The sequence below is a fragment of the Physcomitrium patens genome, chromosome 16 (genome assembly GCF_059467195.1).
Source record: "Physcomitrium patens ecotype Gransden chromosome 16, ASM5946719v1, whole genome shotgun sequence".
In the NCBI taxonomy this organism is placed as follows: Eukaryota; Viridiplantae; Streptophyta; class Bryopsida; order Funariales; family Funariaceae; genus Physcomitrium; species Physcomitrium patens.
The window spans coordinates 10,000,704-10,289,061 of record NC_143425.1 but is presented as its reverse complement, the minus strand read 5'-3'; the positions used below and the strand labels follow the sequence as shown (position 1 = coordinate 10,289,061).

The window sequence follows — 288,358 nt, the reverse complement described above, 5'->3', positions numbered from 1 at the left end:
GGCTCGTAGTTCTCCAATACAGGTTTTCCACGCCACGTATTTCAACTGCTTGTGATTGCCCTGCTGTATGACGCAACAAACCAGGTACGGGTTCACAAGCCTCTCTGATTGGCTCAAGTCTCTGTCGGAACCTAACAATCCTACTGATCTTGTGGGAAGTAGAACCAACAAAAGACTCATAGGTCTCCGACTTCGGTTTTCTATGCCACATACTTGAACATGTTGGGGTTGTCCTTATCTCGCTCTAAATATTCACGGGCAATAAGATCCTCAACTCGCTTCTTAATCACTTTAAAATCAGGCTGGAAAGTCCAAAACAATCAAGTTAAGTGGCAGTATTCATGTCCACAAAAACCTGAACTTCAATACGAGCCCACCTGGTTAACGCTAGACATAATTCCAAGCGGAAACTACAAAGTGAACAATACACTTATATAATAAATTGTGTGGATAGCGTAAACAAATTGAACGAGGCGCACCTTGAACATCCGCCCAAGTTGCTCAACACATTCCAAGACCAGTTGCTGATGAGGCAATACTTTCCGACTCTTCATGATCCGGACAATAGATGCGTCAATGGCGTATCGCCTGTCCTTATCCACATCCTCAATCACCTTCTTCTTTTCATCCATCGGCGGCAATGGAATCTGTCAAAATACACGACATGTTCAGATTATCAGTGAAATGAAATTGACAACTAGACTCCCACGCCAATGCCTCCCAATTGCTCCAGCTCTTAACTGTAATCTACAGTATTTTGTTTTCATTAGGCATTTCAAGGACGGCAAAGATAACCTATTCCATTCACATGAAATAACCCACGAGCAAGAGCATTTCTGCTTGAACAAATAAAGGTGCTAAAGAGATCAAAAGCACGTACCTTAATCCGTCTCATCTTGTCAGTGAACTTGGTATTAAATTCAAAGGTATCAGTTTGCCCAACAGTCTTGGTGTGTGGATCTTTGTTTAGAATCTTGTACTTGGCACATGATAATGAGTGCAACAATCTAACGATATCCTCGTCTGTAAGGTTCAATTGATTCTTGATGTCGTTGTAGCTCAGCCTATCCTCAGCATTAAAGAGCAGAAGCACTGCAGCCTGAAGCACAAAGGACTCTTCGATGTGAAACAGTCAACATGGCTTAAAAAAAGAAACACTGCAACACAATATACATATCAGAAGATAAAATAGTGGCACTAGAACACTTCGAGATGCGCATTGACTGCGGAATCAGGCGGGACGTCTCATAATCTTGAGGATCCATGGGAAAATATCGTAGTAGACCTGATTTAAGTACCTGGTATGTGGTAACAATTAGCTCAATTGGCTTAGCATCAAATTTCCCAGTTATGTTGCACGTTCCTAAAGAGTATATCCAAGTCAGCTTCCTATGCTTTGTTTTCGTCTGATAGAACTCCTTGAATACTTCAACGCATTTCACCTGAAGGTTGGAATCAGCTTTGGATCAGTACAGACAGAGATTAACTATTACCTGCTATCTGCTAAAAGTAAAACTACAAATATAAGAAATCGTTCCGAAAACAGCCAACCGCAACAAATTAAACAGTAAGAAGAAAATACAGCTACATTGCATGCAGGTTGCAAATAGTTTAACTGGGCACTGACCATCTCTGCTGGTAAAGCCAGATCGGAAGACTTGTAACTGGGCCAAAAGCCAGTTGTTAGAACTGTCACTGTCAAGTCAATGCCTGGGCTCGACTGTATGTTCTCCGTCAAATATTCTTCAAAATTGGTTTGATTTTCACGTGCAAGAGTCAGATCCGTCACCTGCGAACGTTCGCGAAGTCTTAAACATTATGTTTTGTGTACAACATTCATTTTCACAACTTCGATTGTAGTAAATTGGACCAAACTCAAATAGGAGAGGCCTAAACCCTGAAGTCCCCAAAAAACCATCTCAAACAAAACTAAAATAATTACCATGCCCTCCATTTTGGAAGTGAACTGCCCCCCACATTGCTGCTTCAATTTTGTTAAGATGCTACGCTCATGGTCGTCATTAGCACTCTTGTCAAAGAGCAACCTTCGAGCCAGCTTTTTCCTAGAGCAATCGAAGGAAGAAATCATCAGAACTTTCTAAGAATAGATCCTGACACAGAATATAATGTCTAGCAGTTTGTGTGCAAACGCAGACCATCCTCTACAGCAGATAATCAAGCTGTCACAACTGATCAACATGTTCCCTATGTCAAACTAGCCAGACAAGCCATTGCTGTGTAAGTACGTTCGATGGTTTGTGCACAGGAAATTCACCTGTAAAACTCTGCAAACAGATCTTTATCGCTGATGTATGCAAGAAGCTTCACCACCTGCATTTCCAAACCAAAGCTGATTAATAAGCTGCAGAATATACAATCCTCAATAATCTAAGCCTACAGGATGGAGGATAAGATCAATTTGTAAAGAACATAAGATTATTCAGATCTTGGAGGTTTAACATGGCCTGAGTTAAACATGAATTAAGGATCAGGAGTTAACAAACTGAAGGTTACACCCTAGTTCACTCTGTGCTCCAATGAATTTAATAAAAATAAAATAAAAATAAAACATTTAACTTTGCAACAATGAAAATTAGCTAAAAAATTACAATTCCAAGCAAAAGTACATATTCAAGCAGTACCTTTTCAAGTGTGTCTTCAATTGCTTCGTCACTTAACTTTTCACTTCCACCCTTTTTCAATAAATTATCACAAAATGTGGCCAGTAACTCTGCACTTGTACTCCCTGCAACACCCTTGTTGCAGAAGACTTCAAAAGCTTCCTTCAGGGCCTGCAAGTAAAACCAAACGCCACACCAAAGTTCTTCATTTATCACATCTAATGAATTTCTAAAGAGAACGATAAAGACGCCGACATCATCGGAACAAGGAAAGGAGTCACTCACTTTGTGAAAAAGGGAGTGGTTGACGAAGCACTCGCTCACATACTGCAGATACTTGTCATGTAACTCAATGACCTTCCGCACAAAGGCCTGCGAAGAAAACCAGAGAACCATGAGAATATTTCTTCTCGTCATTTCTATCCAACCATATATTGCAATAAAACAGCTTTACACCTGCACTAGCATCCCTGAAAGTGCCAGGTCTTAAGAAGAAATACCTAAGATCTCCGGAAAAGATGAACAATAATCTCCAAAACTTACTGTAATGAAACTATTTGAGACTAAACTTGTACTTTGGTTATTACCTGTTCTTGAACTCCAACAGTATCTTTCTTTTCAGCCTGCACGGAGTACAACAGATCTTCTTTGATATCAGGAAAGTTAAGCGACCGCATGAACAGTTGCCTGCCGCCCAACAATCAGCACAGAATAACTACAATACACTTCATAAAACACACACAGGAAAGATATAGAAAGTCGAACCTTTTTGTTACCAGCAGCATCTTCAGCTTGCTTCACAAGGGCAGTTCCCTCTTCTGTGACATGCTGCAGAGAAGAAAAATGTTACAAGTGAATCCTGATAACGGTTGAGAATGTTCAAAGCACTTCAATATCACATAGTCATGGAAGAAACTCGACAACAAATCAACCTACTCACTACTCTTTCAACGCCTCAGATACCTTTTGTTAATATATCCATAGCCCGGTTCATATTGAAAGGTTTGATTTCAGACAATGCTGATTAAACCAAAGGCTAAAGATTGGGTACCAGTTTAAAAATGGCTGCCACAGGTTCCAAACCCTTCGGAATTCTCAAGAATAGCCGATACATTCTTGAAAGATCTTCAACTTTGTCGTCTCTTAGCAGAGTGTGGCAGCCGGAATGCTCCTTCTCAAGTAACTGTGGCTCATATTGAGTTAATAATTCATGCTGTACCCTCTCCAGCAATTTATGCTCACTGCTAGCATGTAAGTAATGCCCAACCCTTTCCTTCTCCCTTTTCAAACATTCCTCAGCCTTGAGCATATAATCAGGACATGAGTCCTCTTCAATCCAGGACGCTGCCTTTCTGGAATAATACGAAGCTGTATCTTGGAGCATAAAAGTCTCGAAATCAGACTCATACGCATCCATATTACCCATTCCAATCTCAACAAAAATACCCAGCACATTCTTCAAGAGCGCCCGATCGATTTGTTCGCCTTCGCGCTCACGGTCAATCTATGGAAAAAGAAACGTCAAATGTATCATTCATACGCTCATGCTGATCACCAAATCAATGTCATCTGAATAACCTCCGTGAAACACTTTTTTAAAAAATAAATAAATAAACCTCACCAGTGCAATTACAGCATCCTTAACATTAATCTTTATCTCCGCGTACACCTGCGCATTGAAACTCATACTTGGGATCAAAATATAGAGAAGGCATCGAAAAAGCGAAGGCTCTGATTAACCCGAAAAGAAACAACAAGAAGACACTTATTCTGAAATAGGCTCCGAGTCACGAGTATCGTACGAGATCGCGGAAACACATGAGCCCGACTTCACTAAGGGCTGGAAGTGATCGCCTTGCGATGAAGTATCGATCTAAGTAATTAAAAAACCGAGACAGCCATCGAACCATAATTTTGTGATTATCCCATCGCTTCACAAGCTCCTTCAGCATGAATTCTTCGTGTTTCTCTCTTAAGGCAGGCAATACCTACATGCCGAGCACACACGAAAATTCAAACCAGGAAACCTTAAGAAAAGTCACAGGTCTTGTAAAATACATTTCTAATATCAAAAGAATACAGTAAAAACTCATCGAAAGACCCATGCATCTAGATATCGCTGATAGTAATTAGTCCATGATGCAAACTCTGCAAGAAAAAAAATTGAAGGCAATTAATATGGCCCTGCTTCAATCTCAAGATTTTTGTCTGCCCGTGTTCCAAAAACTCACTGAATTCAGTAACATCTCTCATGGGAAATAAAAAATATATAAATAAATAAATAAATAAATAAAATCCCACAATGACTGCACCTTGGATTTGATGTAGTCTTCGAAGGACTCCCTGTATCTGTCATAGAGTTGCTGAGAGTAATCCTGAGGAGGCTTCTGCGTACACATGTTGTATATGGTTCTGTACAAACAGCATTAAGGACCAAAAATTTGGAGAATTGAATTAATTGAAAGAACAGTAATAATTTTCTAAAATAATATTGATAATAAAAGATATCATCTCCTCTGATAATCTCTTCGCTAAATCAATTCATGTCTTTTGAGTCTGTTTGGGAGTACCAAATCCTACATTCACAAGCAAGACTTCTGTTTCTTGTACGTATTGTGTATCGGTGAAGTACACAACGCTTTCCTCGTACAACATACCCCAAATCACAATACGAAAACGACTAGAAAAATAGTCTATACAATTGCCATGCAGCTGATAATAAACTTCGCGGTTCGTCATGGTTCCAGTACCACGAAACCTATCCTAAAAAAAGGATCAAAATCAAATTTGGATACGTGTAAAGCAACATGTATTCCTCGGAGCTGAACTGTTGTTCGGGCACACCCTCCAGAATATTCTTTAGCTTGGTGATGCCTTTCTTCATAAAGCTCCATCCCTGCTCCAACTCGATCACCTTCCTCTCGTTATTCATCTTCTCGTCGTCTACCGCCCGCTTCTTCCTCCACAACCGTTCAAAGGTTCACTCAGCAACTTTTCACTCAACTCCGAAAACTGCCTCTAAACCACCACCACCACCTCCTACTCCTCTTCCACCTCCTTCCAACCCCTTCCAAGTAACCCTACCCTAAAAACTGCATCAAAAAAACCACACTACACCATCACTCAACCAACTCTGCCTCCAAACGAATCCACCCCTTCGACACCTCTTCAATCACAAGCCTCACTCAACCTTGGTTTGACCCCGCAATCCCCGTTCTAATCATCACCACTAAGCAGAGGACCAAATATTTACAAAAAAAAAAAAAAAAAAAAAAAAAAAACACTAGACCTAGGACCGCCACTGACAACCCTCCTCACTTCAAGTGTTCATTCCTCCCGTTGTCTCCACATCAATTGACTAGTCTCCACGCCCGGTGCACGACGGTCGACGCGTTCCAGCGTCACAACACAGAAATTGGATATCCGATCACACAATCGCAACCCCAGGCAACTCGACTAGGAAACAGGCCTCCTCCCCTGTCTTTCACTCGCTCTCTCTCTCGCTCTCTCTCTCGCTCGCTCGCTCTGCCTTTCCTTTGAAAAGATCAAAATGATACGATACCTCGCAAACCTCCAAACTCAATTGGGGAACCCTTTCCTACAGGCACCAATACCTCGGAGTGTGCACTTCTTCATTCATTCATCCTCCCACTCGCGTACGTACGTACATCCATCTTCCTTGTACATCCATCTTCCTTGTACATCCATCCGGCTTCTCGCAGGTTCGGCACGGAACCTGGAAAATTGCGTGTCACGGACGGACGGAAGGACGTCGTGGGTTGGGAACTCATTAGTAGTTGGATCTCAACCATGTTCGTAAATGGTTAACAAAAGAGGGTGAATTTGGCCTTTTATTGTCATCAAAAATAAAACATACATCAATATATTAAGATCGCTCAAGGAAACAAGTGGTGGCTCTCCACTGCATAGATGGGCCTTTGTTTTCATCAAAAAGGTTCATGTTTTGTAGAATTCACAACCCATTTTATAGTTGATCAGGGAGTTCTACAGGATGTTTCTCATGGTATTTCACACTGATTTTCTCCTCTTCAAATTTTTGCACTTCATACTATAATGCAATCATATAGATACTAGAGATACTAGAAAGGCAAATATATCGGGGAAGGCTCAGCATTTGTTTGAGTTTTGTGTTTTGATGATTTATTAAGATTTATTAAAAAGACAACAATCAAGAGCTATTTGAAAATATTTTACAATACAAGGTGCATAATCCATGTGCAATATCAAATCCTCAAGCGCCTTACATGGAAGATAGTCATCTTACAAAGTGGTATCCAAAGGTATTTGTAGAAGAAATAACAATGCATGCCAATGGATATCCTTAATATCGACAAAGAAATGATAGAAGAATGTTTGAAGTTCAGGGAATGGTTATTAATAATAGGATTGTTGTTCCATTTTTTCCAAAATTATCTTAGAAGTAGAATTTTTATATTAATGTTGAGGTATGTGCATCTATTTGTGCCATCAAGTATATTCACAAATACATCTATAAGGGCCATGATTGCATCACAATGCAATTTGAAAACCAACAAGTTGAAAACAAACAATATTTGGATATAAGATACATTGAAACTCCAAAGGCTGCTTAGAGACTTTTTGGCATGTGGATGCATGAAGAAATGCCAAATATTGTTTGTTTAGCCATTCATCTTTTAAGAATGCATCAACTGATATATGATCCAAATGACGAAGTAGCTACAATTTTAGAATGTATTGAAAGACAAAAGATAATATTAACTTCATTTTTTAAGACGTATGCAATAGTTGCAATGGCAAGATTATATATATATATATATATATATATATAGAGAGAGAGAGAGAGAGAGAGACAGATAGATAGATATATATATACCAATAATTTCTACAACATTTTGGTTGGCATAAGACAAGAAAAATGTGGACATTAAAAAAACATGGATTTGTTATTAAAAGATTATATTTTGTAAATCCTGCAATAGAAGAAAGATATTATTTGAGGCTTCTATTAATCCACATTAAGGGTCCACAATCATCTAAGTACTTAAATATTATTTATAGAATCTCTCATCCAACAGTTAAAAGTGAATATGCAACTTTAGGGTTGCTTGAAGATGATAGAAAGTTGCAATAATATTTGGAAGATACATCAAGAATATAAATTGGATCTCAATTGAAGGCATTATTTGTTATTTTTCTATTATACAAAAATCTGCTTAATCCATTAAACCAATAGAAAAGATTTTGAAAAATCATCCTAGATAATCTCAATGCCTATTTACAAAGAAAACATGGAATTAGTAATCCAATGGAGGAACATATTAAGGATTTTGGACTTTTCTTGCTGGATAAGATTTTGCAAGACTCTAATAAAATGCTTGTATATTTTTCTCCAATGCCATTACCAAGAAACAATTAGAATACAACAATTAATGAAAAATCGATTTATTCCTGAAGAAAGAGTATAAGACATTCAACAATTAGAAGCAAATTTGAAGTAAAATGTTCCACAATTAAATCTTGAATAAAAAAAAGAATATATGATGATATTGTAGATTCTAAAATGAAAGAATATGAACTCATATTTTTTTCTAAACTAACCTACATGAACTATTAAGACATTTCTTTACAATACTTTGGCAACTAAAGTTCGATTGATCCAAAAGATTGTTATATATGTTGTATCATCAAGAATTGTTACATTGCTACTTGAGAAAGGAAGAACTACCCATTCTATGCTTAAGATCCTACTAGATTATAACAAAGACTCTTTTTGTTCAATTACTAAGAATTTTAACTATGCTGAGTTTATTTGCCAAACTTCGCTTGTTATTTGGAATGAACTTCTAATGCAACATTGTTATTGTCTTGAAGTAGTTAATTATTCTTTTAGAGACATTTGGTATATTTATTGCCCATTTGGAAGAGCTAAAATAGTTTTTGGTAGAGATTTTTGCCAAATATTGCGAATAATTGTGAAAAGAATTTGAGAAGAAATTGTAGTAGCATCTTTTAGACATTCAATACTTTGGCCTCAAATAAAAATCCATATATTAAAAGAGAATATGAAGTTGAATTCAGGAAGATTTCAAATAGATATTGAGTTTGTTAATTGACTTCTTCAAGTACAGAATGTAGACACACATTGTATATAGAGATGGTAGTGGATTTGAATTCTTTATGGTTGTATTATTATTGACTAATATTTTTATTTTTCACTTATTATATTAGAGATAGTATAAATTTATTATCCAATAATATACTTAAGCTTCTTGATCACATGATTGTTGATCAAAAATTAATGTCTTTAGTGGATGTTATTTATCTAAGGTTGATAGAAGACAATATAACAAATGATGCCTTCTTTAGAGATAGAATCATTTTATTTGCATGCAATGATGATGTAGAAGATATTAATGAAAAGATTATGGTTATATTTTTCAGAGAAGAACAAGAATATTTAAGTATTGATGAAGTTGTTGTTGAAGATAGTATCAACAATAATAATGTTTATCCAGTCAAATTTATCAAGTCACTTAATTCATTTGAAATGCCTAGATCAGGATTGTCTTAAGGTTGAGACTCGAGTGATGCTACTAAGAAATATTGCTCCTTGCCAAGGATTTGCAATGGAACCTGATTGATAATTACATGACTAATGAATCAAATTCTTAAAGCAAGAATTCTTAGAAGAAAATTTTCTAAAAACTTGGTGTTTATTTTGTAGATTACATTAAATTCTATAATAAAAGAACTTCTATTTATTCTAAAGAAAAATCAATTTCCAATCCGTCTTGCAATTGCAATAACAATAAACAAATTCTAAAGAGAATTAATGAAACATATTGATTTGGATCTATGACAATCTATTTTTTTCCCATAGTCAAATTTATGTAGCATTCTCTTGATGTACTTCTTCATGTTTTATCAAGATTCTTCTTCCAAGAAATGACAATTTAAATTCCATGAAGAATATTGTTTTTCCAAAAAATTTAATTAGATAAATATTAATTATTTATTTTTTATATTTTGTATTTGAATTAATTTATTTATTGACTATAACATATCTTTGAATGTCTAAATATATTTTTTGATGTAATTTAATATTTATATATATATTTTTTCATAAGTAATTTCTTGAACTAAATTAACTAATTTTTTTGTATATTATCCATAACAACAACATGGATTTACTTATCCTACTTCATACATGAAAGCTCCATTATGTAATTTTTTTCTTTCTATTTGTATTATATTATATTTGAATTTGAAAAATATTCTTTGACTCACGAAAATAGCTTCATTTGAATCAAACTTTTAATGACGATGTCATGGGTCCATCTTATCAATGTTTAATACATGAAGTGGTTCATGTGAATAGAATAATGTGGGAGGTAGAGTTGATTTATATTGTAATTATTGTAGACATAAAAGGAGTTATTGGTGTACTTCTCTTTTGTATGTTTAATGCAAATATAAGAGAAATAAAATAATAATAATTTTATTTATTTATTATGTATATATTTTTACATGTAATTTTTAACATATAATTATTTATGAAATTACCAACTAATGATATTTTATTAAACTTAAATTTTAAAAAATCTTAATCCAACTAATAAAATAAGCTGAAAATTGATACACATATTTAATTCACATTTAGCCATTTATGTTCTATACAATAAATAAAAGTTTTTATTTTTTATTATTTAAATATATATATATATATATATATATATATTCTAATCTATAAGCTATAACTTCCAAATAAAATCTCTACTAATATTCTAGTTAATTCTTTTTAAATAAACTAGTATTTATCTATTGATTTATTTAATAATTTTGTTACAATACAATACCTCATCATCAAAGTGAAGGTCTTTATTAGAAGGTAATATTATTTTTTTATATATATATATATATATATATATATATATAAATTTCAATTATTGTACTAAAAGTCTTTGATTTAATAATCTTGATTTATTTTTATAGATTATTTATTTACATGTTTATTTTATATAATTATCAAAATAACTTTCAAAATATTTATTGACTTTTTCTTTTTTTGACTTGCTGCTATTTAAATTATTATAAATTTTAGAAATCTTTATATTTTTTAATTTTTTAACTTATAATAAATTTTTAAAACGTATGGTCTTTTATATTAATACTTGTAATTATTTTGATTGATTTTTAAAATTTTAACTATCGCTTCAAAATTTTATTTATTTATTTATTTATTTCCTTCTTTGAGATTTTTAATATTTTTTAAAATTATGTGTAATTTTTAAATCTTAATAGCAGATTTTTTAATATGTTTTTAAACTTTAATCAAATTCTAAGTAAATCCTAATCAAATGTTGGCTAAATCCTAATAAAAACTTAAAGATATCTTAATAAAATCCTGAACAAATTCTAACCAAATCTTGTAGAAATTTTAAAACTTCAATTATCAGTACTTTAACTATTGATTTTGCTTCAAAATTTGTACACCTTTTAATCTACTAATTAAAAATAAGCACAAAATTTTTGAAAAAATCAAAATTATAAATTAAAAAATAAAGATCCAAATCTACTTGGATATTGGTCATCTTCCTTATTCAAACTTAATGTTAATCTACTAACAACAATAGTTCTTTATTACACCATTTATTTTTTAAAAAATATTTAAAAAATATTTCAAACTAAATTTTCTATTATTTTATAAATATTTTTTTAATCTAATATTACAGACATATACATGTAAACCAATAATTACCTATATGATTTAGATAAAAGTAGGTAAAAGTAGGTTTATTCTATAATATCTTCTATAAAAGCTTCTTTGAATCTTTATAGAGACTACTTTGACTTTATAGATGTCTTTAATTGACTTTTTAGTTTAAAAACGTGGTCAACAAATTGGCCATGTGCCACACATATTGGTAGCTTAAAGAACAAGCTAATTATGTGGTCCTTACGTAGAAAACTTGCCTTATAAACTAAAGCATGTGTCTTGCAAACTCAACACATATTAGAGGTCCTATAGAACATCGCCACATAGCTCCTAATTAGATAATATATAAAAAAGCAAGAATGAAGCCTTCTTCACTCTTGTCAACTCCTTTCTTGCTTCTAGTCTAGATTTAAGAGTATCTAATTTCTTTATCTTTTGGCAATAGCCATTTGAATTTCTTTTTAATATACATACTACTTTATTGCTATTTTGTCACTTTTCTTTTCACACAAATTTTTCAAATTTATGCATCTTCTTCCAATTCATGTCCTTGACAAATTAATACGAGTATACTTATAATATTATAGCTTTGTCTTTTCTTGATTAAGAGTAGATTACTACTTTTTTTTCATAAGAAATAAGCAGATTAGAAATTACGGATTACCCTCTTTTAAACTAATGTTGTTCTAAGTATCTTCTTTATTCTCAAGTTCCCTCTTCTAATTGTCTTAAAAAATATTAGACATTCATTTTTTAAGTATTATCATAGCAGAGCTTGTTGAAATGAAGAGTGTAATGGCACAAATGCAAGAGTAATTGACAGTGTTAATGCTTGCAATACATCAAGAGAATCAAGAATTGTATTGCTTGATAAGTTTGATGGCACAAAATCTAAGTTTTGAGGATTTATCAATCAAGTACAACTGTCAAGGAGAAGAACTCGATGAAAAAACAATTCAGACAAGTGAGCCTTCATTCAAAGAAAGGTAACAAAATATATATAAACAAGTATGTATATTGAAAGAGAAACTGGAATGGCTATTGCCAAAAGACAAGAAAACTAGAGACCCTTGAAACTAGACTAGAAGCAAGAAAGGAGTTGACAAGAGTGAAGAAGCCTTCACTCTTGTCTCTATATATACTATCTAACTAGGGGCTATGTGGCGACGTTCTATAGGACCTCCAGTATGTGTTGACTTTGTAGGACACATGCCTTGACTTACAAGGCAAGTTTTTCTACGTGTGGGCCAAATAGTTAGCTTGATCTTCAAGCTAACAACATGTGTGGCACATGGCCAACTTGTTGACCACGTTTCTAATCCAAAAAGTCAATTAAAGACACCTATGAAGTCAAAGCAGCGTCTACGAAGCTTCTAAGAAGCTTCCATATTAAATATTATAGAATTAACTTACTTTTACTTACTTTTACTTACTTCTACCTATTTGTATATGTAATTATTAGCTTACATGATTATGGCCGTGACATTACCCCCACTTCTAGAGACGAGTTCCACCAGGAGCGGTCATCATATGTTGAGAAAATCTATGATGCGACGAATTGTATTTGCCACATACTCTGATCTCTGTTTTCTTCGAAGATGATTGATAGGGCCTCTCAACCATCGGTAGTGTTCCATACTAGGGCGGGAAGACCACCCAGTTATTTGATCATTGTTGAGGCCTTTGTAACTTCCTTCGAATAGAATATTTGGAACACCATCAGGAGTTGTTCCTACCTCTAGGAAAATCACCAAACATCGGGAGTCCCTTTCCAAATCGTGATACCAAATACGTTGTATCTCACCATCTATTCGAGGAAGAACATGTCGTTCTTCAAGATCTTCATCTCGATTGCGTCGTCTTGAAGGTTGTGACAATCGTAATGTCTCATCCGACAGGTCAGCAAATGAAGGCTCTTGAGTTGAATCTGCTGGTTGTTGGTTCTCCATCTCTTGAGCGCCACTACTACAACGAAGCTATGAACAAGAATTGAAAGTAGAATGTTATCTTGATTAGATGTTGTTTCTTTTATAAAGAAGGTTTTCATCTTGATTTTGATAGATGTCGTTGATGAAAAGCCTCCACCGCCTTTGCTGCATTTACAAGATTCTTTATTGGCTCCCATGTGCGTTCACTAATACCATATCCGCGCCAATGGACAAGATATTCTAGTTTATTTCGGCGTCGCCTTGAATTTAAGACTTCTTCTACTTCAAACTCTTCATTATTGTCCACTTCTATAGGATGAGGTGGAGCTTGTCGTCTTCTTAGGATGTCCACTGTTTTGTATGGTTCAAAAAGAGACACATGGAATACTGGATGGATTTTCATTGATTCTAGTAGATGTAAACGATATGCAACTGGATTGATTTGTGCAGAAATAGAAAATGGTCCCAGCCTTCGATAGTCCAACTTGTCACAAGGACGAGTGGTCTTGATATTGCGACAAAGTAGCCATACCTTATCACCGAAGATGAATGATGGTTGTTCTTTTCGATAGACATCCGCATTGGCCTTTTGTTGTTCTTGAGCCTCTTTTAACTACGCCTTCATCGTTGCATGTAGCTTTGATAAATGAATTGCCAAATCGTTCGTAGCAGGATTATCAACTTTTAAAAAGTCAAAAGTATCAAGTCGTGGATGATAACCATAATTAGCAAAAAAAGGTGTTTGTTTTGTAGAAGAGTGTACTGTGTTATTGTAAGCAAACTCTGCCAATGGCAAAAGAGTTGTCCAATCATCTTGTTAGTAATTAATAGTACATCTTAAATATTGCTCCAAAACTTGATTAACACGCTCCGTTTGTCCATCAGTTTGAGGATGGAATGCCAAAGATAGTTTTATATCCACTTTAAGAATCTTGAAAACAGTCCGCCAATATCTTGATACAAATTGAGTTCCTTATCTGATATAATATCCTTGGATAATCCATGATAGCGATAGATATTGTCAAGAAAGAGCTTAGGTGTTTCTTCACATGTGATAGATTTTGTACATGGTACAAAATATGCCATCTTGATAAAACGATCTACTATCACAAATATAGAGTCATAAGAACTTGAGATTAGAAGATCCGTGATGAAGTCCATAGAAACAGAAGACCATGGTTGTTCTGGAATGGGTAATGGTTGAAGAAGTCCAAAAGGTCGATGACGAGGAGTTTTCCATCTTGAGCAAACATCACATGATTGTACAAAATCTTTAACTGCCTTCCATATTTGAGGCGACCAAAAATCTCTAGATATCAGCTCTAAAGTCTTATTATATCCGAAATGTCCTGCTGCTGAGAAATCGTGACGAGCTTGAAGAATACGTAAACGAGCTTCTCCTTCTGGAACATATAGGCGTCCTTCGAAATAGAGTAGGTTGTTCTTGAATTCAAATTTAGATGGATCATGAGATTTAGAAGAATTGTTCTTGATATCATGAACAAGAGGGTCTGAAGACATACTTAACTGGACTTGCTTAAGGAAAGTTAAATCAACAGTCAATGTCGATTTTATTGCTCGAAGATGAAATTATTCCGGCTTCAAGAGAACCGTTCTTTGTTGCTCAAAAGTTGCATCTCCTTCTTTTGGTGCAAGATAAGAACGTTTAGAGAAGGCATCAGATAAACCTTGTTGTTTTCCTGGCCGATAAGTGATGATGAACTCGAATCTTTATAAAGACATGCTCCAATGAGCTTGGCGACGATTTAATATACGTGCTGACATAAAATATTCGAGGTTCTTGTGATCCGTATACATGGTGACTAGACTAAAAGCGCCTTCTAGTTAATGACGCCATTCTTGAAAAGAATCCACAATTGCAAGAAGTTCTTTGTCGTCGATCTCATAATTGATTTCTACTGCTGAGAATTTTCTTGAATGAAAGGCTACTGGATGAAGTTTGTCATCTGTTCCCATTTGTGATAAAACCGCACCCAGAGCAAAGTCCGATGCATCTGTTTCCATAAAGAATGCTTTGAAAAAATCAACACGATACAAGATTGGTGCAGAAACAAACGTTGTCTTCAAAGATTCAAAAGCAACTTCCGCTTCTTGATTCCATTGGAGTTTGTCTTTACAAGTCAAACGTGTAAGTGGAGCTGCAACTCGAGAGAAGTCTTTGATAAAGATCCGATAGTAGTTGGCAAATCCCAAAAAACATTGGACATTTCTCACCGTTTTTGGGATCTTCCAGTCTATAATAGTTTGAACTTTCTTAGGATCCATCATAAGTCCATCATTTGAAATGATGTAACCTAAAAAATCGACTTGAGTAATGTGGAATACACACTTTTCTATCTTGGCATAGAGTCCTGCATTTCATAATTTTTGTAACACACGACGAACATGAAGTTCATGTTCTTTTCGATTCTTAGAATAGATCAAGATGTCGTCTAGATAACATACCACAAAATCATCCAAAAACTCTCAAAAAATATCATTCATTAGATGTTGAAAAGCTACTGGTGCATTTATAAGTCCAAAAAGTATGACGTTGTATTCAAAATATCCATACCTAGTTCGAAACGCAGTCTTCTATTCATCTCCTTCTTTCATGCGTACTAGATTGTATGCTCCTCGAAGATCTATTTTTGTATAGATCTTAGCTTGATTTAGTTGATCAAGAAGTCCGGATATTAAAGGTAGTGGATACCTATTTTTGATAGTAATCTTGTTGAGTCCTCGATAATCAACACACATCCGCAATGATCCATCTTTTTTCTTCACAAATAGAATTGGAGCTCCGGCCTGAGATTTAGAATGGCGTATGAAATTCTTGGCTAGATTTTCTTTAATATACTCCTTGAGTTCAGCCAACTCATTTTGTGATAAACTATAGATTAGTCCGAATGGCGGTTGTGCTCCTTCTTAAAGGTCAATTGAGCAATCATAGGGACGATGTTCCGGGGGTGTATCTGCATTCTTTTTTTCGAATACATCTTGAAATTCTTGATATTGGCTTAGAATGCCACTTGAAGTCTTTTCACCAGTAGAAACGGGTGTAGCATAAATAATGTATGGTGATTCTTTCATAGGAGCATGCAAGAAAGCTTTTGCACCTATAAATATGGGTTTAATTGAACTGGACTTATGACTCTCTACTTGCTTAACTACACTGTTAGTTATATTTTTAGAGAAAGTGAGAGTTCGGGAAATCCAGTCTATTTGAGGGTTGTATTTTTCTAACCATGATAAACCTAAAATGACTGGATTAGAGGGAGATCTAATGATATTAAATACTACAAAACTATTATGATCATTGATTATTACTTCTGTAGGAAGGATTTCGTGAGTAATATCTCCAGAAGACAATAGACGACCATCTATGACTTCTACATGAACAGGTTTAGTTTTCTTTACTAAAGATATGCTATATCTTTTAGTAAATTCTTCATCTAAAAAACACGCTGAGGCTCCTGAATCTAACAAGGCAAAGACTTTGTAATGTTTAGGTCCTAAAATAACATTTAATGTAAAATAAAGAGAGGGCTCTGAGGAGAGAATAGGACCTTTACTAGAAGTTGTGCAAGGTTCCAGCTGCACGGTCCCTATTGTAGCTGGACAAACTTGTTTTTCGACATATTATCTTTTTTCACAGCCATACTCCTCATTTTGTGATTGCATCATTTCTTTGGACAATGCTGAGCAGTGTACTTTGGTTCTCCACAATATAAACATAATCCTTCTTGACGACGACGAGTCTTTTCTTGCTCAGTAAGAGGTTTGAAACGTACTGCATTAATTTGCATATCCTCTACTTTCGAATGTATGTGTTGAAGAGATGTTGGTGTTGCCATTGAATTATAGTAACGTTGAGGTCCACTTGTATGGTTCTCAGATCGGAATTCAAAAAGGCGATTGTGGCACTTCACAGCAAAGTCAATTGCTTGACTCAATGTTTGAGGATCAGGTAAGTTGAACATTAATTTTTTTACCTCATATTGTAATCCGTAGAGAAATTGGCTAATAAGTGCAGCATCATCCCACTTGATATCAGTTGCAAGTTGTCAAAATTGTGAAGCATATAACGTTACTGATCGATTGCCTTGTCGTAAAATATGGATCTTATTGGTTGCAACACGAATTACATCATGTTCTCCATACATGGATCGAAACTCCACGAAAAAAGCCTCTAGATTATCCAATATTGGATCTCGTCATTCAAAAAAAGATGAAAATCACGATAGTGCCGAACCTGAAAGAAGCGTACCAATGAATCTAACTTGTGATCCTAGAGTTGGATAGCTTTGGAGTTGAAGTTCAATCACAAATTGCACTTGAATGATAAATCCTCAAAATTTGGATCTGGTGCCATCAAACTTCTTGGGTAGGGCAATTCTTGGTTCTCTAACATTTGAAGGGCGTTCCACCATAGGAGAAAGGACATGGTTTGGTGCAGATGTTGAAGCAGCTCCAACCATTTCTATATCTTCACTTCCTGCCAATCTTGTTGCTCCTTGTGGTGGTAAATTGAGTTGATACATTGCAAGCATTAACTCCCTCAATTGTTTTTGCATTTGTGCCATTGCACTCTTCATTTCAAGAAGTTCTGCCATGATAACACTTAGAAGAGAGAATATGTCTAATATCGCTCAAGACAAATAGAAGAGAGGACTTGTAGACAAAGAAAATACTAAGGACAATATCAGTTTAGAAGAGGGTAATCCGCAACTTCTAATACGCTTATATCTTATCAAAAAAAAGGGGTAATCCACTCTTAATCAAGATTAGACAAAGCTCTGATATTGTAGGTGTACTCTTGTCAATCTGTCAAGGACAAGAACTCGATGAAAAAACAATTCAGACAAGTGAGCCTTCATTCAAAGAAAGGTAACAAAATATATATAAACAAGTATGTATATTGAAAGAGAAACTGGAATGGCTATTGCCAAAAGACAAGAAAACTAGAGACCCTTGAAACTAGACTAGAAGCAAGAAAGGAGTTGACAAGAGTGAAGAAGCCTTCACTCTTGTCTCTATATATACTATCTAACTAGGGGCTATGTGGCGACGTTCTATAGGACCTCCAATATGTGTTGACTTTGTAGGACACATGCCTTGACTTACAAGGCAAGTTTTTCTACGTGTGGGCCAAATAGTTAGCTTGATCTTCAAGCTAACAACATGTGTGGCACATGGCCAACTTGTTGACCACGTTTCTAATCCAAAAAGTCAATTAAAGACACCTATGAAGTCAAAACAGCGTCTAAGAAGCTTCTAAGAAGCTTCCATATTAAATATTATAGAATTAACTTACTTTTACCTACTTTTACTTACTTCTACTTATTTATATATGTAATTATTAGCTTACATGATTATGGCCGTGACAACAACTTCTGATTAAACTTCAACCCCAAAGCTATCCAATTCCAAGATCTCAAGTTAGATTCATTATTATACTTCTTTGAAATTCAGCATTATTGTAGTTTCATCTTTTTTTGAATAATGAGATCTAATATTAGATAATTTGGAGGCTTTTTTAATAGAATTTTGATCTATATATGGAAAAAATGATACAACTCATGTTGGAACCAACGAAATCTATATTTTACAATAAGGTATTCGATCCATAATATTATATACTTTACAATTTCAACAACTTATAACTGATATCAAGTGAGATGATGATGCATTTATTAACCAATTTTTCTATAGATTACAATATAAGGTAAAAAAATTGATGCTCAATTTATCCAATCCTCAAACATTGAGTCAAGTAATTAACTTTGTTATCAAGTGTAATAATCGACTTTTCAAATTTTGATTTAAAAGTCTGACAAGTGGGCCTGAACTTACTATAATTCAATGGCAACACCAATGCCTCCTCAATACATACATTCAAAAGTAGAAGATATACAAATTGATGTGGTATGTTTCAAATCTCTTAGTAAGAAAGAAAAGACTCATCCCCATCAGGAAGGATTGTACTTATATTGTGGAGAATCTAAGTACATTGCTCAACATCATTCAAAGAAGCAACATAACTATAAAATGAGGAGTACAAATGTCTAAGAATATAATATATTGGAAAATAAGTTTTTCTAGTTATAATAGAGACTATGCGATTGGAACCTTATATAATACCTAATAAAGGTCTAGTTCTCTCTTCAAAACCCTCTTTTTCTTTTACATTAAATACTATTTTAGTACTTATATATTACAAAGCCTTTGCCTTATTAGATTTAGGAGCCTCAACGTGTTTCTTAGATGAAGAATTTGCTAAAAGACTTAACATATTTTTAATAAAAAAAACTAAATATGTTCATGTAGAAGTCATAAATGGTCAACCGTTGTCTTCTAGAGATATTACTCATGAAATCTTTTCCTATAGAAGTAATAACTAATGGTCATAATTGGTTTGTGGTATTTAATATTATTAGATTTTTCTCTAATCCAATCATTTTAGGTTTATTGTGATTAAAAAAATAAAATTCATAAATAGATTGGATTTTTCATACTCTTGACTTTTTTAAAAGTATAACTAAGAGTGTAATTAATCAAGTAAAAAATCACAAGTCTAGTTCAATTAAACCTATGTTTGTAGGTGTAAGAGCTTTCTTGTATGCTGCAAAAGAAGGACCACCTTCTGTTATTTATGCCACATCCATTATTAATGGTCCAAAGACTTTAAGTGATATTCTAAGCCAATATCAAGATTTTTAAGATGTATTTGAGAAAAAGAATGTGGATACTCTTCCAAAACATCATTTCCATGACTTTTTAATTGATCTTCAAGAAGGAGTACAACCACCATTTGAACCAATTTACAATTTATCACAAAATAAGTTGGCCAAATTCAAGGAGTATGTTGAAGAGAATCTAGCCAAGAACTTCATATTCCATATCAAATTTCTAGCAGGAGCTCCAATTCTATTTGTGAAGAAAAAAGATAGATCATTGTGGATGTGTGTTAATTATTAAGGACTCAACAAGATCACCATCAAGTACAGGTACTCACTACCTTTAACATTTAGACTTCTTGATTAATTGAATTAAGCTAAGATCTATATAAAAATAGATCTATGAAGAATATATAATTTGATACGCATCAAAAAAAGAAACACATAGAAGATTACATTTTGAACTAGGTACAGATATTTTGAATATAATGTCATGTCTTTTGGACTTACAAATATACTAGCAGCTTTTCAACATCTTATAAATGATTTTTTTTGAGAATTTTTAGATAATTTTGTTATTTGTTATTTAAACGACATCTTGATCTATTCAAAGAATGTAGAAGAATATGAACTTCATGTTCGTCATGTATTATAAAGATTTAGAGATGCGAGAATCTATGCCAATATAAATATATATCTATATATATATATATATATTTATATATTTCACACTACTCAAGTTAACTTCTTAGGTTACATAATTTCAAACAATGGACTTATGATAGATCTTAAGAAAGTTTCAATTATTATGGATTGGAAGATCTCAAAAATTGTCCAAAATGTCTAATGTTTTTTTGGGATTTATCAATTACTACTGAATCTTCATTGAGGACTTCTCTCAAATTGCAGCTCCACTTATACGTTTTACTTATAAAGACAAACTTTAATAGAATCAAGAAATTGAAGAAGAATTTGAAGCTTTAAAGACATCCTTTGTTTTCAAGAATAGCATTATTATCTAGAAGGTACTTCCAATCCAATCATTGTGTATACGGATTACAAGAACCTCAAGTATTTTATGTCAACTTATATTTTGAATTGTTGCCAAACTTGTTGGAGTATGTCTTTATCAAGATTTGAATTCAATATCACTTATTGGCCAAGAAAACAACAAGATTTGTTTGATGCATTTTTTAGACATTCTTATCTTACACCTAAAAAGGGAGATGTAGCTTTTAATCAACAAAGGATAATTTTATTAAACCCAAAATAATTTCATCTTTAAGTGGTGAAATCAACATTAACTGTTGATTCAACTTTTTTCATAAAAATTTAATCAAGTATGTCTTCTAATCCTTTTGTTCATGATATCAAGAATATTTCTTCTTAGTCTCGTGATATTTCTGACTTTGAGTTCAAGAACAACCTACTTTATTTTGAAGGATGCTTATATATACCGGAAGGAGAAGGACGTTTACATATTTTTCACGCTTGTTGTTATGATATAACATGACTAATAGGTGAAAGAATGTAAAAGTTATTATAATGTAGGAGATCTTAGTTCAAAGTATTAGAGAAAATTATCTTAGATATATAGTTAATAGTCGAAAGGATAGTAAAACTAAAAAGTATTAATATTGCTTTTTATAAATAACCTTCTACTTACTTTGTTGGACCATAAATAAGGCAAAATAAAGTAGATTGGAAAAATAAAGAATATAAGCATTTACAAAAGGAAGTTAGGAATTGATTTTAACAAAATTTAACTCAAAAGAGACAAAATTTGATATCCAAAGAGGGTTGGTTATCAACTTAGGTCGAAATCAGACCTTGAGGCATAAAATTGAGCACTTATGGCAACTCCAGGGTTCTTTGGTAAATTGGAGAGTGGGATTTAAGAGTAGACTAGATAAGATTTTGGTGAGCATTGATTTGTATGATTTGGATTTGAAATAACTTTGTAAGAGCTTTACAAAGTCAAGTTTGGTTTTAGATGACTAGGGTTTTGTGAAATAAAGTAGGATTGACGTTTTGGGCAATTTCAAGAGTTTTGTAATAGATCTATAAGTAAAATTTTGTAGGTTAATGGTTATAGTTGTGTTTAATATGTGTTGTAAATTTAAGCTTGATTGAAGAGTTGGATTGAGGATTATTAAGTTTTTATAGATTAGGATCTCAAAATTTAGGATTTTGAGGATGAGTGAGGATTTCTAAGATATCTTCTAATCTATCAATTGAATTAGAGTGGAAGTTATGCATTTAGATAATAGACTTGTTTTCTTTTATACATGAGAATTTTGAGATTGATTGAATAGTTAGATAAGAAGAAATTGGCATTGAAAATTCAGCATTTAGATTGGAGAAGAAGGTTGACCTACACTCGAGCACATTTTTGTGATTATCATCCATTTGAAATTAAGAATATTATCTTGCTCTTCAAAAATTTTGAGGTTAATCCAACAATTGGATTGGAAGAAATTAAGTACTAAAGTTGGTTATTTTTTATATTAGTTATTGCTACTAGATATTGATTTTTGTTATTGGATATTAGTTTTTGTTATTGGATATTGGTTATTGCTATTGATTTTTGGTTACTGCAATTGGTAATTGGCTATTATTACTAGTTATTCGCTACTACTATTAGATATTGATTATTGCTATTGATTTTTGGTTATTGATATTAATTATTGGCTATTACTATTGGTTATTAATCACTATTATTGATAATTGGTTGATGCCACTAGTTATTATTATTAAAGTTGATTATTATTACTGATTATTTTTTATTACAAATTTTTCTTTATCTTCGACAACCAGGTGCCTAGTGCATTTTCAAGCTAAATGCCATGTAATATGACAACGTCATGACTTTTCAGCAATAAAACATTTTACATACAACAAGACTTTAGAGCTAATATGTAGAGATTTTTGGTGGCCGCAAATGTAAAAAGCTGTAAAAGACTTTGTTCAATCGTGTGACATTTGTTCAAGGCCAAAAACTCCTCGGCATCGACTTTTTGGACTTTTTCAACTATTACCTATTCCAAAACAACCATGGTCTTTTATTTCTATGGATTTTATTACGGATCTTCGAATCTTATGATCATGTGATTCAATATTTGTGATAGTAGATTGTTTTATCAAAATCGCTCATTTTGTACCATGCACAAAATCTATCATAGGTGAAGAAATTATCAAACTTTTCCTTAATAATATCTATCAATATCATGGATTGTTGAAAGATATTATATTGGATAGGGAGACTCAATTTCTATCAAGATTTTGGATAATTCTTTTTAAGATTTTAAAGATGGATATAAAACTTTCTTCAGCCTTTCATCCTCAAATTGATAGACAAATAAAGTACATAGATCAAGTTTTGCAGCAATACTTAAGGTGTACCATCAATTATTAAAAAGATGATTGGAGAACCTTTTTGCCATTAAAAAAGTTTGATTATAATAATATAATACATTCTTCTATACAACAAACACCTTTTTTTTGTCAATTATGGTTACAATCTACAACTTGATACTTTTGACTTTTCAAAAATTGATAATCTTATGGCAAAAGATTTGGCAAATCGTTTGTCAGAGCTACATACAATAATGAAGGTGCAATTAAAAGAAGCTCAAGAACAACAAAAGATCAATGCAAATGCCTATCAAAAAAATAACCACAATTCAATGTACATAATAATGTATGGTTGCTTCATTATAATATCAAGACTACTCATCCTTGTAATAAGTTGGACTATTGCAAGCTTGGACCTTTTCCTATTTGTGGACAAATCAATCGAGCTGCTTATTGATCATATCTATCGGAGGCAATGAAGATCCATCATATCTTTCACATGTCTCTTCTTGAACCATACAAGACTATGAACATACCAAGAAGAAGAAAAGCTCCACCTCCTCCTATAAAAGTAGACAATAATGAAGAATTTGAAGTAGAAAAAGTTCTAGATTCAAGGCGGCACTCAAATAAATTGGAATATCTTGTCTATTGACATGAATATGATATTAGTAAATATACATGGGAGTTAGTAAAAAATCTTACAAATATAGTAAAGGTGGTGGAGGCTTTTCATCGACAACATCCATCTAAATTAAGATAAAGAATAGTAAGTCTTTGTTATAAAAGAAACAAGATCCAGGGAAGATTACATTCTATCTTTTATCTTTCTTTTGTGTATTTGTGAGGCTCATGAGATGGAAAACCAATAACCAACAGATTCAACTCAAGAGCTTTCATTTATAGACTTACCAAACAAGACATTGTGATTGTCACAACCTTCAAGATGACAAAATCGAGATGAAGATCATAAAGAATGACATATCCTTCCTTGAATAAACAACAAAATATAACGTATTTGATATCAGGACCTTGGAAGAGACTCTTGATGTTTGGTGATTTTATTAGAGGTAGGAACAATACTTGAAAATATTCCAAATATTTTATTTGAAGGCAGTTATGAAGGCCTCAACAGTGACCAAATAACAAGGTGGTCTTTTTATCTTAATATAGGATACTATCGATGGTTGAGAGGGCCTATCAACTATCTTCAAAGAGAACAAAGATTGGAGTATGTGGCAAATACAATTTGCCACATCATGGATTTTCTCAACATATGAAGGTCATTCTTTGTAAAACTTGTCTTTAGAAGAAAAAATATTGTCACGGACATACATTTATAAACTAATAATTACTTATATGATTTAAATAAAAGTAATTAAAAATAAGTTAATTCTATAATATCTTCTATAAAAGCTTCCTAGAAGCTTTATAGATATTAGTTTGATTTTATAGGTATCTTTAATTGACTTTTTAGTTTAAAAACGTAGTCAACAAGTTGGCTATGTACCACACATGTTGGTAGCTTGAAGAATAAGCTAATTATGTAGCCCACATGTAGAAAACTTGCCTTGTAAACTAAAGCATGTGTCTTGCAAAGTCAACACATATTAGAGATCCTATAGAACATCGCCACGTAGTTCCTAGTTAGATAGTATATATAGAGGCAAGAATGAAGCCTTTTTCATTCTTGTCAACTCCTTTCTTGCTTCTAATCTAGATTTAAGAGTCTCTACTTTCCTTGTATTTTGCTAATAGCCATTTTAGTTTCTTTTTAATATACATACTACTTTATTGTTATTTTGTCACTTTTCTTTTAACACAAATTTTTCAGATTTATGTATCTTCTTCCAATTCATGTCCTTTACATCTAATTAATAAAATTTTCAAAATTATAGAAATACTCATTGATTTTTAAAGTCTAATTTCTATGATCTTAATCAAATTAAATTTCAATAATCTTTGATTCAATCTTTTAATTAATCTTAAATTTACAAAATACATTTAAAACTAGTAGATTCATAATCTTTCAAATTTTTACTTATTAATTTGCTAAAATATTTATAAAATTTTCTAAAATATAAAAACTTTGAAATATTAAAAAATTTTGAATTATCTAAAACAATCTTGACTTTACAAAACTCTTACAAAGTCAATATCCACCCATTTACTTCTAACTAATGCTCTCACAAATCTTATTGAAATAGGACCAGTTTAACTCAAGTATTCAAGGCCCTTTTAATCCACAATAATATAAAATATCATCACAAGGTAGGATAAACTAGACCAGACCAAAACTAGCAAAACCAAATAGAATGGGATACAAAAGATAAAACTGAACAACTAGAATTAAGACAAAACAAACAAAGCAAGAAGATACAAAATCCAATTGTATTAAGAAAAAAGATTTGAAGCCATACCTGACCAGATGCCTCAAAAGGCCCTAACTAGTCCTATTTATACTTAGTTCTACCACCCTAGATTTTCTAGAATGTTCCTAGATCATAGATCCCACTTAAATAACTACCTTAAACTCTTTCTAGAAGGTTCCATAGTAGGCTCCACTTAGATAACTACCTTATTTTTTTTAGTAGGTTCTATGGTAGGCTCTACCTAAATAATCGCCCTAAATTCTTTCTAGAATGTTCTATAGTAGGTTCCACCTAAATAACCACCTTTAATTCTTTCTAGAATTAAGTAGAATATTTATTTATTTATTTATTTATAAAAGACTACATTAATACTAATTATTTTTATTGTCTCTTTATTTTATTTTTTTAATATATTTTAAAATAATTTTCTAATATATTTTATAATTAAATCTTTTTTTGTATAATTTATATTTTTTCTCTAATCCAATAGTTTTATTATAACACAACAAAGTTAGACCACTTCTTAATTATAAAATTTAATTAATTCTATTAGTATTTTTATAAAAATATGTTTTATTTAAAGTTTTATATGCTTAATCTTTTATCATAGTCACAATATAAGTTACATCTCACATGTTATCTACTAATATGATTTTAAAACCAAAAATTCTTACTAAAGTTTTAACTTTAGTACTATTATTGCCTATAAATTGATAAGCCATGACAACTCAAAAATAAACATTTCAACTTATTTTTTACTTTAAAGAATAGTAGAAAAAATAAATCATAAGATATTAGGGACATAATAAAAGTTTGAAATCTTTGGCACAAGCATTCAAAATAAGCACAATAAATAATTTATTTTTCTATTTTTTACATTTTTTACATTCTTAAATTGTACATATTAGAATGATACTTTTAAAATACGTTGATAGTCTTATATATATATATATATTTTAATCTTTACTTAATTACTTATTTATCCAAAAAAAATTATAAATTTTGAATTCATAGTATAGAAACTTATACATAGCTTTGTTTTATTTATAAAATTTTACATCTTCAATATGAATTTAGATACTATCTTTGTAATAAAATTAACTTTTAAAAATATTTTTAATATAAATCTTCTTTATATGTATTAAATGCCATATTTGCCTTATTATTCCTTTTTAGTCCTTTAATAATGATCCAAGTACACTATTTAAAAAAAAAATAACATTTAGTAGTCTAATTTCATAAAAATAATTAATAGTATTTTACTAAAAGCCTCTTAATATCCTTATAGTCCATAAGCTGATAATTATAATTGTTTTATACATATTCTACACTAATCTTCTATAATAACCAAACTACTTTCAAACTCTTTTGAAATATGAATCAAAAATAAGAAAAAATTCTTTAAAATTTATATTTAGTTTTTTGTATTTGAATAGATCTTTTTTTCTTATTTAATTTTAATTTTAATTTTATTCTTTTATTATTTCTATTATAATCTCTACCACCAAATCTTGAAATTTTGCAATCAAAACAATTATTAATAATACTCTTTTTTTTATTTACTATATATCTATACATACATACATACATAAAAAAATGCTATTGTGGTATTGCAAAAGTTAAAATAACTTTGAAATAAATATATATATATATATATATATATATATATATGTATATATATATGTATATATATATATATATGTATATATATATATATGTATATATACTTACATATATATATAAAAAAACTTTATTAAATATTTATGTTATTAGAAGTCTTTATATTTTGTTTACTTTTAGATCTAATTTATTATTGATTGTTATAAAATAAATTATTAAATTATTAAATTATATTATCCATTTAAATTACATATAACAAATTAATTTTATATTTGAAAATTCTAATTAATTGGAAAAGTAATAAATTAATCTCAGTTATTAACACCAATTTAAAATTTTGTTTTTAATATTATGTGATTTTTTTATCTTATTTATATGTTTATATTTTAAATTACATAATACATGTGTTTCACTGATACAAAAAAAAATGATGTAAATTTGGAGAGTTATAATTTTAAATCAATATAATTAAAAATAATAATTATTAATATAATTGTATTTTTGTGTTGTTCCAAAATAATTTGCAATTCATATTTCTGTTGTGTTTAAATTTTTTGTGGTATACTAATCAGTAGATTGTGTCATTTACATAATTTTGAAAACAATTATTAACACTTGTGTAATTTTTTATTATTTTAATATTTTTATACTTCAATGATGGTGTGTTTGAAATGCAGTTTGAGTTGTTTAAGCCAGAAACATGCTAAGGCTTACAAGCCCATTTAAAAGACATGTAAACATGTATAATGACTGAAAAAAATAAGATGTTTACATGGAGGTACATATAAACATGTTGTTTTTCTCTTGTCTTCTATAGGTGTGTTATGTGTAAACATGCGATTAACTTCATCTATTCCCCAGCAATTGGCTGCTGGACACTTTTTCGAAACAGTTTTCTTCGACAACTATTGACGCCCGGTGATTGACGACCACAACTATGGAGTCCTTTATTATTATTATTATTATTATTTCACTGTTGTGGATATTCGGTTGCTTTAGTCAATGGCCTAGAAGATCGAGCTTCTTGGTCTCTCACACGAAAAGCCTAGGCCGCCAATCTGTGAGGGTAGGTCAGTCATCAGCTCTAGCATAAGTAGCATACACAATGTGGGGCCTGGCAGTGCTAACGAACCTGTGTGCATCAGTTGGGTCATTCTCCTAGCCTTCAACCGAAGTGAGAAAAAACTGGGCTACGATGGGTCACTCTACAGAGAAATCTAAAGGGACAGTCTGCGTCACAGGAGCAACGGGGTTTGTGGCCTCCTGGCTCATCAAGTGTCTGCTTCAGGATGGATATCGTGTTCGTGGAGCTGTGAGAGATCCTGGTAATAGCTCAGAACATTTTGTCATGCAGCAATGCAGTGGGAAACATCCTGCCATACATAGTTTGCAGATGAGTAATCATACCACTAGGAAGGTTTGCGAAACATTGTTGCCTCTGAAACTGAGCCTTGAGTGGGACAATGCTCTGGAACTGGATCAGAGAATTATGAGAAGGCAGCTCATCTATGGGCACTGTCGGGGGCGAAGGAGAGGCTGCAGTTGGTGAAAGGGGACTTGCTCGTGGAAGGGAGCTACGATGCAGCTGTGGCAGGGTGCGAGGGTGTGTTTCACACTGCGGCTGCTCTGGTTCGCATCAAATCTGATCCCAAGGTACAGTCTATCGATCGACCCGTTCAATGTACGTTGTTCGATCCACTTGCGAACATTCTGTGATAATTATGTCCCACAGAGTAAAGCATGGGCAGGCTAAACACGTTCACCAGAGAGCTGTCGGACATGTGAGTTGCGTCCCCGTATATCCACAAGACATTTTGGTTTTAACAGATTGTAAAATTAAGCAGGCTGAGATGCTTGATCCCACTATTTTGGGCACATTAAATGTACTGCACTCATGTGCCAAGTCAACCACCTTGAAGCGCGTGGTGCTTACTTCGTCCACTGCTGCTGTTCGATTCCGTGACGACCTGGAGCAGCCGGGTGCTGTCACTTATCTGGACGAGTACTCTTGGAGTAGCATCTTTTTCTGCACCAAGTATCAGGTCATCCTTTCGACCTGTTGTTGAGACCCTGAAATGGTCGCATCCTCAGTTGATCCTAAACCGTGATGTCCAACTAGTTGTAAGAAGATCGTGCTATCTGCGCAGATTTGGTACTCGTTAGCAAAAATACTATCAGAGCAGGAGGCTTGGAAGTTCGCATTTCTTCACTCCATCGACTTGGTGGTGGTACTGCCAAGTTTCGTAATTGGACCCTGTTTACCTTATCCGCTGTCGAAAACGGCGCAAGATATCTGCGACCTGCTCAATGGTTTGTGTATAGACACTCCAGCTCATTCATTTCTCCTATATATATATATATACACACACACATAGATATAGTTAAAGTCTTGTCCGCGTTCTCTTCACAAGAAAGCATTCATCACAAGTGCTGCAGGAGGCAGGAACTTTGGAATTCATGGGCGAATGGGCTATGTCCACGTTGATGATGTTGCACGAGCCCACATTTTAGTCTATGAAACGCCATCTGCACAAGGACGATATATATGTTCTGCACAAGAAGCCACCCCGCAGGAATTGGTTCAGTATTTGGCTGATCGTTATCCACACCTTCAAATTTCAACCAAGTAAGCATTTCTACTAACCAGTCTGAAGTAAGCCATCCAATATCTGCTTAAGGCGTGCTACATCACGGGTCCTCACTTTATATGAATGATGTATGTCAGATTCAATGATGAACTCCCCAAAATGCCCTATTACAAGCTAAACACCACTAAACTGCAACGCCTTGGTCTAAACTGCAAGCCTTTGGACGTCATGTTTGACGACTGCATTTCATTCTTGGAGGAAAAGGGTCTCCTCAAGAGAAAACCAGAGAAAACGCCGACATCGTCATCTACACCTGATGAGCATTCGAAGGATAGTGTGCTTCAGAATGTTTGACTGGCTATTTAAGATTCTGAATTGGAAAACCACTGTTCAGCTGGTTTTTGACGTAGTCGCAGTCCCAAGGGACGACCGTGGAAGATTATTCACAGGGCTCAGAATAGCTCCAAGAAGGTTATACCACCTTACTATCCATTTTGTGCAAAGATACTGTGCAAAAACATAACGAGGTCGAAAATGTAAGATCGAAGGAAATCTAAGAGTGTTTGCACGAAAGCACTGCTGACCAAGTGGTTTAGGATTATGAACAGCATTAATAAACTTTAACTTTTGGATCCTTCTCAAGTTAGCCTCCTGGTGGTTACCGACCAATGCCTGTCTTTCACGTTACATTTCAAAAATCGCAGCTTACTCTGCCTGTTGTGTAATACCAGCTTGCCATGACCAAAAACTCAACGTCAGGTTCATTTCGTCTTGTTCCGAATGAAGGATTGGTTATACCGGTGTCCACTAGATATCCTTCACAGAAAATTCTGTTAATTTAGAACCATTAAATGACGTCTCAACCAAGGATGCGATTTCGCATGGATGGATTTATGAAACTGCACAGCTTGAGTGGGTACATGTGAAGAGTAAACTTGAAAGAATTGCTTGAAATAAATCCAAAGGGATTTCCTTGTGCATGTGATGGACAGTTCGAATCATTGGAGACAGGTCAAAGGAGTATTTCAGGCCTCAGGCAAGTTAGATCTCGCGCACCAAATATCAAAACAGTAGCAATGCTTGGAATACAGCATCCATAGTCAAGATCCATCACCACCACTTTGCTCGTTGGGTGACCATAGCTGTTCTCCTCATGCACAGAAGAAAACAAACCCACCATGCTCCAAAACGGTGCTGAATAATTCCACGATCCTGAAATACGTGTATCTAAAAAATTGTGACTGTTTTTCTCTAAATCAGTCGAATCTGACACACATGTAGTTGCCTATAATTTGAGCGCCTGTAACCATGCCAAAAAGGGAGTGGTCACTTGCTTAAGTGCTTTGAGTCAAAATGAGAGCCACAGCAGGATGGAATAGGTACCCAGGTGCTACCAGGTACTGCCTTAACAGAAAACCCTAATGGCTTCTTGTTACCAGAACACTTTAAGGTGTGGATGACCAACAAATAAAATAATGATTTGAAACATTTTGCAATGAATCACACATCTCATCTCCTCTTTAGTTCAAATTTTCAAAGTGATTGATAACTTGAATCATTTGTAGCAAGCAAATCTCCTAAGTTAACTTTTTGGTCACTACTCTTTCTTCACAATTCTATACTTCATTACTCTTTAGTGCATATCTCCTAAACCAAATGTCACAATACTTTAAAACTTTGTGATTTTTTTCTTGTCTTGCCAATACAACTACACTCCAATTCTTATAACCATAACTCTTATAGATACCAAGTTCTAATCTCTTGAAGTTGTTGCCTTTGACTAATAAACTTAAAACATTGCATATACTTAAAATAATATATACATGTCTAGCTTCCAATGGATTTAGAAGCTTGACATATTTGAAGAAATTAGGCATGAATAAATGAGAGACTTTGGAAGAGTTTCCAAGTAAAATGCCATATTTAATTGCAATGGAAGAATTAGATTTTTCAAAGTATAGAAATTTGAAGAAGTTTCCAAAGGGGTTTAGAACCTTGACATATTTGAATGAATGCATATGTAATAATGTGTATGCAATAAAATGGTATATGCAACATATATACAATAAAAACATGTATGCAATGTGTATGTAATAAAATGGTTGAGTATTGAAAGTGCAATAAAGATTATTCCTATATTCAATAATTTTGATAAGTCTAAAAAAGCTATTTTGGTGAAGTTGGAATTTTGGATGGATTAAGTCATTCAAATATCATTAAATTATTTTGTTGCAATTTTTCGATTTTTTTTTTTGAATTGGTCATAAAATAAGAAAAGATGACTTTACTTAATAGGTTAGAAAAAGTATTACTTTTAAAAGAAATTGCAATAAATATAATGCTGTAAATTACAAGTAGAATATATTACATGTATAACATAAAGGTAGTACATTAAAACCTAAAACTTAATAATATTATTATAAATTCAATGGATATCACAAAAGTGGTTGATTTAGAATTTGTATGTGTGAAATTGTTTGATTTTGGTTTTTCAAAGAATGAAGTAAAAATACTCCACAAATATGCACATGAAGAGAAAATATAGATATCTTTAGATATATGGTATCTGAGGCCATAAAAAGAAAAAAAAAGAAAAAAAATCCTTGTAAGAAGTAGATTCTTCAAAAGTTGATGAATTTAATTTTAGCATGTTATGTAGTGAGATTATTCCAAGTTCAAAACCTTCTAATAATGTATACCTTTAAAGTGCTTATCAATAAACTATAGAGAGAAGTGAAAGGCCGAATTTGCTATAATCTTATTTAAAAGAATTAAAATTATTAAAAAAAATTATTAATTATTAGATCCATCAAAGATATTTATATTCCTTGAGATTTATACAAGATCGAAAATATTAAAGAAAATATTGTTCTAAGGTTCTTAGAAATTGGGACCTCAAAGTTAAAGAATATACACCATGGAGTTACATTATTTTAGATTCAAAATTACATCATTTCAAATGATGGACTTATGATGGATCCTAAGAAAATTCAAACTATTATAGATTGAAAGATCCCAAAAACGGTAAGAGATGTCCAATGCTTTTTAGGATTTGCTAACTACTATCGGATCTTCATTAAAGACTTCTTTCAAGTTGCAGCTCCACTTACACATTTGATTTGTAAAGACAAACTTCAATGGAATCAAGAAGCGGAAGTAGTATTTGAAGCTTTGAAGACAACCTTTGTTTTTGCACCAATCTTATATCGCATCGACTTTTTTGAGCCATTTTTTATGGAAACAAATGCATCAAACTTTGCTTTGAGTGCCGTATTATATCAAATGGGAACAGATGATAAACTTCATCTAATAGCTTTTCATTCCAGAAAATTTTTAGCAACTGATATCAACTACAAGATCCATGACAAAGAACTTCTTACAATCATGGATTCGTTTCAAGAATGGCACCATTGTCTAGAAGGTGCTTCTAGTCTAATTACCATGTATATGAATCTCAAGAATCTTAAATATTTTATGTTAGCATGTGTTTTGAATCATCACCAAGCCTATTGGAGTATGTCTTTGTTAAGATTCGAATTCAAGATCACTTATCAACTAGAAAAGCAATAAAGTTTGTAAGATGCACTTTCTACACGATTTTACCTTGCACCAAAGAAAGGAGATGCTACTTTTGATCAATAATGGATAATTTTCTTGAAGCCAAAGCAACTTTATCTTCAAGCAATGAAAACAACACTAACTATTGATTCAACTTTCATTAAGCAAGTTCAGCCAAGTATGTCTTCTGATCTTCTTATTCGTGATATTAAGAAAAATCCTTCAAAGTCTCATGATACTTCCAAGTTTGAATTTAAGAACAATCTACTATATTTTGAGGGACACCTATATGTTCTAGAAGGTGAAGCTCAATTACATATTTTTCAAGCTTGTCATGACTTTCCAGCAGCAAGATATTTTGGGTATAATAAAACTTTGGAACTAATATCCAAAGACTTTTGGTGGCCACAAATGTGAAAAGCAGTCAAAGATTTTGTACAATCTTGTGATGTTTGCTCAAGATAAAAAACTCCTCGTCATCGACCTTATGGACTTCTTCAGCCATTACTCATCCTAGAATAACCATAGTCTTTTGTTTCTATGGATTTCATCACGGATCTTCTAATCTTATGACTCTATATTTGTAATGGTAGATTTTTTTATCAAGATGGCACATTTTGTAATATGTACAAAATCTATCTCACGTGAAGAAATACCTAAGCTCTTTCTTGACAACATCTATCGCTATCATGGATTATCCAAGGATATTATATCCGATAGGAGAAATCAATTTGTATCAAGATTTTGGCAGACTCTTTTTAAGATTCTAAAAGTAGATATAAAATAATCTTTGACATTCCATCCTCAAACTGATGGATAAATAGAGCGTGTTAATCAAATTTTGGAGTAATATGTAAGATGTACCATCAACTACCAACAAGATCATTGAAAAATTCTTTTGCCATTGGCAGAGTTTGTTTATAATAACATGATACATTCTTCTATAAAACAAACACCTTTCTTTGTCAATTATGGTTATCATCCATGACTTGATACTTTTAACTTTTTAAAAGTTGATAATCCTGCAGCAAAAGATTTGGCAATTCATTTGTCAAAGCTATATGCAATGATAAAGGCGTAATTAAAAGAAGCTGAAGAACAACAAAAGGTCAATGCGCATGTCTATTGAAATGAACAACTACCATTCCACATGGGTGACAAGATATGGTTACTTCATCGCAATATCAAGACCACTCGTTTTTATAACAAGTTGGACTATTGAAGGCTTGGATCATTTTCTATTTCTACACAAATCAATCCAGTTGTATATCGTTTACACTTATCAAAGTCAATAAAAATCCATCTAAAATTCCTCATGTCTCTTCTTGAACCATACAAGATAGTGGACATACCAAGAAGAAGGTAAGTTCCACCTCCTCCTATAGAAGTGGACAATAATAAAGAGTTCGAAGTGGAAGAAGTCTTAGATTCAAGACAGTACCAAAATAAATTAGAATATCTTGTCCATTGGCATGGATATGATATTAGTGAACACACATAAGAGCTAGTAAAGAATCTTGCAAATGCAGCAAAGGTGGTGGAGGCTTTTCATCCATGACATCCATCAAAATCAAAATCAAAATCTTCTTTATTAAAGAAACAAGATCTAGATAAGATAACATTCTACTTTTAATCTTTGTCTGTAGCTTCTTTGTAGTTGTGACACTGAGGAGATGAAGAACCAACAACCAATGGATTTGACTCAAGAGCCTTCATTTGTTAGCCTCCCAGATGAGACATTACGATTGTCACAACCTTCAAGACAACGCAATGAAGATGAAGATCTTCAAGGATGACATGTTCTTTCTCAAATAGATGGTGAGATACAATGCGTTTGGTATCATGACCTTGGAAGGGACTCCCGATGTTTGGTGATTTTACTAGAGGTAGGAACAATTTTTGACGGTGTTCCAAATGTTTTATTTGAAGGAAGTTATGAAGGCCTCAACAACAATCAAATAACTGGGTGGTCTTCCTACCCTAGTATGAGACACTATCGATGGTTGACAGGCCCTATCAATCATCTTTGAAGACAACAAAGATTAGAGTATGTGGCAAATATAATTCGTCACATCATAGATTTCCTCAACATATGATGACTTCTCCTAATGGAACTCATCTCTAGAAGGGGGGATAATGTCACAGTCATATGCATGTAAGTCAGTAATTACATATATAAATAAGTAGAAGTAAATAAAAATATATAAAATTAAGTTAATTCTATAGTATTTGCTATGGAAGCTTCATAGATGCTACTTTGACTTTATAGGTGTCTTTAATTGACTTTTTGGATTAGAAATGTGGTCAACAATTTGGCCATGTGCCACACATGTTAGTTTGAAGACCAAGGTAACTATGTGGCCCATACGTAGCAAAACTTACCTTATAAGTTAAGGCATGTGTCCTATAAAGTCAACACATATTGGAAGTTTTATAGAACATCACGACATAGCCCTTAGTTAGATAGTATATATAGAGACAAGAGTGAAGCCCTCTTCACTCTTGTCAACTCCTTTCTTGTTTCTAGTCTAGTTTCAAGGGTTTCTAGTTTTCTTATCTTTTGGCAATAACCATTGAAATTTCTTTCTTAATATACATATTGAGTTATTTCTATTTTGTCATCTTTCTTTGAAAGAAGTCTCACTTGTTTATTTGTCTTTATCAAGATCTTGTTCTTGATAATTAGTGTATCTTTGTTAATTTTAAAGACCTTATATTAATATCTTATATCTTTGTTTATTATTCTTTTAATGCCATGACATGAAGGTACTTTGGCAGATATCATTTGCAAAAAAATATAAGCTCTTTGAATGAGTAATATTATTGCAGTCAGATGTACTTACCTTAGGTAGATAATATAAGACCATGACTAAATTATATAAAGGACAACCATTCATTGGATGTGTTGTAAAATATAATATTAAGTTTTAAAAATCTTATTCTTTGATCAATAAATACCTTCCATAATAAGACATAATAATACTACAATGCACTTGAAGATTAAATATGAGCTTGTGATAAAAAAAAACATTAGCACCAAAGATGACATGAATAATCTTTTAGTGAAAGCCACAATATGAAAGGATGATAATATAAAAAGAAGATAGGACAAAAATACAACTAGAGATAGCATAGTTGTGAATTTAGGATAGAATTGGTGATTAAGAAATTTTATTAGTATTATAAAAATTAGTATAGAAACACATATTAGCTCTTTTTTTCTCTTTGAGATTTGGATGTTTAATAGCTAAGTGTTAAAAATACAGTAAGCTTATTTGTTACATTTTTGGAAACATTCTAGCTATGAAAAATAGAATAATATTTTATATTCAAGTAAATAAAAAAAAAATATTAGTTCATTGAATCTATGATACTTCTAAATTTAGACATATTATTAAAAAGTATTGTAATCAAAAAATTATTTATGTCTAGAGTGCGTCCTAATATTATAGTTATTATTCTATAATACACCCCTAACTAGCATAATTCTTGGACTAATACCAATGTAAATTGTGGTCTATACAAATAAGGCCAAAGATAAGCAATGGCCCAAATTGCTACCAAAGCTTTTTCTTTGTAAGATGAATGATTGGATTCCACATTATTATTCCTTTTAGAAATAAATGCAATGATATATTCTTGTTTTATATCATCATTTTGTTTTAAGATCACTTTTAATTCTATTATATTCTATTGTATATATTTGAAAAGATTTAATAGCATGCAGACTTTGAAGCAATGGAATTAAACTTAATTTTTGCTTCAATATCTCAAATACATGCTGCTACTTATAATCTTAAGTCCATAGATGATTCTTGTCTATGTAAATAGTTAAAATTTTGGCAATCAATCTAAAATTCTTAAAAAATATTTGGTAGTAATTTGTCAAATCAAAAAAATCCAAAATTATAAAATATTAATTATTGTTGAGATTTTTTACAAGGTATCTAATTTTGCTTCCTGCATTCTAAGATTTCTTGGAATAATCATGTGGCTTAAGTGTGGTAATTATTTATAAAAGAATTTGTACTTGCTTTAATGTAAGTACAATTTTCATTGCTATAATCACTCAAATATTTCTTATAAATGCATCAAATGATTATATAGATTCCTATTCAAAATAATAAGATCATCAATGTAGCACCTAATAAATAATAAGTCAATCAATATCCAATTCATCATTCTTTGAAATTTAGCTTGTGTATTCTTGAGACCAAATATAAGAAGCTTCTAGAGATAGAGTTGATTGTTGCTATCTTGATTAACATTCCAAAACTTTTTCTTTTAATTGAACTTCAATAAATAATGGATACTAGTAATAATTAAATTTTAATTCCAAAGTGTTAAATGTATGAAAAAATTCTATTGCATCAAATAATTATTTTAATTTTGGTATAGAATATCAATCAAATTTGGCTTTATAATTAATTTATTGATGTCATATAATATATTATCTTACTTGAGAATGCACCAAGCACTTGGCTATAGAAGGTAAATTAGAAATTATAACAACAAAGGTCCTAACAATTGTAATAGAATATTAAATAAATTCTAATAAAACCTTAAAAATTCTAATTAAATCTTCATCAATTCAAAAGAAATTTTAAAGAGATTTTAAAGAGAATTATAAAAAAATCATAAATATATATATATATATATATATATATATATATATATATATATATATATATATATATATATATATCATAAAGAAATTATAAATAAAACTAAAAAAAATGAAATTATTTTTTGTTAAAAAAATTGATTTCTTTCCAAATTAAAAAAATTGTAGAAATCTGATGTCACTATGCATTTAAAAAATTGTGCTTCAATTGAATCAATGAATTTCTTGAGATTACAAAAACATTTATTGATCCTAAAAATCAAACACCTAAGTCTCTAACCTAATCAAATTCTAAGTTTCTTTAATCTAATTATTTGATTTAATTTAAATATTCTAAATAAATTTATAAAAAATATATTTATAAAAGCCTATAATTTTACTTCTTTATTTGCTATAATACTCATAAATATCTCAAATATATAAAATTTATTATATTTTTTAAAATCCAATATCACTACAAATATCTTTAAATTTCAATAGCCCATACAAATTCAATATCAATCCAAATCTCTTAAAAGTATCCTTATTCTTTGATTCACAAAAGAACCTTGGAATTATTGTAAGTGTATTTTTTTGTGCCTTGAAATTTGAATTCAACTTTGATTCACATCCATCCTATTGGAATATCAATTCTTTATTTTTTAAAATAATTATTGCTACGAAATATTTTTAAACCTCTTCCAAAGATGCTTATATTAATTATTTTTGAATCTACTTTATTATCTTATTTATGATTATATAAAATAAGTAAAAAACTATTTTACAAAAGATAATATTAATATCAAAAGTTTTTATTAATTTCCTATTTTTTACCTATATTTTTCTATTATATTTTTTAATTAAGCTCTTTTATAATAGAACTTATATTTTTATCTTTCACCATATAATTGTGTCACAATAAAACATTAGTAGTCTCTATATATTTGATTTTTTATCCGATTTCCAAATTTCTTTTTTTGATGGTATAAAAGTAACTTAAATATAACTACTATTAAAAAGCTCAATTAAGTTTCTAACCAGTAATACTTGACAATAAGTTTGGACACTAGCTATCTGAGAGACATTAAATCTCTAAGATTTTCAAAGGATTAAGTGATCATCTTCTAATTAAATGTGAATGAATTTGCATCTATAACTTTTAAGATCATTAAAAATAATAGCAAAAGAATTGAAATATAAGCAAATAAAAGATTATAATTTTTATACTTAAGCACCATTAAGATATAGAATTGACTCCAACAATCAATCATAAAACTATTTACTCTCTTTTTTCATTAATGAAGCACCATTATACATGGACCCAATCTTTAACTTCTAATTTGTAGAAGAGACAACTCATATGCTTCTTACATCTTTACTTGTAGCCAAATGAGAGCTTTTATTACCACAATTTGTATATGAATTGGTAATGTTTGTAGAAAAAGAAGTATCTTGCAAAAATAAATCTTATAAATATCTTTTTTTTAAGACTTTGGCCAAAGTAGAAAAGTCATTTTGAGCTTATATTTCTTTAGTTATATGCTATTTTAAGAAGAAAATTATTCAAATTCCTCAACCTTAGTAACATTAAGCTTTATTGTCTCTTGATGATTGCTATGACCTAAAAACAAGCAAATGGTCATCATGATGTTTCAAATAAAAAAAAATATGCCACAAGGTGCCTCTAATTGATTGATAAAGGCAAGAAGAGGCTTATCAATCTTAGTTATTACTAAAAATACTCAATCATCTAAGATATCATCAATCTTGCAATAAGACGTTATTTGACTCTAAAAAGTGTTGTTGTAAGTATATAAAACAAAGCCAAATTGGTCCAAATTTAAAGAGGTTGATGGACATAAGAAACCAAAGTTGTAGCATCTATAAAGGTTGGAAGATTATATAGTTAATATATAAATATATTGATCAAATTAAAAAATTCTTATCTAAATATCAATTATTAAAGGCACATTCTCAAAAATATATCCAAATAGTATAAATTGATATATTATTATATTATAATATAATTATTAGATAAAAAAATATGATTATATCATACAATAGCTTAATAAAAAATATTTTAGCAAATTATCTTATAAGTATAGATAATAGTCAAGAAGGTGATAAAATTAATAAGTATTAATATTTATTTTTAAAAAAATTAGTTTCTAATTACTTTATAGAATCACAAATAAAATAAAAAAAAATATTAATATTAATATTAAGATTATAAAAATATTAAAGTAGATATAAATATTAATATTTTAATAAAAAAATACTTTAAAAAATTAGATATTAATATCCAAAGAAGATTGATTATAAATTTGGTTTGAAATCAAATCTTTAGGCACAAAACTATGTCTTTATGGCAAATCTAGGATTCTTTTGTTGATTAGACAGTAGGTTTGGGAAGCATATAAGAGAAGAGTTCTTTAATCATTGATTTTGAGTGATTTAAATTTGTAAGAACTTTTTGAAAGCTTATAAAATAAGAATATTTTTAGAATAAAATTGATTTACAAAAAATAAAAAGAATTTATAATATTCAATACTATATAAGATTTGTAGTGAATCTATAATTAAAAATTTGAAAATTTGTGATTATATATGTATTAAATGTATAATATAAGTTTGAACTTGATGAAATAATTAATTCTAAGATTATTGCAATTCAAATGGATTGAATTTTCAGAAATTAGAATTAAAAGGACTACTAAGGATTTTTAACATTTGCAGCAATTCATTGATTGGATTAAAATAAAAATATGTATACTAGTAAATTAAAAATTAAAAATTAAATTAAATATATTTTTAGGATCATAATTCGTCCAATACATGAATGACCTTGGTAAGGCCATAAAAAATTTAATAAATTATTATAGCATAATCTTCTAAAATCTTTCTTACTAATGAAGGTAATATTTCAAGGAAATTGGCTAGAATAACTAAGAATGGAAAAAAGTTGTAATTACTTGAAATACAAAGGTAATAACATTTAGACATCAAGCTACTTGATTAGATATAATTTTAATATCTACATAAATGTATTGCCTAACATTAAGCTTAACTTCTAACACAATTACCAAATTATTACCAATGCTTGCAAAGAGCTCCATGTGAATGATATTCTTATTTGATAGATGCCAATGAACATGATAAGCAAAGACAAGTAACCATGAATAATCTTGTATTTCCAAAAAATCTAATAAAGATGTAAGCTCTTGGCATTGAGAAGATAGATCTCCATTTTTTTCCTAGAAAAGAACTATATCTTTATAGTGTCTTGTATGAATTTCTAAAGATGATAAATTATGTAGTTTTTTAAGATTAAACATAAATATTAATATCCCTTCTAATAAAACTAATCTATAAGGCAAACTTAATAGTAATATACTACAATCAAATAGGATTTATATCAATAAAATCATTATTGTGTTGTATTGTAATAGCTATTAATATATATATATATATATATATATATATATATTAAAGAGAAGCTTAAATAAAAATATTCTAGAAAAATATCTTTAAAATATAGATAATAGACAAGTAGGTAGTAAAAATTAATAAGTGCTATTACTTCTTTTATATAAAAGAGACTTCTATTTATTTTATGAGACCATAAATGAAATAAATGAAAGTAGATAAGAAATAAATTGATATATACATGTTTAAGAAGAAATTAGAAATAATTTTAAGTAAAAATTATCTTAAAAAATTAAAATTTGATTTATAATTTTGATCTTAATCTAATAGTTTATTTAAAGGTTATTGAAATTCAAACATACTAGGATTTCACTTTAGAGTTTATAAGACCAATAAGAATTTCTAAGATTCATAGCAATTTATAACTTTGATTGAGTTAAAATTTTGCACCATTATATTTGATTTAATATTAACAAGCATCACAAAATTTGAAAGCCATTTAACCATGCATTTAAGAGATATTGGCTCCAAGAGATTGGCATCAAGATTAGAGGAGAAGATCAGCCAACATCCAAGTGAATATTAAGTTTTATTTTTTATTTGATAAGTTTTATTTTCTTCAAATTATTTTTATTTTTTATCAATTTGATAAATAAATGGTGTGCAAATTTTGAATTGAAATCTATAATTAGATTATTAATTATTAAAATTTTAATATATAATAGATTGATTAAGAATTTTTTTAAGATATAATGTTTAATTAGGATTTCATTAAAATTTGATTTAAAATTCAAGACTTGATTAGAATTTGATCAGAAATTATTTTAGAATTTTATTTAGAATTTATTAAGATTGTATTTAGGATTTAGGATTTGATTAGGTTTTAGTTTAAAATTTATAATTAAAATTTGAATTAATATTTTATTTTGGATTTATAATTTGATTAATATTTTATTAGAATTTTATTTTAGATTTAGAATTTGATTAGGATTTGAATTAAGTTTTAAGATTTGATTTGGATTTGATTTAAAATTTAAGAATTAGGATTTGATTTAGATTTTATTTAGAATTTAAGATTTAATTAAGATTTGATTTAAAATTTAAGATTTAGGATTTAATTAGAATTTTATTAGAATTTATATAAGAAATTTATTTTAATATTTCTTTAGGATTTGATTAAAAAAATTTAATTTTCTTAAAGATTTTTTAAGGATTTAATTAGGATTTTTTTATTAATATTACTTGAATATTTTTATAAAGTTACTTATGATTTCTTTAAGTTTATTTTATAGTTTATTTAATATTTTAATTATATTTGATTAAGATTATTAAAGTTTATTTAGAATTTATTTAAGATTCTAATAGAGTTTTTAAGATCTAGTTGTTGCAATTTCTATTTTACGTTCTATAGTTAGGTACTTGGCACATTTTCATGCAAATTTTATATAATACAACATTGATATCTAGAAATTTGATTGAAATAAATTTCTTCTTTTTATTATTAATAAAATATTCTAATTTAATCCATTCTTCTTTAATTCAATTATCTAAACCAAAATCAAAAGCATAAAGTATCAATTGACCAATTAAAATATCACAATTGGTGGCATTAGTCATTGCATACTTTAAAATAAGTATAAATAAAGTAGTTTGATTTAGTACAAAAGTTCAATTATAATAGTTTCTTGGTATAGCTAATAATATTTTGTATACTACTTATTAAAGCAATAATAAAGAAATGATAAAGCTCTAAATTTATAGAATTAAGACTTAATTTGGATAAATTGCTTGTTAATCATTATTGATTGGATACTAAAATACATCATATCATATAAAATTATAGTATAAGTGGTATTGCCACTAATTTTGTAATGGCTAATAATAAGCACATTATTATCATTAACTAGCCTCTTAACTCCTATGCTCAAGTTTCAATATTTTCATTTAAGTTTAATAACAAAGTTAGATAAATATGCTATTTATATAAACAATGGTACCTCAAATAAAGGACTCATGTTTATTTCCTTCAAATAATCTTTATTAAATACGTCAATGATTTTAGCTACAAGCTTAACTTGCAACTTAGTCAAATTTTCATCTATTATGGTTTTTTTATCAAGAAATAGGAAGTGTGTGTTTAAAAAATTATGGAGCTTTTTTCTATAGTAAAAAATCATTTTTAATAGTATTTCTTTATAAACATCACTTATTAAATCATATGCTAATTCTTTATTTCTTATCTTCTTTTATATTTTGACCTAATCAATTTTACACCCATACAGCTTCTAAAATATAATTTTTTTTTATGAAACTTAATATGCTTTTTATTAATCTTATCAAAAATTCATATATCAAATTTCACTATTATACAAGCTTTCAGCAACTACTTCTATCAAACTAACTCTTTGGCTTCAATTCTACTTATAAAGAATACTAATATAAATATTCATATCTCATAGTTCATAGATCTTATCTATATACTTTTTTAATGAATATTAGAATTTTTCTTCAAAAATTGATAGTATAAATCAAAATATCTAATATGCACTACCATAGTGATTGTACTTCCTTCACTTTAATACTTTATTTCTTCGACTCTAGCAATTTCTAAGCTTTTAAACTTTGCATACTAGTAATATAATCACTATGAACTTATATCTAAAATTTTATTTTAAATGCTCATAATCCAAATTCCACCTTCTCTATAATCCCAAGTAAAAGAAATAATATACATATATAGTACATGTCCTCTTCTAAGTAATCTCAACATCTTCAAATCCTCTAAGTACTTAGAAGCACTTAAAAGATACATCTAAACTTCTAAAACCAACTTTTAATGCATATTATATCAAATTTTTTAATATCCAAACTCCTAAATCTTTTATCCTATATTTGTAGTTTTAAAATGGTCTAATAGAAGCTACAACTTATTTGGTTCAATGAAAAGTGTCAGCATTCAATTATACTTTAAAATTTAAATTTTTGTTATTTTCCTATTTTATGATAATTAAACATGTTAAATTAGGATTTATATAAGTAGAATTTAGTTTTATAGAATTTTTAGGATTACAACCCCTCATGGTATAAATCATAGCCTAATTCCTTGAATTAGATTAATTAGGACTAAAGTGACAAGAATTAGAAAATTAGAATAGCAACTTAGTTAGTTTAATAATTTAGAGGTTGTTAGTCATTACTATAAGGGTTGACTAAAAGCCAATGAATACCTCTATAATCAGTCACATGATTTAGGGGTTGGAATTATAATTCTCTAAAAGATTTAGGGAAGTTAGCAATGGTAATTTTGGATTTTTCCTCCAAATTCGGTAAATTTAAGCGGCATGGTGGTTCTTCTACTTAATGGGAGTCTCTTTAATGCAATAGTGGCACTAGATTTACGTCGTGGAGTGAAGAAAACAAGATCAGCAACCTCTCCTTCAAAATACAAGACAAGCAATGAAATTCTCGTTTTGAAGAATTTCACAAAAAAATTGCCAAGATCCTTGTAAGTAAAAACTTCCATGGAAATTATAATTGAGCATGGATTGGGGCATGTGAGTAGTCGATCTTAGCTTAAAAAGGTGTTTTAAACACAATAGTGAAGTTAGATTTTCAAAAAAAATACCTTCTTGACCACTTACAAGGGCCATCAGCCTTGATAACGAGATTGGCTCTTGGATGAATGAAGGCCGTAGATCTAGATTAGGTGTCTGAAAAATCAAGGGTGGAGATGTAGTCACCATTCTACGAGCCTCCACTCAATTGTATAAGAGAGGCTTGGTTTTCCAAGCCCTCTCTCTCTCCTCTTTTGGTGAAGGGCGAAGCCATGCTAAAATTTGGCCAAAAATCCTAATTTTAATTTCATTTAGATTTTAAATCTCATTGTGAATTTTGTGGGTGGGTGTGCATGGATTTTGAGTTGTGAATGACAGTCATTGGGTCTTAAAATACGTTTCATTGTGGTGAATAGCTCCCTTGGCCTCCCAATTACTCCAAGGGTTTCAAGAGCCTCAGATTTCCCTCCATCAGTCATTCAATTGTTTTAGTTCCAATGTGATTTTTTTTTTGTGGTTGTAGCTTTTTTTGTTAGATTTCCAACAAGGTAAGGGTCGCTCCATTTGGAGTTGAACTGAACTTTTGGTGAAATTTTGAGTGTGAGGGGGTCGACTGCCTTCGCAGTTTGGATTAATCGAGTTTGGGAAGGCATTTCTCAGTGCCTGATAACTGGATTCGTTTGAAATTTTGGGAGAATCAAGATTTGTAAGCTAAGCTTTGAAGGGCACAAGTTTCGCTAGATTTGAAGACAATTTGAATTTTTAGCGAATTTCTAAGTGAAGAGGGTTGGTCGCCACGGCAGTTTGGATCACTCAACTTCAAAGGAGCAATTCTCACGACTGGATCACTAGATTGCAATGAGATTTATGGGGCAGGAGCATCTTTAAGTTAACCTTGCAAAAACCTGCGAATCATTCAATTTGGAGCTAATTAAAATTTTTGGCGAATTTTGGAGTAGAAGGGGGTCGCTGCCTTCAATCCTTGGCGTTGTCAAGGTACCTTCGCTTTTACCTCTCTTATTTTATTTTTACTTTTATCTTCACTGTAACTCGTAATCTCCACATTTCAACTTTTGACTAATAAATTTTAACTTTTAACCTTTAATATTCTCACTTAAATTTTTAAACTTTGAACTTTAACTTTTGAATTTAATATTTAACTTTAATTTTTAACTTTTTACTTTAACTTTTAACTTTATATTTTAAATTAAATTTTAACGTTAACTTTTAACTTTTAATTTAAACTTAAGTTTTTATTCTCATTGTGAATTAATAAGAAAAACTTAATTAATTACTTTTATCATTTTTTTGTGTGGTGAATTTCATCTTATATTTTAATTTAATATCGGTAACCATTGCTTGGAAAGCGTTAATTTTAATTGAATTAGAAACACCCACATTTTAATTAACCTAACAATTTCACAATTGGAAGTTCTTCCATTCTACCTCTTGAGGTCGTTGTGTAGTACTATATCCATAAAGTGGTGGATTTTAGGCTCACAAAAAGCCTCTACATTTGATCTAATAAGAAGTCACCTTATATTTAATCCAATAAAAAACCTCTATTATTCTATTTAATTCTATCATAATCCATCCAACTAAATTCTTTTGATGGCTCTTTCAATGACCATTAAAATTAATTTTTAACTCATATATGAAATTACACACTATTACACTAACATTAGTTTACTTACATACTTAAAGAAAGAATTAACTCATATAAATATCTAAATTTTAACCACTAATCGGATTACATCACAACATTGTGATTACTTGAGCTATTTCTAGAGATAGCATAGGCATCTTATCTTCCAACATTTTACCAAATAGATAGAAAAACTTTGCTTGTTTAAAATTCAAAGCTAACAAATCAATATTTAAAAAAATAAATGTATTTGATATTTTATAAGTCAAAATATGTATTCTATCTTTAATATTAGTTTTTCCATCTTATATTTAAATTGAATTAGGAGGCTTTAATATAAAACTAATATTTAGAAGGCTAAATAATAATATCAATTAAATTTGAATATTAAAATCTCTATAATTGCTTTGATAGCCATGCAAGGTTTCTAGTATCTCATTTACAGTAAGTCCCATATTTTTGGCTATTGTTCAAATACAAGTGATAGCTGCAACTATCATTTATTTTAATACACCAAACATATAAATATCTAAGGTAGAAGGACTTACTCTAGTCCTAGAATTTATATGAGATTTAATGACTTAACATGATGATATCACATTATTAAATTTCTTCTCTACTTTGGCAATTTTAGCTTTTAAAGTTTTTTTTTATTATTATTTGAAGAAAATTTTCTATTTGAATGTAAAATGAACTAATTATCCTTACTATGGTTGAACTTATCACAATAAGTATACTTTAATTGTTTCTTTTTAAATCTTTTTCTTGCCTTAATCATTTTTATTTTTTGCTTATACTTTTATATATGTTGAGCCTTCTTCTTTTTATGACAATTAATATCATTTTTTGTGTAGCTCCATTTATTACATCTTTAATGATGAAAAGTTATTTCAAGTTAATTTTTTGTCAAGCTACATATGGTAATTGCAACCTTCTTAGGTCTAAATACAATTGGCATCTTAACAACCATATCAATAGCATAATGTTGATAATGGACCTTGTCACACTTCTTAATTTTAACAAATGCTTGTGCCAATGTTGCTTTGTCATCATATTTGAAAATAATTCTTTTTATCAATAATTTTAATAGTGGCGCATCAATCTTAGATAAGAAAAATTAAAACCTTTGTTCTCAACAAATACATTCTATGATTCTATTGAAAATTGAGCTAAATATGTATGCATAGTGTGTTAAGTATCTTTTTTTTTACATTGGAAGTCTTGAATACATTACATTTGATCATTCCTAAACCTTCTATATTTAATCTTTAAATGTTAAATAAAAACTTAAAGTACTTCAAATAATAGTGGCTATCATATTCCAAACAAAGTCAACTTTATAACTTGAGCCATTTGTGATAAGATAGATGGTATATTGCTTGAGGCCACTACTATTACTTCTTCTTTTGGTATCTTTTAAAGATATCTTAGTTTTTGTTTTTAATGAATCTTCTTTTACTAGAGGAATAAAATTTAAAAGAGCACTTACTCTAAGAACTTAGATAAGATCAATTCTTACCACTTAATAGTGATTTATTTTATGTAATTCAAATGAATGATCTTTATTCCATCTTCTGTAGGTCTAAAGTGCCTCATGCTTCAAATGCTGGAATAATAATTCAAAGTCATGTCATTCATTAAAAATAAAAGACTTTTGGTATTTTTTCTATATCCATGTTTGAAATTTGAGTTTCCAATCTAGTAAGGTTTAAAAATCAATCTATTACCATATTGTAAGGATTATCTTTTATCTAATAAAATATATCTATATCCAAGATTTAAAACCTCGTAGTAGTGTCCAACATTAAAATATATTAAAAAAATTTACTTATATCCACCTCTATTTCAAAGTCTTATATGTGGTCAATATCCAAATAATTTAATGAAGGAGTTTTATAATATCAACTTTTGATATGCACCATAAGATGATGACTTGAGTACTTACAACTATCAAAAGACATGACAACAACTTGTATTTACAACCACCATCAATCTTTTTAGTTTATTAGTAATTACTTTTAGATTATTATATAGGCAACAAGTCAACAAATAAAAGAAACTTGGCAATCATCAATCCAATTTTATTCCTATGATACGCCTATTAGCAAAGACTAATATAATACAAAATAAAGCAACATCAAAAAAACCTTCAACAATAATAGTTGCAATAAGTAGAAGATATCAAAGACAATAACCAACAATCTACATTGAATTTTCATCTTTAATAATACAAGAAAGAAAATTACAAATAAACCAAGCAATCAATATCCGCTTACAATTGAAGGTCACAAATTAAAAGTAAAATAAAGAAATAAGTATATGCTTATAATTGATGGTCAAAAATCATAAAAGATGTGACAATAAAAGAAGATTGCATCAATAAATCTATAATATAAAATGTGGAAAAGAGAAGGATTAAAACTCACTTAAAAAGCAAATTGAGTGAATTTTATAATCACATAGTCATGTCACCATATATTGTAGATTACTACAAGTTACCTCTACTTTTGCCATTGAAGGATCTCATCTAATATTGATTATTGCTACTAATTCTACTATTGTATTGCAACCATTTTATGAAATTTTATTGTAATATCAACCACTATGTCAACTTGGCCTCAAGAATATGATTCTCAAATGCTTGCTTTTATGGTTACAAGACCAATTTATAAGCAAAACCTTAAAACTCAAAAAAAAAAAAAAAACAAACAAACAAAACAAAACAAAACAAAAATGTTATATATAGCAATATGCTAGAACATAAGAAACAATAATGTGGTCAAATTTTAAATCATATAAATACTTATTCTAAGCGACACAATCGTCTAACAATTACATATAAGTAAAAGACCTTCTACACCACTCAAATAATGTCTATCAATACATTAGCAACAAATATATTGACATAAATTCTAATAAATTGGCAATTGAATTATTCATAAAATCTTGTTTTGATTTCAACTACAATTCAAATATTGCTCTATTCCAATCATAATCTTATTGCATTGCTACAAAACAATGCCAAAATTCCTATGCTTGCCCTCTTACTTCACAATGTGTTGTACCATAATACAACCTATTGTATCCCACTATCACATAACTTCTAATTCATGATATTACATCAAGATGTTAGTAGCCAAAGTATCAGATGTTGCAGTGTGTGGAATAGGTCGTTCTCTTGCTGATGGATAAAATAGTAACTGAGTGATGCGTCCAACGGTGAGGTTGGTCATATTTTCTTCGAAACCATGGCAATGTTCGTTAACATGTTATGCTCGTGAATCTTGTTCTCGCTACTTTACATTTATTCCTGACCACCAGATTTTATGCATACATGCTAATCGTTATAGATGGAGTTGGCAGGCAACACATTTTCGAAGTACGAATTAGAATATCGGAGGATACCTTGTGATAGAGTTTCTTGCTAATGAAGCGGCGGATCCAAAGACTAGCATTCACTTCTGCATTCATGTCTCATGGCCGCGTTTGCTGAACAGACGCATAGACTTGTGTGTACCCTTTGAAACCAAGAAAATCTTTGAGTTTACTTCCTGACACAAGATGGATTGTGAATTTGGTGATGCACTCCGCGACTGGGTTAATGTTCTGCATGTTCTCATAACTTTCCCCTCATGTTTATACAGTGACGGTTTCCTCTTAGCACTCCTGTTCGGTAAGTGTACAAAGCAGTGGCTGCAAGCTTAGGCGGAAGGCAAGCGGGTTTAAAGAAACCATAATATGATCGCTCATTATTTCGTGTTACACCTCGTATGATATATCCTACGACAATGTGGACATCTTTACCCCGAGTTTGACGGACCCAATCAAGAACAAGGATGCATCGCATCCATGATACCCTGATGGGTTGGGACAAAACCATATAGCTAAGAAACTGGTGACACTTAAGTACAGCAAGTACGTGCTCTTAATTACGTGCTACTAAATACATGCTCATTTATACCGCCGAAACCTTATTCCAATTCACATTCACATGCACTCACCGCCCCCATGCTTGCTGCCGAACACAACCAAAAAGTCGTTCGGCTCAGCATGCTGCCCCTTGGAGCACTGTGAGGAGTGCTCTCCATGCTCGAGATTCATGCTGGCTTCATGCTCTCTCGGCAATTCGCTTAGACCGTGCTTCAACGCCACTGCAGAACATTGGATTTCAAACAACTCCCTCCATGACAACCTCATTTCTGTTCGCCGGATACCGCACCCTGCGGATCCGCTGAGGTAGCATTGGTGGGACCGGTCTGATTGGGGCACCGCTTCCGCTGGTATTGGTTTTCTTCTCAGAATGAATTGCTACCTCCGGCTCCGATGACCATGATGCCCAGCAATCTCGATTCTTCGCATTACAGGTTTCTTCTTCTCCATTTTCGGAACCACCACCATAAGCACCCCGTCCTCCACTTTGGCCGTGATGCGATCCAAGTTTGCATTCTCGGGCGACCGGAACTTCCTCATGAACTTCCCGCTGCTACGCTCCACGCGATGCCAAGTATCTGTCTTGTGCACCTCCTCCTTCTGGCGCTGCCCGGCGACGCTCAGGGTTCGGTCGCCCTCGACCTGCACTGTGACCTCCTCCCTCTTCAACCCCGGCAGATCGGCCTTGAACACGTGCTCCATCGGGGTCTCTTTCCAATCCACGCTCGTGCTTGCGACGGCGTAAGCGCCCCTGGCAAACGAGCTGGCGGGAGTGTCGTCGTCGAAGAAAGCCAGCATGACATCTATCGGGTCAGGCAGGCTCCACAAGTCGTCCCGGAGGCGGGAGAATGGTGAGAGCGCCATGGTGATCGATCGCAGGAACCGAAGGAAACCACCGATCACAGGACGAGCAAACAGGCGGTGGGCAGTGAGTGGACTGGGGAAGCGAGAATAGTCCAGCCATGGAAATGTGGAGTAACGAAGGAGCTCGAAAAGTTGAGTTGAGTTGAGTGGAGGCAAGGATAGGAAAAGGGATAGGAAGCGGTGGAGCCTGCCTGAATCGGGCGACCTTCGGTAAGTAACGCCGACCCTGGTGGACGGTGCAGCTGGTTGTCGTGCATGTAGGAATCGGTGTGGGGAGAAGGGTCTCGGGCATCGGACGGCGCAGATTGAGTGGATGTGGAACGCAACATGCGCTGCATGGCCGCTTTAGAGGACGGCGTCCCACGTGTCGAAATATAGGCACTGGTGTACAGATGTAGGCATAAATAAACATATTGTTTTTCAAATTTTGTGTTTAAATTGTTTTAAGAAGTGATTTTTACACTTATTCAAGAAGTTATATCAAAATTTCTGTTAAGATGCCCATAAAAAATATCACAAATTTGGAAGCTAATCATATATGTGAGAATTATCATTTTTTTTTTTTTTTTTCTTGTTGCTAAATTCTTACCTTCTATCTAAAACCTCCTTGAATGAAGTATTTCTTGTAGATGCCAAGATATTTCTCCTTTCTTCATTTTTCTTTTATATATATATATATATATATATTCATATTGATGGGTTAATATTGTATTTATTTTTTCTTGTTTTATTAAAGATAACTTGTGAGAACCCTATTGATGGGTTCTCACAAGTTACAGGTTCATCTCAACAGCAATATTAGAAACAACATTGTTCATAAATAAGTCAACTCTATTAATATAAGAAAGAATCTTTCGATATGATTTGTAGAATATAAGATATATCAACAGGTGAGTTACGCTATGCAAATTTCTAATAATTTGGGGAGTAACTTCTTTTCATTGAATATACGTGTCAAATTTTATTTATTCCGAATAATTAAATATAATACAATAACTATACTTAAAAACACCAAAAGTATGTTTTAAGATAGTATGATGGTATAACAAAAGAAGTTTCGAATGTCAATCTATTAAACATCAACAAATCATCTGCCGACAAAGTATAAATTACATCCAAACCCCAAAGAGATTATCTAAACCGATAATGGCAAAAGGAAAAAGAAAAAGATGAAAAGGAAGAAAATAGGAGTTATTGGTATACATAAACAAGAATCCAATTCTAAAGAATTTAAATCAATTTCTTGTACTCAAATGGAAAATCAAGAACATTGGAGAAAAATGTTGGAACAAGTGGGTTCTAATTCTTTCATTGTCTTCACAAATATTTGAAGGAGTAGTTTTATAATAAAAAAATATAGATTCCTACATGGAAAATTTACTAAAATAATTAATTGTAGCTTCTCATCCATATCATCCAAATCATTAAAATTTGAAAATACAATTTTAGATTCTATTGCAAAGTTGCACTATTAAGATTCTTTAATAAGTTCATGAATCTTTGAAACCTCTCACAAAAATCATTCATCGTTTTCTTTTTTCTTTATTGAACATGTTCCAAATTGATCATCAAATGCTCATAGAATGTATTATTATATGTTCTTGAAAATTTATTACGTAAAATATATTTATGTCTTTGATTATTTTTTAAGTTTATGCATTTTAAATTAAAAAATATAGAATATAATCAAATTTTTACTAAGTAAAAAAATAAATTCAAATGTGCTTATAAATTTCTTAGAAATATTAAATACTACGTGTATGTAACACAAATGCTACCATACAAAATAACAGTTGACGTACACAAGATTAGTGAATGTCAAATTTATAACATGTTACAAATTAGTTTATTTTAGTTTTAGATATTTTATTATGCCAATATTATAGATCTCGCTTTAAAAAACCTGAAACTTATATAACATATAAATTGCATAATTTAGTAATTATTGATATTTTGTGTTATTCTTACAACTTTTTTAATACTGAATAGTAGTAAAAATAACACAGTGTCTTCTAATAATACCATTATGACTATTTGATTATTTTTGAAAAATTATATGTATACATCTATCATATTTACTATTTTTAATTTATAATTTTATATTTGAATTTTTGATAAAATTTATAAAATTCAGAATCATAGAAATAAAATACTTGAATTTATTTTTTAAAATTTAGTGAGTAAAAAAATAAATTCAAATTCAAAATCATAGAAATAAAATAAATATTTCTCAATCAAGAAAATATACATTAATTTAATTTTTTTTTGAAAAAAATATTTATATATATATATATATATATATATACACTGAAACCTTGACTATATTTGTATTTTTAATCTTTTTTTATTTTTTTAATATAACATAGTTCGATTATTTATATCTGAATATATATATATATATATATATATATATATATACACTTTTATTTATATTTTACACACACCTATTAAAAGAAAAAATAAAAATTTATTTTAAGGATTTTTTTTGCATGTTTTAATTATAGATAATTTTGAATGCTACATCCCCAGTTGACATTACTCAAACCCAATTGATCAAGGTCTTTTTTCTTTCTTTCTTTATTCCTTAAACAAAATTAAGCATTGATTTTCTTTATAATTTGATTATATATATATATATATATATATATATATATATGAAGAATTTTTCATTGGAAGAAGAAAAAACTAAAAACATTTTATCAAGTGGATGGCAAGTTGTGGTGATAGTAGCAAAAACTGATGTGGTATTAGCAACACCTTTCATATACATGGGCATATATATATATATATATATAAACACACACAAATGTGCATATTAAATTTAAATTTTTATTTTGCAGAGAATAAACAAGTAAGATTATGAACAAGTAATCCAAACATTTAGAAAAAAAGAAAAAAGAAAACCTTGGTCACATGGGGTGTAGCAATCTGAGTTGGAAATGTAGTGTTCACCGTTCTCTTTGGATAATAGTAGTTAATGACATGAAGTGCACTTGAAGCACTGCATTGTCCTTAGTGGACAACACACATTTTTGTTGTGGCATCTGCACCCTCTTGATGCCCATATGCAGGGGGAGATGCAGCCCTCACCTGATGTGCTAAGTTTCAGATACTGTCAGAACTCACAACAGATCAAGTGTTGCATTCAATTTACAGAATCTTCCACTCCTGGCCCTTGAATAGCATTTTATTGATTAGCATTTTGTTACACCACTCAGGTGCTCCAGATTCACATACATTGATATATGCACATGTGTTAGTTGCATATATGTACATTTTGTTAACATATTTATTGTAAATACATATCTCCCATCATTATTCTGAAGAATGGACACATTCTGAATTTTGAAAAGAATTAGCGAACTGAATATAAGATCAGAGAATTTTGCACCATACATAGCAAGTTTTTTACTTATTAGTTTTCATATATGTCTTCAAAATAATCAAAAAAAATAATTATAATAATAATAATAATGTGACTTCTTACAAATCACTAATTTATTATTATCAATATACTAAATTTATTATTTCCATACTACATTTTCTAATTTTTAAGCAAACAGAACAATCAATGTATATATATGTTTCATTTATAATGTATTCACAATACTGTATTAAAGTCATATGCATAGAATGCTAAGAACCAAGTATTTTAAATTACATTATATTATGTATATGCATGTAATGATCATAATAATAGTGGAGCTCTAACAAATAAACATTCAGTATGCAAACAAGGTAGCACTTAATTGTACATATAATTTCATAAAAAAAAACACAATTATTTTATTCAACTACTTTTTTCTCTTTCTTTCCAAACTCAGGTAACAAAATTGACACTTCCAATTTCAGTTGAATTCTCTCTCATGTTCATATGACCTCTGTACATGACAAGCAAGGGTTTGCCATTAAGTCTTATTTTGTATTGATTTATTTATGGTGCATGTTTTTAATATTTTTTCCAAAATCTATTTCATTCTACAGCATGTGAAAGTGTTGCAAGAACAAATAAATATTGGTTTAGTAAATAATAAACAAAAACAATTCATGCCTCCCATGACAATTACTCCTACAAATTGATGTGAGCAAACCCTTCCTTGTGACTACGTGGACTCTACTACATTTTGTTTGTTTGTTTGTTTATAAATAGCCTTCAAAAGATTGCATTGGATTTTGACTGATTGAGTAAAAGACATTGTACTTGTCACAAATTCATTCATCTATCACACAATGTGCCAAAACCAAATTTGGCATATAGTGCTAAAAAGACTGCAATATAAGACCCTACTTGTTGGATCCTTTTATACAGTAGAATTCTTTTTGTTATTCCTTCCCAATGCAAATCCAAAGCATCTACAAGGCTATTTCAAAGCTAGAATTTAATGTCAATGTGAAAATAACAAGGCACAAAACCCACTCCTAGCATTGATGAGAGTTTTGACCTTTTGCCCAGGGCCTTTTAAACCAGAAATCAAAGACATACACCGTCTTAAAAGTAAAAGAAAAGTAAAATGAAAAAAAAACTTCAGTTTTTTGCATCAAAGATAAAAGGTGTGTCATGATGCCAAGTTGAAGTTGTAGTATGCCATGACATTAGCATATGACAAGCCAACTCTCATTATACCCACTTTTGAGACCATGTCAAAACCAACTTATATCCTTAACATCTATCCATATGCTTTACTACCAAGTTTCTTGTCTGCAACACTTCCTGTAAATAGAGAGAGCCCAAATGAAACCAGCTAAACTTTATTAACACCAGCCACCTGGCCAACCACATGGTAGCCCCGAGCTCAACCCCATTGTCCCAACTCAGCACATTTGTCTCATCAGCACAGAAACCCATAGAACCCACCTCAATAGGAAACAAAAAAATAAATTAAAATCGGCACTCAAAACTCTTTTAGGGCAAAAGGCTCATTGCTCTTTGGACTACCAGTTCTTACATCAGTGGCTTACATTAATGGCAAAAAGAGAACCTAATTCCGCGTTTTAGGCCCTGAGGCCCTTGTCACCGAGTCCCCCGAGTCACAAAGATAAACTAGCGCCATTGGTAGATTTCACAACCTGTTCTTCTCGGGTACATACTTTTGGATTTTGGATGTTCGTCCAAAGTTTTCGTTCATTGTCGTCGTCGTCTTCGTTGTCTCGGCGTGGTTGCAAGGCGTGGAGGGCGAGGGCGGAGGCGATGGTCTCAAAGACGGTGAGTGTATCAAGAAATTAGGTGCCGCACGTTGAATGTTTTAGGTGTAATGTGGGTTGAAGTCGACGGAAGGGTATTTCCATTAAGGTTTGACAGGACAATAGAATGACTGTAATGGGTGTTGTGAGAATGTTCTTACGCGGAATCAATTCTTTCTTACGTGAAAAACTCTTCCTATTCCTCTTTCCTGTAGCTTGGATTGACTACCAGTTTCGATTACATGAGGTCTCCAGTTATTTCAAGAACGCTTTGTCATTGAGAAGTGAGCGTAACGGTGGCGGAGCTCTCTAAGTATACTGCTGTCTTTGTGAATACTACTGTTCAATTTCTGTGAATGTCGTGGGAATTACTGGTTTAGAGTACCAGCTGGGTTCGGCAAGCGAGTGAACAGTTTTTTACAAGAGGGAGGATTCTCTTTTCTCCTGCTGAAATTTAGAGTAACCGTACTGCACATTGTAATGTTTCTCTGAATTCTGAACATCCAGAGCTTCCTTTTCATTGTTTGAATGTGATTCTTGCAGCCTCTATTTGAGAAGGGCACGTGTGAACACACGCTTTTTTAGCAAATGTCAGTCTGATTCCTTAATCTACACTCGTGGCTCTGGGATGCACGTACTTTCAGTGTGCACCCTAAGTAGAGTCTCAGCATTAAATTACAGTATCGCTTCTTTTTGTTTTGGACTGACCGCCGTCTTTCTTGGAACGTAAGCAATTTCTGAACAACAGTCATCGACTTGTAACTAGTGAGTCTCGTACGTTTTGTTTTCTCTGATTCTTGTCAGGTATATCTGGGCTGGTCTTTTGGTACTTAAAATATGCATTCGGTGTATCGAGCAGGGGAAAAAGCTTCTCTATCGTATAAGCTTGCAATCTGATATTCTCTGTAGTCTGTCACTTCGTTCTGTTTCCTTCTCATGAAATTCGCGCTGCATTCTGTTCCTGGATTAGCTGCAAGTGACGTGGATCCTGAGATGTCCAGGGGTTTATAAGTATATTGTTACTGAGATAGTGTGCCACTGTTCATGCTACGGCTCATCGTTGTCTACATTTCTCTTGATTTATAGTTTTCTTTGTTGATATTGTGTTTGCTTGTCCTTTACCATGAGATGTTGAAGTAATAGGCTATTTTATACTGCAGGTCCGATTCCATGGGTAGGTAGCGAGACAGTAAAGGATTCCATATTTGAATTGCGATGTCTTGCCAGGATAGTGAAACCCATCGAATGGAAAGGCTCTTTTCAGGATCCTCGATTCAAACGACAATGCTTCTGCAGAAAGGAAGGCATCGGCGCTCACTGTCTGTTGACGAGGAACCCAATAGCATTGAGAACCTCTCTTCTGGCACATCGAGTCCTAGAACCTCCGAGAAGAACTCTGCTGTTATTCTCCTTGGTGTCAAGAAGATGAAGAGAACACGATCATCTTTCGGAAGCGACGAAGATGTCCACGAGGGGTTGGAGCTTTATGGAGCATCTCTGCCGACTTCTTTGGTAGAAAGGATATCACTCAGCTCCATATCAATTCGAGGTATTCGCTGTTTTTGAAATCTTTATTTGACGTTTTAAGAGAGCTGTAGTGAGTACCTAATCGTGAGCTCTTCAGGATTCCGAACCTCTCTTTTCAGAATATGTCTCGAGCTTTACCTCTCTGATGTGCATAGAACTTGAGTGTGGTGTGCTTCAAGAGCTGATGCTCTCTACTGCTTTGTTGGATATTTTAGGACTCTACAATTAATGAAGATTGGGTTACCAAAACTGATTTGTCCAGGACACAGAAGGGTCGGATCTGGGAGCGTGACCCACAATGCTGCGGGGTCCCCATGGCCGAAGGGAATATGCACGCCAACTAAAGGAATGGAATCTAAGCATGCAGTTGCGATGACTACGGCCTCTCTGTTCCATTCTCCAACAAAGTTTGAGCAGCCTCTGAAAATATCTAGAATGCCTCGTAGACTCATGTCAGATGCAGATGGAACTCCACATTGTAGGGACGCGTTTGAAGAACAAAAGCGACAAGATTTCGAAAACACTGTAGACAGCAGATTTCATAAAGAGGTAGCACACGAGAGTGAAATCGGTTCCCAAAGAAAATCCTGCTTCGCTCTTCCAAACAAGAAAATGGAGGATGATGATGCGTGTCGAGTGTCTTCCGACACAGTGTCAATGATTTTCACTGAAAACCCATCAACCGGTTTACTGGGGTCCGCTGTAGATTCGTGGCCAGTCGAAAACTTAAATATGGATGCAGCTTACCTGCCAGTCTGTGACGTTTGTCCCACAGAATTCGAAACTACGGATACATCTTTTACGGAGCAGTCGGCGACGAGTTCACTGAACATGGATCATGATCTACAGGGAATTGCATGTATGTCCTCATTTCCTGATAGTAATTCAACAAACCTGCCTTCCTTGTCCAAACCCAACGAACTAGATGCTGCTTGCGAGGAGCCATTACACTTGGAGCTACAGAATGGAAAAATATTAAGCATCCACTCCGAAAGCTCTGACCAGATCATCTATTACAAGGATAATCAAGAGGTAACATTGGCACTAACCTCTCAAACAAAGGACTTCATTTGTACCCAAGAAAATGAAACTAATCAGAGCACCCAGCCTATTTCTTCTTCTGATGAGGGCGCCAAAGCTAAGCTTACCGAGACAGCGTTTCAATCTTGTCTCGTAGGTGAAATGGTCCCTGTTTCCCCTGTTCTCCTGTTGGAGGAATCTAAAGGAATCGATACAGTCGGGAGTCAGAGGGAAGGGGGAGAGATTTCGCCCTGTTGGGAGAAAGATGTCACATTGAGCACTGATTTCAATAGTTCTGATGCGTGTTTAAGTAAGAGATCTGGCTCTGGACCAGGAGATGATGCGCGAACTGAAACTAAGAGAACAAAACTTCCTAAAAGAAGGCGAAGTGGATCTGCATCAGGCCTTGGCGACATGGTAGTCAAGGTTATTCGCGTGACAGAATCTGAATCCATTAAGGAAAGAGCTCTCACCATTTTAGCGCCTGAGGTTTCATGGATAGACTCAACGCGAAGTACGGACCAATTTGAGCCAACCCCTGTAAGTTCACATCAATATTCTCATGTCGAGGTGAAACTTCCTCTTCCATTTTAGCTTCAATCACAGATTCCTGGCTTGATCTATTAGTTCTACTTGAGTCATTGCAGTCTCTCTCCGTCTCTCTCTCTCTCTCTCTCTCTCTCTCTCTCGCTCTCTCTCACATATACGCACATTCACATAGCATCTCCAATTCAGGGGGAATGAACTACAAATGTTCTGGTGCATTGAAATCTTTCTGGGGTGTCTTGTCAGCTCACCGAGACAAACTTCAGCACCGAGGCTGTAGACATGGAAGTTGACTGTGAGAACTGTAGCACTGAGCCTTTGGCTCCAGATACAGATACCGAAAAAGAGGGTGCAAATGCGGGAGGCTCTTCTGATTACAAGGACGCCAAACAGACATCTAAACAGGTCGTGGGTGAGTCGAAACACTTCGCTGAAGGAGGTGAATCTGATTCGGTATTGCGTGACTCTTCAAGTAAGCTAAGTGCAGACCAAATTTAATGATTGCATATATCTGCTTTACTTCTTCAACAGTCTGATTGATTATCTCGTGAAGCAGATCACATGACTTCATTATTAAGCAAGTTGAGATTGGATTTCACGGAGGAAGTTGGAACTTCAACGTTGAACTTCGATATGTAATGCAGGTTGTGGAGTGACAAGCGATGAATATGCTAAGCGAGAAGTTCCATCAGAGAAGGTGATAATCTGTGTTCCCCGTTCTGCAAACGAAAAAGGCTTTGCATTGATCACGACAGATGACCTCAACGTGTTGAAGCCACAATCGGAGAGGTTTTTGGATGCTAGGGATCTCAGCTTGGGCGGCATTCCATCACGTCGAACAGAAGCATGTTGTGGAAGTGAGCAAGAGTCGGAGGAAGCCAATCTGATAGTGAAGATTGACAATCAGGAAGCCGTGACCGAGAATGCTTCTCTGAATGTTCATAGAGTAAGTAACGTAGAAGAGAACTCTGGTGGCAACCAAAGGAAGTCAAGTCTAGGTTGCGCAGGGTCGATCTCGCATGATTTGAACTCGTCCACAGGTAATGCCCTCGATCTAATTCTAATGGATCTAGTAAAAATCTTGAACACTGCGTGTATTGAAAGAAGAAATTACGTTGAAAGTGCTGATTCTAGTAACAGAGTTTATTTGTGCAGAGTTGCAAGTGAAAAATGTAGGTGACATGTTTGAAGCAAGTATTGGAGCTGAGAACATCGTGAAGCAGCCCCTGTCTCTTTTGGAGGAGAATGAGTGTATACTCACCAGAAAACAACCCCGGAGCAGTTCTTCCATATTACAAGTCTCACCTCGACAATCTGTAGATGAGTATCGCCTGCCTCCCTCTTCCATCACCATCTTGACGAACCCCTCTTTCTCAAGCTCTCACCAAGACAGGCTCTGGGAGGAGCAAGCAGAAGCATATTCTAGTGGAGGACTCGGCACTCCTGGCCGGGAATTCGACGCATTTGCTGTGGTCAACGAATTTAACTTCCATTCTCTCTCATCCAGTGGTGCATGCATCTCCTGCATCTCCTCCGATGACCAACTTTATTGCGTAGCGGCGTCGTTACGAAAGGGTCATGCTAAAGATCGCTGCGCGAGAAGTGCAACTTCGAGTTTCGTGAGCGACAACGTTCAGTGCAGCAATGGTAGGAGAAAATTAGGTCTATGGAAGAGGAGGGGAAAACCTCAAACGCCACTACAAACCTTGCTAGTAGAAGGTTTGCACAGCAGGGCAAGCTCCGTCTCAGGTCATCGATCACCTGACAGCAGCCATCACTTCCTTCACCACCTCATGTCCCGCATCAGAGGAAGTAGGAGCTCATCCAAATCATCGAGCCCAAGAAGCTCTGTCGCCGTTTCCAAGAAGCGCAACACCATCTGGAGCAGTTGCATTTGCTTCTCGCGTGCTCAATTAGTAACTGTATAGCGCCCTGCTCGTTGTCTTCCATCGAACTCCTGCATTTACCTCGACGTCGTTTATTTGCAGATTTTGCGGCATCTGTATAGGCAGTCCAATTTTGGACCATTTCAACTGCCACTGAGAACTGTTTACGCCACAATTCTAATTTTCCTGCAAAAGAAGTCCATTTTGCAAAACACTCAACTTGCCTGTATTGTGATTGTTCAACTCACACAACTGTTGAACGTGGACATCGACCGAAACCATGGCATCAGGAGAACTCAGCCAAACTAACACCAGATATGTTCAAAACCTCTTCACCTAATCCGTCCTTGTCTTCTTCGACTCATTTCGACAACTTACTTCATGACAAGAACGAACACCACAAGTACCCTGCAGCCTTATGAATTGCAAAGCATACAGAGAGAAAATTTTGGGTATGTATCAAAACCTTAAGCTAGGTTCTCACCGTAGTGTCTAAATAAAAGAATATCACATTTTAGAATTAAAGTGATATTAGAAATATATATGTTAGAACTTAAGGATTAAGTGAATGCTTTTTAGGTAAGTTTTTATGAAAGTAAATAAGTTATAATTTAAAAATTGTTGATGTTATCTATTTAAAAATAGTACTTTTTTTTGTATATACATTGGATATTAATTTTTAGCATAAGAACTATAAAAAGCAACTATCCATTGTCTTTAGATTAATAGTTTTTTTAATTCATAAGTATAAATCAAGATGTTTAGCCAAATCAATTTAAATATAGAATATTATTGAATATTAATTAGATATGAAAGTTGAAGAAAGTATGTTTGTTCTATAAGATTTGACTTTTGTGTATTTTGATTAAGTTTCTTTGTAAGTTTGATGAATCAATAAAAATAAATAAATAAATATATATATATATAAAATGAAATAATTAAAATTTAGTAATTTAAGATGATATTATTAAAATATTTTTTATTATTACAATCAATGATTTAAATTATTAGAATATAAAAATAAAATATGAAAAATATAAGTTATATTTAAATATATAAAAAATAAAATAAGACAATCAAAATTAATTAAAAATTTATCTTTAAATCTTTAAATGAATAAGGTATAATTTAATATCACTACATATCAAGGATATAAATCTTAAAGAGAGAAAATTTCAATATACTCTTATATCACTCAAAAGATCTAAAAAATCATTCAAAGATAGTAATAAATTGAACTAAAACGACTAGTATCATAGACAAGAAGATTAAAAAGTCTCGAAATAAGACTAAAGACTAGAAAGGCATTGAAAAGAGTAAAGAGAGCTAACTCTTGTCTTCATATACACTATTCAATTAGGAGCTATATGATGATGTCTTATAAAACTTCAAACATGTCTTCAATTTGTGAGATACATGACTTAACTTGTAAGATATGTTTTTTATATGTGTGCTACATTATTAGCTTATACACAAGCTATCAACACATGAGATACATAGTTATTTTTTTGGCTAAGTTTCTAACCTATCAATCAATTATAAACATGTATAAAGTCAAATAATCATTTATAAAGCTTTTAAGAAACTTTACCACAAAGTTATATGAAATCTATCTATATTTTCTTTCTATCTAGCATTTCTTATCTGAATAAATATATATGTTTGTGACATTTATCCTCCTTTTAGGATCAAGTTCCACAAAGAGTAATCATCATATGTTGAGAAAGTCTAAAATATATTAAATTGTGTTTACTACACACTTTAATCTTTATTTCTTTTAAAGGTAGTTGATAGGTCCTCTTAGCCATTGATAATATTCTATTTCTAGGTAAAAAAAACTACCATGTTATTTAATCATTGTTGAGGACTTTGTAACTTCTTTCAAATAAAATATTTATAAGATCATTGAAAATTATTCCTACCTTTAATAAAATCACTAAATATAGAAAATATCTTCTAAAGTTGAGATCCTAAGATTATTTAATCTTAACATTTATTTAAAAAAGAACTTATTGTTCTTGAGAATCTTCATTTCTATTACATCATCTTGAAGACAATAATAATTATATAGTCTTATCTAATAAGTCAATAAATAATAGCTCATGAATTTAATTTGTTGGTTGTTGGTTCTCCATCTTTTTAGCACTATAATATATATAAACCAAAAATAAAGAAAGAAAAAAATAAAAACTTTTATAAAATATATATTTTTTATAACAAAGATTTATTATTTTTTATCTTGATTTTGATAGATATTGTTGATGAAAAGTATTAATCTTTTTTACTACATTTGCAAGATTTTTAGTTAGCCGTATTATGCATTCATTAATATTATATTCGTATCAATGAAGAAGTTATTCAAACATATTTTGATGCCGCCTTGAATCTAAGATTCTTTCCACTTCAAATTCTTGATTATTATCTATTTTTATAAGAAGAGGTTGCATTTGTCTTTTTCTCAAGATATTGACTATCTTATATAACTTAAGAAAAGATATATAGAATATGAAATAGATCTTTGTAGACTTCGATATCAAAAGAGCAAGCATGTCAAGGATATGAATCTTAAAGAGAGGGAATTCTCAATACTTTCTTCTATCACTAAAGATAACTAGAAAGTCACTCAAAAGGTGATGTAATATTAACTAGAATGGCTATTGCCAAAAACAAGAGAACTAAAAAGTCTTGAAATAAGACCAAGATTAGAAAGGCGTTGATAAGAGTGAAGAAGGCTTCACTCTTGCCTCCATATATACTATCTAACTAAGAGCCACATGGCAATATCTTATAGGACCTTCAACATGTGTTGACTTTGCTAGCCACATGTCTTATCTTGTAAGGCAAGTTATCTATGTATGCACCACATAGTTGGCTTGTTCCACAAGCTACTACATTGAGGTAACTTGTTCTACAAGCTACCAATACATGGTAAGCTTTTTGGCCAAGTTTCTAACCTACGAACACATCTAAAGTCAAAACCACGTCTATGAAGCTTTTTGGAAGCTTCTCTAGAAGACTTTATGAAATTATTCTATTTTATCTACTTCTACTTAATCATATAAGTAACTATTGAGATAAATATATATGTCCATGACATTACCCCCTCTTCTAGGGACGAGTTCTACAAGGAGCGGTCTTCATATGTTGAGGAAGTCCAAGATGGGGCAAATTATATTTGCTATATACTCCGATCTTTGCTCGCTTCGAAGATGGTTGATAGGTCTTCTCAACCATCTATAATGTCCTATATCAGGGTGAGAAGACCACCCTGTTATTTGGTCATTGTTAAGGCCTTCATAACTTCCTTGAAATAAATCATTTGGAACACTGTTAGGAGTAGTTTCTATCTCTAATAAAATCACTAAACATCAGGATTCTCTTCCAAGGTCGTGATACCAAACACATTGTATCTCGCCATCTATTCGAGGAAGGACATGTCATTCTTGAAGATCTTCATCTCGATTTTTTCATCTTGAAGGTTGTGACAATTGCAATGTCTCATCTGGTAAGTCCGCAAATGAAAGCTCTTGAGTTGAATCTGCTCGTTGTTGGTGTTTCATCTCATCACAAATATATAGAAGCTACAATGAAAGATAGAAGGTAGAATGTTATTTTCTTTTGATCTTGTTTCTTTTATAGCAAAGGTTTGCTATTCTTCATCTTGGTTTTGATGGATGTTGTTGATGAAAGACTTCAACTTTCTTTGTTGCATTTGCAAGATTCTTTGATGGCTCCCATGTACATTCACTAATATCATATCTGCGCCAATGAATAAGATATTCTAACCTATTTTGGTGCTACATTGAGTCTAAGACTTCTTCGACCTCAAATTCTTAGTTATTATCCACTTCTATAAGAGGAGGTGGCATTTATCTTCTTCCCAAGATATTCACTGTCTTATATGGCTCCAGAAGAGATACATAAAATATAGGGCGGATCTGCATAGACTCTGATAAGTGTAATCAACAGGCAACAGGATTGATTTGTTGACAAATGAAAAAAAGACCCAGCCTTTGATAATCTAATTTATCACAAGGACAAGTAGTCTTGATATTACGACAAAATAACCATACCTTTTCACCCATATTATATTGTGGTTGCTCCTTGCAATAGGCATCCGCGTTGGTCTTTTATCATTCTAGAGCTTCCTTTCATTGTATCTTTATTGTTGTATATAGCTTTGACAAGCGATTTGCTAAATCCTTCGCCACAAGATTATCAACTTTTGAAAAATCAAAAGTATCAAGACATAGATGATAACCATAATTGGTAAAAAAATATATTTGTTGAGTGGAAGAATGTACCAAATTATTATATGCAAACTCTACCAATGGTAAAAGAGTTGTTGAATCATCTTGATGATAGTTGATGGTACATCTTAAATATTGCTCCAGAACTTGATTTATCAATTCCATTTGTCCATCAATTTGAGGATGAAAAGTTGAAGAAAGCTTTATATCCACATTTAGAATCTTAAATAGGATTCTCTAAAAACTTGATACAAATTGAGTCCCGTTAATCGATATAATATCTTTTGATAATCCATGATAGCGATAGATATTGTCAATGAAAAGCTTAGCTGTTTCTTCACTTGTGATAGATTTTGTACATGGTACAAAATGTGCCATCTTGGTAAAACGATCTACTATCACGAATATAGAGTCACAAGAACCTGAGATTGGAAGATCCATGATCAAATTCATAGAAACAGAAGACCATGGTTGTTCTAGAATGGATAATGGCTGAAGAAGTCCGTAAGGTCGATGACGAGGAGTTTTTGATCTTAAGCAAACATCATAAGATTTTACAAAATCTTTGATTGCCTTCTACATTTGCGGCCACCAAAAATCTCTGAATATTAGTTCCAAAGTTTTATTGTACCCAAAATATTGTACTGCTAGAAAGTCATGACAAGCTTAAAAAATAAGTAATCAAGCTTCACCTTCAAGAACATATAGGCATCCTTTGAAATATAATAGTTTATTTTTAAATTCAAACTTGGAAGTATCATGGGACTTAGAAGAAGTATCTTTGATATCCTGAACAAGTGGATCACAGGACATGCTTGATTGAATTTGATTCACAAATATTAAATCAATAGTCAATGTTGATTTTATAGCTTAAAGATAAAAATGCTCGGGCTTCAAGAGAATTGATCTTTGTTGATTAAAAGATGCATCTCCTTCTTTTGGTGCAAGATAAGAAAGTCTAGAAAGAACATCCGATAGACCTTGTTGTTTTTTAGGTTGATAAGTGATCTTGAAATTGAATCTAAATAAAGACATGCTTCAACAGTGTCGTGTTGCAACACGACTATACGGTGAAAATATAAATAAAAAAGATTTATTAATATTTAGTCATCTTAGATGTTAGAAACAATGGCCAATTCTAGTGCCAATATTGAGGGGCCAGTTAATGTCACTCCATTGCAAGCTGTACCACCGAACGTGACAACAGCGTATGCTCCATTGACATCATCGAATCAAGTACCTTCCATACCAATGGGACGACTAAGATCATTTTCTAATCCTACATGGAACAAGCCTAATAGGTATATACCAGTGGAAACAACCAATATGCCTGATGGAGGTACAAGAAGATAACTTCATTGTTTTCGTTGCAGATAGAATGGTAATTATACTAGTGAATGTCCCAATCCCAGAGCTAGTCAGAATTATGCGCTAGTGTGTGGAAATAGCAAGCAGTTGGGGTATACTTATCAACAATGTAATGCTCCGTTTAATTTCAGTAATGGAGATCAACAGATCAAAAGTCAGGAAAAAATTGAGGGGATAAATCGAGATCCTCAAGATTCCCTGATAAATTGGATGGAATGAGTCCAAGTCATTCTTACCAAGAGTCGGCAAAAGGATAAAGGACCAATTCAATATTTGGGTGAGTCTGATGTGAAGGGCCAATTTGATCCAATTACGGGGACATCCAATCTAGGTCCTGATATAGACTTCTTACTCAGTATGAGACCTAACTCGATTATGCAACCCAATGAGGTCCCGAATATAGAGGCTTTTGTTGAATTTCAAGTTGTTCTGCTCTCTATGCCGTTTTGGAGAAACATCCTTTTCATGAAAAGATCCTTTTAGAGGCGGGAATTCCATGGAGGCAGGTCTGCTGTTCCAATTCGGAGTCCAGGGTAGAAGAATAGGAGACCTCACGGAGTTAAAGGAGAGGAGAGGAAAAAGAAGGGGGCATTCAGAGATCGAGATTTTGAGATCAGAGAGCTAGCTTCAAGCTCCTTTAAAAGGTGTAGAATTGGATTTCATAGGATTTGGGAGGACTTTGCAATCGTTGCTCAAAGTCAGTGTTTGTATTGGTGAATTGGATTTTTGCAATAAAATAAAGGCTAGTACTCTTGACTGTTTTGTGAAATTGGAGAGACATCTGTGGTTGAAATTTTAGAGGTGTCTAGATGGTTGAGTATACTAAGTGCATGCAAAAATTTGTGTTAATCTTACGATACGGATAGAGGATATTTGATCATTAGTATAAAGAAGTATCAAAAGTTGGCATATTGGAGTTGTTTAGGGTTTTTATAAGATCTGAGATCTAGCAACTGGAATAAGGTGAATTTTAACATGATAAGTCGAGGACTTTAAGGCGGAGTTGCATACAAAGTTTGAATGAGAATTAATGGTCAGAGAAGGAGAAATTGCAAGTTAAAGTTCATTATTAATCTTCTAGGCAGCGGTGAAGGGACATCAGCGTGGATTTACGATATTCTTGCAATTTATAAGTTGGATTGGATTGAACTTCTTGAGCATTTAGAAGTCTTATAAAGACACTAGTAGTAGAAGTTTCACAACAATCGGATGGTCAAATTGAGAATTATAGCTTGCCGAGGCTCGCTATCTAGGGTTAGGATTTTAAAAAAATAAAAAAATAAAAAAATAAATGAAATAGAAATAGAAATAACAAATAACAAAAGAAATTGTGCTTATGATATCTAGAAGCTATTAAAAATAGTGTTCTAAGTACTTTGTATTGCGATTAAGCTTTTACATTGAAATCCGAAATAGTTTGTGTTTAGATAGTTGAAACCTACTAGACTACTTGGATACTTACAAAACATTGTTTTATCTTCTACAACCAGATGCTCGATGCGTTTTTAAGCTAGATAGCACGTAATACAACATAAGTGGTGAACTTGATATAAAACACTTGAGGTAGGAGGTATTGAGATTCGTTTATTTTCGTTTTTATTTTATAGAGAACTAGAATAAATTTTTTGAAGGAGCTTCAAGTGGAGCTTCTTCTAAAGGACAAGGTATGTACATGGATCCGTCCGTTGCTTGTATGTTTTAAGCCTTATCATTATCTATGCAATAATAGCAAAGCAATGATCATAAAGAAGCTTTAGCAACCAAAGCATTACAAGTAATGGTCAATAAAATTGATCAATTTGATAGAAGGGATATTTCAAGGTATTTAACATGTTATATTCAGAAAATGGAATTAAATCAAGTTTTTAAGAAAAAGATGGTTGAATTATTTGGACTTACCACGATACCAGAAATAAGAGAGCATATTACATCAATTATGGAGCATTATGAAAATTCATGGGAGATTTTTTCACATGCATTAAAAGACGAATATTTCTTAGAAGACACGGATCATGTTATTAAGAAGCTATTTCTAGAATGGATTGAGCGGCCTAATAAGAATTTGTAAGCAACAGAGCTACTAAAGAAATTTGAGAGGCAATATTCTCAATTATCGAGGTAGAAAAATTGACATTAGAGCTGAACAAGGTTGAATTATTTCTTCAAGTTACTGATAGAGAGTTACAAGGGAAATTGGAATTGCTTCTTGAAGACAAAAAAGAAGTTGAAGGATTGACAACAAAGTCAAAAAATGTTAAAAATACAGTGGGTTTGCTTGCAAAAAGAGAAAAGAGGAAGGATAGGAGTAATATTCGAAAAGCAGTACAAGCACCTAAAATTCCAGTATATACAACACGACCAACAATGTCTATTGTTCAACCTTCAACATCTTTATCGAAGAAAGGAGAGATGGGAATTGAAGAAATTACACGTGGAATGCGAGATCTTCAAATCAAATTGGTAAGATTTGAAGAAAATACTTCTACAAAAAATTTGAAGAATGTTTCAAAATAAGGATATGTACAAAGATATATTTAGTGTGATGACGTTTCACATACTAGGAAGGATTGCAATAAATTTAATAATATGGTACAGCGTGGAATTATTTACTGGAAAGATAGAAAGATTACATTAAAAGATTCAAAAGATCTCCTTCAAATCAATTTTGATAAAAGAAGTATGAGATCATTGATTCAAGATTATTTAATAGAACATGGAATAGCAACACGGGAGAGTACAAGTTATGGTGCTAGAGTAGATGATGACTTTGGTGGAAGTATAGAAACTAGTGAATTTTGGGCTTTTGCTATTTTGACAATATAAAAAGAAAAAATGCCTCGAAAAGCGTTATTGAGGACTGCAGCAATAATATGAGGTAGAATAGATTGGGAAGATCTTGTTGAGTCTCTTTCAGTTCATGCATATATTGATAAGAGGCAACATGAAGCTTTGATGGAAGAAAAGAGACAAAGAAATTTTGATGATACAAGAGAAGGAAATTCTTCTAAGAGGAAAACTTGAGGAGAGAAGGCTCGTGAGGTGGCTTCACAAGAATTGCCTATAAATGATACTTTGACATCATTGAAAAAAAAAAACAAAGGAGACAAAAAATAAAAATAAAAATAAATCAATTGCTTATAAGCTACTTTCTAATATTGAAGTGGCAACAAATTTAAAAGGGGTGTTGGAAGAATGTATATTAAATGCTAAGGTGGAATTCACATTGAAAGAAATTTTAGAAATTGCAAAAAAAGAGTTTCATGATGTTATCATTGACAACATTAAGCAAAAGAGGCAATTAATGGGCAAAGTTGGAATAAGTCATGCTATTGATGCATGATTATATAAAGATGTAGAAGAGGTTGATAATGGTTACAAGCAATCAAAAAATGAAAAGAATGGATATAATCAATGAGTACATTTTGAAGATTATAGTGATAAGGAAATGGAAGCTTCAAGCCATTATACTTAGAAACATTGGGCAAGGGCAACTACTGAAGTATTGGTGAAAGTAGAAGATATAGAAGAACCAATTATTGCTTTAGTTGTCCATGGTTCTAAAATAAAACTTATATCTAAGAATCTTCATAAGAAGCAGAAATGACCAATTGATATGGAACATGGATGGGCAATACGAGTAGCTAATAACACATGAAGCAAATTATATAGAGCTTGTCTAGATGTCAAAATTTGGATTGGAGATGTTGTGACAGAATAACATTTCTTTGTTCAAGATACAACGTCTTATCCATTGATTTTAGGACAACCTTATACTATGGCAATACGGATGGAAACAAAAGTACTTGACGATGGTTCTACTTATGTAAGGGTACATAGTGAAGATGGAAGGAAAGTTGTACAATTTCTAACAGTACCTCCTAATCATGAATGGAATCGAGATAGGTTGAGGGAGAAACCATCGCAAAAGATTATTGAAGGATTTAAGGATTTTGGAGAAGTACCACTATAAAGCGGGATTATGGAGGTACAAAAGAGGAGGTATTCTAGCAAGATGAAGGTGCCTTTGATGTGAGTTTTATTGGTATTTTTGAGAATGGAAATATTGTGTATAAGAAAGTTGATGATTTTAAAAGAAAGAAAGAAAAAGATTATATAGTATTGAAAGAGAATTACGTAAGTTAGGGACATTAGAAGATGATGAGAAGATTTTAGGTATTTATGAAGAAAATAGATTGGAAGATTCTTTAGAATTAATTGCATCTATTGGATTAGGAGATAATGATAATATTGTGGAAATTCATTCGAGGGAGGTTTATTCTATACTTAAATCCTTTCAAGCACTAGAAGTTATTGTAGAGACAAAATATAAAACAGTAGATAAAAAGGTAAAACATATTGCCAGATCTTTACCAAAAGATTCTAAGGAAAAAATAGAAGAAGCATCAAAAGAAGAGAGTTTAAGAGATCCAAAGAAGATTGGACATCAGTTTACAAAGGAGACTTTTGAAGAATTGAAGATTGGATGTGATGATTCTTTATTTCTAATAGAAATTGAATATTTTTTAAAAAAGGTTGCGAAATGAGGTAAATCATTTGCCTTTGGGTCTCATGAAATAGGATGTGTAGATTCTAATATTGTTGCTCATATGGTTATCTCTACAATATCTCATGTACCTTAGAACTTAAGGCTAATTCTCGTATCAATGGCACATTTATCTAAATTGGTGGAATTATTGAAAGAAAAGATGCGAATAAAAATTTTGGAGCCTTCTTTTGCTCCATATTCTAGTCGTTGGTTTACGGTGTCATATAACGTGCTTTCCTGCTCGAGAACGTGTCGGGCGTCTGGCTATAGAAAGTAGTATGGAGATTCGCCAATAGTCAAGCAGTCTATCAGTTTTTGACTGCTGGAATATAAACGACTGCAAGAATACATCGTAAATCTATATGGATGCCTCTTCGACTGCTCGCCGAAGTCCTTTTTGTCCTGGCCGGTAGGTCTCTAAACGTTACAGAGAACCCAGAACAACCCAAACTAATAATCTTCGACACCGCTTTGTACTTACAATCTTGTATCCACTGACTGTCTTGTTAGATTAACCCAATAAATTTCATTCACTCCCCATACTCAATCCTATAGACATCCTTTTAATTCTTCAATCTCAGACGTAACTCGATTTCACAAAACAGTCAAGAATAATCAAACCCACTTCATTAAAAATCCCGATTCACCATTACAACACTGACTTCCGCAACGATTACCTCAGTCTTCCAAAAATCCTATGAAGAAAAAAAAACCCAATTCTCTGTCTTCTTTACCCGCCCGAAGCATGAAGCTCGCTCTTCCCGATCTTCAAAAAAACCTTCCTAAAACTTATTCCCCCCCTAACCTTATCCTCTGAATTTCTTCAATCTTCCGTCTTGGATCCGGAATTGGCTCCCACCGTCAGAGCTTAGATCCGAAATTGGCTCCAGCCGTCAGAGCTTAGATCCGAAATTGGCTCCCGCCATCAGAGCTTTCTCCTCCGTTTTTTACCTTTAAGAGATCCATTTACCGAAAACAACGTTCCTTGAAACGGCACAGAGAATAGGACAGCCTGAAACAGAATCGAAACCCCGTACTCGGGTCCACATTGAGTCGCCCAACCAATTCAGGTCTCATATTGGGTAAGATGCCCGTAGTAACCTGGATGATCGCGTAATTGGGTCAAATTGGTCCTCGCGTCAGATTGGCTAAGAGGCCCGTAGTAAGACCTAGATGTTCCCGTAATTGGATCAAATTGGTCCTTCGCGTCAGATTGGCTGAGGCCCGTAGTAAGACCTGGATTTTTCCGTAATTAGACTGCATTGGGTTGCCCGACCAATGCAGGTCTCATATTGGATAAGAGGACCCAGATTGGATTCTTGAAATTGGATCCAATTGGCTCTTCAAACCAGGCTCATCCGTCATGTGAATTGGTCCTTTCTCTTCCTGCTAACTCCCGTTATTGGAATCGAATGGAGCATTTCAGTATGCCTTGGCTGACTGTAATGAGGTGACTGAACCTGGCCACTTAGTATTTGCACTGGAGTTGGTCGTTGCTCCCAATATTCGAGGTAACTCAACATTAATAAAAGTCCCCTTTCTTTATATTTTCACGATATACTCGTGTTACAACACAACATCCACCCCCTCTGAACCTGTGCATCCTCCGGTATGCACCAATTTACCCAATTGCTGTTTGATTCAGAATATATCCTCTACGTCTTTGTCCTGTTCGTCTTTGTCACCTTCATTATCCAAATCACTTTCATCTTCTTGCTGCTGAATCTCTATACGTTCATTAAGCTCTTCCATATTCATCTCTGCGTATCTTCGTTTAAATATTTTTACTCGCTTCCCTGCAATTGGTATTTTTAATTTTGTACCATCTAACTTCCATAACGAGTAAGTCGCATTATCATGAACTGTTATTACCACATATGGTCCAAACCAACGTTTTGAAAATTTCCGCAAAGTACTATGTTGATTATCCAGACTATTGTCATAAACAAGTACCCAGTCACCTTCCTCGATTGCTTTTGGTCTCAATCGATGTTGCTTATCGAATCCCCCTTTGTTTTGTAACCTTGCTCTTTTTAACCTTTCCAATGCTATCTACACATCTTCCGTTCTTTGCTCCAATTGTCGAATCCTAATAGCCAGAAGTTCTTCTCTTGTCAATCCATCTTCCCATGGTAGCATACTCCAAGTAAGTACCTTTTCTTCAATTGGCATAATTGGTTTTCGACCTGTCATAAGTTCTACTGGCATATATCCTGTCACCGAACTATGTGTTGTTCGATCAGCCCATAATGCAAATGACAAAAGCCGTGGCCACTCTTTAACTTTCCCATTACAAGCTTTAACCAATGCTTTCACAATCGGTGGGTGACCGTGTTCGCTTTTTGCGTTCCCATCTAGATTATAAGTAATAGTCAGTGATAGTTTAACTCCACATCTTTCAAAGAACTTACGAGCTTCTTGTGCATTTAATTCTCCACGATCTGCAGTGATTTTTCCTACGCATCCGTAGCAGCAAATGACATCTTCAAGCAAAAACCTACAAATCCCCTCTGTAGTTTTTGTCCTCAATGCTCTTCCTTGTACTTGATTTGATAAATCTTCGCGAGCTAAAACCAAATATCTCATCTGCTATAACCCAACCGGTATAATAACCAAATCAACAACCCATTTAAAATGAATAGCCAGAGGATACGTAGGATGAAGACCATCTCGATGTCGGATATTAGAATACGATTGACAGATTTCACATGACTCTACAAGTGAGAGCACATCTCGATACATATTTTTCCACCAATATCGTTCCTTGAGTTTAGCAAAAGTAGCCCAGATTCCTCTATGCCCTGCCCATAAATTATCATGAAACTCCTTTAATAATTTTAGTTTTTCTTCCTTTTTGCCTATCACTCGTTGTGGCATCCCAATTCCTTTCTTCGATCTCTTCCATAAGAATCCATCTCAAAGTAAAAATCCATATGCTTTTTTTCTTATTTGTTTGAATTTTTCTGTAGACCAATTCCCCTGCTTAGTCAAGGTATTCAAGTAATGACCAATATCCAATAATTCTCCTTCATAAGATTCTTCAAGAAATAGCTTGTCTTCTCTGTTGAGATTTGATATTGAATAGAATTTCAATCCGACGTCATCAATGTCTTCAACCATTTCGTCCTCCCTCTCGTATCTTGCTCGAGATAGCATGTCTGCTACTAAATTGTCCTTCCCAATAATATGCTTAAATTCTGGATTTAGTGACTTAATATAAGCAATCCATCTCAACATTGTAATATCTGGTGTTGAACAGTTAATAATCATTCCAAGCAATGGCAAGCAATCTGTTTCAATTACTACTACTGCCCCAATCAAATAATCCCTTTCAGCTTTCATAGCCGAAATGACTCACCAAAGTTCTCTTTTGACTTGCGAATATGCACGCTGACGAATACTTAAAACTTTAGCTCCAAATCGAACTGTAAATCTATTCCCACTGGAATCATCTTGACCCACAGTCCATCCAATGGCAATTGGACTAACGTCCACAGTAAGAACCACTGGTCTATTGCACTTATAATCAACCTTCCTCAATATTGGAGGTGACATCAATAATTTCTTCAATCTTTGCATTGCCTGAATATGCCTTCCTTCCTATTTAAATCGGTAATCCTTGCGTAACAGTTCATATAATGGATCCGCTATGTGAGCAAAATGAGGGATCCAGATTCGATAAAATACACATGCACCCAAAAACCTACAAACCTTTGTTAAAGAATCACAATCCTCTTTCATCCTTCCAATTGCATCAACTTTAGTCGGATCTGGTTTTCTTCCGTAAGATCCACATAAATGTCCAACAATCACAACCTCTCGTACTCCAAATACGGACTTCATATCCGATAATGTAAGATGAACTTCTCCAAGCCGAGTTAAAATCTTTTCACAATCTTGTATATGATCAACAACATGTTTGCGACACCCCCTCGTATCTAAAGTTTCATCCTTGTCTCCTTCTCTGCACTCTTTTATAGGAACATCATCCAGAAAAGGCATAGTCTTTTCCGGAATAAAATCTCTCAATACCTTATTCATCCCATTCATCATATGCGCAACTGAGTTGGTCGCACCTTGAGGAAGAGTGCACATTCTAATCAATCCAAGTGGTGTCCTCATAGTTGTCATATCTCTACTTCCTTTAGCAAGTTGAAATTGATCATAACCTGAATACAAGTTACCCATTGAATAGATCACCCTTCCAGCAAATGCCTCAGTAAATTCATCCACAATAGGTCCAATTCCTGCATTCTTGACAGTTACTGCATTCACCGGTTGCATATCTTGAATAAACCGTAGTGACCCATTCTTCTTAGGTATCGTAAACCATCGACTAGAATACGGCGCAAACGAGGGTTTCAATATTTTCATCTTTATCTTTTCTTTTAATAGCTCAATCAATTTAGATAAATGTGCCCTCGGTACTGGAATCGATCTTAGATTTCAAGGTACATGTGGTACAGTGAAGATAACCATAGGTGTTATAATATTTGGATCCACACACCCAATTTCATGAGACTCGAAGGCAAACGATCTACCTTGTTTAGCCAACATCTTTTTGAAGCAAGTAATTTCCTCCAATAATAAAGAACCATCAGAACCAATCTTCAATTCTTCAAAAGTCTCTTTAGTAAACTGATGTCCAATACTCATTGGATCTCTTAAACTTGCTTCTTTTGATGCTTCTCCCATTTGTTCTTTAGAATCTTCTGGTAATGGTCCGGCAACAGGCTTTACTTTCTTATCTGCCATTTTATATCTCGTCTCTATAGTGACTTTTGGTGCTTGAAAAGATTCAAGTACGGTATAAACCTCTCTTGAATGAATCTCAACAATCTTATCATTATCCCTTAATCCAATAGATGTAATCAATTCCAATGAATCTTCCAGTCCATTTTCTTCATAAACACCTAAAATCCTTTCATCATCTTGCAATGTACCTAACTTGCATAATTGTCCTTCAATATCATATAATCTTTTTCTTTCTTTTCTTTTAAAATCATCAACTTTCTTATACATAATATTTCCATTCTCCAATATACCAATAAAACTCGCATCAAAGGCACCTTCATCTCACGAGAGTACTTCTTCTTTTGTACCTCCATAATCTCGCTTTACAGTGGTACCTCCCCAAAATCCTTAAATCCTTCAACAATCCTTGGCAATGGTTTCTCCCTCAACCTATCTCGATTCCGTTTATGGTTAGGAGGTACTATTAGAAATTGTGCAGCTTTCCTTCCATCTTCGCTACGTACCCTCGCATAAGCAGAACCATCGTCAAGTACTTTTGTTTCCATCCGTGTTGACTTAATATAAGGTTGTCCTAAAATCAACGGATAAGACGTTGTATCTTGAACAAAGAAATGTTGCTCCGTCGCAACATCCCCAATCCGAATTTTGACATCTGGACAAGCTTCATATAATTCGCCCCATGTGTTATTAGCTGCTCGAATTGCCCATCCATGTTCCATATCAATTGGCCATCTTTGCTTCTTATAAAGATCTTTAGATATGAGATTTATTTCAGAACCATGGTCGACTAAAGCAACTATTGGTTCTTCTATATCTCCTACTTTCACCAATACCTCAGTAGTTGCCATTGCCCAATGCTTTCGAGTATAATGGCTCAAAGTTTCCATTTCCTTGTCACTAGAATCTTCGAAACGTACTCGTTGATTATACCCATTCTTTTCATTTGTTGGTTGCTTGTAACCAATATCAACCTCTTCTTCATCTCTATATATTCTTGCATCAATAGCATGACTCATTCCAGTTTCGTCCATTAATTGCCTCTTTTGCTTAATGTTGTCAATGATAACATCATGAAACTCCTTCTTTGCAATTCCCAAAACTTCTTTCAATGTGAATTCCACCTTAGCGTTTAATATACGTTCTTCCAACACCCTTTTCAAATTTGTTGCCGCTTCAATGTCAGAAAGTAGCTTATAAGCAATTGATTTGCCCTTATCTTTTGTCTCCTTTGTTTTTTCTCCCAATGATGCTGAGGTATCCTTTACAGGCAATTCTTGTGAAGCTGCCTCCTAAGCCTTGTCTCCTCGAGTTTGCCTCTTAGAAGAATTTCCTTCTCTAGTATCATCAAAATTTCCTCGTCTCTTTTCTTCCATCAAAGCTTCATGTTGGCTCTTAGCAATATATGCATGAACTGAAAGAGACTCAACAGGATCCTCCCAACCTGTTCTACCTTGTATTGTAGCTGCAGTCCTCATTAACGCTTCTCGAGGTAATTTCCCTTCTTGCATTGTAGAAACGGCAGAAGCCCAAAACTCACTAATTTCCGTACTTCCACCAATTTCATCATCTACTCTAGCACCATAACTTGCACTTTCTCGTGCTGCTGTTTCATGCTCTTTTAGGTAATCTTGAACTAATGCTCTCATTTCTCCCTTACCAAAATTGGTTTGAAGAAGATCCTCTCTATTTTTCAATGCTATCTTCCCATCTTTCCAGTAAATAATTCCCTGTCGTATCATATTATTAAATTCATTGCAATCTTTTCTAGTGTGTGAAGCATCATCACACCAAATGCATCTTTGTACATATCCTTATTTTGAAACATTCTTCGAATTTTTTATAGAAGTATTCTCTTCAAGTCTTGCCAATTTGATTTGAAGATCTCGCATTCCTCGTATAATTTCTTCCATTCCCATATTTGCTTTCTTTGATAAGGATGTCGAAGGTTGAACTGTAGGCATTGTTGGTAGTGTTGTACGTACTGGAGCTTTGGGTGCTTATACTATTTTTGGAATATTACTCCTATCCTTCCTCTTTTCTCTTTTTGTAAGCAACTCCACTGCATCTTCAACGTTCTTCCACTTCGTTGTCAATCCTTCATCTTCTTCTTTGTCTTCAAGAAGGAGTTCTAATTTTCCTTGCAATTCTCCATCAGTAGCTTGAAGAAATAGATCAATTTTGTTCGGCTCCAATGTCAATTTTTCTACCTTCGACAATTGAGAGTACTGCCTCTCAAATTTCCTTAGTAGCTCTGTTGCTTGCAAATTCTTATTGGGCCGTTCAATCCATTCCAGAAACAGCTTCTTAGTAATGCGATCAACATCTTCTAAGAAATATTCGTCTTTCAATGCATGTGAAAAAACCTCCCATGAATTCCCATAACGATCTGTATTTGATGTAATGTGGTCTCTTATCTCCGGTATCGTGGCAAGTCCAAATAATTCAACCATTTTCTTCTCAAAAACCCGATTTAATTCCATTTCACGAACATAACATCTTAAATACCTTGAAATATTCCTTCCATCAAATTGATCAATTTTATTGACCACTGCTTGCAATGCTTTGGTTGCCAAAGCTTCCTTTCGATCATTGCTTTGCTGTTGCTGCATTGATAATGAGAAGGCTTGAAACATACTAGTAATAGACGGATCCATGTGCATACCTTGTCCTTTAGAAGAATCCTCACCAGAAACTCCTCCAAAAAATCCTTCAAAATTTTTATTTTCGTTTTCCATAAAATAAAGATAAAATCAACCAAAATCCAATACCTTCCACCTCATGCTTTCACGTCGGGTTCACCACTTTTGTCGTATTACGTACTTTCCTGCTCGAGAACGTGCCGAGCGTCTGGCTATAGAAGGTAGTATGGAGATTCGCCAATAGTCAAGCAGTCTATCAATTTTTGACTGCTGGAATATAAACGACTGAATGAATACACCATAAATCTATATGGATGCCCTTTGACTGCTTGTCGAAGTCCTTTTTGCCCCAGCCGGTAGGTCTCTAGACATTACAGAGAACCCCGAACAACCCAATCTGCTAATCTCCGATACCGCTTTGTACTTAGGATCTTGTATCCATAGACTGTCTTGTTAGATTAATCCAATAAATTTCATGTACTCCGCATACTCAATCCTATAGACATCCTTTTAATTCTTCAATCACAGACGTAACTCGATTTCACAAAACAGTCAAGAGTAATCAAACCCACTTCATTAAAAAAATCCCGATTCACCATTACAACACTGACTTTAGCAACGATTGCCTCAGTCTTTCTAAAACCTTATGAACCTTATGCACCTTTAATTTTTCTACCCTTTGACTAATATCTATTTTTCCAAGATAATTTGCTATAATATTTTTGAAGTGAGATCCTCAAAACATGATATTTTCTTCACCCTTTCACTTATTATCTAAGTTACATCACGACAACGGTAAGTTGAGGACTTAAAGGTGGAGCTACACACAAAGTTTGAAACAGAATTAACGGTCAGAGAAGGAGAAATTGCAAGTTAAAGTTCGTCATCAATCTTCTAGGCGGCGGTCAAGGAACTTCAACGTGGATTTACGGTGTCGTGTTGTAACACAAGTATACCGTGAAAATATAAAGAAAGGGGACTTTTATTAATGTTGAGTTACCTCGAATATTGGGAGCAACGACCAACTCCAGTGCAAATACTAAGTGGCCAGGTTCAGTCACCCCATTACAGTTAGCAGGGGCATACTGAAATGCTCCATTCGATTCCAATAACGGGAGTCAGCAGGAAGAGAAAGGACCAATTCACATGACGGGTGAGCCTGGTTCGAAGAGCCAATTGGATCCAATTTCAAGAATCCAATCCGGGTCCTCTTATCCAATATGAGACCTGCATTGGTCGTGCAACCCAATGCAGTCTAATTACGGGAAAATCCAGGTCTTACTATGGGCCTCAGCTAGTCTGACGCGAAGGACCAATTTGATCCAATTACGGGAACATCCAAGTTACTACGAGCATCTTACCCAATATGAGACCTGCATTGGTCGGGACACCCAATGCAGTCTAATTACGGGAACATCCAGGTTACTACGCGCATCTTACTCAATATGAGACTTGCATTGGTCAGGCAACCCAATGCAGTCTAATTACGGGAACATCTAGGTTACTATGGGCATCTTACTCAATATGAGACCTGAATTGGTCGAGCAACTCAATGTGGACCCGAGTACGAGGTTTCGATTCTGTTTCAGGCTGTCCTATTCTCTGTGCCGTTTCAGGGAACATTGTTTTTGGTAAATAGATCTCTTAAGGGTAAAAACGGAGGAGAAAGCTCTGACGATGGGAACCAACTTTGGATCTAAGCTCTGACGGTGGGAGCCAATTCCAGATTTAAGACGAAAGATTGAAGAAATTCAGAGGATAAGGTTAGCGGAAGAATAAGTTTTTGGGGGTTTTTTTTTTCAGATCAAAGGAGGGGGGTTTTTTGGATCGAAGAGCTATCTTCAAGCTTTTTTTTCAAGGTTACTAGTTCGGTTTTCATTGGAGGTTTTTGAAGATCAGGGGATTGAAGAGGAGCTTGATGCTTCTGGTCGGGGAAGAAAAGACAAAGAATTGGGTTTTTCTTCTTCATAAGGTTTTAGAAAGACTGAGGCAATCGTTGCTAAAGTCAGTGTTGTAATGGTGAATCGGGATTTTTTTAATGAAGTGGGTTTGATTACTCTTGACTGTTTTGTGAAATCGAGTTACGTCTGTGATTGAAGAATTAAAAGGATGTCTATAGGATTGAGTATGCGGAGTACATGAAATTTATTGGATTAATCTAACAAGACAGTCTATGGATACAAGATCCTAAGTACAAAGCGGTATCGGAGATTAGCAGATTGGGTTGTTCGGGGTTCTCTGTAATGTCTAGAGACCTACCGGCTGGGGCAAAAAGGACTTCGACAAGCAGTCAAAGGGCATCCATATAGATTTATGGTGTATTCATTCAGTCGTTTATATTCCAGCAGTCAAAAATTGATAGACTGCTTGACTATTGGCGAATCTCCATACTACCTTCTATAGCCAGACGCTCGGCACGTTCTCGAGCAGGAAAGTACGTAATACGACAAAAGTGGTGAACCCGACGTGAAAGCATGAGGTGGAAGGTATTGGATTTTGGTTGATTTTATCTTTATTTTATGGAAAACGAAAATAAAAATTTTGAAGGATTTTTTGGAGGAGTTTCTGGTGAGGATTCTTCTAAAGGACAAGGTATGCACATGGATCCGTCTATTACTAGTATGTTTCAAGCCTTCTCATTATCAATGCAGCAACAGCAAAGCAATGATCGAAAGGAAGCTTTGGCAACCAAAGCATTGCAAGCAGTGGTCAATAAAATTGATCAATTTGATGGAAGGAATATTTCAAGGTATTTAAGATGTTATGTTCGTGAAATGGAATTAAATCGGGTTTTTGAGAAGAAAATGGTTGAATTATTTGGACTTGCCACGATACCGGAGATAAGAGACCACATTACATCAAATACAGATCGTTATGGGAATTCATGGGAGGTTTTTTCACATGCATTGAAAGACGAATATTTCTTAGAAGATGTTGATCGCATTACTAAGAAGCTGTTTCTGGAATGGATTGAACGGCCCAATAAGAATTTGCAAGCAACAGAGCTACTAAGGAAATTTGAGAGGCAGTACTCTCAATTGTCGAAGGTAGAAAAATTGACATTGGAGCCGAACAAAATTGATCTATTTCTTCAAGCTACTGATGGAGAATTGCAAGGAAAATTAGAACTCCTTCTTGAAGACAAAGAAGAAGATGAAGGATTGACAACGAAGTGGAAGAACGTTGAAGATGCAGTGGAGTTGCTTACAAAAAGAGAAAAGAGGAAGGATAGGAGTAATATTCCAAAAATAGTATAAGCACCCAAAGCTCCAGTACGTACAACACTACCAACAATGCCTACAGTTCAACCTTCGACATCCTTATCAAAGAAAGCAAATATGGGAATGGAAGAAATTATACGAGGAATGCGAGATCTTCAAATCAAATTGGCAAGACTTGAAGAGAATACTTCTATAAAAAATTCGAAGAATGTTTCAAAATAAGGATATGTACAAAGATGCATTTGGTGTGATGATGCTTCACACACTAGAAAAGATTGCAATGAATTTAATAATATGATACGACAGGGAATTATTTACTGGAAAGATGGGAAGATAGCATTGAAAAATAGAGAGGATCTTCTTCAAACCAATTTTGGTAAGGGAGAAATGAGAGCATTAGTTCAAGATTACCTAAAAGAGCATGAAACAGCAGCACGAGAAAGTGCAAGTTATGGTGCTAGAGTAGATGATGAAATTGGTGGAAGTACGGAAATTAGTGAGTTTTGGGCTTCTGCCGTTTCTACAATGCAAGAAGGGAAATTACCTCGAGAAGCGTTAATGAGGACTGCAGCTACAATACAAGGTAGAACAGGTTGGGAGGATCCTGTTGAGTCTCTTTCAGTTCATGCATATATTGCTAAGAGCCAACATGAAGCTTTGATGGAAGAAAAGAGACGAGGAAATTTTGATGATACTAGAGAAGGAAATTCTTCTAAGAGGCAAACTCGAGGAGACAAGGCTTAGGAGGCAGCTTCACAAGAATTGCCTGTAAAGGATACCTCAGCATCATTGGGAGAAAAAACAAAGGAGACAAAAGATAAGGGCAAATCAATTGCTTATAAGCTACTTTCTGACATTGAAGCGGCAACAAATTTGAAAAGGGTGTTGGAAGAACGTATATTAAACGCTAAGGTGGAATTCACATTGAAAGAAGTTTTGGGAATTGCAAAGAAGGAGTTTCATGATGTTATCATTGACAACATTAAGCAAAAGAGGCAATTAATGGACGAAACTGGAATGAGTCATGCTATTGATGCAAGAATATATAGAGATGAAGAAGAGGTTGATATTGGTTACAAGCAACCAACAAATGAAAAGAATGGGTATAATCAACGAGTACGTTTCGAAGATTCTAGTGACAAGGAAATGGAAACTTTGAGCCATTATACTCGAAAGCATTGGGCAATGGCAACTACTGAGGTATTGGTGAAAGTAGGAGATATAGAAGAACCAATAGTTGCTTTAGTCGACCATGGTTCTGAAATAAATCTCATATCTAAAGATCTTTATAAGAAGCAAAGATGGCCAATTGATATGGAACATGGATGGGCAATTCGAGCAGCTAATAACACATGGGGCGAATTATATGAAGCTTGTCCAGATGTCAAAATTCGGATTGGGGATGTTGCGACGGAGCAACATTTCTTTGTTCAAGATACAACGTCTTATCCGTTGATTTTAGGACAACCTTATATTAAGTCAACACGGATGGAAACAAAAGTACTTGACGATGGTTCTGCTTATGCGAGGGTACGTAGCGAAGATGGAAGGAAAGCTGCACAATTTCTAATAGTACCTCCTAACCATAAACGGAATCGAGATAGGTTGAGGGAGAAACCATTGCCAAGGATTGTTGAAGGATTTAAGGATTTTGGGGAGGTACCACTGTAAAGCGAGATTATGGAGGTACAAAAGAAGAAGTACTCTCGTGAGATGAAGGTGCCTTTGATGCGAGTTTTATTGGTATATTGGAGAATGGAAATATTATGTATAAGAAAGTTGATGATTTTAAAAGAAAAGAAAGAAAAAGATTATATGATATTGAAGGACAATTATGCAAGTTAGGTACATTGCAAGATGATGAAAGGATTTTAGGTGTTTATGAAGAAAATGGACTGGAAGATTCATTGGAATTGATTACATCTATTGGATTAAGGGATAATGATAAGATTGTTGAGATTCATTCAAGAGAGGTTTATACCGTACTTGAATCTTTTCAAGCACCAAAAGTCACTATAGAGACGAGATATAAAATGGCAGATAAGAAAGTAAAGCCTGTTGCCGGACCATTACCAGAAGATTCTAAAGAACAAATGGGAGAAGCATCAAAAGAAGCAAGTTTAAGAGATCCAATGAGTATTGGACATCAGTTTACTAAAGAGACTTTTGAAGAATTGAAGATTGGTTCTGATGGTTCTTTATTATTGGAGGAAATTACTTGCTTCAAAAAGATGTTGGCTAAACAAGGTAGATCGTTTGCCTTCGAGTCTCATGAAATTGGGTGTGTGGATCCAAATATTATAACACCTATGGTTATCTTCACTGTACCACATGTACCTTGAAATCTAAGATCGATTCCAGTACCGAGGGCACATTTATCTAAATTGATTGAGCTATTAAAAGAAAAGATAAAGATGAAAATATTGAAACCCTCGTTTGCGCCGTATTCTAGTCGATGGTTTACGATACCTAAGAAGAATGGGTCACTACGGTTTATTCAAGATATGCAACCGGTGAATGCAGTAACTGTCAAGAATGCAGGAATTGGACCTATTGTGGATGAATTTACTGAGGCGTTTGCTGGAAGGGTGATCTATTCAATGGGTAACTTGTATTCAGGTTATGATCAATTTCAACTTGCTAAAGGAAGTAGAGATATGACAACTATGAGGACACCACTTGGATTGATTAGAATGTGCACTCTTCCTCAAGGTGCGACCAACTCAGTTGCGCATATGATGAATGGGATGAATAAGGTATTGAGAGATTTTATTCCGGAAAAGACTATGCCTTTTCTGGATGATGTTCCTATAAAAGAGTGCAGAGAAGGAGACAAGGATGAAACTTTAGATACGAGGGGGTGTCGCAAACATGTTGTTGATCATATACAAGATTGTGAAAAGATTTTAACTCGGCTTGGAGAAGTTCATCTTACATTATCGGATATGAAGTCCGTATTTGGAGTACGAGAGGTTGTGATTGTTGGACATTTATGTGGATCTTACGGAAGAAAACCAGATCCGACTAAAGTTGATGCAATTGGAAGGATGAAAGAGGATTGTGATTCTTTAACAAAGGTTTGTAGGTTTTTGGGTGCATGTGTATTTTATCGAATCTGGATCCCTCATTTTGCTCACATAGCGGATCCATTATATGAACTGTTACGCAAGGATTACCGATTTAAATAGGAAGGAAGGCATATTCAGGCAATGCAAAGATTGAAGAAATTATTGATGTCACCTCCAATATTGAGGAAGGTTGATTATAAGTGCAATAGACCAGTGGTTCTTACTGTGGACGTTAGTCCAATTGCCATTGGATGGACTGTGGGTCAAGATGATTCCAGTGGGAATAGATTTACAGTTCGATTTGGAGCTAAAGTTTTAAGTATTCGTCAGCGTGCATATTCGCAAGTCAAAAGAGAACTTTGGTGAGTCATTTCGGCTATGAAAGCTGAAAGGGATTATTTGATTGGGGCAGTAGTAGTAATTGAAACAGATTGCTTGCCATTGCTTGGAATGATTATTAACTGTTCAACACCAGATATTACAATGTTGAGATGGATTGCTTATATTAAGTCACTAAATCCAGAATTTAAGCATATTATTGGGAAGGACAATTTAGTAGCAGACATGCTATCTCGAGCAAGATACGAGAGGGAGGACGAAATGGTTGAAGACATTGATGACGTCGGATTGAAATTCTATTCAATATCAAATCTCAACAGAGAAGACAAGCTATTTCTTGAAGAATCTTATGAAGGAGAATTATTGGATATTGGTCATTACTTGAATACCTTGACTAAGCAGGGGAATTGGTCTACAGAAAAATTCAAACAAATAAGAAAAAAAGCATATGGATTTTTACTTTGAGATGGATTCTTATGGAAGAGATCGAAGAAAGGAATTGGGATGCCACAACGAGTGATAGGCAAAAAGGAAGAAAAACTAAAATTATTAAAGGAGTTTCATGATAATTTATGGGCAGGGCATAGAGGAATCTGGGCTACTTTTGCTAAACTCAAGGAACGATATTGGTGGAAAAATATGTATCGAGATGTGCTCTCACTTGTAGAGTCATGTGAAATCTGTCAATCGTATTCTAATATCCGACATCGAGATGGTCTTCATCCTAAGTATCCTCTGGCTATTCATTTTAAATGAGTTGTTGATTTGGTTATTATACCGGTTGGGTTATAGCAGATGAGATATTTGGTTTTAGCTCGCGAAGATTTATCAAATCAAGTACAAGGAAGAGCATTGAGGACAAAAACTACAGAGGGGATTTGTAGGTTTTTGCTTGAAGATGTCATTTGCCGCTACGGATGCGTAGGAAAAATCACTGCAGATCGTGGAGAATTAAATGCACAAGAAGCTCGTAAGTTCTTTGAAAGATGTGGAGTTAAACTATCACTGACTATTACTTATAATCTAGATGGGAACGCAAAAAGCGAACACGGTCACCCACCAATTGTGAAAGCATTGGTTAAAGCTTGTAATGGGAAAGTTAAAGAGTGGCCACGGCTTTTGTCATTTGCATTATGGGCTGATCGAACAACACATAGTTCGGTGACAGGATATATGCCAGTAGAACTTATGACAGGTCGAAAACCAATTATGCCAATTGAAGAAAAGGTACTTACTTGGAGTATGCTACCATGGGAAGATGGATTGACAAGAGAAGAACTTCTGGCTATTAGGATTCGACAATTGGAGCAAAGAACGGAAGATGTGTAGATAGCATTGGAAAGGTTAAAAAGAGCAAGGTTACAAAACAAAGGGGGATTCGATAAGCAACATCGATTGAGACCAAAAGCAATCGAGGAAGGTGACTGGGTACTTGTTTATGACAATAGTCTGGATAATCAACATAGTACTTTGCGGAAATTTTCAAAACGTTGGTTTGGACCATATGTGGTAATAACAGTTCATGATAATGCGACTTACTCGTTATGGAAGTTAGATGGTACAAAATTAAAAATACCAATTGCAGGGAAGCGAGTAAAAATATTTAAACGAAGATACGCAGAGATGAATATGGAAGAGCTTAATGAACGTATAGAGATTCAGCAGCAAGAAGATGAAAGTGATTTGGATAATGAAGGTGACAAAGACGAACAGGACAAAGACGTAGAGGATATATTCTGAATCAAACAGCAATTGGGTAAATTGGTGCATACCGGAGGATGCACAGGTTCAGAGGGGGTGGATGTTGTGTTGTAACACGAGTATATCGTGAAAATATAAAGAAAGGGGACTTTTATTAATGTTGAGTTACCTCGAATATTGGGAGCAACGACCAACTCCAGTGCAAATACTGAGTGGCCAGGTTCAGTCACCTCGTTACAGTCAGCCAAGGCATACTGAAATGCTCCATTCGATTCCAATAACGGGAATTAGCAGGAAGAGAAAGGACCAATTCACATGACGGATGAGCCTGGTTTGAAGAGCCAATTGGATCCAATTTCAAGAATCCAATCTGGGTCCTCTTATCCAATATGAGACCTGCATTGGTCGGGCAACCCAATGCAGTCTAATTACGGAAAAATCCAGGTCTTACTACGGGCCTCAGCCAATCTGACGCGAAGGACCAATTTGATCCAATTACGGGAACATCCAGGTTACTACGGGCATCTTACTCAATATGAGACTTGAATTGGTCGGGCGACTTAATGTGGACCCGAGTACGAGGTTTTGATTCTGTTTCAGGCTGTCCTATTCTCTGTGCCGTTTCAGGGAACGTTGTTTTCGGTAAATGGATCTCTTAAAGGTAAAAACGGAGGAAAAAGCTCTGACGGTGGGAGCCAATTTCGGATCTAAGCTTTGACGGTGGAAGCCAATTCCGGATCCAAGACGAAAGATTGAAGAAATTCAGAGGATAAGGTTAGCGGAAGAATAAGTTTTTGGGGGTTTTTTTTTTCAGATCAGAGGAGGGGGGTTTTTTGGATCAAAGAGCTAGCTTCAAGCTTTTTTTTCAAGGTTACTAGTTCGGTTTTCATTGGAGGTTTTTGAAGATCAGGGGATTAGAGAGGAGCTTGATGCTTCGCGTCGGGGAAGAAAAGATAGAGAATTGGGTTTTTCTTCTTCATAAGGTTTTGGGAAGACTGAGGCAATCGTTGCTGAAGTCAGTGTTGTAATGGTGAATCGGAATTTTTTTAATGAAGTGGGTTTGATTACTCTTGACTGTTTTGTGAAATCGAGTTACGTCTGTGATTGAAGAATCAAAAGGGTGTCTATAGGATTAAGTATGCGGAGTGCATGAAATTTATTGGATTAATCTAACAAGATAGTCAGTGGATACAAGATCCTAAGTACAAAGCGGTATCGGAGATTAGCAGATTGGGTTGTTCAGGATTCTCTGTAACGTCTAGAGACCTAGCGGCTGGGACAAAAAGGACTTCGACAAGCAGTCGAAGGGCATCCATATAGATTTACGGTGTATTCTTACAATCGTTTATATTCCAACAGTCAAAAACTGATATACTGCTTGACTATTGGCGAATCTCCATACTACCTTCTACAGCCAGACGTCCGGCGCGTTCTCGAGCAGGAAAGCACGTAATACGTTAACGGTGTTCTTGCAATCTATAAGTTGGATTGGATTGAACTTCTTGAGCATTTAGAAGACTTGTAAAGACACTAGTGGTAGAAGTCTCACAACAATCAGATGGTCAAATTGAGAATTATAACTTGCCAAGGCTCGCTATCTAGGGTTAGGATTTAAAAAAATAAAATAAAATAAAATAAATGAAATTAAAATAGAAATAACAAATAATAAAAGAAATTATACTTATAATATCTAAAAACTATTAAAAGTAGTGTTCTAAGTACTTTATATTGGCATTAAGCTTTTACATTGAAATCCGAAATAATTTGTGATAATACAACACCTATAGCAAAATTTGACGCGTTTGTTTCTATAAAAAATGTCTTAGAGAAGTCAACAAAATACAAGATTGGTAGAGAAATAATTTCCTTCTTTAAAGCATCAAATGATACTTTTACTTCTTTATTCTACTCAAGTTTGTCTTTACAAGTCAAACGTGTAAGTAGAGCTATAACTTGAGAAAAATTCTTGATGAAGATTCGTTAGTAATTAACAAAGCCCAAAAAATATTGCACATCTCATACTGTTCTTAGAATCTTCCAATCTATGATAGTTTGAACCTTCTTGGGATCCATTATAAGGCCTTCGTTGGAAATGATCTATCCTCAATCTTCTCAAGCATCAAACTTGGCATGCATACTAATCCTTGTCCATGTCATACTTGTAGAAGCAAAACTCCCTAGATTTGATTGTGACGTTGATCTACTTGCTTCTTTCAACTGCATAACTTCTTGTTGCAGACTCTGAACTTCTTTCATAGGCGTAGGCATAGTACTTCCATGATTCACATTGGAAATACATGAAATTTCCACTCTTAGAGTGTTGACAAGTTCATGAAGATCTGCTATAGTTGCAAATCTATTATCACTTCCGTTGAGAGTAGCACCCATAATCTTTCCTTCCATAGACAACTTAAACAAATTCAAAAGTTAAATTAGAAGAAGGTAATCCGCATCCTCTAAAAACAAATCCCACAAAGAGAGGTAATCCACTCTCTTTAAGAAAAAGATCAATGTTAGAAAATAAATTTTTTTGTTTAAAGGTGGATAGTCCGCAACTTTCAAAATACAATAATAGAAGTAGAATAATCCATTCACTTCTAGAATAAGACACAAACAATATGTTAGTACTCTTGTCAGACTGTCAAGGACATGAATCTTGAAAAGAAGGAATTCTCAATACTCTCTTCTATCACTAAAGATAACTAGAAAGTCACTCAAAAGGTGATGTAATATTAACTAGAATGGCTATTGTTAAAAACAAGAAGACTAGAAAGTCTTGAAACAAGACCAAGACTAGAAAGGCGTTGACAAGAGTGAAGAAGACTTCACTCTTACCTCCATATATACTATCTAATTAAGAGCTACGTGGCAATATTCTATAAGACCTTCAACATGTGTTTACTTTGCTATCCACATGTCTTATCTTACAAGGCAAGTTATCAATACATGGTTAGCTTTTTGGCCAAGTTTCTAACCTACAAACACATCTAAAGTCAAAACCATGTCTATAAAGCTTCTAGGAAGCTTCTCTAAAAGACTTTATGAAATTATTCTATTTTACCTACTTCTATTTAATCATATAAGTAACTACTGAGGTAAATATATATGTCCATGACAAAGCCTTCTTAAGAAAACAAGGGATCCTTCATTACAATTAGATTACAAAAAGATTCAATATTGTCTCAAATAAAATAAAATATAAAGGAAAATCCAAAGGCTAGGTATAATTCATAGATTAATTTCTTTTTTGTACTATGATGTACTTAATTTCTAATTCTAATTTCAAATCTAAATCTTTTTTTATTAAAATATCTATAATTCACTTGCTACTAACTTAATCCAAAAAAAAATTAGCTTATTGAGAAAAAGAGAAAGGAAGAAAAAAATCCAATAATTGGTATAAAAAAACTCCAAACTAGTCTTGAAATTTGTTGTTTGAAAACTCTAGCAATCCTCTTCTATAAATTTGCTTGGATTTCCTTCTTCAAAGCTTTATTTCTTGCATGCTAAGGCTTTTTAGAAAACTTATTATTAGTTCTACCATCCTTTTAAATACGAATAAAAAAAATAAAAATATAAAAAGTGGCATAGAAAAATCCAAACTAATATTGAATCTTCTCTCTTAAAAATTCCAGAAAAATAAATAAATAAATAAATAAATAATCTATTTGGTTTTAAAACCTCCATCTTAACCTTCTTTCAATATTTGCCTTAAACTAATATATAATTGGATATCTATCCTAAAAGACAATATTCTTAAGTTCAATTAATCTATTTAAGTCAATAAATTCTTATTCTAAATCTTATTCAAATTTGTAAATATATTAATATTATGTTCTTTTTTTCCTATCAAAGAAATTAATTATCCTTTAAATAACTTTGATACACTTAAATTAAGTGCATTATATCACTTACCTCCTCTAGACATGTATATATTTTAGTGTATATTAAAAAATTAGATCACAATACTACTATCATCAGAATTAAAATCATTGTGAGTTGTATCACTTTTGAACCATTGATCAAAATATTGAGGCTCAAAAGCCTCTAAATCCTCCATATAATTTATCTCATCTTACTGCTTAAAGACTTTAATTTGTTTTTTTGAAATCCTAATCTTCAATGGTATCTTATCTAATTTTCAAAGAGAATAAAATGTATTATTATGTACTTTAACTATCTCATAGGGTCCAAACTAATACCACGCAAATTTATGAAGAGTAGAATGTTGGTGCATCAAACTACTATTATAAACCAAAATCCAATCTTTCACTTTAATTAGCTTAAGCTTCAATCAATAAGTTTTATTAAACCTCTTTTTGTTATTCAACCTTGCTACTTTAAACTTCTTCATAGCAACTTGATGATCCTTAAGCAATCTTTTTAATTAGTGAATTTGAAGTTTTTATAATCTCTTCATGTCAATGCCATCCTCCTAAGAATAAAAATAACTAAAAAAGAATAGATTCGTTTGTAGGTATTAAGCACTTTTTTTCCAATATCAACTCCATTAATATATAGCCATTAATTGTGCCATGAGTAGTCCTATTTGCCTATAAAGTAAATAGCAAAACCTTGGACTACAACCTTACTTGATTTCTATATGCTTTAATCAAAGCTTGAATGATTGGAGGATGTCTCTTTTTACTCTTACCATTGGCTTTGATGTTGTAGAAGGTGATCAATTTCAATTGCACCTCATATCTTGTGAAGAAATCATGTGCTTCTACTATATCAAGCTCACCCCAATCTGCTCTTATTCTTCCAATGCTCCTATAGCAACATATAATATGTTCCAAAATAAATCTACATACCACCTTCGTAGACTTTCACTTCAATGTCCTCCCTTTTACATAATTGGAGAATTTTTCTTTAGCCAACTAAATACTTCATGCTTCAAAGCCTCATTGGCATGGCAATCAAATCAATTATCCATTGAAAATGAATGGCAAGTGGATAGTTAAGACATAACTCATCTCTATACCTCACCTTGGATTGCAATTGGCACTCTTTATAAGAATTCACAAACTCCTTTATATCCTTGTATAAGTCCTTCCACCAATAACGCTTCTTGATCTTGGTATAGGTAGTCTAAATTTCTCTATGTCTAGTCCACAATGTATCATGAAACGTACCTAATACCTTGTGTTTGATCCCTAAATCATCCACTACTCTCAATGACACACCATCTCTCATGTTTGGCCTCTTCCATAAGAACCTATCATGTAAAAGATAATTATAGAATTGGTCTTTAATATCCTTAAAGATCTTATCTAACCAATTTTCTTGTCTCTCTATTGTACTTAAATATAAGCCAATGTCTCTTAACCTTTCTTCATATAAATTAATTTTAAAGGATAGAACTTCATTACCTTGATCTCCTCTACTTGTGGCAAATGCAAAGCCTTGAGCCAAGTCTCCATCTTTCTCTTATACAAGCATTTTTTTCTCTCTTGAGTACATAGGTGTAGAGAACATATTCGCCACTAAATATTTTTTTTGTCCATGATATGTATCAAAATAAGATTTAGAAACTTAATAAAAGAAATCTATCTAAATATAGTAATATTAAATGTAATATAAGTAAAAACCATTCCAAGCAAAGGCAAGTAATTGATCTCCAATACTACATGAACATCTATTAAATAATTCATCTCAGCCTTTAATATAGTAAGTATGCCTCAAAATTTCCTTTTCACTTGTAGATAAGCTCTTTTTCTCTCAATGAGAATCGTTGTTCCAAACCTAATTACAAATTGGTTACCATCCTTATGATCTTGTCCAATAGTCCATTCAATGGTTATAAACTTGTATCAACTGTCACTATTACTTGTCTTTTATAATTATAGTCTACTTATCTTATTATTCGTATTGGTTTTAAAACCACTTTTAATCCATCTATGGCTAAGTCTTGTTCTTCATCTTATGTATTTTTATTTTTTATTTTTTATTTTTTTTAATAATTGATACAAAGGCTCTGTAATATGAATATAATAGAAAATCCATATATAATAAAATACACAAGTATCCAAAAATCTTTTTATCTCAGTGGTGCTCATATATGCTTTCATCCTTGCTATAGCATTCATCTTATCTAGATTTGATTTTCTTCAATAACTTCTGCATAAATTTCTAATCATAATTTCTTTCAATCCAAAAGTGGATTTTTCATAGAATAAAGTGACATGTACTTCTTCAAGTCTTTTCAAAATGCACTCTATATCTTCAATATATTCTTTTATAAATATATGGCATCCATCATTTTCCAAATTTAAATCCTTAGCTTCATCTTTGTAATCTTTTATTAAAACATCATCCAAAAAAGATATGGTCCTTTCTAGTACAAACTCTCTTAAAATTTAGTTCATTGCATTTTTCATATGAGCCATGAAATTAGTTGCATCTTGTGATAAAGTAGACATGCATACTAAATCCAAATGAATCTTCATAGTATTTAGGTTCCTATTCTCCTCTACTAATTAAAATTGATCATAATCCAAGTATAAATCTCCACTAGAATAAATGGCATGTCCTGCAAAAGCTTTTGCTATTTAATCTACTACTAGTTCAAATTTCATATTCTTAATAGTCATCTTATTGGCAAATTGCATATCTTGAATGAACCTAAGTGCCTTAGACTTCTTTGCCACAATGAATCATTAATTGGAATAAGATGCAATAGATGGTTTAAGGATGTCCTTCTTGGCCTTTTTCTTAAAAATATCTATCAAATTGGAAAGCAAATCCTTTAGCATCGAAATAGGCTTCAAGTTCCAAGGTATATAGGAAACAAAAAAAATAATCATAGGTACTACTATGCTAGGATCCATACAATCAATTTCTTTTGGTACAAAGGCAAAAGCCTTATTATTTTTAGAGAGCATCTTTAGAAACTTCTCCCTCTCCACCTTGATCAAAAAATTATCCCTTCTAATTTTTAACTTATCCAAAGCCTCTTTATTAAACTTGTGATCAATCTTTCTAAACTCCTTCAATCTTTGTTCCATAGTAGCTTATTTGATGTGCTCTTTGGTATCTTGAAATAATTGAATTTCCACAAGCTTTATCTTCTTGGCTATAGTTTTATCCTTAATTTGTACTATAGTGTTAGGGACATATTCCTTAGAACTTTCTAGAAGAGAAGCCTCTGGAACCTTTTAGAGAGAAGTTTCTAGAAGCTTCTAGAAAGGAAGTCTCTGGAACCTTATAGAAGAGAAGTTTCTAGAAGCTTCTAGAAAAGAAGCCCCTGAAACTTTCTAGAAGCTTCCTAGTTAATAGAAGTAGCTCGAGAAGTTTCTAGAACCTTCTAGAAAGGAAGCCTTTGGAACCTTCTAGAAGCTTCTTAAATAATAGAAGTAGCTCGAGAAGCTTCCTAAGTAAGAGTATATATAGGGATCGAGGCTGAAGAGTTCTTCAGTCTCGACAACACATCTCTTAGAGTTCTAGCTCACCTTTCTGGTGTTGTTCTTGTACTCATCTGTTTAATCTAGTTCTGCCACTTCTTCTTGAACTTCTTGTTAGATTTCAAGTCTGTATTTTGTATCCGTGACAGTTTGTCGAGACTACACTAACTTGAGATATCAGAGCTAGTTCTTTCTTAGTAGAGTGTGGATTACCCCTCTACTTGAAGGTATACTAGCATTTTTTAGAGGTTGCGGATTACCTTCCTCTGAACTGATACTTCTTCTGTTACAATATTGGAGTCGTATTCTTCTTGGAGATAGTGGATTACCCCTCTTCTTGAAATTCTTAAGGCGTTTTATAGGTTGTGGATTACCCTCCTATAAACCAATATTGCCTCTTATAGTATCATTTTTGTCCTTCTTTTAGAATGGCCGGAGATCAAGACATTAGTATGACAGAAATTTCGGAGTCTAAGTTAGATGCTATTATGAATGTCCTCGCTATGTTATCACAAAGAACTGCAGAGATTGAAGGAGTGGTGGCAAGGCTTCATAATGATGGAGTATCTGGGATAGCACAATCTAAACTACACCAGCCTCAAATTTCGGCACTTGGAGAAACAACTTTACCTCAGGTTCGACAAGAACCACTAGTTCTACAACATAAGGAGCCTCGAGTTAGCCTTCCAGATAAGTTTGATGGAACACGTTCCAAGTTTCGAGGATTCGTCAATCAAATCAGGTTGATAACAGTTTTACAGCCCGAACGATATCCAACGGAGGAGTCACATGTTGTGCTTGTTGGAACCTTACTTACGGGACAAGCTCTATCATGGTTTGCTCCTTTGTTTGAAAAACGATCATCCATATTAAACAACTTCGAAACCTTTTTAGAAGCATTTGCGGAAGCATTTGGTGAACACGATAAGGTTCGATGGGCTACAACAAAGATCCGGTCGCTACGACAAGAGATGCGTTCTACATCAGTCTATGCTTCGAATTTCAGACAATTAGTATGGGACATCAATTGGGATGAAGAAGCGTTGATGAGTCAATTCTATTGGGGTTTAAGAGATGATGTGAAGGATTTGCTCTTAACTCTTCTTGATCCACGAACGCTCAATGAAGCCATTAGCCAAGCTGTGAAGTGCGATAATCGCCTATTCCAACATCGCCAAGACCAACGCTCAAGACAACATACAATTCGCCATGCTCCAACTATGTCGGCAAGTAGTGTGAATTCGCATTCAGAGGTGGAAGACATGCAAATTGATGCGGTACGTATCAAATCTCTTACTATAGAAGAAAAAAAGTGACGTATGGAGGAAAATTTATGTTTGTATTGCGGTGGAAAAGGCCACAAAGTCGGAAACTGCCCCAAAAAGCAAAATCGAGGCATAGTCAAGACTAGGGGAGTATTTCTTCAGGAAAACGAGGATGCCCAGCCACAGTAGGAACCGTGCGGCTGGACAATGAAATATCCCAACAACAATCAGGTTCCTTTCTTTCTGCCCAACCTGCACTTTGTTTTACAATCCCTCTGTTTATCTACCCTCAAAAATTGAGAACCTTAGCACTACTAGACTCAGGAGCATCTGCTTGTTTTTTAGACGAAGAATTTGCAAAGTGTCATAAGATTCCTTTAGTACAAAAATCAAAACCTGTTCATGTTGAGGTCATAGATGGGCGACCTTTATTGTCTGGTAGCATCACCTATGAATCAAAACCTATAGAAGTAACATTTAAAGACCATAGTAGTCATATTATTTTTAATATTATTAGAACCCCATCAAATCCTATTATTCTTGATCTTTCTTGGTTGGAAAAACATAATCCATTAATAGATTGGAGGTTGCGAAAGATGACTTTTCCCACAAAATCATCCAAGAAAAAATCTAGTAAAAAACCTTGAAAAAAGAAATCCTTATTCATTGGAGCAAGAGCGTTTATAAGATCATCTAAAGAAGGCACTCCATTTGTCATTTATGCGGCTCCAACTACCGAGGAGAAGATCTCAACAACAAGTATACCGGAGCAATATAAGGATTTTGAAGACGTATTTCAAAAGAAGAATGCCGACATACTACCGGAACACCGACCATATGATTGTGCCATAGACTTGCAAGAAGGAGCACAACCACCTTTTGGCCCAATCTACAATCTATCGCAAACAGAGTTGGCAGAGTTGCAAAAATACATCGATGAGAATCTAGCCAAGAACTTCATTCGTCATTCAAAATCATCAGCTGGAGCACCCATCTTATTTGTGAAGAAGAAAGATGGATCACTACGGATGTGTGTGGACTATCGAGGCCTCAACAAGGTAACAAAGAAAAATCGTTACCCATTACCTTTGATTTCTAGTCTCTTAGAACAACTTGGACGTGCGAAGATCTTTACAAAAATTGATCTAAGGGGAGCTTATAATCTCGTACGAATCAAGGAAGGAGATGAGTGGAAGACAGCATTCTGTACAAGATATGGTCATTTCGAGTATAATGTCATGCCTTTTGGTCTTACCAATGCTCCAGCAGTTTTTCAACATATGATGAATGACATCTTTCGAGAAGACCTCGACGATTTTGTTGTCATCTACTTGGACGATATTCTAATATTCTCTAAAAATGAGGAAGAGCATGAGAAGCATGTTCGTTTGGTCTTGGAGAAACTACGCAAGCGAGGACTATATGCCAAATTAGAAAAGTGTTTATTTCACCAGACGGAGATGGAGTTTTTGGAGTTCATTGCGACTACAGAAGGTTTGAAGATGGACCCCAAGAAAGTAGAAGCAATCATGTCTTGGGAGGTTCCAAAGACGGTTAGAGACATACAATGCTTTCTTGGTTTTGCTAACTTCTATCGGATCTTCATCAAGAATTATTCTCAAGTTGCTGCTCCTCTCACTCGATTAACATGCAAGGATAAGTTGGAATGGGGACCTTTGGCGGAGAAGGCATTTCAAGACTTGAAGACAGCATTTACTACAGCTCCAATTTTGGTACATCCAGACTTTATAAAGGCCTTCTATTTAAAAACTGATGCTTCAGATTTTGCTTTGAGAGCTGTGCTTTCACAAATGAGTGAAGACAAGAAGCTCCATCCAATTGCATTCTATTCTCGGAAGTTCTCTGCTGCTGAAATCAATTATGAGATCCATGATAACGAATTTCTTGCTATAGTGGATTCTTTCGAAGAATGGCGTCACTTTCTTGAAGGAGCTGCACATCCAGTGACCGTATATATAGATCACAAGAATTTAGAGTATTTCATGTCGGCTCGAGTTTTAAATTGGCGTCAAGCTCGGTGGAATATGTTGCTATTTAGATTCAATTTTATTATCACTTATCGACCTGAAAAGCAGCAAGGACTATCCGATGCTTTATCAAGGAGATCGTATCTTGCACCAAAGGCTGGAGAAGCAGCGTTTGATCAACAATGTACAACGTTATTGAAGCCAGAGAGATTTCAACTTTGTGCTACTACTGTATCATTTGATGCTGACTTCCTAAACCAGGTACGTGCTATGACCATTAAAGATTCACTACCCATTGATATCAAGCAACGTACCAATGACGACAAGTTCAAGGTGGAGGGAGATCTTTTATACTTTGAAGAGCGATTGTACATTCCAAAAGGACCAGCACAACTCCGAGTTCTTCAATCTCGCCATGATTTTCCAGCTGCAGGACATTTTGGATTCAACAAGACCTTGGAGCTTATTTCCCGAGATTTTTGGTGGCTCCAAATGTGGAAGGATGTGAAAGATTTTGTCCTCTCTTGTGACATCTGTTCAAGATCTAAGAATCCTCGGCATTGCCCTTATGGATTTTTACAGCCATTGCCAATTCCACGTCGACCATGGTCTTCAATTTCTATGGACTTCATCATGGACTTGCCATCATCAAACTCATTTGACAGCATCTTTGTCGTGGTAGATTGGCTTACGAAGATGACACACTTTGTTCCTTGTAAGAAGACATCGTCCAGTGAAGTCACAGCAAGACTCTTTCTCAATAATGTGTATCGATATCATGGACTACCAAATGATATCATATCAGATCGAGGTACCCAGTTCGTGTCAAAGTTTTGGAGATCTCTCTTTGGAATATTGAAGGTTGATATCAAGCTTTCTTCAGCTTTTCATCCTCAAACTGATGGCCAAACGGAACGGGTGAACCAAGTCTTGGAACAGTACTTACGATGCAGCATCAACTATCAGCAAGACGATTGGACTGCATATCTACTGCTAGCCGAGTTTGCATATAACAACACCCTCGATGCATCGACTCAACAAACACCATTCTTTTCCAACTATGGGTATCATCTGAAGCTTGATTTATTGAGTCCGTCAACAAATAACAATCCAGCAGCTGAAGGATTTGCGAAGCAACTATCAGAGCTTCAAACTATGTTGAAGCTTCAATTACAATCCGCTCAAGAATCCTATAAGACATCTGCAGATAGATTTCGGAATCAAGCACCTACTTTCAAAGTTGGAGACAAAGTCTGGCTTCTTTGACGAAATATCAAGACCAAGCGACTATGTGATAAGTTGGACTATCGAAGATTGGGACCATTTATCATCCAGAAGCAAATTAATCCAGTAGCATACCGGCTGGAGTTACCGGCTTCTATGAAGGTACATCCAGTCTTTTATGTTTCTCTGTTGGAGCCTTATCGAGAATCATCTTTTCTTGGAAGAGTGCAATGTCCGCCACCTAGTATTGAAATCGAGAACCATGAAGAATACGAGGTTGAAAAGGTATTGGATTCACAGCAAAGGTGGAAAAAGTTAGAATATCTTGTTCATTGGTGCGGCTATGACATTAATGAGCAAACGTGGGAGCCAGCTGAAAATCTTGCGAATGCGCCACAAAAGGTACACGAGTTTCATCAACGACATCCTGATAAACCTAAATCAATTCGACGATAGCTTCTTTCTGAAGCTTGTTCTCCCAACAATATAAGAAAAGGGGAGAGCACCAATAAAATTCGTAGTTGATGTAGTTATTTTCTCCAAGATAGATCGTAGTTTGGTCTTTTGATATGGATAGCCAAGAGATAGATACTATACCAGTCAGAGTATCGCAACCGAGTAGCTCACGAAGGCGACCCTGAGATGAAGAACTACATGTACCACGACGACGACGGAGGATACCGAGTAACCGATCACTTGTGATTGTATTTGAGATCGAGCCTGCTTACGATGGTCAGCCTGAAGGCGTGTTTGCAGGACAATTTCACAATGAGGACACGGAAGTTCATGCTTGGTCAGAAGTCGAAGGCGTGGGCCACTATCGTTGGCTTCAAGGGTCGATGAACCACTTGCCTCGTGAACAACAGTTGGAGTTCATAGCAGAAGTTATGCGACAGATCTTCATTTTCTCGCGTTGGTACTGATCAACAACATTGCTTCTCAAAGACCTCGAAGCTAAAGGAGGGGGTGATGTTAGGGACATATTCCTTAGAACTTTCTAGAAGAGAAGCCTCTGGAACCTTTTAGAGAGAAGTTTCTAGAAGCTTCTAGAAAGGAAGTCTCTGGAACCTTATAGAAGAGAAGTTTCTAGAAGCTTCTAGAAAGGAAGCCCCTGAAACTTTCTAGAAGCTTCCTAGTTAATAGAAGTAGCTCGAGAAGTTTCTAGAACCTTCTAGAAAGAAAGCCTTTGGAACCTTCTAGAAGCTTTTTAGTTAATAGAAGTAGCTCGAGAAGCTTCCTAAGTAGGAGTATATATAGGGATCGAGGCTGAAGAGTTCTTCAGTCTCGACAACACATCTCTTATGTATCTAATAATGTTATACTTTAGCATACATATTTCATGAGAGACATGACATTCCAATATCTAGACACCTAAAGCAAGACAAGTCTCTAGAAGATATTTCAAGGATATGATTTTGGATAGGTTTGAATCTTGATGTTCAAAATTTTGTACATTCTTACAAATAATATCAATGTAACAAGATACACAATATAGCATTTCTTGAACTATTACAGCCAATTCCACTACCTATGGTATATTGGAAGCAAGTGACTATGGATTTCATTACATATTTGCCATAGACACCTCACTATCTCATTGCGATTGTTGTCTTTGTGGATCAACTCTCGAAGCAACTTTACTTGGCTATAATATGCTCTAATATTGATATCGCAGTACTTGCATGAATCTTCTTTGACTTTGTCTTTGTCATAATGGATTATTTTGTGTCATCATTTTAAATCAAAATCCGTGCTTCACAAGGAAGTTTTGACAAACCTTGTTCAAGCTATTGGGCATATGACTTATTATATCTATGACCTTCTATCTTCATAGAGACAGACAAGTAGAGAATACAAATTGAACCCTTGAGGATATACTATGGATATTTGTAATAGTTCACTATAATAATTGGAATGAATATTTGACGTCTTTAGAGTTTGCCTATAATAATAGTATTTAAGCAAGTACCAATTATTTTCTATTCTTCCTTAATATCAGTCAGCATCCAATTACGCCAATAATCCTCCATTGTTCCATCAACACCAACAATCTCATAATGGAGGACTTTATACAATAGCCTTGCAAGAAGCATGATACTATCTTCTTACTCACAAAATCAATAAAAGCAATATATAAATAATCATTGGCAATACAAGACCTTTTGAAAAGATGACCACATATTACTCTCTAATGTCAACCTTTCACTTGCTATATCAACCTAAGTCCATAAGCTAACACTTCAATGGCTTGAATCTTTCCATGATTCTATAGTAATACCTGATGTTGTATACTACCTTGAGCTTCTTCCACATATTCGGATCCATTTGGTCTTTCATATTTTGCAACTCAAAGAATTTCATATTGAACCAAGGTACTTTTTGGATTAATACCAAGTACCATTGCCACTACTAGTTGAGATTGATGACCAATAGGAGTATAAAATAGATAATATTTTGGAGCATCGCTACCTTTGCCATGGCAATGAATATCCACAACTTCAGTAAAAAATTCTCTAGAAAGGTTATTCCATCTACGATGTAACATAGGAACTTACACAAAACCTCACTCATTGTTAAGAAAACATGTTAAAATACCATTAGAAATAAAACAAGGATATTCTATAATAATAAAAGAAGATTAGTAAAGGAAGATTAGCTATAATAGGGCATCGATAGAATAGTTGTATTATTTGCTTATAAAGATATGTAGTTGGAGTCATTTTTAGAAAGCTTCTAGAATTGAGGCTAGAATAAAGGTTCATGTAGAATCCACCATAGAATCTTTTAAAAAGCCAAAGATAATTTTATATTTATTTTTAGAATCTTAAAAAATATTTTTTAAAATCTTAATACAAATTGAGTCCTCTAAATTGATATAATATCCTTGGACAATCCATGATAGAAATAGATATTATCAAGAAAAAGCTAAATTATTTCTTTACTTATGATAAATTGTATACATAGTATAAAATAAACCATCTTGATAAAACAACCTATTATTATAAACATAAAAACATACAAACTTAAAACTAGAAGATCCATAATAAAATCCATAGAAACAAAAGACCATAGTTGTTCTAGAATAAGTAATGATTAAAGAAGTCGATAAGCTTGATAATGAGGAGTTTTTAATCTTGAACAAAAATTACAAGATTATACAAAGAATTTGATTGTCTTTTACATTTGAAGCCACCAAAAATTTCTTGATATTAATTCTAAAATCTTATTGTATCCAAAATGTTGAAGTGCAAGAAAGTTGTGACAAGCTTAAAAAATGTGTAATCATTCTTTGTCTTTTGGAATGTATAATTGTTCCTTGAAATAGAGCAAATTATTTTTGAATTTAAATTTAAAAGTATTATGAGACTTAGAAGAATTATTCTTAATATTGTGAATAAAAATTTCAAAAGACATATTCAATTGAACTTGCTTAAGAAAGATTGAATGAACAATTAATGTTGATTTTATTGCTTGAAGATGAAAATGCTCCAACTTCTAAAGAATTATTTTTTGTTGATGAAAAATTGCATCTCCTTCTTTTGATATAAGACAAGAATTTTTTGAAAGGATGTCTAACTAACCTTAATATTTTTTAAATCAATAAGTAATTTTAATAAATACATGCTCTAATGAGCTTAGCGACGATTCAAAACATGTACCAACATGAAGTACTTGAAGTTCTTGTGATCCATATATATAGTGACTAAATTAAAAGTACTTTCTACATGATGATACCATTCTTAAAATGAATCTATAATTATAAGAAGCTCTTTTTTGTGGAACTTATGATTAATCTTGATTATTAAAAAAAATAGAATAAAAACCTATTAAGTAGAGCTTATCATTTGCTTCTATTTGTAACAACACTACATCCATAGTAAAGTTTGATGTATCTATTACAATAAAAAATATCTTAAAATAGTTAATGCAATACAAGCTTAGTATAAAAATAAATGTTGTTATGAAGGCTTTAAAAGAAGCTTTAACTTCTTTGCTCTACTTAAGTCTATCTGTATAGGTCACACTTTTAAGACAAGTTTCAACTTGAGAAAAGTTCTTAATAAAGTTTCAATAATAATTGTCAAATTTCAAAAAGCATTACATATCTTTGATTATTTTTGAAATATTTTAATTGATGATAATTTAGACCTTCTTAGGATCCATCACAAGGCTATTATTTGAAATTATGTATCTTAAGAAGACAACTTGAATAGTGTAAAATATACACTTTTCCATCTTGGCATATAATTTTCTATCTTTAAGTTTTTGTAATATATGACATATATAAAGTCTATGCTTTTTTATGTTTTTAGAGTAGATTGAAATGTTATCTAGATAATAGATGATAAAATCATCAAAAAACTTACAAAAGACATCATTTATTAGATGTTGAAATGTAATTGGTTCATTTATGAGCTTAAAAGGCATGACATTATAATTGAAATGTCCATACTTGGTGCAAAATGTAGTCTTCTATTCATCTTCTTCTTTGATGCATACCAAATTATATGTTCTTTATAGACTTATTTTTATATAGATCTTTGCTTGATGGAATAGATGAAAAAATCATGAAATCAAAGAAAGAGGATATCTATTCTTAATGGTGATCATATTGAGTCCTTAATAAACTACTTATATTTATAAAGATCTATCTTTTTGCTTCACAAATAATATGAAAATTCTTAAAATGGCATATAAAGTTTTCAACCAAGTTTTAGTTAATATATTCCTTGAATGAAGTCAAATTTTTTTATTATAAATTATATATTGGTTCAAATGGTGATTAAACTCCATCTTGAAGATCAATAGAATAGTCATAAGAATGATATTTTGGAAGAATATTTGTATTTTTCATCTCAAAAATATCTTGATAATCTTGATATTGGCTTGAGAATCTACTTAAAGTTATTTTCCTACCAAAAATAGATATGGTGTATATAACAAAAAGTTGATTGTTTTTTTGATACTCACATAAAAGCTCTTACACCTATCAATAAGGATTTGGTTGTATTTGACTTATAGATTTATACTTGACTAGCAAGATCTTTGACTAAACTACAAGTAAAATCAAGGATACAAAAATTCTAATCTATTTGAAGATTATATTTCTATAGCCATAATAATCTTAAAATAATTAAGTTGAATAGAAATCTAATAATATTGAATATTATTAAACTATTATGAATTTTAATTGTTATATTTAAAGGAATTTTTTAATGAATCATTTTACTGTAGATAATTTATGGCCTTCAAAAGAAAAATAAATTACAAAAACCAACTTTACCAGAACATTTCAAAAGAATTGTTCTACAATTTACGAAACAAATTAACATTTTAAATTATACTAATGAAAATAAGTATAATTTTCATCAGTATCACTTTAAATTATGACTCGTTAAAAAACGAGGACAGACTCCAATCAAAGGAAAAAAATAAAAAAATAAAAAAATAAAAGTTAGAGTATCCACCTCACAACGAATTAAATTCGGAAACATCGGAAGAATGTATTCATTCATCCGATTATCCAATTAGCGGGGTAATGAAAGGCGGAGCCCTGTTCAGGGGAAGGGAAGTGGGGGAAGTGAAGTGGGGCAATGGATGATGATGATGATGAAGATGAACACCCAGCAGCCAGCCCAGCTTTCTTTCTTTCTTCCTTTCTTTCTATCCTCCTCCTTGCAATTCTAGTTAATTCCCAGAATCGCTTTAGTTGTTTTATTGTTTTTATTGTTTTTATATATGATTCTTCTTCTGTCAAGTCCCCCCCCCCCTACTACTACTACTACTACTGGCATCATCATCACCGTCATCATCGTAGTCAGTCAGTCAGTCAGAATCAGAATCATGTCCCAGTACCGGAATCATGCGTCAAGGGGCACTGGATCACAATGTGGGGGAGGGGCGTATAGTGCCAGTCCGTCCAACACTAACACCAACACCTGAGGAGGGAGGGAGTTGCTAGTTAGTTTCACATCCATTCCGGTGGTAGCAAAATGGGATGGATCCAGGCAGGCAGGCCACAACTAAAGCTGGCTGCTGCTGATGCTGCTGCAAAACACAATCACCCACCACCAGTGCACTGCCTGCCTGCCTGCCTGCCTGAATCTGTCAGTCAGTGCCTACGATGGATACTCTTCGGCTACCACTGCTCTGTTGCAAATCCCCAACTCAAGTCTCTCTCTCTCACCCCCACCCTTACTTGAATGAAAGTAAGTAAGGTACTGGCATTCATTAGTACCTCAGAGGGAGGGTACTACTGCTGGTGTTGCAAGCCCATGTCTGTCCTCAATTGATCCGGAATCGCGAAACGGAGGGAGGCAGAAATGTAAGGGAAGGAAAGGAAGGAAGGAAGGACAAGTAGTGACGAGGGCTCTCTATCGTTGGTGATGGAATCTATCTAGCGCGGCGATGGGCCTATTGGGGGGATAGAGAAGGGAAGGGAAGGGAAGGAATCTGAGGGTGGGTGCAGTCGTACTGGGACATTGTTGGGTCCCACCCCATCCCCCCACACCCACAGAGGAGGAGGAGGATGACCTGGATCCAGGGACTGTGACCCACCCTCCCCCCCTCCCCTCAAACAGACTAGACAGACTTGGCACACTGGTTTCACACTCTGCCCCGACAGAGGGTCGTTGTGAGTGAGTGAGTGAGTGGACTTGGGTTGGAAGCTGCTGGCGGGACTTGCAGGAGTTTATGAAGAAGCTCTACTGTTATTTGTTTGTTTGTTTGTGTGCCACTCCGTAAGGTGCCTTCCGTAAGGTGTTTGTTGCATTCGAGAGAGAGCTTGGTGGTTGTTTGTCTCCCCGCCTTCTTTTGGGTGTACAATTAAGGTTTGGGAAGAAGGGCAAGGAGGAGGGGTCACAATGTGCGGGATTTTAGCCATCTTGGGGTGCCATTACTCCTCCACCATTCGGCGGTCTCGCTCCCTGAAGATCTCTCGCAGGTGAACTGAAGGGGAGGAATTTCGAGTTTGGGGTTTTTGACGGGGGTTTTGGCGTTGGAGTAATGAGGTGAGAGGTGGTTTTTTGATGGCTGTTGTGACGATGGTGGCAGGTTGCGACACGGTGGGCCTGACTGGAGTGGGCTGTTTGTGGATGAAGCTGCGGGTTGTTACCTGGCGCACGAATAATTGGCAATTATCGATCCTACGTCGGGTGATCAGCCTCTCTTTAACGAGAAGGACATTGTGGTTGCGGTGAGTGTTAGTGTTGGCGTCAGTGTCTGTCAATCGTTGCTCTGCGTATGTTGCACCTTTTTTCGTGATAGGGGACGATTGAGTAAGCGAAGATTGAATTTCGTTTGTGTATTTAGTTAAGTATTTTCTCAATGTGTCATCAACAGATCCTAGCAACATTAGTTTCGCTTTTTCAAGTTTTTCTGCAGTCTTCTACTTCTTTTTCAATATGTTTTTTAAAAATTAAATTCTTTTAAATGTATGTGGTTGTGCAGGTGGTCTGCGTAGATACTACAATCCACCTTGGTTCGACGAAACCGTCCCGGCAGAACCTTATGACCCACTCAAATTACGACATGCCTTTGAGGAAGTAAGCTTTGCACTGTGACTTGTAGCTTTACTTGCCAGTGAAGCGTTTGGTTGAGTTTTTCTTTTGTGCAGTTTACAAGTTTGGGCGCATGCTGGTATAGCAATTCTATAAAATAAACATTCTCTTTGCATCCTGTACCACTCTTTCCATGATTCGGCGATATATCTTTCATCATTAGCTTAGTTCGTACTATTTTAGTTCAATTAGCTTGTTCAAAATAAATTTTTATTTTTATTTTATTTTTATGTTTTATTTGTGTGTGTGTGTGTGTATGTTTCCCAACGTTTTTCAGGACACAGACTCCCTATTAAGTTTACTGATATAATTTTTATACAGTATCTTAGTAGTTTAGTGGGTCCTCCTGAGTTGTATAGATGCTGGTATGTACATAATGGCTGTTTTGTTTACAAGAGGGTTCAACGTGTTCCCGCCGCAACTAAGAGGTAATCGCTGTTTCTAATCATCACTGTGCTTCCGCAGTCTGTAATTAAACGGTTAATTACGGATGTACCGTTTGGTATGCTGCTATCGGATGGCCTGGATTCTTCGTTGGTGGCTGCAGTTGCTCAGCAACATCAAGCTGGCAGTAAAGCAGCTAAGCAATGGGGAAGCAAACTTCATTCCTTCTGTGTGGGGCTGGAGGTATTTCTTTTACAATTCTGTGTTTTAAAGAAAGTAGTACTTGATTGAATGTAATATCATCACTTATGTCCAACTTCAAATTTACCTTTTTTCTCTTTAAGATCTAGAATTCAGCACCATCGAGACAAATCGCGTCGTAACTTTCGGCGGAGTCCCAAGTGGCTCATATGAAGCATTTGTAAGCTGATTTCTATCAGCAGCTTGTGTTATTTATCTTTAAGCATTGCTCTTTTCCAGGGATCTCCTGATTTGAAGGCCGCAAGGGAAGTTGCAAACTACCTCGGTACTGTGCACAAAGAATTTCATTTTACCGCCCAGGTTCACTTCTCCTCCTGTGTGCAGCACGATTATTTGTTAGGATAATTTTTTGGTAATTGTCTTTTTTATAGTTGCAGCTATTTGCTTCAATACCCGATCTTGTGATTACTTTGCAAGTTTTAAATAAGCCGCTTTAAATAGTTCGCACGCTTTATTAATTTTTCAGGAGGGTTTGGATGCCATCTCCGATGTAATATATCACATTGAAACATACGATGTCACGACGATTGGAGCGAGCACACCAATGTTCCTGATGTCTCGGAAAAACAAAGCTCTTGGTGTGAAGATGGTACTTTCTGGCGAAGGCTCAGACGAGATATTTGGAGGTTACCTTTACTTCCACGAAGCTCCCAACAAGGAGGAGCTTCACAAAGAGACTTGCAGGAAGGTCTGTAACTTGTTTAATTTCTTTGTATTCAAATCTTTTGCACTTTTAATACTATTGTCCTCAACCTTGTGAAATACATGTCGGTAAGTTTGAAATTTGTGCTTCAAAGTATTGATTCAAAACTTTTCTGTTCTGTGTACAGTTGAAGGCACTACATTTGTATGATTGTTTAAGAGCAAACAAATCGACTTCAGCCTGGGGTTTGGAAGCTCGTGTACCGTTCTTGGACTAGGAATTTCTGAACCTTGCCATGTCGATCGATCCTGCTGAGAAAATGGTACGCTTCCTATCTAAAATTTCTCATCTTTAAGTCAGAACTTGTCACTCTCACTTTATAGATACTTAAAGAAATCAGTGCACTTCCTGGTTGTTGGCTTACCGTTTTGAATTTTCTTGTGTTACGTTTCGATTCCAAGTTTGCTTCGATTCTAAGGAATTCCATGAAGCTATAAATTGTTTGTGCAGGTGAATGTGAAAGAGGGTAGAATCGAGAAGTGGATCATGTGTAGAGATTGTGATGACGAAGAAAATCTCTACTTGCCCAAGGTAATGGTGTTATCATCAAGAGTAGCTTAACCCACTATTCTTCATAGAACTAGTTTAAATTCAATGCGCACAGTGTACTGTTGTTTATGTTTTATCATTTGCGATGTTTTCAGAGAGCTGAGGATCGTGTGAACTTCTTGTTTGCTCTATCATCGACATTAATTCAGCTAACATGCCGTGTTTTTAACGAAATTAATGAATGAAAGGACTTTGAATTCTATGAACACCGTAAGGTTTGTGAATGATTTGGGTGCTGATTTAGTTCTTCCACTTGTGATTGCAGCATATTTTGTACAGACAAAAAGAGCAATTCAGTGACGGTGTTGAGTACAGCTGGATTGATGGTTTAAAGGAACATGCAGCCAGCTAGGTAATACATTTTTTCACTACATCCTTCAACGAACTAGGATTAAATTTCTAAATGCAGATTATATTTGGGAATCTAAGAACAGATGACGATCAACTGGCCGTGTTACTTTTAGTTTTTATTCTTGTTTTGAAAAAGCTTCAATAAATATAGATTTCAACACTGTGAGTGAATGTGCGAGGATACTGAAACACCATATGGATACAAATAAGACCAATAAGTATGAAGAAACCACATCTGTCGACGAGGATGTTTCAATCATGACGAGTATTGACGACGAGGCCACGTCATAAATCGCACGAGTGATACTTACAGCTTAATCACTGGTAGCTAATTTTTGGGTTTTAAATTCAAGTTACAATTTCTAAATTATTATTCTCCAGGTCAAGTGTTGCCCAGCTATGATTGAACTCTCATTAAAAGTTTATGTTATGAATTGAAGAGTTCAATGCATTTGAAATACACAACGCACTCTATATTTAGTCTCCAACTTTTCCGCCAAGTCCTTTTTTGTCTCGAGGATTGCAAAAGAAAAACATCGCTACTAGTTTTCGAGCTTTAACCCGTAACCATCACTGAACACCTCTGTAGTTTTTACTAGACAGTAACGCTTCGGCGGTGTTGGCCAAAATTTGCAAGATATGCTAGGTATTCCATATTTCTTCAAAAAGTTTTACTTCTGTAAAATTCTTGCGTCTGCTCTACATTTTTCAGGTTACTGATCAAATGCTGGCTAATGCTAAGCACGTATACCCACACAACACCTGAGGAACCAACGAAGCGTACTATTACGGCATGATCTTCGACAGGTGCTTTCCACAGGTCAGTACAGTACCGTGATTGAGCTACTCTCATTAAATATAATTTGATCGATATCTATCATGTTTTTTTTTAAAAAAATTTCCTTGAATTTAATTAACCCTCGCAATTTTAGCCTCTTCTAAATACAGGACAACCATTTATACTGTTGTTTTTAACTAATATAGATATATGTATATGATACAACACAATATGGGATGACAATGATGGATGACGAAGCATGGGCTTGATGCGTCCATCTCAAGCTTCCTTGAAAACAGTAAATGTTGTTTGATTTGGTATTTACATATGTTCATGGGCTAAATTGTGCAGGAATCGGCACGGCTTACAGTTCCAGGAGGGCCAAGTGTGGCATGCAGTACTGTCGCTGCCATCGCCTGCGACAAGGCATGGGCCAACAACTTGGATTGGTTTGGCATGGGCTGCCACAGGTGTTCATGATGCCGCATACAAAGCTAATCCCTCAGGGACGCGACAGAATACCACAATGGAGCTGAGACCGATGGTCATGTCAGCTTGAAAGTTGATGAACAGGTTTAGGAAGTTGGTGTCATCGCTTGAAGGATATAGAGTTGTCTGGATAAGAATTCTTTCTGCGAGTTAATGGTTTCTAGTGATTTAGAAACGCCTGGAACCTTACAAAGCGTTGTCTCCTTGAAATTTTTTCTCAACAGTTATTGCTTTCCAGAAATCATTCTTGATGCTTGTATTTGTTTGGAGACGCGAGTTTGTGTCAGTCTGTTCTGTCCCTAGAATCATCCAATGATCATGACGGATGCCAGAGCGTGTCCTACAATGGGATAGGATGGGAAAGGAAGGTCTCATTTTGTCAGTTTCAGTGGTTATTTTGGGAGGTTAGAAATATTTGTCAGCTTGTTGATAGGTGGACTGTCAAGAATTAGGACCAGATATTTTGAGAAAAAAACAACCGCTTACAAGTACCTAGTGCTATTAATGCAAGATCATAGTTGGTTTAAATAACTTTTGACTGTGAAGCTTATGCATATTTGGTTTGAGGTCACAAATTCTACCACATGTGACTTTTCTGACTTTTGAAATACGAGCATATGCATGGGTACATGTTCGTTTATTGAATGTTTTTCAACTTTAATCACAATGCTTATTAATCCTTATGTTCGTAAATCAAATAACCATCAATGAAAGATTTTGCAGAGCAGGATAAGGAATCATAGATCTTGAACCTCAATCGAATCTCAATCCTTATTTTTCGTCCCATATTTCCTCAAGCCAAATTCTCCTTCGCAATGTGGTGATACGTAGCATGTAAAGAAATGTACACCGCATGAGTTGAATCGAAGAGTTGTACTGCCTTTCGACTGCTACTTGCATAGCTACCAGTTGAGTGTGCAATGCAGCAACTTCAACGATTGGGTCACTCGATGAGTGGAGCGGAGACTTATGATTGGTATCATGTGAGTAGGTCCCATGGTTAGAAAACTCTTTGTCAGATTCCCTATCAAGATCACTCCATCTACAGTTGGGAACCGATCGTGCAGTACTCTCTTCATTTTGGCATACATTAATCCGCAAGGTCCCACACTGAATATTACGTTGGCCACACTTCCTCACCACGCTAATGTCACTATACTGATTCACTAGACTATAGAATTCTTCTGCAGATGCATTTCGTGAGGGTAGTATACCACTTCTTCCTGGGGTATTGATTTTGTCGTCTACCTACTACATTCAGACAGTCGATTCAATTTTAGCCACTACCTCTGGCTATTGCTGGAACACTAAAAAGGGGCGGGGAGGGTTTCGCAGAGGAAGATTGTTGCGAATTGCAAGCTTGATAGTGTCAAGAAACGAACTTAAATGTGGTAACGAGGATGATCTCACTATACTACGGCTTCGACTAAGAAAAGAAGTCACTTGCAAGTATGGATACAGTTCCAGCAGCAAACGAGGTACGCGAGATATTCTTGAAGATCAGCAGCCCTGCCGTACGCAGCACTGAAGCTTGAAAGACTCTCGTCTTCATTCCCAGTTCAACAGCATGCATCATCCACAGTGCAGACGTCCTATGCGGACTGACGCCCTTCAAGAATAATGTGCCAAGAGAAACTGGCAATAACATTCGAGTAGCGCAAACAATGTTAAGAAAACTTGTCTCCGCTGATTTCTTCAGCTTTCGATGTACAATGTTCTTTCATGTTAACGGAATGTGCAGTGTGCATCTGTTGGCTTCAATTGAAGTTTTCTGTATAAAGAGGAGCCACTCTGAAGTTGTCGATCCTATGTGAAGCTCTTGAAGATGCTTAGCCGATTAGAAGTCTGAGTTTATGTGCGAAGGGGACGCTGTGTAAGAGGATTTTGTACTTTTATAGTGGAAAGAGAGAAGGATTGATGACGCGGTGGTGCAAGTGAGGGGTTCGACCATTGAGACGGCGTTGGTGAATGCCCAAGTATGAAAAAAGACCGAGGAATCTGAACAGAGGCAGTAGAAATGGCGGAGGTAGAAGCATCGTTGTTAGTTTCCCTAGAGAAGGAGAATGGCGAGAATGAAAAATTGGGCTCAACAACCGTGTCGAGGCTGTTGAGCCAGGGGCTTGATGCGGAGAACGATCTGGTTCGAAGGGAGAGCTTCAACTTCCTGTTCGGCAGCCTACGCCAGTCTACAGATTCGCTTCTGGGAAGCAGGCTTGGGTCAGGTATGGCTAGGGGATTGTAAATAGTGGTCAAACCTTGAGACTTGTGGCGATCAGTTTAATTTACTGCCTCGTCCTTGAAAAACTGCCATCCTTGCAATCCACCACATTGAATCTGTAGTGTGAAGGGACTTCGCTAGTGGGTAGAAGGGCTGGATCTGGATCTGCCGCTCCTAGAAAGCGGTTGTGTCTCGATGACAATGAAATCCTTCGAATTCATCTGTTGTTTATAACCCCGCCTAAGCAGCGATGTGCATCGTCACTCGTGTTTGTTGATTAGGGACTGCCTGAAGCAAGGACTGTGTTGTGTTCATCTGTGCAGAGCTATTCGGAAGCAGATATGGGTTTGGCAACACGTATGTGCTAATAGACGACATGGGGATCTACTTCTCCTCCCATGCAGTCACGTTTGTTATATTAGCCTTGGCCGTTGTAGGAATTGTTCTGTTCACGTTGATGGTGACGCTGTCGACTACGTTAGGGCAGTGCCAAGGAAAGTCTATTGTGATTCTCAAGCCTGATGTCTGCGCCAGCTTTGCTCGGAACGCCGAGGTGAACAATCTGCAGAACTGGACTCTCCCACAGGACTGCGTCACATTTTCGGCATTGTACTTCGATTCCGGCCAATATCATGCGGACTGCGCTCACGCCATCGACGCTGCGAGGACCTACTTAGCCTCAGTGGTGGTCGAGTCCGATGGCCAGGACATGGTCGTCCTTGAGCTTGACGACACTATGTTGTCCAGCATATCCTTATACACGCAGCACCATTTCAAGTGAGAATTTTCTTCAACCCCTTCGATATCTTTTCTCATGCTCATTCGCTGATACCCATAGACACGCAACTAATACTGATCATTTCAACACATGGCCTTGTGTAGAAGAACTGTTTTTTCTTCCAGTATGTCAGGATCCTATGGATTGTCAGCTTTCAAACCTCAAAACCGGTCCCACTAGTTCTCAATTCCGTTATCAAGATTTTCGTATCTGCAATGGTGGATTCAGGAAACTGAGATTCTCCTGAGCATAATCTCACGTGCAATGGCAGAATTTATATTTGCTGAAACGAGCCCTCTCACTCAATGGAGCAGCGTGTATCAATGTGCAGAGCGTTGCCATTCAAGCTGGAGACGTGGAACAACCATGTGAGCCTTACAGTGATGCCGCCACTGGGACCAATGGCATCCCTCTACAGGGAACTCAAAGTTCTCAACTGGAGCCTCGCCATCATCTCGGAAAGATTTGAAGCGCAACGGAATGATACCGTGAAAAACCTGAGCAATGCAGGATACGAGGGCTACACTCTCATTCTGAGGTCAGTTAACATTCACCCACAACACACTCAGTAACTGCAAACAACTCCTATTTCATTGTACTATCTTCGAGATGAGGACTTCGTGAAGTAACACCTCCAGTGTGTGATATGTCTTCTACACTGTACCATGTGTAGTAATCTTATTTGGATGGCTCCTTCCGAAAAGCCTTCAAGGTTGTTGACACAGATGTGAAGCTTTTTCCTGTTTGTTTACCAACCAGGTCAGAGCCTGGGCCATTAGCTGAGTATAAGACGAAGGCCAGCCTTGAGCTTGAAAGCAAAGGATTTCGCATTGGGGCTGTAATTGGGGACCAATGGAGCGATGATCTCAGAGGCCAGACGCTTGGCAAACGTGTTTTCAAGCTTCCGAATGTGAAGAATTACTCCTAGAAAAGTAATACAAAGCATTTTCTTCTAAAATTTATTCTTTTTTCTTTATTTTTAAATCACCTTTTTTATATAAAAATAAAGAGTGATTTTATTTTTAATTACTAGATTTAAAAAATAATTACAGCTAGTATTTTCAAGATTTGTAAAAGACATTGATGCATTTTGTGATTGTAAAGTTTATATTAACTCAAAAAAATCTTGGGATATAGATATTATTTATGTTATTTTTTATTTTTAATAAATACTTTAAAATTAAATTTGTGCTTTGAGAAAGAAAAAAAAAAAAAGTAATAGGAAAAGAGTTAAGAATGTGTGTCTATTGCCTTCATTTTTGGCTTCTGATAAATTTCGTTAATGTATTTAATATTTTATTTATTTGGTTTAAAATTTAAAACTTTAAACTATTTTACATTAACTTTCTTACATCATTTGGTATATATGGATAGTTTAAAAAAAGCTTTTAAAAACGAATAAAATTGAATTAAATTCCTGCTTGTATACTGATATTTATAATTATATCTATACATAATTATGTTGAGTTTTCTATATGTTTGATTTTAAAATGATTTATTTTAATAAGATGGTGTATTAATTTTTTTTACTAAATATCAATTTAGATTTTTAAAATAAACATAATGATAAATTATTAATCATGGCTATTTATTTTAGAGAACGACTAAGTGGACACACCATGTGCCACACCCCCACAAAATAAAAAGAAAAAAAAAAAAAAAAAAAAAAAAAAAAAAAACTAATGTCAATTTTAAATTGTGATTTCCAAATCATAATTTTTATTATATTTATTACTTTAATACCAAAGTTTGATATATCCTTATCCATATGTATGCTATGGCTCCATATTATCTTAGCCTTTAGTTCTTTTGTGGAGCCATAGCATACATATGGATAAGGATACATCACCAATTTCAAATTAAAAATTAAAAAATAAAATAAAAAATCTATACTAGTTATTTTTTACTAGAGTATGTGACCCAAGGGGTGTCCTTGCAATAAATAAAAGGGAAGTGTCCACCTAGGAGTTTCCTCATTAAGTTGTAATTAATATATTAAGTTTTATAAGAATGTAAAAATACCTCATCTTAAAAATTATAATTTTAAAATTCTATTTGCAATCACATTCCAATTTGTTAGGGTGCCAAATAAGTTATAAGGAATATTTATGGTATATTAATCTGAAAGCTAATCAGATTTTGAATTGATATTTGCAAGATGTGTTTTGGGTTTATAAAGTTTAGATTCATGTTAGTCTAACATGTTAAAGTTAATGCTGTTTTAATGGTTGTAGAAACAATGAAACGAATTTCCACAACTTAGATTTTTTAAAACTACCATCTTTTGTCAAAATAATAAGAATACTGCAAAATTTTGAAATTTCATAAACCAATTGAAAAAACAATAATGTTGATTTCAACAAAAAGATAACGCTTACAAAATAATACCTATTTGATATTTGTACACCTCTCTAACAATATTGTAATAAAAATAACATGCAAGATCATTCACAAATAATATTCTCTAGAATCATAGTCTCCCAAGATAAAGTATAAGCAATTTAATAAAAATTCATGAGAGGTTTCGCACACTTGATTCTTACAAAACATTGTGAAGATTAGCAAATTAATAAAAGAGAAAATAGAAAAAAGAACACAGAAAGCCTACCCAAAAAAATTTGTTGGGAATTTATCAGTTTGGATTTACGTTTCTACATGTGGAATTCGTACTTCTGTTTGCTCCATGACCAACCTTGAGCCCACGAGACCCACATTGCAAAACTCTCACTTTTGGGGGTGGAAAGCACCCTCAATACTAAGGGTTTTAGGGTGGCCTAGCGTGGAGGAAGAGACGGGGTTCGACATCCGAATTGGTGCCTTTCCAGCATCCGGCGCTGCTGCTCCCTGTGTTTGATGCTTTTATCTTCTGTTTGATTTTGCTGTTCCCTTTGCAGCTGCAGAACTGAGCTTGCAGTGGGTCTCACCCGCGATCGCAGGTTCCGAGGTTTCCAAGAGCTTTTGATCGAAATTCCAACCGGCCGAGTGAGGTTTTTGGTATTTTTTTGTATTGCAAAGATTTGAATTCGAAGCTCACATGTCACCATGGGATCCGGGTTGCTGCGAGGAGGATTCAAGCTCAAAGGATTCGGAGCGGAGATATCGGCACCGGGATTGAGGAAGAATGCTTGCGTAGCTCAAGCACTGCAATCGCCCGACGCACCGGAGTCCCTGAGTTTCTTTTCAGCAGGCTGTGAATTGTCGAGAGTGGGGTGCCGGTTCGTGATTGGGACGCGATTGGTGCGTCAGGGGGTGAGTAGTGTAGCGAGAAGCGCATGGGGTGGAGGGTTTGTAGGAAGAACGAGTTTGGATGATGGTGGTGGAGGTGAAGTGGAGGAGGAGGAGGAGGAAGCCGAGTGGACAGTGCAGGATAGTGATGCGTTGTACCGATTGCACGGTTGGGGTGCTCCGTATTTTGCAATTAACGTCGCCGGGCATCTGTGTGTTCGGCCCTCCGGTGGCACGGAAGGTGGGTGACGGGTTAATGCTGTCGACCACTGTGAGTTTTGTTGTTATTTGGTCGTTCTTGATGTTTCTTGTTAAACCCTCGAGAATTGAGTTTTGGAAGATTTCTCGGTGGAATATGCGGGGGGATGCAGGAAGGGATGAGGTGGACATGATGGCAGTCATAGATTCGTTGACGGCACAGCAATTGCAACTTCCCGTCATTCTTCGGTTCCCGGATATACTTCATCATCGCATGCGTGAGTTGCAAGGCTGCTTTTCCTCTGCAATTGCCAAATTTGGCTATCAGGTTGCTCTTTCTCTGCCTTGATTTGGATTCCTCCTTGCTTGGCAACGTGGTTTTGAATGCTGTTTAGTTTTGGAAGTTTCTGAGAGCAAGCTTGATTTCTAATCATAAAATTTGGTGAGTCAAGTATCATTCAACAAGAGTCATGCTCTAAAAGTATGATTTGGTGATTTATTCAGAACCTGGTTTACTGGTTGGCTAGGAGATCTGATCAACGTGTGGGGAGAGGGGGTGACAGCGGCATTTTGAAGGAGTGTTTCCTATTAAATGCAATCCTGAGTGCCATCTCTTGGATCAATTTGTTGAATTCGGTTTCGGCTTGGAGGTGGGATCGAAACCAGAATTGCTGATAGCATTATCCAAACTCAGCAGTAGAGATGGAGCGCTGCTTATCTGCAATGGATACAAGGCATGCTCTTCACAGATCTTTTAATTCTTTGCTGCGGTTGTAACGATTTATCTAATCCTGTCTTGTATGTAACTGTTATCATGCACGTGCTTTGAAGCGTATGCTTGTTGTGTGTGCGTCGTGCACTAAGATCGTGGTTTTTGAAACATGCTGAAATTTATCTGCGTGTGTTTGATGGTGGTTAGGATTCAGTATACGTGGAAAATGTGGTCCTTGCCACGAGGCTGGGTATTCGAGCTGTAATTGTACTTGAACAAGTGGGTATTTTTTGTTAAGAATTGTTCATTCAAACGGTTTATCTTCATTTTGTTCCTGATGATATCTCTGCTTATATTGAGCAATGTAGTGAAGCAAAAAAATCATATTCATCAATTCAGCAACCAAATCCTGGATGTCGTATTGAATTTGCCTGTCAGATAGAGGAGCTAGAGGAGGTAGTTGCTTGCAGCCAGCGATTGGGTATTCGCCCTATTATTGGAGTGCGGGCCAAGCTAAGCACTAAGCATAATGGGCACTGGGGAGAAACTTCTGGAGATAAGGCCAAATTCGGTCTCACTGTCACACAGATAGTTTCTGTTGTTTATCGGCTTAGGCAGGTCTGTACTATTTTCCATATTGACAGGTCATTTTCATGCATTTTCTTTCTCAATTATAATATGCATTGGAAGTTTAATGGTTTTTAGATGTTTGGTTCTTATCAAACATATAGTCTAGCCTAGGCAGGGCCGTGTTGCTTGATCAAGTTCCTCTAACATACCGCTATGCTGAGTGTTTTATCCTTCACTCATTTCTTGAAGGAGGGGTTGGTGGTTTTGTGTCAATTGCACAGGAAGGCATGCTTGATTGTCTCAAGCTTCTACATTTTCATATAGGTTCCCAGATTTCATCCATTCTGGTTATAAAGGAGGCAATGCGTGAAGCTAGTCACACCTACTGCGAGTTAGCTCGGATGGGTGCCCCTATGGTATCTTTTTCACTGCTGTACATAATCGACTTCTGTGCATGATTTTATTTATTTATTTTTATTCTATTGCAATTAATTTTTAAATTTGTTGATGTGGAAACTGTACTTTGCAGGGTTACATTGATGTTGGAGGAGGGTTGGGTATCGACTATGATGGTTCTAAGGGGCATTCAAGCGCCTCTGTGAATTACAATATGCAAGTAATGTTTCGCACACTATTCTAATCATATAGTTTTTTAATATTTTATCTTTTAAAAATGTTATGTATCTGCTATCGATGCACATGGATACATCAGATAAACCAACGACATAGGAGTGTCATTATAAGATTCTGATTTAAAGTCAAACTCTGGACGATACGTTTTGATCTTTTATGTAGGTGGGTGCAGAATTACGCAAATGACGTTGTCGCGGCACTCATGGATGCTTGCTTACTGAAAGGTGTAGCTGAACCTGTAATCGTTTCAGAGAGTGGACGTGCTTTGGCCTCCCATTCATCAGTACTGGTCTTTGATGTGCTTCATGCTCCTCACCATACAAAGAATCCCGCATCTGCATTTTTGGACAATGTTTCTGAGGCTGAAGATCTGCATCTAGACTCTTTTAGAAATGATTATGCTAGTAATCCTCAGTCGCAGGATGCCGGGGAATATTTGCTGTCGACATTCTATCAGGTACTTGATTGAAAGTGTTCACTGCTTTCCTGAAGACTTGGGTTGATGAGCAATTTAATAGGTCTTGGAAAGAATAAAGCGTATAAAGTGCTCTTCTGACAGTGTTTCATTGTACGTTATTGGGCTTACTGCAGGTGTGTGCAACTCTTGAGTTGGGCAACATACAAGAAGCTTTCAATGATGCTAAACAGCTAAGGCAGGAAGCTAGTAGTTTGTTCAGACTGGGCTGCCTTAGTTTGGAGCAGCGAGCTCAAGCGGATGTTTTATATGAGAAGGTGTGTCAACAGGTGCTTGGATTTGGATCTCGACTTCCTAAAGAGTTCAAGCTGTCCTTTCCAACCCTCTATACTTGCAATCTGTCTGTGTTCCGCTCTGCACCAGATTCATGGGCTATAAGTCAGATATTTCCCGTGATGCCTTTGCACCGCTTAAATGAAAAGCCAACTGTCCAGGCTATTCTTGCTGATTTGACCTGTGACAGTGACGGAAAGATTGATCGCTTTATTGGCCCGTCAGGCGAGATGAGCCGTGCACTGGCCTTGCATTCCCTTCAAGAAGCAAAGCCTTATCACCTGGGATTATTTCTGGGTGGAGTCTACCAGGTAAGCTGATCTGTATCCTCACCATGATAAGGTTATGACAAGTTACATAAGGATTCCTAGTCAAAGGAATATTTTCCCCTTTTACCTAAGTTATTTGACTTCAGGTTTTTGTAGGAATGGTTACAGTTTTCATTACTTTTTGCTTCCCTGTCTAAGTTTTATGAGTTCAGAAATTAAATCTTGCCTCAAGCTTTGTCTTCTCTAATCAAACTCATCTTAGTGTGACGTTTACTGATTCAACCAATTTCTCCATGGCTGTGCAGGAGATGTTAGGAAGCGCCCACAATCTATTTGGAGGTGTAAATATTGTGTATTTGCGAGCATTGGGGGACGGCGATTTTGCAATAGACTTTGTACTACCTGGCCAGACTGCAGGGGAGGTGCTGGGTGGCACTCATCATTCTCATGCAGACTTGCTGAAGGAGTTGGTAACGCAGTCAAGTTCTTCTGTAGCTGCCGGAAAATTGTCCCAGAAAGAAGCCAGTCTATTGATAGCTAATTACCAGCGCTGCTTAGATTCTTACACCTACTTTAGCATGCCATCAGATTTCTTATATCATAAATCCAACTCGGAATCAACACTTGTGCACACTACTGCGTAGGGAGTAGATAGATAACATGTGACTTCCTTTTTTCAAGGGGAACTCACTTGTGAAAACCTTTGCTCCGAATGCTGCACTTCATGGCGATCATAATACAAATGTTGTTCCAATGCGGTTGACTCTTTTTTTACGCTTGTACCGAATTAGCCAACGTTTGAACCACCGTGTCTCAATTTGCAGTATCTATTCTTCGACTGGTGGTTTTCATTGAAGTTCTCAATAATCTCACTTTATTGGTTTGGTGCGTTCCCTTTCTGCCACCTAGTGTCTATCAATCCCCTTGCACTAGGAGGCCCGTAGGAATCCTTCGGGGAGGTAAAAATCAGGTAGGAACTGAAGCGCACTGGATGATGTAAAACATGCAAGACCTTGCAACACATACTGCGGATTTCCACGGAGTTCCTTGTAGTCTCCACGTTACTTGATATTTAACCCTCCACTAATTTTTTTAGTGGGTAGTAACATGCGCTCACTTTGGAGTTCTCTTCTCTGATTGAATCTGCCGTTTGCAATGGGTGGGGTAACCGACATTTGGTAAAGGAAAAGCTGATTTAAATGTCCAAACTATCTGTTCAGAAGTTTTAATTCAACTTCAAATCATAATTCTGCACTGAGTGAGTGAGTTTTCTCTGTGAAGCAAAATCAAATTCCAACATCCATCCAAAGACAGCAAGTCCCAGAGGATTGTGCCAAGCAAATGACTTAGTTCGATTCTAGCTAAATTCTGGTTTCCTGGTGGGGTTTGTAGTAGAGATCATGCTGCACCTTCAACCTCATACAACACCCTCTTAAGTCTCACGAGGTGGAAGTTGTTTTTTTAGTCATATGGGATAGACGACCAGTTTTTTCAGTAAATGCTGAGTCTGACAATTGTTTGATTGTTCCAACAATCTGCTACTTTGCATAGAAGAGTAACTTCTGAACGTTAAAATTACAGATGCAGAATTTGGGATTTGGGAGTTCATACAAATAGTTTTTAAACTTCATTAATCCATTGTGGCATTACATGAATTCTAAACTTTATCTTTTTATGACTTACAAAGTCAAACTAAAAATAAATAAATTGTGGTTGTAAAAATGATTTGGTAAAGAAAAAAAAACTGAAATATGGCAACAATCACTTTGTTCAGAAACTTGTGTTAGGATTTCATTAATCTTGTCTGTAAATTTGAAAAAAAGTAATTATATAATTAAAATAAGTTGATAGCCTTTACATTATTCTCATATCTTTAGAATTCTGTTTTATAAAATATATTATTAAAATTACAAAAATAATTACAGTTAATTTGAAATAATAATAATAATAATAATAATAATACTTATCTGACAAGACTAAATGTTTTATTGTAATATATAATAATATAAGTGTTGGTGATTGCCATATGGCCTATAAATTTAAGAAATGACGTCTATAATCAATATATGTATATATATATATATATATATATATATGTATATTTTAATCAAAAAATTAAATCAAAATAAAGAAAAAAGCAAGAAAGAAACTTTTATTTATTCGTAGCTAAAAAAATAGAAGTTTGTAAAGAAGCACATTTGATGATATATACAAGTTGGAAGAATAATTTTACCTGTACATGAAAAATGTTTTGGTTATTCAAACAAAAAAAATCAAAAGAATCAAAATATACAAAAGTATTTGATGTATTATAGATTGATTTAGTGTAATACATATACACACAAACATAAATGTGTATTATAAAACTGTGTGTGTGTGTGTGTGAGTGTGTGTTTTATTTTATTTTATTTTTCTCATTTTTCTTATTTATGATTATATAAACTTGGTGTGGTTTAATTCTATAAGCATTACAAACTTTATACACTCTTGGAATAATGTATTAAAGGAAAAAATTATTGTAATTTTTGGAAGTAATGTCTAAATTTTATTTAAGTTGATTTAAAAGTTACAATATGGCTAGTATTAATTTTTTTCAATGATTATAATTTTTGTGGATTTTTTTCAAATATGATATAAACGTTTTTGTTTTTTTTTTTTTGTTTTTTTTTTAAAGTTCTGAATACTATTAATTTTAAAGAATTGTTGATGCTAGTTGTCCGCAAGGAGGTTACAGGGTGTAGCGATATCAATTGAGGATATGGTGTTAACAGTTCTCTGGTTTTAGTTTGGGTTTATTTTTCATATTTTATTTCCTTGTGATGTGTTCAAATTCTATTATTAACAACTCAAAGAACCAATTTAAACATTAAAACCTACATCAACCATCTAATGAAACATGGTTTTAGCATTTTCTGTTTCTTTGTCATGCATGAATACAACACATGAGTTATTTCAACTATAAGCAACACACAAAAACATCTATCCAAGTCTAATTAAACTGGTCCATAAACATCAAAGAAATGAACCGAACAACAATTTCGACTACATTTTATCAACTCCACGTAAACATAATTCAGAATAAGAGTAAGAATGAACCTAAGCATGGCTTTGGGCGTTGTGGACGAGGAGGCTATTAAATTCAAACGCAATGGAGAGAAGGGAGGGAAACCCTAAAACCCTCGCTCCCTCGCTCGTCGTCGTCGTCGCGGCAGCGCCAGTGCAGAAGCCATTTCTACCTCCACCTCGCGGTTGCAGCGAGTCTGTCTCGAGCGTCCCCGCGCTCTCCTCACCTTCCTTTGCATCAATTCTGAAGTGGGTGCAACGATGAGGCCTCCATTGACCAGAGGCGGCGGGGGTTTTCGAGGCGGACGAGGAGGAGGCAGGGGCGATGGGGGAGGTCGCGGAGGTGGCCGTGGAGGTAGAGGCGGGGACAGAGGCGGGCGAGGGATGCGAGGCGGTGGTAGAGGAGGAGGAGGGGGCCGTGGTGGCGGTCGCGGAGGAGGACGAGGCGGTGGCATGAAAGGAGGAGCCAAGGTGATCATCGAGCCACACAGGCACGAGGGAGTTTTCGTTGCCAAGGCAAAGGAAGACGCGCTTGTGACGAAGAACTTGGTCCCCGGAGAGAGTGTGTATGGAGAGAAGCGCATTTCGGTTGACAACGAGGATGGAACCAAGACAGAGTACCGTGTGTGGAATCCGTTTCGATCCAAGCTGGCGGCTGCCATCTTGGGTGGAGTGGACAATATTTGGATTAAGCCCGGTGCTCATGTGCTCTACCTTGGAGCTGCGTCGGGAACTACTGTGTCGCATGTTTCCGATGTTGTTGGACCGTCGGGTATCGTCTATGCTGTCGAATTCTCTCATCGGAGTGGGCGAGATCTAGTGAACATGGCGAAGAAGCGTACGAATGTTATCCCCATCATTGAGGATGCTAGACATCCGATGAAGTACCGCATGTTGGTCGCTATGGTGGATGTCATCTTTGCTGATGTTGCGCAGCCTGATCAGGCTCGAATTGTTGCAATCAATGCTCATAACTTCTTGAAGAACAGTGGCCATTTTGTTATTTCTATCAAGGCCAATTGTATCGATTCGACAGTGCCTGCTGAGGCTGTGTTTGCTGCAGAGGTGAAGAAGTTGCAGAAGGAGCAATTCAAGCCTGCTGAGCAGGTTACTCTTGAGCCGTTCGAGAGGGACCATGCTTGTGTGGTTGGTACTTACCGTGCACCGAAGAAAGCCAAGCCAGCTGCTGGCTCATAGATTTAGGTTTTCCCAATGAGGTTTTAGGAATTCTACTTTTAGACTGCATGTGGTTTATGAAAGCTTGAATGGAGCGCAGCCTTGAAGCTACGAGCAGCTGTCGATTTTCAGCTGAAGGTATGCTTTTAGCTACAGTTCACTGTGCCTTGATCTTCATATTCTGTAACCATTAGTGAGTTTCATGAACGTGCCTTCCACATTGGCACTGTTCCTGGAGTTACAATGTAGTTCCCAACGTCGCGCTTGGCTTGGGCCTGGTGGCATTAGATTTCCTCTAGGTCAACAGTCAGAAGGCAGTATTGAATAGGCCTCACTTCGACTGAGCAGCTATTTGACCACTTATGCAATCTCCTGCGATGTGACCACCGTTCAATGTAACAAAGTCATGCATTCTCTCCCCCATGTCAGTTTCAGGTGAACATTTCGATAATGTTGATGCTTGCAAGGGATTCGGTTTTTACCAATTCCACATCAAAAATTAAAAATTCCTAATGACCCTGAAAGTGCTTATTAGGCTCCATGGTTCATTTCCTTATACCCATCCCATGTGTTTCATCTAGTCATGTGTAGCATGTGCCCTCTAAATTATTCATGGCTTTGTCGTTTTGCCGGATAGATACTAAAATAGGTAGTTGTCAAGGAATAAAGGATTGTAAAGCATGCGCAGTGGACTTTTTGTTAGTAGCTGGAGACACACTAAGCACTGATGTAAATTGAACAGATGCGGACCATCATCTCTGAATGAATTACAAACCGCTTATCGAGTTTCATCCACTGCCACCAAACTTCCTGTGCAGACCACGCTCTGTTCATCAGTCCCGGCAATTCTGCTCATCACACTTCTGGAAAGCCCAGAATGAAAGTGTAGATATTCACATCAAAGTTTGAGAAAGATTAAAAAAGACTCCCACGTGGCTGTCGATTACTGCCCCTTGATCTGGTTGTGGATAGTGGGTTCCAAACCTCCGCCTGAATTTCATTCAATCAAGCTGCTGGGAAGATTTGGAGTGAAAAAATCAACCCAAAGGTAAGAGCTTTGCACATCATCTACGGTTGGGTAATAATCTGGGGTGTTGAAGGGCTTCGAGGATGAGGTAAGTGACTCATTGCCGCAGCGCCCTCCGAGCAGTGTACAATTTTTTGCAGCCCCAGTTGGGCCATGCGTAGGTGGCCAGATTAGCAGTCTCTAACTCAGGAATTTGAGACACTGGTAAAGTTCTTGCAACGTTAGAGAAGATGGCGGGTTTTTGTGTGCAGGCGCGAGCAGTTTTAGCTGCTGAGAAGAGCTCATATGTTGTAGGGTCGACCCGCGGGTGCTCCAGCTCAGGCTCAAGCCCTGCTTCGAACGCTGGCATTAGATGGGCCCCCAAAACACCCGGTGGTATGCAGAAGATGATGGCGGAGAGGAAGGGTCACTTGGGAACGAGGGTCGTTTTGGTAGAGACTGCCGCCGTCGTTACGAAGCAGAGAGCCACAGGGCTAGTGGTTGAGGCGGCGAAGCGAATATCAACGGGAAGAAGCTACGCATTGAGCTCCACATTGAAGATCGAGGCGGGAAAAGAAGAAGAGGCTACTGCTTTGTGCAAGAGCATTGTGGAGTGGGCCCTTGAGAAGATGGTAAGGGCGGGATGGCATTTGTCTCGCCTGTTGAGGATGGGATTTGCTCCTCATTAGATTGATTACCTCACTAGGAGTGCCCGTGAGGAGATTGGAATTTCTATCAAAGAGCTTAAATCCTACGTGCTTGTATTCTTATTTTAGCTGGTTTACGTGTGTTCGGGGGTTTGGATGGTTCAGAATGACAGAAGATCTGGGATTCAAGGCTTTGAGTGCAACGTCGATGCCTTCGACAAGAATACTTTTCATTTTTGGGAGATCTATGAAAGCTTCGTCGCCATGAATGATATCCGCGCCTCGCCCGAGCACACCAAATTTGTGATGGATGTATGTTTCGCATCCCTATTAGTACTCTGTCATTCTTGCTTACCGGGTAGCACCGACTTTACGGGGTATGTTCTGGTTTACTGAAATTGGAAACGACGCAAAAATTACATGTGTTTTGAGAAACTATGTCCTGGAGAACTGAGTTTAGAGAAAGCTTTATTGTAGTATTCACTGGTCTATAATTGGCTTTTTCCTCATTGTATTATATTAGTTTAATTGTCACATTAATATATTGTATTGTATTAGTTCTATTGAGTGGAGGATATTAAAGTTGTTTAATTTGTGAGGTTCTTTTGCAGGTGAGGCCTTTGCTGACGGATCCTATTGCTCTCGCTGCTTATGAATACAAGGATGGTCAAATTGGTCACATGATGAATCCTATTGGTAAAAATTCACCCCTGGCTGTTCTTGTAACACCTGGAAGTATCCGCTGTTGTTCATATATTTTGTTCCCAGAATTCAGCTAGTAGTGATTGCTAAGACTTGGTTACTGGAAAGCTCCTGACGACTTCCTCGCTCTCATTTTGAAGCCCTGAGTACACTACATGGTTGAGCCTTGTGTTAGTGAAATTAATAAAAATGTGTTGATCTATTTCTAACAAAAAATATTACTATCTCAGGACCGAAAGGAGAAGGAGGCCTTGACGATGCAACGGGGCAAGCTGGTACAAAGCAGCAGTCAAACGTTATTAATCAAGGATTAGGAGTAACCGAAGAAAGAGAAACCTTTGATCTTGATTCCATGTTGGGTAAGATGACTTTGAAGAGCAAGTCTGGCAAGGCTGAAGAAAGCAAACAAGAAGCGTGGAGCTTCAAGTCCCTCTTTGGTGGCAAGAAGTGAAGAAATACATGTTTTCTCAATTCAATGCCAATATTGTGGGACATGATCAACAGTGCAGGTCAATGTGTATTGCATGGTTACGATTTTGTTTTTATCCTGCACACTTTGACCTGCCAGGATATGGATGTCTCACTTGGAAAAAGGTACATTGCTGCATGCGTTTTTAGAAGGTAGAGGTCTCATAGGATGTAGCAAACGTAGATTAGATCACCTGTTCACAGCCTGGTTCTGATGTGGTTGTTGTCATATAGATACATGTTGAGTAGCAAGCGCATGCTTGTACATGAAAATTTTGTTAAAGATAATGGCACTGCGGTTTTGTCTACTTCTCAATTTGAGAGACAATCATCTCTTGGCTTTCTTCTAGTTTGTAACTTTTCTGTAGAGTTCTTTTCCAAGGTAGTTTATCCCATGCTTGTTAAACTCTTGCTTGTGACAATTTTATAGAACATGCTTGCCGGTCTTGCTTTCAATAGAAAACCCATGAAAATTACGAAACGATGACAGCTTCATTATGACTATTTATAAACTTCCGAATATGCATGGGTCAGTTTTTTTTTATTAGTATGCTGCTCTTACTTAAACATGTTTCTACTAATGATTTGATGTGGTTCCTTCAATCTCAATGATTAGCAAGTTTTGTTTAAATCCAAACTTTGTGTCATCCAATCTTTTCTTTTTGAGGCATTTTAAGGACTTGAAGTATGGTGATTTTAAGATTGTGTACACTAGATAAGGAGTTGCAAATTTTAACGGAAAATCTGTATCATTTTTTCATTAATTAAATCTAAAACATTTTCAGAAAAATGCATTAAGCATTCAAGTAATTTATTTATTTTAACCTTCTAAATATTCACAATAGAAAAGCAAAAATAAATGACGAAAATATTTACATTGATAATGAATAGAAGTCGTGATTTTTAGAAGATATATATATATATATATATATATATGTCTACATATGCAATCATATTATATTTTTTATTTTTAAAATAATAAAATAAAATTTAATAATTACAAACTTAGCTATTCTTTCAAGTAAAATCATTTGAATTTTAAAAAAGTCACTATTTTTTTGTAAAAAAAAACCCAATATTCTTTCAATAACTTAAAAATTCTAAAGTACTATTTAATGTTTACAATTGTGGTCTTTAAAGCAAGTTGAAGATCCTAAAGAAAAAGATGTTTGTCTTCAAATAGATAAAACAATACAATGCATGTGGTAATACAATCTTAGAAGTAAATCTTGTTGCTTGGTGATATTAGGAGTTGCACAAAGGACCTATCAACCATCTTTGTGTAATTTATAGACCAAAATTTGATGGATTTTGGATTTTATCAACTTTTGAATTAATTTGATTCCTTGTTGTTAATATTGTCCTCAGAAATAGAAGTAATGTCCAAATCACCTAAGCAAATAGAAATAAATAGAAATAAAATAGAAACGAATAAAATTTGTAATATTAAAATTTACTATTCTTTCTAATATAATGTTAATATTCTGTGATCGGGTAAATCAATTTATGTATGTATAAAACTTACTTTTCAAATTTTCCGGCCTTAGAGATTTTATGAAACATGTGAAACTGGAAGTATTCAAAACGAGGAAAACGAAGGAACCTTTGAGAATGAAGAGAGAAAGAAAAACAAACACCATAATGAAATAGTAAAGAGCGCATGAAGCCAAGTTGTGGAGCGACACTAAACACACACCCAACCCTCTAAAGCAGGATGCCAGTAACAAAGGAAAGGCGTGAGGCAAGGGAAGGCAAGGGAAGGCTTAAATGTCCTATGTCCAAGTCCCACACCAGACACACATTGTGCTAGTGAGTGCACGAGGGGTGGGGAGGGGAGGGGAGGGGAGGGGCCTGGTTGTGGGTAAAAACATGCATAAACCATACTTCACATTCGAATACGCGCACATGTTATGTTAAACAGCAGCAGCAGCAGCAGAATGCATTAGATTCAAGTGAGAGAGAGAGAGCGAGAACGAGTGAGAGAGCGAGAGTGAGAGAGAGCACATGGGCTGTTGTAATTGGGGGGGGGCATTACAGCCAGAATTCGTCTCTCTCCTTGCTGCTGCTGCTGCTGGTCTGCAGTGGAATGAATAATCTGGGGGCACAGCACTACTACTCCCTCCCTCCCTCCTCCGCCGCTCCTTGCAGGGAGGGGAAGGGGAGGGGAGGGAGGAGTAAGAATTCGGCAGCAGCAGGGAGGGAGGGGAGTGAGAGAAAGAAAGGAAGGAAGGAAGGAAAGGGGGGGGGTCAAATCCAATCCCAAGGAGAGGAGGCAGGGCCAGGCGGTTTGACTGCAGGCAGTACAGGTGGGAGGGAGGGCGAGGGAGAGGAAGAGGGAGCAGGAAAAGGGAAGGAGGTAATAAGGAGGAGGAGGTGGGGAAGGGGGAGGCAAAAAACCAGGGGGACACTGGCGCAGGAGAGTGGCGGGGGATGTCAGAGCCCAAGTCCCATTGCGACTGACAGAAGTAAGTACCCCCTGGTTCTTCATTTCGAGAGACGGAAGGGAGAGGTTCATGTGTGATGAGCCTCTGCACCCCAGCATGGCTGTCGATCTCCCCCCTCTCTCGCTCCCCCCCCCACCCCACCCTATGGTTTGGTCTATCATCTGGGGGTAGCATCGCATCTCCTGCTGCTGCGTCGCCTCGCCTTTGAGCTAGCTGGGCCCTCCCTCCCTGCCTTGCCCCTCCTAATCATCCTGATCATCCCCCCCCCCCCCCCCCTGCTGCTACTACTACCACTACTACTGCTACTACTGCATGACAAAGCCCCTGCCGTGATGGTATATTTGGTCGCTTCGAGCTGGTGCAAGCAACCGTAGCTGGGCCTATGGGTACCACAAGGTAATGAGTGCGTACTGCGAGTGGAAGGAGGGGGCAGTCGGGTGGGGCAGACGAGTCAATTGGAAGGTGCCATACCAGAAGCTGCGCCTCGTCCTTTTTGAAGTTCCACATGGGTTCGCACCATGCACGAGTAGGATAATAGATGCGACCAGGTTCCGGGGAGCAGGGCCCGCTCCTTCAAATCGGAAGAATACCAGTTATTCTATCAGCTGCTGGTAACACTGCTGTTGTTGTTGCTGCTACTTCTTCACAGTCTTGCGTTATCTCCAACGGTTGCGGAACCGGCATCTGTACGTGGCCATGACTCTTCCTTGGAGCTTAGTATTATAACTTCCTCGATTGGTCCGTTAGGCCCCGTCCTTGGTGGTGCCACTGCAACCAGGCCCTTTTGGAAACTGGTGACTACGCGGATGCCGCTGGTTCCAGTTGAGTTCAGGAGATTCAAAGAGGGATGATAGGATTTAAGTTCAAGAAAATTGACTAGCTTCGTGCTTAAAGAATGTTGTGAAAAACGTTAATTTTCTGCTCCCAGCTTCCCACCTGTTGAACCTGAAGACACTACTCCGACACACAGGCAAGTTCAACATTGCAGCCGGAGATGTCGAAGCCAAATGCTACAGCATTAGTTACCTTTTTTGCTCTCCTTCTGCTCACCATGTTTCCCCAACAAACCATCGCTGGACGACAATATCTACCTGGTAGTTTACTCTCAACCTGGGCGGCTCACTGCATTGGCAACTTTGGGTTTTCTGTCCTCTTGGAAGTCCACTAAGTCGCGTTCGATTTAGCATTTTGTTCGAAACAAGCTCATCAAATGTGGTTGGGATGTTGTTTGCGGTAGTGTTGTAATGTGAGCAACTTATTAACAACGGCATATTTTTCCTTTCCTTTTTTTTATTACTTTTTTTTCTCTTCAGCTGGACCGCCGGCAAGCTCAATGCACACTCCCAGACCAGTCCAGGTTCCAGCCGCCAGGCGTGTAGCAAGCCAAGGAGGAGTCTTAGAAGGCTCGGCGTTGGATGATGGAAGCCAGTTTCAGGTGATTTTCCTTTCATGCTCATACTGAGACTCTTGTCATGGCCCGACTTTACCATTTTGAAGCATGATCGTGGAGTGGCACGAAAGAACCCATGTGGATTCAACGAAGTGTTACTCCAGAATTCCATGAATGTAGCTAGCTTTGCTTTTCAGCCCCTAGAACTGAGAATTTTAAAGACTAGCAGAATTCATTTAACCACATAGTATTATAATCAATCTTTACTACTTCAGAAGGATCGTACATAACCACTGTATTTCATGGTTGTAAGCAACGCCGCCCCATGAGGACATGTGATGATGAATGGCATGACTTGGAGAGAGTAACCTACTAGTTGATATTGAAGTTGTTCTGATTGCAATTATTGAGTATTCCTTCTTTAAGAACCAGGCTTTCTTAGAAGTATTCCAGCTGGTCAAAATTCCTCAACTCGCTGGGCAAAGCATTTTCCGTCGTGGGCTGCAAGATCAATCTCATAATGCTCATGGCGCCAATGGTGCAGGACAGAACCCCCCCATCTCACAGAAAGATATTTCCAGGCTTCAAAGATCCAGTGAATAGTAACGCCGATTCTATATATGGGCACAGACTGCTGGTTGGATCGTCTCCTCCGACCTGCCAAGGGAAATGTGGACGTTGTATCCCATGCAGTCCAATTCATATGTCGTATGGAAGTCCTCACGGCGCATTGACACAGCAGGAATACTACCCCGAAGTTTGGAGGTGCAAATGCGGCAACAGATACTTCATGCCGTAAATTAAGCATGGATTGTAAGAGCTGGAAACTACTCCGACCCCTTCACGCTCGTTTCCGCAGGTGAACATTTGCGGATCGTGATTTAATTTGGATCGGTGCATACCTCCGAACAAAGTTGTTATATAACTTGCACAGCTTATTGAGAGCTTGCTGGTTTGACCCCGTAGAGTATAATTTTGGCCCGCATTTAGCAGTTGGCAGTCACAGAGCGAAATAAGGCAACTCATGTATTGGATTTTTATGTGGCGTGTATGGGAAGAGGGGGTATATTGGGAAACAATGCTCCACTCTATTGTAACAGTATGCAAGAGAAGGTGTGGAGTGTGTGGGTGCACTATTTATTAGCGCAGATTGAACACTGAGACTAGACATAGGAGAATTAACAGACAGTAGTCACAGCTTGTGAATTACAAAAAAAGTATGGGTTTGATTGATTAGAAGACTAAAGGCCTCAACACCAATATCATGGGTTTAGTGCGAGTTGTATATCGATCATCAGAGGCATTCTTCTTTTCTTTTTATTTTCTTAATTTTCCTTTCTTTTACCTCTGTGGCTTAGTACGATCAGCGCTTACTTCGACGAAAGCTCAAAAATCTAGGAGCGACAGGCGGATGAGCAGAGATACTTTAGTGTCGAAGTTCCTGGTGGGGGGATTGAGCTGACAGACACGGTTCGAGTTTCACTGTTACGGCTATACAGCTCTGTTGCAATCGTTGAAATGTGTGGTCGTACTATATAGCCTTCTCGAGGTGTGTGGGTCCGTGTGCTCTAGTTTTTGTCCAACATATCATAATGGACATCCAATCAACCCGGCCGAGACTGGTAGCTGTGGCTGCACATTGAATCCGAGTTCAGGTGTCGGAAGAAGGTTGTATGGCCGAGGATGTGGTTCAGATCTGAAGATTCCACTGTAAATAGTGTCAAGGTGTGGCAGTTAGCTATACACCAATACTTGGCTTTGGGGGAATTCTTCAACAGCTAGATGCATGCTCTGTTGTACATTGCCACCACTCAATTATCGATAAAGTAATCAAAGTACATGCAATCCTTATCAACGATAAATTATATACTCATAACTTAGAAGTCATCTCGTTTCGAGAACTTGGACAATGAAACCACTAGGCGGAAGTGTGAAGGAGAGTACTTAGTCTGCTTGAACTCTTGCCATGTCTGATTCCCAGCCAACTTCTGCAACGAATGTAACCCCCGCCAGTGTCAATACGTTTATATGCATGCCTGAATCAAGTTTTTTCGCGCAACTCAATTTTCGAAGTTGTGAGCAAATCTTACTGCAACATGTACTTGTGGAGTATCAGTAGAAGGATGAACACATAAAACTATTTGTGATTCTTGTTTTAACTTCTACAATCACAAGCAGTGACATCCTCAAACATCAGCACTTGTGCTGGAATCACAAGAATCTGATTCAGGGACCATCTGGATTTGCGAGCCACTGCCAGCATTAATCATGGAACTTGCTGATTTTGCATCAGCAAGTAAAGGGTCGAATCTGCTGTGCAGTGCAACTGTGTTTTACGTACATGCCGCTCAACACAATAGCCATGTTCTTCCGCCTCACCTCATTGCTACAAGTGTATGCAAGGGGTGGGATTATGTGCCTTTACTCCTGTTCCAAAGGAGTCGCGAGATGGAATTTTAAAACCAGTTTCCATGTAGTTTTGCTGTGTCAGCAGTCCAAATCACACCTTTCTCACTAAAGATGAAAATAAACCCAGACATATCCAATCTAGCTCGTTCAGCCATTCTAAAATGCAAGCTTTAGCATCACAACCCAAGTCTGGTGCCACGCAGGAAGGCATCGGGGCCTTTCCCGTTCTCTGCACTCCTGAATGGACCTCGGCAATAATTTAGAGCTGGAATCAGAACCTGCGGTTTCTGCCGCAGCTGCTGCGGCTGCTGCCAAGGTTCTTCAGTTCACAGCACTTGCAGACTTTCCGCAGAGCTGCGAGGCACGCACCAGAAGCAATGAATGGGGAATCGCATTGGGAAACGTGAGATTGCGAGGCTAGTAGTTGAAAAGACAGAGGCTAGCAGAGTAGAGTGTAGGGGCCAAGATGGGAACTGGTCCTGTGAGCGTCGCAAGCTTTGAGGTGGGGTGAGAAGGGTACCACAAGGACAAGCTACAAGAGGGAGGACATCACCACCACCAGCGGGGAGGTCAAAGAGAGAGTACTCAGGGCATTGAAGGAGTAGGGGTGGAGTGGGGGGGGGGGGGGGGGGGGGGGAGTTGGGGTGGAGTGGAGGGTAGCCACAGTTATGCAGATTTGCAATCTCTTTTTTATTGTAGACTTTCTTTTCCTTTGCTTTCCTTTCTGCTCCTGCTGCTGCTTCTGCAACTGCTATTGCTCCTCCTGGGAGGGGTTGATGATCTCCTCGGAATGCTCACTTCCTGTCTGCTTGTGCCACCAGGCCATCTCTCTAGCTCTCACTCTTTCCCTTGTTTCTGTCTCTTCCCTTCTGGGTCTGATCTCTCCACCCAGCATCTCGTACACCATTTATTGCGCTGCGTAACTGCGTTCTTCTGTCTCCACAGTCTGTATGGACCCGTTTCCTATGATCCGAGTCTCTATGATGTGCTCTCATCCTAGCCTTCCCAGTTTGGATTCCTCAGAACTGCAAACTACAAACTCGGAGGGTGCCTCCAGCCTAGAGTTCTCACGATGAAGGAGAAACCCAGCCAGAAACATCGGTTTCACTTAGCTTGGGATTTGGTGTGTATGTGTGGGAATTGGTGAGTGGGTTGTGTTGTCACTCACAGGTGGCAACTATGCTCCTCTTCGTTTGCAATAGTTGCAAATTGTGTGGTGAATAAACATGCTTCTATTGACTCAATAAGAGGAGGACAATAACTTTCCAACACTTTTATTTATTTATTTACTGTTTAGAAACTAAATCATGTCATTTTTAGTGCAAATATGCACACAAATATGTTTGTTTATTTTATTTTATTTTATTTTTTTAAAATCCTATTTGAACTGTGATGTTTAATTTTTTTTTATATATATATATATATATATATATATATAAGTACTTTGAAGGTGTCATAAAATTGTCACCTTATTAGATTAATTCTTATAGATGTTTTTGGACCATCCCTATTGTCTGTATGCACATGTGCTTTAGTTCTACAAACCAAACCGCCACTATTACTTACTTCTTTAAAGAATACATGTTTAAGAGATTTCTAAATTCAAATTTCAATATACAGAGAATATAATCATTAAGTTTTATTAATTTTTGGATAAATTTAATTTTTAAGATTATATGTTTTGAAATTAATATAATAAAATTTTAGAATTTTTTTGTGTCTTTGCTAGAATAAAGTAAACATGGATTTAATTGAAACCTTATTATTAATACAACACTTACAGTATATTAAACCATTATGTTCTAATCTTTTATATCCAGCAACAATTGATTTTAAATATTGATCTAAAATATTATTTTTTTGATATAATTTCTACATGTTTTAAATATCAAAAATAATAGTTATTGAATGAAAAATTCTATTTTTTATTTAAAAAAATATAAGATATCTTTATTTAAATAATATTTAATATATTTTTAATTATAATTATTTTCACTCGAAACCAGGAGCATATTTATTTTTAAAAAATCATTTGAGATTCTCACCTCCATCTGCGAGTAATACTCTTTTCAAAAAAAAAAAAAAAAAAAAAAACGAAGAAAACGAAGAAAACGAAAAAACTATCAACATGTGCTCGTTTTAGAAAACACTACTTTCTAACTTGAAAAAAAATAAAAATACACTGACCGTATTTACGTTAAGCAGCTGGTATTCAAACCTAGAGATATTTTTTTTCCAACAACAAATGGCTTTTGACTAGGTAACAAGCACAGAATCTAGTAGCAGTTGGTAGTGATGTAGTAGAAGATTCCAGCATATCTAGAAATGAGAGTGTATCAAACAAAGAATAAAATATGGAGCTGTGCCAGGATTTCAGATCGAGAAGGCTGGTGAGCAGCCGTCCCATCTGGTGCTGTGGGTGTTTTATTTCTCTTCCTGATCAGACCAGAAACAAGCACAGAAGCAGGCAGGCACGCAGGCATCTGATCAGAGCCACAAAGGAAGATGTCACCCAGATAAGCTGATGAGGGCCTACCTGTAGTGTTGACACATCCATTGTCATTTTCTACACAGAACGAGGAGAAACAGGAGGGAGATGAAGAGGAAGAGGAGGAGGAGGAGGACGGAGCTTCCTCCGATGTGGTGGTGGTACCAGGCTATTTGCATTTACTAGCTTGCCACAGCGATGCTGATAAGAGTGGATTTGGAAGGGGCTTCGCAGCAAGGACTAGCAGTACAGCCTACCTCTGATCTGTATGCATTGTACCCACTCCCTCTTTCCTTGTGGGGGTGTTTTTTTTTTTTTTTTTTTTTTTTTTTTACTGTCTGTCCTTTGGAAAACTGGAATGTCAATCTTTATGGGCATGTCCGGCTGGGTGAGAGGGCAGGTTAATCCCTCTGCCAGGGCTTTCGGCGCTGTCTCGTGTGTTCGGAGCGTTGCATGGCATGGTTCTGTGCATTGCTCTGGTTCCTGCTAGAAGAGGATACACTCGGTGATTGTGTGTCAAAAAGATTAACCATTGAAGCGAAGTAGTGGAAAGGTGTGTCGAGGGGTTAGTCTCCAACTTGCTTGTCTTGGAACATTGAATCCATAATGAATAGTAGCAGTTGGTAGTGATGTAGTAGAAGATTCCAGCAGCGGCCAGATTCCAGAAGCAGTGCAGTAACTGCGTGTCCTGCCGTGCCATGCCGTGCCCTGCCTTGAATCATCACCTTGAACCTGGTCTCAGATCTTTATTGGACTTCTTATATGGGCACACTGAATCAGGAGGTGCAAAGTAATCAAGGCTTTCATCATTAGCGTGGCTGCTTCGGCGGTACAAGCTGCACGAAGCGGTGATATTTGAGACATTCGTCAAACACCTGTGGATTTGTGTTTGCAAGAGTTGTATGGCTCAAACTGCAAGAGGGAAAAACACGATCGTCTCGCTGGCAAACTTTCTGTTATAAATATTCCAACGATAAGAACGTCGGCTGCCGGCTGCCGTGCTCTGCCATTGATCAGGCTGAGTCCTGAGAAGTCAGCACTTTACTGGCTCCCCCACTGATCTGGGCTTTCTAAGGGAAAAACGAATTCCTTCGTACGGGAGCAATGATCTTCTTTAATGTTGTTACCGTCTGTGTGCAACCTGGTTGCAGGCAGCGGAGCCGGCTCATCCCCTTAGAGCTCCATCCTATCCTTACTATTTAGCACCTTCACTGCAATCTTAGCATACTCTCGATGGAGATTGAAACAGTGAAACGTGTGTGTGTGTGTGTGGGTGGGTGGGTGTAGATCTCATTCATTTTTCATATTTCGCAACCATCAAGATGACCGGTGAAATGAAATCGATAACTTGTGTAGATGACGAAACAGAAAACTTTATCCCACAAGATTTTGATTCAGAGACCTCCTGACCACTAGGGTAAGCCAATATTACGATCCGAGTACCATAATGCAGAGGGGTTGAAACCACAGCAGAAAGGTCGCTTGGTTGCCCCAAACAGGAGCCCACAAAGCTGCATCTCTTGATCTGCTCTGCCTCTGCCGCTCCTCCTGTGCCAATCACTGATTTGAGTATTGCCTCCCTCGTGTGAAACCGACCAGTCGTAGGTATGTACCCACTATCGTCACTTCTGAAAGACGTCGTTCCAGGTCTGCCGAAAGCGAGTCTCCCAAGGTCATGTCGTTACTAGTTTATTCAGTCTTCTCTTCCCCCCATTTATGGATTGAGTAGGTTCCACTTCAAGTGCGCGTGGTTTTGACTTTACAGGTGCCCTGAGTAAAAAAAATAAAATAAAAAAAAGAAAAAAAAGAAAAAAAAAGAAAAACCAGTAAAAAAACCATAAAAACGAAAATAGCCGGACTCTGGGAGATGAGCTAGAACAACGGGTAAAACACCGCCAGCACACTTCCGGAGACAATAACTAAGCTATCGCCTTCATAGTGCATAATAAAGGCTCGCAAGTATCAGACCACTTCACAGACCAAAAATAATTGTGATGCATTAGTCTTCAGACATTAAAAAACCTGCGCTCGGTCATAACTCACCATTTCCGTGAAACTAAGTTATTTGTGAGGTAATTGATACTTAGGTGCGCCATGAGAATTATCCTGCGATCTCCATTTTTATATTATTGACGACCATGGCTGCAGAAATCTCTTCACAGTCGGAATGCACTCCAACATCTCAGCACTGCAAGATAAAGTGGATTACACTAAAATTGATAGGCTGATGATCTCAAATGATTTTCACGTGCACATAACATCTCCCTCTCACATCTGATCATGGGAAGTTTTGCACGTTGACTGATGGCGAACATGATACCCAACAGCGGCACAGCTACCTTGTGGCCCCTTTAAATGACCTTCATATGAATATGAACATACCGTATGCTGGCACAAACTGACATCAAGCAGGATCAAGAGCACAAACTTGAAACCATTCACTTTTAGTGCAAAAAAATTAACAAAACAAAATAAAACAAAAAAATGGCAATTAACTTTAGCAAGCAGATTGTGAAGAGAGATACATCTGGTTTGAATAGCAGCTTAGGTGATGCATATACCGCTGATCACGCACAGGGACAAAGCCAGCGATTAAAATAATAGTAACCTCTACATGATAGCTGGCTGAATTGAGTCCTGTACAAGCACGCGAGTCGGTGCTGTAAATATCACTCACAATCAGGTTAGACTGCTTTCGTATCCTAAACTGGCTCAACCCCCGAGATGTAACAAATTCAGGAGAGAGGAGTACTATATACATAGGAGCTGTACTAATCTCTGCTGATTAATCAGGGTCAGAGCTGAATATGCAGAGGCCATGATGCTTGTTATATTTTCTGTAATATGCATGATACACCCTCTTTTACGTTACGACATGTAAAACGCTGAAGCTTTGCAGGTCATATTGATGATCCTACTTCGATTACAGATAAGATTGTGTTGAGATGAAGATCGCACTGTCTGTAGCAAGTGGATGAAGCAGAATCAGACAACAATCCGACAACAACGTATTCTATTTCCTCTATTTTATTTGACTTAAAACTAACATTACTTGTTAAATAAAGTTCACTAACATACATTGGTTTGTCAAGTGCTTACCCTGCACAGTCATCAAGAGCCACAATTTTGTCCTCCCTGTGCACTGCCAGTTGCATCACAAGACAGTCCTCTACCGCAGAACAGGCAACCAAGGCGTTTAATGCAACAAAATTTTACAGTCTTGATAAAAAATAAAAATAAAAACCAACAGAGTGAAATCTGTACTACATCACGTGGATATGCACCATGAGAGGTCAAGAGTGTGAGTGAATCAGCCGTGAGCAGCCATGAGCGGGACCCACGAGTAACTGTGACAAGTGTAACCAAGGAAAGCAATAATGGGAGCGATGAAAACATGTTACCTGTATTGAAACAGTATCACCAGCAGTCACTCTGTTCGAAAATTAACAACACAAATATCTAAATCACTTCAATGTCAGATCTTCTAAATCATGGACTACAGCATGTGAGAAGGTAGAGTACTGAAACCAACCGGGCTGAGTGGATCTTGCTGGAAGACCGTGATCATCTTCATTCAAATAATCATTAACGTGAACCTGAACATGAGCAAAGAGCCCGAACTATGTTTCTCACAAGGGTCAAAGCACATAAACCGTCCAGGTTGCATTTCAATTCCTGGGCGTTATGCCGGCAGTGACTTAAGCAAGAGTCAAACGGAAGGTAAAGTTCACCACTCCTGTCACAGATCATTCCAAAGGTAAAGTTTCGCAAGGTCGAAGACAAGACCCCTTGGACAGCCTCAGACAAACATGGAAGAGAAAATATCCTGGAAACACTCACCAGTGAGTGCATCAACAAAGGATGCTCATTATCAGAAAATGGTGTAAAAGAAAGAGCAGACTTGCTGCAAGAAGGAGGTTATCTAGGACATATCTGGTAATTCAGTACTGGGGTATTTACTCACCACAACCATAAGACAGCTAATCACTACCCAGCGCTATACTATCGTCCATTAACACATGATTCTGCCAAATTCAACCACTACTTTCTTCCATATCGGAAGTACGAGCCAGTTTCTTAGCGTGCTGGAACTAACCATATCCCGCTGTGACAAGTGACTCAAACCAAAGGTTTACATTGATACAAATTTATCGCGTTCTAATTGCCAGTCCAACCGGTAAGTAGTCCATGCAATCAATCCGAAAGGGTTCCTGAAGAAGTGGTTGTAGGAAGATGAACAAAAAAATGAAAACTGTCAATCCGTGAATTGTTCCTCCGAACTAAGAACCGGGTAGTTGAGACTTTCGTACCTATAAACCAGAAACGCATCAAAATACACAGATGAATTGTTGCAAAACAGACACTGTTACTACTCGTCTATCAAAACCTGTGTGACTCTTAGCCCCCACAAAGAATCAGGTTGTTTTCCACAAAGAATCAGATCTTTGGAACATGTATGGCAAAACAAAAGATTTCTGTCCAAATTGGGTCAAGTTTATGGCTAGTATACACCTATAAATCTTCACATTGGGGAAGCTGCATTAAAGAACCTACATAACCCACACGATGCTCCATTCTGACAAGAACCAGAACAAAGCTGATTATGTTTTCTTCATTTTCAAACGGCCATCAGTCGCCTTATTCTAAGACAAAAACTGTGGTTTAGTCGCTGTCGCAACTGCTTCATCTACACTCCTTGTCTTATGTCACCATCGAAATTTAATTCTTCACGAATCTGAGCATTTTAATCGGATTTTTAGGAGTCAAGTGTAATTCATTTCGCAAGTTTAATAGTATCTTTACTATGTTTCGATGACGATTAGAATTTATCAGTTGATGGCTCGTATTATAGTGTTTCTATCTATATCCAACCGGTCAGTGGCCCAGACCTCAAGCTATCTAATTCAGCTCCCTTTCGGTTACATAAAAGAAGGAAGTCAAATCTCGAAAAAAACCAGAAAAGGTGCATCTTCACTGTGCACACAGCAGCTGCCATCTACTTTCGATCAAAGACTAATTTTCTAACTGCATGCTCATAGGAGCAGTTTCTACACACTGCAACCCACACCGGGGCTCCAAACAGCCCCGAGGGATCGCAAAAATGCTCACGCAGATTAAAAACAAGTGCAAGACAGAGAACCAACTCCACACCCACCCTGGAAGCCGACGAGCTGAAGAAACTTAACAAAAACACAAAACTCAGCGTAACCTCCAGACTTCGCAGACACCATCATCATTCCCCAAGTTGCGATCTATTGCTGAACCGTGTCGCAACAACACCGGGTCAAGACCATGTTGAGCTACCACCTCGATGCAACTTGCAGCATCCTGACGATGTTCATTCAGTGCGCCTCGTCTTGAATGGTTAAAAGTCTTCGTTTACTCTCACTTCAAACAGTTGGTTCTGCAACCAGGCTGTTTGTCACCACTGTCTTCCTCGAAGTGCTACCGTGTTGTGATACGCAGAAAAACACGTATGCCATGCCATGACCAAACAACCCAACTTTTGTGTCTGAAGCAAACATCTTCGAGAAACAATCAATCCAAAGTCATACTATTGAAGTGTAGAGGCATGAATGGTTGTTACATGTAAGAAACTTGCCCATAATCAGTTCCTTCATAAAGTATACATATCATTATACAAATATATGTTTTTAATTCTCTTTCACAACCTCGCACTGAAATTGTTAAGCAAAGCATGTATGTATGCGTGAATATACACATACATTTTGATGATGATGCAATTGTTTGTAATCTGAGTGCAGGAGCGACTCTGTTAAACAAATGTGTGGAATGCAATTAGTCACACAAGCGCATTGTCACAATTAGTCTCAAGGATAGCACTAATCTAGAGTAAAGGTTCCATTGGAATCGTTGTTTTAGTTCGTTAAAACTTGCTCATAGTCTTGCACATTTCAGGTGGTGGTTGATGTGGGTTTCAGTAGTTTCAACGATTTGTCGTTATTTTAGTACAAAGTTTCTGCAATTGAATCGATATAAATTTTCAGCCCCTTGCACAGAAAGCAAACTTCATGTTTGTTGAAGGCATGATGTGGCCAATGAAGAAGATATGTTCTAGGGACCTTACTTGATGGTAATTTTTACTTTATTTTGACTACTTGTTTAAAAATAATTATATCTAATTTATAGACCAAAATACATAAATATTTAACTTTCAAAGAATAATAATAAAAATCTCTAAACTTTTGATGGATTTTTCAATGCTATGACTAAGAAGAATCTCTACAAATTTCCATTTAATAAAATTATAGTTAATAAAGTTTAGAAAATATGGAATATGTTTTTTTTGTAAATGGAATTATTATTTATTACCAAATTAGAATCTACTTGCTACACTATTATAAAATTGTATTAATTATAGAACATGATAAGTTTATATAGATTAGTAAGTTTATAATACAATTATATAGTGAAAGATAAAAATATGAATTTTATTATATAAGAGCCTAGTTGAAAGATATAATATCAAAACATGGATAAAAGATAGGAAGGTAGTAAAAACTTTTAACATTAATGCTACTTTTTTTAAAAAAAACTTCTACTTATTTTGTATGGCCATAAATAAGAAAAAATAAATTAGATTAAAAAAACAAATATTTTGAACATCTTTAGAAGAGAGTTGAGAGTAGTTTGTAGTAAAAATCACTTTAAGAAACCAAGAATTAGTATCAAAAGAGAACTAGTTGTAAATTAGGATCACAATCAAACCCTAAGATACAAAATTGCACTCCTATGGTATTTTAGTTTTAGTTTTAGTTTTTTTTTTTTTTTTTTAAATTAAAAAAAATTAAATAGCGGACTTTGTAGAGTTATTTTAGAATTATTTTCAAGTAATTTTGATGCATATTAAAATTTTGAGAGATTTTCAAAGTAAGAGATGTATATATTTATTTTGGATTTTAAGAAATAAAAAAAAAAAAGATAACATATTTGAGGATTTTATAAGCATTGTTGCCAACTTACAAGTAAAATTTTGTAAATGTGTCATTATACTTATCTTAAGATTGTTGTACAAATTTTGAATCAAGCAAATGGTTAGATTGATGGATATGGGAGTTTTTTAAATTAAGATCTTGGATATTTAAATTTTAGGATCAATGAGATTTTTTGTAATCCTAAAAAATCCACTAGTTTGATTGAAGCAAAGATTTGTAAGAACATAGTAGACTTGAGTATCTACTCTTTTGCTAATTTGAAGAGCAATTGAATTGTTTAACAAAAAGTAATTACTACTAAAAGACCAATATTTAGAATGAAGAAAGAAGATAGTATTAAGGATAAGAATTCAAAGAAAATATGTAAACAAATGAGATATACATCAAAGAGATGAAACGGAACTAATCTCTCTATAAGATCTAAAATCCTTCTAATCTATAGAAACATAAATTCCATTATAAGGTAGGACAGAGCAGATAGAAATAAAATAGAATAAAATAATGAAAGAAAAAGTAGACCAAAATAAAATAAAATAAAATACAAATCTAACTTTATTGAAAGAAAAGAACCAAAGTTATATCTAGTTGAAGCCATATCTAATCAAATATCAAAATGGCCTTGATTAGTCCTATTTATACTTTGTCCATTTATTTGCAAAATATATATATTCAAGAAAAAACCAGAATAGCTATTGCCAAAGATTAGAAATCTAGAGACTTTTGAAATCAAAATTAGAAGTAAGAAAGGAGTTGACAAGAGTAAGGAAGGCCTCACTCTTATCTCTATATATACAATCTAATTAGGAGCTATGTGGCAATGCTCTATAGGACCTCCAACATGTGTTCAACTTGCATAGTATATGTTAAACTTGCAAAAACAATTTCCTATATATATGCCATATGATTAGCTTATACTATAAGATACCAACACATCTAATATGTGGCTAACTTAGTGGCCAAGTTTTCAACCTACCAATCACCTATAGACATATATAAAGATAAAACTAGGTCTCTGAAGTGTTTAGGAAACTTATTTATAAGATATTATCAAATTTATTTACTTTTATTTATTTCTATCTATTCATATTATCTACATAATTATTAGAATAAATAAATAAATAAATATATATATATATATATATATATATATATACTCATAATAAATGGTTGATACTGAAGAGTATTAGAAGTTCTTTCTTCTAATTGATAAGTTTGGTTTATTTTAAAATTTTTATGCTTATTTTTTTGCTTAAAGATTAAAATATAGAAAATTTTAAATTCGAAATAAATTATTTTATTAATAATTAGTGAGATTTTAAAATAGTTATAGAAATTTATTTAGAATTTACTTAGAATTTTTTTAGTATTTTTTTTGATTTTATTAAGATTTATTTTAAGATTTGATTAGAATTTACAAATAATTTTTTTAATATTTTATTAGAATTTTTAAAGATTTTTTTAGAACTATATTAGGATTTATTTAGAATTTAATTAATATTTCTATCATAAATATTTTTAAAAATTAAAATTTCTTTAAGATTTTTTTTATTATATCTTTATAATTTTATTTTTGATATTGCATTAAGATTTTTTATTATTTCTTTGAGATTATTATTATTATTATTATTATTATTATTATTATTATTATTATTATTATTATTATTATTTCTTTTTTATATTTCTTTGAAATTAGTTTATAAAATTTTTATGTTTTTTTTATAATTTTTTTAAGACTTCTTTTGGATTTAATTAGGATTTGATTAAAATTGTTAAATTTTATTTAGAATTTACTTAAGTTTATATTAGAATTGTTAAAACTTTGTAGTTATAATTTTTAATTTATTTTTCAAAACCAAATGCCTAGTGCATTTTCAAGCAGGACTTCACATTATATGACAATGTCTAAAATCAAATTTTTATCTATGAAGCTTCTATAAAGCTTTTTCTCAAGATATTAATAAATTTGCCTTTATTTATCTTATACTTAATTCTTTTTATTTAGGTAATTATATATGCCTATGACATTACCCTCTTTTATATAGACAAGTTCTACTAAGAATAATAATCATTTGTTGAGAAAGTCCAAAATGTAATATATTATATTTGCCATATAATCTAATCTATTGGTTGTTGATTCTCCATCTTCTTGATATCATAAATATACAAAATCAAAAACAAAGCTTAAACATAAAATGTAATCTTCACTAAATCTTGATTCTTTTATCTTACTTGATTTTATCATTTTAATTTTAATAGATGTGAATGAAAAGCATCAACCTTCTTTCTTGTATTTGCAAAAGTTTTAAATAGCTTCAATGTATGTTCATTAATATCATATCCATGCTAATAAATAAGATAATCCAACCCATTTCAACACCACCTTAAGTCTAAGCCTTCTTCAATGTCAAATTCTTCATTATTGTCTATCGGTATAGAAGGAGGTGGCATTTCTCTTTTTCCTAGTATATTGGCTATCTTATATGGCATGAAAAGAGATACGTGGAATACAAGATGAATCTTCATAGACTTTGGTAGATGTAATTGATCTTTTTTTAGTTATATCTTTATAATTGCATGTAGCTCTAATAAATAATTTTTCAAATCTTTTGCCTCAAAATTATCAACTTTTGAGAAGTTAAAAGTATCAAATTGTAGATGATAACCATAATTTACATAAAAGGATATTTTTTGAGTAGAAAAATATAGTGTATCATTATAAGCAAACTTTGTCTATGACAAGAATTTTCCAATCATCTTAATGGTAGTTGATGGTACATTTCAAATACTGCTCCAAAATTTGATTTACTTGTTTTATTTGTCCATCACTTTGAAGATAGAAAATCAAAGATAGTTTTATATCTATCTTCAAAATCTTAAAAAGATTTTTTTAAAACCTTAATACAAAATGAATCCATCTATTTGATATAATATCTTTTGGCAATCTATGATAGTAATAAATATTGTCAAAAAAAAGTTTAGCTATTTCTTTACTTGTGATAAACTTTGTATATAGTATAAATTGTCCCGTCTTGATGAAACAATCTACTATTACAAATATGTAGTCATAAAAATTTGAAACTGAAAGATTTATAATAAAATACATAAAAATATAAAAATAGGATTTTTTAAATATAGATAATGGCTAAAGAAGTCTATAAATTCAATGATAAGGAGTTTTTGATCTTAAGAAAATATCACATAATTATATAGTATTTAATTATTTTTCATATTTGAGACTACAAAAAATCTTTAGATATTAGTTTTATAATCTTCTATATTCAAAATATCTCACAATTGAGAAATTATGACAAGATTGAAGAATATATAATTTTATTTCATCTTTCAAAACATATAAGTATCCTTTGAAATAGAATAAATTATTCTTAAATTCAAAATTTAAAATATTATGAAATTTAGATAGATTATTCTTATTATCATAAACAAGAAAATAAGAGGACATACTTGATTGAATTTATTTAAAAAAGGTTGAATTGATAGTTAATATTAATTGCATAGCTAAAAGATAAAAGTGATTTGGCTTCAAAAAAATTATTTGTTATTGATTAGAATTTGCATCTTTTTTATTTAGTGTAAAATAAGAATGTGTAAAAAAGACATTTAATAAATCTTGTTATTTTTTTAATCAATAAATGATCTTGAATTCAAATTTTGACAAAAACATGCTCTAACAAGAAGAGCAATAATTTAAAATACATGTTGATATGAAATACTTGAGGTTCTTGTAATGTATATACATGGTAACTAAACTTGAAGCACCTATCTAGATAATGATTTTATTTTAGAAATGAATCTATAATAATAAGAAGTTCTTTGTTGTGGATCTTGTAGTTGATCTCAATTACTAAAAAAATTCTTAAATAAAAAGAAACAAGGTAAAGTTTATCATCTGCTCCTATATATAATAATATCATAATCAAAGCATAGTTTGATGCATTTTTTTCTATAAAAAATACCTTAGAGAAGTCAACATTGTCATATGGTAATACAATTATTTAGTAAAAGAGAAAAAAAAAAGATTATATTATAGAGGAGCTTAAACAAAAATACTTTAGCAAATTATTTTAAAAAGATAGATATAAACAAGGAGGTAGTAAAAATTAATAAATGCTAATGCTACCTTCTTAAAAATTAGATTTTTATTTACTTTATAGGGGCTTAAGGAAGCCAAATCAAAATAAATAAGATAAATAAGATAAATAATTAATATAAATATTTTTAGAAAGAAATTAAGAATATATTTTAACAAAAATTATCTCAAAATATAAAAAATTGATACTTGGAAAGGACTAGTTATGAACTAAGGTTAAAACTAGGCCCTAAGGTATAAAACCATGTATCTATGGCAACTCTAAGATTCTTTAGTTGATCAAAAAGGATGATTTGGAAGAAGACTTGTGAAAGATTTTTGAGAATTAATTCCATGTGATTTGAAGTTTTATTTACATTTTGAAGGCTTTCCAAAGTAAGAGATGTACTCAATGGATTTAGATTTTGAGAAATAAAAATAAGTTTACAAAGTTAATGATTTTGTGATTATTGTAGCATATTTGCAAGTAAAATAATTTTAATTTGTCACTATGCTGATTTTGAATGTGTATAAAAAATTTGATGTCAATTGAGCTATTAGATTGAAGGTTGTGAGAGTTTTTGTGGATTATGATCTTAGACAATTAAAATTTAGGATCAGTGAGGATTTTTGTGATCTTACAACTTTTGCTACTTCGATTGAAGCAAAAATTAGTAAGAGCCATTTAAAATTCAAAATATATAGAGCAATAAAATTTTCAAATAATTTAATGATTTATAAAAGAAAAATCATTATTGGAAGATCAACATTCAAGTTGGAGGAAGAGGGTGGCCAATATTTAAGAGGTTTTGGGAGCTTTTCTTTCTATCAATAAATTTGATTCTTTTTAAATTTTATATGCTTATTAATTATATATAGATTGAAATGTGAATAAAATTTCAATGAAGATCAATAATTCAATTAATATTTATTAAAGTTTTATATTACTATAATAATTGATTAATATTTATTTAGGATTTGATTAAGATTTGATTAGGATTTATGATTTTATTAAGATTTTATTAAGATTTGATTTAAAATTTGGTTTAGATTTGATTAGGATTTTATTAGAATTTGATTTAGGATTGAGAATTTGATTACGGTTTGATTAAGATTTAATTGAGATTTGATTTAGGATTTAAGATTTGATTACAATTTTATTAGGATTTAGTTTAAGATTTAGAATTTAATTTGGATTATGTTAGGATTTTTTATGATTTTTAAAATTTTATTAAGATTTATTAAGGACTATATTAAGATTATAGTTTGATTATAATTTATCTAAGATTTATTTCGGATTTATTTAGGATTGATATTTTTAGTATTTTAAAGTGATTTCTTATCGTTTTTAATATTTGTATTTTTAATATTTTAAAAATAATTATTTTTATTTCTTTAATATTTTTATTTTTATATTTTATAAGATTTTTTTATTATTTTTTTAAAAATTAATTTTTTGACTTTTTTTGTTTCTTTTATAAATTATTTTAAATTTCTCTTGAATCGGTTAAAATTTGATTAAAGTTATAAAGGATTATTTAGAATTTTTTTAAGATTCTATTAGACTTAATAGAATCTTATTGTTGCATTTTTTTATTTATCTTCCATAGCTAGGTGCCTAGTGCATCCTTAAGCAAGAATTCACATTATACAACAATACAATATAAGATGAGTGCAAAAATAAAAGATATTTGCAAAGCTTTAAATGATGTTTCTTCTTCTTTATTCTATTCAAATTTGTATTTATAAGTTAAATGTATAAGTGGAGCTAAAACTTGAAAAAAATTCTTCATAAAGATTTGATAATAATTGAAAAAATTGAAAAATTTTTAGTTCTTATATCATTCTTGAAATCTTTTAATCCATGATAGTTTGAACTTTCTTAAGATCAATTATAAGGCCATTATTTAAAATGATATACCTTTTAAAGTCAACTTCAATTCTATGAAACATACACTTTTCATCATAGTATATAATTGTGCATCTCTAACTTTTTGTAACACACAACAAATATGAAGTTTATAATCTTTTATATTTTTAAAATAGATTAAATTATCATCTAAATAACAAATGACAAAATTATCAAGAAATTCTCTAAAAACATCATTCATTAGATATTAAAAATCAATTAGTGCATTTGTAAGTCCAAACAATATGATATTATATTCAAAATACTCATATTTGATTTAAAACATAGTTTTTATTTATCTCTTTCTTTCATAAGTACCAAATTTTATATTCATTATAGATCTATTTTAAAATAGATTTTTACTTGATTAAGTTGACTAAAAAGACATAATATCAAAGATAGAGGATACATATTTTTGATGGTCATCTTCTTGTATCTTTGATGGTTTATACACATCTATAAAGATCTATTTTTTTGCTTCACAAATAAACTAGGATTTCTTTTTGGAGATTTAAAATGGTATATGAAGCTCTTAATCAAGATCTTGTCAATATACTTTTTAAATACAACCAATTCGTTCTATTATAAGTTATAGATTGATCCAAAGAGTAGTTGAATTTTTTCTTAAAGATCAATTGAACAATTATAAGGATGATGCTTTGAAAGAATATTTAAATTCTTCTTTTAGAAAATATCTTGATAATCTTGATACTAATATAGAATATAATTTGAAGTTTTTTTATCATCAAAAATAGATATGATATAAATAAATAAAATGTATCATTTTTTTTACCATGCATAAAAGCTCTTGCATCTATTAATAATTATTTGGTTATATTGGACTTATAACTTTCTACTTGGATAATAGAATTTTAAGTTATATTAAAAAAAAAAATAAAATAAAATAAAATCAAGATTACAAGAAATCTAGTTTATTTAAAGATTATATTTTATTAATGATAATAAATCTAAAATAATTAGATGAAAAATAAATATAATTATATTAAATATTATTTAGCTATGATATCCATTAGTTGCTATATCTAAAAGAATAATTTCATGGATAAAATCTCCAAAAATTAACAAACAACCATCTATTATTTTTATATATACGAGCTTATTTTTTAAAATTAAGGATAAATTTTATTTTTTTAATTAAGTCTTTGTTTATAAAACAAGCTAAGGCTTTTGAAGAAGTATGATTCTAACATAACAAACATCTATTGTAAAGTAAGAAGAAAGATTTGAGCAAAGAATATAATTTTTTTTATGTATTATTTAAGATTTTAGCAACATGGTGTCTATTTTAGCAGAAAAAAAACTTATTTTCTAATACATTATTCTTTTTGGCAACTATGCTTTTAATTTTGTGATTGCATTGCTTCTTTAGATAATATTAAAAAATATACTTAAATTTTCTATAATATAAGCACAATTTTTTTTAATGATGTTAAGTCTTTTTTTACTAAGTAAAAAGTTCAAAACATATTGTATCAAATTGCATAGGTTTTGATCTTGCTAAGTAAGTTTTTGAAATTTTAAGAGTTGCCATCATGACTTCACTTGTTCTTCATTACCCAAATCTTTGTTCTTGGCATCTTCAAAGAATTGATTGTTGTATACAATGGCTTGAGCAATAAATTGTTTCAATGAATTTGATCTTGTTATTGTCAATAATAAGTCTTTGACATTATTTTTTAATCCATATCAAAATTGATCGACAAGAATTTGTCATTTCAATCCACATTGCAAGTAACATTTTGGAATTTATTAGCGTATGTGGTGGTTGAACGTGATCATTCTTATAAAAAAAATAGTTTGATCACTACTATCTTTTTGTAATTAGTTACCTCAAATATGGCCATAAATATTTTTAAGAATAAATTCATATTATAGAAGAGTTATGAATCCTTTTCTATCAAAGAAGCAAAATAAGATAGAATACTTCTAGATAACAGTGCATCTATAAATCCAACTTGAGTAAATCCATCAAGGTATTAAAAAAAATGAATCCTTAAATAGAACTTCCTTTATTGTAGAATTCCTTGAAATTTTGATCTTATTCCATCAAATTTCTTTGGTATACTTATCTTTGACTCCCTTATATTTATAATAGCAAGACTTCTTGGATTTAATTATGAAATTGATCTATTTGTTTCTCTCAACTCTAAAACTTTGTGGCATAGACTTCAAACCTCATTGTTGTCTTTTCCTATAAATATAGGAATACTACCTCTATGATTGATATGAAAAATATATAAAATTTCTATCCTAAGAGTGTTGACAAGCTCATAAAGATCAATTTTAGTTACAAATCCATTTTCACTTTTATCAAGTGTAACATCTATAAAAAAAATAAACATAAAAAAAAATTATAATAGATAAATTTAATAAATCTACAAATCAAATTAATAGAAGATAATCCATAATTTCTAATATCAAATAAAAATTTCCATAAAAAAAAATACTCTCTTTAGAGAAAGAAATAATATGAGAAAATAAAAAATATTAGTTTAAAATTGGATAGTCTACAACCTTTAAAATATAATAAAAAAAGTTGGATAATCCACTTATTTCTAAAAAAAAAGTAAAAATAATAAATTAGTATTCTTGACATGGTCAAGGACATGAATTCTCAAAGAACCAAAAAATCAGTATATTCTTGAGTCACTTAAAAATAATATATAATCACTCAAAGATAATATAATATTAAACTAGAATAGCTATTGTCAAAGACAACAAAACTAAAGTTTCTTGAAACAAGACTAGGGACAAAAAAACGTTGATTAGAGTATAAAAAGGCTTTATTCTTACTTCTATATATACTATCTAACTAGGAGCTATGTGGCAATATTCTATAGAATCTCCAATATGTATCTAATTTGTAAGACACATATTCAACTTGCAACGCAATTTTCCTCTATATGAGCTACATAGCCAATTTGTACCACAATTTTCTAATATGTGCAATATGTGTTTAATTTTTTGGTTAAGTTTTTAACCTCCAATCAACTACAAATATGTCCAAAGTCAAATCTCCATATCTATGATGCTTCTATAAAAAATCCCTATAAGATATTATCAAATCTACCTTCATTTATCTTCTACCTAGTACTTCTTATTTAGGTACTTATATATATTTTTAATATAAAGAAGTACTAATTTAGATAAATTAAAGATAATTATAAATTCTAAAAGATGAAGTAATATTGCTAGTTGTAACATATCACTACAAAGATGAATATAACAATTGCATATATATAATATTTGTAATTATCATTATCTATTGCTTTACGAATCGAATCCTCAATATCCAAACAAATGCCTTGTAAAAATAATATCAAGCAAAAAAATACTATTACAATCAAATGAAGTCCATTGCAATGCATTTTAATCAAATCAACAATTGCACATAAATGATGGTTATTAGAACTGTAGATCTACTCAATACTAATATCAAAATTGTCCAATGTATAAACCATGATAGCCATCATTTCAAGTAGAGAACCAAGATTACAAAGGTAGTATGATAATTTTTGAGATAAAGGATGCAAGCATAAGTATTTCAACTATTTTTGCCATTACAATCCATTTTAAAAAATACCACAATTTGGAAACAATGAAATATCATGTAGAATCTTAAAGACTTTTTTTTCATCATTGGAAGAAACTATACAACCTCAAAACAAAAATACAAGAAAAATGTGAAACAATACAACTATATATTCTAATTTAGGATAAAATTTTGAATACTACAAAAATCATTATTATGTTAGAAAAATTACCAAACTCAATTTAAACCTCTAATTGTATTTATAATAGCCATACAAATCAATGACCATGATTGTAGAAGTTGTTAATATTAATGCCACAACTATCAACCTAAATACTATAATAATCCATATTTAGTTAAGACAATACAAATTAACTGATGTTTTGATCAATAGAGGCTCTAAGATAAAGATTATAGCAAACCACATATGCTAATACCTCTTGCTTCCAAAACTAGAAACTATATTATTCATACTTTGTATAGCAAATGATACCTTAATAATTTCATTAAAAATTCTCACTAATATATCAATCTCTGTAAATAATATGCTTATACTAGCTACTTTTGTAATTATTGAGATGCCATGCAATAGTTATGTTCTTATCATATTATGAAGACCTTAATTACAAGACATGAATGCTATGCATGATTGAAATATAAATTTCTTAATTTTAATAAATATACATAAACGTATAGTAATTCCAATACCTACTTGCGTTATATACAAGAAAACAAAAAATATATGATGTTTGATTGAAGTGCACTAGATCTAAGGATTAATAATGGATCAAAAGATATTTCTATTACATATTGACAAAAATCTAGTCTTATTAGCAAAAATCTATTTACTAGTATTATTAATCCAAATTGATGAACAACTAGATATTCTATAGGATTTTTTAAATAGAATCTTGAATATAATAATATTAAATAATACTCTAGCCCACTTAATATTACAAGATACACAAATTACAAGATGATCATGTAGTGTTACTAAACATGTCTAATTGGTTAATTAGGGAACCATAGAAGAATCAAAGAATTTTAAAATCATTTTAGATGCACCCAATAAATTGAAAACAACTACAATCCTCATATTCAAAGAATTCAAAGATATCTTTGCCTAGTTGTATAAAGATCTCAAAAGTATACCTAAAATAATTACTAAATATAGCATCAATATATTATTAGATATGAATTTATTTCAACAATGATATTATCATATGAATCTTAATTATACTAATGTAGTATGAAATAAATTAGACAAACTATTCAAAGCCAAATTCATATCACCTATTGATTTGGCATTATGATTTTAATTAGTAATAATTATTTCTAAAAAAATAATAAACTATCTACTTATATTAATTTTAAAAAATTTAATGCCATGACATAAAAAAAATGTATTTGTGCTAGTATCAATATAATAAATATTTGAATACATAGAAAATTTACAAGATACAAATAATCAAGATGCTAATTTCTAAACAAAAGTTGCAACCAATATTTGCCCCATTTTATTGCCATCCATCACCTTTTACTTAATTTAAGTTGATACTACTATGCTTATACATCTGGGAGTCACATCTACACAATTAGTGATGCCTTTATCTATAATTCAATTTGTGGAAATTTTTAGCCTTAATTTCACTACAATTATTATACACATTGCATCTATCTAATCAAATTCTAAAAAATCATTTCATAAGAATTCTAAATTGTCCTTATAATCTAGATCTTCTAAAATTGATTCAAATTTGTTTTAGCTCTCTTCCGCTTTTTAGCCGCACCATTTATTTGTTTTATGTCTATAAAGCATTAATCCAATAAAAGTTACAGTCTAATACTACTTTGAAAAAGACAACATATCTATTGAAGTATTATGATCACCTCCAAAATAATGTGTATGTTAATTGGTACAATGAATTCATTTGGACAATGACCCATAATACAAAATATTCTATTAGTATTATTGAGGGTCTTACATTTGTTCTTTGGCTAAAAATTCAAAGATGTAGTTGTGTAGGAATAAAGCCACTTATAAACATTCTTACTTAAAGATTGAATACTTTGTGGAAGAAGTGCATCAGAAAAACTATGGATATGATATCTTCTAATTCAAACAAATGTAATCAAAGCCCACTTTCACTCAACTCCATGACATTTTAAATACTATTTTTTTTTGCAACACCTATAATCATATTTAAGAAGATCACTCGTAGTTGTATTTAATGGTATGTAATAGAAAAAATACCAATTGGAGCATGATTGTTGACAAACATTTCCGCATTGAATTTTTCCACTTTAGTTATAATTTATATGTCAATAATTCTATCCATTCATTCACAACATCTTATATCAGTTGCTGCCTAGTATATTATTATAAACACAACACACCACCTTAATTAATATCCATAGTTAAAATTTGTAAATAATTATTCCAAACCTACAAACAATATAAGCAAGAAGGAGAGACATTGGATCAATTCAAAGCAAAAAAATCAAAGATAATCCAAGTATCTGTAATCTATAATAAGTCATTGACCAAAAAATCACTTAAAATATCGTATTCTTTTTAAGACATGATCAACAAATATTTGACTAAGCTATCTTAGACAAAAATTATAATTATAAAATATGATAGATCAAGCTTCAAAATTTTCCATATTATGCACTAAAATCAAGGAGCAACAATGTACCATAGATCAACATAAATGCACCATTTGTCACTTTCAAGAATCTTTAGCTAGTATGAGATATTAGCTTGAAATGACCCAAGGTATAATTATTGCCTATGAAGCTACCTTCCACATTACATACCCAGTGGCTTTAGTATTGAAAATGGCCAATGAAACAACTTGATAATACCATGACAAATTTCTTGCCACAAATGTCGAATTGTGATGAGAAATATGTGAAATTGAAGAATAAGGAAGGATAGCTATTAAGAAATTAACAAAAGATTCAATGGATGGAATAAAAATACCTTGTAGAAGTGGCCCAAAAAATTTTAATGCCAATCATGCCAGTTGGATTTAAATGGCAATGCACATCATTATCTTTAATGCAATCCAACTAGCAAAACAAAGTCCTAATATTCAATATGCCAAAAAAGAGGAAATTTTACAACAATATATCATAGTCATGGTGAATATTTTAAGATTATTAAGTAAAGAAAAAAGATAAGAATTAGATGATATAGAGATGGAAGAATAAAGCTAAAAATGCACCAAAAAACTAAGTGATATATCCATGCAAGAAATCCTAGAACTCCTATGGCACAAACTATAGTCCATAGTTCCATCTCTTTGGCCAGAAATTTAAATGTTAGAAACTTGAACAAATATAAGTGATGTAGAAATGGATGTTGTCATATACCATGAAGTATGTTTGAAAATATATTAGACACTTTGCTATAGAAGGTAAAATAGAATTTTCAATAAGAAAGTTTTAACAACTCTAATAGAATCCTAAACCAACTCTAATTAAATCTTAATAATATTAATTCATCTTTAATCAAATCTAAAAGATATCTTTATGAAATTATAAAATAAACATAAAAAATAAAAAAAATAATCTTAAAAAAAAAAATATATATATATATATATAATAAAGAGACCTAAGAAAAAAATCAAAGAAATCTTAAAGAAATATTAAAAATAAAAACCTTAAATGAATTTTAATCAAATTCTAATATAATTTTAAATAAATCTTAATGAAATCCTAAACAAATCCTAATCAAAGCCTAATAAAATCTTTAAAAAATTCTAATCAAATCCTAAACTAATCCTAATCAAATCCTAATGTAATCCTAAATCAATTCTAAACAAATACTAATTAAATCCTAAAGAGATTTTAATCAAAGCTTAATGAAATCTTAAATCATTTAGCCAAATTCTAATATAATTCTATACCAACTCTAAAAAAATCCTAACCAAATTTTAATTGAATCCTAATTGAATCCTAAAGAAATCCTGAACAAATTCTAAATAAACACAAAAAAATTCAAAGTAAATCCTAACCAATCTCTACAGCTATTTTAAAATCTCAATAAATACTAATCAAATTATTGATTTCAATTCAAATTTCATCCAAATTTCAATCCTCAAGAAATTAATAAGCAAACAAAATTTGAGAAAAATTGAATTCACCAATAAAAAACAAAAAGCTCTTAAACCTTTTGGAAGTTGGCTACTATTCTTCTCCAACTTAGATATTGATCTTTTAGTAGCAATTATTCCTTGCTGAACCATTCAATTACCTTAAATTTTTATTGGTGTGAAGATTTCTAAGTCTAGATTGCTATCACTGATTTTATCTTCAATCAAGCTAGCAAATTTTTTTGGATCATAAAAACCCTCATTGATCCTAAATCTCAAAAATCCAAGATCTTTACCCAATAAAACTCTCATATCCTTCAATCTAATCATTTAATTGACATCAAATTTTTCAAACACACTGAAGACAAGCACAATAACAAACTTACAAAAATTCACGTGTAAATGTCTTACAAAACTCACAAAACACTCAAAATTGTAAACTTCTTTATAATTTTCAAAATCCAAAACCTCTAAGTACATCTCTTACTTTGAAAAGCCTTCAAAAACTCAATATGACTCCAAATCACATGAAACCAATTCTCAAAAAACCTTTCACTTATTTGCTTCCAAATCCCACTCTTTTTTCAACCAAAGAACCTTAGAATCGCCAGAGGTGCACGATTTTGTGACTTAAGATCTGATTTTGATCTAGGTTCACAACCAATCCTATTTGGGTATCAATTCTTGGTGTTTTGGGATAATTTTTACTAAAACCTATTCTTATCTCCCTCTTAAAGATGTCTATATGATTTATTTTCTTAATCTATTTTTTTTTGCTTTATTTATGGCCTTACAAAGTAAATAGAAGCCTCTTTTACAAGAAGGCAGTATTAACACTTATTAATTTTTACTACCACCTTGTCTATTATCTATATTTCTAAGATATTTTGTTAAATTATTTTTATTTAAGATCTTCTATAATATAATCTTTCCTTTCTTTTTTCACCTAATAATTGTATTACAACACAACAACATTGTCTCTATAGTCTTATTCCCTAGTTTTAGGGTATGCATGGTCAGCTACCACAAAAAAGAATTATTGATATTGGACACAAAATTTCAAGGCAACAATGATGACAAGAAAAGTGATGCCACAAATCAAGAAGCAACGGATGATGCAATATTAGAAAATATACTTGTCTTTACAAATACCAAGTATATGTTGTTTCTTTCTTTGTCTTAAAAGACTTTTGATATTTCTTATTTAATCCAAATATAGATTGCAATTTATTTGATGGTATGAATCAAATGTATGGCTTTTGTGAAATTTGTCTTTGAACAAAAGAGTAGATATATAATTTGGTTTATAATCCTTAAAATAACAAATATTTCTTGGATAAAATAATATTTCTTATAGAAGTATGTATCCATATAAATTACCTTGCTCTATAAGAAAAACAACCAGGAATTGTAATTCAATATTTATTCACATAATTTTGAGTTTAACTTTACTTCCACACATATTTAATGCAATTGTTTTTAACTTGAATCAAGTATTAATATCATACGCAAGGCTATTTTATCAAATAATAGGAGACATATTGCTACCTCTTGATATACTTATTCATTTTTTGTAAATATATATCTGCAACAAGACAAATAAATTACAAAATTGGCACATTTTGAATCCACATTTTAATATTATATAATTGGCAACCATTTAGGAAATTCTTGGTAAAATAATTATCTAGATGATTGTTTTTAAGCATGTTATTCACTGCCTTGCTACCAATCCAATTGAAGAATTGAACATTATTCTAGTGACATTAGTTATACAACGTACTATATGACACAGAAGGGAACCACAGTGTGGATGTTAAAGCACAATAATATACATGATCAACTTATTATTGATCTTCCGCCCACATACAATTTACTTTCATATCCCTTTATTACATATTGAATCATCTATCTAAACATCCAGATATATTGTCATTACTGTCCATATAAGTTTTGCTTCCAAGACATGGTAATATTATTATGATTGAGTTGTACCGACAAAATTCCCTGCAAATGATATGAATCCCACACATTCCACTGATGCAGCAATCAAGTTGATCATTTTTCAGAAAAAAAAAAATATATATATATATATATATATATATATTGCATTGTAATGAAGTAGTTTTGATATTCTACTGTTCCGAAATGTAGGAAGATTTGAATTTTCATACGTTATGAAATTAAGGGTATCATTGAATTAGTTTAATTGAAACACAATTTTAATCCATTTAGCACAGCTTTTATTTACATTAAGCATAATGGACATAAGACAACAATGCATTTGTGTGTCAATATGTAAAACCAAGTTAATTTCAAGAGACCATCAAATCAGTATTGACCTAGTCACTTGTTGATATAAGTGAGAAGTTTTAATACCATAAATGGCTGTAATAGTTGACGAAATTTGCTGTTCATAATAAAGGACCACATCAACTCATTGAAGCCTCAGGAACTTAGCCATAAGTTATGTGAATCAATAACCAATAGAATCGGGAAATGCCATTCGTTCTACAATAGGAATCTAAGCAGGCTCTGTATACAAAAAAAATACTGTCTTCCATCTAAGATTAAGATTATGAGCTGCAATGACGACTGCAATGTGTGCAATATTTAGAAGCACAACCGACATAAATGCTCCAAATAGAATCTATGAAACGCAAGGAATGCTGCTGTTCATTAAAACATACCTCTTGGTGCTCCACGCACGCATTTCAACTTTCCCTTCGTAAAAGCTGCATGCTCTATGTATCCTGTTTCAATGGCGACTTTCAGGATGGAATTCTGGGTTGTCCTCCGAGGGCTTCACTTCACGGCATTAATTCATCTAAAGAACTCAGTATCTGCTACTACGAGTGAGTTGTCCACCTGATTTTCACCACAAAAACTCAGGCAGAAAAATCCAGCGGCAGGTAGAATTCCTGTAAATACATAGTCAATAAAAACCATGAGCTCTGCTAAAATCACAACTGCAGATATTGGTAACATTTTCACCTCTCAGCTTTGTTTAGCATCAGTTGATGCCTAATACACATTAATTCAACTCGTGATGCATCTCATTTATAGAGGAGTCTCCTAAAACACACCGTTCTTACCAACCTTTATTAAAGGGGCCAGCCCTGTCAGCAGAGGTTGCAAGAAATTTTTTGCAACGGCAGTAGCGACCCTTGTTCTTGAGAATCATCCGAGCTGCCTTGAAAATCAATGCAATCAAAACAAATATACTAACTTCAAGGGGTCATGCACAGGCCAAGGATGGTGATAAGGCAATTGAAGAACCAAGCAAAGGATGGAAGCGTAGCATACTTGGGTAGCTGGAAGCAGCTGGAGAAAATTACATATTACTATCCTGCATGAGATTTTACAGAAGCTTGTAAACATTTTGAACTGATTCTTGGAAGGAGCCAAAGGAATGGATGTTGCTTTCCAAACACCTTTCTGAGATTTGTCCAGCTTTTATCCTGATCATGACCCCGGCCACTTGAGCTTAAAGAATCTATATAAGTTTCACCAGTGTAGACAAGCTTCACCTGATGATAAAGTAAGAGACCAACTCCAATTACCAAAGAAAAGGACGCTATACACAAAAAGATCAGAGAAAATGCGCGCGTTGATGCTGCCGGTTCCATACTCAAGAACATTGTAACCAACAGATCAGCTAAGACGTCATAGCTAGCTCCCCCATGCAGTCGAGGCGTATTAGCACGACGGAACCTCACCATATTTGGCCACACTTTAGAGCCCACATATGTTGACATTGTCAAAACATAAAAGCCACTAGCAGTTGCGAAAAGTAAGAAAAGTAGAAAATGTCGGTGGTTGTTCGATCCCACGCAATTGCCAATCTGCAACCAAGTGCGGACCGCAGCATACAATCAAAAGTTTTGTTTCAATTGTCACAAAATTTACAGCTGTCAACATATTGTGGGTTCCAAAATCACTCAAACAAAAAAGCAGTCATTCTATACGCATTCATTCTACACAAAATGCAACATACGCTGACACAAAGGTTCCCAATCCAGAAGATAATCCTGTTCATAGTTATAAGACAGGCAAAAAGAGGCAGAAAAGAGGGAAAATGTGGAAAAACGGGTGAGGTTGTTTACGAAGGGGCAGTGATGATCCATCTCGATCACGCAAGATTGGCAGCTGCGGCAGTGGTGCGCATTTGGTGGCTTCGGTAATTTGCAATATACGCAAAACTTGTATCCTTCCAAAGCCTGTCGTGGAACTAAGTCATACCTGCCCCACTCCACAGTTGGAGGTGGTCCGGCTCGTCTGAATGCCGCCATGCAGTAGTTGAACAGAGTGTTAAAAGAAAGAATGGTGGTAATGGCCGAATGTATATAAAACCCTACCGTTGCTGTTGGGAAGAGCACCGGAAAGGTAGACCAAACTCCTCCACCTACAACCGTACATGTCACCACACATAAAACCCTCCTGATCACGCCAAAATTGAGCATCACAACTCGCAAAACGTAGGGGAAAGACCAGAAAGCTACTCCAATCGTGCCATATTTCGTCTACCTCTTTGAGAATATAAATAAATTTGAACTGTAAACTCACCTTGACAGAAACCAGTCAAATCCTCCTACGTCTATCTGACGATTGTAAAAACTAGACCATGAAAACGTTGATCACAACGATCAAGATCATTCAGAGCCGAAAACCTTGCTACAGAAAGCTTTGTTACGTTCACAACATAGACAAGCAAGCTTAAAGCTTTAAGAATGCTCACAAATGATGGAGAAGGTCAACGACAGGACAAGGAACACAAAGACTTGGTCCCTTCCTTTTGAGCATCGTCTACTCCACGGCGATACAGGCTTGATATCAGCGTTGTCGATAGTTATTGCCCCACACCATCCACATCTAAACATTGGTGCATACTTGGGAAGGATCACACGCAGTCCGCAACCCCAACATATCGTCTCCCAACTCGCGCGCATCTGTAGTGACTGCACATGAATAATCGCATTAAAGAAAGATTGCAAATGAACCCACCTTCCTCAACACACTGATTTATTCTACTGTCACACCATTGGCTTGAGTTTTTCCACGATGGTAAAACTAACAATTAACTATGCCACTCTTCTGAAAATATGCCGGAAGACCAAACTGTGAAGTAAACACCTAACCCTAGCATCGGACCAAACAATCTCATTCAAAACATTCAAGACAAGAATGGTCCCCTGTGCGGAGGTTATAAATGGCATATCTGAGAACTCCAATTTGAACGACGAACATGCCCCGAGTTCGACGAGAAACTAGCCAACTACGCTGGAGTTCACAATAGATTACCTCTATTTCGATGCCGTCCACAACTGATCCCATCAGAGACTTGTTGACAGAAGCCTCCGGTTCGCAGCACCTCAAAAAAGAAAAAAAATCACTCTCTACTTCCTGATTGCGAGATCATACCGAGGCTTGCCAAACCTCTTCCTCATCGGAAAGGTCAACACCGACAGATTTTGAGCATCGAAAAGGCTGTATACTAGATCTCTCCTTTGCCATCATTCTCCCACTAAGTTTAACGTGTCCATCAAGAATGTGAAGAATGCAAAGCACACAGTGGAAAAATCCTGGGCACCTAGTGCAAAACCACGGCTTCCTGGGGGACGCTGTGGGCGGTAGTCTTTTCCGAATTCAACAACTGCAGGAAATCGGAAGACCCCAAGTTCGTACAAAACTGTTTGTCGGACAGAAAACGGACGAAGTTCGCTGGAATTTCCAACGAAGTTAAACGAAAAAGTTTCTCCAATCCACAACATTGGGTACAAAGGAATCCTATCCGCTGCAGCAGGGAGCTCTCACACTCCGTGCTCCTAACAAATACGCGCTTCTGGTTGCTCAAAGACCCCTTACGCTTAACGCTGACAGCATTCTGAAATGGCGGGGATGATATGTCCCGTGTCGTCCTCGACCTTGCCTCGGATCTCCGCTGCCCTCAAACAATTGAATTTAAGAAATGCAACAGGTGGGTGGTGCTATCGGTGCCAGGGATTATGTTCTTTTTCCCGTGATCTTTCTAGTATGAATTTTCATGAAGGGTTTGTGGGTGCCTGGTCTTTTGAGTAGGTTCTGTAAGTGTATCGTCTGCTGCATGGAGTAGCAGAGCATTCGGCCAGCCGTTGGTTCAGACATCGACCCAGTCGCGGCAGTTTGTGTGCAATGCCTTAAATAAAGGTGCGTTTCAATCTCCAATTCGCAGGTTTTAGGGTTCATGTTGAGGAGGAGCTTTTAGAGATTATGCTCTGTTTTTCTTAAAGCGTGTAGTTTAGGCGCGTGCTACTGTGTTTTGTTGCTAGAGTATAGAACAATGAATACGCAACTTTGCGGAAGTAGCAGTAGTAGACATTAGGGTATGTTATTTTTATCCTTTCCGTGATGTGTTCTCTCTTGAATTTAGATCAATTGGACAAGGCTAAAAAGTTTCAGCTACAAGCCACCGAGGTTCTCGCAGAGCTTTTGAAATCTAGTAACGTACAATCGACAGCTGCGAAGTTGGTGGATTCTCTCACCGAAGAGTTCTTCATGGTGGCTTCGACCTATTTTGAAATGGTACCATCTCTTTCATGTAGCTTGTTCTGAGTTCTTGACTACCAAGCAGTTTGGTTGGATGATCTCTCCCATGTATTTTGTGTGCTTTGTGATTTGTTGAGATGATAAATTGCGTGGTTTCAATTGCGGTGATTGAAGGATTGTAATATAGAGCCTTTTGTCATGGACTTTACTAACTCGAGGGGAGCCGAAGAGTGATTCTTCTTTTGGACTGAATTCTTGCCTTATTGTTGAAGCTATAGGAAAAATGTTTCGAGAATGGTAGACTGTGTACGTCTTTCTGACAATTGCGATGCAGGGCTTGCATTGGGTCGCTAGGGTTTGGTGTGAGGAATCTGCGAGTTGTGCAGTGTTCATTGCCTGATATGCGCAACTTGTATTTCCCTCTGCCACAAGTTTGTATTGTCTGTAGCTCTTGTCAACCGCTTATGTTCGCTTTCGAAGGATGCTAGCGAAGAAGAGTATGGTCCTGCAAACTGTTCCCTTCTAGTGGAGATGTGTCATTGGATATATTCACTGATTGATTTTTGATGTGTTTTCTAGGCCAAGAAGGAAGGTAATGCGGAGGTTATGAAAAGAATTGAGGGGGTACTAGAGGTTGCTATGGCTGAGAAAGGCAAAACACTTAGGCCCGAGATTCAACTCATGAATAAGGTACTTCTCGTGAAACCCTTCTGCATAGCATTCAATGTGGTTGGTCTGATTTTGATTATCTTTTTTCTACTCAGGCAACCCTATTTGAAAGTCGCTACTGCATGTCTGCAGTATGGTAATCATAAAGAATGGTGGTTGTTGTAGTTGCTGAATGAAAAAGATCAAGGGAAGCGGGCAGAAACTATGCGAAGTTATTCGCAGTATATTACGGATTCGGACGGCTACTTTTATGAGCTGCTCCAGCGGATGAACAATGACGTGGAGGGTCTTAAAGACAGCCCCAAGAAACAGGAGTTGTTGGGAAAAATTCGAACTGTCACGAAAGAGGTCAAAGAGACCGGCAGAGCATTCAGGAAAGCGAAGTAGAGGCGAGAGAGAGTTTTGTAGAGGAGAAACTTGGGTAGTAATGTGGATGAGGTTGAGCAGGTCAGGAATAAAATTACGGACCAGTCCTTTGTGTATATTTGGAGCTGCGAAATTCGAATTATGGAAGGTTGTCTCACATGCATTTTCCTTACTGTCGATTGCTGTTGTAGAAAAGGTTCTTCCACTGAGGAATGGACTTCTCATTCACGGAGGAGCCACGTGAGGCATCCATTCATAACAGTCCAGTTGTAAAACATTCCAGACGCGTTCAGACGTTGTCACTGTATCGGATACCAAGATTTTGGACAGATGTGGGTGAAAATTCATTGTGTGCATTTTACTTGCATTACTTGCATTGTTTCTGTGTCTTCTGCTACCGTTATGATTTGTGTAACTGTTTGTGAGTGTTCATTCTGCTTGTTATTGTCTTCAAAACTGTAGATGGATTGGGTCTTCTCCAGTTAACAGGCATGCAAAGGCATGCTCTACAGAAAAAGATAAGGCCGTCAATTTGATGTTTTGATTTTGTTAGTTCATCGCTACGTGGTTGCTGTTGAGATGTTAGTTCATCACTGCTCAGCTTGAACACCCGAAATTATCAGCTTTGCAGGATCACTGACTACGCCATGCTCTATAATTGAAGTCTAGACATTCTCCTGATCAGCTTATTCTGGAACTCATTGAATGTTTGTGAAATCGTGAATTGCCTCAGGCTCTACGGCCCTTGAGACCCCGAAGTTCGCAACGTTAGCGTTGAATTGATCGTCCTGAACCACGTCGGAGGTCCTCACATCGCAGAGACAAACGGGTGTGGGGACTTGGGAATCCAAATATATGCGTAAGAAACAAAGGAAGTTAGAACTGGGGTTCTCACACGAGGGCTTCAACCATATCGATGACGATCTGAAATCTTCTATCCCGGTTGACATGCACCCTACTTTTTTCTCTTTGTAAGAGCTGAGATAGGTCACTACCAGGTACATACCCAATTACTAAAGATTCTACTTTGATGCAGCACTCCTGAAATCCCACAAGGTTGTGATTCACGAACAACAGCACATAGACCTCGTTCATAAACTACACACATGGTTAACCGCTACTCTTACGCTGTCGTCCAGTGTCCCTTCGTGCGCAGTGCCGAACCCTCTGGTGCACATTCCGCAAACCTGCTAGAAGCCATTGTGCTAATTTGCATAAACTCCAACACAATTCGTGGATTCGCGACTTGGATCTCTGGGTGTTTTGTCAATATCGATCACGGAGATTGACTAGACACTCAGAGATCCAAGCTGGTGATGGTGACCAGCTCGAAACAAGATTGCTCACCCACACCCCAACTTGTTGAATGAACCGTCTTAAGCAAGATTGATAAAATTGCAGCCAATGGAGTCCATAGTCATGCGGAGAAGCAGCGGAAGTTCCTTTTGGACAAACTCTGCTTGTGCCATGTCCCCATGTTTTGCAAGAGTAAGGGCAAAGAGCACCAAAGTCATCTTTTGTCAATGTAAGTCTTTTTGGTAACCAATGGTTGAATAACAAAACAATATTAAGAATAATAGCATGTATCCATAAAAATAGATGTACATTTTTTGGAATTATATTATTAATGTCCAAGTTAAGGTGTCATTGTAAAACTGATAACAGAAGTATAAATAGATACATTTGTTTTGATATTTTTTTTAAAAAATAAAAATAAAAAATAGAGCAAAGCTTTTCTTAGATGATTAAACATTATAATATTTGTGAAAATAATTAGAAATTAAAATTAATGTCTGTAAAAATTTATTTATGGTATTTAAGATATAAATATCTATATTAAAAGCCAAATTCCCCACAAAAATTACTTCTGAATAATTTTTTTTGACTATGCTTGTTTCTTTTTTAAAATTTAATATATAAGATGTTAATCTATCTGGGTTGCAATTAGTTTTTTATTTATCAAGTAGATTATAGCAAAGGTTTTATGCAAAAACACAATACTCTATGTATATATATACATATACATATTGTTCTTGTATAAAAAACATTCTAACCAATATTAGACACACCTTCTATTAAATTAAAATATTAAAATACTTACTTCTTGGATTAAATTATTTATTAATTTAAATTATTAGTATTATTTTTTTACTATGTAAAAATTACAATGTATTATTAAAAAATATTGACATAATCTTTTTTTTAAAACAATTTGATAAGTAATTTGTATTATTTTTTAAAATAAAAATAATCTGTAAATTGGAATCAAAGTACTTTTTGAGCATTTTTTTATCTTAAAGTATTCAAGTTTTAACCATAAAATTATCATTTTATCCAGTCAATGAATTACAATGATTATTTACTTATTTATTTAATCATAAATTATTATTATTATTATTGATTATTGATAAATCAAAAAATTAAATGTTTTTTATAATATACTAACTATAATTTAAAAAAATTAATAATTTTTTCAAAAAAAATCTTCTTATTAACAAGAATTTTAATGATTATATATATATATATATATATGTATACATATATATGTATTAAATATAATAATATTTAGTAAACTATTTGAGATACCAAAATATTTCACATGGTATAAAGATTATTTTAAAATATCTTTGAGTAAAGTAAAGAAAGCTTAAAATATATAGTTAATAATTATATTAATAAGTAAATATATCTCATTATAAAAATCATGGCTACATTACGATTTTTATCAATATATCTATCAATAAAAATATAGTGTACATTGTAAAAGAAATATATTGAAATTTTTATTGTCTTATGATTACTTGCACTTAGAATATGATTTTTTCAATTAAAACTAAGAATTTATGACAATTAAAATTATGATCTTAAAATACAAATTCTGTTATAGATGTGACTATTTTTAGTTTATTACACCTTATATTGATAGATATATTGATAAAAAGAATACATGAAAGAAATATATTGAAATTCATATAAATTCATATATATTCATATATTTTTAATAAATTTAATCATTATTTTAGTTTTTAATTTTAAAATTTTAAATATGTATATTTCAAAATCTTTAATATGAATAAATTAATAATAATAATAATAATAATATATACATATTATATTAATTAACCCTACAAATATTTAAAATTTAAAATTTAATAGTATCTTTTTCTTTATATATCATTAGCATTTTTATATTTTTAATATTATAAAAATAGAGAATTTTTGACTTTATGTCTCCGATTGATATTACTTTACTCCATATGACCTCCTTGTAGACAAATAGTTAATAATATGTCTCTTTTTTTTGTGAATTTTTTCCTTTCTTTGCATTAAAAAGATGGTATTTGGAAGGGACATAGTAAATATTTTATAAAAAAAATAGGTTGCAATCCATTTTAAAAAAAAAAAAAAAAATCTTAAAAATTATTTAATTTCAAATTATGTATTAGTATTATTATTATTATTTAGCTGCCAAAGATACAAAAAAAGTTATTATTTGATTTATTCTACTTTTGAATCAATAGTAGATTTAAGTAATAGGTTGCCAAATGCATCCTTAAAGTAGATGTGTGCTTTTCAGTCAATTTAAGTTGTGTGGAGGTTATGTAGAGTATAGCAATATTAATAGAGGATGTAGCATTAATAATTTTCTAAATATATTCTAAATATTTTTTTGAGTGGAAAAACATTTATAAACTTTTTTGTACATTGTATATATTTATAAATGTTTATGATATTGTACCTTTAAAGAAAACTAATATAAATAATTATATATATATATATATATATATATTAGAAAAAATCATTGTCATAGATTGATTCTTAGTTGATATAATTTTAATTTTAATGAATAAAAAAGTGCCACGTCATATACAAACATAGACTCTATATCAATCCAAATAAAACCTGTACTATAATAAACATTTGTAAACAATTGTTAGATGGTAACTAACATGCTGTGATAAGATTATTGAGTTTCAGTAATTTGATATACGCCATATGTAACTTTGTAAATCTGTTTAGAAAGATATATATATATATATATATATTTTATATTTAGTGCAAATATGTATATGTATATTTAACATGGTAAAGCTTTTTCTTTGGTGTGGATAATTCACTGTGATGGCAAACTATGCATGTGGTTGAGGTGGCACTTCTTTCACCCAATTCTCATTCATAAAAATTTGAGTGTATTCAAGGGTCTTTCACCACCACACCACCAGTGTCAAATTAGAGCTTTTGTTAGTCATTGCAAACTTCCCATTGTCAGTACTAACATACAGCTTTCAGTAGGCGTAGTTTTGAGGATCATTTTGAATATGTAATGAAGGCTGATATGTATCGTAGAAGCTCCAAACTGTGCAGCTTAGAACACTTCTAGTGTCGGTTATATTGTCGTATACAACTGTGTGTTAGAGCCGCAAAATCTGCATTTCAACTTAGTTTAGAGCGAAGGCCACGATTGGTCCCAACTTGGCTCGTTGTTCGCACCGCATATCGTAAGAGTTGCTGCACTGGATTGAAGGATTCAGATTGAAACTTCCCAGTCAAGAGGATGCACCACAAACTGATGCATGGAAAACTAGCCTAGGCCCTAACTAGTTGGCTCTGACCTACTTGCCTCGTTGTTTTAGAAATCTCTAGAAAAATAGATGAGGGATTTTATTGCATGCTTTGCACACGAGGAGTGAGGTAAATAAATGCAGTACTTAGATCACCTAAGAAGACAAAAATACTCAAGTCGGAACTACTTGTACAACCACGAATATGATTCGGTACTGTAGTCATGCCACTTCTGCTGAAACGAGCACTGGGTGGGGAGGAGGCCTTTTCTAGGATAAAATTCGATGCTTTATGGTATAGTGTACATGAATTAGTCTTCGCATACGCCCTTTGATGAGGGGATGAGTAGGTCAGACGTTTGTGTTGAAGTTCGTTGACGTGATACTTCAAGTTTCAGACAGAAATCGCTCACGAATCCCTCCTGGCTGATGGAACGATTCAGGCGAGGCCGACAACTGAACCATTAATCTCATGCAATTCTTAACATTCCAACTTTCTGCAATTCGAAAACAATGTTGACAAGTGATTCTTCAGTTCCAGAAAGACTCATGGTATGGATAAACTTACATGATATTCCTCTCGACTCTGACAATCCCCGACGGTAAATATGATCGACATGATAAAGCCTGTGCATGTAGCCTGAATTTCACGCAGTTACTTGGTCAGTGATTCTCCACAAGATTCCCGTGTTAGGGTTACAGCACTCATCTAAGGTAAAAATGTCGGCAATTTTATCAGGTACTTTGATTGGACTTGCTGATCCCACAGGAAGACAGCTAGGACTGGAAGACAGACTAACAGTTCATGGCAACACATATCGCAGCTTGGAATGAAGTTACAATGCAGTAGGCTTAATGACGAGTTCTCGAAACTGCGGTTGAATGTACTAGTTTTGTCAGAGTTGCAAAGTGGCAGTGCGTCATTCGAAACGGCGAGTGAAAGATGGATGAGAGAAACTTAAAACTCGGACCAAGCCCAGCAAAGTCTCAGACCGCCCATACCAGTGAGTTGTGTCCAGCACCTTGTTAAATCTCACCTTCAAAAGGAAGAGAAAAGGAAGAAGAAAACAAATGAGATATATACTATGCTTTACCGCCTCAAGAAAAGGATCGAAATTCTTGATCTTGAATTCGATACGGCAAATAGAAAAAAAATTCCTAAATTTATACGATTTTTTACTACAACAGATACATTTTAAAATCGGATTCAACTATCGCTGGAACCTCGGAACAACCTTCAGTCATCAAAACCAGTGTATAAGAATCTAATTACAGGGGAACAATGACTGCACGATGACGTAATCATTCTCTTACTGTAGATCGTTCAACAAGAATTGTTCTAAGGAATGTTCTTTTGCAAAACTTGATGGATTTTATCGTGTCGACTTAATCAAACAGCTTAACCGCAGTTTGTCCCTTGTAGCTTGATTGTCACAATAAATAACAATTGGTTGTTTTGTGTCAAAGCAAGAGATTAGAAAAGCCATCATAGCTAGGTAGTCTTTTTTTTGGATTCAGATAGAACAACTAATTCTATGACCATAATAGAGATTGTTACACATCCTTACCTATGGATGCCCTATGTGATAGTTGTAAAACCAAAAATATACAAAAAACTAGTATGACTTTTTTTATTGTCAAGATTGTTGTCAAAGTCAGTATTTATAAAGCCAATAAATCTTTGTGGTATGATATGGGATTTATAATAGAGGTCATAATAATTTGTTTGCTTTTAATACCGCATGATTTGCTTCACTACTATCTTGTGACTTTGACAAGGTTGTTCATGAAACAATGAAACTTTATTTATAATATATGCAATATCATGTCTTGTAAAAATACTAGCATATATAAGAAAGATAACAATTTTTCAATAGAATATAATTAAGGATATAAATCTTAAAAAACCAAAAATTCAAAAGACTATTATGTAACTCAAAAAAATAGATATTCATTCAAAATTAATTTAAAATCAAGGAGTGGTAATTACATGTTGAAGAGTTTAAGATGTAGCAAATTATATTTGCCACATACTCTCATCTTTGTTCCTTTTGAAGGTAGTTGATAGGTCTTTTCAGCCATCAATAATATTTCATTCTAAGGTAGAAAGACCACCTTGTTATTTGATCATTATTGAAGCCTTTATAAAAATTTTTAAACAAAATATTTGTAACACCATTAAGAGTCATTCCAACCTCTAATAAAGTCACCAAATATTGAAAGTCTCTTTCAAGATAGTGATATCAAATGTATTATATCTTGCCATTTATTTAAGGAAAAACATCTCATTCTTGAAGGTCTTCTTCTCCATTTTGTTGTCTTAAAGGCTATAATAATTGCACTATCTTGTTTGATAAGTTAGTAAATAATGGCTCCTAAGTTGAATTTGCTAGTTTTTAGTATTTTACATTTTTAGCACCATAAATACATAAAAACTAAAAATAAGGATAGAAAATTAAATACAATATTTTGTAAATTGTAGTTCTTTTACAGCAAAGATTTGCTATCCTTTATCTTGATTTTGATAGATATTGTTAATGAAAAGCATCAATCTTCTATGTTATATTTAAAATATTTTTAGTTGGCTCTTATATATATTTAATAATATCATATCTACACCATTGAAGAAAATATTTTAACATATTTTGGCACCATCTTAAGTCTAAGACTTCTTTAATCTCATACTCTTGATTATTATCCACTTCTATAAGAAGATGTGATATTTGTCATCTTCTTAGTATATTTATTATCTTGTATGGCTTAAAAAGAGATACATGAAATATAAGGTGGATTTTTATAGAATTTGATAGATGCAATCAATAAACAACTAAATTAATTTATTCATATATAAAAAATAGTTTAAATCTATGTTAATTCAACTTGTCACAACAACAAACAGTCTTGATATTATGATAAAGTAACCATACTTTGTTGTCAACATGGAATTAAGGTTATTCCTTGCAATAAGCATCCGCATTGATCTTTTGTCATTCTTGAGCTTCTTTAAGTTGCACCTTTATTATTGTATGTAACTTCAACTAATGATTTTCAAAATATTTTTCTATAGAATTATCAATTTTTGAAAAGCCAAAAGTATCAAATTATGGATGATAACTATAATTGATAAAATATATATATATATATATATATATATATTTATTGACTAGAAGAATATATCATGTTATTATAAATAAACTTTGCCAATAGCAAAAGAGTTGTTCAATCATCTTGTTGGTGGTTGATGGTATATGTCAAATATTACTTCAAGACTTAATTCTTTTATTCTATTTTTCCATCACTTTGAGGATAGAAAGTCAAAGATAGTTTTATATCTACTTTCAAAATCTTATAAAGAATTATCCAAAATATTGATACAAATTGTATCTCCCTATTTAATATAATATTTTTTGGTAATCTATAATAGCAATAGATATTATCAAGGATAAGCTTTTCTATTTCTTCATTTATAATAGATTTTATACATGGTACAAAATATACTATCTTAATAAAATGATCTACTATCATGAATATAAAATCATGTAAATGTAAGATTGAAAGATCTACAATAAAATCTATAGAAATAAAGGACCATGATTATTTTAAAATAGGAAATGGCTGAAGTAGTTCATAAGATTGATGATGAAGAATATTTAATCTTCAACAAACATCACATGATTGTATAAAGTCTTTAATTGCCTTTTAGATTTGAAGCCACTAAAAATCTTTAGATATTAGCTCCAAAATTTTGTTATATCTAAAATATCTAGTTGTTGAAAAGTTATGACAAGCTTGAAGAACATGTAATTATGCTTCATCTTTTGGAATATAAAATCATCCCTCAAAATATAATAGATTGTTTTTGAAATTAAACTTAGAAGTACCTTAAGATTTAAAAGAATTATTCTTAATATTATGAAGAAAAAGATCACAAGACATACTTAATTAAATTTTCTTAAAAAAAGTAAATTAAAATTTATTGTTGATTTTATTGTTAAAAAATGAAAATGGTCTGGCTTCAAAAGAATTATTTTTTATACATCAAAAGATGCATTTTCTTCTTTTGGTGCAAAATAAAAATGTCTAAAAAGGATGTTTGAAAAACCTTGTTATTTTTTGTATTGATAAGTGAAGTTAAAATCAAATCTTAATAAATAAATATTGCAACATACTTAACAATGATTCAAAACACATGTCAATATGAAATACTTAAGGTTCTTGTGATCTGTTGTCGTATTATAATTTTTTATAATATGTAAAAATTAATTAAAGCATATAATATATTTATAAGTGTTGATATATATTAAAGTAGTTAGTGAATTAATTTAAAGAGAGTTAATTTTTAAAAAATTATTTTGAAGTTTACTTATGCTGATTATAGTGCTTAAATTATATAGAATTTAGATATTTAGTATAAAATTTAAGAAAAAGATTGAGGCTCAAAGATGAACATCCAAACCTCTAAGAAACTTATTTGGAGGGATGAAAGTAATGTATGAATGGATGAAGGCAAAAGGTAAAGATCTTCATTCCTATTGATTGAAGGCCATATCCAATACGTATTCAAGAGGCTATTTGTAATCATAACAAGAATTTTGGCAACTTTAAAAGGGGCTTTTGAGAATCAAAAGCAAGAGTTTTCAGGTTTAGAATTTGAATTACAATTTGTATGTAAAATTTAGAGGATTTGGAATTAGGGTGATAAAATTATAGCCATTTGAAGATAAGGTGTCTTTATAAAAATATATTATTACTTTTTTTAGAGTATGAGAAGTTTTTTGATAGATTTTGGAATTTGGGAGATATGGCCACAAGGATGATTTTAAGATCTATATCTATTGTGAGAGGATTTTTGCATTTAGAATTTGTATGAAGAAGTTATAGAGCATTGAAGATAGCACATGTAATTCAAAGGTAGTAAGTGAGTTGTTTTGATGATAGTAATGGTTGGAGCCATATCTTGAGTTTCTAGATGAATTTTTGGCTCAAATTTTTTAAAAGTGTGTGTTATTAGATTAAAAAGCTATATATCAAAATTTTATAGTATTTAGATGCTTATTTTATGAAATTTGAAGAAATTTACACATGGGTATATGTAAGCAAGGGTTTGAAGCTATAGTTAGGATTTGGGCAATATTTCAAGTTCTATAATGAATTTACAATTAAAATTTGTTGTGATAGTTGTTAAAAGTACATCTATACTTTAAATAAAATTTGAGTTTGTTAGAATGGTCTAATTGTGAGATATGAGCTATTGAAGTTCAAGAAAAAATCAACTTAAAGAAATTCAAGGTTTTATAATATTTTTATGTTTACTTTTAGTGATCTTTAGTACTTAGGGCTTATGTATCAATGTAATTGCCCTTATAGGGATAATTTTATATATAAACTTGGTATTTTAATCTTGAAGCTTGATTAAGCAATTGGTGATAGCTAGAAGCCTAGTGATTTTTTAAGGCAAATTTTTTCTACCTCAATGACATATATACAAGTGATTGAATTTAAAATACCTTCCAAGTAATAACGCCATCTCAAAAACAAATCCATGATTGCAAGAAGCTTATTGCTATAGATCACATAGTCAATCTCTATTATTAAAAAATTTCAAGAATAAAAAACTATTGAATGGAGCTCATCATCTGCTCCTATTTGTGACAAATTTGTACCTATGATAAAGTCTAATGCATTTGTTTCTATAAAAAAAAATTCAAAAAATTGATATAATATAAGATTTGTGTAGAAATAAATGATGTCTTTAAGGATTAAAAAGATGTTTTATCTTCTTTATTCTACTTAAGTTTGTTTTTACATGTGAAACATATAAGAAGAGCCTTTTTTTTTTTTTTTTTAAATTATTGATGAAGATCTGATGATAATCAACAAATTTTAAAAAAATATTATACATCTCTAACTATTTTTGAGATCTTTCAATTTATGATAGTTTGAATCTTCTTAAAATCTATTATAAGGCCTTCATTTGAAATGATATATCTTAAGAATTCGACTTAAATAATATAAAATATGTACTTTTTTATCTTGGTATATAATCCTACATTTATTAATTTTTACAATACATAACAAATATAAAGTTCACACTCTACTATGATCTTAAAATAGATCAAAATGTCTAAATAATAGAAAATAAATTCATCAAGAAGTTCACAAAAGACATCATTCATTGGATATTAAAAAACAAGTGATATATTTATAAGTCCAAAATGTATGATATTATATTTAAAATATCCATACCTAATTTAAAATATATTTTTCTATTCATCTCTTTTTTTTAATACATACTAGGTTGTATGTTTCTTATAGATCTATTTTGATATAGGTTTTTACTTAATTGAATTAATCAAGAAGTTCTAAAATTGAAGGTAGAAGATACCTATTCTTCACAAATAACATAGGAACCTTTGTTGGAGATTTAGAATGGTGTATAAAGTTTTTAGCCAAATTTTTGTAAATATATTCTTTGAGTGCAACCAACTCATTATTGTATTATGTATTGTCTTGCTTGGAAATGCATTGGGCACCTAGCTGTGGAAGGTGAGGTTGTATTTCACAAACATCGAAAAAAACCTAATAGATTTTATCCATATGAGAAGAATATAATCCAAATACCAATTCAAAAGTGCTAAAAAATACTCTTCTTGGTAGCCTTGTTCATACATAAACCTCAATTATCTTGTTACTTTCATATTTAAGTAATTTAGATTTTTCTTATAAGCTCCAGCCCTAATGAGTGAGCTTTCACCAGCTGTAACTTCTAATCTGATCGTCCACTTGATGTAAAAATTTTCATGCAATTATCAATATAAGTCTTCCATATGCTAAAGAATTTTGAGCTGAATTCAACTTACAAATTGTAAGGAAACCTCCAAAAACTATACTGATGTCACTTGGCTACAAACTTGAAAGGTGAAGCAAAAATTCCAGTAGTGATTTCTCCTTCTCCAATTATTAACTTTGACTTAAAATTGATTTATAACTTGATCTTCAAGTCTTTCAACACCATGCCAAATTTCACCTTGATTTGCTTAGTAGATCTCCAAATATCATAGAAATCTTATCCAACCCCAAACTACCAACTTTTGATATGTACTTGTATCAAAACCTAGATATCTCTAAATTGCACCATTGGATTACTCCAAATTTTACATACATTTAGAACACCTAATTATCCAAGCATTCTCAAAATTTGAATTGTAGATAAGACACCAATTTTACGAACTGGCTGAAAGTGCTAGCCCTAATTTCATTGAATAAATCTCAAGGTACCAATACAAACCTTGACTTCCAACAACAATTGCTAATCTTCTCCAAACCCTACCAAAACCAACCTTATGTCTTTAGACTAAGCTCTAACCTAACTCTCAAATCTTAATCTTTGATCTTCAAATGAAACCCTATTTTTCCCTAGGCGGTCATTTTAGTGGCTAGAGATTTGTTTTTGATCCTATCCCATAAATGGCGGAACCCCTAGGTATCAATCTAATCTATCCTAAGGATTTTTTAACCCAATCCTATCCTCAACTTAAGCCTAGTATCATCTATACTAATTATTTATCTCTTCTAACTTGATTTTATTAATTTATAGCCTTCTTAGGATAATAAAAGAGTTTTCATATCCTAGAAGGTAAAAATATCAATTAACTTTTATCTACTTGCTATTAAGACAAGAAAATAGGCTAACAGGCTTTCATAAGAGCCTTATTAAAATATGTTGAATTCTTGTTGAACTAATATAATAGATTATTAATTAAAAAATAATTTTTAGTCATATTTTTATCATATAATCATGTCAAAATACAACATCATTTTTTCATAGGCTATGAATTGATCCAAATGGTAGTTGAGCTATTTCTTGAAGATTAATGGAACAATCATAAGAATAATACTTTATAAAAATATTTACATTTTTTTTAGAAAAAATATCTTGATAATCTTGGTATTAGCATGGGATATTTTTTTCAAATCTATTTTCTATAAAAAATAGATGTGACATATATAACAAAATTTTATCCTTCTTTTCAAGCATGCATAAAAGCTCTTGTACTTATCAATAAATATTTGGATATATTAAACTTATGGATTTCTATTTGATTGGTAAAATCTTAGGCAAAACTATAAAAAAATCAAGATTATAAAAGATCTAATTTATTTAAGGATTATATTTCTCTAGCCACAATAATCCTAAAATTATTAGATTAAAAAGAAATTTAATTACATCAAATATTTCTAAACTATTATAACCATTAGTTGCTACATTTAATAAAAAATTTTATGGATGACATCTCTAAAAGATAAAGAATAACTATTAGTTACTTCTACATGTACAAATTTGGTTTTTTTAATTAAAGTTATTTTTTTATTTTTTAACAAAGTTTTTGATTATAAAATAAGCTGAGGTTCTTGAATCTAATAAGGCTACGACTTTTTGATTTTTTGGTCCTGAATAAATTTCTATTATAAAATAAGATAAAAGATTTGAAGATAAGATAGGTCTTTTATAAGATATTATATAAAATTTCAATTGCACAGTCCCTATTATAGTTGAAATATTAATTTTTTGACAAATTATTCTATGTGGCAACCATGTTCTTCATTTTGTAGTTGTGTTGCTTCTTTGATTAATATTGAGCAATGTGCTTAGGTTCTCTATAATATAGGTACAATCATTCTTGATGGCATTAAGTTTTTTTTTGCTCAATAAGAGGTTTGAAATATACTATGTCAATTTGCATTGATTTTAGTCTTGATGAATAAGCTTCTATGAACTTAGAAGCTGTCGCCATAACTTGATTTATATTTCATCAATCAAATATTTATTCTTAACATCTTTCAAAGAATTGATTATTGCATGCAATTACTTGAATAATAAATTGCTCTAATGAATTTGCTTTTGGTATTGTTGATGATAAATTTCTGACATAATCTTTTAATCTATATCAAAATTGATTAATAAGAGCCTTCTTATTCCAATCTATGTCACAAGTGAGATTTTGATATTCAACATCATATATAGTGGCTAGACATGATTCTTGTTGTATAAAATATAAGTTTGATCTGTACTACATTTTTTCAATCACTTTTTTCAAATATAGATGTGAAGACTTCTAAGAATGAATTTAAATTATACAATAGTTATAAATCTTTTTATATTAAAGATTCAAACTAAGAAAGAACACTCTCAAAGAAAAGTGTGCTTATAAATTCAATTTGAGTAAATCCATTAACATAAAGTTGCAATCTTAGATAGAGTTTTGTTTGTTATAGAAATTTTTAAAACTTGATTTTTTTTCCATCAAACTTCTCTAGCATACTTATCCTTGTCTCCTTCATTTTTTTAATAGCAAGTCTTTTTGAATTTAGTTACAAATTTGATCTATTTTCTTCTCTATATTACATAATTTCTTGATATAGGCTTTGAACTTCATTGTTAATCTCTTGTATAGGCATTGGAATACTATCTCTATAATTGATGTTAGAGATATGTGAAATTTCTATTCTAAAGGTGTTGACAAACTTATAAAGATCTGCAATGGTTATAAATATATTCTTACTTCTGTTGAGAGTAGTATTTATATATATATATATATATATATATATATATTTTATAGATAATTCAAAATAAATTTATAATTCAAAGTAGAAGAAAGTAATTTACAACCTCTAATATCAAATAAAAATCTCTACAAAGAAAGGTAGTTTATTTTTTTAAAGAAAAAATAATTATTAGAGAAAAGAAATTCTACACTAAAGGTAGATATTTTACAATCTTCAAAATACAGTAATAAAAGTAGAATAGTCTATTCACTTTTTAAAACAAGATAAGAATAGTGAATTAATACTCTAATCAAAGTGTCAAGGACATGAATCTTGAAAAACCAAAAATTCAATATCTGCTTTGTTAGTGTAAATTCATTCTTCAACCCAAATTATAAGATGGCATCAATTAGGAGTTGTCTTAGTGGTGTGAAGTCGAAGTATTAAGAACAAGAATATAAGAAGCACAACACAAAATTAAGTGAAATAAGTGCAATCAAGAAATTATATACTATAAAACTAATCATAGTTTTTTTATTAAATTTTTATATAATAAAAAGTAAAAATTACAAATAAAATATTTTTTAAAAAAGATAATTTTTTTAACTTTCTAATAGTATAAGAAAAATATAAATCTGAATTACTATGAGTAAGTTAAGAAGGTTTAAAAATAATAAGTAAATAAATTAAAAGTTAAGTAAATAATTTTTACTTCAAGACTAACTTGCTTAAGAGATGAAGATTTCAGGCCTCACCAAGGCTCGCAAATAGAGTATATGGATGTCTAAGAGAGGCCATAAGGCCTTGGTCTTATCCTCCTAACTAACTTCAAAGTATTACAATCCATACAGGACTTGTGCACCTTATTTCTTACAAGGACTACACTAGTTGTTGGTCCTCCTATTTTTTATAAAGTAAAACCAATATTTTTTCATTTTTTACTTTACCATAGTATTTTAAAATATCCAATTAGCTTAAGAATCTTGTATAGCCTTCAAATCCTATTCTATTTTTTCATAATGGCTCCCGAAGTAGTAAAACTCATTTTTACCAAAATCTTAGAAATTACTCTAAAAATTCTTAATTTTTGAAAATAAATTCTAAATAAAAATTTAAAAAATTCTAAAAATTTCTATAAAGGTTTTATAATATTAATATAAATTTAATGCTATATTTTTCTACCTTGATAATTTTTTACAGTAATAAAATCAATTTAAATCTACTATAAATTTTACTTTCTATATAAATAATTAAAAAGACATGAGGTTCTTTCTCATGATTCTTCTAGCTATTAATTAAAATTTATAGTTTTTTTTATAAATAATATATATAGATAATAGGCCAATATAAATATTGATCTTAATAAATAATCTTTTATACTCAATAAATGAAAAATATCAAATCAATTAAAATAATTACCTCTAAAACTTACTAAGATTCTATTTCTACAACCAACATTCTAATTTAATATTTTTTAAAATATTTCTATATTATTTATCATATATTGTGATTTTAAGTATTCTAAATTTATCTTTTTATTCTAAAATAACTAGTGAATCAATTTGATGATTTACACTCTTATGTGATTCAAAAAGAAGAAATATTCATTCAAAATTAATATAGTATTAAAACTAAAATGGCTATTATCAAAGACAAAGAGACTAAAAAGACTTGAAATAAGACTAAAGATTAAAAAGTCATTGATAAGAAAGAAGCAAACTTTACCCTTATCTCTATATACTATCTAATTAAAAGCTATGCAACAATGTTTTATAGGACCTTCTACATATGTCAAATTTGCAAGAAACATTGTCGAATGGTAACAAAATTATATGATAAAAAATAAAAATATGGATGTTGTTATAAAAGAGTCTAATAAGAAGATGTGATAAAGAAACGAGGATAAATGATAGGAAGGTAATAAAAAATTTAGTCTTAATATTTCCTTTTAAAGAAGGGGCTTTTATTTGCTTTGTAGGAGCATAAATGTCTCAAATCAAAGTAAATAAGATAAGTAATTGATATAGGTATATTTGAAAGGAAATTGCCAATAGGTTTAAGTAGAAATTATCTCAAATTATCAAATATTGATACCTAGAAAGAATCAGTTGTTAACCTAGGTCAAAATCAAATCTTGAGGTACAAAACCATGTACCTACGATGACTCTAGGATCCTTTGGAAGATCAAAGAGTGGAATTTGAAAGCAAACTAGTAAAGAGATTTTTGAACATTGGTTTTATATTAATAAAGTTAATAATTAGTTTTTGGAATATTTTCAAAATTAGTGATATTTTTTATTAGATTATATTTTTGAAATTGAGAGTTTCTTGAGTTTTGTGATGTGTATATAAGTGAATTTTAGGCAATGTGTTGGTGTTCTAGTTATTAGTGTGTATAAAAATTTTGAAGTCAATCAAATGGTTAGATCAAAGTGTATGAAGGTTTTTGTAGATTGAGGTCTTAGAAATTGGAATTTGAAGGTTAGTAAGTATTCTTAAGATTTTTAGTAATTTATTGATTGGATTATAGTAAATATTTTTTATATAGAAACTAGACTTCATTTTCCACTGCTTAAGTGTATTTTGGAGGCAATTCAACAATTCAAGAAGGAAATATTGGCACTAGAAGTTTAACATTCAGATTGGAGTAGGAGGCTAGCCAATACCTGAGTAGAATTTAGAGTTGATCTTCTATTTGGTAAGTTTGATCTTTTTCAAAATTTATATGCTTATTTTTAACTTAATTTTTAAAAGATGTGTAAAATCTTAAGTAAGATCAATAATATAATTGATAAATACTGAGGTACTAAATTACCTCAAGATCAAATTAATTTGATTAGAGTGTGATTTAGGATTTAGAAACTAATTAAGATTTAGGATTTTTTTAGGATTTAGTTAGAATTTGACTTAGGATTTAGTACTACTAGGATTTTAACTAGATTAAAGTAAAATTTTGTTTGAAATTTATTTAAGATATATTTTAAATTTTATTTTAATATTTCTTTTGAATTTCTTTAGGATTTTTTCATGCTTCTTTTGTAATTTCTTTGAAGTTTTTTTAGATTGATTAAAGCTTGATTAGTATTGTTGAGGTTTAATTGGAGTAATTTAAGATTCTATTAAAATTAGAATTTTTTTGTTGCAATATTATTTCTACCTTTCTTAGCTAAGTGCTTAGTGTATTCTCAAGCAAGGCTTCATGTCATACGACAATGTGTTTAAACTTGTAATGCAAATTTTATGTATGTGTGCCATATATTTAGCTTGTTTCACAATCTTCTAGCATATGCAATAGGTGGCTAATTTTTTGGAAAGTTTTTTTTACCTACCAATCAACTACAAATACATATATTATTAAATATGTTTCTATGAAGCTTTTAAGAAGCTTTATAATAATATCAAATCTATATATATATATTTTTTATCTAAAATTTCTTATCTAAATAAATATACATGTCCGTGATAGGTACACAAACTTCTAAATTGATATGGTCTATGGATTTATATAATTTAATATGAGCATTGGCAAGAGTAGAGACCTCATATGCTTCATATAAATCAAAACTAATAAGTACATTGATGATGTAATATTTTTGGTGGAGGAATATAGAAGTAGTTGAGGTGCACCATTTTACTCAAAAACCTACAAAATAATTTGTAACTACTTGTTGAGTGTTTTTTACTGATAAGATGTCTTACACTAGCCAAGTATCTTCTCTCATTGATGTAATAAATCCTTCTACTAATGTGGTTGAGTGTTAGGGACATAGTCCTTGGAACCTTCTAGAGACAAGTTTCTAGAACTTTCTAGAGACAAGCTTCTAGAACCTTCTAGAAGCAAGTCTTTGGAACCTTCTAGAAGCTTCTTAGTTGGTAGAAGATGTTAGGGACATAGTCCTTAGAACCTTTTAGAGATAAGTTTCTAGAACCTTCTAGAAGTAAGTCTCTGGAACCTTCTAGAAGCTTCCTAGTTAGTAGAAGTTGCTTGAGAAGCTTCCTAAATAGAAGTATATATTGGGATCGAGGCTGAAGAGTTCTTCAGTCTCGACAACACATCTCTTGGAGCTCTAGCTCACGTCTCTGGTATTGTTCTCATCTGATTAATCTAGTTCTTGCTAGTTCTTCTTGAACTTCTTATTAGATCTCGAGTCTGTATTTCTGTGTCCGTGACAATTTGTCGAGACTACACTCACCTCACATATCAGAGCTAGTTTCTTCTTTGTTAGAGTGTGGATTACCCCTCTGCTTGGAAGTGTATTAGCACTTTAGAGGTTGCGGATTACCCTCCTCTAAACTGATACTTCTTTTGTTACAATATTGGAGTCTTATTCTTCTTGGAGACAGTGGATTACCCCTTTTTTTGAAGCTCTTAAGGCATTTTAGAGGTTGCGGAGTACCCTCCTCTAAACCAATATTGTCTTCTTGTAGAGTCATTTCTGTCCTTCTCTTAGAATGGTCGGGGGCCAAGACATTAGTATGACGGAAAGTTCAGAGTCCAAGTTAGATGCTATCATGAATGCCCTCGCTACGTTATCACAAAGAACTGTAGAGATTGAAGGAGTCGTGGCAAGGCTTCATAATGATGGAGCATCTGGGATGGCACAATCTAGGTTGCACCAGCCTCAAACTTCTATACTTGGAGAAGTAACTTTGCCTCAGGTTCGACAAGCACCGCTGGTTCTACAACATAAGGAACCCCGACTTAGCCTTCCGAACAAGTTCGATGGTACACGTTCCAAGTTTCCAGGATTTGTCAACCAAATCAGGTGTCACGGACACAAAATACAGACTTGAAATCTAACAAGAAGTTCAAGAAGAAGTGGCAGAACTAGATTAAACAGATGAGTACAAGAACAACACCAGAAAAGTGAGCTAGAACTCCAAGAGATGTGTTGTCGAGACTGAAGAACCCTTCAGCCTCGACTCCTATATATACTACTGAATAGGAAGCTTCTCGAGCTACTTCCGCTAACTAGGACGCTTCTCCAACAACTTCTACTAATTAGGAAACTTCTCGAGCAACTTCCTAGATTCTATCAGAATATTCTAGAACCTTCTAAGAATATTCTAAAACCTTCTAAGAGAATCTTTAGGGAATATTCTAAGAATCTTCTAGAACCTTCTAAAGGAATCTTTAGAGAATCTTTAGAGAATCTTTAGAGAATCTTTAGAGAATCTTTAGAGAATATTCTAGAAGAATATTTGAAGAATCTTCCAATGTATGTCCATGACATCACCTCCTCTTCTAACTTCGAGGTCTCCGAGAAGCAATGTTGTTATCAGTCAATACCAACGCAAGAAAATGAAAATCTGTCGCATCACATCCGCTATGAATTCCAATTGTTGTTCGCGAGGCAAATGATTCATCGGCCCTTGGAGCCAATGGTAGTGACCAACACCTTCAACCTCTGACCAAGCGTGGACTTCTGTGTCTTCATTGTAAAACTGTCCTCCAAACACACCTTCTGGCTGACCGTCGTAGGCAGGCTCGACCTCAAATACAATTACTAGCGATCTATTGCTCGGTATCCTCCGACGTCGTCGTGGTGCAAGCGGTTCTTCATCTCGCGGTCGTCTTCGTGAGCTAGTCGCTTGAGATGACATAACAAGTGTAGTATCTTGACTATCCATGTCCAAAGGCTAAAATGATGAGAGCAAACTATAGTTGCTAACAAAGTTCTACACTATCGAACTATGGATTTTGGAGGTGCCCTCCTCCCTTTTTATACTACTTGATGAGCAAGCTTCAACAAGAAGCTATCGTTGAATCGGCTTAGGTTTATGAGGATATCATTGATGAAATTCTTGTACCTTTTTTGGTGCATTGGCAAGATTTTCGGCACGCTCCCACGTTCGTTCATTGATGTCGTATCCACTCCAATGCACTAAATACTCCAATTTTTTCCTATTACGCAGTGAATCTAGTACCTTTTCCACCTCGTATTCCTCATGGTTTTCAATTTCGATACTTGGTGGCGGACTTTGTACTCTTTGGGGAAAAGCTGACTCTCGATAAGGTTCCAACAAAGACACGTGAAAGACTGGATGTACCTTCATAGTAGCTGGTAACTCCAGACGATATGCCACCGGATTGATCTGCTTCTCGATAACAAATGGCCCTAATCTCCGATAGTCCAATTTGTCACATGGCCGCTTGGTCTTGATATTCCGTCGAAGAAGCCATACTTTACTTCCAACTTTAAAAGTAGGCGCCTCATTTCGATATTTATCTGCAGATGCCTTGTAACTCTCTTGGGCAGATTGCAATTGAAGCTTCAACGTCACTTGAAGCTCCGATAGTTGCTTCACAAATCTTTCAGCTGCTGGGTTGTTATTTGCTGAAGAACTCAATAAATCGAGCTTGGGGTGGTATCCGTAGTTGGAGAAGAATGGTGTTTGTTGAGTTGACGCATGAAGAGTGTTGTTGTATATGAACTCAGCAAGCGATAGATATGCAGTCCAATCATCTTGTTGATAGTTGATGCTGCATCGTAAATATTGCTCCAAAACTTGATTCACCCGCTCCGTTTGACCGTCAGTTTGAGGATGAAAAGCCGAAGAGAGCTTAATATCCACCTTCAATATCTCAAAGAGGGACCTCCAAAACTTGGATACAAACTGAGTACCTCGATCCAACACGATATCATCTGGTAGGCCATGATAACGATATATGTTATCAAGAAAGGGTCTTGCGGTGTCTTCACTTGACGATATTTTCTTGCAAGGCACGAAATGCGCCATCTTTGTAAATCGATCCACCACAACAAAGATGCTGTTAAATGAATTCGATGGCGGTAGGTCCGTAATGAAGTCCATAGAAATTGAAGACCATGGTTGGTGCGGAATAGGCAATGGCTGGAGAAGTCCATACGGATGATGTCGAGGGATCTTGGATCTTGAACAAACATCACAAGAAAGGACAAATTCCTTCACATCCTTCCACATTTGAGGCCACCAAAAATCTCGTGAAATGAGCTCCAAAGTCTTGTTGAATCCAAAATGTCCCGCAGCTGGAAAGTCGTGGCGAGATTGAAGTACTCGGAGTCGAGTTGGTCCTTTCGGGATATACAACCGCTCCTCAAGAAACAGAAGATCTCCCTCCACCTTAAACTTGTCATTATCGACACGTTGTTTGATGTCAAGAGCTATAGAATCCTCAATGGTCGCAGTACGTACCTCGCTGAGGAAGCCATCATCGATAGTTGCAACAGTAGCAAAAATCCTGAATTTTTCTGGTTTCAACAATGTTGTACATTGTTGATCATACGCTGCTTCTCCAACCTTTGGCGCAAGATACGATCTCCTCGATAATGCGTCAGATAATCCTTGCTGTTTTCCAGGGCGGTAGGTGATAATAAAGTCAAATCGTGATAGAGACATATTCCATCGAGCTTGACGACGATTCAAAATTCGAGCTGTCATGAAGTACTCCAAATTCTTGTGGTCCGTATAAACAGTCACTGGATGTGCAGCTCCTTCGAGGAAGTGACGCCACTCTTGGAAGGCATCCACTATAGCAAGCAGCTCTTTGTCGTGGATCTCGTAGTTGATCTCAGCAGCAGAGAACTTCCGTGAATAGAACGCAATTGGGTGAAGCTTCTTGTCTATGCCCATCTGTGAAAGCACAGCTCCCAAAGCAAAATCTGAAGCATCGGTCTCTAAATAGAAAGCCTTTGCAAAGTCAGGGTGTACCAAGATTGGAGCCGTAGTGAATGCCGTCTTGAGATCTTGAAATGCTTTTGCTGCTTGTGATCCCCATTCGAGCTTGTCTTTGCTTGTTAGACGCGTGAGTGGTACAGCAACTTGAGAATAATTCTTGATGAAGATCCGATAGAAGTTAGCAAATCCAAGAAAACACTGAACATCTCTAACCGTCTTCGGAACTTCCCAAGATATAATTGCTTCTACCTTTTTTGGATCCATCTTCAAGCCCTCTGTAGTCGCAATGAAGCCCAAAAATTCCATCTCATTCTAGTGAAATTGACACTTCTCCAACTTGGCGTAGAGTCCTCGTTCGCGTAGTTTTTCAAGAACCAAACAAACGTGCTTCTCATGTTCTTCTTCATTCTTGGAAAATATCAAAATATCATCCAGATAGATGACAACAAAGTCATCGAGGTACTCCCAAAAGATGTCGTTCATCATATGCTGAAAGACCGCTGGAGCATTGGTAAGACCAAAAGGCATGACATTGTACTCAAAATGGCCATACCTTGTACGAAAGGCTGTCTTCCATTCATCTCCTTCTTTGATTCGCACAAGGTTGTAGGCTCTTCTTAAATCAATCTTTGTAAAAATCCTTGCACGTCCAAGTTGATCTAAGAGGCTGGAGATCAAAGGTAAGGAATAGTGATTTTTCTTGGTCACCTTGTTGAGTCCTCGGTAGTCCACGCACATCTGCAGTGAGCCATCCTTTTTCTTCACGAATAGGATTGGTGCTCCAGCTGGCGACTTTGAATGTCGAATAAAATTCTTGGCTAGATTCTCATCGATGTACTTCCGCAATTCTGCCAACTCCGTCTGCGATAGGTTGTATATTGGACCAAAAGGTGGTTGCGCTCCTTCCTCTAAGTCTATGGCGCAATCATATGGTCGATGTTCCGGCAGTATATCGGCGTTCTTCTTCTGAAACACGTCTTCAAAATCCCTATATTGCTCTGGTATATTCGATGTTGAGATATTCTTGCCGCTAGTTGGAGCTGCATAAATGACAAATGGTGCGCCTTCCTTGGACGATCTTAGGAACGCTCTCGCTCCAATAAACATGGATTTCTTCATGTAGGTTCTACCAACAGGTTTATTATTATTTTTTTCAGGAAATGTTATCCTTCGTAGCCTCCAATCAATGGACGGATTATGATCTTCTAACCAAGAAAGACCAAGGATAACAGGGCTTGATAGGGTTCTAATAATATTAAAAATAACGTGACTACTATGGTCCTTAAACACCACTTCTATAGGTTCTGATTCGTGGGTAACGTTGCCTGACAATAAGGTTCGTCCATCTATCACCTCTACGTGAACAGGTTTGGACTTCTGTACTAAACAGATCTTGTGGCGTTTAGCAAACTCTTCATCTAAAAAACAAGTAGATGCCCCCGAATCCAATAAAGCTAAAGTTTTTTGTTTTTGAGGGCCTAAAAACAAAGGAATTGTAAAACAACGGGCAGGTTGGACAGAGAAGGAGGAACCTGATTGTTGTCGTGATATTAGATTGTCCAGCCACACGGTTCCTACTGTGGCTGGGCGTCGTCGTTTTCCGGAATCATCGCATTTCTAATCTTGACAGGGTGCCAATTTTGCTTCTTGGGGCAATTTCCAACCTTGTGACCTTCTTCTCCACAGTACAAACATAACCCTTCCTCCATACGCCGTTTCTTCTCTGTTGGAGTAAGAGATCGGACACGCGCCATGTCGATTTGCATGTCTGTTGCCTCCGAATGTGAGTTTAAGTTATTTGCAGACATAGTCACGTCGTAACGAGTCATTTGGTGTCTTGGACGTTGGTCTTGGCGACACTGGAATAGGCGGTTGTCACACTTTACAGCTTGGCTAATAGCTTCGTTGAGCGTTTGAGGATCAGGAAGAGATAACAGCAAGTCCTTCACATCATCCTTCAAGCCCCAATAAAACTGACTCACCAACGCCTCTTCACCCCAATTAATGTCACTTGCCAATTGTCTGAAATCCGAGGCATAGATTGATGCAGAGCGTGTTCCTTGTCGTAGCGATGGGATCTTTGTTGTAGCCCATCGAACTTTATCATGCTCGCCAAATGCTTCTACAAACGCCTCCAAGAACGTTTCAAAGTTGCTCAGGATTGGCGATCGCTTCTCGAACAAAGGAGTAAACCAAGACAGAGCTTGTGTTGTAAGCAAGGTTCCAACAAGCCCAACACGCGCTTCCTCCGTCGGATAACGTTCGGGCTGTAAAATTGTTATCAACCTGATTTGGTTGAAAAAACCTCGAAACTTGGAACGAGTTCCATCAAACTTATCCGGAAGACTAACTCGAGGCTCCTTTCGTTGTAGGACTACTCGATCTTGTTGAAATGGAGGTAGAACTGCTTCTTCTGGCACAGAAGTTTGAGGCTGATATGCTTTAGATGGCGCTATCCCAGATGCTCCATTGTTATGGAGTCCTACCATGACTCCTTCGATCTCTGTTGTCCTATGTGACAATGAGGCAAGAGCATTTATGATGGCGTCTAGTTTGGATTCCAAACTTTCAGCCATTTTAACGTCTTAACCTTCGGCTAACCTTCAGAAAGAAGAAAAAAGAGTTTTGACAAGAGGACAATATTGGTTCAGAGGAGAGTACTCCGCAACCTCTAAAACGCCTTAAGACTCCAAGATGAGGGGTAATCCACTCTCTCCAAGAAGAATAAGGCTCCAATATTGAGAAAGAAGAGATATCAGTTTAGAGGAGGGTAATCCGCAACCTCTAAAACACTAGCACACCTTCAAGAAGAGGGGTAATCCACTCTCTAACAAGAAGGAACTAGCTCTGATACCAGTGAAAATGCAGTCTCGACAAACTGTCACGGACACAAAATACAGACTTGAAATCTAACAAGAAGTTCAAGAAGAAGTGGCTGAACAAGATTAAACAGATGAGTACAAGAACAACACCAGAAAGGTGAACTAGAACTCCAAGAGATGTGTTGTCGAGACTGAAGAACCCTTCAGCCTCGACTCCTATATATACTACTGAATAGGAAGCTTCTCGAGCTACTTCCGCTAACTAGGACGCTTCTCCAACAACTTCTACTAATTAGGAAACTTCTCGAGCAACTTCTTAGAATCTATCAGAATATTCTAAAATCTTCTAAGAATATTCTAGAACCTTCTAAGAGAATCTTTAGGGAATATTCTAAGAATCTTCTAGAACCTTCTAAAGGAATCTTTAGAGAATCTTTAGAGAATATTCTAGAAGAATATTCAAAGAATCTTCCAATGTATGTCCATGACATCAGGTTGATAACAGTTTTACAGCCCGAACGCTTTCCAACGGAGGAGTCACGTGTTAAGCTTGTTGGAACCTTACTTACAAGACAAGCTCTATCATGGTTTGCTCCTTTGTTTGAGAAACGATCGTCCATACTAAAAAACTTTGAAACCTTTTTAGAGGCATTTGCAGAAGCATTTGGTGAACACGACAAGGTTTGATGGGCTACAACAAAGATCCGGTCACTACGACAAGGGATGCATTCTACATCAGTCTATGTATCGGACTTCAGGCAATTAGCATGCGACCTCAATTGGGACGAAGAAGCGTTGATGAGTCAATTCTATTGGGGTTTAAGGGACGATGTGAAGGATTTGCTGTTAACTCTTCCTGATCCACAAACGCTCAACGAAGCTATTAGCCAAGTTGTGAAGTGCGATAACCGCCTATTCCAACGTCGCCAAGATCAACGTTCAAGACAATATACGGTTCGCCATGCCCCAACTATGTCGACAAGCAGCGTGAATTCACATTCAGAGGTAGAAGACATGCAAATTGATGCGGTACGTGTCAAATCTCTTACTAAAGAAGAAAAAAAGCGGCGTATGGAGGAAGGTCTATGCTTGTATTGCGGTGAAGAAGGCCACAAAGTTAGAAACTGCCCCAAGAAGCAAAATCGACGTATTATCAAGACTAGGGGTACATTTATTCAGGAAAACGAGGATGCCCAGCCACAATAGGAACCGTGCGGCTGGACAGTGAAATATCGCAACAACAACCAGGTTCTTTTCTTTTCGCTCAACCTGCCCTTTGTTTTACAATCCCTTTGCTTATTGGCCGTCAAAAACTGAGAACCTTAGCATTATTAGATTCACGAGCATCTGCTTGTTTTTTAAACGAAGAATTTACAAAGTGTCATAAGATCCCTTTAGTACAAAAATCCAAACCTGTTCACGTTGAGGTCATAGATGGACGACCTTTATTGTCTGGTAGTATCACCCATGAATCAAAACCTATAGAAGTGACGTTTAAGGACCATAGTAGTCATATTATTTTCAATATTATTAGAATCCCATCAAATCCTGTTATTCTTGGTCTTTCATGGTTGGAAAAGCATAACCCATCCATAGATTGGAAGTTGCGGAAGATGACTTTTCCCACAAAACCACCCAAGAGCAAGCCTAGTAGAAAACCCCGAATAGAGAAATCCTTATTTATTGGAGCAAGAGCGTTTATAAGATTGTCCAAGGGAGGCACACCGTTTGTCATTTATGCGGCTCCAACTACCGGAGAGAAGATCTCAACAGCAAGTATACCGGAGCAATATAAGGATTTTAAAGACGTGTTTCAAAAGAAAAATGCCGACATGCTACTGGAACACAGACCATATGATTGCGCCATAGACTTACAGGAAGGAACACAACCACCTTTTGGCCCAATCTACAATCTATTGCAGATGGAGTTGGCAGAGTTGTGGAAGTACATCGACAAGAATCTAGCCAAGAACTTCATCCGTCATTCAAAATCGTCAGCTGGAGCACCCATCTTATTTGTGAAGAAGAAAGATGGCTCGTTGCGGATGTGCGTGGACTATCGAGGCCTCAACAAGGTAACAAAGAAGAATCATTATCCGTTATCCTTGATTTTTGGTCTCTTAGAACAACTTGGACGTGCAAGGATCTTTACAAAAATTGATCTAAGGGGAGCTTACAACCTCGTACGAATCAAGGAAGGAGATGAGTGGAAGACAGCATTCCGTACAAGGTATGGCCATTTTGAATATAATGTCATGCCCTTTGGTCTTACCAATGCTCCAGCGGTCTTTCAACATAAGATGAATGACATTTTCCGAGAGTACCTTGACGATTTTGTTGTCATCTATTTGGATGATATTTTGATATTCTCCAAAAATGAGGAAGAGCATGAAAAATATGTTCGTTTGGTATTGGAGAAACTACGCAAGCGAGGACTATATGCCAAGTTGGAGAAGTGTTTATTTCACCAAATAGAGATGGAGTTTTTGGGATTCATTGCGACTACGGAAGGCTTGAAGATGGACCCCAAGAAGGTGGAAGCGATCGTATCTTGGGAGGTTCTGAAGACGGTTAGAGACGTACAATGCTTTCTTGGTTTTGCCAACTTCTATCGGATCTTTATCAAGGATTACTCTCAAGTTGCTGCTCCTCTCACTCGGTTGACATGTAAGGATAAGCTGGAATGGGGACCTTTAGCAGAGAAGGCGTTTCCAAACCTGAAGACCGCATTTATTACGGCTCCAATCTTAGTACATCCAGACTTTACAAAGGCCTTCTATTTAGAAACTGATGCTTCGGATTTTGCTTTGGGAGCTGTACTTTCACAAATGGGAGAAGACAAGAAGCTCCATCCGGTTGCATTCTATTCTCGAAAGTTCTCTGCTGCTGAAATCAATTATGAGATCCACGATAAGGAACTTCTTGCTATAGTAGATTCTTTCTTAGAATGGCATCATTTTCTTGAAGGAGCTACACATCTAGTGACCGTATACACAGATCACAAGAATTTGGAGTATTTCATGTCGGCTCGAGTTCTAAATCGACGTCAAGCTCAATGGAGTATGTTGCTATCTAGGTTCGATTTCATTATCACTTATCGACCTGGAAAGCAGCAAGGACTATCTGATGCCTTATCGAGGAGATCATATCTTGTACCAAAGGCTGGAGAAGTAGCGTTTGATCAATAATGTACGACATTGTTGAAGCCAGAGCAATTTCAGCTTTGCGCTACTATTATGCTAATTGATGCTGACTTCCTGAATCAGGTACGTGCCGTAACCATTGAAGATTCAGTAGCCATTGATATTAAGCAGCGTGCCAATGACGACAAGTTCAAGGTGGAGGGAGATCTTTTATACTTTGAAAAGCGGTTATATATCCCAAAAGGACCAGGACGACTCCGAGTTCTTCAATCTCGCCACGATTTTCCAGCTGCGGGATATTTTGGATTCAACAAGACCTTGGAGCTTATTTCTCGAGATTTTTGGTGGCCCCAAATGTAGAAGGATGTGAAAGATTTTGTCCTCTCCTGCGACATCTGTTCAAGATCCAAGAATCCTCGACATTGCCCTTATGGACTCCTACAGCCATTGCCGATTCTACGTCGACCATGGTCTTCAATTTCCATGGACTTCATCACGGACCTGCCATCATCGAACTCATTTGACAGCATCTTTGTCGTGGTAGATCGGCTTACAAAAATGGCACACTTTGTCCCTTGCAAGAAGGCATCGTCCAGTGAAGTCATAGCAAGACTTTTTCTCGATAATGTGTATCGATATCATGGACTACCAGATGATATCGTATCAGATCGAGGAACCCAGTTCGTATCAAAGTTTTGGAGATCTGTCTTTGAGATACTGAAGGTGGATATCAAGCTTTCTTCATCTTTTCATCCTCAAACTGACGGTCACACGGAACGGGTGAACCAAGTCTTGGAACAATACTTATGATGCAGCATCAACTATTAGCAAGACGATTGGACCACATATCTGCCGCTAGTCGAGTTTGCATATAACAACACCGTCCATGCGTCGACTCAATACACACCATTCTTTTCCAACTATGGATATCATCCAAAGCTTGATTTATTGAGTCCATCAACAAATAACAATATAGCAGCTGAAGGATTTGCAAAACAACTATCAGAGCTTCAAAATACATTGAAGCTTCAATTACAATCCACTCAAGAATCCTACAAGGCGTTTGCAGATAGATTTCGGAATCAAGCACCTATTTTCAAAATTGGAGATAAAGCATGGCTTCTCCGACGGAATATCAAGACCAAGCGACCATGTGATAAGTTGGACTATCGAAAATTGGGACCATTTATCATCCAAAAGCAAATCAATCTAGTGGCGTACCGTCTGGAATTACCGACTTTTATGAAGGTACATACAGTCTTTCATGTTTCTTTGTTGGAGCCTTATCGAGAGTCATCTTTTCCTGGAAGAGTGCAATGTCCACCACCTAGTATTGAGATCGAGAACCACAAGGAATACGAGGTTGAAAAGGTGCTGGATTCTCAGCGAAGGTGGGGCAAGTTGGAGTATCTTTTTCATTGGTGCGGCTACGACATTAATGAAAGAACGTGGGAGCCAGCTGAAAATCTCACCAATGCGTCGTAAAAGGTATAGGAGTTTCATCAACAACATCCTCATAAACCTAAGCCGGTTCAACAATAGCTTCTTTTTGAAGCTTGCTCACCCAAGAATATAAGAAATGGAGAGAGCACCACCAAAATTCGTAGTTGATGTAGTTATTTTCTCCAAGATAAAATAGAATTTTTTCAGTAGCCATAGTTTGGTCTTCTGATATGGATAGCCAAGAGATAGATACTATGCCAGTCAGATTATCTCAACCAACTAGTTCACGAAGGCGACCCCGAGATGAAAAAACATCTGCACCACGACGACGACGGAGGATACCAAGTAACCGATCACTGGTGATTGTATGTGAGTCCGAGCCTGCTTACGATGGTCAACCAGAAGGCATATTTGCAGGACAATTTCACAATGAAGACACAGAAGTTCATGCTTGGTCAGAAGTTGAAGGAGTGGGCCACTACCATTGGCTTCAAGGGCCGATGAACCACTTACCTTGCGAACAACAGTTGGAGTTCATAGCAGACGTTATGCGACAGATCTTCATTCTCTTGCGTTGGTACTGATTGACAACAACATTGCTTCTCAGAGACCTTGAAGCTAAAGGAAGGGGTGATGTTAGGGACATAGTCCTTAGAACCTTCTAGAGACAAGTTTCTAGAACTTTCTAGAGACAAGCTTCTAGAACCTTCTAGAAGCAAGTCTCTGGAACCTTCTAGAAGCTTCTTAGTTAGTAGAAGATGTTGGGGACATAGTCCTTAGAACCTTCTAGAGATAAGTTTCTAGAACCTTCTAGAAACAAGTCTCTAGAACCTTCTAGAAGCTTCTTAGTTAGTAGAAGTTGTTTGAGAAGCTTCCTAAATAGAAGTATATATTGGGATCGAGGTTGAAGAGTTCTTCAGTCTCGACAACACATCTCTTGGAGCTCTAGCTCACCTCTCTGGTGTTGTTCTCATCTGATTAATCTAGTTCTTGCCAGTTCTTCTTGAACTTCTTGTTAGATCTCGAATCTGTATTTATGTGTCCGTGACATTGAGATTGAATCACTTGTCATTAAAGTGATTATGTTTAAATCAATATTTTATAGAATAGGAATATCATGTTGAAGAAATAAGGAATAATTTATTATTTATAAATCTATCATTGATAAAAATAAAATAAAAATAAAAATAATTTTTATATGTATAATTGTATTGGAATTGTTAAATAGAAAAATACATGGTTTTTGTAGCCTAGATCATGTAAAAACTATATTGAATATTTTTTAGATGCTTTGTTGATTTTATAATCACAACTTTCAATTATTTTATCTAAAATCAATATTATGTTGGAAAGTGGTATAATATATAAAAATAAGACAAAATCTTGGATTAAACTATAAAAAAATTAAAGTTATAAGAAATCTAATCTATTTGAGGGTTATATTTTTATAGCCATAATAATCCAAAAATAATTGAATTAAAAAGAGATCTAATTACATTAAATATTATTAAGCTATTATAACCACTAGTTGCTATATCTAAAGGAATATTTTTATGTATAACATCTCAAGAAGACAACAAACGACCATCTATTATTTTTACATATATAGATTTGATTTACTTAACTAAAGATATTTTTTTATTTTTTAATAAAGTCTTTGTTTATAAAACAGTTTAAAGTTTCTGAATCTAACCCGGCTAAGACTTTGTGATTTTTTGGTCTTAAATAAATTTCTATTGTAAAACAAGATGAGGAGTCTAAGAAAAGAATAGGACCTTTATTAGATGTTATGCAAGATTCTTACTCCATGGTCTCTATTGTAGTTAGAAAAATTTATTTTTTGATACATTGTCTTCTTTGGCAACCATACTTATCATTTTGTAATTGTATTGTTTCTTTGGACAATGTTAAGTAGTGTGCTTAGATTCTCCATAATATAGATACAAACCATCTTAAGAACAATAAGTCTTTTCTTTCTCAATAAGATATTTAAAACGTATTATATCAATTTGTATAAGCTTTGGTCTAGATGAATAAGCTTCCAAAAACTTAGAAGATATTGCAATAGCTTGACTTGCACCTCTTCAACCAAATCTTTATTCTTGGTATCTTTCAAAAGATGGATTGTTGTATGCAATGGCTTAAGTAATAAATTGCTTTAATGAATTTGCTTGTAATATTATCAATAGTAAATCTTTGATATTATCTTATAATCCATATAAAAATTGATTGATAAGGACTTTATCATTCCTTTTCATATTGCAAGCAAGATTTTGGAATTCAATAGCATATGTGGTGGTTGAATATAATCCTTGTCATAGAGATATGAGTTTGATCTCTGCTATTCTTTTTTTATCACTTTTTTCAAATGAAGCTGTAAACACTTCTAAGAATGAATTCAAATCATAGAGTAGTCATGAATCTTTTTCCATCAAAGATGCAAATTAGAAAAGAATAATTGTAAAAAAAAATACTCTTATGAATTTAACTTGAGTAAATCTATCAAGGTATTGACAAGGATGCAACCTTAGATAAAGCTTTATTTATTGTAAAAATCCTCAAAACATTGATCGTATTCTATTAAACTTCTCTAACATACATATCATTGTCTCTCTTATACTTGTAGTAGTAATACTCATGAGATTCAATTATGAACTTGATTTACTTGCTTCTCTTAATTCTACAACTTTTTGGTGTAGATTTTGAACTTTATTGTTGATTTTTTCTATAAACATAAGAATAGTACCTCTATGATTCATATTTGAAATATGTGAAATTCTTGTAAAAATTTGCAATAGTTGAAAATCTATTCTTACTTTAGCATAGACTATTATCTATAATTTTTTCTTCCATAGACAACTCAAAAAAATTCAATAAGTTAAAATAGAGGAGGATAATCTGTAACTTCTAATATCAAATAAAAATCTCCACTAAGAGGGATAATTTACTATCTTTAAAGAAAAAATTAGCATTAAAAAATCAAACTATTTATTTCAAGGTAGTTAGTCCACAACTTTCAAAATGCAACAATAAGAGGTTGTAATCCACTCACTTCAAAAATAAGACAAGAATAATAAGTTAACACTCTTATCAAAGTGTTGAGGACTTAAATCTTGAAGAACTGAAAGATCAAGATATACTTATATTACTTGAAAAGACTAAATAATTACTTAAAGATGATATAATATTAAACTAGAATGGCTATTGCTAAAGATAAAAAGACTAAAAAGTCTTGAAACAAAACTAAAAACTAAAAAGATGTTGACAAGAATAAAAAAGGCATTATTCCTACCTCCATATATACTATCTAATTAGAAGCTATTTGACAATGTTCTTTAGGACCTCCAACACATGTTGACTTTGCAAGATACATGTTTTCACTTGCAAGACAAGTTTTTTATATATATGCTATATAATTAGCTTATATCATAAACTACCAATATATGTGATATATAGTTAACTTCTTGATCAAGTTTCTAATCTATCAATCAATTATAAACACATATAAAGTCAAAGCTACATCTATGAAGCTTCTAAGAAGCTATTTTAGAAGATATTATAAAATTAATCTATTTTTATCTATTTCTATCTAATTATATAGTTAATTATTAGAATAAATATGTATATTTGTGATATTTATAGACCAAGAATAAAAAAGATGCTATCCAAAATTTCAAACCAAAGTTTCAAAATCTGCATCTATAACTTTCTTATTTCAAATTCTCACTCTTTTGAAAAACTCTCCAAAGTAATTATTATCTAATAATGGCAAAAGCTCAAAGATTCCACTATATCTTGATAATCAATACTATCTCAATATTCTTCAAATTATCCTACATTCAAGCATTGTCAATTGAGCTTGCAAAGTTCATCAAATGCACTACAAACTTTATATCAATTTTTTACAAACAATAAGACCATATTTTACTCATACTAAGTAGTAGTAACAATAACAACAACAACAATAATATTTGTTGAAAACAATCAAAGATTGAAGTTGATATTAATCATAGATAATAAAGACTAAATATACCATAACAAAGGTATTATTGACAACAAAAAATAGATAGTTCACTAATTGATCTCCTAAGTCTTAAACTCAAACATATTAGATATTATCTATAATGTTGGATAATACCATATTTAAAACTTCTCATGAATTCCATATAATACGGTTGCATATTCAATATAATTGTAGAAGGTTTTACTTTTTAATTTATCAAGGTTTAAGGTTGATCAATGAAGGTTGGAGTGTAGATAGTATATTCAATTTTTGTTTAATGATAGCTTCTTTTCTAATCACTATCATCATCATTGGCTAGAAGAATATAACCAACATCATAAATCTCACCAAAGACAAATACTCCAAGAGCCTTCTTGAATTGTCTTGCATCTATACTACAAACATAAGTATAACAATTCATTGACATCATGTAGATAATTGGTATGATTAAGATTGTATCAAAAGTATTGTATCTATTCTTAAAAATATATTAAAAGCACAATTTTGGCTTGAATTAGAATGAACTAATTATATTTAATAATAAATGAATAAAAGACTTTGCATCAATATCAATATCATGAAAATCTTCTAAAAACTCATATCTTCAAAATGTGTAGAAATAATGAACAAATGAGTATCATAATTTGTTGTAGTCAAAATAATCTAAATCTTAATTCAAACATAAAGTTGTAGAGACAATAAAAAATCATTATGATCTTTCTAATTATTACAACTTCTTACATAGAAATAAAAACATACATGTTGGCTTCTTGTCCTAGTTCATATTGTACCATTTTTAAAACTTTTATAATCATTGTATTAAGATCAATAATATTTAGAATATTTGTTTTATGAAAATGGATTATTAAAGCAATTTAGATTGATTAATAAATATTCATTTGAGAATTATTTTTATTATATGATTGATTTTAAATATTCAAGTTATTGATATTATTAATATATAATTCATAATTACATTGCACGAAAAAAAAAATATTATGATATTTAAATAAGTCGTCTAAATAACTTTGATAGTCCATAATGTTATGGAGAAAAGTTACAAAATACACTTATGAATACAATTTTGAAATCATGATATTTCATGATAAAAATTTCATTTATGTAACACCTATACAAACAAACTAATAATTTAAACAATGATGAAGAATTACTTGATACACCCTAATTTTACGAAACAAAGTAGCAAAATGCATGAAAAGAAAACAGTGAATGCAATTGATAACTCACACTGAATATAACTAGCAAGCTGTACTATTCGATGTACTGATTTTAATGGTACGAATCTTTCATATTAATTGTAAATGGTTGCTAAGACTACTTCTATTGATCAGAACAACCAAAATGCATGATAATTGCGTGCTTTATCAGTGCAATAGAGGATCAAAAGTGAAGTTCAACTTCTGAATCGCATAAGAATGGGTGATTCCTCACGGTCCAAAAATGATCAGTAGCAGGTACCAAAAGTGTCAACTTACCACGGAACAAAGGCGCCGCAATGAACTGAAGTGCCGCTCATGGACAAAATTGTTATTCTGCTCCAACACGCCGAAGCAATCAGGAGAACTTGAACCAGTGCAAGTCTGTCGAGAGAAAACGACGGACTCATAAACTGCCTGAAACCTCACCTGCTCAATTTCCTCGTCTGTAGGCGGTGATGGAGGCATGACAACCTGTCCGACAACAACCGACCCACCAGTCCGAGATTCCGCTACAAATTTGAAAGAAGGCAAGTTATGCTCTCATTGACGTGAAGCCGCAAGTTGACCGCAAGCGGTATCCGGGAGCCCACAAGATAATAGCAGGCCACTAGATAAACCACTTGGGATTTGCAGCAAAACAGTATCTGGTTAGAAACATTGTAGGGTATACAGGTCTAGCACGACGAATCTATCTTACCGCCTCGAGATGTGGAAACAGCCTGGTCTGATCGGTGATCGCTTTTCCAATTAGGTGGCTGTAATTGTATTTTCATCCTTCGGAGTGTGACAAGAAACTTCATGATTCCTTTCCTTGCACGCCAGATGTCGTACGCTCAGAGCCCCGACGGATTCGTCAGGTGCCGATTGGGCCTCCTCCTGCTTTGCAGAATATCTGACAGGCAATATTTTTCGCCGAGGTCACGGAAACTATTTTCAAAACGAAGGGATATGTAAGCCCTGGAACAAACAAACAAAATATATTCGAGTTCCCGGGATCAACTTGTCAAGTTGGTGATTATGTAGGAAGTAGTAAAACCTCCGACTTATTGGTACTTTAGTAAGCAGCATGCACCATAAGTACTGGCGTTACACATGATTGCAATACCGAGGTAACCAATGGGCCCGTTTCATTTCACATTCCTCAGCTCTGACATCTTAACACTTGAAAAAGCCTTCTTTATTCCATTCGGACGTCGATCGTATCACATTACTGCGGATACGGGCACTCTAAGGTAGGTCAATCTTGCCCCATTGCTCCCACCACACCACAACCATCCGACTTGCCAGAGCACAGCTAGCCCCAATTTTTGGCGGGTATTAAATCGCCATATTCCCGGCTTAGAAGATCGTCACACGTAACCTATTTTAAACTCAAACCTGTTCGGCTTACCGGCTGCACAAGGTGACACGCTAGAGTGACGATCAGGGCGTGATCTTGAGACAATGGGTTTTGAATGGTCATCAGGTAAGCTGAATCTGTGAACACCTATATTCCAGATTCGTAGACGTACAAGCTTTAGCTTGCTGCGGGGACGCATTTTGTCGTGGACCGTAGCGTATGCTATGTCCTCGTCCACCGTTGTGTTTCGACACTTGCTCATGAACTAGATTCGCAGTCTAGGGTTTCTCAGTCCGAAACGAAGCTATCTAAGGTACCGCATTGGGTTGCGTCATAGCTGCAAATTCTCCATGTCAACTTGTAGATCGATGGTACTCAAGATCCACTCTCCTACGTATACCAGCGTGATTGGTGAGTTCACCTGTGATGGCTGGGGCTTTGCATGTAGGTGATGGCAATCGGTGTCTTAAAGGCGCATGGTTCAAAAGGCTTCAACGCACTGAATCAACCTAAATATTGTCTCTGCAATAATTCTGGTCAACGCAGGGACCATTTTGATTACCCAAGCAATGATGTGAATATTGATGCACACGTCGGGGATTAGGCTTCAGACTCCAAATGGAACGGTCTGGTTGTCTGCGTCTGGAAACTTACTCAAGTGGAAAAGACAATGAATAGTGTAGGCAGAAAGACAGAACCTCGTAGGCTTACGAAGCGCCCAGTCCAAAGATAGGTTCTGCCATATGCTCCGCAATAGAGGTTCCTGCTTTCCCCTTTCATGTTCCTCTCTCCGGCTGCTGAGCTGTGCTGGGATGGGACAGTCTCGCAGCACCCCAGGACAGGCTCAACCGCGAGCTGTTGCGGATGTCGTGAAAAGTGTATCTTCGCATCCTTCAGGCTCCGTGTGATGTGCCGCGGAGGAAGTGCATGAGTGCGCCACGGCTTATGGTTAGGAGCAGCTATTGGTTGCTTGGAGTTCCTTTTCGGGTGTTCTTTCCGGGTGTTCTTTCGATAGACATATCGGTTGGTCGTTTGGGGCCACATCCAAGCGCGGCACAGCTACTGTGCTTCTTTGAAGTTCGCACGGTTCGGCTTTGTGTGGATCGTTGTGACGGAGAACAACATCGAAGCAATTTGGTCGACTGAAGAACGCTTCACGGTGGAAGCTGGATCGGATCAGTTAGACTGTCGCTGCAAAGAACGAAGACTGAGCTTTCATCACTGAGACTACTCATCATGGGCACCTAATTTTATATCTGGCAAGTGCAGTCTTGGATACTTGATTCTCACTCTGAGCTTTTGTCATTTGGTATTCCTCCGTGGGAACTTCGCATACATCGAAGAACATTTCACACTCTTTTCTTCCCTAGTCTGAAATTAGAGCTCAGCGACGCAAGAATAAAATGCTGCCATTTGCTAGTGTCCATGTTGGTACTGCCTTATCCAGAATCTCCGAACTCCACTGTGCGTAAGAACTGGGACAGAACTACATTTTGAAAGATGGAGAAAGATCTCATGAGGCTCCTTCCACTACAGAAACGCTTAGAGAACTTAACGGTTGCTAGCAGGTAGCATAGAATGCATGTGTTGTTTGTGTGAGGTGCACTGAGTATGGTAATACATGTCAGCCCTGCAGGATTTACTCTTTCATCAGTTGAAGCGTCTATTGGAATCAGCGAGACGGATCATTCTGTCAACATTATCAGAAATATCTTTGTAGATTCAACTCACACTCCCATATATTGGCCATGGTCGACATCAGGTGATCAATGTGCCCATCCCCAAATTCACTGAATGTGGAGTCATCATTTCCTGTTACTGATATTAGTTACTACTAATGGCAAGTTTAGGCTTCTGCGTTGACTTTTCGCCTAACCACTCTTTGTCCGCCTTCTTCAGTGAGCATTCTTTGCTGGTGAAGTCATCTTTCTTTTGGCATAGCTATAAACATTAATCTAATCGTAATGCCACTTGGGTAAGTCATTCCTGAAAGTAGAGATTCTGAACTTGAACAATGAAGGGATGGTGAAAGAAGTGCCTTTATTTTGGCGAACTGACTTCGATGGTTTTTGTAACATTTCCCTCTGTTGTCTATCGTAATACCTCAATTAAGATGTAATTTTGCTATTGGTCGTATTGTTGATGATGCAGTGTATCAAACATTGGTGTAAATCATTATTTGCACCTGTGTGATATAAGCGCCGTCTAGCCGCGGACTTATAAGGACTTTATTGACTCATACGACCATAATTTGAACTTACATAATACGCATGTACTCCATCAACTCTTGATCTGTAGCAAATTGGATAGCTTTCAGAATATATTCTGGTACACATGAAAGTGGAGCCTCACTGTTATAGACTAGAGGAATAGGGGTTTAAACTGACTGTCAACGATGACGTGCACTCTCTTTGTAATCGTCATCTGTCGTGTGTCACAAATTGAATTGTAACAACAAGTATCATCACAGTCCCACGTGGCATGCTATTCATCGGTGCTATCTTTCTTTGAAATATCATTTCAGCACCCTCTTTGCTTTTGTAAATAGAGATGGTTGCAGCAGTTGGCCGATCCTTGATGTTTGAAACAGCACACACGCTCATCGCCGTCCTTGACGAATTCGTTTTTAATTTCCCAACTGTGATTTGCCTGCATGCCAGATCTGGCTGCATCTCTTCGTCTAAATATGGAACTTGATATGTCTCCATCGACGTCTACACAGCCAGTTACTGCAGCCATCTGGTCCTGGGAGCCGCAATTACTTCACCTGTGGAGATTGCAAACAATGGACAGATTGGAAAGGATGGTGAGCATTAGGGCATTGTACGTGGAGATGCAGACGTCGAAGCATTTCAAGGACTAGGTCACATGTTCATCGGAGCTTCTTCTCAAGTACTCTCGCTCGCTTCTTTAGTGAACTCAAATTTCTCCGCCTAGGCACCTGACCATGGAAATCGTGCATGACATTCCCGTCTGATTATGTGCCAATATCCAGGTTTGTCTTGGAGCTTGAGACTAGGAGCGGGGTTGGAATAATGACTAAGAGCGATAATTTGAATCCCATATGCTACGAAAGAGGGTGTCATGTTGCAAATTGAGCTGTACAAATAGAATGCAGCTAAAGACGTCTTATTTAACTGATGTATGGCCAAGCTCGGACAATTCCATCAGAGGTTATATCTAGTTACTGAATCCATATCAAATTCGAGTGCATTTAGAGAGACAGAGACAAAGTCACGAGCTTCTAGCAATTGACTACTCAATCATTCATTCCACTGACTCATGAGGGCTTGACATTATGAATCAGGGCGTCTAGGCTGGCTTGATCAGTATGCATAGCATCGATGCCTAAAGTCCTGATCTGTGCACGGGCAACAGGTCTGCCGTAGTTGATGGAATAATGTCGATGTTTTAAAGCTTCCATGTGTGGTTTCAGGTGTGGCTTTCAGGATACGAGATTAATGAACATGAAGCTGACTTTAACTAACTGCATCGTTGTTACCCGTTTTATATGTTAATAGGTCAGCCTGCTGATTCAAGTTGTGGCTCACAATCTGGATGCGATCGAAGTAGGGAAAAAGGCTGGCTCAGGGAATCCACAGCTATCTACTTACAGCACTTGGGATATCTGCAAGTTGATCATTGACTGGCACTACTCAAGGAGTAGCTCGCACATTCTGCACCTACAGCATCAAACTTGAAGGGCAGCAGCAGTAGTTATCATTTAAAATATAATGGTTTGTCATCCGCTTCCCTTTGTCTTTAGCCAAAATGCTTATAAATTCTCCCCGACTTGCTACGACATTGGATATATCTTTTTTCTCGACTGTTATGAAATTCGGCTGAGGTTTTTGCTACTGGGATGCTAAAAGCATTTGAACAATTGTGTGAATGAAACCCTACAGGAGGAGGGTCATGTTATGCCGGGCGTCAGTGCTGCGAGGGCAGAGAGGCTACTGGTGCTGTGTGCCACGGCCATCCAGAACCAAAATGCTCCAGTTGTGCAACAAGCTGTTCAAGCGCTCCAGAGCATTTCCTCTATAGATGGTGAGCCGAACGAGAGGGTCACCGCCTACTTCTTGCGGGCTCTGAGCATTAGGGCAGGTGGGTTGCTGCAAGGACAACTAGATGAAGACCCCACGGGTCACTTGGATCACCCTCATCGTAAGTATTCAGACCGTTAAACCTTCTAAGTTGCAAACTTTGCTCCTGAAATTGATACTCTTGCAGACTCCCGCTCTGAATCTGCTTTTCGAATTGCAGAAGTACAATGGGGAGATAGAAGGCTCGGCTTCAACGAACTCACGAATCTCGTGGACATGACCCCATATTATCGTTTCGGTTACATGGCAGCCAATGGCGCAATTTTAGAAGCGTTGGAGGGTGTCGATCGAGTGCACATCATAGACTTCTCCACCTCGCATTGCATGCAGTGGCCAACATTGATCGATGCTTTGGCAGATCGCATGGGCGGTCCACCCCACGTCCGCCTTACAGTCGCCAGCGGATCGCTTCCCACGCCACCCCGACTACAACCAACTTACGAAGAAGTTGGGCATCGTCTGGCTCTCTGGGCGGGGGAGAAAAAAGTCCCATTTGAGTTTCGTATCCTCTCAAGGCCTCTGGAAAGGCTCCGCACCAAGGACATTGACCTGCGTGACGGAGAATCCCTTGCTGTCAATTGCAGCCTCAGGCTGCACTACCTCGCAGACGAGTCCGCAGGATTCGTAAGTGAAGCTTCATCTGAAACCATTTTCAGTCCACGCGACAAGTTTTTGCAGCTGATCAGGGGCTTGAATCCCACTGTGGTGACATTGTACGAGGAAGATTGTAACACTACCTCGGTGGACCTCGTCACCCGCTTGAAGGAAGCGTACAACCACGAGTGGATATCATTTGACTACCTTGCCACATACTCTCAGAACGGGAGCCACGGTAGGCTTGAGCTTGAGAGAGCCGTGGGCCAAAAGATAGAAAACATCATTGCGTGTGAGAATTTTCATCGTATTGAGCGCTTGGAGTCGAAAAGCCAGTGGGCCCAGCGCATGCAGAGGCTAAACTTCCGCGCTCTTCCTGTCAGTGAGGACGTGGTTGCGGCATTGCGAGAGATGGTCGGTGATTATGCTGTGGGTTGGGGGATGAAGCTTGACGAAGACGACGTTCAGGTCCTTTCATGGAAGGGCCACAGCCTTGCGTTTGCCTCTTCGTGGGTGCCCTATGAGACACCTTCAAAGTTAGCCTAATTGTAACGCATCATCTTTGTGCAGCTAGAAATAAGTTAATTAGAGTTACTGAATTAGATGCACTCGCTCAGGTGTTAGGTGGTTTCCTGGAGTGCTTGTTCTTATAATCGCGATCTTGGTAGCCGTTTTTCGGGGATATGATGCACAAGTTTACAATTCCCTTCAGCTCAAGCCACCTGGGTGTTGGGATGTCGTGAGCAAGTCGACACATTTTTACACAAGCTTGGCTGTGGCCACAAGCTTCGTTATTTAATCCGTGGAAGTTTGAGCTACCAGTACGTTTCATTCAATTCAAGCCCCTCCATTGGGTGTTTCAATTGAGTCTTTCAGACCAATCGGCGACATCAGGGATTCTTATCAATTTATCACGCCGCCTGTAAGATAAATTTTCATTTGATTTTAGGGCCTAATGTCAAAAATGATAGACAATCTAGAGAGGACACGGAAAGGGCTTCCATTCCGTCAAAAAGTTAGACCCATGCAAGACTAGCGGTGGCTTTCGGAGGTTTTCCAGCATTTTCACAAACTAGCTTTTCTTCTTTGCCTCTCAGAAACTGGTTTGTGAGTCTTCAGCTACGAGTAAACCTCGTGTCTTTCGTTCTAGTAACCGCAAAAGAAAAGTGACTATGTAATAATACTGCCCTGGCTACAGAGCTTCTCAAGGTAGAGGAAGGCCCAATTGTATTGCAAATCCAATGTCATAGTACAAAGTTCATGAACTTGGACCAAATGTTTTCAATTTATCATCAAGTTTCAAACAAATTCTATCAATACAAGAAATAAGGATGTTAAAATAATATTATTTGAATGCTTTTTGTAATCAAAAGCTGTACAGTTTGGAGTAAGCTGGCAATCCAAATTATTCTAACTATCTCTGGCTGTACTTCAACAGACTTCCCAGAAGCTGAGTATCAGTTCATAGACATATGGTTCCATGATTTTGAGGTCAAGCATCAGGTAGCATGTTATCGGTCATCCGCCAAAGATACCAGGAAGCTAGGGTTCGATAAGGTCTCCAAGGGAATGCAAGCTCTTGCATCTCGGCCGGAGATGGCAGCTGATTGAGGTGATATAATTTCTGAAAGGCTTTGCGAATAGCTAAATCTCCAACAGGAAGGACGTCAGGCTTACGCAGATAAAATATCATGAACATGTGTGCCGACCAAACACCAATGCCCTTCACGGCCGTTAAAGCTTTGACGAGATCATCTTCATTCATGATGATGAGCTTCGCTTCCGAGAGGAGTCCTGACGTGAACTTCTCCGCTAAATCGTGGAGGTATAGTCCCTTGCGACCTGAGATCCCGACGGCTCGCAGCTCCTCGACTGTGAGTGCTGCTATCACTGGTGGAGTCACACTTTCTAGGCCCTGTTAATGTCATGGCCAAATGAAAACCTAACTGCAATTAGAAATCGGCGACGGAATGAGAGAAGGTAAGCAAAATCTCAAGCCTTTGAGACAGAGAGAGGTTTAGTTCAAAGACGCCAGATGAAGAAAGAAAAAACAAGGACAAAATAGGAATTTGTAATACCCCGCAAATGCTGATGAGACGACAGTAAATGGCGCAAGCGGCCTTGCCAGAGATCTGCTGGTAGACAATGCTGCGAGCCAAAGCAGTGAAGCAGGTCCCCTCCTGCTCCCACATAGGACATGCCCCATGAGCACCAATGACGTCTCCTAGTTTCGCATCCGCTGCAATTAGGTGTTTGGTGGCCTCGGCAACTACTTCTGCTGTCGACAGACTGATATTCCACGATTCCCTTTCAGATATTGAAATTGTAGCTTTCCGCACTGCATCCGATACTAGGGAAGGAAACTCAGTTCTCTCAGAGGTTGTTGCTGTGAGCTCTGTATCAAGGCTCGCTGATGTCGCTTCAGAGACGACGGCCGCCTTTTGGGTCTTCTTCCTTGACCTCTTCCCCTGTTCCGCCACAGCAGCACCACCCCCGTCGAGAACAGACTCGATCACCGCAAGGACAGCGGCAGCCTTGCTCTTCCCGGTTAGTTTCCCCTTCTCCTTCCCCTCCTTGGCTCCTTTCTTCACCTTGAACGTGATCTTGGAGTCCACTAGTTTCACACTTTGCTGCAATTCCTTCGAGTTTTGCGATCGCACCACACGACCCACCGCCTCCCCACTCAGCGCGCTTGTCAATTTCATGGCAGGCTTCAAACTCGTCATTAGGGTCTCAAACACGACAGATAATTTTAACTAGTTCCATCTTTCTAGACCCATCAATATCTCAACTCATCGCAGCACTTCCATCACCCTTCTATATTCATTTTCATGCCAGGACTTCTCTCTCTCCTCCAAAAACCATCTACCCTCCAGCAAATCATATAGGTAGCAATGCCAGTCTCATTGTTAACTGAATCCCCAATAGTATCGCATAAATATAGTCCCACTGGCACTTAAAGACTTCGAAGAGAAGCTTCAGAAAACGATAATCTTTACAATCCAAAGACAGAAAACAATGACGTCTAAGGCCATGTCATCAAAGCGAAAAACATTTGTCGTGCAGCGTTTGGTCTGCAAAATCAACCAGGCGGTTTCAAGATCTAAAGAGTAACTTCAACAAATATCACCGGACATGAAGATCGGAGCTCGATTTTATTGGTGTCTAGCTTGTGACGGCAACTTACACTACAGTGGTGAATAAGATTAACATTGTAGACATCTGTAACACAAAAATCCTACACACGTGGTACAATTATTGGGACTCTCACATGGGAAACAAAAAACGCAGCTTCACAAACAGCAATTCGCTCAAGAGTTCACGTTTTGAGACTCCACTTCAGTTCTAGTGTTCTTGAAAGATTTTCCTCCATAGAATTCCACTTCGACTGGACAATCAAGTATATAGAAATTTAAGTTAGGCCACAAAAGAATAGTAGGACAAAATAACAAATCTTGTCAATGAAAAAATAACCTGAATACATATTCTTAAACAGGTTAGTGACATCCATACTGCATTTCAATTTCGAAATTTCCGTGTGTGGCTTGCAAACAATATAACTCGCTGATTGGAAAATAATATGTATCCATCCAGCTAAGAATCAATTAAGCTTCGACGCTGCACACTCATTACTTCCGACTTGGGACGACGATCTGCATTTGAGACACACTGCAAGCGACACGCAAGAGCTACAACATTTGTCATCAGTCCAACAGTGATCGTATCTTCGACCAGGCAAAAGGGAAGAGTGTCACAGCCAGAGATTTTAGTTCCTCACAAAAATGAACCCGAAGTTCGACTTAACATCGAAGTCCCCTGTTTGTAAACTAATTTGCAGGACCACTTTGGAAGTGAGGAGCAATACTCCACTAAAGATTTTAACGCTTGTACCATGCAGTGTTTATTCCCATGTAGGATCCTCATTCCTAAGGTTACCTCATTAAGAATAGGCCGTCAAAAAGCAATTCTCTTCGTGAAAACTGAACCCCACTACACCGTATCAATAGGAAGTTTGCCTGACTAGAAGGACGAAGCTACCTCAAAAACCCCTGTTTCAGCACTCAGATTACTCCTGGGAAATCGCAATCACTTGCGAGAAGATTGACAAGGGAAGGCTATATATTTGAAGACCCAAAATGAACAACTTATTTCTCAATTACTTCTTGGTTTAGAGCTGTGACTTAAGTCCGACGTCCTAAACATCCAAGTCTAAGTTGAGAAGTAAAGAATCAGCACTCAAGAATACGCGATTCTGAGAGGTGAAAATTGTATTCACAATTTCTCGGCTGGCCTCGATCTTACGCAAACTTATGAAAGCTGGGTTGTTCGAAATGGCATCACCAATGAGCTGCGCACTCTTTGCCTCTCCCTGAGATATACAACAAAAGAAACTTAAAAACCTTTCACAATTAATGACGCTACTCTATTCAAAAGAAGAGAAACCAAATGCCAACATCAAAAGCTTCGGAGGACGATAATCTCCATTAAAAACTACCTCAGAAACATAACTGAAACAATACAAATGGCTAAAGCACCTGAGCACGAATAATAGCACTTCGTTTGTCTTGTTCAGCTTTCTCCACTACAAACTTGGCACTCTCAGCCTCTTGAGCAGCAACTTGCTTGGCTTCGAAAGCAACTGTGAACTCCCGCCCGAAAGTCAGGTTAGTGATGGATACATCATCCAACGCAATATTAAAGCTCAAAGCACGCTCCTGCAAAATTCTCCGGATTTCCCTGCTGACCACCTGCCATACCCAAGTTGAATTACAGTCAGTCGACATCAAATTCTGGGCCAGTACCGAGATTTCCCTGGTTGCACTTCAGAGAGTGAAAACGCTACTACTGGATACAAGAATAGAGCGTATGATCTAAGACAATAACGAGGATTAAGAATTCAAAGGAAAGGGAGAAGAGGAAATCGAAGAGAAAAATGTACAATGGTTCTTTTAAACTCGAGCCACTTTCCTAATAGTGCAGCAAATAATTTGTCAAGGACTATAAGCCACCAAACCCACCTCACGTTGTGTAATTCCATTCATTCTAAAGAGAAAGTAATTTCCAATCCGTCTTACATTTGCAATAACAATAAGCAGATCCCTATGACAATCAGTGAAGCATGTTGGTTTGGATCTACGACAACCTATTTTTTTCCATGGTCAATATGTAGCACTTGATGCACTTCTTCCTATTCTATCAAGAATCTTCTTCCTAGAAATGTCAAATTAACTTCCATGCTGAATATTGTTTTTCTAAAATTTTTAATTAGATAAATATTAGTAATTTATTTTTTATATTTTGCATATTTATTCATTTACTTATTAACTTTAATACATCTTTGAATATCTTAACATACTTTTATGATTTTTTAATATAATTTAATAATGAATATATATATATATATATATATATATATATATTTTTTCACAAATAGTTCTTTGAACAAAATTAACTATTCTTTTTGCATATTATCCATGACAACTACACAAGTCAACCTATCCTACTTTGTAAAAGCTTTGTTGTATATTTTATTTCTTTCTATTTATATTATATTTGAAAAACATTCTTCAATTGAAGAATCCTAGCATTGGAGTAGCAATCTACCATGAATCTTAACAATGTGTGCAACATGAAGTTGCCCTCTCTTGGGCCCATTGGTGCTTTGGCCAAACTTGCAGTCATAGGTGGTTTTGGACTCTATGGCGATGTGATCTCTTTGTACGACATCAAGGGTGGGCACCATGCTATTGTATTTAATTGCATTGTTGGAGTCAAGGATAAGGTGGGTGAGGTGGAATTGGTATTAGTCTTTTTTCTATTCTATTTTTTAAAGAATAGAAACTTAAAATTCTTGTCTTTTTTATTTTTTTATTTTTTTGAAGACTAGAAGATTTTGAAATAAGACCGAAGACTAAAAAGGCATTAACAAGAGTGAAGAAGGCTTCACTCTAGCCTCCATATATACTCTTTACTAGGAGCTATGTGACAATGTCCTGTAGAACCTCCAAGATGTATTGACTTTACAAGATACATATCTTAACTTGTAAGGCAAGTTTTTTATATGTGTCCCATATACTTAGCTTGTTCATCAAGTTTTTAAACCACCAATCAAGTACAAATACATATAAAATCAAAGTAGCAACTATAAAGCTTCTAAAAAGCTTTTCTAGAAGATATTATGAAATTAATCTATTTTTATTCATTTTTACCTACTTCTACCTAATCATTTAGATATTTACAAAAGTACATATATATATATATATATATATATATATATATATGATATTACCTTCCTTTCTAGGAACAAGTTTCATGAAGAGTGGTCATCATGTATTGATGAAATTGAAGATGAAACAAATTGTATTTGCCAAATACTCTGATCTTTGTTTCCTTCAAAGATGGTTGATAGATCCTCTCATTCATTGATAGTATTCTATACCAAAGGAGTGAGACCACCCTATTTTTTTATCATTGTTCAGGCATTGGTAACTTCTTTCAAATAAAATATTTAAAAAATCATTAAGAGTTGTTTATATCTCCAATAAAATCACTAAACATCAAAAGTCTCTTTCAAGGTTGTGATACCAAAAATATTGTAATTTTTCATCTATTCAAAGAAGGAAATGTGGTTCTTGAGGATCTTCATCTCAATTACATTATCTTGAACGTTGTAACAATTGCAATATCTCATCCAATTAATCAGCAAATGGAAGTTATTGAATTGAATCTACTAGTTGTTGGTTTTCCATCTCCTTAGTATCACAAATACACAAAACCTACAAAGAAGGGTAAAAAGTAGAATGTAACCTCCTTTGGACGTTATTTCTTTTATAGCAAAGATTTGCTATTCTTCATCTTAGTTTTGACGGATGTCATCAATGAAAAGCCTCAACTTTTTTTATTGTATTTGCAAGATTTTTTGCTAACTTCTAAGTACATTCATTAATATCATATCCGCTCCAATGTACAAGATATTTTAACCTATTTCACCGTCGCCTTGAATCCAAGACTTCTTTTATCTCAAACTCTTGATTATTATCCACTTCTATAAAAAAAGGTGGCATTTTTCTTCTTTCCAAGATATTCATTATCTTATATGGATCAAAAAGAGATATGTGAAATACAAAATGGATCTTTATAGACTCCAATAGATATAATCAATAAGCAATAAGATTGACTTGTTTACTAATAGAAAAAGGTCCAATGCTACAATAGTCTAATTTGTAATAAAGACAAGTAGTCTTGATATTACAATAGAGTAATCATATCTTATCATCCACATTGAATTGTGATTTTTCCTTGTAATAGGCATCTACATTGTACTTTTTTTGTTCTTGAGCTTCTTTTGAATGTGCCTTCATTATTGCATGTAAGTCTTACAAACAATTTGTTAAATCTTTTGTCATAGGATTATCAACTTTTGAAAAGTCAAAAGCAATAAGTTGTGGATGATAACCATGATTAGCAAAGATAGGTATTTCTTGAATAAAAGAATATATTAAATTATTGTACGTAAATTTTGTCGATGGCAAAAGAGTTGTTCAATCATCTTGATAATAATTGATGGTATATCTCAAATATTAGTCCAAACCTTTGATTCACTCATTTTATTTGTCCATCACTTTGTAGATGGAAAGCCAAAGAGACCTTTAAAATCTTAAAAAGGATTCTCCAAAATCTTAGTATAAATTAGATTTTCCTATCCAATTTAATGTCTTTAGGTAATCCATGATAGCGATAAATATTGTTCAAAAAAACACAATCATTTTTTTATCTATGATAAATTTTGTACATAGTACAAAATATGCCATCTTATTAAAATAATCTATTACTACAAATATAGAATCATATGAACTTGAGACTAAAAGATTTGTGGTAAAATCCATAGAAACAAAAGACCATAGATGTTTTGGAATAGATAATGGCTGAAGAAGTCCATAAGGTCAATTGCAAGGAGTTTTGGATCTTGAACAAATATATATGATTTTACAAAGTTTTTGACTACCATCTACATTTGAGGCTACCAAAAATCTTTCAATATTAGTTTCAAAGTCTTATTGTATCTAAAATATCCAACTACTAGAAAGTCATGGCAAGTTTGAAGAACAAGTAATGATGCCCCCACTTCTCGAATGTATAATCATTACTTGAAATAGAGTAGGTTGTTCTTGAACTTGAACTTGGAAGTATCATGAGACTAAGAAGAATTATTCTTGATATGATAGATAAGAAGAACAAAGGACATACTTGATTGATTTTACTTGACAAAGGTTGAATCAATAGTCAATGTTGATTTTATTACTCAAAGGTGAAAATGCTTTGGCTTCAAGAGAATCATTCTTTGTTGATCAAAAGATGTATTTTTTTCTTTTGGTACAAGATAAGAATGTCTAAAAAAGACATTTGATAAACCTTGTTATTTTTTGAGCCAATAAGTGACCTTGAAATCAAATCTTGATAAAGACATGCTCCAACGAGCTTGATAAAAATTCAAAACATGCATTGACATGAAGTAATAGAAGTTCTTGTAATTTATATATATGCTAATTGGACTTAAGGTATTTTTAGATAATGATGCTATTTTTGAAAAAAATCCATGATTGCAAAGAGTTCTTTGTCGTGGATATCATAATTAATTTCGATTACTGAAAATGTTCTAAAATGAAAAGATACTAGATGGAATTTGTTATTTGTTTTTAATTATGATAATATTACATTCAAGGTAAAGTTGGATGCATCTATTTCTATGAAAAATGCCTTGGAGAAATCAACACCATATAAAATTATTACAAAAGTAAATTCATTTTTTAAAGAGTCAAATAATGTTTTGGCTTCTTTATTCTACTTAAGTTTGTCTTTATAAATCAAACATGTAATTGGAGCTACAACTTGAGAAAAATTCTTAATGAATTTTCAATAGTAATTGACAAAGCCCAAAAAGTATTATACATTTCTTATTATTATTAGAATTTTCCAATCCATGATAATTTGGACCTTCTTTGGAATATTATTAGCCCTTTATTGGAAATGATATATCCTAGAAAGTCAACTTGAGTAGTGTAGAATACATACTTTTTTAACGTGGTATATAAACCTACATCTTTAAGTTTTTGTAATACACAACAAATATGAACTTCATACTCTTCTATGATCTTAGAATAGATTAAGATGTCATCTAAATAACAAAAAATAAAATCATTAAGAAACTCACAAAAGACATCATTTATTAGATATTAAAAAAAAAAAATTAGAACATTTTTGAGTCTAAAAGGCATGACATTATATTCAAAATGTTCGTACTTGATTCAAAATGTAATTTTTCCATTCATCTCCTTTTTTAATACATATCGGATTATATGTTCATCATAGATCTATTTTTTTATAGATCTTTGTTTGATTGAATTAATTAAGAAGTTTTAAAATCAAAAGTAGAAGATACCTATTCTTGATGGTGATCTTTTTGAATCCTTGATAGTCCACATACATTCCTAGAGATTTATCTTTTTTCTTCACAAATAAGATAAGAGCCTTGATTGGAGATTTAGAATGATATATAAAATTCTTAGTCAAGTTCTCATCAATGTCCTTGATGAATAAAGCTAATTTATTTTGTGATAGGCTATAGATTGCTTCAAATGGTAGTTGGACTCTTTTGTGAAGGTTGATGGAACAATCATAAGAACAATACTCTAAAAGAATATTTGTACTTTTTTTTAAAATATTATAGAAATCTTGACATTGACTAAGAATATTACTTGATATCTTTTCACTATCAAAAATAGATGTGGCATATAAAGCAAAAGATGACCCTTCTTTTGTCGCATCCATGAAAGCTCTTACACCTACCAGTAAGGATTTGAATATACTAAACTTATATATTTTTATATGACTAACGGAATATTGTATTGAATTATCAAAAAATTATAGTTATAAAAAATTCAATCTATCTAAGAATTATATTTTTTTAATCAAGATAATCTTAAAATAATTAGATTGGATAGAGATCTTATTATATTAAATATTATTATATTATTATGATCTTTAATTGTTACATCTAAATAAATAGTCTCATGTATAATATCTTCAAAAGATAGCAAATGACCATCTATGACCTCTAAATGTACTGATTTAGTTTTTTGGACTAAGGATATCTCTTATTTTTAACAAAATCTTTGTTTATAAAACAAGCTCAAGCTCTTGAATCTAACAAAGCTAAGACTTTGTGATTTTTTGGTCCTAAATAAACTTTTATTATAAAACAAGGTGAAGAATTTGAGGAAAAAATAGGACCTTTATTAGGACTTATATAAGATTTCAATGGCATGGTTCTTATTGTGGCTAAAAAAAACTTATTTTCCAATATATTGTCTTCTTTGGCAACCATGCTTCTCATTTTGTAGTTGCATTTTTTCTTTGCATAATGTTGAGTAGTATATTTAGCTTCTCTATAATATAAGCATAAGCCTTCTTGATGTTGTTGAATCTTTTCCTACTATGTGAGGGATTTAAAACATATTATATCAATTTACATTAGTATTAGCTTTGATGAATAAGTTTTTGAAAACTTGGAAGGTACTATCATTATTTGACTTGTTTCTCTTCAATTAAGTCTTTATGCTTAACATCTTTTAAATAAAAAATTGTTGCATGGAATGGCTTGAATAATAAGTTTTTTCAAAGATTTTGCTTTTGACATTATTAATAAAAAAATCTTTGACATTATCTTTTAACTCATATCAAAATTGATTGATAAGGGCTTTTTCATTCCCATTCATGTCACAAGCAAGGTTTTGGAATTCAACAATATATATGGTGGTTGATCATGATCTTTGCTATAGAAATAAGAGCTTGATTTCTACTATTTTTTTTCAATCATTTTTTCTAAATGTAGTCATAAATATTTCTACGAATGAATTAAAATTATTAAAGAGTCTCAAATTATTTTATATTAAATTTTTAAATCAAAAAAGAGTACTTTTTGATAAAAGCATGCCTATAAATCTGACTTGAGTAAATCCATTAAGATATTAGAAGAGATGCAATCTTAGTTAGAGCTTGATTTGTTGCAAAAATCCTCAAAATTTTGATCTTATTCCATCAAAATTCTCAAGTATATTAATTCCTCTTCACATCATGCTTGTAGAAGCAAAACTTCTTGGATTTTGTTGTGATGTTGATCTACTTGCTTCTTTTAATTACACAATTTTTTTATGTAGACTTTGAACTTCTTCTACAAAAGTAGGAAAAGTACCTCCATGATTCATATTGAAAATACATATAATTATTACTCTTAGAATGTTAACAAGCTCATGAAGATCTGCAATAGTTGCAAATCTATTCTTACTTCTGCTGAGTATAGCATCCATAATCTTTTCTTCTATAGACAACTCAAATAAATTCAAAAGTTAAATTTGAGGAGGATAATCCACAACCTCCAATATCAAATGAAAATTTCTATAAAAAAAGATAATCTACTCTTTTTAAAGAAAAAATTAGTGTTAGAAAATAAGAATTTTTGTTTAAAGGTGGATAATCTATAGTCTTTAAAATACAACAATATAAGTGAAGTTATCTACTCACTTCTAAAATAAAATAAAAATAATAAATTAGCATTCTTATCAAACTATCAAAGATATGAATTTTAAAGAAAGAAATCCTCAATATATTCTTATGACACTAAAAAGAATTAAAAAATAATTCAATGATAATATGGTATTTAGTTAGAATGTCTATTGCCAAAATCAAGAAGATTAGATAGTCTTGAAATAAGACTATAGACTCGAAAGGTATTGACAAGAGTGAAGAAGGCTTCACTCTAGCTTCCATATATATTCTTCATTAAGCACTATGTGGCAATGTCCTATAGAACCTCTAAAACGTTATCGTATTATGTGCTTTCTTGCTTGAAAACGTGTCGGGCGTCTAGCTGTAGAAGGTAGTATGGAGATTCGTTAATATTCAAGCAGTCTATCGGTTTTTGACTGTTGGAATATAAACAACTACAAGAATATACTCTAAATCTATACGGATGTCCTTCGACTGCTCGCCGAATTCCTTTTTGTCCCAGCCGGTAGGTCTCTAGACATTACAGAGAACCCCAAACAACCCAAACTGCTCATCTTCAATACCGCTTTATACTCACGATCTTGTATCCACTGACTGTCTCGTTAGATTAACCCAATAAATTTCATTCACTCCGCATACTCAATCCTATAGATACCTTTTTAATTCTTCAATCACAGACATAACTTCGATTTCACAAAACAGTCAAGAGTAATTACACCCACTTCATTAAAAATCCCGATTCACCATTATAACTCTGACTTCAGCAACGATTGCCTCAGTCTTTCCAAAATCCTATGAAGAAAAAAAACCCAATTCTCTATCTTTTTTCTCCGCCCCGAGCATGAAGCTAGCTCTCCGACCCTTCTAAAAACTTATTCTCCCCCTTCATTTCTTAACCTATCTTCTCCTTTAACTCTAATTCTCTCCTCTTTCAAACCTTAGCCTCTGAATTTCTTCAATCTTCCGTCTTGGATCCGGAATTGGCTCCGTTGTCAGAGTTCTTTCTTCTGTTTTTACCTTTAAGAGATCCTTTTACCGAAAGAACGTTCCCGAAATGGCATAAAGGACGAAACAGCCTAAAACGGAACTGGAGCCCCATAATCGAGACCACATTGAGTCGCCCGACCAATTCAGGTATCATATTGGCTAAGAGGCCCGTAGTAAGACTTGGATGTTTCCGTAATTGGACCGCATTGGGTTGCCCGACCAAGTCAGGTCTCATATTGGGTACGGGGACCCGGATTGGATGTCTTGAAATTGGATCCAATTAGCTCTTTGAACCAGGCTCAACCGTCGTTGAATTGGTCTTTTCCCTTTCTGCTGACTCCCGTTATTGGAATCGAACGGAGCATTTCAGTATGCCCCGGTTGACTGTAACGGGGTGACTAACCCTGGCCTCTCAGTATTTGTACTGGAATTGGTCGTTGCTCCGAATATTCGAGGTAACTGAACATTAATAAAAGTCCCCTTTCTTTATATTTTCACGATATACTCGTGTTACAACACGACAACGTATTGAATTTGCAAGATACATATCTTAACTTATAAGGCAAATTTTCTATATGTACGCCACATAGTTAGTTTGCAAGTTATTAATATGTGGTTAATTTGTTGATAGAATTTTTAATCTATTAATTAAGTATAAATATATATAAAGTCAAAATAGCATTATTATGATATAATATAATAAATAGATGAAAAGAATAAAGAATCTATTATATTATAAAAGATCTTACTTCAAATATTGTAGCAAATTATCTTAGAAAATAGAAAATAGTCCAAAATAAAGTAGAACTAAAGATTTAAATACTACTTTTTCATAAAGTAGGCTTCTATTTATTTTGTAAGGCCATAAATAAGACAAAATAAGGTAGATTAGAAAAATAAAGAATGTGAGTATATTAAAGAAGAAATTAGGAATTGATTAGAATAAAAACCAACTCAAAAGACAAAAATTTGATATCCATAGAGGACCACTTATCAACCTGGGTCGAAATCAGACCATAAGGCACAAAACTAAGCACGGATGGCAACTCGAAGATTCTTTAGCAAATCAAAGAATAGGATTTGAGAGAAAACTTGATAGAGTTTTTTTAAGCATTAATTTTGGAAGAATTAAGTGTGTAATGACATTACAAGAGCTTTGTAAAGTCATAGTTGTTTTGGATGATTTTGGAATTTGTGAAATAAAAAAATTATTACATTTTGGAGAATTTTGTGAGTTTGGTAGTAGATCTATGGTCTAAAATTTGATGCCTTATGGGAGTAGTTGTTTAAAGTGTATTCTATAATTTTGAACTTGATCAAATTGTTGAATTGAAGGCTATTAAATTTCAAATAGGTTGAGGTCTTTGAAATTGGACTTTAAAAGATTATTAGGCTTTTTAAGATTTTTAGCAATCTATTAATTGGATTGGAGTAAGATTTATGTCTAAGAATAATAGACTTGATTTTCTATACATATATGAAATTTGAGAATAATTGAATGGTTTGATAAGTAAATATATTGGTACTGAAAGTTCAACATTTAGATTGGAGTAAGATGTGGCCAATATTTGAGTGGAATTTCGGATTTTTCTTCTATTTAGGTAGTACAATTATCATAAAACTTTATGTGCTTGTTGTGAAATTAATTATTAAAAGGTGTATCAATTTTTAAGGAAGATCAAAAATTTAATATTGATATATGTTGAGACTCTAAATTGCACTAGAATTAGATTGAGTAGGATTAGGATTTGATTTAGGATCTAGAGTTTGATATAGGATTTAATTTAGGTTTTAGGATTTATTTAGGATTTGATTTAGAATTTGATTCAGGATTTAGGATTTATCTAAAGTTTGATTTAAGGTTTAATTTAGGATTTAATTTAAGATTTAAGATTTAATTTATGATCTAGGGTTTGATTTAGGATTTGGTTTAGGATTTAGGATTTGTCTAAGGTTTGATTTAGGATTTGATTTAGGATTTAAGATTTGTCTATGATTTGATTTAGAATTTGATTTAGGACTTAGAATTTATCTAGAATTTGATTTAGGGTTTGATTTAGGGTTTGATTTAAGATCTAAGATTTGATCTAGGATTTGATTTAGGATTTAGGATTTATCTAGGGTTTGATTTAGGATTTGGTTTAGGATTTAGGATTTGTCTAGGATTTGATTTAGAGTTTGATCTAAGATCTAGAATTTGACCTAGGAATTGATTTAGGATTTAAGATTTTTTTAGGATTTGATTGAAGTCCATTAAGGTTTCAATTAGGATTAAATTAGAATTTGATTGAGATTTATTTAAGATATATTTTTGATTATTTTAATATTTTTTAGGGCTTCTTAAAGATTCTTTTAAGGTTTATTGTGGATTTTCTTTCAATTTCTTTAAGTTTTCTTATTGTTTCTTTTAAAATTTCTTTAAGGTTTCTTTTAAATTTATTTAAAGTTTTTTTAGTATTATTAAGGTATAATTAGAGTTTATTTAGTATCCTATTAGAATTAAAAAAAAAATACAATTTCCATTCTACCTTTGATAGCCAAGTACTTGGTGCACTCTTGAGTAAGACTTCACATAATATAATAGCATTGTTGTATAATAATTATTTATAATATATGAAATTTAATTAAAATATATCATATATTTATAAGTGTTGATGTGTATTAGAAAGGTTAGTAGGTTAATTTAAAGAGAGTTGATGTAAGAAATTTTATTTTGAGATTTACTTATTTTTATTACAATGTTTAAATTATATTAGATTTAGATATTTAGTATAAAATTTATAGAGAAGATTGGAATTCAAAGATAAAGATTCAAACCTCTAAGAAACTTATTTAGAAAGATGAAAGCAAGGTATGGATGGATGAAGGAAAGGAATGAAGATCTTCATCCCTATTGATCAAAAGTCATGCCTGATAGGCTCTCAAGAGGCTATTTGCAACCATAACAAGAACTTCAAAAGAGACATTTGAGAATCAAATAGTAAGAATTGTAAGGTTTGGAATTTGAACTACAGTTTGTGTAAAAAATTTAGAAGATTTGAATCTAGTGTAAAGAAGATATAACCATTTGAAGTTAAGGAGTCTTTTTAAGATATAATATTGCTCTTTTGAGGATACAAGGAATTTTTTTTTTTTTTGAAAAACAAGAAATATGGCCACAAAGATGATTTTAAGACCTATATCTTTTATGAAAGAATTTTTATATTTATAATTTATATGAAAGAGTTATAGAATGTTGAAGACAACATATTTGATTCAAAGGCAATAAGTGAGTTGTTTTGTTGATAGAAATGGTTGGAGCCATATCTTAAGTTTTTGGATGAAGTTTTTGCTCAAAATCTCCAAAAATGTATATTATTAGATTAAAAAGCTATATATTAAAATTTTATGGTATTTAAGTACTTAATTTATGAGATATAAAGAAAATTACATATAGATGTATGTAAATAAGGGTTTGAAGCTACTATTAGAATTTTTGTAATATCTCAAGATTTATAATGAATTTGTAATTGAAATTTTTTATAATAGTTATTGAAAGTACATCATTACTTCATGTAAAATTTTAGTTTGTTTTGAAGGTCAGAACATGAGATATGAGTTATGAAAGTTTAGGAATAATTCATCTTAAGGATATATATGGTTTTATTATATTTTTATCACATTTTGGATGATCTTTGGTACTTAGAACTTATATATTGATATAATTGTCTATATTGTAATAGGATATAGATAAGATATTTTTTTAGGAATAGATAGTTAGAACATAGAAGTTTCTAGAATTGGAATTTAATTAGTGGACGGAATAGGATCCATTCTAGAATATTTTAGAAAAAATTTAAGGTGATTATTTAGGTAGGGCCTACTATAGAATCTTCTAGAAAAGACTTAAGATGGTTTTCTGGGTAGGGCCTATCAAGAAAACTTCTAAAAAGAGTTTAAGAGAATTATTTAAATGAGGTCCACTACCTAAAAATATTCTAGAAAGTCCAAGGTGATAGAACTAAGTATAAATAGGACTTGATAGGACCTTTTAGGACATCTGATTAAGTATGGCTTTGAACCTTCTCTCTTAGTAAAGTTTGGTTTTCCATCTTCTTGTTCAGTTCTGTTTTATTCTATTTCTGTTTGTTCAATTTTGTCTTCTATATTCCATTCTGTTTAATTTTATTTAATTTTATTCTAATCCTGTTTATCCTACTTTATCATGAGGTTTTATGTTGAGATAGATTAGAAGGGTTTTGGATACTTAAAATAGACTGATCATATTTCATTGGTATCAGAGCAAGTGTTAGATTGTTTACTTTTGGTAGTGTGTCAAAAGTCATCATCTAGTCCAAGATGAATTGTTGTAATCTTACTACGTATTGTATTGAGGCTACTACAAGCTACTCTTAAAAAGTCAATTAGAAAGTGACAAGGCATTACCATAGTAGAGATCAAGAATGAAATTACAGCATAGGAGATATGGTAGAGCAATCCCAAATAGAAGCTCAAATACAATACTTTTTAGGTCAGATAGCTACTTCGTAAGCATATATAGAAGCTTTGAGGATGAAAAAGTCGACATTTGTTAGGCTAAAATTGAATAAGCCTAATACATACTCTGAGACTTTTAGATAAGAAGATATATATCAATGGCTCTTCAACATGTGACAATACCTCTACCTATTTAAAGCAAATACTACTAAAGGAATTATATATGTAACCAATTATTTGAAAGATGCGGCAACCATTTGGTAGCAACATCCAATTCAAAGTTATGGAGCTAAAGGTGGATTTTGTTATTGAAAGGAATTTGAAACCAAGTTTAGAAATCAATTTTGGTCCATCAATGAGGAAAAGATAGTACTTGATCAGTTGATAAATCTTACATAATCTAAATTGATGTAAGATTATGTCTCTCAATTCAAGTTCCTATATTTCCAAATTGGCAATGTTTCAAAGGTAGGAATGATGGATCAATTTCTATAAGATTTGAAACTTAAAATTCCAGAAGAAGTAGAATTAAGAGATCCACAAATGTTTGAAGAGGTAATTCAGATTGCAGAGAGGGTCGATGCTATAGATTTTAGAAATTGTGGAGCACGACCTATAGTACAAAGTCTTATGCCGCTATCTAATACTATGGTACAAAAACCAATACCAATAGAGATTGATGCCCTACAAGGATCATTGACAACTCAAAGATGACAAATATTGGTACAAAAGGGATTATAATTCTATTATTGAGAGTGAAGCCATCAGATTGGAGGTTGTCCAAAACATCAAAATTCAAGTATCAGCAAGACAAGATGATTTTAAAATCTCAAAATTTACCAAGTTGATAATAGAATAGAGTAAAAAACAAGGCTTCTCATTAAAGGTACTAAAAGCCAATACTGAGGATAGCTACTATCTCTTAGAGACAAATGGCATGGCTTCAAATAATTGTATAAAAAGTTGACTGGTGCATCTAATAGGATTACTAAAAGGACAACTATATCAAGTATTTATAAATTGTGGCTCTACAAAAAATTGCATCTCAACTAAAATTCTTAATTGGCTTAGAATTAAAATCAAGGAAATCAAGAAAAGAAGTATATATCTTATAAATGACTGAGAAAACATATTGAATGAAACATATGAAGAAAAAACCTTGAGGTTGACTGACATCTACATCTTAAGAGAGAGGTTGAAGGTGACAAAGCTAATATATAATGTTATCCTTGGTATTCCATACCTAGAGATGAGAAATAAACATGTTGATTGGATAGCAAAGATAATCTCTTTTAAAAATGGCAGATGCAAGGTGACTCTTTGCACCTTTGTATTAAGTAAAGAAAAAAGACAATTTGCAACCAAAGACTTATTTGTAAGGATAATCTTTATAAAAAAAAAATATATATATATATATATATATATATATATATATATATAAATAATCGGTATATATGGTGGTTCCAAATCTTACATTAGTATAAAGCAAGACATCTAAAAGAACAAAATAGGCAAAACAACTCATACAAAAATAATGGAATGTCTTTTTAACTGATCTACCTAATGGTGTGTCTCTTAATCAGAGTGTCTCCTTTCAAATAGAAAGACATTTGACAAACTCTTAGAGAAAGGCCTCATTTGAGAAAGCACATTACTATAGAGAGCACCTATATTCTTTGCACCTAAGAAAAATGGTGGACTTTGCATTTGCATCGACTATTGAGGCCTCAATAATCAAATTACTAAGAATGCATATCCACTTCCATACATGGATGATCTTCTTAACCAACTTTGAGGTGCAACCATCTTAAGTAGATTGAATCTTTGGAACGGCTATTAGCAAATACCTATTGCAATAGAGGATGTAAAAATGATGACATTTTGTACACACTATGGACATTTTGAATGACTGATTTTATATTTTGGCCTCACTAATGCTCCGACCTCTTTCATGGATTACATAAATAGATTATTTTGAGACATTTTTAACAAGTATGTAGTTGTCTTTATTGATGATATCCTTATATACAATAAAATTCTTAAAAAGTAGGAGCAATACCTACCAGAAGTGCTACACTAACTACATGATAGTCGCTTCTATTGCAAGCAATGAAAATATGAACATTGGAAGTCAAAAGTCACATTTTTGGGGCATGTAATGTCCTCCAAAGGCATGTGTATGGAGCAAGATAAGGAAAAAGCAGTGGAGGATTGGCCAACCTCCAAGGATGCTTCTGAAGTCCACTCATTTTTAAGCCTTGCTGAATATTATTGCCATTTTATTTGAAATTTTTTTCATATTGCTACCTCATTGATAAACCTATTGGAAAAGGATGTCTCATTTGAATGGAAACTGGAGCAGCAAAGTACCTTTGATAAGTTAAAAGAAGCTTTCATTACTACTCTAATATTGCAACTATATGATCTTAATTATGAGTCATTAAATTGACTCTCTTAGGTATTTAGTATAAAAATACACTTATTAAGCTTAAAATCATAAATTTTTTAAATTAATAGTAGAATTTTTAGGAAAAAATAGGAAAAAGATTGCTCATGGCAGATATACAATCTAGAATAGAATTTATTAAGACAAATTTTTATGATGAATAGGTTTTTTTGTAATTAACATTAGATGATGGCTAATAATAATAATGATAATAATGGAAGTAGTCCTCATTATCATAATAATAAAAAATAATAATAAAAAAATAAAAATGTGACCAAGGTAATGAGTGGCTACCTCTGAATGGCAGTAGCCTCCTCGTTGATAGGAATCTGGCCATTAGATCCCTCTTACTCTCTTGTTATTTTTTTTTTGTATTTTCATAAGCTTTGAAAAAAATTTATTGGATTTCTTTCACATAGTAGAAATACTATAGTCTAATATTTTCTTTTTCAATTTTTTTATTCTTTCGGATTTGAATTATCTGAGTCAAGCAAAGGAGTTAAAAGTGTTAAATTTTTTTAACTGTGTGTGTGGCTACAAAGTATTCTTTTGATTTTATTGAGAATTTTGTATAAAAGAGGCTTCAACAAAATCTCATTTCAGATAAAAATTAATTGAATATTATAAAGAAGATTATTAGATAGAGCATTTCATGTGGCTCTTAATGCATGCAAAATTAAGTTGAGCTTTGATCTCTTATAAGAAAATTATTCCAATGGAAGACTTGAGATATTTTAGAAGGTCTATATAGAAGTTCAATCAATTCAATTGGTATTTATCGACATCAACAGTATGTGTACTTATTGCTACAATGTAAATTAACAAGATTCATTTATCAACATTGTTAAGTGGAGGAGATCAAGATTAAGAGCAATTACAAGTGAGTTGTGGTAGAAGAGGATTAACATCAGAGGAACAATGCCTTTTATACTTCCAACATATCAATCTTCTATATAAACACTCAAGTACTTGAATCATCAACGTTACACTTTACATACAAGTTGTTCGATGGATTGGCATGTTATAATTTATGAAGTTGGCTTAGTAACTTGGTTGCTGCTACTCGACCATGGTATTGCATCCAGATGTTTTTTTTAACATCGTCCATTCCATAGTGAGAATTTCCAATTTGGACAACTTAAGTAGAAATAAAGATAGATTGGAAGAACAATTACAATTAGATGAATCTGAATTAGAACTCGAATGAATTTAGGATTTGGAATGAATTAGATTAAGTTGGATGAATACTTGGGATTTAAATGAATAAATTTTTTGGATAAAAATTTGATCATAGATGGAATTTTCCTTAGATGAATTTATACTTGGATGATATTTAATATTAGATAAGAAATAAAAATTAAACAATAAATAAGTTTAAAAAATAAAAAAATATATAAATTTAAATTAAATCATATAATTATTTATCTTTCAATTGTGTATTTTTGATTGAGTTATTTAAGTCGCCTTATATTGTTGTATAGTTATTAGGATAGATGGTGATTGCATAAATATGAATTTAATTTGTTAAGAGGTTGATTTTCCTTACAATGATGGAAGAATTTATAATTAATGTCTTATTAGTTAATTAATAATTAATAATTAAATAAAATACCTATTAGGTGATTGTTTTATTTTACAATTAGAAGGTTCTTACGTTTTTTGTATATTAAGTCAGATTTTGATTAACAACTATTAAGATGTGAGATGATTATATTACTATAAATTAGATTCAACTTCCAACTGGTGGAGGCTTATTTTAGTTCATATTGACCTTCTTTTTACAGTTAATATTGATGCTTCAAACTTTGATATTAGAGAAGTCCTTCAATAAGACTTTGGTAGAGGCCTTCAACCTTTTGCATATGAATTATGTAAGCTTAAAAGGATAGAACGTAATTACTCTACATATGATGAAGAGCAATTAGCGATAGTATATACCACAAAGATGTGGTGACACTATTTGTTGGAAAAGCCAATGGTTGTTGGTATTAACTGCAGATCTTTGTTACATGATTCACATCTTAAAAATATGAAACCATGATATCACCATTAGAAAGAACAATTATAGCTTTTTGATATTCATCTTGAATACAAGCAAAGACAATAGCATATTGTGCCAGATAGCTTATTATGAAGACTATACTTAAAAGATAAATTAAGAGACAAGATATTAGTCGTTACCATTAGCAGTATTATTTCAAATCTAATCAAAGAGGCAGAATGGAAAGAAGCTATGTATTAAGATGTTTATTTTAAGATGGTTAGCAATCAACTAAAGTTAGGTAATATACATTATGAAGATTATACTCTTAGTAATGGCTTACTCTATTTCAAGAAGCAGATTTATATATATGACAATGCTATATTTTAGACGCGCATACTTTAAGAGGGATATGACATCCCAGTATCTGGACATCTGGGAGAAGAAAAGATTTTGGAATGAATCTCAAGGACATGATTTAGGATAGATATTACGGATATATTGTCATAGATATACACATGTAAAGCAATAATTATTTATATGATTTAGATAATAGTATATAAAAATATGTCAATTCCATAATATCTTCTATATTAGCTTCTTAGAAGCTTCATAGATACTGTTTTGACTTTATAGGTATCTTTAATTGACTTTTTAGATTAGAAACGTAGTCAATAAGTTGGCCATGTACCACACATGTTGGTAGCTTGAAAAATAAGCTAATTATATAGCCCATACATAGAAAACTTGCCTTGTAAGCTAACGCATCTGTTTTGCAAAGTCAATACATATTAGAAGACCTATAGAATATCGCCACATAGCTCTTAGTTAGATAGTATATATAGAGGCAAGAATGAAGCCTTCTTCACTCTTTTCAACTCATTTCTTGCTTCTAGTCTAGATTTAAGAATCTCTAGTTTTCTTGTCATTTGATAATAGCCATTCCAATTTTCTTTCAATATATATATTACTTTATTGCTATTTTTTTACTTTTCTTTTAACACAAATTTTCCACATTTATGCATCTTCTTCCAATTCATGTCCTTGGTAGATTGATAAGAGTACACTTACAATATTAGAGCTTTGTCTTTTCTTGATTAAGAGTGGATTATCTTTTTTTTAATATAAGACATAAACATATTAGAAGTTGTAAATTATCTTCTTCTAAACTAATATTCTTCTTAGTATCTTTTTTATTCTCAACTCTCCTCTTCTACTTATATTAAGCAATATTAGTTATTTTTTTTTTAAGTATTATCATGATAGAGCTTATTGAAACGAAGAATGCAATGGCACAAATGCAAGAGCAATTGATGAAGTTAATCCTCCTGATGCATCAACTCAATTTACTACCACATGGAGCAAGAAGAATGGCAAAAAGTGAAGACATAGATATGATTGGAATTGCTTCAACATGTACATCCAATCATATCCCTTCTCTTATAGTGGAACATCTTTTTGGTACTAAAAGATCAAGAGTTATCTTGTCTAAAAAGTTTAATGGCACAAGATTTAAATTTTGAGGATTTATTAATCAAGTATAAGTTATGATTGAATTTCAAATCCAAAGCTATCCAACTCAAGGATCACAAGTTAGATTCAATAGTAGACTTCTTTCAGGTTCAGAATTATTATAATTTTCATCTTTTTTTCAATGACAAGATCCAATATTGGATAATTTGGAGGCTTTTTCAACAAGTTTTTGATCCATATATAGAGAATAAAATACCTTCTCTTTATTTTATATTAAACATTATTTTAGGACCTACATATTACAAAGCCTTTGCCTTATTAGATTCAGGAGCTTCAACATATTTTTTAGATGAAAAATTTGCTAAAAAAATTAACATATCTTTAATAAGAAAAACTAAACATGTTCACATAGAAATCATAGATGGTTGCTTGTTGTCTTTTGGAAATGATACTCACAAAACTCTTCCCATAGAAGTAATAATTAATAGTCATAACAGCTTTGTGATATTTAATATCATTAGATCTCCTTCTAATCCAATCATTTTAAATTTATTGAAGTTAGAAAAATACAATCCTTGAATAGATTAAATTTCTTATACACTTGAATTTTCATAAAGTATAACTAAGAGTACAATTAATCAACTAAAAAATCACAAGTCTAGTACAATTAAACCTATATTTGTAAGTGCAAGAGCTTTCTTACATGCTGCAAAAGAAGGATCACCTTGTGTCATTTATGCCACATCCATTTCTAATAGTGCAAAGACTTCAAGTGGTATTCTAAACCAATATCAGGATTTTTAAGATATATTTGAAAAAAAGAATGTGGATACTCTTTCAGAACATTGTCCCTATGATTGCTTAATTGATCTTCAAGAAGGGATACAACCACCCTTTGGATCAATCTACCTTTTATCACAAAATGAATTGGCCAAATTCAAGGAGTATATTCAAGAAAATCTAGCGAAGAACTTCATACTCCATTCCAAATCTCCAACAAGAGTTCCAATTGTATTTGTAAAGAAAAAAGATGGATCATTATAGATGTGAATTGATTATTGACGACTTAAAAAGATCACTATTAAGAATAGGTATCCACTACCTTTAATACTTATAAATGCACAAGCAACTTTTCAACATCTTATGAATGATGTTTTTTGAGAGTTTTTGGACGATTTTATTATCTATTATCTAGATGATATCTTGAACTATTATAAGAACACAAAAGAACATGAACTTAATATTTGTCATATCTTACAAAAATTAAGAGATGCGGGACTCTATGCCAAGATAAAAAAGTGAATATTCTACATTACTTAAGTTGACTTCTTAAGTTAAATCATTTCAAATGATGGACTTATGCTAGATCTTAAGAAAATTCAGATGATTATGGATTGGAAGCTCTCAAAAATGGTTCGAGATGTCAATATTTTTTAAGAATTTTTAAATACTATCAAATCTTCATCAAAGACTTCTTTTAAATTGTAGCTCCATTTACACATTTTACTTGTAAAGACAAACTTCAATAGAATCAAGAAGTAGAAGTAATATTTGAAGCTTTAAAGACAACCTTTATTTCTGCACTAATCTTGTATTACATTGACTTTTTTAAAGCATTCTTTATGAAAATAGATGCATCAAATTTTAATTTGGGTGCCTTATTATTACAGATAAAAAAATATATATATAAACTTCATCTAATAGCTTTTCATTCTAAGAAAATTTTAGCAGTCAAGATTAATTATGAGATCCATGAAAAAGAGCTTCTTATAATTATAGATTCTTTCAAAAAATGGCACTATTATCTAGAAGGCACTTCTAATCCAGTCATCGTATATATATGGATTACAAGAACCTCAAGTATTTCATATCAGCTCGTATTTTGAATCATTGTTTGGCTCGTTGGAGCATGTCTTTGTCAAGATTTGAATTCAATATCACTTATCAATCAAGAAAATAATAAGATTTTTCCGATGCCTTTTTCAGACGTTCTTATCTTGTACCTAAAGAAGGAAATGTAGCTTTTGATTAACAAAGGACAGATTTATTGAAGCCAAAATAATTTCATCTTCGAGCTATGAAATCAATATTTATTTTTGATTCAATTTTTTTTAAACAAATTCAATTAAGTATGTCTTTTGATTCTTTTGTTCATAATATCAAGAACATTTCTTTTAAGTCTCATGATACTTCTAAGTTTTAGTTCAAGAATAACCTACTTTATTTCAAAGGATGCCTATATGTGCCAAAAGGTGAAGCACATTTACGTGTTCTTTAAGCACGTCATGACTTTTCAACAACAAGATATTTTAGATACAATAAGACTTTGGAACTAACATCTAAAAAATTTTGGTGGCCACAAATGTAGAAGGCTATAAGAGACTTTGTTCAATTGTGTAATATTTATTTAAGGTCAAAAATTCCTTGACATTGACCTTATCAATTAATCAATTATAACCTATTTCAAAACAACCATGGTCTTCTATTTCTGTGGATTTTATTACCAATTTTCTAGTCTCAAGATTGTGTGATTCTATATTTGTGATAGTAGATTGTTTTACCAAAATAGCATATTTTGTAACATGTACAAAATCTATTACAAGTGAAGAAACTGCCAAGTTTTTTCTTGAAAATATCTATCAATATCATGGATTGCCGAAAGATATTATATTAGACAGGGGGATTCAATTTGTATCAAGATTTTGGAGAATTATTTTTAAGATTTTAAAGGTGGACTTAAAGCTTTTTTTTGCCTTTCATCCTCAAATTGATGGACAAATAAAGCACGTAAACTAAGTCTTGGAGCAATACTTAAGGTATACCATTAATTATCAATAAGACAATTAGAAAACCTTCTTGTCATTGGTAGAATTTGCTTATAATAATACAATACATTCTTCTACATAACAAACACATTTCTTTACGAATTATAGTTATCATCTATGACTTGATACTTTTGACTTTTCAAAAGTTGATAATCTTGCAACAAAAGGTTTGACAAATTGTTTGTCAAAGCTATATGCAACAATGAAGGTGTAATTAAATGAAGCTCAAGAACGATAAAAGATCAATATAGATACCTATGAAAAGAAATAACCACAATTTAATATAGGTGACAAGGTATGGTTGTTTCATCGTAATATCAAGACTACTCATCTTTGTGATAAGTTGGACTACCACAAGCTTGGATCTTTTCTTATTTGTGGACAAATCTATCCAATTGCTTATTAATTACATCTATCGAAGGCAATGAAGATCCATCATGTCTTTCATGTATGTCTTCTTGAACCATATAAGACTATGAATATACCAAGAAGAAGACAAGCTCCACCTCTTCCTATAGAAGTGAATAATAATGAAGAATTTGAAGTAGAAGAAGTTCTAGACTTAATGGGATACCAAAATAAATTAAAATGTCTTATCCATTGGCATGGATATGATATTAGTAAATGCACATGGGAGCCAATAAAAAATCCTATAAATGCAATAAAGGTAGAAGAGGCTTTTTATCAATGACATCCATCTAAATTAAGATGAAGAATTATAAATCTTTATTATAAAAGAAACAAGGTCCAAGAAAGATTGCATTCTATTTTCTATCTTTTTTATGGTTGTGACATTGAGGAGATGAAGAATCAACAACAATCAGATTCAATTTAAGAGCTTTCATTTGTGGACTTACTAGATAAGACATTGTAATTGTCACAACCTTTAAGACAACAAAATCAAGAAGAAGATCTTCATAAACGACATGTTTTTTTTTTTTGAACAGATGGCAAGATATAACGTGTTTGATATTACGACTTTGGAAGAGACTTCCGATGTTTGGTGATTTTATTAGAGGTAGAAACAATTCCTAACAATATTCTAAATATTTTATTTGAAAGAAGTTACAAAAGCATCAACAACGACCAAATAACAAAGTGGTCTTCTTGTTCTAGAATGGGACACTATCGATGGCTGAGAGAACCTATCAATTATCTTCAAAGAAAAAAAAAGATTGGAATATGTGGCAAATACAATTCACCATATCTTGGATTTTCTCAACATATGAAGACCACTCTTTATAGAACTCATGCTTAGAAGGAGACGTAATGTCGTGGACATAGATATATAAATCAATAATTATTTATATGATTTAGATAATAGTATATAAAAGTAGGTCAATTCCATAATATCTTCTATACAAGCTTCCTAGAAGCTTCATAGATATTACTTTGACTTTATATGTATGTTTAATTAACTTTTTAGGTTAAAAACATGGTCAACAAGTTGGCCATGTGCCACACATGTTGGGAGCTTGAAGAACAAGCTAATTATGTGGCCTATACATAAAGAACTTGCCTTATAAGCTAAAGCATGTGTCCTATAAAATCAATACATAATAGAGGCCCTATAGAATATTGCCACGTAGCTCTTAATTAGATAGTATATATAGAGGCAAGAGTGAAGCCCTCTTTACTCTTCTGAAGTCTTTCATTACTTCTAATCTAGATTTAAGAGTCTCTAGTTTCCTTGTCATTTGGCAATAGCTACTCCAATTTCTTTTTAATATACATACTACTTTATTTTTATTTTACCATTTTTCTTTTGACATAGATTTTCCAAGTTTATGCATCTTCTTCTAGTTCATGTTTTTAAAAGTAGGTTTGGCTTGTGATGTTTGAACCTTTATATACTCCTGGAAGTCATGTCAACATAATAAAGCATGCAACCCAGTGTCTCTTAGACTATTGCAGCCAATTTTGTTACCTACGATACGTTGGGAACATATGACTATAGATCTTATTATGTATTTGTTACAAACGCCTCATAATCATACCGTGGTTGTTGCCTTTGTGGATCAACTCTTAAAGCAACTTTACTTGACCAAGGTACGCTCAGATATTGATGCTCGAACGCTTGTACGAGTCTTCTTTGATATTGTCTTTTATCACCATGGATTACCTCGTATCATTGTTTCAGATTGGAATCCACACTTCACGAGAATTTTTTGACAAGCCTTATTCAAGCTACTAGACACATGACTTGTCATGTCTATAATCTTCTATTCTCAAACAGATGGATAAATAAAGCTTGTAAATTGGACTGTGGAGGATATATTGTGGACATTTGTAGTGGTTCATCATAATGATTGGAATAAATACTTGATATCTTTGAAATTTACTTATAATAATAGTATTCAAGCAAGTACCAATTATTTACCATTTTTTTTGAATATCTATCAATATCCGATTATGCCAATAACTTTCCATCATTCTATTGATAGCAATAACCTGACAATGAAGGAACTTATATAATGGCTTACAAGAGGTACAACATTGCAACCTTATTGTATAGTTTCAATAAAAGTAGTATGCAGATAACCATCGACAATACAAGACCTTCTAAGATGGTGATCATGTATTATTCTCCAATGCCAACTTGCCACTTGCTACATCAATCCAAATCCATAAACTAGCACTTTGGTGGCTTAGACCTTTTTGCATTTTTGTAGTGATTTTTGATGTTGCATATCACCTCAAGCTTCTTCCACATATTTGGGTATATGTAATCTTTCATATTTTGCAATTGAAGGAATTTCATACCGAGTCAAAGTGTTTTTCAGATCAACATCAACTACCACCAAGACCAGTTGTAATTAATGACCAATAAGAATATGAAGTAGACAGTATTTTGGAGCATCACTACCTTTGCTATGGCAGTGGACATCTATAATTTTAATATAAATTTCTGTAGAAAGATTATTCTATTTACGATATAATGTAGAAACCTACACAAAAAATTATTTATTACCAAGAGACAATTTAGAGATACTATCAAGAGCAAAATAAGGACATTCCATATTATTAGAGGAGAATTAAGTGTAACAAGGTATAGATAAGATATTTGTATAAGGATAGATAGTTAGAACTATGGAAGTTTCTAGAATTGGAATTAAGTTAGTAGATTACATAGGATCCACATTGGAACATTCTGAAAAGAATTTAGGATGATTATTTAGATAGGATCATCATAGAACTTTCTAAAAAAGACTTAAGATGGTTATTTTGATAGAGACTATTATAGAACCTTCTAAAAGGAATTTAAGGTAATTATCTAAATGAGATCCACTACCTAGGAAGATTCTAAAAAGTCTAAGGTGGTAGAACTAAGTATAAATAGGACTAGCTAGGGCCTTTCGGAGCATCTGATCAAGTATGGCTTCAAACCTTCTCTCTTAATAAAGCTTGGTTTTGCATCTTCATGTTTAGTTTTTTTTTTATATATTTTTATTTGTTCAGTTTTGTCTTCTGTGTCTCATTCTATTTAGTTTTGTTTAGTTTAATTCTAGTCGAGTTTGTCCTACCTTGTGATGAGGTTTTATGTTGGAGTAGATTGAAAGGGTCTTAGACACTTGAAATAAATTGGTCTTCTTTCATCTATAGGGACAATTTTATATATAAACTTAGTGTTTTTTTTATCTTAAGACATGGTTGAGGAATTAGTGATAGCAAGAAGCCTAGCGCTTTCTTAAAGTAAATTCTTTCTATCTTGACATCGTCTTTGAATCTTTTAGGAAGCTTTTCAAGAAGGTATTCTAAAATAAATCTACTTTCATCTACTTATACCTACTTCTATCTTATCATATAGGTATTTATTAGAATATATATGTATATTCATAACAACCTTAGATAAATAACATCAATTAAGGATATTAATTATTAATCAATAATTATATAATCAATAACCATACCTATATTATCAAGTTATAAGTTCATACCATTTTTAATCTGAGAAGTAAAAAATAAAAATATTAATCAATAAAAATGAAACCATAAAGAATTTAAATGCACCACTATTTATATTTACAACTTATATATATATATATATATATATATATATATATATATATAATGTTATATTTGAAGTTCATCCCAAGTAATATGCAAAGTTAGGCGAATAAACTCAATATGATTAAATTTCTCAGTAATTTAACAAAAAGAGTCTTCATTACAATCTAATAGAATCTTGAACATAGGATGGACGGCTCTTTCTCCCTTAAGTAGCAATGTAGCAATTCCTGATGACACAACACATATGACTATCTTTTGTATCAACCAAACTTTTGTTGTCAAAGTATTGAAGAAAAATGTCTTACAAATTCTTGCATGTTTGTTTAAAATATGCATCCATATTATTTGAACCTTAAAATCTAGATTTAGACTTTGAATATATTTAATAATATATAATATATAATCATTTAGATTATATATTTCTATTATAATAATAAATATATTTTATAATATAAAATATATAATAATAATATTTATAATTTTAATGATTATAAATAATCATTAAATTATTATAAATATTATATTATATATTATATAATGCTATAATATTATAATGATTATTATATAATGTTATAATATTATAATTATTATTATATAATGTTATAATATTATAATTATTATTATATTATATAATATATTATTTAATATATATAATATATTAAAAATAGATTATTATTATATAATTTAATAATATATTTTAAATATTATTTACTATATATTTATATATTTCTATTCATTTGATTCATCTTTTCCATGACAATGATATAGGTTTATCTAGATTTAAAGTTCAAAGCTCGTTTAAAGTATGATAAAATGAGTTGGTGATAAACAATTCAATCTATGATATTTTCATTGGAGTTTGATTTAAATCCGAACAGTTTTTAAATGAAAATTTGCATGATTTGAGACAATGTTTTTAGCCCTATCACATGAAAAAATGCATAGTCAATAATTGCAACAAACAACCTCCGCATTCACATTGAACATCCACCTCACTCTAAACGCTATTTACCAACATATTTTTCTTATCTTGGATTCAAATATAATTTCAAAAATAAGTAATCATCTGACATACTCAACTAATTTCCAACACCGTTGAGCTGGAAATAATGCAATACACAATAGCTTGTACGTTGGGCTATCCTCATCTTCATTTGTATTCTCATTGGCACAATTAGAGATCAAGATCAAACAAAATTCCATCTCTCCTCATAACTTGTGCTTTGCCTTATTGATGTTTGATTGCTTCCTTCTCTCTAAATTATTGAACTTCACCTTCAATCACATTTAGTTGCAAAAAATAAAATAAAATAAAAATATAGCTTTAATTATATTTAGTTATTGAATTGTAGAAAGAAAAAAAAAAAAAAAAAAAAAAAAAAAAAATGAATCCCGTGAATTTTGCTTGAGTTTTGGTTAAGCTTTTGCTTCCTTTCAAACTCCAAACAACATTAAGTTTTTTAATAAAAACCAAAAGGGGTGCATGCAGTGAATGAGAGCCACCACTTATCTCCTTTGAATGATCTTAATATATAAATTCCACGTCCTTTGTCAACATTGATAATGCCAAACCTTTTGTTTCCATGCTCTAGACATCCAAATGTCCAGGTAGGAATAGAATCATGTTCTTAATTCACTCGCCTCTCCCTCCTTCTTCTATTTGGGTATGAATAGAATCCTATTTTGTTCACAAAAGTTGAAACTTCATCCAATTCCAAATGCTTTTGTTTAGTTTCGTGATACCAAAATGGAAAATGTAACAATGAATGCATGTTGGATATGCCTATGGTACTTATTAAATATTTTGGCATATTGTTAATAATTTTGTATTATCAATTGATCTTTTTGCAAAAACTAAACTTCAATTTAAAGTTAATAATATATATGGTATTAAGTACTTGTTTATGTTCCAACCATCTTCAATTAAATTATATATTCTTAAGATTGTAATTGATATTATAAAGTTATTATTAAATAAATTTATTATATATATACATATATATTTATTTATTAGTTTTATATTAAAAAAGTTTATAAATTTTCAAAATTTATAAATACAACTTCTATATTTTATTGAATTATTATTTATTTATTATTTTTTTGTTTAAAAAATATTTAAATTAAAGTTTTTAGAAAAGTACTATAGGATCTTTTAATATTTTGATACTCTTCAAATCTCAATTTAAAATTTCTTTACATAATTCTAGAAACCAAATTAATCTTTCAATCTTTTAGTGAAACAATTCTTGATTAAAATTTATTAATATGGTTATAAAACCAAATTAAATTTTAATCTTTTTAGTATTTTTACTGAACACGGACCTTGTATCTTATAAATATAATATGATAATTTACACATGTTTATACTGTTGTTCAAATGTCGTCATCAAACATAACTTCCAAAACAATAAAAATAAAAATAAAAATGTCAAAATTGTCGTGTAGGGACGTCACAAGCTCATCATTTATACTAATCGATGATTTGTGTTTTTGAATGTGTGAACGACGTCCACGTCACCCTGCCCACGTGGATCAACTTTTTATTCATTCCCAACGGAGTGAGTGAATTCCGTCGAAGTGGTTTCGTTCGTAGATTGGACGAGGGCCACCAGAACGGAACCCCCATTCTATGCTTGTGTGCCGCTTAACAGATTTGCGGTGCGCATTGCCGACGCTGCTTGAGCAACTGCGAAGGGTAGAGATCCATCGTGAATTGAACGAGAGCTACGAAGCATTGGTGACACCATGATGGTGAGCTGCCTTGAACGTTCTGTAATTGCTTCGGGTTACGAGCTGACCTTGTAATTTGATAAACTTATCAGTGTCTTGTAATGAGCTTGTGTTCGTTTCATGATTGTCCAGTTCAAAACCCTAAGAATTTAGAGTCTAGTGGATCATCATGAGCGAAACTGCGATTGAAGCACCTCTTATTCGTGATTGAGGTTATGTATTTTCAATTTTCGTTTATAAGGAAGTCAGCGAGTGATTTACGATTTTCCGCATAGTGATATTTAGTGTGAATTTTTCGACGCAGAATCGGTGGCGTTGCGTCAAGTCGCTATCGGAAGCATTGCATCGTCATGGTCTAGCCGCTGCTGCTTCTAACAGCTTCACGGCGGACTTGACCTTAGCGAAACCATTGTATATTTTCTCTCCACTTTGGTGACATAAGTCCAGACGTCTGTTCCTTTTCTGCCCTCCGTTCGATCCTCTTCAACCGTTCTGAATTTTGAAACTCATAATTACCAATGATGTTCTATATTTTCGATGTTGTTTTGCGCTCGTGAAATTTCATGTTTATGATTTAGAGATTTGATTGTGTCGCAGGCCAAACATTTATGCCAAGGAAGCTTCTACAAGTCATTCTGAAAAACTAGTATTACCCTCAGTAGCAGTTAGGACGGACGTCCACTCGTTATGCTTTCTTTGGAGCACATTAAGTAGGCTAAGTTTGAATAGAGAATATTCAACCTTACTTGCAAACCATAGGTTCTGCTCAATTCCTTCAAGGGGCGGAGCGGAGATTTATGGGTTTAGGACGCGGGGATTCAGCAGCCAAGCTGAAATCGCAGCCAAGGCTGGCGCGCGCAGGGCGAAGCTTACATGGGAAAGTCAAACTGCTGGAAAGAAGAAATCAGAGGCCATGTTAATGTATTTGGTGGCTATGGTAACAGCCATGGTGGGAATTACCTATGCTGCCGTTCCCCTGTACCGCAAATTTTGTCAAGCTACAGGTTATGGCGGTACTGTCCAAAGAAAGGAGGTATGAGATATTAAAAATATTATTACCCGCGGTAGTGTAACTCTAGTCCTCTATTTTTTCTTTATTTTTTTGGCATTTAAAGGGTCAGTGATCCTTGCCGCCATTAAAATCATGTTGGCAGAAGTGCACACGTTAAACGCGTCTGTATGATGACTATCAACAAAGCCACTGGATTATTAACAGGCACGCTGCCTTCAACACGAATTTTGGCGAGGATGTATAATATGGTGTCGTCCTGCAGACCGTCGAAGAGAAGATTGCTCGCCACAAGGGTGAAGAGGCTGAATCATCCAGGTTAGGCAGTTGTGATCTCTTGTACCTATTGTTATGAATGTATCAGAAAAAGTGTGTACGTGTGTGAGGTAGAACGTTCTAGTATTTAGTGCCCTTGTGGAGTATTTGCTCTGATACTACTTGCTGATTTAGTAGGACACTGTGACTCCATGGAAAAAGGTTGGTGATGTGATGTGGAGCGATTGGTATGACAGGGTTGTGGCCATATTGTTGGTTCTCGTACGGGTTGAGGATATTGGTCACATTGTTTCTTAACATGTTTTCAAGTTTGAAATTGAAGTCTAGGAATAGTAAATGACACATTTCATGTCAACCTAACATTATTTGTGATATGCCACAGGGAATTGGTAGTACAGTTTAATGCCGATGTCGCAGATGGTATGCCCTGGAAGTTCACTCCTTGTCAACGTGAGGTGAGTTAAACTCGGGTCACGACGAAATTATTCTACTGTCGTTCTTTTTCACTTTTGTGCTAAGATTATGTTTTTCAGAACAGTTTTGAATTCATTAGTCTAGAGCACAGCTTCTAGGTGAAGAAGATTGGCTTTTTCACATAGGTAGACTACATGAAGCGTTTTTGGTTATAAATGTTATGTTGTTTAGTCATGTTTGGTGATGTTGGGTCATGTTTACAAACCAGTGTTTGTTTGCTTAAACGAGTAAGTTCCGTGATAACATCTATTTTCCATGATTTAGCTCTTACTATGGTTATTTATGAGTATAGACTGGAAGAGTCTTTAAGGACGTGCTGTGGATTTGATTTTAGATTAGAGTGAGACCAGGACAGAGCACGCTTGCATTCTACACAGCTGAGAATACAAGCTCAGTACCCATCACCGGTGTGTCCACTTACAATGTGACTCCCATGAAGGTCAGTTGGGGATCCAGTCCAGGGTTTAGGTTTTCTTGTTCGCAATCTGGTTGCAACTCGAGAAGTGCTTCTCATATGTTACTTCTGCTTTTCTCCCGCTAGAATCAAAAGGGGTTATGCTTGAATCAGAGTCGAAGAGGCCAGCCTTTCAGTTACATTATTTACATGTATGTTGCTCTGGTGCTTTGCTAGTCGGAACGTATTTCAAAATTTTGCATAATTCTTCTCGAGGTTACTTCTGTTGCTTTCTTCTGATTGAAAGTTTTCATGGATCAAGGCGGGACTCTACTTCAACAAAATCCAGTGTTTTTGTTTCGAAGAGCAGCGGCTTCTTCCTGGTGAAAAGATTGACATGCCAGTAAGTTTAAGCGACCATGAGCACATAGAAGAAGCATTTCCTTATCCATGGCTTTTGCCTTGTTACACGTTGGATGGTGATAAAACCAATTTGTGGCATCATGCAGGTGTTTTTTTTTATCGATCCCGAGTTTGCAACTGACCCAAAAATGAAGGGTATTAATTCTTTGATTTTATCTTACACTTTCTTTAAAGTTGAGGAAGCGCCTCAAAAAGAGACTGTGGCATCGCCTCAACCCGCTTAATCTCTTCGAGCCTCTAAAGAAATTTCATGCATTTAGGCCCAGATTTTGCAGGACACCTTCGTGATTTGAAGATAATGTTTTGGAGTGAGGCCGCAGACTGCAAATTCTGCAGGGCTTCAGGTGATCATACCTTATCAAGTCAAACTTTTTGGTTTATATTGGCAAGTGAGCTGAGAATAATTTAGCAATACCTTATTTCTGAGATTATTTTGCCTGCTTTCTACACACAACACGCTACACTGATTTATCCTCCCTTTTTACATACTAGTGTCCTAGTTTCGAGGTACGAACTGCACGTACGAACTTGAGTTAGCTATTAATAAATTGGGCTTCACTTCCGTCATTCAACAGGGGAAAATTTGCATCTGTGTTTGCGTCTTTTTCTTATTTGATAACTTCGATGTTAGTTGATGTGTATTGTGGTAGCATTGCTTTGGGATCCACTGACCACGCTCTTCTGTGGTGGCACGGATACACATCAACTAACACCGAAAGCAACGTTTTCCAGGCTGGGATAATCCTATACCAGATTTTAAAATTGAAGGTTCTTATATAATGTATATATTTTTAAAAGTTTTTATCATTCTTATGTAATTCAACAAAATTAACCAATTTGTTAAATTATATGCTTTAAAATTGTAAAATTTAAAATATCTTATCTATTGGCTGGACAAATTATTCCATGCTATTACCTCACATATAAAGAACATATCATTTATAATATATCACAGTATTAAAAATAAATAAATAAATAATATATATAAATAAATAATTTTTTAAACTACTAATTGTAATTGAAATACTTTGGTATGTATTATGTATACTATATTCAAAGAGACAATTAGTCACCAATTGAAAATAATCTTTTATTTTTAATTATTATTTGAAAAATATATGTATATATATATACAATTCTTTTCAATAAATTTCACTTTTAAATGCTTTTGGTGAATATATATTAAGGACATGAATATCAATATAGGAAAATCTCAATATACTCTAGTATCATTCTAAAAGATTAGGAAATCACTCAAAGATAGAAATATATTGAATTGGAATAGCTATTACCAAAGACAAAAAGATTAGAAAGTCTTGAAACAAGACTAAGGACTAAAGTGAAAAAGGCTTCACTCTTACTTCTATATATAATATCTAAAAATAAGAGCTACATAGCAATGTTTTATAAGACCTTCAACACATGTTAATTTTGCAAGCTACATATCTTAACTTAAAAGGCAAATTTTCTATATGTGTGTCACATAATTAGCTTTATCGACAAATTGCCAACACATTTAATATGTAATTAATATCACATCCAAGACAAAGTCTAATGCATTTGTTTCCATAAAAAATGCCTTAAAAAAGTTGATGCAATCCAAAATTGGTATTGAAATAAATTCCTTTGTTAAAGCAATAAACAATGTTTTGGCTTCTTTACTCCACTTGTATTTGTTTTTACAAATCAAACGTGTTAGTGAGAAAAAAAAAAAAAAAAATCTCTATACGTTCCTGTGTCATTCAAAAAGACTAGAAAATCATTAAAAAATAGAAATATATTGAATAAGAATGGCTATTGCTAAAGACATAAAGATTGAAAAGCCTTGAAACAAGACTAAAGACTAAAAAGTTGTTGACAAGAGTAAAGAAGGCTTCACTCTAGCTTCTATATATATTATCTAACTAGAAGCTATATAACAATGTTCTATAAGACCTTCAACACATGTTGACTTCGTAAGATACATATCTTAACTTGTATCACAGATATACATATATATTCTAATAATTTTGACTTATACATGTTTGTAGTTGATTGGTAGGTTAGAAACTTGGTCGACTTGTTAATCACATATCACATATGTTGATAGCTTGTGGAACAAGCTAACTATATGGCACACATATAGAAAACTTATTTTGTAAGTTAGGATATGTCTTGCTAAGTCAATACATATTGAAAGTCTTATAAAACATCACTACATAGCTCTTAGTTAGATAGTATATATGGAGGTGAGAGTGAAGCCTTCTTCACTCTTGTCAATGCCTTTTTAGTCCTTAGTCTTCTTTCAAGACTTTATAATCTTATGTCTTTGGCAATAGTCATTCTAATTTAATATTATATCATCTTTAAGTGATTACTTAGTCTTTTTGAGTGATACAAGAGTATATTGACTTTTTAGTTCTTTGAGGTTCATATTCTTGACAACTTACAATACAAGTTTCCTATATGTGTGTTATATAATTAACTTATTCTACAAGCTACAAACATAAGTGACATGTGGTTAACTTGTTTTTCAAGTTTTTAACCTACTAATCAACTATAAACATGTGTAAAGTCAAAATTAAATCTATGAAGCTTATAATAAGCTTTTTTAAAAAATATTTAGAAATTAATCTAGTTTTATCTACTTCTACTTAATCATATAAGTAATTATTGAAGTGAATATATTTTTCCATGATATTATGTATATGAATATTTTATTAACACGTTCCAATTTTTTTGATAAAACTTAAGAATCATTTCATTTAGTCTTAAAGCTTTCTTTAATCATATATTAATAACTTCTAGAGCTAATTCTTTAAAGACAAATAATTCTTAAAATTTCATCTTTATGCTATTTATTAACCTATATATTGAATAACTTTAGATTTGATATTTATTTTTATTTAAGTTAGTTTGGTCTTATAGAATTTTTTGATATAACTAAAATATATTCTAATAATTTTACCTTGATTGCTATATATTATCTATTTCTTTTCATTTTTTTAAATCAATAATAATGTCTTAAATATGGAGATTATTAAATTTTAAAAATTCTATGGTGTCATGAAAATGTTACTACTTTGTATTAAAGACATTATTTTAAAGTTTTTTTTAAAAAAAAAATAAAATAAAATAAAAAATCTTGAAGAAAAGTACTCCAATTCATAATTTAAATATATTTATATAACTAATTTTTGTTAAACTGATTTAATTAATTCTTTTAAGTTTTTTTAATTGTCCTAATAGTTATATGATTTCTTCTATGACATTTTTGTCAGTTTGATGGCTAATTTTTCTTTTTTAAGTATTTTTCTTATTTTTTAAAAACTATTAAGTATATTTTAACTTATTTTATTATTATTAAAAATGCATGTTATAAAAAACTTCTGATATTTTTGTAGTTATTCTTGACATTTTTCAAAAGACTTTTATTTATAAACCATGTCGATTGCTATAAATTTGAATGGCATATTACAATTTTGATTTGATTTTTTTTTTACATCAAAATTACTCAAAATTTCTTATCACCAAATATTTTTGAAAAATTTGGAGTATCTTTACAGAAGAATTTAGTACTCTACTATAAACTAACAGAAATAAAAGAAACTATTCCCTTATATTCATTTGTAACTTTTACTTAAAATGGAAGAAAATTTCATGTCATAATTACAGGTATTACAAATTAAAGATTATACATCATTACATTAAGAAACTTTTATTACATATATTAATGCATTTAAAAAGAATAAAAGATACACCCCCAATATAATGAAGTCAATTCATCATGTCATAGGTGTCATTCTGTACTTCTAACAAGGTGATATTTTTCTATAAAGGTTTATTAATTGAAACGCAATATACGATCCTTGTTGAGAATCGGGTTTTTCAATCTACACTCATGTTTGGCAATGAAAAGACTGCTACATTTTCAACACTCTCGATTTGCATTCACAAACTAAGCTGGTAACAACAAGAGAACCAACCCACGAAGCAACAAAGACACAATCTAGACAAATTTTCATCTGGAAGTATGACTCTATTGCCAAGTTCAGGCGGCACATCGCATCTTACCAAGTCTATGTACACAACATTTTTGCATAGAATAGCAGCTGTTGTTGAAATCGTCATCAAGACTGATCTCAACAAGCAGCACGGTTCATGACCATACACAAAGAACAACTCAGTCGTAGCAGCCTGATATGTGTATATCAGGGAACCAGGGATAAGTTTTGAGCAAATAGTAGCAGAACTTGATGAATTAAACTTGATGCGTCTGGAGTCTCCCATGCAGCGGTTATGATCCAACAGCAACAAACTGTACTACACTCTTCGAACAATGAACTTTGTTCGCCCTGTGAACAATCAACTGGGCCTGCCTCCAGGATTGCTCCGGAAAAAAACTGATTCTCGCGCTGACAAAGGTAATTGCCTAAATTGACAAAACTTGAAGTAGTCACATGAGCGAGTTACAATCTCGTGTTCTGCAGACCAGGGTTTTCAGCGCATGCCTTTCCTGATAAACTGGGGCTCCGCTCCTGCAACTTGGCTGGCTTGACATTTGCAAATGCACATCCGGTTGAAATTCGTAGTGCCAGGGAGGTTAATCCCAAATCATGACGATACCGATCAAGGTAGCCCCAAGCACAACGGCCGCCCAGCGCCAAAGAGGTCGGTCAAGAGCAACTTTTTTGTTAGGCTTATGCCCTTTGGCTAGCAAGTGATTGATTGCAACATAGACGAACACTCCGGTGGCAATGCCCATGGAGACGGCGTAGATCCAATCTGCGATGCGGCCCTCGACCGTGGAGTTGATGATGATCCCGATGGCAACACCAATAGGGGTGGAGATAGCGAATGCGAATGCGTACAGGACGCACTGTAGGAGGGGCCGATTTGGCAGCATGCGCAGGAGCGCGATGCCCATCGCTATGGCAGCGAAGACCTTGTGAAGCGATACTGTCCACAGTGACGTCCATGTGTCGTCCTTCGTCGCCGCCACCCCGATAGCGATCCCTTCAAAGATAGAGTGAAAGCACAACGCAAAGATCAGGAGCACAGCGTCGCTGAGGTTGTAACTCGACTGAATCGCCGCTTTGGTTTCCGAAGATTCAGTTGGGCTCTCCACATCCGCAGCCGCTCTCTTCTCAGACAGGTAATCGTGGGCACCCTGAACCGTGGATACCTTGCGATCGTGGACACTCTGAATCGCCACATCTGCGAGCATAGTCAGCAGATACCCGACAACGGCGAGCATCTCTGAATACGCGTAGAATGAAGTCGGTCTCAATCTCCTGAAGACGTCATGCGAATCGCCGAGGAAGTGAATCATGGCTGTCGCTAGAAATACCCCACCAGCGAACTGGGTTCCAAGAACTAAAAACGCTTCATTCCACCGGAAGAAGTAGGGCGAAATACCTCCCAGGAACGTGGCAAAGAATACAATAAGCAATGCGTAAACCTTAGTAAGTATCAAACTTTTATCCCTCAAACCCGGTCCCTCAGAATCTCCCGAATGAGAATGGCCAACGTGCGCGTTGGCTAATGAAAGCTCAGCCGCGAGCCACACAAACAGCAACACCCTCAAAGCCGACAACTTCGTCATCTTAGCCATCACCTCTGAACCGCCCCAACCTGCCTACAGATTTCCTCCTTCCCTCTGCAACTAGTCTACCAATGCATTGATTACCGTTGCCGCCCAACAATCGATTCTCAAGTCAGCTAAAAACCCGAATCCGTCGAAATCAATCAGCGCCGTGTTAACATTGTCCGCGACGAGAGATCGCAGATAGCACCCGCAACACCCAACGCAATAAGTTGATGACAAGTCGCCGAAGAGTTGAGGATGCAGAACTACGAGATCGCAGGGAGGAAATTTGGAATCAGAAGTTGCGTCGGGCTTCAGGCATATATTTCATCAGCATGTGCGGGAAACAACACACTTATCCTGGTGGAGTACAGAAGTACAAGTGTAGTACAAGTCCGAAGCCTTCAAATGCCGCTGTCAATAGATTTCGTTGTACTACAAGCCCCAGTTGGAATCTAAACCAACGAATTTAACCTACTCTCACCACCTAATGGACAGAATGAAGCTGGACGCGAAATGTGTGCCCCTATTTTAGTGTAACTGTCTTCAATTAGCAAGCTAATTAACTTAATTAAGATTTGATGAAATAAATTTTGGAGATTAAACACAACCAAATGAGAGTTCTGTGGAACTCATCCATGGGTGAGTTGGAGTCGGTTCTCCACCGCCGTTGAACATCTCTCTCTCATTCAGCCCCCGACCAAATTTAAATCATTTCATCATTCCATCAAGTATCTAATTATTTGCCCCCCTGCAGAGTCCAAATCCTTCAGCAACATGTCTAGATTCTTGGGTTGATAGCTCTGGCGCTTATTTATTGACACAAAATTGCAAGTGGGGGGGGGGGGGGGTAGATTACAATTAAGATAAAAAACATGATAACTTCCACTCTGGCTTATTTACCCTCCAACTTGCCAGCACTTGGTTTGTACACCACCATTGGCAAAATTGTTTAACAAATTCAGCTGCATGAAGTGGTCTACATTTCATGTTCTCCTACTTTTTAAACCACATGTTCCTTCCATAGTCTACTAATTACAACCATATTCAATGATATACTTGTTCCCTTATCAAGAACACTCATTTGAATACATCATTTTGCTCAATCCACAAAACCTATATAACAATCCCTCATATCAATAACCAAATTCAATTGACTTTTTAAAATTATCTAAGGGTCCAATATGCAAATATACAATGTATCCATGACATAGGGAATTGTATATGTCAAATTCCTTAAACATTTCTTCTCGTAGTAATAAGTTGTACTCTCTGTGCTTTAGCACTATGGCCCAAATTGTTTGTAATTCTATTGCCTCTCTATTCTTATCTCCCTTATTGAATAATAGTTGAAGTGAATAATTGAAGGAAGTGTATCCTCCACTTCCATGCTTTGGATAAAGAATGACATTCTCGAAACCTATGTAACATTGTTTCTCATACTCTATGCATTCACTCATGACAACATTCATTTAGGTCTTTATTAACTTGTCTTTGCCACGAGTTCACCACAACTTCCTTATGCCATATTAGCCATAGAAGACCTTCTTCCTTTTTTGCTCTTTCTACATCTCAAATGTCAGCTTATTTGAGTTTGAATACTTTTGAGCATATGCCTTCTCACTTTTATGAAATTATGATTGATACCACATGTTGCTTTAAAGCATAGTATAATCTAATTGAGCTAAATATTGCATAAATGGTATTTTGTCAAGGACATGAATCTCAAAGAAAAAAAATCCTCAATATACTCTTGTATTAGTGAAAAGAACTACAAAGTCACTCAAAGATAATATAATATTGAACTAGAATGGCTATTGTAAAAAACAAGAAGATTAGAAAGTCTTGAAATAAGAGTAAGGACTAAAAAGGCATTGACAAGAGTGAAGAAGGCTTCACTCTTACCTCCATATATACTCTCTAATTAGGAGCTACATGGCAATATTCTATGGGACCTCTAACATGTGTTGACTTTGCTAGCCACATGTCTTAACTTGTAAGACAAGTTATTTATATATGCACCACATAATTAGTTTGTTTTACAAGCTACAATATAGAGTTAACTTGTTCAACAAGCTATTAATATGTATTTAACTTGTAGGCTAAGTTTCTAACCTATAAACACATCTAAAGTCAAATCCATATCTATAAAGCTTCTATAAAGCTTATTTAGAAGACTTTATAAAATTAATTTATATTTACTTATTTCTACCTAATCATATAAGTAACTATTGGGATAAATGTATATATCGATGACATTATCTCTCCTTCTAGGGACAAATTCCATAAGGAGCAATCATCATCTTTCATCGATCTTTGCAATTCTTCACCTTAGTTTTGATGGATGTCGTTGATGAAAGGCCTCAACTTTTTTTGTTGCATTTGTAAAATTCTTTACTGGCTCTCATGTGTATTTGCTAATATCATATCTATGCTAATGAATGAGATATTCCAACATATTTTGGTGCCACCTTGAATCTAAGACTTCTTCTACATCGAACTCTTGATTATTATCCACTTCTATAGGAAAATAGTGGCATTTGTCTTCTATTTGACATATTCACTATCTTATATGGCTTAAGAAAGGACATGTGAAATATAAGGTGGATCTTCATAGATTCCAATAGATATAATTGATAAATAATATGATTAATTTATTCACAAATAGGAAAAGGTCTCACCTTACAATAGTCCAACTTATCACAAGGAGGAGTAGTCTTGATATTGCAACAAAGTAATTATACCTTAACACCCACTTTGAATTGTGGTTGCTTCTTGCAATAGATATTTGTGTAGGTCTTTTATTGTTCTTAAGCTTCTTTTAATTGTGCCTTCATTGTTGTATGTAGCTCTAACAAATAATTTTTTAAATCTTCTGCCACAAGATTATTAACTTTTGAAAAGTCAAAAATATCAAGTCGTGGATGATAATCATAATTGAAAAATAAAGATGTTTATATAGTAGAAGATTTTACCAAATTATTATATGCAAACTCTACCAATGACAAAAGACTTATTCAATCATCTTGATGATAATTGATGGTATACCTCAAATATTCCTCTAGAACTTGATTGACTTGTTTTGCTTATCAATTAATTTGAGGATGAAAAGCCAAAGAGAGCTTTATATCCACTTTTAGAATCTTCAATAGGGTTCTCCAAAATTTTGATATGAATTGAGTCCTCTTATTTGATATAATATCCTTTGACAATCCATGATAGTGATAGATATTGTTAATAAAAAAGCTTAGTTATTTCTTCACTTGAAATAGATTTTTTACATGGTACAAAATGTGTCATTTTAGTGAAGTAATCTATGATTATAAATATATAATCATATGAACTTGAATTTGAAAGATTTATAATAAAATCCATAGAAATGGAAGTCCATGGTTGTTCAGATATAGACAATAGTTGGAAAAGTCTATGGAGTCGATGACAAGGAGTTTTTTAACTTAAACAAATGTTACATGAATGGACAAAGTCTTTTACCACCTTTTATATTTGTGACCACCAAAAATCTCTACATATAAGTTCTAAAGTCTTGTTGTATCTAAAATATCCTATTGCTTGAAAGTCATGACATGCTTTACTTTCTAGAACATATAGGCATCCTTTGAAGTAAAGTAGGTTGTTTTTGAATTCAAACTTTGAAATATCATAAGAATTAGAAGAAAGATTCTTGATATCATGATGAAATATTTAAGGTTCCTATAATAGCCCAAAAAGCATTACACATCTCTTATTGTTCTTCAAATCTTCTAATCTATGATAGTTTGGACCTTCTTTGAATCCAACATAAGGCCTTTATTAGAAATGATGTATCTCAAAAAGTAAACTTGAGTAGTATAGAATATCCACTTTTCCATCATTGTGTATAATCTTGCATCTCTTAGCTTTTGTAATACATGATGAATATAAACTTCATGTCCTTTTCTGTTCTTAGAATAGATTAAAATGTCATTCAAATAACAAGTGACAAAATCATCAAGAAACTCATAAAAGACATCATTCATTAGATGTTGAAAAGCAACTGGTGCATTCATAAATTCAAAAGGTATGAAATTATATTCAAAATGTCCATACCTAGTTCGGAAAGCAGTCTTTTATTCATCTCCTTCTTTGATATAGACCAAGTTATATGCTCCTCGCAGATCTATTTTTGTTTTGATCTTTACTTGATTTAGTTGATCAAAAAGATCTTAAATCAAAGGTAGATGATACTTATTCTTCACAGTGATCTTGTTAAGTCCTCGATAATCCACACACATCTGTAGAGATCCGTCTTTTTTCTTCATAAATAAGATAGGAGCACTGGTTGGAGATTTTGAAGACTAGAAGTCTTAACTTGCAAGGCAAATTATCTATGCATGCGTTGTCATATTACATGAAATCTTGTTTGAGAATGCAATGGGCACTTGGTTGTAGAAGATAAAAGGAATTTGTAACAACAAATCTTAACGACTCTAATAAAATCGTATATAAATTGCTATAGAAGTTTAAAAAATATATTCAAGCTTCAATTAAGTCCAATCATTATTATTATTATTATTATTATATTTATTTTATTTTTGTTTTTATTATTTTATTTTATTTTATTCTATTTTTGAAATAAATTATAAAAAAAATACATAAAAATATTAAAGAAACCTAATAAAAATCCTAAAGAAATCCTAATAAATCCTAAAAAATCCTAAAGAGATCCAAACCAACCTTAAACCAAACCAAATCCTAATCCTAATAAAATCCTAATCTGAACCAAAACTTGATCAATTTTTAAAATTTCAAATAAATTTCTAACAATCTTATAATAAATTTTGAAATTCAATAACTAATGTTAGAATTGTCAATTTGAACTCAAATTTTTCACATTCTTGACTAATTAAGTTAAAAATAAGTATAAAAAAAATTGAAAAGAATCAAAATCACCAAATAGATGATAACCTCAAAAATGTGCTTGGGTGTCAGCTCGCCTCCTTCTCCAAGCTTGATATCAATCTCCCAAAGCTAATTATTCCTGATTGAATCATTATTTTGCTTCCAAAATTTAAAAAATTATTAGAAATCAAGCTGACTATCTATATGAAAAAAATTTCTTCAATCTAATTCGTAGATTGACATTTATCTAAGAAAACCCCACTTATCCTCAAGTTCCTAAATATTAAGACCATAATCCACAAAAATCTTCATGCTTTTCAATCTAACTATTTGATCAAATCCAAATTCATAGCAAACATCTAACATAACTACATCCACAAATCTAAAAAATTTTACTTATAGATCTATTATCAAACTCTTGAAATTACCCAAAACGTCAATCTTATTTTATTTTCCAAAAGCAAAGTCACTAAAAACAACATTGACTTTGCCAAGCTCTTGCAAGGTCATTATTGACTCAAATCTCCAAAAATCAGCACTTATAGAAATCGTATCAAGTTTCTTCTCAAATCCTACTCTCTAATCAACAAAAAAGATTCCAAAATCGTCATCAAGACTTAGTTTTGTATCTCAGGGTGTGATTTTGATCCTAGTTAGTAATTGGTATTTTCCGAGTATCAATTTTTATCTCATTTGAGGTAAATTCTACTAAAACCAACTTCCAACTCTCTCTTATATATGCCTATATCTTTAATTTTTCTAATCTATCTTATTTTGCCTTATTTATGGTTCTACAAAGTAAGTAGAAAAATACTTTTTTTAAAAGATAGCTTAACTATTAAAAGTTTTACTACCTTCTTATCTTTTATTTATATATTTTTACTTTATCTTTTAATTTGGCTCTTCTATAATAAGATCCATATTATTATCTTTCACTATATAGTCATATTATAATATGACAACCATCCCTCTCAACTAATCATCCTCCAATATAGGCCAAATAATCCAACATTATTTTATTCATATTATGTTGTCTATGTCTTCATCTAAGTCATTTTCATCATTTTTATTATTTAAGTCAAGTTCATCTTCTTATTTTGAAAGATTTATGTAGTCAATAAGATCTTTTATATTTATTCTTGTTTATCTTTGTTTCAATATCTTCACTCACTTCCTTGCAATTGGTATTTTTAATCTTGTTCCATATAGCTCTCGTAATGAATAAGTTGCATTATCATGAATAATTGTTATCACATACACTCCAAACCATCATTTAGAAATCTTTCTTAAAATATTATGTTGATTATCTAAGCTACTATCATATATCAATATCCAATCACCTTCTTTTATTACTTTATATTTCAATCAATGTTAATTATTAAATTGTGCCTTATTTTAAAACCTTCCTTTTTTTAACCTTTCTAATGTTATTTGCACATCTTTTGGTTTTTGCTCAAGTTGTTGAATTCTAATAGCCCAAAGTTCTTGTCTTGTTAATCCATCTTCCGATGGCAGTATACTCCAAGTAAGAACTTTCTCTTCAATTGGCATAATTAGTTTTTGACTTGTCATGAGTTCAATAGGCATATATCTTGTTACTAAACTATGAGTTGTTCAATTAGCCCACAATGCAAATGACAAAAGTCAAGGCCATTCTTTAACCTTCTCATTACATGCTTTAACTAATGCTTTTATAATTGGTGGATGACCACGTTCACTTTTTGCATTCCCTTGAGGATTATAAGCAGTAATCAATAATAACTTAATTTTATATCTTTCAAAGAAATCACAAGCTTTTGTGCATTTAATTCTCCACAATCTGTAGTGATTTTTTCTACACATTCATAGTAGCAAATAACATCTTCAAATAAAAATCTGCAAATCCCTTCTATAGACTTTATTCTCAATGCCCTCCTTTCTACTTGGTTCGATAAAACTTCATGAGTCAAGACCAAATATTTTATTTGTCATAATCCAATTGGCATAATAATCAAATCAAAAATCCATTTAATATGAATAGCCAAAAGATATGTAAGATATAGACTATCTTGATGTTTTATATTATAATATGCTTGACAAATCTTATACATTTCTATAAATAAAAGCACATCTCAATACATATTTTTTCACAAATATCGTTCTTTAAGTTTAAAAAAAAATAGCCCAAATTCTCCTATGTCTTGCCCATAAATTATCATGAAAGCCTTTCAATAATTTTTGTTATACTTTCTCATTGCATATCATTCATTGTGGCATTCCAATTCCTTTCTTTGGTCTCTTCTATAAAAACCCTTCTTGAAGCAAAAATCCATAAGCTTTTTTTTTATTTGATTAAATTTTTTTGTTGACTAATTTTCTTATTTAGTCAAGGTATTCAAATAAAGACTAATTTCCAATAATTCTCCATAGTCCTTTCTTAGCTTGTAAATATGTACATTTAGAAGTACTTAAAACTTCAGCTTCAAATCAAACTGAAAATCTATTTCTACTTGAATCAACTTAATACTAAGTCCATCCAATAGCAATGGGACTTGTATCTACAATAAGTATTACTTGTCTATTACACTCATAATCAATTCTTCTTAATATTGGAGGTATCAATAATAACACCTTTAATTTTTGCATTACTTCAATATATTTTTTCTCTATTTAAATTGATAACCTTTATATAATAATTCATACAATAGATCTGCTATATGAGCATAATGAGGAATCCAAATATAATAAAATACACAAGCTCCTAAAAACCTACGTACATATTAAAGATTATTATGTGAATCACATATATTCTTTATCCTTCCAATTGCATCAACTTTACTTAGATCTGATTTTCTGCCATAAAATCCATACAAGTATCTAACAATGATAACTTCTTGTATTTCAAATATAGATTTTATTTCCAAAAGTATAAGATGAACTTCTTCAAGTTAAGTTAAAATCTTCTCACAATCTTCTATATAATTAACAACATACTTACAACACCCTTTTTTATCTAAAATCTCATCCTTTTCTTCTTCTTTACTTCCTTTGATAGGAACATCATCTACAAAAGGCATATATTTTTTTAGGAATGAAGTCCTTTAATACCTTGTTCATATCATTCATTATATGTGCAACTGAATTAGTAGTACCTTGTGAAAGAGTACACATTTTAAGTAGTCCAAGTAGTGTTCTCATTGTTGTTAAATCTTTACTTCTATATGCAAGTTGAAATTATTCATAATCCAAATATAAATTATCTATTGAATAAATTACCCTTCCTACAAATGCTTCATCAAATTCATCTACTAAAGATCCTATACTTGTATTTTTAATATTTACTACATTTATTGGCTACCTATCTTGAATAAAGAATAATGACCCATTTTTTTTAGGCCCTATAAACCAAAAATTAGAATATAGAACTAAAAAAGATTCTAAAATCTTCATTTTTATTTTTTCCTTCAATAATTCTACCAATTTAGGTAAATGTGCTCTTGGCATAAAAGTTGGTCTTAAGTTCTAAGACACATGTGGTATTGTGAAGATAACCATATGAGCAACAATATTAGGATCCACACATCTAATTTCATGAGGTCCAAAAACAAATGATTTACCTCATTTTTTAAGCATTTCTTTAAAATATTCAATCTCTATTGGTAACAAAGAACCATTACATCCAATCTTCAATTCTTCAAAAGTCTCCTTTGTAAATTGATGTCCAATATTCTTTGAATCTCTTAAACTTTTTTTCTTTGATGCTTCTTCCATTTGTTCTATAAAATCTTCTAGTAAAGGTCCAACAATAGATTTTACTTTCTTGTCTATTATTTTATATTTTATCTCTATAGTAACTTCTAGTGCTTAAAAAGATTCAAGAATAGTATAAACCTCTCTTGAATTTATTTCTACAATCTTATCATTATCTCCTAATCCAATAGATGTAATTAACTCCAAATGATCCTCCAATCCATTTTCTTTATAAATCCCTAAAATCCTCTCATCATCTTCTAAAGTTTTTAATTTATAGAATTTTTTTTTTTTATTATATATTCTTTTTCTTTTTTTATTTTAAATCTTCAACTTTTTTATATATAATACTTCTATTTTCAAAAATATCAATAAAACTTGTATCAAAAGTACCTACATCTTATAAGAATACTTGCTCTTGTATACTTCTTTAATTCTATTTTATAGTGGTACTTCTCCAAAATCCTTAAATTCTTCAATAACTCTTGATAATGGCTTCTCTCTCAACTTATCTTGAATTCATTCATGATTAAGAGGCAGGGTTAAAAATTATATTGATTTCCTTGTATTTTCACTCCATAATTGTACATAAGCTAAATCATCAACAAGAACTTTTGTTTCCATTTGTGTTGCTGTAATATAAGGTTGTTCTAAAATCAAAAGATATGATGTTGTATCTTGAACAAAGAAATGTTATTTTATTGCAACATCCCCAATTCAAATTTTAACATCCAAACAAGCTCCATATAATTTACCTCATGTAATATTATACGCTCATATTATCCATTCATATTCCATATCAATTAGCCACCTCTATTTCTTATAAAGATCCCTAGACATAAGATTTATTTTAGAACCATAGTCAATTAAAGCAACAATTGATTCTTCTATATTACCTACCTTCACCAATACTTCTATAGTTGCCCTTGTCTAATACTTTTGAGTATAATGGCTTGAAGCTTCTATTTCTTTATCACTATACTCTTCAAAATGTATTTATTAATTATAACCATTCTTTTCATTTATTAATTGCTTGTGACCTTTATCATTTTCTTCTTCATCTTTATATAATCTTGCATCAATAGTATGACTCATCCCAGCTTCATCCATTAATTATCTCTTTCTTTTAATATTATTAATGATAATATCATAAAACTCCTTCTTTGTAATTTCCAAAATCTCTTTCAATGTAAATTCTACTTTATCATTTAATACACATTCTTGAAACACTCCCTTTAAATTTGTTGTTGCTTTAATATCAGAGAGTAGCTTATAAGCTATTGATTTACTTTTATCTTTTGTCTCTTTTGTTTTTTCTTCTAATGTTGTTGAAGTATCCTTTATAAGCAATTCTTGTGAAGCTGCTTCATGAGCCTTGTTTTCTTAAATTTGCTTCTTAGAAGAATTTCCTTCTTTTGTATCATCAAAATTTTTTCATCTCTTTTCTTCCATTAAAGCTTAATATTGACTCTTAGCAATATATGTATGAACTGAAAGAGCTTCTATAAGATCTTCTCAACTTATTGCAACTCATATTGTAGCTGTAGTTCTCAACAATGCTGTACAAGGCATTTTTCTTTTTTGCATTGTAAAAATGGTAAAAGTCCAAAATCCACTTGTCTCTATACTTCCATCAAAGTCATCATCTATCCTAGCACCATAACTTGTACTGTCTTATATTATTAATCCATAATTTATTAAATAGTCTTAAATCAATGCTCTCATACTTCTCTTGTCAAAATTGGCTTAAAAGAGATTGTCTATATCTTTAAATGCTATCTTTATATCTTTCTAGTAAAAACTTTCTTGTTGTACCATATCATTAAATTCATTGCAATCTTTCTTAGTATGATAAGCATCATCACACCAAATATATCTTTGTACATACCCTACTTTAAAAATACTCTTTAAATTATTTGTAGAAGTCTTTTCTTCAAGTTTTGCCAATTTGATTTGAAGATCCTGCATCCCATATATAATTTCTTCAATTCTCATATCTTCTTTCTTTGATAAAGATGTTGGACGTTGAATATTAGGTATTATTGGTCATATTTTATGTACTTGAATTTTAGGTACTTATACTACTCTTGGAATATTAATCCTATCTTTCTTCATTTCTCATTATGCAAATAATACTATCATATCCTCAATATTTTTCCACTTTATTGTCAACCCTTCATCTTCTTCTTTGTCTTCAAGAAGCAACTCCAATTTTTCTTATAATTCTCTATTAATAGCTTGAAGAAATAATTCAACCTTATTTGGCTCCAATGTAAATTTTTTTATCTTCGATAATTTAGAATATTGCTTCTAAAATTATCTTAATAGCTCCATTGCTTGTAAATTCTTCTTACGTCAGTCAATCCATTTTAGAAATAATTTCTTAATAACATAATCAATATCTTTTAAGAAATATATGTCTTTTAATGTATGTAAAAAATTATCCCATGAATTTCTATAATGCTTCATAATTGATGAAATATGTTTTTTTATTTTCGATATTGTGGCAAGGCTAAATAGTTCAATTATCTTCTTCTCAAAAACCTAATTTAATTCCATTTTCCATACATAATATCTTAAGTATTTTGATATATCTCTTCTATCAAATTGATCAATTCTAATGACCACTGCTTGTAATGCTTTGGTTGCCAAAGCTTCTTTGTGACTATTACTTTGTAGTTGCTACATAGATAATAAAAATGCTTGAAATATACTAGCAATGGATGGATCTATGTACATACCTTATCCTTTAGAAGAAACTCTATTAAAAAAAACTTTCAAAATTCTTACTCTCATCCTCTATAAAATAAAAATAAGAATAAGCAAATTCCAACACCTACCACCTCAAACTTTCACGTTAAATTCACTATTTATGATGTATAACGTGAAATCTTGCTTGAAAATACATTGGGTACTTGGTTGTAGATGATAAAAAGAATTTGCAACAAGTCCTAACATACTAATAAAATTATATATAAAATGCTATAATAGCTTAACAAAAATAATCAAACATTAGTTAATTCTAATGATTATTATTATTTTATTTTTTGTTTTTATTTTATTTTATTTTATTTTAAATAAATTATAAAAAAATACGATAAAATCCTAAAGAAACCTAATATAAATCCTAAAGGAATCCTTAAGAAATCCTAAAGAATCCTAAAGAAATCATAAATAATCCTAAAAAAATCCTAAAAAAATCCTAAAGAAATCCAAATCAATCCTAAACCAAATCAAATCTTAATCCTAATAAAATTCTAACCCTAATCAAACCTTAATTCCTAACCAAATCTTGATTCTAATCAAAATCTAATCAATTTTTAAAATCTCAAACAAATTTCTAACAACCTTTAAACAAATTTTGAAATTCAATAACCAATATTTAAACCATTGTTGTATCACAAGGTATTTGGCTTGAGAATGCACTAGGCACTTGATTGTGGAAGATAAAAGGAAAATTGCCATAACAATTTCTAACAACTCTAATAGATTCTTAAACAAATTAAAACTAATGATTAGCAAATATAATCAAACATCAATCAAATTCAATCAAAATTTCAAAGGAATTATGTAAGAAATACAAAGTATTCCTAAAGATCTTTTAAAAAAATCATAAAGAAATAACATAGAATTCAAAAATATACTAAAATAGAAATTTTGATAAAATATTAAAATAGAAATCTTAATTAAATCTTAGTCAAAACCTAATTAAATTCTAATTCAAATTCTAATCAAATCCTAACCAAATCCTAAACAAATTCTAACCAAACTCTAAGCAAATCCTAAATAAATCCTAACCAAATCCTAATCAAATCTTAATCAAACTCTAATCAAATTCTAACCAAACTCTAATCAAATCCTAAAAAAACCTTAACCAAATCCTAACCAAACCTTAACCAAAATCTAAACAAATCCTAAAAAAATCTTAAACAAATCCTAATCAAATTCTAAACAAATTCTAAACCAATTCTAAACAAATCCTAAATAAATCCTAAACAAATCCTAACTAAATCCTAACCAAACCTTAAATAAATCCTAGTGATTCCTATAGCAGATTTAAACTTCAATAACTAATAAATGAACTAGTTATTTTAATTCAAAATTTGCAAATCTCTTAGCAATTAAGCTGACAACAAGTATAAAAATTTTGAAGAAGATCAAACTCACCAAAAAGAAGATCAATCTTAATATTTGCTTGGATGTTGGTTAGCCTCCTTCTCTAATCTGAATATTAGATTTCTAGCATCAATATCTCCTTATTGAATTGTTTAATTGATCTCAAATCTCTTATATATATAAGAAAAAAAGTCTACTACCTATATACATAATTTTCATTCTAATCCAATTAATAGATTGAAAGAAATTTTATAAACCTTCATTCAACTTGAAACTCTATTTTTTTAGACCCCAATCCACTTGAACTTTAATAATCCTCAATTCAATATTTTGATCAAACTCAAACATATAGCATATATTGAATACATGTAAATCCACAAACCTTCAAAATTTTACTTGTAGATCTTTTGCCAAACTTACAAAATTCTCCAAAAAGTATCTACTTTTTTATTTCACAAATTCAGAGTTATCCAAAACAAACCCTAACTTTGCAAAGCTCTTATAAAGTCAATATAAATCTAAATCACCTCAAATCAATGCTCATTCAAATCTTATAAAGTCTGCTCTCTAATTCTACTCTTTGATTTGTCAAAGAATCCAAGAATCATCGTTGGAGCTTAGTTTTGTGTCTCAGGATCTGATTTCGACCCTAGTTCATTACCGGCCCTCTTTGGGTATCAATATTTAGTTTTTCTAGATAAGTTTTACTAAAAACTACTCTTAACTTCTTTCCAAAGGTGCTTAAATCATTTATTTTTTTAATCTACTTTGTTCTGCCTTATTTATGGTCCTACAAAGTAAATAGAAGTCATTTTTTTTAAAAAGTAGCATTACTACTAAAAGTTTTACTACCTTCTTATTTTTTATCCGTATTTTTCTACTTTATCTTTTAACTTGGCTCCTCTATGATAAGATCCATATTATCATCTTTCACCATATAGTCATGTTACAACATAACACCATTAATTTCAACTCAAATTTTGTACATTCTTTACTAATTAAATTAACAATAAGCACGAAAAAAATTGAAAAGAATCAAAATCACCAAATAGATGATAACCTCAAAAATGTGCTCGGATGTCGGCTCGCCTCCTTCTCCAACCTTGATGTCAATCTTCCAAAGCTAATTATTCCTAATTAAATCATTATTTTACTTTCTAACTTTACAAACTTATTAGAAATCAAGCTGACTATCTATATGAAAAATTTTGCTTCAATCTAATTGGTAGATTGATATTTATCTAAGAAAATCCCACTAGTCCTCAAGACTCTAAATTCTGAGATCATAACCCACAAAAACCTTCAAGCTTTTCAATCTAACTATTTGATCAAATTCAAATTCATAGCAAACATCTAGCACAATTACATCCACAAATCTAGAAAATTTCACTTATGGATCTATTATCAAATTCCTGAAATTATCCAAAACATCAATCCTATTTTATTTTCTAAAATCAAAGTCATTGAAAACAACATCGACTTTGCAAGGCTCTTGCAAGGTCATTATCAACTCAAATCTCTAAAAATCAATGCTTATAGAAATCATATCAAGTCTCTTCTCAAATCCTATTCTCTAATCAACAAAAAAATCTCAAAATCATCATCAAGAATTGGTTTTGTGCCTCGGGGTCTGATTTTGATCCTGGTTGAAAATTGGTCTTTTCTAAGTCTCAATTTTAATCTCATTTGAGATAAATTCTATTAAAACCAACTTCCAATTTTCTCTTATATATGCTTATATCTTTAATTTTTCTAATCTAACTTAATAGAAGACCATCTTATTATTTGGTCATTATTCACGTTGTCGTAATATGTGAAGTCTCGCTTGAGAATGCTCTGGGCACCTGACTGTGGAAGAAAGAATAGAAATTACAATAATAAAATCCTAATTCTAATAGAATATTAATAATACTCTAATTAGACCATAATAATACTAAGCAAGCTTAATCAAATTCAAAAAAAACTCAAAGAAATTTCAAACAAACAATAAGAATTCTTAAAGAAATATTAGAAGGATCAAAAATATCACTCAAATACATCTCAATTCAGTCTTAATTTAATTCTAGTTAAAATCCTATTGAACTTCATTCAAACTTTAGGCCAAAACTAATTGAATCTTAAATCCTAATAAAATCCTAAATCCTAAATCAAACCGTAACTAAATCCTAAATCCTAAATTAAATCCTAACCAAATCCCAAACCCTAAATCAAACCCTAATCAAATCCTAAATCCTAAATCAAACCCTAACCAAATCCTAAATCCTAAATAAAATCCTAACTAAATCCTAATCCAAATCCTAAATCCTAAACCAAATTGTAATTAAATCCTAAACCTTAAATAAATCCCTAACCAAATCCTAAATCCTAAATCAAATCCTAATCCAAACCCTAAACCCTAAACCAAACCCTAACCAAATCCTAAACTAAATCCTAGTAATTCCTACAACAAATTTAAACCTCAATAACTAATAAATAAACCATTGATCTTAATTCAAATTTTACATAATTTTAAAAAAATAAATTAAAAACAAGCACAAAAAAATTGAAAAGGATCGAAATTACCAAATTGACGATATCTTCAAAAATGTGCTTGAGAATTGGCTGGCCTCTTTCTCCAATCTTGATGCCAATCTTCCAAAGCCTATATCTCTCCTTTCCACCATTCGATTGATCTTAAAATTCTCATGCACATAAAAAAAAGAAGTCTAATATCTTCTCATGCAAGTTTTATTCTAATTCAACTAGTAGATTTCAAGAAATCTTAAAAACCCCTACTAGACCTAAAATTCTACTTTCTGAGATCTTGACCCATTTAAACCTCAATATCCCTCAATTCAACCATTAGATCATAGCTCAAATTTATGACACATATTAAACATAGCTATAACCATAAACCTAAAAAATTTCACCTGTAGATCTATTACAAAACTCTTAAAATCATCCAAAACATAAACTATATTTTATTTCATAAAATCCAAGTCATCCAAAATAACCCTTGACTTTACAAAGCTCTTACAAAGACATATCAATTTCAAATCATCCAAAATTAATGTCCATAGAAACCGTATCCAATCTTTTATCAAACCCTACTCTCCGATCTGCCAAAGAATCCCAGAGTCGTCATTGAGACTCAATTTTGTGCCTTAGGGTTTGATTTCGACCCTGGTTCATAACCGGCCCTCTCTGGGTATCAACATCTAGTTTTTTAAGTAATTTTTATTAGAATTTACTCTTAACTTTCTTCTAAAGATGTCTATATCATTTAATTTTCTAATCTATTTTATTTTGTCTTATCTTTGGCTCTACAAAGTAAGCAGAAGCTATTTTTTCTAAAAAGTTAGCATTACTACTAAAAGTTTTACTACCTTCCTATCTTTTATCTATATTTTTCTACCTTTTCTTTTAACTTGGCTCTTTTATAATAAGATCCATATTATCATCTTTCACCATATAGTCGTGTTACAACATGACAATGCCTTCATAACATCCTTTAAATAAAATATTTGAAATACCATTAAGAGATATTCTTTCCTCTAATAAAATCATCAAACATCAAGAATCTCTTCCTAAGTCGTGATAACAAACATGTTGTATCTTGTTATCAATTTGAGGAAAGAAATATCATTCTTAAAGATCTTCATTTCAATTTCATTATCTTAAAGGTTGTAATAATTGCAATGTCTTATCTGAAAAGTCTACCAATACAAGTTCTTGAGTCGAATCTATTGGTTGTTGATTTTCCATCTCTTTAGCATCACAAATATACAAAAGCTACAAAGAAGGATAAAAGATAGAGTTTTATCTTTCTTTGATCTTGTTTTTTTTTATAGCAAAGATTTATTATTCTTCATCTTGGTTTTGATAGATGTCATCAATGAAAAGCTTCAACTCTCTTTACTACATTTGTAAGATTCTTTCGAAGTTCCTATGTACATTCATTAATATTATATCCATGCCAATGCACAAGATATTTTAACCTATTTTGGAGCCATCTTAAATCTAATATTTCTTCTATTTCAAATCCTTGATTAATATCTACTTCTATAGGAAGACATGGCATTTGTCTTCTTCTCAAAATATTAACTATCTTATATGGCTCAAAAAGAGACATGTGAAATATGAGATAGATCTTCATAGATTCCATTAGATATAATTGATAAGCAACAAGATTAACTTCTTCATTAATAAAAAAAAGGTTCAAACCTACGATAGTCTAATTTGCTATAAAGACAAGTAGTCTTGATATTATAATGAAGTAACCATATCTTGTGACCTACTTTGAATTGTGGTTATTCCTTGCAATATGCATCTACATTAATTTTTTTGTTGTTCTTGAGCTCTCTTTAACTACACCTTCATTGTTGCATGTAGCTCTAACAAATAATTTGTCAAATCTTTTGCCGTAGAATTATCAACTTTTAAAAAGTCAAAAGTATCAAATTGTGGATAATAACCATAATTAAAAAAGAAATATGTTTATTGAGTGGAAGAATATATTCAATAATTGTACGCAAACTTTGCCAATAGTAAAAGAGTTGTCTAATCATCTTGATAATAATTGATGATATATCTTAAGTATTGCTCCAAAATTCAATTCATTTCTTTTATTTGTCCATCTGTTTGAGGACGAAAAGTTAGAGAGAGCTTTATGTCTACTTTCAAAATCTTAATATAAATTGAGTCTCCCTATCTAATATAATATCTTTAAGCAATCCATAATAGTAATAAATATTATTGAAAAAAAAACACAATCATTTCTTCACTTGTGATAAATTTTGTACATGGTACAAAATGTGCCATCTTAGTTAAATGATCTATTACTATAAATATAGAATCATATGAACCTGAGATTAAAAAGATCTATGATAAAATCTATAGAAATAAAAGACCATGGTTGTTTTAGAATTGGTGATGGCTGAAGAAGTCCATAAGATCGATGGCAAGGAGTTTTGGATTTTGAACAAATATTATATGACTTTATAAAGTCTTTGATTTCCATCTACATTTGAGGCTACCAAAAATCTCTCAATATTAGTTCCAAAGACTTATTGTATCCAAAATGTCCAACTACTAGAAAGTCATGATGAGTTTGAAGAACAAGTGATTATGCCCTATCTTCTCAAATATATAATCATCTCTCTAAATAAAATAGGTTATTCTTGAACTTGAACTTAGAAGTATCATGAGACTAAGAAGAATTATGCTTGATATCATAGATAAGAAGAACGAAGGACATACTTGATTGATTTTGCTTGACAAAGATTGAATCAACAGCCAATATTGATTTTATTGCTCAAAGGTGAAAATGCTTTGGCTTCAAGAGATTTATTCTTTGATAATCAAAAGATGCATTTTTTTCTTTTGGTACAAGATAAGAATGTCTACAAAGCACATTCAATAAATCTTATTTTTTTCTAAATCAATAATTAATCTTAAAATTAAATCTTAATGAAGACATCCTCCAATGAGCTTAATAACAATTTGAAATTTACTGACATGAAATACTGTAGATTCTTGTGATTTGTGGTAATTGAATTTGAGGTACCTTGTAGATAATGATGCCGTTCTTGAAACGAATCCATGATTGCAAAGAATTCTTTGTCATGGATATCATAATTAATCTCGATTACTGAAAAATTTCTAAAATAAATAACTACTAGATGGGATTTGTAATCTCTTTCCATTTGTGATAATATTGCACTCAAAGCAAAGTCTAATGCATCTGTTTCTTTGAAAAATGCCTTACAAAAATCAACATGATATAAGATTGGTACAGAAGTAAATTTATTTTTGAAAGCATCAAATGATGCTTCAACTTCTTTACTCCACTTAAGTTTGTCTTTACAAGTCAAACATATAAGTGGAACTGTAATTTGAGAAAATTTCTTAATGAAGATCCGATAATAATTAGCTAAGTCTAAAAAGTATTATACGTTTAATATTATTATTAAAATATTTCAATCTATGATAGTTTGAACCTTTTTTGGATCCATCATTAGCTCTTTGTTAGAAATGATGTATCCTACGAAGTCAACTTGAGTGGTGTCGAATACAGTCTTTTCTAACTTAGTATATAATCCTATATTTTTAAGATTTTGTAACATACAACAAACATGAATTTCTTGTTCTTCTATAATCTTAGAATAGATTAAGATTGTTGCCCAAATAACACACAATAAAATCATCAAGAAATTCATAAAAGACATCTTTCATTAAATGTTGAAAAGTAATTGGAACATTCATGAGTCCAAAAGATATGACATTATATTCAAAATATCCATATCTAGTTTGAAATACAATTATCTATTCATCTCTTTCTTTAATGCATACTAGATTATATGTTTATTGTAGATCTATTTTTGTATGTATCTTTACTTGATTCAATTGATGAAGAAGTCCTTAACTCTATCATACTTGTAGAAGAAAAATTCCTTGGATTTGGTTTTGAGGTTGATCTATTTGTTTCCTTCAATTATACAACTTCTTGCCGTAAATTTTAAACTTCTTTTATAAGTGTAGGAATAGTACTTCCATGATTCACGTTAGAAATATGTGAGATTTTTACTCTTAAAGTCTAAACAAGCTCACAAAAATCTCTAATAGTTACAAATCTTTTTTCACATCCACTAAGAATAGCATCCATAATCTTTTCTTCTATAGACAATTCAAAGAAGTTTAAAAAGTTAAATAAGATGAGCGTAATCTGTAACTTCTAATATCAAATAAAAATTTCTACAAAGAAGAATAATCCATTATCTTCAAGAAAAAAAATAGTATTAAAAAATAAGATTATTTGTTAAAAGGTAGATAGTCTGCAACCTTCAAAATACAACAATAGAAATAGAATAATCTACTCACTTTTAACACAAGATAGAAATAATAAATTAGGACTCTTATCAAACTGTCAAAGACATGAATCTTGTAGAAAGAAATCTTCAATATACTCTTGTGATACTAAAAAGAACTAGAAAATCACTCAATGATATATTATTGAATTGTAATGGCTATTGCCAAAAACAAGAAGATTAGAAAGTTTTGAAACAAGACTAAGGACTAAAAAAGCATTGATAAGAATGAAGAAGGCTTCACTCTTGCTTCCATATATACTCTTTACTAGGAGCTATGTCGTGATATCTTATAAGACCTCCAAATTGTGTTAACTTTGCAAGATACATATCTTATCTTGCAAGGCAAGTTTTCTATATGTGTACCACATAGTTAGCTTATTCCGCAAGCTACCAATATGTGCTTGACTTGTTGACCAAGTTTCTAACCTATCAATTAACTACAAATACATATAAAATCAAAGTAGTGTTTGTGAAGCTTCTAACAAGCTCTTTTAGAAGGTATTATGAAATTAACCTACTTTTATCTACTTTTATCTATCTCTACGTAATCATATAGATATTTACAAGAGTACCTATATATATATATATATATATATATATATATATATGACAATACTAGCTAGGATCTCATATCAATAAATTGATCTTTTTATAACATAAGTAGATTATTTTATTATTTGCCCTCTTATTATTAGAATAATTCTTACTTACAACACATTACCTATAATATTTATATATCTTTTTCTTTTGCCTACAGACTTATGATATAAGTCTTCATTCTACTCATGATGAAGTTCATATAGTATAAGAGTTTTTTTTCCTAGCTTGTGAATGCTTATTTGTGAAGGGATTCAAAATTTTGTTGCCCAAAGGTCTATTTGATATGTATTGTTGATTTGTCAAACCACTAAGAGGGCCCATGAGGCATTATTTGTAAAGACACCCACTCATTCACCCTCTATTGATGCTTGTGTTAGATTAGAAATGAACTGCACTATTTGCTGGGATATTTGATTAATAATGGTTGTCTATGCACCTTCTTTTTCTTGCTCAAGCTCAAATCAAGCTTTAACCTCCATGGAAAAAAATATATATTATTTTTTCATATGTTCCTAAATGTTTTAAGACCATGGTTATGTAATTCTATTGCTTATTTTTTTGAAATATAAGGTCCAATATTAATGATTTCTTAGTAATATCAAATCCTATAATTCACTCATTCTTTACAGCATGTAGGAGAGATGTAAGTCGCTTCTGAAAGGAGGTCCCTCCATGCCTATTCAATTCTATTCTACATTTTTAATCCTTGTGTACTTTGATGCTTCTTAAGAGTGAAAAATTCCAAGTTTGGTTGACATTTTTCTTTGGAATATGATTGGAATTTACTAAGATGATATTTGAGCATCATATGTAAGTTGGAATTCGACAATTCTATAGTTTTCACAATCTATGTACTTAATAATGCTACCACTATATCTATTGGATTAATAAAGCTAATTCCTTCTTTATAAAATGGTTGGAAATATTATAGCAATGCCACCTTAGTGTCAGCCTAATGTAACATCCACTCTACAAGATAATTACTAAGAGATACTTTAATTTGTGATAGGTGTTTTTTTATTCCTCCTCAAAGTGAGATAAAATAAAAACATGGTAGATTAAAGAACATTATTGACAATTATTCCTCTACCGATTGCATTGATTATTATTGAGCACCAATGGCTTAGTTTCTTGTTGATTTTTTCATGTAAGCATGAATAGAAGTCACTTGATGTCAAATATAGACCAAATGGTGCTCCTAATAGTTTGCTCACTTCATTTCCATTAGCATTGTGATGCCTAGTCCATTTGTCCATAGTGGTCTTAGAAGTGAACATTCACTTTTCCACTAGCCACTTGATTTTGCCCAATTCAAAATGAGTCCCAATCCCATACAAAATGTTTCCAATACTTAGATAACTTGTCTCACATTTCCTTCTTCACCTCAATAGCTCTAGAGCTTTAATGTATGCTTTACTCTCTTTGTCACTTGCTAGAGTATGGCCCCACATGGGATAATTGCAGCTCACACATGCTTCTCAGAAATTCACTTACACACTCCAAGAAATGGCCCTTTTCTATTTGATTTCTGAGACAATTAGGTTGACAACCAGCAGTGTTTTTATTGAGCTTCCACCCCACGAACTCATTCTGTACCAACTGGTACTGTCAACAACTTTCAGCAGTGAGTGGATGAATGCGTTTATTCAGTTGGGAAAGGATATTGGCTATGCACCTCTTCTCATGGTCAAGCTTGTTATCGAAGCTTGACACGAACATCACATTGGCCAGTTACGGAAAGATCTAAGCTGAACACTTTCCTTGTTCTGTGTCGTCAGTTCGATCATAAAGCAAGGAACGACTAACGATTGAACTCAACCCATGCAGTTGCCGAGTGGATTTTAAACCTGCTTTTTATGGCAAAGTATTGCAAGTGGGGTCCATGGATACATAGATTAGTTCAAGCCTTCAGAAGTGCTCTGGCTGTTGTGGGAGTAGTACACCCAGATCTAGACACTGCAATGTGTTGCTAAATATGGTGTACTGGCATATTTATTAGAAAAAATTGGTTAGTATCATGCACAGTTGTTGCCATGGGTATCAATCTGGAATGTAACTGATTGGCTGGACCTTACCAATGTTGAGTGGTTTTTTGTGCCATTTTTGTCACATGTGCGTTGGAAAGTTATTTTTGCATTAAAAAAAACACAAGTAAATATTAGGGTTTACACATGCGGTAATGAAATCTATTAGAATTTCATAACAGGGACTTGAAATTGTCAATATTTTCTTTTATGCTAATCTGCCCATCTGTTGGTGAATTATGGTAGACTAAAAGGGTCTATGTTCCTAGAGGCCCATCTTGAAGAGACCGTGTAATTAGGGCTATATAGTTCTTTTTGATAGTAATACTAAATAGGATGGATTACATCTTGATTCTAAAAAATATGACAAACACACAAATTTCAATTTAAAAAATTAGAAAGAAGATCAATTATATTTGTGTAGAAGAATACAAGAAATGTAATTGTAGTAGATTTTAGCAACATAATCTTTCAATAGTACATCTTTCTTTTTATAAGAATAATATACAATCAATATTTTAATATCATATATTAATAACTAAATTAAACCTGGCAAAAAAATAATCGCAAAGAAATAAATTTTATAACTCTTTTTCTCATATTATAATATTCTTTGTATTATCACAAGTCTACATTCTTAGATTAATAACTTATTTATGGTAACAACTATTATTATAAATATGTCTCAACAATTGAAAAATATGCAAAAATAAATAAATAAATAAATAAAATGCTTATTTGTTTATTTATAAATATCTCACCTATTAAACATAATGTCTTAGCTTATTAACTATTTCATAAAGTTAAATAGTCTTGTTTTATTGTAGTTTACTCTACAGCTATTAAAAATTATGGGAATTAAAAATTAAAACTAGTTTCAATTATTATTATTATTATTATTATTACTATTTATTAGGATTGTTAAATTTGAGTTTCTGATTTTTTTATATCTTTAATATTTTTACAAATATTAATCAATTACTACATAATTTATTTGTCATTAACAAAATGTCTGAATATAATAATTTTGAAAAGACACAATTTTTTTGAAATCTAGATGAATAATAGACAGCAGAAAAAATCCAAATACTTTTAAACAAAAGTATTTTAACCAATTTGGTATCTACGACTTTTATATGAAAGCATCAAGCTAAAATATCTAAAAATAATAAATTCTTAACAAAGAAAGATTTAATTACAATTTTTTTGCATAGTTTGTTCAGACTTAAAAAATTACGCATACTATGATAAATACTAATTAAATCATAATAGTCATAAAGTTGTTATTATAGCTTTCTTGATTGTAATTTCTATATGGATATTGTTACTGTATTATTATACCAATTAATGTATTAATATTTTTTAATAAATATTAGTAAATTATATTATAAAACACAAACCAAAAAATCACATCTTACCATATATTAAAAGCTAGCATCATGTACGTCAATTAAAAACCATATGTTGCAATTTGTTCATAATTTTTTTTAATACATAGTATATGCTTAAATATTTTTATTATATATATATATATAATTATGGTTTTCTATCCTTAATTTTAAAATAGAATATTCTAAAATCTTATAATCTATTATACTTAAAAATAATAGAACTTCCAATTTAAAAATATAGATATATTAAATATATATATATATATATATATATATATCATACTACTATAATTTTGCTAGATTATATATTTTTAAAATTATAATTTTTTTATAAATAAATTCCAAGTAAGTAAGTAACTTGGAATTTATTTATATTAGTCTAGAACATAATTATGCAATTATTTTATATATTGCATAAGACAAAAAAAAAATTAAGCTCATTAAATTTATGTTGTTTGTATATTTATATTGACATATAAATTTAACATGACTAAAGTTTTAAATGTGTAATATTCTTTACATACTATTAGTAAAAAAGAAGATGTTAATTTAAGATTTTTGTAATGTTATAAGATCCTATGTTTAAGGGTTTAGGGTTTAGAACCCTAAAACCTGGTTTAGAAAACAAATCCTTTTGAAATTTTTATAAGAGATTATAAGAAAATCCATAATGTTTTTCAAGTATAGTCTAAAACACATTTCTATGAAAATATATGAAATACTACAGAAGCTATTAAGGAAACTACGATAAATTTCATAACTTTTCACAAAAAGGTCATAAATCTTACAAAATTCTACAAGTTTCTTAAAGGATTCTAAAGATTAATGGAGGATGTCAAAAGTGTCTAAAAGGTTCTGAACAGTTTTTGAAGTTGTAGAAAATGCCAGAGTTTGCTTAGAATATGCAGACACAGCAATGGAGGAGCAATAAGAGACTTTGCATTACAATGGCAACTACATTCTCATTGTATTTTGTAGCATCTAGAGTACTGCCCATGATGAGAATCAAAATGAAGCACACATTCCAAGCACCACACGAAAACTTTGAATTGACTGTAGCTGTTTCCATGCGCCCGAACGCATCATGCTTTAAAGGACTAGTAAGCAGAAGAAAAGACATTTGTGGAGAAGGCATAACAACTGGATAATCGCCCACCACTGCAGTCAAGTCCGCATTAAGAACACAATGGTACCACGAGAATCCCTACATCGAATTAATTCTAGATACTTGGATCGAATCACCTTTACTAAAACAAAAATACCGAACGCACAGCTGGTGTAGATATGTTTGCAGTCATCGATTGATCAGACTTCGCAAACGTGTTAATGATACTATCTAAGAGTAAAACTTTCATAAATACAATCGTGTACATCAGAAATCTGCTACTGTTAAAAGTTGGACCTCGGTGAATTATGATACAGAGATGTGTTTTCCCTTTTGGAGGGCCACCATAAGGACTAAACAAATCCTTGCCGTAAAGAGGCCGTGCTGCTATAAACTGGCGACTGCGGCAGCATCTGGTTCCGCAAACCTTTGTGCGCCTCGCACCGTTTTCGATCAGGCCGGGGAGGATCCGGGCACACAGTGCCATCGAGTAGCTTCAGTCCACATATCTCGCGCCGAGAAGGCGATCTGCACGGGGACTCATACATGGACTCTTCGCATGTCGCTAGAATGCTACTGTAAGACGTGGAGCTTCGTCTCGTGCCTTCGGGTCTGGGACTCAAGGGAGTCTTCAGCTCCGCCCATTCTCGACTCTTTGCCATGCGAAGCTCCGAAGTGCGCAGCCACGAGTTGAATGACAAGCTGCCTCGCCGCTTTGGCTCCGCGGGGGCGCCTGGTACTGGTTGAACTTGTGGGCGGTAGGGGAAACATGATGTTGAATGCTCGGGAGGTGGTTTCGTGGGAGTTTTGCCGCTGTTTTTGGAGACGTTTGTGTCACGTGGTAGAGCCCCGTTGCTGTCGTAGGTAGGGCTGCTTGTGTGGGCTACTCTAGCTGGTTTTTTGTGGGATATTTTCTTGTGAATGCGGCATCGTTTGCCACCCTTGACAGGAAGAGCACTACAGGGAAGGCCGGATTCTAGTAGAATGCCGCAACGATCGATTGGAATGTCGAGCTTGGTGAACGCGGCGCTTTTTGCTGTCTTTCCTGGGAGCAGCGGGGGACTATACCTGAAAGAGAAGAAATCGCTGCCTCCGCTGGGGTTTGAGCGTCTGGATCTGACGAAGCGATGGTTGTCGTCTGGTAGTTTTCGAGCAGCAATCTTGACGCCAACTCTGCTGCGCTTGAAGAAGAAGCAGATGCAGCGCGAGTTATAGCCGAAGCAGCCGTAGGGGAGGTCGTTGGATCCAAGAGCGCCTCCTTTAACGATCTTGGCGAGAATGTCTGCGGAGCGTTGGCGGAAGTTTCCTCCGCGTTTCCAAGCGTAGTCGAAGACTTCGGTTAGCTCAAACTCCGCCTTGTCGGCTGCGGCTTTGCTGTCTGTCTACATTTCATGAAAATCAGGCAAGCAGAATGAATCGATGTCATCTCGCGACTCTAAAACAATCAGCTTTTATAGAAAAGTCAGAATTTCTGTGATATTGAGGGAAAGCGATCAAGGTTTACAAATGGTGAAGCTCAGTCTTGCCATGTTGTTTGGGGTAAACTCACCGCAGCCCACCGAAATGCTATGGAGCAACCCAAGGCGAAAACCTCCGAAAAAAGGCAGGGACCTCGCACTGGTGATCGATTCCCAATGTGATCAGAAGTATTGGCTCTCTTCTTCTCCGACGTTGCTTGAAGGTCATCAGTATTATCAATACTTCCATTGCTCCCTGTGCTTACATCGCCATCAGCACCCGGAGCTAGGTCGATGCTCAAGTTCCTGCACTCCGAGGCAAAACTCCTCGTCTTCTCAAGCTGCGGTAACCCTGGCTTGCTTGCCGTCTCATTCTTCGCAGAGAATAATCTTGTCGACCTGCAGAAGGTCAAGGAATCGTAACCAATACAGACTATGCCGACGAAGAAAATCCAATTTCCAAATATCACTTTCTGTGAGCCACATAACTACTGTGCATTTTGAAATGTCCTATGAAGCATGGCGAAAGGATGGCCCTGCAAAAGAAGGAATCAACCAACCTGACACCCTCAAGGTGAGCGCCGGTCTGTCCGTACCGCTGCAAATGGTAATTAACGCTTTCAGCGCACCCAAGGTACACCACCACCACGTCTTGAGGTTTGAGGATGCCCGGGTAGTTGTTGCGCTGCGGAGGCAGCCATGCGGGTGGCGTAACTCCCAGCTCGTACAACCCAGAACCAGAGTAGCTGGTCGGGAGGTTCTTCACTCGAAATCGGTCCTGAGCCTTGCCGCAGGCATGATCCTTCCAGTCAGAGGGACCGACGAGAACCTAAGTACAACAATGCCTCCTCTTTCTTAGAACGTATTTTCTGAGTAGCAGAAGGAAGTAAAACTGTAGTCTTCCGAAGTTGAACCTTTTAAAGAATAAATAGAAACTTGTCATGTGTGAACACTTTAGACAATCCACTATCCCTCAACTGGAAGGCAGTGCAATCTGCACAACGACACTAAATTGGCAACGATCGTTGACAGCAAACTCCAGGCACCGACATTGGTGCTTACATTCACAGTGCAGATATAAATTCCATTTCAAGGGTTAGCATCGGGGGAAGCTCATCTCTGGCATTCCTGGAATTAGTATGCTCAATCCCAACTCTGTGTTAGCTGACAACCTGCTTCTTCATCGAATTATCGGAAGCTAGAACATTACAATTAATCTGGATGAATTTGTCAATGCTCAAAAAGACCATCACGGAAATTGACATGATTCGCTGAGCTAGTGAATGGTGACATTTGCATTGGTTTGTGCTGAATTACTTAAGCAGTTCATGGTGTAACATGCGATCGAATTTGACTCCTACTCTGAGGAAGACCAGCGAGAAGTGAAAGTCGGGGACTGTGACATAAATAGGGCGACTCAAACGAGAATCCAACGTGAAGAATACGCACAGAACCATACCTTCCAGTCAGAGAAACTACTGTCATGCTTCACATGTGCGTGGTCCTCTCGTTTCATGCGCTGCTTCTTCCCTTGGGCATTCACAGGCTTAAAGTCAGTCATCGGGTTCATGCCGTGGCCGCCGTCACCCCCAGGGAATGGCATCCCCCACCTCTCCTGACTTCCCTAGAACTCAAATTATCAACCAGATACCAGATCCACACCACTCTCTAATCTCCTGTAGTCCGTGAGCAGAAATCGACTCGACGACGATACTCGCAAGCCAGACCCGCTGCATTCTCGAGACGATTTAGGAGCGGCCTCAAACTACACCCTCTAACCTGATTCCCTCCCAATTCCTGGATCTTCATCACATGATTCAGTGTTCATTTTAGGAACTCACTAGTTATTCGCAAACTTTCTTGATTCTTAACTTCAACCCAATCGGTATGAGACGCTAAACTATTAAAACCCCATCGCATCCATGAATCGTGAACAGCTTGCAGAATGCCCTGGTGACCAAAAAAACCTCACAGCCTCCAAGCACCTACACCGCCTCCCATCTAGGAGCCCTGCCCATTTGCTGCAAACTTTCCGAGCCGAATATCTCTGCGAGATGGTGAGTGCTGAACATAGCTCTAGCGACCGCAATTTGGGTTATGACTCGTAACCCACCTGCCAAATTCTGGCCACAAATCACCCCGCCCACTTCGACAAGCCAAATTGCGATACCGAGAAACCTGGCACCATTCCAGCGAAAGAAGGACCATGTCATTAATGCTCAACTCTCGCAACGCAAGCAGTGCAGTCCATATTCAGGCTTCATTTAAGGGCGTCATCAAGGCCCTCATGGATGCGTATCCCAGGCGTCGTCATGCAGAGTGGCCGGTCCACGACATGCTAATCGGAGAAATAAACGCCAAGGAATTCGTAGGCTTATCCAGAATGTTGCACTGTCAACTGCATGGCTTTGAGGTTTTGGACTGTAGGGAAAAGGAAACTGGGTGTCGCCTGTCAGCTTCTGGGCTTCATGCTGCCGGTACAACGGCGAAGATCACGATTGTAGCGATTTCGGGCAACGTCCAAACTCATCGAAAAATCATGCCAAGTTTCATGACCTTTTCTATTGCTCTCTCGTGGCTTGTGCACATATATATCCTTCTAAACTTATTATGTTTGTTGCCTACTCCTGCTGCAAATTTACTTTCATTGAGTTCGATTGCACACCATTCCACTTTTGTGTTTTTGATTGCTTTTTGGAAACTGGCAGGAGTGTGTCTCGTGCTGGTTTCCGGGAATGGGGGGAGGGAGTGTGTAGGGTCTCCGTGGATCAACCCAAATTCTATTTTATTGTATAACCAAAACAATATGAATGAATTTTTTAAACATAAGTCAAATCTAATTTTGGCTACAGTTATACACACTTTATTAGTTTATATGATAAAACACTCCAATGTGAATTACCTCATTTATGGATATATTGTTATAGTTTTTTATAATTTAGTTGTAAGCATATAAAAATAAATGAATAGAAACTAAAAAAACTAAAAACTAAATTTATAGTTTATTTTTTTGTATACATATAGTGATCTTTTAACTTTGGTTTAATAGCTTACTTGTGAATTTAAAAAATTAAAGAACTGAAACATAAATATATATATATATATATATATATATATATATAGTTTTTATATACCCAAAATTCTATAGTATTGAATACAAAGACAAAAAAAATCAAATAAATCTTTCTAAACTTTTATAATGTTTTTTGGTTCTAATGGGATTCATCTTCATATAAGATAGTCTTAAAGAAAATTTTAAAATCTTAGCTACTACTTATTTTAGTTTTTATTTAAATTTAGGCCCTCAAAAAAATACAAAATTATATTTTATTATTAATTAAGGAAAATGCTAAGTAGATACCCTGTCTTTTATTACATGGACATCCCTCCCCCTCTCCATGCCACACCCATGCATACATTTGGTAAAACTCTTATGTACACTAAAACATTTAAGAATAAATTCATAGTAAAAGGTTTTTTTAATAAAATTAATTATACTCTTTGAAATAAATAATGTGTAAAATTAATATATAATGTGTTATGAAGTTTTGATAAATATAAATTAAAAAATTAAAAAATACAATGAGACATTGCATACAAATCTTTTACTATAAATGTATTGTAAAACTTTTTAATATAAACAAGAGTTTGAGTGTGTGTATGTAAATGTATGTGGCATAAGAGGGTATTCAAGTAATAAAAGAAGATCTTCTATGTAGTAAAAGAGAGTGTCCACTTAGTAGTTCTTTGTTTTAAATCCTAACTATTACTTATTCTTACTATTAAATTAGTATTTAAAAAATATATTATTATTATTTCTTTACCTTAGTTTTTCTTGTATCATGGTTTATATCTAAATTAAATTATAATATAAATGATTTTATTTTAATTATTATAATTACTATAATAGTTATTATAATTATTGTCAATTCTCTTATTTTTTATAATAATCAACATAATTAGCTATAATATATTTGTTAGTTTATAATTTTTTTTCTTAAATGGATATTTTTTTGTGATATCTTATTTTTATAATTGCATCATTAATTTTCTTTAAAACAAAGTAATATAGCAAAAATCTGTATTTGATATGTAAAAACATCTTTTAGATTCTTAGCAAATAAAATAAATTGTTAGCTATTAACATTTTTCTTTTTTTTTCTTTTTTTCTTTTTTTTGGTTTGTACAAGGAGAATGCCTTTTAATATCTAGTATAGCTAAATATATTTTACTATACATTAATTTGTTACCATGTGTTATCTTTGGATTGTTAAACTTAGAATTTTTTTGATATGTCTGGTAATTTCATAAATTAACTTCTATCTTAGTAACTACATAAAAATAAAAACAAAAAATTTAAAATATTACAATCAAAGCACATTTTAAGATTTATATATCTATTTATATTTCATATTTTATTTATTTAATACATATGACCACTTTTAATACCCATTAACTTATAACACTCATTGCACATTAAAACTCAAATAATATGCCAATCATTGCATGTACAAGTGATCATGTTGTTGCTTTTTAAAAAATATAATTTATTTTATATTTGGCTTCTACTAGTTAATTATTTAAAATATATATATATATATATATATATATATATATTTTTATGGCAGATATTTTAATATATCTTTAATACATTTTTGCTAGATTCATTGCAATGTGTTGACATAATCTCTTATATATTCATTTTTAAGATAATAGCACAACTTCTAAAATAAATAATTTAATTTTTTTTAAAGTTTAAAGTTCATTTTTTTTCACTATATAAAACAACTAACAAAAAACACTACTTCCAAAAAATATACTTGATAGTCATGTCACATATAAAAAAATCTGTATTAATTATAATGATACTTTCGTTCACAAAAAAGGTGTTGATTTATTAATACTATATCTTTTGTAATTTTTTAAGATCACAAAATATATATTTAAAATTTTATAAATCTTATTAATTAGTTTCATACAATTATTTATTAGATTTATTCACATAAAATATTTCTATTATTTTTTTAAAAAAAATTATTCAAGAATATTGTTTTAAAAATTCATTTAATGCATTCTCAAGACTATTGCTCTTCCAAATATCACAACGTTTCTAAAAGAGGTGAATTTGGTAATAAATAAATATAATAATTAATCATATCTTTATTTTTTTACTTTTAAATACTTATAAAAACTAATCTAACTTAATATCTTATTTTAAATTATGTCTATTTATTCTTTAAAATAATTATTCATCTTCTAAAGTATATTTGTTTTCTTCTTTTTATATTTATGTATTTATAATTCATTAATAAGATAATAAGTAAATGAATAAATATCATGTTTATTATACATCTTAAAAAATGTATAATTTTTCTAATATTTTTTAAATATTTACCAATTTTCTATGAGATATTGTTTCCAATTACAAATCTAGTCTTCTAATTGCATATCTTTTGTAAATTGCTTCAATTTCATCATGTCTTTGATAATCTTCAAAAATTGAAATGCTTAATTTTCTTTAAAAATATGATTTTAATTTTATTAATTTAAATATTCAACCATTATTTTATGTAAGTTTTGAAAACAATCTAAAACAGAACTTACATTCTACTTATTTGTATCTTCTAAAATTCTGATGATTCTTATGGTTTAAAAACTTAAAACATTAATTTTGTGAATCTTTTTGGTTTTAAGTACATAAACTTATAACTTATACTTTCTTTGTAATATTTAAGAAGTTTTTTCTTGACATCTTTTGCATTATTATTTTTATTAAATATAATAATAGCATTACATATCTTATATCTAAAATTCTTCTTACAAAGAATTTAAGAATATTTGTCACTCTACATTTTTTTTATAAATCAACACTTTAAACAAACTTACAAATTAGTACTTAGATTAATATGATATATAATTCTAATTTTTATTTTAAATTTTAAAGCACCTAAATAAGACCTATTTCTGACTTGCACTTTAAGGAGTGGATACAAGGAATATAGGATGTAATCAAGGAGCTTGCATCTACAATGGTTGCCTTCCTACTATACTTGTGACAAATAATTCTAATCATTTAAATCTTATAATATTTTTATGAAGTAGAAGTTACAAAGTAAAAGATTCTTAGGTTTGCACCCAATGGTTGCCAATAATGTGAGCCAATTTTTTTGATTCATAGTATAGTTAAAAAAAAAAATTAGAATAAATCAATGGAGTTAGGAAGAGAAAAGTTTGGATATAATTTAGTAGGATAAATTATCAAAGATAAGGTTTATTTAGGTATTAAAAGAAGAGTATAATTATAATGGTGGGTGAAACAATTTTGGTTTAATATTAGATTAAGGAGGGACAATGGTGTCATATTGATAAAGCGGTGAAGAAAGGAATAAATGGTAGAAAATGCGTTATTTGGACCTTTAGAACTAAAATATTATATTAAAAATGTTAATTTTTTGGGCATATTATTTCTAAGTAAGAATAGAGTAGAAAAGACTCTAAAAGGGCACCTAAGATTCTCTCATAAGAATGTGTTGGAGACTTTAAAAAAAAAAAAAAAAAAAAAAAAAAAAATCCATAGACTGGCAACCTATTTTACTAGACCCGTTTGGATTGCTCAGGTTTTGATCTAAATGGTTCCAAATTAGGCAGGTTATGTCAACTGTATTAGGTGGATGAGGTCAAAAACATCAAAATTTGAATGTGGCAAAATTAATGAAGGTAGTGAAGCAAGGCAAGGCGGTGCAAAGGGGTGGTATGCAGTAAAGAAGGAAGTCAAGCAGGAGATGATCTAGTCGGGGATATGTTTATACTCAGGGATAAGTGGAGATTTCTGGATAGGATAGCAATTTGTGCTAGGATTGCATGGAAGATTGAATTGTGATCTACTTTATAAGGTGAATAGAAGAATCTAAGAAGAAGAAAGTGAGGGTTTGAGAAAAAGAGGTTGTTCGTCGTAGCACATAGGAGTACATTTAGATCAATACAATAGATTGTAGATCAGGAGAAGGAGGGGGTGCAAATTCTAGAGAAACTCAAGCTGATTGAAAGAAAAGTGATGATAGTGGTATAGTGGATTAGTGTTGACGGATTTAAGTTGTACAACTCTTTTAGAGGAGGTAGTGAAGTAAAGGTATTCCTATTGGAAGAGATTAGAGTGGTGGTGTTGCAAAGACGTGGAGATGATCTCATAGCGACAAAGGCAAGACATGGCTTAGGAGTTGATGACCATAGTAGATCAACCATGATTTGTCATATTTTTGTAAGGAGATAGTTGATTTCTAATGATTGTTAGGCAGTAAATTCAAAAGAGTTCTTATATATATTTTTTGGTATAATAATAAGTGATTATTATATTGTGATTAATGTTTTAGTATGGTCGTTCTTTATTGAAGAATGTGATGCATATAAAAATTTTTATGAGCTGAATGCTAGAGACTTTAAATAAATAAAAAAATATATAATAAATAATAAAATAAATAAAATATTAAATTAAAAATTAAAAATAAATAAATAAATAATAAAACAAAATAATTAATTAAAAATAAAAATATTTTTTTATAAAAAATAAATTAAATTAATAAGTAAATACATAAAAATTTGATAAAAACAAAACCATAGATAAACAATCGTTTAAAAATAGAAGACATCTAACCTTATGTAAGTGAAGTTACTCCATCGGACTACCAAATGCAATTAAGGTGGATTGATTTTGCTGACAATATATATGGAGGATTTTTTTAATTCTTTCTTCTTTAACAAATTCTTGAATGAAAAAATGCTTCAAGGTGTTGTCGGTGAGAAAAGTTCCTACAAACTTCATCACCACTAATTTAAAACATTAAATATACAATGTAATCTCTTCATCCTTCTCTTGTCTAAGGAAGAATAAAGCAATGAGGCTTGTGCTCTGTTCTACTTCAAGCTAGAATTGTTTTAAAAATGTACGTTGGATCATATTTGAAAATTTCTCCAACTATAAGAAAAGATTAAAAGTCATGAATTTCTATCAAGAAATATCTAAGGTCTATAATTAAATCAGCAATCTATGTGAAAATTATTTAAGAATCATAAAATTACAAGGTAATTGAAATTGAAATCTCTATATTAGATAAAGTTTTATTTTATATAATAATAGATGGAAATAATGGCTTAATTATCATATCTGTAAGAAGTACAAAAAAATCAATAGTACGTGTCAGTAGACCTTCTCCATATTTGTTTAACATGGCTATCTAAAACCAAGGCACATCTTTGAAGCAAACTAGTGGATATAAAATAATAACAAGTGGCAAGGAGTACTTTCTCACCTTTCATGTTATTTACATGCATCATAGTAGAAATTTTTATTCCTTGCTATAAGGACAACTTTGGTTGATGGCAATTAATGCCAAAGTTCATTGGGGTGGTAAAAAACCTCATATCATTTATAGGCCACCAAAAACTCTCACTAAAATTCATACCCAATTTCAAGTAGTGATTTTAAGTAAATCTTATCATATTCTAATTAATTCTATAACTAAAAAAAGAGAAAAAAAGGATTTATAAACTATAATATAGTACATTAAAAAATAATTTTTTGTATTATGGTATTAAATAAGAATAAAAAATAATTTTTCTAATAAAAGTATGGTAATAAATTAAATTAATTAAATTCTTATGCAAAGCTTTTAATGATATTGTACATGATTTCACTATTACATAAATTTGGTAGATTAATTTATATTTTTAATTTAATTATTTTATAAAATTAAAATTAAAAAATAGAAAATTAAAGAAGTTAAAACACTTTCAAGGAATGAGAGGAATTTCTATAATTATAAATTCTTTTAAATATGTTGATTTTTTATTTTAGATTCTAATTAGTAATAAAAATAATGGTATTTTTTTTTTATTGTTTCTTTTAAGGAACGAATTCTATTAAAGACTTCATATTCTTTAATTGATGTTTTGCAAAACAATCCATTGCAAACTTAATTGAAATAATTCTGAATTATATTAAGAAAGTTACAGATAAAAGATAACTTAAATCAAACCAGTAGGAAAATTTCTTGAATATTTTGGGAGCATGAAATCTGTGATTGGACAATAAATACTTATATTTCACATTGTTCATTTCTTTCTTTGCCTTAGCTAGTAATAATTACCAACTTTTGATAAAATAAAACCAAATGCAACGGGTTTTTTTTAAAAAAAAAGATACACCGATTTTAAAAAGTATTAAACCATAAATTTGAAAGCATTTATACAAATAAATAAATAAATAAATAAAATAATACTTCACCCCGCAGCGACAAAGTAGGGATCATTGCTCTAAGGAACTTATCCCCCGTTCATTCTCTCCATGGCGGTGACCCATACCCGTGTCCACGTGCGCATACCCACTGACCGACCCATGCGGGGTGGGATGATCGGGATGAGCTGGATGGGCCACAAGGAGGGGCTGCACATCGCATCCCTTCACACTTCGGGTCCAACGAAGGAAGAAAGAAAAGAGAAGAGAGGAAGAGTGTTAGTTTCCTTGCATTGTGAACTCCGTGGGGTGGGTGAGTGATTCCTCTCTCAGCTTCAGCCAGCCAGCCTTGCTGCGCCTCTCTCTCTCTCTCTCTCTCTCACGCACACTCACTTACTCACACACTCACTGCTTGGATCGTCAGCTGGGAACCCACTTCCAATTCCACACTGTTCTGCATTTTTTGAGGTTTTGTTTCGGGAAAGCATGCACCTCTGTGAGCAATGGGAGCATGAAATCTGTGATTCGATTGCTTTGGGTGGCCCTGTTCGTTGCCGTGTTAAGTTACTTACGATGGTTTAGTAGTAACCAGGAAAGGGTTTCGCTAGTTGAGCAGTTTGGTAGAGAGAGATGATAAGTGTGACTTTTGTTATGTTATGTTATGTTATGTTTTTCTTTTTTTTCTTTCGCAGTAGGTTCAGCTGAGTATTTTGTGGTGAGTAGTGGGTTTAGTTTAGGTCTTGTACATACGGGAGTTCGTCTTACCTCTTGTTGGTCTTCGTCTGTTCGTTTGATGAGTAAGCTGTTGAGTGGTGGCAAGTCCTTCAAGTTGCGTAGAGCTATGTGGTGCGTTTCCTCTTTTTGATAGACTGCTGGATTGTGGAAATTAGCAGAATTTTGAAGTGGCGGTGTGCTCATGGCTGCAAGCACCATGAGAGCTTTAGTTTGCCGCAAGCTGGGTGATCCCACTCTACCGTTTTCCGACACATCCCCCATCTACGTAGAGGAGAACTTCCCCAAGCCGAAGCTGTCTTCTCCTACTTCTGTGCGTGTGAAGGTCTTCGCATCCAGTCTGAATTTCGCAACCGGTTTGCAAATCGAGGGAAAATACCAGGAGAAGCCTCCTTTGCCCTACGTCCCTGGAGAAGATTTCTCCGGGACAGTTCTGGAAGTGGGTGATCGTGTGACTAAAGTGAAAGTAGGAGATGCTGTTTGTGGGGCTGCAACGGGTGGGGCTTATGCTGCGGAGATCGTCATTGATGCATCCTTGGTGTAAGTTCAATTCAATGTCTTTGGTTTAATCTTCAAGGAAACATTTAGTCCAATTATGGTTTGGAGTTTGTAAATGTTTCAGTTTATGTCAGGCACTGATAGCTGCAACGCGTTAGGTCGTTGGCATCGTTTAGGAACACTGGATAACCAGGCGTTTTGATTTTCTTTTTGATTTTCTTTTTATTTTATTAAAAAAAAATTAATTTGCTCTTGTAATGCAAGTATTCTTGATTACGTACAGTAATTCTAAACCATGTGTTAAGACCTTTAGCAGAAGCTCTGTTTTTCACAGTGCTTTCCGTACGTTTTACATGTGAATATTGACTTGCTTGGTTGTCTTTCTTGTCTTTTTTCCTTTACTAGGACTTAAGGATGAGGGTTGGCTTCTTGTGTAGGTTTAAGGTGCCCAATGGATGCGACCTCCTGCAGGCTGGTGGGCTTCCGATTGCGTTTGGTACATCCCATGTAGGATTGGTGCATCGTGCGAATCTTCAAGCAGGCCAGGTTGCTTACACTACCCTTTTTTCTTTTTCTTTTTTCACTTCCTCAACGTCACGCATGCTGCTTGAGTGTTTACACTTAAAGTTTAAGAGTGAAGCTAGGGGTGTTTGTTTGTGCAAATTAAAGAATGTTTAGTTGCCAGACCCAGCAAGTTGAATACTAATGCTTTATGATGCTGAGTGGGATTCCACGTTCTGAAAGACTCTGCTGGTAAAAGTATAAATCAGAAAGGACCTAACAAAGAACTATCAAATTTAAAGAACTTGGACAGTTTTTTTCAGATTGTAAAGTTTTTTTTTTTTATGCAGGTGCTTTTGGTGCTGGGCGCAGCAGGGGGAGTGGGATTATCCGCTGTGCAGATTGGCAAACTTTTGGGTGCGGTTGTAATTGGTGTTGCTAGGTATACTCAGGCCTTGGAATCCATCAAAGCATGTCATCTACTCTCCATCCTGATTAAGTATTATAGTCTTGTTAGTATATAAGTTACAACTGCCTTGTATTTAAATTGTTTGATTGAAGTTGATCATTTGTTGCTAATCAAATGATCTTTGGAGTCAGCATATATGTTTATGAAGCCTCTCCAAGGGTTGCTCTTGATAGCTATAACCTAATACTGCCTGGATTGAAACAGGGGCCACGATAAAGCAGAGCTGCTAAAAGCATATGGAGTTGATCTTGTTGTGGATCCCAAAGATGGTGGGCTCATCAACACCGTAAAAGCATTCCTGAAGTCCCGAAAGCTCAGAGGCGTAGATGTTCTTTATGATCCGGTTGGTGGGAAGCTCTTCAAAGACAGCATGAAGCTTTTGAGCTGGGGAGCTCACATTGTCATCATCGGGTTTACGAGTGGTGAAATCCCCAGCATTCCTGCTAACATTTTACTCGTTAAGGTATGTTCCCTGATACTGGATGAATGCCATGGCGGTTCGAAAGCCTTTTGTAATATCATCTAACGCAGTTTCTTCGCAACGGTGTTGTATGCCTACGACTGAAATTGGAAGCTCTCTTCTTTTCTCTCTCTCTCTCTCTTCTTCTTCTTCTTCTTCTTCTTCTTCTTCTACTTCTTCTTCTTCTCCCCCCCCCCCTTTTTTTTTTCGTGCCTTATTCTTTAAGGTTCCCTTGTTCTATTCTACTGGCACCTCTATTGCCTAATACAAGCGATTTTCTTGCAGAACTTGACTGTTCATGGCTTGTACTGGGGAAGCTACACTCGATTCAACCCACAAGTTATGCAAGACTCTATGGAAGCCTTGCTTGGGTATTTGACAAACGGCAGTCTGCGCGTCCACATTTCTCACACGTTCTCGATCGATGAGGTGAAGCTTTCTGTGGAATATTCCGCCCTCTGATTTCAGATTTTTTATCTACTTTTCCTTCATTAGCAGTGGAATTCCAACGCACCATTTTTTTTTGTCCCCCCGCCCCTGTTAGCATGATTCTTGACTCAAGAATACACCACATGCAACCTGGCTGGTTAAAATTTCTCCATTGCTGCCATTATACTTTCTTACAACAGTGCTTTCTGAATCACTTGATCTTGTTTATCTGTAACTCCTACTGAAAAAGATGGTGTGTATCTTGTTTTGCAGGCCAACAAAGCCTTTGCATTGTTGAAGCAACGTGAAGTAAAGGGAAAAGTGATGATATTACCTGGAGGGAGTTCTTCCAGCCCTGCATCAAAACTGTAGGAATTCTTCTCAACCTACGCATCTGCTCAACAGTAGTAACATAAAACTGAATGTTTATAGAAATTGCTTCGAGCAGTCTTCTGTCATTTTCCACGACAGGAAAGCTTTGGGTTGTAATCCTCAAGTATATATTTCTCACGCTAAGCATGGAGAACATTAAGGTAGGCCTATTCACCTTGGAGAGACTAATTTGCAATTCAATCTAGAATAACAAATAATTCGAGAATGGGAATTTAGGTGAATCATATGTATGCTAACTTTGAAGTGCCATAAAATTGGGAAAATGAATAAGTAAATAAATAAAAATTATACATATGATTTACTGTAATAGCTATCATTAAATAATTTTAATGCATACACTGATATGGATTAAACTGTATAACACGTTTTGACAATTTTGAACCACTTCAAATGAAGTTCAACTGTGATTTTTTTAAAATAACATGAAACAGATGAATTTAAAACCAGTAGAGATCAAACACTAATTGTAGTGTGTGTTTGCAAAACCGTTCTTCTCCAGTTTTTTCTTGGCAAGCATGTAAATGTTTTTAACAAGAAAGTACACTGCTAAATTCAATTGCATAGTGTGAATATTTCTATGTGATGGTTTGGCCAAGTGGTTATAACATTATTGGCTGTGATTATTAATGGAGGGGGTGGGTTTGAGTTCCACAACTATGGTTGCATGGTAAGGAATGCTTAGCTTTTAATTTACTTTGTTCCCATTGTAAAGTAAGGGTATTTAGGGAGTTAATAATAATAATAATAATATCTTTTTAAAATAATATTTTTAATACTTATGAATGTTGAAGCTAATTTTTTTCTAATTTTATTTTTTCTAATATTTGATTTTATAATTTTTTTATAATATATCATTTTTAAATAAATAGTATAAATAGATGGAAGTATGGTTTCTTTTATTTTTTTATTTTAATTTATCTACTTTTGCATTATTTTTATGATGTTTTGTAGTATTTATATATAATAATTTATTTACATATTTTTTATTTTAAAAAAAACATCTAATTATAATAATAATTTTAATTCTTTTATTATTCTTCTCAACAAAATAATTGTAGAAATAGATGACATAAAAATTCATTATAATCGAATTATGATAAATAAAATTACTAAAAACTATCATGTTTTAAGAATAATAGTAAATTAAATTGATTGAACAAAGTTCTTTGTACAAAAATAAAATAGTTCCATCTAATATTAGTTAATTAATACACGTCTAGCATAGTAGGCGTTATTCAAAAGATAATTCACAATCAACAATAAATTATTCAATATTAGAAATATTCTTCTATTTATCTTTTTTTAATTATAACAATCTCCATTACTTCATGATTAATCCAAATATACATGTAACAAGTAGTATTCAAATTGTATCAATAAAAAGATGATGCAATGATACATTTACAAAAATTATATCATCTTCAAATCAACTTCAAGTTGTGAAAACCATGCCATGGTATTATTAGAACCATGTGATCAAAAAAACAAACCTTTTAGTTCCTTATATTCATATAAGTATTGATAGGTTAAAAATTTGGTTAACAAGTTAGTCATGTGTCACACGTGTTAGTAGCTTGTGGAAAAAACTAACTATGTAGTGCACATATGAAAAACTTGCCTTGCAAGTTAAGATATATGTTTCACAAAGTCAACACATCTTAGAGGTTCTATAAAACATTGTCATGAAACTCCTAGTTAGCTAGTATATATGGAGGTAAGAGTAAAGCCTTCTTTATTCTTGACAATACTTTTCTAGTCCTTAGCTTTGTTTTAAGTCTTCTTGTCTTTAACAATAGCCATTGAAATTCAATATAATATCATCTTTGAATGACTTTCTAATCTTTTCAAATGACACAAGAGTGTAATGATTTTTTTTTATTTGAGATTCATATCCTTGATAGTTTGACAAGTGTGCTAACTTATTCTTCTTGTCTTGATCTAGAAGTGAATGGATTATCTCACTTCTATTATTGTATTTTGAAGGTTGTAGACTACATACCTTGAAATAAATAATTTTATTTTTTGATATTATTTTTTTTTTCTAAAAAAAAAAATAGATTATCTTGTAGAAATTTTCATTTGATATTAGAGGTTGTAAATTACTCTCTTCTAATTTAACTTATTGAATTTTTTTGAATTATTTGTAGAAAAAAAAAATTATAGATGCTACTTTTAGTAGAAGTGATAATAGATTTGCAACTATTGCAGATCTTTATGAGCTTATTAATACTCTTAAGATAGAAATTTCATGTATTTCTAACATAAATCATAGAAGTAATATTCCTATATTCATAGAAGCAATCAATAATGAAGCTTAAATCTATGCTAAAAAGTTAAGCAATTAAGAGAAGTAAATAGCTCAAGTTTATAACTAATTCTCAGGATTCTTGTCACTACAAATATAGAGGATAAGTAGGTTGGAGAAGTTTAATGGAATAAGATCAAAATTTTGAAGGTTTTTACAACAAGTAAAGATCTATTCAAGGTTGCATTCTTTTTAATATATTAATGAATTTACTTGAGTTGGATTTATAAGAATATTTCTTTTTACAAGTTTTTTTTTTTTACTTTGCACCTTTGATGGAAAAAGATTCACAACTACTCTATAATTTGAATTCATTTTTGAAATTATTTATGGTTATATTTGGAAAAAATGATCAAAAAAGAATAGCAAAAATTAAGCTCACATCTCTACAATAAAGATCACATTCAACCACCACATATGTTGTTAAATTTCAAAATCTTGTTTGCAACATGGATTGGAATGATAAAGCCCTTATCAATTAATTGATATAACTTGAAAGATAATGTCAAAGATTTATTTTTGATAATATCTAGAGAAAATTTATTAGAGTAATATATTGCTTAAGCCATTGCATGTAACAATTGACTCTTTGAAAGATATATATATATATATATATAAAAAAAAAAAAAAAAAAATTAGTTAAAATGATACAAGTAAAGCCATAACAATAGTTTCTAAGTTTTTGGTAGCTTACTTCTTCAAATTAGAGCCTATACAAATTGACATAGTATATTTTAAACCTCTTACAAAGTAAGAAAAGATTCATCATTATTAAGAATATTGGTGCCTATATTATGGAGAATCCAAGCACACTACTCAACATTTTTTAAAGAAGCAATACAATCATAAAATAAAGAGTATAGTTGCCAAAGAAGACAATGTGTTAGAAAACAAGTTTTTTTAGGTATGATAAGGACTGTGCAATTGAAATCTTATATAATACCTAATAAAGGTCTTATTTTTTCTTCAAATCCCTCACCTTATTTTATAGTATAAGTTTGTTTATGATCAAAAAATCATAGTCTTAGTCTTGTTAGATTCAAGAACCTCAACCTATTTTATAAATAAAAACTTTGTCAAAAAAAAAATATCTTTAATTAAAAAATCCAAATCTATACATGTACAAGTAATAGATAGTCATTCATTGTCTTCAAGAGATGTTACACATAAAATTGTTCCATCAAATGTAACAACTAATAGTCATAGTAATTTAATAATATATAATGTGATTAGATCTTCTTTTGATCCAATTATTTTAAAATTATTGTGGCTAAAAAAATATAACCCTCAAATAGACTAAATTTTTTGTAACCTTATTTTTTTTTGTAGTTTAAATTAAGATTTTACTAGGAAAATAAAAACCAATAAGATCAATACATCTAAATTATTAATAGTAGGTACAATAGCTTTCATGCATGATATAAAAGAAGGATCAACATTTGTTATATATACCACATTTATTATTGATAGAAAAAAGATTTCAAGTGGCATTCTATATCAATATCAAGATTATTAAGATATTTTTGAAAAGAAGAATATAGATATTTTTTTAGAGCATTACCTCAATGATTGTTCTATCAATCTTTAAAAAGGAGTTCAATTACTTTATAGCCTATTAAAAAATAAATTGGCTGCATTCAAGGAATACATTGATAAAAAATTGGCTAAAAATTTCATATATCATTTTTTATTTTCAACCAAAGCTCTAATCTTATTTAAGAAGAAAAAAGATAGATCTCTATAGATGTGTGTAGACTACCAAGGATTCAAGAAGATCACCATCAAAAATATGTATCTTCTATTTTTTATTTCAAGACTTTTTGATCAATTAAATTAAGCAAAGATTTATATAAAAATATATCTGTAAAGAGCAAAAAAATTGGTATGTATTAAAAAAAGAGATGAATGAGAAACTATATTTTGAATTAGGTACGAATATATTGAATATAATGTCATGCCTTTTGAACTAATGAATGCATCAGCTACTGTCCAATATCTAATGAATGATGTCTTTTCTAAGTTTTTTGATGATTTTATCATCTATTATTTAAACATCTTAATTTAATTTAAAAATATAAAAGAATATAAAATTCATATTTTTTGTGTATTAGAATAATTAAGAGATGCAAGATTATATGCCAAGATAGAAAAGTATATATTATATATTATTTAAATTAATTTTTTAGAATACATTATTTCAAATGATGGGCTTATAATAGATCTTAAAAAGATATAGATTTTTATAGATTAAAAGATATAAAAAGCAATAAAATATGTATGAAATCTTTTAAGATTTACTAATTATTAATGAATCTTCATCAAAATTTTTTTCAAGTTGTAGCTCCACTTACA

General features: G+C 33.4%; 19 protein-coding genes, 2 long non-coding RNA genes and 1 pseudogene across 54 annotated transcripts in view; 13 read left to right on the top strand and 9 right to left on the bottom strand.

Annotated features, from left to right (window-relative positions):
* The window catches only part of LOC112293518 (cullin-1), a 6,462-nt gene extending 301 nt beyond the window's left edge, over positions 1-6,161 (bottom strand). Inside the window, exons 1-16 of the mRNA XM_024543022.3 lie at positions 5,417-6,161; positions 4,934-5,033; positions 4,424-4,609; positions 4,243-4,290; positions 3,673-4,125; positions 3,387-3,449; positions 3,209-3,244; positions 2,907-2,993; positions 2,643-2,792; positions 2,276-2,331; positions 1,943-2,063; positions 1,628-1,789; positions 1,299-1,442; positions 881-1,099; positions 480-647; positions 1-302 (exon numbers count right to left, since the gene is read on the bottom strand). The exon at positions 1-302 is cut by the window's left edge and continues 301 nt beyond it. Of these exons, the coding sequence (XP_024398790.1) occupies positions 201-302; positions 480-647; positions 881-1,099; positions 1,299-1,442; positions 1,628-1,789; positions 1,943-2,063; positions 2,276-2,331; positions 2,643-2,792; positions 2,907-2,993; positions 3,209-3,244; positions 3,387-3,449; positions 3,673-4,125; positions 4,243-4,290; positions 4,424-4,609; positions 4,934-5,033; positions 5,417-5,553 (2,232 nt within the window). The 5' untranslated portion in view covers positions 5,554-6,161 and the 3' untranslated portion in view covers positions 1-200. The remainder of the gene's footprint in view (positions 303-479; positions 648-880; positions 1,100-1,298; positions 1,443-1,627; positions 1,790-1,942; positions 2,064-2,275; positions 2,332-2,642; positions 2,793-2,906; positions 2,994-3,208; positions 3,245-3,386; positions 3,450-3,672; positions 4,126-4,242; positions 4,291-4,423; positions 4,610-4,933; positions 5,034-5,416) is intronic.
* A 22,231-nt stretch (positions 6,162-28,392) lies between these two features.
* On the top strand, positions 28,393-30,524 carry LOC112293309 (tetraketide alpha-pyrone reductase 1). 2 transcript variants are annotated; one of them, XM_024542571.3, is made up of 6 exons: positions 28,393-28,619; positions 28,778-28,947; positions 29,139-29,336; positions 29,442-29,604; positions 29,731-29,920; positions 30,099-30,524. In XM_024542571.3, the coding sequence occupies exons 1-6, from the start codon at positions 28,490-28,492 to the stop codon at positions 30,403-30,405; spliced, it is 1,158 nt and encodes a 385-aa protein (XP_024398339.1). In that variant the 5' UTR covers positions 28,393-28,489; the 3' UTR covers positions 30,406-30,524. The 2 variants fall into 2 exon arrangements, with proteins under 2 accessions (XP_024398339.1, XP_024398340.1); XM_024542572.3 differs by having other exon boundaries at positions 30,020-30,524.
* Positions 30,525-50,389: 19,865 nt separating this feature from the next.
* LOC112293285 (18.1 kDa class I heat shock protein) lies at positions 50,390-51,614 on the bottom strand. The gene has a single exon (XM_024542537.3). The coding sequence runs from the start codon at positions 51,460-51,462 to the stop codon at positions 50,977-50,979; it is 486 nt and encodes a 161-aa protein (XP_024398305.1). The 5' UTR covers positions 51,463-51,614; the 3' UTR covers positions 50,390-50,976.
* A 417-nt stretch (positions 51,615-52,031) lies between these two features.
* LOC149987646 (uncharacterized) lies at positions 52,032-54,954 on the top strand. The gene is made up of 3 exons (XR_016507104.1): positions 52,032-52,754; positions 53,967-54,020; positions 54,303-54,954. It is a non-coding gene; the product is annotated as an uncharacterized LOC149987646 (long non-coding RNA).
* Positions 54,955-56,633: 1,679 nt separating this feature from the next.
* LOC112293179 (uncharacterized) lies at positions 56,634-62,252 on the top strand. 10 transcript variants are annotated; one of them, XM_090256955.1, is made up of 6 exons: positions 56,634-56,665; positions 57,804-58,192; positions 58,433-59,730; positions 59,983-60,208; positions 60,381-60,776; positions 60,877-62,252. In XM_090256955.1, exons 2-6 carry the CDS (start codon positions 57,859-57,861, stop codon positions 61,662-61,664), a joined length of 3,042 nt encoding a protein of 1,013 aa, XP_090113081.1. In that variant the 5' UTR covers positions 56,634-56,665; positions 57,804-57,858; the 3' UTR covers positions 61,665-62,252. The 10 variants fall into 10 exon arrangements, with proteins under 10 accessions (XP_090113081.1, XP_090113080.1, XP_073395595.1 ...); XM_090256954.1 differs by lacking the exon at positions 56,634-56,665 and adding an exon at positions 56,672-56,956; XM_073539494.2 differs by lacking the exon at positions 56,634-56,665 and adding an exon at positions 56,672-57,120.
* Positions 62,253-106,103: 43,851 nt separating this feature from the next.
* Positions 106,104-110,704, top strand: LOC112293592 (asparagine synthetase [glutamine-hydrolyzing]-like; annotated as a pseudogene). Its single transcript, XR_016497857.1, has 11 exons — positions 106,104-106,332; positions 106,443-106,666; positions 106,839-106,933; positions 107,414-107,575; positions 107,813-107,893; positions 108,060-108,281; positions 108,424-108,558; positions 108,747-108,827; positions 109,111-109,197; positions 109,909-110,016; positions 110,326-110,704. The product of XR_016497857.1 is annotated as an asparagine synthetase [glutamine-hydrolyzing]-like (transcript).
* Positions 110,705-111,621: 917 nt separating this feature from the next.
* On the top strand, positions 111,622-114,593 carry LOC112293057 (acid phosphatase 1). 2 transcript variants are annotated; one of them, XM_024542103.3, is made up of 4 exons: positions 111,622-112,685; positions 113,005-113,458; positions 113,791-113,997; positions 114,193-114,593. In XM_024542103.3, the coding sequence occupies exons 1-4, from the start codon at positions 112,481-112,483 to the stop codon at positions 114,236-114,238; spliced, it is 912 nt and encodes a 303-aa protein (XP_024397871.1). In that variant the 5' UTR covers positions 111,622-112,480; the 3' UTR covers positions 114,239-114,593. The 2 variants fall into 2 exon arrangements, with proteins under 2 accessions (XP_024397871.1, XP_024397870.1); XM_024542102.3 differs by having other exon boundaries at positions 111,678-112,685; positions 114,219-114,593.
* A 1,584-nt stretch (positions 114,594-116,177) lies between these two features.
* On the top strand, positions 116,178-120,584 carry LOC112293899 (uncharacterized). Of its 2 annotated transcripts, XR_016507101.1 has the most exons (11): positions 116,178-116,925; positions 117,056-117,210; positions 117,446-117,616; positions 117,802-117,873; positions 118,033-118,212; positions 118,446-118,580; positions 118,694-118,780; positions 118,970-119,254; positions 119,389-119,529; positions 119,736-119,856; positions 120,120-120,584. XR_016507101.1 is itself a non-coding variant. In XM_024543858.3 (10 exons), the coding sequence occupies exons 1-10, from the start codon at positions 116,502-116,504 to the stop codon at positions 120,456-120,458; spliced, it is 2,316 nt and encodes a 771-aa protein (XP_024399626.1). In that variant the 5' UTR covers positions 116,178-116,501; the 3' UTR covers positions 120,459-120,584. The 2 variants fall into 2 exon arrangements, 1 of the variants encoding a protein (XP_024399626.1); XM_024543858.3 differs by having other exon boundaries at positions 119,389-119,856.
* A 2,404-nt stretch (positions 120,585-122,988) lies between these two features.
* LOC112293524 (rRNA 2'-O-methyltransferase fibrillarin 2) lies at positions 122,989-124,476 on the top strand. Its single transcript, XM_024543033.3, has one exon. The coding sequence runs from the start codon at positions 123,139-123,141 to the stop codon at positions 124,072-124,074; it is 936 nt and encodes a 311-aa protein (XP_024398801.1). The 5' UTR covers positions 122,989-123,138; the 3' UTR covers positions 124,075-124,476.
* Positions 124,477-125,192: 716 nt separating this feature from the next.
* LOC112293525 (uncharacterized) lies at positions 125,193-127,184 on the top strand. The gene is made up of 4 exons (XM_024543034.3): positions 125,193-125,691; positions 125,872-126,018; positions 126,318-126,402; positions 126,639-127,184. The coding sequence occupies exons 1-4, from the start codon at positions 125,311-125,313 to the stop codon at positions 126,857-126,859; spliced, it is 834 nt and encodes a 277-aa protein (XP_024398802.1). The 5' UTR covers positions 125,193-125,310; the 3' UTR covers positions 126,860-127,184.
* A 2,441-nt stretch (positions 127,185-129,625) lies between these two features.
* On the top strand, positions 129,626-131,983 carry LOC112293265 (uncharacterized). The gene is made up of 3 exons (XM_024542487.3): positions 129,626-130,414; positions 130,634-130,755; positions 131,255-131,983. Exons 1-3 carry the CDS (start codon positions 130,315-130,317, stop codon positions 131,507-131,509), a joined length of 477 nt encoding a protein of 158 aa, XP_024398255.1. The 5' UTR covers positions 129,626-130,314; the 3' UTR covers positions 131,510-131,983.
* A 4,831-nt stretch (positions 131,984-136,814) lies between these two features.
* LOC149987645 (uncharacterized) lies at positions 136,815-141,208 on the bottom strand. Of its 2 annotated transcripts, XR_016507102.1 has the most exons (4): positions 138,707-141,181; positions 138,133-138,568; positions 137,651-137,795; positions 136,815-137,377 (listed from the first exon to the last, which is right to left on the bottom strand). It is a non-coding gene; the product is annotated as an uncharacterized LOC149987645 (long non-coding RNA). The 2 variants fall into 2 exon arrangements; XR_016507103.1 differs by lacking the exons at positions 136,815-137,377; positions 137,651-137,795 and having other exon boundaries at positions 138,070-138,568; positions 138,707-141,208.
* Positions 141,209-158,562: 17,354 nt separating this feature from the next.
* On the bottom strand, positions 158,563-161,974 carry LOC112293644 (protein S-acyltransferase 11). Of its 4 annotated transcripts, XR_016507100.1 has the most exons (6): positions 161,514-161,974; positions 160,951-161,170; positions 160,319-160,617; positions 159,519-160,057; positions 159,081-159,133; positions 158,563-158,965 (listed from the first exon to the last, which is right to left on the bottom strand). XR_016507100.1 is itself a non-coding variant. In XM_024543319.2 (5 exons), the coding sequence occupies exons 1-4, from the start codon at positions 161,544-161,546 to the stop codon at positions 159,557-159,559; spliced, it is 1,053 nt and encodes a 350-aa protein (XP_024399087.1). In that variant the 5' UTR covers positions 161,547-161,974; the 3' UTR covers positions 158,563-159,133; positions 159,519-159,556. The 4 variants fall into 4 exon arrangements, 2 of the variants coding, with proteins under 2 accessions (XP_024399087.1, XP_090113078.1); XR_016507099.1 differs by having other exon boundaries at positions 158,563-159,133; positions 159,312-160,057; XM_024543319.2 differs by having other exon boundaries at positions 158,563-159,133.
* A 55-nt stretch (positions 161,975-162,029) lies between these two features.
* LOC112293645 (uncharacterized) lies at positions 162,030-164,101 on the top strand. Its single transcript, XM_024543322.3, has 5 exons — positions 162,030-162,189; positions 162,291-162,398; positions 162,622-162,773; positions 163,317-163,427; positions 163,572-164,101. The coding sequence occupies exons 1-5, from the start codon at positions 162,102-162,104 to the stop codon at positions 163,791-163,793; spliced, it is 681 nt and encodes a 226-aa protein (XP_024399090.1). The 5' UTR covers positions 162,030-162,101; the 3' UTR covers positions 163,794-164,101.
* Positions 164,102-198,048: 33,947 nt separating this feature from the next.
* On the bottom strand, positions 198,049-199,192 carry LOC141046379 (uncharacterized). Of its 2 annotated transcripts, XM_073539855.2 has the most exons (3): positions 198,868-199,192; positions 198,597-198,679; positions 198,049-198,503 (listed from the first exon to the last, which is right to left on the bottom strand). In XM_073539855.2, the coding sequence occupies exons 1-3, from the start codon at positions 198,968-198,970 to the stop codon at positions 198,438-198,440; spliced, it is 252 nt and encodes an 83-aa protein (XP_073395956.1). In that variant the 5' UTR covers positions 198,971-199,192; the 3' UTR covers positions 198,049-198,437. The 2 variants fall into 2 exon arrangements, with proteins under 2 accessions (XP_073395956.1, XP_073395955.1); XM_073539854.2 differs by having other exon boundaries at positions 198,049-198,679.
* A 345-nt stretch (positions 199,193-199,537) lies between these two features.
* LOC112293596 (scarecrow-like protein 32) lies at positions 199,538-205,495 on the top strand. 10 transcript variants are annotated; one of them, XM_073539746.2, is made up of 6 exons: positions 199,538-199,635; positions 199,958-200,768; positions 201,146-201,271; positions 202,170-203,246; positions 203,415-203,673; positions 203,773-205,495. In XM_073539746.2, exons 4-6 carry the CDS (start codon positions 203,244-203,246, stop codon positions 204,750-204,752), a joined length of 1,242 nt encoding a protein of 413 aa, XP_073395847.1. In that variant the 5' UTR covers positions 199,538-199,635; positions 199,958-200,768; positions 201,146-201,271; positions 202,170-203,243; the 3' UTR covers positions 204,753-205,495. The 10 variants fall into 10 exon arrangements, with proteins under 10 accessions (XP_073395847.1, XP_024398993.1, XP_024398994.1 ...); XM_024543225.3 differs by lacking the exon at positions 199,538-199,635 and having other exon boundaries at positions 199,686-200,768; positions 202,170-202,315; positions 202,505-203,246; XM_024543226.3 differs by lacking the exon at positions 199,538-199,635 and having other exon boundaries at positions 199,686-200,768; positions 202,170-202,401; positions 203,031-203,246.
* Positions 205,496-205,523: 28 nt separating this feature from the next.
* LOC112293598 (DNA-3-methyladenine glycosylase 1) lies at positions 205,524-207,480 on the bottom strand. The gene is made up of 2 exons (XM_073539748.2): positions 206,285-207,480; positions 205,524-206,121 (listed from the first exon to the last, which is right to left on the bottom strand). The coding sequence occupies exons 1-2, from the start codon at positions 206,930-206,932 to the stop codon at positions 205,699-205,701; spliced, it is 1,071 nt and encodes a 356-aa protein (XP_073395849.1). The 5' UTR covers positions 206,933-207,480; the 3' UTR covers positions 205,524-205,698.
* LOC112293599 (prohibitin-1, mitochondrial) lies at positions 207,478-209,142 on the bottom strand. 3 transcript variants are annotated; one of them, XM_090256951.1, is made up of 3 exons: positions 208,742-209,142; positions 208,483-208,575; positions 207,478-207,594 (listed from the first exon to the last, which is right to left on the bottom strand). In XM_090256951.1, exons 1-3 carry the CDS (start codon positions 208,988-208,990, stop codon positions 207,526-207,528), a joined length of 411 nt encoding a protein of 136 aa, XP_090113077.1. In that variant the 5' UTR covers positions 208,991-209,142; the 3' UTR covers positions 207,478-207,525. The 3 variants fall into 3 exon arrangements, with proteins under 3 accessions (XP_090113077.1, XP_024398999.1, XP_024398997.1); XM_024543231.3 differs by lacking the exon at positions 207,478-207,594 and adding an exon at positions 207,643-207,875 and having other exon boundaries at positions 208,742-209,141; XM_024543229.3 differs by lacking the exon at positions 207,478-207,594 and having other exon boundaries at positions 207,956-208,575; positions 208,742-209,134.
* Positions 209,143-236,578: 27,436 nt separating this feature from the next.
* Positions 236,579-239,843, top strand: LOC112293178 (cytochrome c oxidase assembly protein COX11, mitochondrial). Of its 2 annotated transcripts, none has more exons than XM_073539940.2 (8): positions 236,579-236,721; positions 237,005-237,111; positions 237,298-237,733; positions 237,975-238,027; positions 238,368-238,440; positions 238,794-238,866; positions 239,176-239,256; positions 239,363-239,843. In XM_073539940.2, exons 1-7 carry the CDS (start codon positions 236,716-236,718, stop codon positions 239,238-239,240), a joined length of 813 nt encoding a protein of 270 aa, XP_073396041.1. In that variant the 5' UTR covers positions 236,579-236,715; the 3' UTR covers positions 239,241-239,256; positions 239,363-239,843. The 2 variants fall into 2 exon arrangements, with proteins under 2 accessions (XP_073396041.1, XP_024398108.1); XM_024542340.3 differs by having other exon boundaries at positions 238,794-238,898.
* Positions 239,844-243,079: 3,236 nt separating this feature from the next.
* LOC112293766 (zinc transporter 11) lies at positions 243,080-245,217 on the bottom strand. The gene has a single exon (XM_024543580.3). It carries the CDS (start codon positions 244,867-244,869, stop codon positions 243,859-243,861), a length of 1,011 nt encoding a protein of 336 aa, XP_024399348.1. The 5' UTR covers positions 244,870-245,217; the 3' UTR covers positions 243,080-243,858.
* A 24,260-nt stretch (positions 245,218-269,477) lies between these two features.
* Positions 269,478-273,211, bottom strand: LOC112293090 (uncharacterized). The gene is made up of 4 exons (XM_024542163.3): positions 272,450-273,211; positions 271,551-271,819; positions 271,083-271,389; positions 269,478-270,915 (listed from the first exon to the last, which is right to left on the bottom strand). Exons 1-4 carry the CDS (start codon positions 272,591-272,593, stop codon positions 269,887-269,889), a joined length of 1,749 nt encoding a protein of 582 aa, XP_024397931.1. The 5' UTR covers positions 272,594-273,211; the 3' UTR covers positions 269,478-269,886.
* Positions 273,212-280,431: 7,220 nt separating this feature from the next.
* LOC112293056 (uncharacterized) lies at positions 280,432-283,993 on the top strand. 4 transcript variants are annotated; one of them, XM_024542099.3, is made up of 7 exons: positions 280,432-280,532; positions 281,113-281,491; positions 281,887-281,995; positions 282,301-282,392; positions 282,624-282,882; positions 283,165-283,308; positions 283,582-283,993. In XM_024542099.3, the coding sequence occupies exons 2-7, from the start codon at positions 281,136-281,138 to the stop codon at positions 283,678-283,680; spliced, it is 1,059 nt and encodes a 352-aa protein (XP_024397867.1). In that variant the 5' UTR covers positions 280,432-280,532; positions 281,113-281,135; the 3' UTR covers positions 283,681-283,993. The 4 variants fall into 4 exon arrangements, with proteins under 4 accessions (XP_024397867.1, XP_024397866.1, XP_024397869.1 ...); XM_024542098.3 differs by having other exon boundaries at positions 280,522-280,687; XM_024542101.3 differs by having other exon boundaries at positions 280,522-280,715.
* Positions 283,994-288,358: the final 4,365 nt, after the last annotated feature.

What these genes read in the sequence shown, in the direction of transcription:
- LOC112293090 (XM_024542163.3), bottom strand. Translation starts at nt 272,593, where the DNA reads ATGCCATTCCCTGGGGGTGACGGCGGCCACGGCATGAACCCGATGACT. An exon ending in GCTCACCTTGAGGGTGTCAG is followed by an intron (nt 271,390 to 271,550) that starts GTTGGTTGATTC and finishes GACCTTCTGCAG; the next exon opens with GTCGACAAGATTATTCTCTG. An exon ending in TAGCATTTCGGTGGGCTGCG is followed by an intron (nt 270,916 to 271,082) that starts GTGAGTTTACCC and finishes CATGAAATGTAG; the next exon opens with ACAGACAGCAAAGCCGCAGC.
- LOC112293178 (XM_024542340.3), top strand. An exon ending in GTACTGTCCAAAGAAAGGAG is followed by an intron (nt 237,734 to 237,974) that starts GTATGAGATATT and finishes GTCGTCCTGCAG; the next exon opens with ACCGTCGAAGAGAAGATTGC. An exon ending in ACAATGTGACTCCCATGAAG is followed by an intron (nt 238,899 to 239,175) that starts GTCAGTTGGGGA and finishes TCATGGATCAAG; the next exon opens with GCGGGACTCTACTTCAACAA.
- LOC112293645 (XM_024543322.3), top strand. Translation starts at nt 162,102, where the DNA reads ATGGCGGGGATGATATGTCCCGTGTCGTCCTCGACCTTGCCTCGGATC. An exon ending in GAATTTAAGAAATGCAACAG is followed by an intron (nt 162,190 to 162,290) that starts GTGGGTGGTGCT and finishes TCTTTTGAGTAG; the next exon opens with GTTCTGTAAGTGTATCGTCT. An exon ending in CTTCGACCTATTTTGAAATG is followed by an intron (nt 162,774 to 163,316) that starts GTACCATCTCTT and finishes TGTGTTTTCTAG; the next exon opens with GCCAAGAAGGAAGGTAATGC.
- LOC112293265 (XM_024542487.3), top strand. Translation starts at nt 130,315, where the DNA reads ATGTCGAAGCCAAATGCTACAGCATTAGTTACCTTTTTTGCTCTCCTT. An exon ending in TGGACGACAATATCTACCTG is followed by an intron (nt 130,415 to 130,633) that starts GTAGTTTACTCT and finishes TTTTCTCTTCAG; the next exon opens with CTGGACCGCCGGCAAGCTCA. An exon ending in ATGATGGAAGCCAGTTTCAG is followed by an intron (nt 130,756 to 131,254) that starts GTGATTTTCCTT and finishes CCAATGGTGCAG; the next exon opens with GACAGAACCCCCCCATCTCA.
- LOC112293644 (XM_090256952.1), bottom strand. Translation starts at nt 161,546, where the DNA reads ATGGGATCAGTTGTGGACGGCATCGAAATAGAG. An exon ending in TGGACGGCATCGAAATAGAG is followed by an intron (nt 161,171 to 161,513) that starts GTAATCTATTGT and finishes ATTCATGTGCAG; the next exon opens with TCACTACAGATGCGCGCGAG. An exon ending in TGGATCATCACTGCCCCTTC is followed by an intron (nt 160,058 to 160,318) that starts GTAAACAACCTC and finishes ACTTGGTTGCAG; the next exon opens with ATTGGCAATTGCGTGGGATC.
- LOC112293766 (XM_024543580.3), bottom strand. Translation starts at nt 244,869, where the DNA reads ATGGCTAAGATGACGAAGTTGTCGGCTTTGAGGGTGTTGCTGTTTGTG.
- LOC112293596 (XM_073539746.2), top strand. An exon ending in TCACTTGGATCACCCTCATC is followed by an intron (nt 203,674 to 203,772) that starts GTAAGTATTCAG and finishes TTCGAATTGCAG; the next exon opens with AAGTACAATGGGGAGATAGA.
- LOC112293057 (XM_024542102.3), top strand. Translation starts at nt 112,481, where the DNA reads ATGGCGGAGGTAGAAGCATCGTTGTTAGTTTCCCTAGAGAAGGAGAAT. An exon ending in TACACGCAGCACCATTTCAA is followed by an intron (nt 113,459 to 113,790) that starts GTGAGAATTTTC and finishes ATCAATGTGCAG; the next exon opens with AGCGTTGCCATTCAAGCTGG. An exon ending in GGCTACACTCTCATTCTGAG is followed by an intron (nt 113,998 to 114,218) that starts GTCAGTTAACAT and finishes TTTACCAACCAG; the next exon opens with GTCAGAGCCTGGGCCATTAG.
- LOC112293285 (XM_024542537.3), bottom strand. Translation starts at nt 51,462, where the DNA reads ATGGCGCTCTCACCATTCTCCCGCCTCCGGGACGACTTGTGGAGCCTG.
- LOC112293899 (XM_024543858.3), top strand. Translation starts at nt 116,502, where the DNA reads ATGGGATCCGGGTTGCTGCGAGGAGGATTCAAGCTCAAAGGATTCGGA. An exon ending in GCCCTCCGGTGGCACGGAAG is followed by an intron (nt 116,926 to 117,055) that starts GTGGGTGACGGG and finishes GGGGGGATGCAG; the next exon opens with GAAGGGATGAGGTGGACATG. An exon ending in TTCTGGGTGGAGTCTACCAG is followed by an intron (nt 119,857 to 120,119) that starts GTAAGCTGATCT and finishes ATGGCTGTGCAG; the next exon opens with GAGATGTTAGGAAGCGCCCA.
- LOC112293309 (XM_024542571.3), top strand. Translation starts at nt 28,490, where the DNA reads ATGGGTCACTCTACAGAGAAATCTAAAGGGACAGTCTGCGTCACAGGA. An exon ending in GCATCAAATCTGATCCCAAG is followed by an intron (nt 28,948 to 29,138) that starts GTACAGTCTATC and finishes AAAATTAAGCAG; the next exon opens with GCTGAGATGCTTGATCCCAC. An exon ending in TATCTGCGACCTGCTCAATG is followed by an intron (nt 29,605 to 29,730) that starts GTTTGTGTATAG and finishes CAAGTGCTGCAG; the next exon opens with GAGGCAGGAACTTTGGAATT.
- LOC112293525 (XM_024543034.3), top strand. Translation starts at nt 125,311, where the DNA reads ATGGCGGGTTTTTGTGTGCAGGCGCGAGCAGTTTTAGCTGCTGAGAAG. An exon ending in ACACCAAATTTGTGATGGAT is followed by an intron (nt 126,019 to 126,317) that starts GTATGTTTCGCA and finishes GTTCTTTTGCAG; the next exon opens with GTGAGGCCTTTGCTGACGGA. An exon ending in TCACATGATGAATCCTATTG is followed by an intron (nt 126,403 to 126,638) that starts GTAAAAATTCAC and finishes TTACTATCTCAG; the next exon opens with GACCGAAAGGAGAAGGAGGC.
- LOC112293056 (XM_024542099.3), top strand. Translation starts at nt 281,136, where the DNA reads ATGGCTGCAAGCACCATGAGAGCTTTAGTTTGCCGCAAGCTGGGTGAT. An exon ending in GTTGTAATTGGTGTTGCTAG is followed by an intron (nt 282,393 to 282,623) that starts GTATACTCAGGC and finishes GGATTGAAACAG; the next exon opens with GGGCCACGATAAAGCAGAGC. An exon ending in CTAACATTTTACTCGTTAAG is followed by an intron (nt 282,883 to 283,164) that starts GTATGTTCCCTG and finishes ATTTTCTTGCAG; the next exon opens with AACTTGACTGTTCATGGCTT.
- LOC112293599 (XM_024543229.3), bottom strand. Translation starts at nt 208,990, where the DNA reads ATGTCGACTGACTGTAATTCAACTTGGGTATGGCAGGTGGTCAGCAGG. An exon ending in GTGCTATTATTCGTGCTCAG is followed by an intron (nt 208,576 to 208,741) that starts GTGCTTTAGCCA and finishes TGTATATCTCAG; the next exon opens with GGAGAGGCAAAGAGTGCGCA.
- LOC112293598 (XM_073539748.2), bottom strand. Translation starts at nt 206,932, where the DNA reads ATGACGAGTTTGAAGCCTGCCATGAAATTGACAAGCGCGCTGAGTGGG. An exon ending in GTCTCATCAGCATTTGCGGG is followed by an intron (nt 206,122 to 206,284) that starts GTATTACAAATT and finishes TGACATTAACAG; the next exon opens with GGCCTAGAAAGTGTGACTCC.
- LOC112293524 (XM_024543033.3), top strand. Translation starts at nt 123,139, where the DNA reads ATGAGGCCTCCATTGACCAGAGGCGGCGGGGGTTTTCGAGGCGGACGA.
- LOC141046379 (XM_073539854.2), bottom strand. Translation starts at nt 198,970, where the DNA reads ATGAAGTTTCTTGTCACACTCCGAAGGATGAAAATACAATTACAGCCA. An exon ending in TGTTTCCACATCTCGAGGCG is followed by an intron (nt 198,680 to 198,867) that starts GTAAGATAGATT and finishes TCAAATTTGTAG; the next exon opens with CGGAATCTCGGACTGGTGGG.
- LOC112293179 (XM_090256955.1), top strand. Translation starts at nt 57,859, where the DNA reads ATGTCTTGCCAGGATAGTGAAACCCATCGAATGGAAAGGCTCTTTTCA. An exon ending in CAGCTCCATATCAATTCGAG is followed by an intron (nt 58,193 to 58,432) that starts GTATTCGCTGTT and finishes TGATTTGTCCAG; the next exon opens with GACACAGAAGGGTCGGATCT. An exon ending in GGTATTGCGTGACTCTTCAA is followed by an intron (nt 60,209 to 60,380) that starts GTAAGCTAAGTG and finishes TATGTAATGCAG; the next exon opens with GTTGTGGAGTGACAAGCGAT.